At 43.6% G+C, this 288,358-nt stretch overlaps 3 protein-coding genes, 2 long non-coding RNA genes and 2 other non-coding genes across 22 annotated transcripts; 3 read left to right on the top strand and 4 right to left on the bottom strand.

Annotated features, from left to right (window-relative positions):
* Positions 1–88,263: 88,263 nt before the first annotated feature.
* Positions 88,264–184,638, bottom strand: OTOA (otoancorin). 10 transcript variants are annotated; one of them, XM_028840701.2, is made up of 29 exons: positions 184,371–184,638; positions 168,998–169,092; positions 168,661–168,689; positions 168,538–168,568; positions 168,393–168,420; positions 165,733–165,820; positions 163,168–163,299; positions 160,879–161,114; positions 156,543–156,646; positions 150,311–150,411; positions 147,139–147,278; positions 143,915–144,038; positions 138,738–138,953; positions 134,277–134,444; positions 132,050–132,190; positions 129,904–129,962; positions 129,591–129,708; positions 126,169–126,242; positions 122,479–122,614; positions 120,389–120,579; positions 117,847–117,940; positions 112,434–112,563; positions 107,882–108,069; positions 103,740–103,895; positions 96,738–96,880; positions 96,267–96,403; positions 95,644–95,741; positions 91,728–91,923; positions 88,264–88,523 (listed from the first exon to the last, which is right to left on the bottom strand). In XM_028840701.2, exons 2-29 carry the CDS (start codon positions 169,086–169,088, stop codon positions 88,453–88,455), a joined length of 3,420 nt encoding a protein of 1,139 aa, XP_028696534.2. In that variant the 5' UTR covers positions 169,089–169,092; positions 184,371–184,638; the 3' UTR covers positions 88,264–88,452. The 10 variants fall into 10 exon arrangements, with proteins under 10 accessions (XP_028696534.2, XP_077842597.1, XP_028696536.2 ...); XM_077986471.1 differs by lacking the exon at positions 168,393–168,420 and having other exon boundaries at positions 165,733–165,862; positions 184,371–184,627; XM_028840703.2 differs by lacking the exon at positions 95,644–95,741 and having other exon boundaries at positions 184,371–184,625.
* Positions 184,639–191,507: 6,869 nt separating this feature from the next.
* METTL9 (methyltransferase 9, His-X-His N1(pi)-histidine) lies at positions 191,508–245,315 on the bottom strand. Of its 6 annotated transcripts, XM_077986519.1 has the most exons (6): positions 242,659–242,937; positions 229,569–229,759; positions 224,339–224,548; positions 216,955–217,139; positions 205,254–205,302; positions 196,230–196,326 (listed from the first exon to the last, which is right to left on the bottom strand). In XM_077986519.1, exons 1-6 carry the CDS (start codon positions 242,821–242,823, stop codon positions 196,245–196,247), a joined length of 882 nt encoding a protein of 293 aa, XP_077842645.1. In that variant the 5' UTR covers positions 242,824–242,937; the 3' UTR covers positions 196,230–196,244. The 6 variants fall into 6 exon arrangements, with proteins under 6 accessions (XP_077842646.1, XP_077842647.1, XP_014981271.2 ...); XM_077986520.1 differs by lacking the exons at positions 196,230–196,326; positions 205,254–205,302; positions 242,659–242,937 and adding exons at positions 191,508–193,746; positions 245,223–245,315; XM_077986521.1 differs by lacking the exons at positions 196,230–196,326; positions 205,254–205,302; positions 242,659–242,937 and adding exons at positions 191,508–193,743; positions 245,223–245,315.
* IGSF6 (immunoglobulin superfamily member 6) lies at positions 196,381–210,229 on the top strand. 2 transcript variants are annotated; one of them, XM_001093144.5, is made up of 6 exons: positions 196,381–196,457; positions 201,351–201,710; positions 204,468–204,574; positions 205,288–205,338; positions 205,732–205,812; positions 208,868–210,229. In XM_001093144.5, exons 1-6 carry the CDS (start codon positions 196,391–196,393, stop codon positions 208,925–208,927), a joined length of 726 nt encoding a protein of 241 aa, XP_001093144.2. In that variant the 5' UTR covers positions 196,381–196,390; the 3' UTR covers positions 208,928–210,229. The 2 variants fall into 2 exon arrangements, with proteins under 2 accessions (XP_001093144.2, XP_028697064.2); XM_028841231.2 differs by having other exon boundaries at positions 205,266–205,338.
* On the bottom strand, positions 208,034–208,140 carry LOC114674551 (U6 spliceosomal RNA). The gene has a single exon (XR_003725697.2). It is a non-coding gene; the product is annotated as a U6 spliceosomal RNA (small nuclear RNA).
* On the bottom strand, positions 208,274–208,380 carry LOC114674549 (U6 spliceosomal RNA). The gene has a single exon (XR_003725695.1). It is a non-coding gene; the product is annotated as a U6 spliceosomal RNA (small nuclear RNA).
* LOC144338111 (uncharacterized) lies at positions 217,311–229,235 on the top strand. Its single transcript, XR_013411938.1, has 3 exons — positions 217,311–217,507; positions 218,562–220,482; positions 229,100–229,235. It is a non-coding gene; the product is annotated as an uncharacterized LOC144338111 (long non-coding RNA).
* On the top strand, positions 243,309–253,075 carry LOC144338113 (uncharacterized). Its single transcript, XR_013411941.1, has 3 exons — positions 243,309–243,879; positions 244,762–244,888; positions 252,600–253,075. It is a non-coding gene; the product is annotated as an uncharacterized LOC144338113 (long non-coding RNA).
* Positions 253,076–288,358: the final 35,283 nt, after the last annotated feature.

Raw genomic sequence — 288,358 nt, 5'->3', positions numbered from 1 at the left:
CAACATTGGTGGTTGCCTGGAGCTGGAGGTTGGAGTTGGGATTGACTATAAATGGAAATGAGAAAACTTTTGGGAGTGATGGAAGTTTTCTAAAACTGGATTGTAGAGATAATTGTGGCATTATATGAATTTGCTAAAACTCATCGAACTGTACATTTTAAACGGGTGAATTTTAATGTATGTAAATTATACCTCAATAAAGCTGTTAAAAAATAAATAATAAACCATGAAAAAAATAAGCAAGAGAAAAGAGAAAACCGTGATGCTGTTATATTGGGGATTATATGGTTTGGATATTTGTCTCCTCCAAGTCTCATGTTGAAATGTGATCCCCAGTGTTGGAGTGGGACCTTGTGGGATGTGTTTGGGTCATGGGGGTGGCTCCCTCATGAATGGCTTGGTGCCTGCCTCACAGTAATAAGTGAGTTCTTGCTCTTAGTTCACATGAGATCTGGTTGTTTAAAAGAGTCTGGCACCTCCCCCCTCTCTCTCTTGCTCCCTCTGTTGCCATGTGACACACGGCTCCCCCTTTGCCTTTCGCCATGATTGGAAGCTTCCTGAGCTTCCAAGCCAGCACCATACTTCCTGTACAGCCTGCAAAACTGTGAGCCCAAATAAACTCCTTTTCCTTGTAAATTACCCAGACCCCAGACTCAGGCATTTCTTTACAGCAATGCAAAGCAGACTAACACAGCTGGAAAGGATGCTGAACTGGGAGAGAAAAACACTCACGTGTATCACCCATTTTTACACATTAGAAACAATGCCTTGCCCTATGTCACCCAGCTAGTAAGTGGGGGAGCCCAGATGCAAACTCCCAACTCTTTGGCCCCAAACGCATGTTCTTAACCCCTCCAACATGTGATCTTTCTTCCCTTTTGTACAGCCTCTCACCAGTCAGCCCCACTGTATATATAAGGAGACCATGAGGGACTCTTCTCACGTTGCTACGTGAGCAGAATCCTCATCTGTCTGACATCTGCCGAAAACACAAGCAAAAGACACTCTGAGGCCTGATGTCTTCCGACGGTTCATTGAAGTTGCAGTTGTTACTTTCCTTTGAACTGTGCAAATGCTTGGTGTGCTCGGGTTGATTTGGTGCTTTTTGTATATTGCTCATCTGGCAGAGAATTACTACTCTGCTCTACAAGTTCCCACAGATGGCTTTATTTTCCATTGCTATTAAATTGGTTTTGAACAAGACATAATTCTTCAAGTGCCTGGTGCGCTCTCTGGGTTTGCTCAGGCAAGATTCCATAAAAATGTAAATAATCGGAACACTTCTGGGATTATTTATCACAACTGACTTGTGGCTGTAAATTTATGTATTAATTTCAGCTATAAGCTTCAGTGGGGAAAAGATGAACCGTTGAAAATAAACTCTTCCACCCTAACATCCTCGCTATGTCCCCATTTCCCCTCTGCTTCCAGGGAACGTAGCAAGGAATGGCTCACAGATCTGGGTATGAACGACATTGGACAGGCTCGAAAAGGAATCAGGTGGCAAGTGGGGAATAATGACCCCTCAGCAACCCACAGGCTCATCACTTACTGCTCTCCCCTTGGTCTCGGGACCCCAGTCACACTGGCCTTTCAGTTGCTCCTGTGGATTCCTGCCCCAGGACCCTTGCACATGCACCCCAGGCTTGTAATGCTCCTTCTTCCCTTTTGTGCCTGGTTCACTCTTACTCATCCTTCAGCTCTTGGCTCAGCATCACTTGTTTGGAGACGCTTCATCCCCATCCACCTGCTAGACGAGGTCTCCTCCCAGGTGGTCGCACATTCTTCTCATCCACAGTGCTACTCACAATCACAGTTCCTCATTTTTGGAGGCTTTTTAAAACTTAATGTCTGTCTCCCCTACTTGGCTGTAAAAATTTCATGAGGGTTGGGGCTGTGTCTTTGTCGCCTGCATGCCCAGAGCCTGGCACAGAGTTGAAGATGGATGAATGTGTGCAGAATGAACTAATGGATCCACTTGCAATAGGAGCATATAGCAGGGCTCTTGGGGCCTCTGCCCACACACACGCAGACCACGCTCTGCACACAGCTCCTGGTGTGCTTTCTCTTAGCCAGCACCCACATGTTGGCAGAGGGCTGCTCTCACTTTGCCTGTGTGTGCTGAGACTGGAGTGCTTGGGAATTTACATTCCCCTTGGAGGCCAGCCCTTAACCAATTAGTGGTGAAGGCAGGTTTAGAAGCATGCCAGCTGGCTGAGTGGAATGGCTCATGCTCATAATCTCAACACTTTGGGAGGCCAAGGCAGGAGGATCGCTTGAGGCCAGGGGTTCAAATCCAACCTGGGCAACATAGCAAGACCCCATCTCTACCAAAAAAGAAAATTAAAAATAGCCGGGCATGGTGGTGACTGCCTGTAGTCACAGCTATTTGGGAGGCTAAGGTGAGAGAATTGCTTGAGCTCAGGAGTTTGAGGCTGCAGTGAGCTATGATCACACCATTGCAGTCCAGCCTTGGTGACAGAGCAAGACCCTGTCTCTGAAACATTACACCAGCTCTCTTGCCTTGATGGGACAATTGCAAGGAGCAGCCTGAACTCTCCCTGGAGTTGCCCTGGGGACGGAGCCACAGTTGTCCTCCCGTGGGACCTTGCTTGATCACACACCCTTCTTGGCTTCTTCTCTTCCCCATCCCATTTCCCACTCCCCTACCAGTGTTTCTGAGAACCCCTCATAATAAATAACTTTCACACAAATCCTTCTCTCAGGGTCTGCTTCTGGGGAGCCCAACCTAAAACACACAGAGTCTTCTGCTCGCAAATATTCTCACTGAGCTGTGATTAAGATCATAAATTTTAGTGCATGCAAGCACTCTATCCAGACAGGCCATTAGCTGGTTCAGACAAGGATAAAGTCCTGCTAGTAATGCTGTAAGTGGCAGGGCATATTCGTGTCAACAGGCTAAACCCCTCTACTCTTGAATCTTCTCCCCCACTAGCCCAGTGCCCCACTGAGAAGGCATGAGAAGTCTGTGCCCCTGAGATCCCAACCAAACTGGACATTGGAGCTCAGTGGCAAGACTGACTTGGGGGTAAGCCAAGATCATCTTTAAGATGCTCCTGCTCCTTCTCAAGATTTTATCTGGGGTCAGGTGCATGGTTCATGCCTATAATCCCAGCACTTTGGGAGGCCAAGGTGGGTGAATAGCTAGAGCCCAGAAGTTCGAGACCAGCTTGGGTAACATAGTGAGATCCCATCTCTACAAAAAATAAAAAATTATCTGGGCATGGTGATGCGCACCTGTTGTCCCAGCTACTTGGAAGGCTGAAGTAGGAGGAATGCTAGAACTGGGGAGGTGGAGGCTGCAGTGAGCCATGATTGTGCCACTGCACTCCAGCATGAGTAACATGGTAAGATCCTGTCAGAGAGAAAGAGAGAAAGAGAGAGAGAGAGAGAGAAAGAGAGAAAGAGAGAAAGAGAAAGAAAGAAAGAAAAAGAAAGAAAGAAAGAAAGAAAGAAAGAAAGAAAGAAAGAAAGAAAGAAAGAAAGAAAAGAAAAAAGAAAAGAAAGAGAGATAAAGAAAGAAGGAAGGAAGGAAGGAAGGAAGGAAGGAAGAAAGAAAGAAAGAAAGAAAGAAAGAAAGAAAGAAAGAAAGAAAGAAAGAAAGAAAGAAAGAAAGAAAGAAAGAAGGAAGGAAGGAAGGAAGGAAGGAAGGAAGGAAGGAAGGAAGGAAGGAAGGAAGGAAGGAAGGAAGGAAGGAAGGAAAGAAGGAAAGAAAGAAGGAAAGGAAGAAAGAATTTTATGTGAAATCAGGGCAGGGTAGGACCAAGCTTTTGGGTGGAGAGAAGGAGGTTCCTCTGACTAGAGGATCTTAGGGGACTGAAGTGCAGGCTGTTAAGGTTTTTGTAGCAAGGATGTCTTCAGCTTTAGGGCACAGAGTACCTAATTTTAAAGGGCTTACTTAATAGAGGCATGTTTATTGAAGAAATTGCTATAAAGCAAAATAACAGGGTGTTATGGAAGAGAAAATCAGGAGAAGTCAATGCAGATGGGGTTGGCACAAAAGCCTCTCTAAGGAAGGTGCATTTAAATCAAGACCAGAAGATGGAGAGGGATCAGCTGTTTCACAAGAGCACAGTGGTGGACACAGTACTGGGCCCCTAGAGATGTCCACGTCCCAATCTCCAGAACCTGTGAACGTGTAATCTCACATGGCAGTAAAGACTTTCCAGATGTGATTAAATTAAGAATCATGAGGTGGGCAATTATCCTGGATGATTTAGGTTGTTCCACTATAATCACAAGGGTCCTTAATAAGGGAAGGAGAAAGACAGAGGGGTCAGAGAAGGAGAAGTGATGATGGAGGCAGAGGTCAGAATGATGCAGCCATGAGCCAAGGCATGCAGGCTGCCTGTACATCTGGAAAAGGCAAGGGAACAGATCATCCTGAGAGCCTCCAGAAAGAATGCCCCTTGATTTTAGCCCAGGGAGATCCATCTTGGACTTCTGACCTACAGAACTGGAAGATAAGAAATTTGTGTTGTTTTTAGCCACTAAGTCTGTGGTCATGAAGTCACAGCACAAAGAGGAAATTGACACAAGTGTCACCCCAGAGGGATCAGCATGTACAGAGTCCTGAGGCAGGAGGGCTTTTATTTGAGAAATGTGAAGTGGACACATGTGGCTGGTACCCAGTGGGCCAGGAACACCAGGAGGTAGAAGAAGTGGACAAGATGATGCAGGCCCTCATGGACCACCCTCCATAAGAAGTCAGGATTTTATTCTAAGATTGATGGGAAGTCATTAAAAAGTTTTTGTGGGGCAGGGCGTGGTGGCTCACACCTGTAATCCCAGCACTTTGGGAGGCCAAGGTGGGTGGATCACTTGAGGTCAGGAGTTTGAGACCAGCCTGGCCAACATGGTGAAACTTCTTCTCTATTTAAAATACAAAAATTAGCCGGGCATGGTGGTGCGCACCTGTAATCCCAGCTACTCAGGAGGCTAAGGCAGGAGAATTGCTTGAACCCAGGAGGCAGAGGTTGCAGTGAGCCGAGATCATGCCACTGCACTCCAGCCTGGGTGACAGAGTGAGACTCCATCTCAAAAAAAAAAAAAGAAAAAGAAAAAGAAAGTATTTTTGGTTTTTGTTTGTTTTTGCTTTTGTAGACGGGATCTAACTCTGTTGTCTAGGCTGTAGTGCAGTGGAACGATCATAGTTCACTGCAGACTCCTGCCTCAGCCTCCCAAGTAGCTAGGACTACCAGCAAGCACCACTATGCCCAGCTAATCTTTTAATTTTTTAAAAAATTTATGAGAGATGGGGTCTCACTATGTCGCCCAGGCTTGTTTCAAACTCCTGGCCTCAAGCGATCCTCCTTTCTTGGCTCCCCAAAGTGCTGGGATTACAGGCGTGAGCCACCATGCCCATCCCCATTAAAAAGTTTTAATGTAATCTGATCTTCAGTTTCCAAGACCACTTTGGCTGCTGTGTGATGATGGGGGCGGTGGGGAGGCTGTGGTGAGGACCCGTAAGAGCAGAAGCATAGAGTTCAGTCTGGAGGCTGTGAAAATAATCCAGGAAGGCAACACGATGGCCTCTATCAAGGCAGTAGGTATATAGGTAAGGAGATGGCTGCAAGATATATCTCAGACTCTGATATATTGGCTCTGAAAAAATCAAATAAAATATTTTGGACATCTTAGTGCCAGAGGCCCTTTGATCAAATAAAAGCCAGCTTTCCAGAGACCGCATGTTGGGTCCTGACAGTGACAAACAGAGTCGCCACACAGGCAGTCCCCAGAGCAGGGACTTGGGGATGTTAGAGTAGCACACAGAGAGGTAAAAGGAAAATGTATGTTCCTTCCTGAGTGTCCAGCAACAAATGACTGCCCGGCGAGAAAGAAATTTAGCCCAAGTGCAGAAAGATGGTCTCACCACACTGTGAAACTAGAAGTCAAATATGATTTACGGGCACAATGACTTACTCTCCTAAAGCACCATCAAGTCCTGACCTGTCTGAGTTCCATAAAAATCTCTAGTTCAGTCTCCAATCTGAAGTTACGAAAATGAGTTTGGATCCTTCAGGAATTCAGATTTACTGTTAAGTCTATCCAAAGACCTGCCAACAGATGTTAGAGGGTTTTGGAAATGTTAGAGACTCATGCCTACTGACAGAAGTGTTAAGTAGAATCAGTGTTCCCATTTTATTTTTAAGCCAGGAAGGGAGATCGTGTTTGTCCTAGGGTGACTTTCCTGAGTGCCTTCTGTTCATCACAAGAAATAATAATCATGACGAGGAAGTTAACAACCAAGTAACAACAGATACCATTTCTTGAGCACTTACTATGCACAACATTAGGAGACAGACCTATTACCACCCCCACGTTAGACTTGAGGAAATAGAATCCCAGAAATATTTGCCAATGACTTACAAGGAAGCAGTGGAGATGGGTCTAACTATGAAACCCAGTTCTAAAACCAGAGATCTGCAAACGATGGCCTGTGGGCAAAATCCCACCTGCCCTTGTTTTTGTAAATAAAGTTTTATTGGAACATAAAACATGACCATTTGTTTACCTACTGCCTATGGCTGTTTTCCCACTCCAAGGGCAGGGCTGAGTCCTCGCCAAAAGAGACCAGATGGCCCACAGAGCCTAAAATATTTACTGTCTGTCCCTTTACAGAAGAAGTTTGCCAATTCCTGTTCTAGAACATACATTGCACAGGGAGCGCTTCCTCATAACTCCTCCTCCTACTCCTTCAGGACGTTTCTATACCATCCACCCCACTCACAAGTTGGAGACCTATTCCAGATGGTTGAGTGGGACTCCCGGGATCCTCCCACTCCCACAGCCAGCTTGCAAAGACCCCTGGCATCCTTCCTTTTTTTTTTTTTTTTGAGACACAGTCTCACTGCAATCTCTGCCTCCTGGGTTGAACCAATTCTCCTGCCTCAGCCTCCTGAATAGCTGGGACTACAGGCACGTGCCACCACACCTGGCTAATTTTTGCATTTTTAGTAGAGACGGGGTTTCACCATGTTGGCCAGGCTGGTCTCGAACTCGTGACCTCAAGTGATCCACCTACCTTGGCCTCCCAAAATGCTGGGATTACAGGCGTGAGCCACCACACCCGGCCCCAACTGGCATCCTTCCTTCTTGTCCTGCTCTGTTGCTGAGAGGAGGGGTAAGGTGAAGCCTAGGCCATCACAAGCAAGACTCCTGGGAAACTTGTGCCTCCTACACCAGGTCTGCTACCTCAGAGAATGAGCCAGTGGACTTACCTGGGGAGCACTCACCCAGGAGCACACACCCACATGTGATTTCTTAAGAAGTACTCGTGCTATGTACGGGCAACCATAGGGCCCTGAGCTGCATGAGTTTTATGAAACACTCATCTCAAGTGTGACTTTTATTGCACGAAGCCTTTCCATGAGGGGCCCTTATAGAAATTCTATGCAGCCAGCTGGAGGAGAAATAAGGATGGAGTACCTAGGGTGACCATCCCACAGCCCTGCCCCAAAGTCAACAGGAATAGATGCAAAGGGAAGATGAGGGTCAGAGGCAGGTACTGTAGATTCCTCTAACTGTCCAGCAACTGTATTCACAGCCTGTTCTGGCCTTATTTGCTCTATGTTGCTCCTTTGTTCCAAGTTCCACTTGCTCTTTGATTTTTTTTTTTTTTTTGAGACGGAGTCTCGCTGTGTCGGCCAGGCTGGAGTACAGTGGCCGGATCTCAGCTCACCGCAAGCCCCACCTCCCGGGTTTACGCCATTCTCCTGCCTCAGCCTCCCGAGTAGCTTTGTGTCAGGCATGGTGGCTCATGCCTGTAACCCCAGCACTTGAGGAGGCTAAGGCAGGAGGATCGCTTAAGGCCAGGAGTTGGAGTCCAACCTGGGCAACATAACAAGACCTCGTCTCTACAGAAAAACAAAAAACAAAAATTAGGCAGGCATAACTGCACAAGCCTGTAGTCCCAGCTACTTGGGAGGCTGAACACAAGGAAACTGAGACTGCATTGAGCCGTGGTCTGCACTGCACTCCAGCCTGGGTGACAGCGAGAGCCTGTCTCAATAATAATAATAATAAGACAGAGCAAGATCCTGTCTCAATAATAATAATAATAAAATGTTATCTTTGCATTATTTATTCATTATTTTCTACTTTTGCTGATAGGTAAAGTAACATAGTGGTGATGCACGGTAGCTCATGCCTGTAATCCCAGCATTTTGGGAGGCTGAGGGGGGCAGATCACTTGAGGTCACGAGTTCAAGACCAGACTGGCCAACATGGTGAAACCTCATCTCTATCAAAAATACAAAAAGTAGCCGGGTGTAATGGTACATGCCTGTAGTCCCAGGTACTTGGGAAGCTGAGGCAGAAGAATCACTTGAACCCAGGAGGTGGAGGTTGCAGTGAGCTGAGATCACGCCACTGCACTCCAGTCTGGGCGGCAGAGTGAGACTCTGTCTAAAAATAATAATAATAATAAAAACAATAATAATAAAGTAACACGTGGTTAGGTATCTGTTCCATTTCCCTGGCTTTGAATTTTTAGCCATCCCATCTTGTTTTAATTGTTAGAGCTTTGAAATAAGTCATTATATCTGATGTTCCCACCTTTCTCAAATTGTTCTAATTGAACCACGGGATTATTTTATTAAGCTACTAAAAACAGTAAATTCCATATGTTGAGTCTGTCAGCTAATTTTGGAAGAATTTAAATCTCTAAACTCTTTACGTTCCAATGCAAGCAACTAAAATCTCTCTTTATTTATTTAAACCATCTGTATTGCTCTGTAAATTTTTATAGTTTTTTCTCATGTACATTTTATGTTACATACAGTCTGGTTATTTTATTTTTTCATTGCTATTGCACAAAATACTTTTAATAATAGTTTCCTTATTTGTTACTGATTTTCAGAGGTTTATCTCACATCTGACCACTTTCCTGAACTGTCTTATTGATATTGTTATAATTCTTATCATATAATCATGTCACTTATAAATGATACATTGGTTTCTTTCATTCTCATAGTTCTGTCTCTTATTTCTCTCTTACACCATTGGTCAAAAACTTCACAGCAGGCTAGGCATGGGGGCTCAGGCCTGTAATCCTGGCACTTTGGGAGGCTGAGGCAGGAGGATCACTTGAGCCCAGGAATTCAAGACCAGCCTGAGCAATATAGTGAGGCCTCATCTCTTAAAAAATAAAGAATAGCTGTGGATAGCAGTGTGCACCTGTAATCTCAGCTACTCAGGAGGCTGAGGTGGGAAGATCACTTGAACCTGGGAGGTTGAGGCCACAGTGAGTGGAGATCATGCCACTGCACTCCAACCTGGGTGACAGAGCAAGACCCTGTCTCAAAAGAAAAAACAAAAAATCACAGCACACTTAGATCAGTAAATGAGGATATTAGTTTACTAGGGCTGCCTGATGAAGTACCACAGACGAGGTGGCTTATACAACAGAAATTTATTTTCTTCTGGTTCTAGAAGCTAGAAGCTTAACATCAAGCCGTCAGCAGGGTCGGTTTCTTCTGAGGCCTCTCTCCTTGGCTTACAGATGGCCGTCTTCTCCCTGTGTCTTCACGTGGTCTTGCCCCTGTACGTGTCTGTGTTCTGATTTTGTTTTTATAAGGACATCAGTTATATAGGATTAGTACCCACCCTAACGACCTCACGTTAACATAGTCACCTCCTTAAAGGTAATGTCTTTAGTCATATTCAGAGGCATTTGGGGTTAGGACTTCAACATAAGAATTTTGGAGAAATGGGTCGGGCGTCGTGGCTCACGCCTGTAATCCCAGCACTTCAGGAGGCCAAGGCAGGTGGATCGCCTGAGGTCAGGAGTTCAAGACCACCCTTGCCAACATGGCTAAACCCTGTCTCTACTAAAAGTACAAAAATTAGCTGGGCATGATGCCAATCACCTGTAATCCCAGCTACTCAGGAGGCTGACGCAGGAGAATCACCTGAACCCAGGAGGCGGAGGTTGCAGTGACCCTAGATCGCACCACTGCACTCCAGCTAAGGTGACAGAGTGAGACTCCATCTCAAAAAAAAAAAAGGGAATTTTGGGGAAATGCAATTCAATCCATAATAGTGAATATTTCTTGTCTCTCATTGGAATATATCTGATGTTTCTTCAAGTCTGATGTGTACTTTGATTTAAAAGAGATATTTTTATCATGTTTCTATCTCAAATTTTCAGAGAGCTTTTTATCAGGAATGGATATCAGGCTTATTGAATGCCTTTTGGTACTTATTGACTAAACCATACAGAATTTCTGTCTCTTTCTTTGATAGAATACAATAATAGATTTCCTGTTATTAAACAGTCCTGGGTCGGCATTGAGAATATATAAAGAAATCCTACAAATCAATAGGAAAGGAATTTTTTTTAATCTAGTATAAATTAGACAATGGATACAGACAGACAATTCTGGATATGGGAAGTACTCCGGATCAATAAACATTGGAAAAATTTCCACCTCGCTAGTAATCAGGGAAAAGCAAATAAAAATGGGAATAAAATCGCATCCCACACAAGAGTTAATAAGAATATGGAAGAACTCTCACACTCTGTTGATAGGACAGTAAACTGCCACAACCTTATTCACACGTCAGTGTAAAAAATCTGTACCATGTTTGTTATAGCATTGTTTATAATAGCTACCGAAAAAAATAAAGCAATCCAAATTTGTCTTAGTTCAGGCTGCTATAGCAAAATATCATAAACTGGGTAGCTTATAAACAACAGAATTGTATTGCTCATGGTTCTGGGGACTGGAAGTCTGAGATCAGGGTGCCAGCATGGTTGGGTTCTGGTGAGGGCTCTCTTCCGGATTGCGGGTGGCTACCTTCTTGTTGTATCCTCACATGGGGGAATGAGGGGAAGAAAGCTCCCAGGGGTCGTTTGTGTAATGGCACTGACTTCATTCATGAGGCTCCACCCTTGTGACCTAATCACTTCCCAAAGGATCTACCTTCTAAAACTATCAAACTGGGAGTTAGGATTTCAACATTTCAATTTGGGGGCAAGGGACCCAAACATTCGGTCTACGTGTAAAAAATTATAAATAATGTTACTTTTTTTTTTTTTTTGAGACAGAGTCTCACTCTGTTGCCCAGGCTGGAGGACAGACGTATGATCTCGGCTCACTGCAACCTCCGCCTCCCAGGTTCAAGCGATTCTCCTGCCTTGGCCTCCCGAGTAGCTGGGACTAAGGCACACACCATCACTCCTGGCTAAATTTTGTATTTTTAGTAGAAACGGGGTTTCACCATGTTGGCCAGGCTGGTCTCGAACTCCTGACCTCAGGTGATCCACCCACCTCAACCTTCCAAAGTGCTGGGATTACAGGTATGAGCCACCATGCCCCGACAGCACATTTATACAATGAATGAGCTAGATCTACTTGTATCAACGTGGATAATCTCAAAAACAGAAGGCTGAAAGAACAAAGGCCAGTTCCACAGGAACACACCTAGAATAAAACCACTTATGGAATTGTAAAGAACATACAAGATAATATGTAGTTAAATATTGATGGATACTTATAAAAATTGTAGGGATATGAAACATAGATTGGAAAGATAAATACCAACTTCAAAATAGTACTTATCTCTGGTTTTTGCAAGTTATAGGGGATGGAAAAAGGAAGAGAAGAAAACCCAGGAGGGGTACAAAAAGTGTCACTCTACCCTATAAGATTTACTCTATTTTTTTTTTAAATAAAATGATTTAAAAAACAGACGTCTTTGCATTCCTAGGCTAAATCCTGCTTGGTCATGGTAAGTGACTCTATTAATGTATTATTGAATTCTGTTTGCCATTATTTTATTTATAGTTTTTCATCTAGTGCCTTGGTCTTCTGTTCTATTTTTTTTTTTTTCCACTAAACTCTTCAAGATTGAATTTCAGGGTTGTACCGTTCTCGTAAAATGAATTAGAAAGTTTTCCATGGTTTTCTATAATCGGGAACCTTTCATTGAGTATAGGAATAAATTTGTTACTAGAAAATTTGCAGAGAAAAAAATACATTAGAAAAATCTGTTTAAGGAGGCTATTTTAAAATTACCATTTAAAAATACTTTAACTTTTTTGTTTTTATTTGTTTTATTTTTTAAAGAGATGGGATCTTATTCTGTCACCCGGGCTGGAGTGCAGCGGTGTGATCATAGCTCACTGCATCTTCAAACTCCTGGGCTCAAGGGATCCTACCACCTCAACCTCCGAAGTAGCTGGAAATACAGGTACACACCTCCAAGCCTAGATAGTTTTTTATTTTTTGTAAAGATCCGGATCTCACAATGTTGCCCAGGATGGTCTCAGACTCCTGGCCTCAAGCAGTCCTCCTGCCTCGGCCTCCCAAAACGTTTCTGGGATTATAGGTGTGAGCCACCATGCCCAAGCACTTTTTATTTTTGTATATTTACTTTTTTATTCTAGACATTACTTTTTCATAAGTCAATTTTTGTAATTCATATTTTATTAAAAATATCTGCATCATTGAATCATTTGTATTTCTTTACATAGAGTCACATTGTAATATCTTGGTTATTATTTATTTATTTATTTATTTATTTTTTGAGACAGAGCCTCTCTCTGTCACCCAGGCTGGAGTGCAATGACACAATCTCGGCTCGCTGCAACCTCCACCTCCCAGGTTCAAGCGATTCTCTTGTCTCAGCCTCTGGAGTAACTGGGATTACAAGCATGTGCCACCACACCCAGCTAATTTTTGTATTTTTAGTAGAGATGGGGTTTCACCATGTTGGCCAGGCTGGTCTCGAACTCCTGACGTCAGGTGATCCACCTGCCTCGACCTCCCAAAGTGCTGAGATTACAGGAGTGAGCCACTGCACCCAGCCCCTCCTGACATGTTCTAAGTTGGGCCTAAGGTTTCTCCGCACTTAGTGAACTGTAACCTAACCGGATGTGTCAACAGTCTGTAACCTACTCTCGTGCCAATCACCGAGTTTCGGCCAATCACAGGCAACCAGCTGTTCAAACTGTGTTCAAATACAGCAAATGCCAAGCTGTGACCAAACCAGCTGTTTCTGCACCTCACTTCCCTTTTCTGTCCATAAATCCTCTCCAACCATGTGGCAGTGCAGGAGTCTCTCTGAAAAGGAGGACTGCCCTATTCTCAAACTATCCTTTGCTCAGTTAAACTCTGTTAAATTTCATTTGTCCACAGTTCTTCATTTAGGCCAAGCATGGTGGTTCACACCTGTAATCCCAACGCTTTGAGAGGCTGAGGAAGGAGGATTGCTTGAGACCAGGAGTTTGAGACCAGCCTGGGCAACATAATGAGACCCCATTTCTAAAAAATATTTTTAAATCAGCCGGGGTGTGATGGTGAGCACCTGTAGTCCTAGCTACTTGGGAGGATGAGGTGGGAGGATCACCTGAGTCCAGGGAGGTTGAGGCTGCAATGAGCTGTGATTGTACCACTGCACTCCAGCCTGGGCAACAGAATGAGACCCTGTCTCAAAAAAATAAAATAAAGTTCTTTAAACACTATGAAACAGACCTTGACAAGATATGCATATCCCCATATGCCTACCCCAAGATTTAGGATGTCACGTTGTACCTGTCCATTGCGGTAATTTGTCTTAAGGACACAGGTGCAGTTTATCCTGTTTATATGCACTTTAATGAATTTTCCCTTCAAATTCAAGCTGCAGTATATGTCACATGCGCCCTTCCCTTCAAAGTAACCAATGTCAACAATTTACTATGTATCTTTCCATGTTTTTCCTGAGTTCATGCAAACGTCATACATGAAAAGCCACATGAAAGATTTTTTTTTTCAAAAATAGCATGATATTACACAAATGTGATTTTTACTTAACCAGAAAGTATAGCCATCTCTCCATATACTCAAGGATATGGAGAGATTTTGAGGCGTCTTGAAATGTCTTTTTTCAACAGTTGCATAAAATTCTAAAACATAAAATATTATAATTTATTCAATAATTCCCTGCTTTTGGACATTAATTTTGTTTCCAGATTTTTGCAAAGATCAGGTATGTAAAGTAATAAACATTTTTCTATGGAATTGGTACTTTTATTTCTGTATGCCAAAAGTGAAATTTCTAAGTCAAAGAGTAAGTATATTTTGAATTTCAGTAGCTACTTTCAGAATTTTCTTGAATGGTTAAAGCAATTCTTACTCATACCAGCAAAGTATGAGAGCCTTTTCTTCCTCCATACAATCATAGACGGTAATAAATCATTTCAGTTTGGGCCAAATTGATTAATTTCTAAAGTAATGTATTCTCATTTTTATTTGCATTTCTCCTCCCCCTATAAGAATGAGCATAATTTGTTTATTGGCTATTTGCATTTCCACTCTTCTGAAGATTGCCTACTCCTATACTTTATCTATTTCTGTACTGGGTTTTTAAGTCTTTTTCAATTTGCAGAAGTTATTTGTGGATTAGAAAAATTAGCCCTGGTTAGATCAACCTTAATGCCCATCAATGAGAGATGGATAAAGAAAATGTGGTACATATACACCATGGAATACTCTGCAGCCATAAAAAACAAGATCATATCCTTTGCAGGCACATAGGTGGAGCTGGAGCCCATTATCCTTAGCAAACTAACACATGAACAGAAAACTAAATACCACACGTTCTCATAAGTGAGAGCTAAATGATGAGAATACATGGACACATAGAGGGGAACAGCATACACTGGGGCCTTTCAGAGAGTGGAAGGTGGGAGGGGGAGAGGATCCAGAAAAATAACTAATGGGTACCAGGCTTAATTATTGGATGATTAAATAATCCACAGCAAATCCCCATGACACAAGTTTACCTAGGTAGCAAACCTGCACTTGTACCCCTGAACTTAAAAGTTTACAAAAGAAAAGAAACAGAAAAACTAGCCCTGGCACCCTCCCAAGTATTTTTCCTGAAACTATCAAAGAAAAAAAAAAGGCAATCTTTTTTTTCTGGGATCACTGGAATAAGAGCAATGGCAACCTACAGGTGCCAATGCCATATTTGCTGCCATGTAGATAGAGTCTGATAAAAAAGAAAATAGATACAGAGAAAACGAGTCAGAGTGGTGGAAGAGAAAGAGCTAATGACCTCATTTGGACAACTACATACAGCCATACTTGAAGGTGGAAGGGTTTATCCATTAAATTTCAGGGTTACAGGAGCCAACGATTTTCCTTTGGTGTTTGTGCTGGGTTTCTGTCACTTGCAATCAAAACCTTCCCGACTGTGGTGAGTTTGCACATATTGGGATCACACCCCGATTCTAGAACAAGACCTTTGCATCCATAAGAACTAGACTTTCTAAATGCTGGGTCCAGGTAAAATGTGAACTGGTCTTATCATTGTTCCTGGATATCTCTCTGGTTTCCTACTATGAGGCAACCTCTAGAGGTTTCTTGGCTCAATAATGCACCAAGCTCATGGGAAGAGTTCACAGTGTGTACCCGTTATATTGGTCACAACAAGAATTTGAGTCTCTACAAACCTTATGGTTTACACCATTGTATACTGGCTGGACACACTCAAATGAGGTCCAGGCCAGAAAATGTACAGAAGCCCAAGTTATAAATCACAAGTTACTCTGAATACTTGTGGAAAAGGAGTCCTTGAATTCACAGGTCTGCCAGAAAGCCTATCGAGGCCAGATCTCCAAAAGCTCATTTGAAAACACAGTACCTTCCTAAATGGACTGTTATCATAAGGCTTTTTGCCCTTTCTTAAACTATATATTATGGGACTATTCAATAGTGCTGTAAGAGAAAGAAGGAAGTAAATAGAACTGAGAAGTAGAAGGCTTTGTAAACTCATTAGCAGAGAGGAATAAAAGTGCTCAATGTGAAGCTTCTGTTCTGATCAGGTGGAAAGGCAAGACATTGAAATACTAAGAGTTTAAATAAACTTTGAACATACTATCAGAATATCCCAAATAGGATCATTTAGCCATAATACATAGACATCCCCAGCTACAACAACAATAATAGGAAGCACTAATGTTTACTGAGTACTTGTGTGCCAGCACTAAATGAAACACTTTTTGTTAATTACTTCATTAGTCTTCCTTATATAACAACCCAATGAAGTCAGTACCAAAGCTTAGAAGAAATCAAAGCTCCTAGAGATTCTATAGGGCAGGATAAACTACGTGATGCTGAAGTAACAAAAAACTCAACATCTCAGTGTCTTAACACAACAAAAGTTTACTTCTTGCTCATGTTGCACAAACAATGCAGGCTGGCTCATCTTGGGTTAATGGGGCTTTTGTCTGAATTGTGTTTCCATGACCACTGCAGCAGGAGGAAGAAAACGTGAGAAATTGCACTCTAACCCATATGGGAGCTTCCAAATGGAACTGACAGATATTCCTTCTTCTTGCATTTCATTGACCAAACGAGTCCCATGCCCATATTTGACTCCAAGGTGAAGAGAGGGGAGGAGTATGATCCAACTTATGCCCAGAAATAACAGAATTGGAAATATTTAATTAGCAGCATTGAACACAACCGCAGGGCACAAGCTGGTCTGTCCTCTTCTAGAAACAGAGATGTCACAATAACCGTGGAGAATTCAGTTTCTCTTTCTGCCGTTGTTCCAAGTTAAAACTTTAAAGTTGAAAATCTCTTTGCTTCAACTGCCCACATCATAACAGAAATTACCTCTCCTTTCCCTCTGGACCCCCATTTCTGTCTGTAACACCTTCCTATGGGAATTCTCATCTTTTCACTTTATTATAATAGAATTTGTGGTCTCCTGGGCATAAAACTCTTTAAAAGGACACATTTGAGTCAGGGGGGTTGTGAGGTTTTTTATTTTTTCCTCCAAAGGAAGTTTAAAAACCTTCATTTTGTATTCAGGAATAAATGAGAAGTGGTGTTATTTATAATTGGCTCCCTCTAATTCAGACTAAATGTAGATTAATCCTAATTGATAAGACATAAAATTTAATTAAACCTTAATAAAGAACCTGGGAAAGAGTTCTCAATAGATGATATCAATGGTAATGTTGGATGCCGCATGCTGCAGTACTTGAGATAAAACACAATTCGTAGAAGTATTTTCAGGGCTCTGTGCAAGTCAAGATATGGGTCATTATCTCAAACACAGCATTCATTAAAATTATGGATAAATCTGAGAGATGGTGTTCTCCATACAGCTCACCGATAAGTCTGGCCCACAAGAACTCCCAACGATCTCCCCAGCCTGTTGGTCAGGAGACTGCTCAGTTCCTTGACCTTCAAGCCACGCTGAGTCACAGAAGTTGCTGTCACAGACTACAGTGTTATCAGATAAACCCCAACCCACTGAATATCTCACTGTAAAAATCCAATTAACAATGCTACAGGCCGGGCGCAGTGGCTCACGCCTGTAATCCCAGCACTTTGGGAGGCCGAGGCGGGCGGATCACAAGGTCAGGAGATCGAGACCACGGTGAAACCCCGTCTCTACTAAAAATACAAAAAATTAGCCGGGCGCGGTTGTGGGCGCCTGTAGTCCCAGCTACTCGGGAGGCTGAGGCAAGAGAATGGCGTGAACCCGGGAGGCGGAGCTTGCAGTGAGCCGAGATCGCGCCACTGCACTCCAGCCTAGGCGACAGAGCGAGACTCCGTCTCAAAAAAAAAAAAAAAAAAAAAAACAATGCTACAAAAACATCATCCTTCTGATCGATGTTCCCAGTACGTAACATTTTTATTTCATGTACTCATGGTATTTTTATGTGTTCGGGAATGATTGCGAACTGATCTTTCATGGTCAATCACCCTGGTTCTAATTACTGGAAACATGAATAGAGAGCCCAGGCAAAGAGGGAGATCCAGCTCCCAGGAAGGGAACTCCTTCCTTACAAATGGGAGCGCAGACACTCCAGTTGTTAGCAAAGTGTATCAAAACAAGCAAACCCAAATATCTCCAGGCACCAGAATTCTAAGAGGAAAGTGAGCTCAGTTGGTACCACAGCAAACTGGAGAGGGTCTGCCTGATCTAAAGAGGGCAACCTTTTCTCTACTCTGCCCACAGTTGCCATAAAGGAATGAGGGTCCAATGCTGGCAAATCGTTTCACTCTTCCTTAAAATTTGTGTATTTGGATTGTAAACTGAAACAAAACCACATTTTTAAGTTGGAAGAAAAAACCTTTTTTCAACAGTTTTTTTTAAAAACTTTGTTTAAATACTTCGCCGGAACTGTGATTTTTTTTCTCACTTAGTAAGTTGCCTCCTAGGTCTTTGAAGTTATTCCTTCCCTTTGGTTCATTTTTCCCTTTAACAAATACTTAATGAATGCTTAATATATGCCAGGCATTGTTATAGGCACTGGAGATAGAACAATGAAGAAAACAAAGATCCCTGTCTTTAGGAAGCCTATATTCTAGAAGAGGGAGATTGACCATAAGCAATAAACATGTTAAGTAAAGCATAGGGTACGTTAGATGGGAGAAGTGCTAAGAAAAGACAGAAAAAGTACAGTGGGCAAGGAATTGGAAATTGTGCAGGGGTTGCCTATTGGTATTTAGACACAGTGGTCATATAGAAGGTGACATTGGAAAAGAGATTTGAAGAAGAAGAGTAACTTAGCCATGCAAACATCTAGGAAAAGAGCATTGGAAGAAGGAATGGTCAGTGCGAAGTCCCCAAAGTAGAAATGTACCCAGTGTGTTCAAGAAACAGTAAATAAACTAGAGTGGCCAAAATGAATTGACTAAGGGGGAGACTGGCAGGAGATGAGGACAGAATGGCATCAGGGAAGGAGCAGAGCATGTGGGGCTTCCTAGGTCATTGGAATGACTTTGGTTTTTACTCTGGGGTAGTTGCAGAACCATTGGAATATCCAGAATCTATAAGGGATATAAACAAATTAACAAGCAAAAAACAAACAACTCCATTAAAAAATAGCCAAAGGTTATGGACAGACACTGCTCAAAAGAAGATATGCATGTGGACGACAAGCATATGAAAATAATGCTTAATATCACTGATCAGAGAAATGTAAATCAGAACCACAGTGATATACTATCTCACACCTGTCAGAATAGCTACTATTAAAAAGTCAAAAACAACAGATACTGGTGAGGTTGCAGGGGAAAGGGGATGTGTATACACTGCTGGTGTGAATGTAAATTAGTTCAACCGCTGTGGAAAGTAGTTTGGAGATTTCTCAAATAGAGCTACAATTAGACCCAGCAATCTCGTTACTGGGTATATACCCAAAAGAATATAAATCATTCTACCATAAAGACACATGCATGCGGCCAGGTGTGGTGGCTCATGCCTGTAATCCTGACACTTTGGGAGACCAAGGCAGGTGGATTGCTTGAGCCTAGGAGTTCGAGACCAGCCTGGGCAAGATGGTAAAACCCTGTCTCTACCCAAAAAAAAAAAAAAAAAGGCCAGGCAAGGTAGCACACTCCTGTAGTCCCAGCTACTCAGAAGGTTGAGGTGGGAGGATCACCTGAGCCCAGGAGGTCAAGGCTGCAGTGAGCCCTGATTGCACCACTGCACTCCAGCCTGGGCAACAGAGTGAGACTCCATCTCAAAAAATATATAAAGATATATGCATGCATATGTTCATCACAGCACTATTCACAATAGCAAAGACATTGAATCAACCAAAATGCCTATCAATGGGGGACTGGTTAAAGAAAATGTGGTACATACACACCATGGAATACTATGCAGCCATAATAAAGAATGAAATCATGTCATTTGCAGCAATATGGATGGAACTAGAGGCCATTATCCTAAGCGAATTAATGCAGGAACAGAAAACCAAATACTGCCTGTTCTTACTCATAAGTGGAAGCTAAACACTGAGTACACATGAACACAAAGAAAGGAACAACAGACACTGGGGCCTACTTGAGGATAGAGGGTGGGAGGAAAGCGAGGATCAAAAAACTACCTGTTGGGTACTATGCCCATTACCTGGGTGACAAAATAATCTGTACACCAAACCCCAGTGACAAGCAATTTACTCATGTAACACATCAGTATACATACCCTCTGAACCTAAAATAGAAGTTGAAAAGGAAAAAAAAAAATCACTGATTGATATAGAAATGTTATTTGTAATGCATTTGGTAATATGTATTTTACATTGTCTTCTGAATTTTGCCAAAAAAAAAAAAAAAGGAAAGAAATGAAGTAGCTTGATTCTACCTAGATTTTAAAACTAGAACCAACAAGAATATCCAATGGACAGGTTGTGCGAAGTGAAAAAAATGGAAGATTCAAGGACAACTCTAAGTTTTTTAGGTTGAACAATTGAAAGAACAAGAAGTCTCTAAAAATACCCACCAGATCCCACATTTCTGAGTCAATTTAAGACAGTCAGGATACCCCATTTATCACTCGCTGATCAATAAAAATGATGGTAATAACAATTACTATCTTTTTATTGAGCACTTACTATATGGCAAGCCATTTTGTATGTATATTGCATTTAATCCTGCACTCACTCCATAAGCTAGACAGATTTTTGGCCCTGTTTTTCCCCATGAGGACACTGAGACTCAGAAAAGTTAAATAACTTGTCAAATTCACTTACTAGTGGCAGGGCCCATAGTGAAGCCCAGGACTCTATGGCTGCAAGGCCCATGACCACAATGGCATGGCATACTGTCTCTTCAACTCCATAATTTTCTAACTACTTATGGGTCAGGCAGAGGCTGAGGCATTTTACATATGTGATTTCATTTAATCTTTACAATAATCCTATGAAGCAGGTATTCTCATTCCCATTTTCAAATGGAAGCTAATTGAAATACCCGAGCCCTACTTCAATTGTTCCAAAACCATGGTTCTCCAGGAAAATATGATAGAGCATGCTATGGACTGAATGTTTGTGTCACCCCAAAATTCATACATTGAACCCTAATGCCCTATGTGATTGTATTTGGAGATGAGCTTCTGGGAGGTAATTAGGTCATGGGGGTGGAGCTCTCTTGATGGGATTATTACTTATTTATTTATTTATTTATTTAGAGACAGAGTTTTGCTCTTGTTGCTCAGGCTGGAGTGTAATGGCACGATCTCAGCTCACTGCAACATCCGCCTCCCAGATTCAAGCAATTCTCCTGCCTCAGCCTCCCGAGTAGCTGGGATTACTGACGTGTGCACCACACTCGGCTAATTTTGTATTTTTAGTAGAGATGGGGTTTCTCCATATTGGTCAGGCTGGTCTTGAACTACCAACCTCAGCTGATCCGCCCACCTCAGCCTCCCAAAGTTCTGTGATTACAGGCATGAGCCACCACACCCGGCTGGGATTAGTACTTTTCTAAGATGAGATGGAGCACTCTTGAGTTCACTCTCCTTTGCGTGTGTGTGTGTGTGTGTGTGTGTGTGTGTGTGTCTTTCTCTCTCTCCTCCCTCACTCCACCCCCATCTCTCTCTCTTTCTGTCATGTGAAGATACAGGCAAGAAGATGTCTGTCTGCAAACCAGGAAGAAAACTCTCTCCAAATCAAATCATCTAGAACCTTGATCTTGGACTTCCCAGGCTCAGAACTGTAAGAAAGAAATTTCTGCTATTTAAGCCACACAATCTATGGTATTTGTGTTACAGCAACCTGAACTAAGATAGGGCGAGTAGTGTCCCACCCACCTGCCCTGATATTAGCTAGAGGGGAACAAGCAACTGAGTAAAGTGGGACCGGGAGGACAAAAAGGCACAAGGCACAGTCTCTGCATTTAGGGGGCGTGACTCTCCCGAGTAAGATGATCAATTACCCATGGCCGGTCAAATGCCAATATGTCTCAAGTATGTGCCTTCCTTCAGTGGGTAGCCCACCCACACTGAAGGTTCACCCTGTGCCATAGACACTACTGTACATTGAGGATACAAAGATGGACCAGAGGAAGCTCCCACAAAATCTATGAGCAATGAAGAATTCTGGAGGCATATGCATTCTGTAAATGATTTGCAAGGCTTATTTAAATGCATCATAACTGCTACTGAGCTGAACGTCTATTCCCAGTTCTTTTCCTTAAATGTTAAAGACTAAAGACAGCACTTACCATCTGCTGTAGCTTGAGATCTGCTCCTTCCCCCAAGGTCTCCCGACATGGCAGGCCCTGGCTGGCAGTCCCATATGACACAGCACACAACCCACCGGGAACATCTAACAGTCAGAACATCTGCTGGCCTTTTCTCTGCACTTTGCAGCTGTTTTAAACTTGTAACCCTTCCCTCTCTGAGGTCACTTCAGGCTTGTGGACAAGCATGAAGGGTCTTAGGGTATTTAGTTCAGTCTCCAACGAGTCTGGGTCCTTGAACTTCTGCTTATTTATTTAACAAATACTTATTAAGCATCTGCTATGTGCCAAGCATGGTTATCGATGATACAATGGTGAACAAGAAAGAAGCAGGTTCTGCCCTCATGAAACAAAGTCTAGAAGGGAAAACAAACTTTGAGTAAGTTAACTGGCTATTGGAAAGATGTACAGAGTACACCAGTAACATATCATGGTATATCTAAACCAGCGTGGGGTCTCCTGGAGTAAGTGATATGTGAGGTAAGAAATGAAGCAGGTGTTAGCTGGATGGTGGGGGGACAGATGAATCATTCCAGGCAGAAGGAATAATGTGAGAAAAGGCCCTGAGTCAGGATAGAGCATGTCAGCTTTGAATAAGAGGAAGAAGTATAGAACAAGGAAGAGAGTGATGTAAGATAAAGCAAAGATACTGGATCATATTGGGCCTGACCAGTCATCTTAGGGAGTCCATATTTATCCTGAAGGCAGGGGAAAGCCATTAAATGATCTAAGCAAAGAAGTGACTGGATTTCTATTTGCATTCTTAAAGATAATTCTGATGGCTGGGTGGGAAGAAACAAGAGAAAAAGGAGGAAGTAAATTGCAGTCCTTTGCAGTTGTCCAGATGAAAGTTGGCCACTTCCAGTGGCTAGACCATTGGAAATGAAACGGATGGTATCTAGGCATGCTTTTGGTAAGTGCAACAAAACTTGGTGAGAGACTGCATAGAGGCCAGAGACATACAGGCAGCCAACAAGGATATGAAGGTACAGAAGGTAGCATGGAGGCTGATTTAACATTTTAAGGACAATGGTGTCATTTTGAGATAGAGAAAACTAAAGGAGGAGCAGGTCTGATGAGTAAGGGTGATGAATTCATTTCTAGACATGCTGAATTTGAGATGACTGCAAGGCTTTCAAGATAATATATCCAGAAAGAAAACTCAGCCAGCCTCCTATATTTGTTCTGACTCTCCTTATGTAAAGAAGAAACAGCCAGGAAAGAAAAACTTCTATCCTGTGAGTCTTGTTTGATTCTTGCCCCTGCTATTGCTGACAAAAACCATGCTGATACATTTCATATTCAGGGATATGTCAGAACCCATTGTGTAGCACCTTGGACAGCTCCCCCCCCCCCTCCCCGCCCAGTGGCCCTTTTGACAAACCCAGGTTTAAATCAGCCTCCTATGTATCTTGCCTTCTATCCTATCCCTCACTGCCCCACTGACCTCCTCAAAGGCTACACTACAAGAGAACTGGCTGAAAAATTATCCATTCTCAACAGATCCTTCCAAAGGCTAAAGTTCATTCAAGGAGTCAAGATTAGAGTAAGCCCTGCAGAGTATAGGGTGAGAGAGACTGGGAAAATGGCCTGGGGAGATAATGGAAAGAAGGTAGCTTCAGGAGAGGATTCACTTTTTTAAACTGTTATTTTAGGTTCAGGGGTACATGTGCAGGTTTGTTATATAGGTAAACTTGTGTCACAGTGGGTTGTTGTACAGATGATTTCATCACCTGGGTACTAAGCCTAGTACCCAATAGTTTTTTTCTGATCCTGTCCCTCCCCCTACCCTCCACCTTCTGATAAGCCCCAATGTGTGTTGTTCCCCTCTGTGTCCATGTGTTCTCATCAACTTAGCTCCCCATTATAAGTGAGAACATGCGGTATTTGGTTTTTCGTTCCCACATTAGTTTGCTAAGAATGATGGCCTCTAGCTCCATCCATGTTCCTGTAAAGAACATGACTTTATTCTTTTTTATGGTTGTGTAACATTCCATTGTGTATATGTACCACATTTTCTTCATCCAGTCTACCATTGGTGGGCATTTAGGTTAAATGCATGTCTTTCCTATTGTGAATAGTGCTGCAGCGAACATATGCGTGCATGTGTCTTTATAATGGAATGATTTATATTTCTTTGGGTATATACCCAGTAATGGGATTGCTGGGTCGAATGACAGTTTTGTTTTTAGCTCTTTGAGGAATAGCCATACTGCTTTCCACAATGGTTAAAGGAATGTATACTCCCACCAACAGTGTATAAGTGTTACCTTTCCTCCACAACCTTGACAGCACCTGTTATTTTTTTTTACTTTTTAATATAGTCATTAGCCATTCAGAGATGGGCACAGTGGCTGATGCCTGTAATCCCAGCATGGGAGGCCAAGGCAGGCAGATTTGAGGTCAGGAGTTTGAGACCAACCTGGTCAACATGGTGAAACGCCATCTCTACTAAAAAAATTACAAAATTTAGCTGCACATGGTGGCACACACTTGTAGTCCCAGCTACTTGGGAGGCTGAGGCAAGAGAATCGCTTGAACCTGGGAGGCAGAGTTTGCAGTGAGTCAAGACTGCACCACTGCACTCCAGCATGGGTGACAGAGTGAGACTTGGTCTCAAAAAATAATAATAATAGTAGCCTTTGTGACAGATGTGAGATGGTATTTCATTGTGGTTTTGATTTGCATTTCTCTAATTATCAGTGATATTGAGTTTTTTTCATATGCTTGTTGGCTGCATGTATGTCTTTTTGTGAAAATGTTCATGAGGAGAGGACTCTTGATGTAGTTTCAGAAACACTGAAGAACTGTGTACACCTAGAAATGCAGCCTGAGTGTAAGGATGTAGCTTGGTAGCGCACAAAAACACTGCAATAACAGTATTGATTTAGATCCAAAACTTCTAATTAGGAGAAAAAAGAAAGAGCAAGAGAAAAAGATAATTGATAATTCTTTATGTGTTCACATAGCATCATACTCACAATATACTGTTTTGAGAGGGAAGGGAAGGACAGCTCATAGTATAGAACGCATAGTATAATCTTGTTTACGTTTGCATAGAAAACTTTTCGCAGTCTGGAAAAATATACCCTAAACTGTTAATGGTAGGCATCTCTGAGAGGAGGGATCATAGTGAGATTTTACCTTCTCGCTAGTATTTTCATTTTTTATAATAATTTGTCTTAGTCTGTTTGGCTACTATAACAAAAATATCACAAACTGGGTGGCTTATAAACAGCAAACATTCTCATTTCTCACAGTTCTAGAGGCTGGGAAGTCCAATATCACTGGCAGATTCAGTGCCTAGTGAGGGCCCATTTCTCATTGACAGCAACTTTTAGCTGAGGTTTCAGCCTTCATGACCTAATCACCTACTGAAGGCCCACTCTTAATACCATCACACTGGGGGCTAGGTTCCAACTTATGAATTTGGGGAGACACAAATACTCAGACCATAGCAGATTCTATATTGGGTTGACATTTGGCTAATATGCAGTATATTTCACCAGCTGTGTGGATATTCAAAATAATAAAATGCTTCTGTACTAGTTGGAAAAAGCCACTGTCCCAAGCCCCGCAAGAACTCTCCCCAATCCACTCATGATCCAGCAGGTGAAGGGTTAACACCAAATACACCTAGGAGCTTCCAGATTCCCTAATATAACTCTAAGGCCAGGGTCCATTCAGCTTGGTCTCTTTACAGGCTGGGAAAATTGTTAATTTTAAAAATATCTATTGTTCTTTCCCCCTCCCCCAAAAAGTGATTTTTTTTTTAAGGCTCATGTTGGCTCCAATCAGAATTGCATAATGATGCTCCTGCTTGAAGAATTTTAGAACATCAGTTCGCAATTTTTATTGCGGTCATGACTCACGTGTCAAATTACTTTTACATAAAAGACTCACTCTCATAGGCTTACCCAAATTTTAAAAATTATTCTGGTTTGCATTTCACCCAGATGCAAGCTGCTGAATTGGGATTGTTACCCAAGACTCTCCCTGATGTCATGTCATGCAACCGAGTGTGTTCATTGTTTTCTGCAGGCCTGTGTTAGCTCCCTTCCTCCCACTTATTTCATACTTAGCCTCTGTTGCTTAATATTTCTTGTCATTATGTTCTGTCACCCTGACTGCTTGGTAAGCACTGTGAAGACATACAGTTGGGCAACTTTTTTTTTTTTTTATTGGCCTCACTGTACCTAGCCTACTGACTGGTTTGTAGTGGACTTTCAAGGATATTTATTGACTAGTTCACATTTATAATTCCAGCACTTTGTGAGGCCGAGGTGGGAGAATTGCTTGAGCCCAGGAGTTTGAGACCAGCCTGAATGACATAGGGAGACCCTGTCTCTACCAAAAAAAAAAAAAAAAAAATACAGAAAATTAGCTGTGCATTGTGGCGTGCAGCTGTGGTCCCAGTTACTTGAGAGGCTGAGGTGGGAGAATCATCTGAGCCTGGAGGTCGAGGCGGCAGGGAGCTATGATCGCGCCACCGCACTCTGACCCTATTTACTGCTACTGATACATGTTATTTGCAAAGTGATCCTCTTCCCTGGTTACTGTCACAATTGTCACTGCATGGTTAGTGCTTGGATGATACAGAGCCCATTACTGGAGGATTGAACAGGACTGGGGTGAGAAATACTCTCCCATCTTAAGGGGCAGAAATTATTTGTCTGCCTGTTTGTCACAATGGGCATTGCTTTTACAGACCTCTCTCACCCTTAATATTTTTATCTACTCTTTTCTGATGACAAATATTATTCCCTTTTCTCCTAGAATGTTTGTCATAGGACAAAAACTCTTTACCCATTCCATATGCTTCATGCCAGACATCAGAAACCATCTTTGCTCTTAGCAGCATCCCCGTGTCAGGAAGCCAAAGTGCCTCCCGCCAGATGAAAGTCTTCAGTATCCTGATGATTGGTCAGTGTATAGTTAATGAGGGTGATCCAAACCAGCGTCATAAGAAAATCCTCCCAATTCCAGTGGTTTAGTTTATTTCTCATGCACATAAAGCACAGCAGTGGTGCACCTGATCAACAGGCAACTTTCTTCCACACAGTGATTCAGGGACCCAGGCTCTTTCCATCTTACAGTTCCACTTTTCCCTAAAGCTTTGGGATTATCTGCACTCTGCTAGAGGAGAAGGAAAGAGAAATAAAGAAGGAAAGAGGGTACCCACTTCTTTAAAAAGAAAAAAAAATGCTGACTCAACACATGGACATAAAGTAGGAACAACAGACATCAGGGAATACAAAATGGAGGAGGGGAGAAGTGGGGCAAGATTTGAAAAACTACCTATTGGGTACTATCCTCACTACCTGGGTGACAGATTCATTTGTACTCCAAACCTCAGCATCACACAATACACCTTTACAACAAACCTGTACGTGTACCTCTAAAATAAAAGTTGGGGGAAAAAAAAAAGAAAAGAGAGAAACTTTAGCAAAATGTAAATAAATAAGTAAAGCTAACTCAGAAATAACACACATCACTTCTGCTCATGTTCCTGTGGTGCGAACTAATCACATGACTCCCTGCTGATGCGAAGGAAACAGGGAAATGGCATTGCTGGCCTCGAAGTCACCTCACAGCAGCAACTTCATGCTGTAGAAAGGGGATCAGGAATTTTTTGTGGATAGCTAGTCATCTGCCATAGCCAATGAATTTCAAAGGATTCAGATGATCTTCTAATTCAATGAATTGGAAGATCATCTAATAAGACTCTTAAGAAATCTCCAGGCCAGACGCCATGGCTCACGCCTGTAATCCAAACACTTTGGGAGGCCGAGGCGGGCAGATCACTTGGAGGTCAGGAGTTTGAGGCCAGTCTGGCCAACATGGTGAAACCCTGTCTCAACTAAAAATAAAAAACTTAGCCAGGCGTGGTGGCATGTGCCTGTAGTCCCAGCTACTCAGGAGGTTGAGGCAGGAGAATTGTTTGAACCTGGGAGGTGGAGGTTGTAGTGAGCCGAGATCATACCACTGCACTCCAACCTGGGTGACAGAGTGAGACTCTGTCTCAAAAAAAAAAAGAAAAAAAAAACCACAACATTTTCAGATTTATTTATTTTAATAGACAGGATCTCACTCTGTCACGCAGGCTGGAGAGCAGTGGCAGGATCACAGCTCACTGAAGCCTTGAACTCCTGGGCTCAATCAATCCTCCTGCTTTAGCCTCCCAAGTAGCTGGGACTACAGATGAGTGCCACTATGCCTAGCTATTTTTTTTTTTCCTTTTAGACAGATCAGGTCTTGCTATGTTGCCCGGGCTAGTTTCAAGCTCTTGGCCTCATGCCTTCCTCCTGCCTTGGCCTCCCAAAGTGCTGGGATTACAGGTGTGAGCCACCACACCTGGCCTATTCTTTCCAAGTCTCTTAACACTCCTATTCCCTGTCACAGGATGTAGGCTTTTATGCCAATGGGTGAAGACTTCGAACAGGGAGGGGATTATGCAGTGTGACAAGGTTATAACCTACATAAACTTTTAAATTAGGCTTGAAGCATGGTCTGCTGCCATAAAGCTTGTGGGCATCAGGAAGCCAAGAAAGTATCCTACTATTCTTTGACTGGAATTAATCTCTATTCTCTACATGACCACTATTCACCGGGGCATCGTGGTGCTATGATCAGCCATACTTCCCGTCCTTGAAGTCCGAATCAAGCCTGTGAAGGAAGCCTGGAGTAAACTCCCAGGATGCATGTCTAATAAAGCTATTTTCTTTTTTAAAATATAAGTAACTGCTACAGTTCCATAATGAACATTTTTATTTTTAAAGTACTTTCTTTCATAGGGAGAAATGTAATGCATTCTTTTCCCCCAAAATAATAAAGAAAATTGCTACTGGGAAAGGTTTGGCATTTGAAACCTAGTGGGAGATTTCTCCAGCAGATGGTTTAGTGGCAAAAAGCTTTTAAGAATTTCTGACTGCTAGAGAAAGAGGGAGAGGGAAGGTGGGGGTTGGGGGGAGATTGATTTGATGTGATAAAGAAAAGATGTATCCAAAGAAAGCAATTCTTATTCAAGTTCTGATGACTCAAATGATCCATAGACTAGATCACAGATTCCAAAGCCTGACTGTGCATCAGAATAGCATGGGAAGCTCGTTTAAAATACCGATGGAATCAGAATATCTGTGGGTGGTGACCAGACATGCATATTTTTTCAAGCTCCATAGGTGATTTTGTTGAAATGCAGTGGCCTATCTGTTTGTTTAATTCTGATGGTAGCTACAGAGCTAGGCAGTACTATTACCTTGGCAAATATTTTGCACTCTTAACCACTTGGCTAGCATTTGCTGTATGCCCAAGCCCACCAGCAGCAGGCTCTTGACTGGGTCTCTCATCTTTTTACAAAAAGCATTTGGATGATATACTTGAGAACCCCACGGATGAGGATGCCAATGCATTTGATTATTTCATTTGGAAGCAAGGGAGGCAAAATTCACAGCCAATCCACCCAGCACTCTCTGTAGAGAATCACAGCTATATTACAGCAAATAGCTCTGTTGAATACCTTTGGCTGCATCCCCTGGGAAGGCAGGGTGGTGTCCTGGGAGGAGCAGAGACTGTAGCAGATTGGCTTTAACTCCCAGCACTGCTGCCTGCTACCTGGGGGCCCAGGATATGTTCTTTCAACCCTGTTTGTTGTTTGTAAAATAGAAAGGAATTCTACTGACACCATAGTAATATAAGTTTCAAATGGGGCAGGGCACGGTGGCTCACGCTTGTAATCCCAACACTTTGGAGGCCAAGGCAGGCAGATCACCTGAGGTCAAGAGTTCGAGACCAGCCTGGCCAACATGGTAAAACCCCATTGCTACTAAAAATACAAAAAAAAAAAAAAAAAAATTAGCCAGACATGGTGGCAGGCACCTGTAATCTCAGCTACTCAGGAGGCTAAGGCAGGAGAATCACCTGAATCTGGGAGGTGGAGGTTGCAGTGAGCCGAGATCACATCATTGCACTCCAGCCTGGGCAACAAGAGAGAGACTCTGTCCCAAAAAAAAAAAAAAGTTTCAAATGGGAAAAATGTAAGAAAAGCATCTGGAGAAGAACCTGCCATGGAGTAGGAACTTTATAAATGGTACTAATCTCACTACATCTCTTGTAACCTTCTTAACCCTGGAAAGAGAAGCACCAATTAGCAACAGCTAAGAAAAAACATTCACGTGTTCCCAATACTCCTGAATTTTCTACATGAGGGTTACCCAGGATAGAATTTGGAGACAGACGTCCTTCTCTATTTTCCTTTATAGAAGGTGGCTACCACTGCATAGACACTTACCTCCAGTCCCAGGTGTCACCCCAACCAGAAAGCATCTCCTAAAACATGGGACCAATCCTGGGAAATGCCAGATATGGCTTTTGTAACTTAGACTATAAAAGTAATCTCTGTGAGTCCCACATGATCAAATGCAAAATTACACAGGATTCAAATTAATCACATAGACAGGCATAAGACACCAGACTCTAAATATTATTTACCCAGCATCAAGCAGATGTTTGTTTCCAAAGCTACAATCTCCTCTAATTGGCTAACGCTGTGCTGCATAGACTCCAATGCAAGCTTATGTTCTATAATGAATGACAAATGCCTAGAAGAATCCTCTGTGAATTGGCAGCCTCCCCCTCTAGCATGCAAATTATGCCGAAATCCCATCAGCAGATGCAGACAAGCTCATCTGCATGATTGGTAAACTAGTGGATAAACACACCCCCGGATTCATTGTCCAAATTCAATGGGTTCATTTGGTGGGTTCATCTCCATTTTCAGTGATCATTTATTTGTTAATTTATTCATTCAGCCAACATGATGGAGCAGCTATTCGGAAACAGACACTGTCTTAGGCTTTAGGAATACAAAGGTCAATAAAGATATGGTCTCTTCCTTCAAGAAGTCCACGATGAAGGAAGTGAGACTAGGCTGGGAAAGAAAACGAACTAGGAACAAATACAAAACTAGAGATGTGGGCAAATGTCAGTGGCGATACAGAGGAGGAGTGATCAACTCTACCTAAAGGGGATGGAGATGGCACCACAGATTTTCATGGTGTAGCTTAGAGGAAGATATTAGCTAGACAGACAAACTGCAGAAAGGGGGGTTTCCGTCAAGAGCGTTCTCTTGTTGTTGCAAGAATACATGAGGACGTGCGTCCTGTTCTGGGAACCACAGGAGTTTTATCTGGCTAAAGCAGAAGGTGCCAGTGTCTGTTCTATTTTGGCTCCTTTAAAAATCCACCCAAGGCCAGCTGTGGTGGCTCACACCTATAATCCCAGCACTTTGGGAGGCCGAGGTGAAAGGATTGCTTGAGGCCAGGAGTTTACGACCAGCCCGGGCAACGTAGCAAGACATCACCGTCTCTTTAGTTAAGCATGGTCATGTGTGTCTGTAGGCCCAGCTACAGGGAGGCTGAGGCAAGAGAATCCCTTAAGCCCAGGCAATTCAAGGCTACAATGAGCTATGATCATGTCACTGCACTCCAGCGTGAGTGACAAAGTGAGATCCTATCTCTAAATAAATAGATAATTTTTTAAATTAAATAAGTATAAATAAAAAGCTTTTAAAAATAAAATCCACCCAGGTGGATGTGTAAACTGCACAACCCCTTTGAAAGGCAGCATGGCTATGTCTATTGAAATTTAAAATGTGCCTGTCTCTTTAATAATGATGGAGGCAATGGATTCAGGTCCTCATGGCCCAGTTAGTTTCTCTCTGTCTCAAAAGCCTAATTATACATTTCCTCCACAAAATGCGTGATCACGAGGGAAAAAAAAAAATCTCGGTGGGTTAACACAGGTTCATATTCATTATGGAAATATATTATGGTTGTGTTTTCTTTCTAAGATCTGTTGTCCTAACAAGATCTTAAGCATTGTGAGAAGAAAGGCTATGCCTGTTCTATGAACCCTGTTATCAGCAGTGCCTAAGACAAAGCACCACACAGGACCTCAGCAAATATTTAGTACAGACATACATGCTTGGCTAACTGGATGAATGAATAAAACATCTCAAAGCCTAAATCTACAAAAATTTTAAAAAATAATAAAATGTTTATGTCTTGTTTGTAGTAGCAAAAGATCAGGGAAAAGTGATCCACAAGAGACTGGTTAAAAAAAATTAGAGCACATCAATGTAAAGAAATACTATGTAAATTAAATACTATGTAAAAAGGCATGAGTTGGCCGGGTGTGGTGGCTCACACCTGTAATCCCAGCACTTTGGGAGGCCGAGGCAGGTGGATCACTTGAGGTCAAGAGTTCAAGACCAGCCTGGCCAACATGGTGAAACCCCATCTCTACTAAAAGTACAAAAATTAACCAGGCATGGTGGCACATGCCTGTAATCCCAGCTACTCAGGAGGCCGAAGCAGTAGAATCACTTGAACCCGGGAGGCAGAGGTTGCAGTGAGCTGAGATTGTGCAACTGCACTCCAGCCTGGGCCACAGAGCAAGACTCTGTCTCAAAAAAAAAAAAAAAAAAAAAAAAAAAAGCATGATTATACACTCTCTATAGTTCTAGAAGATTTATGGTTATGGGAAGAGCTCCAGGATATATTATCAAGTGAAAAAAAATGTGAAATAAAGAAGAATATATATATAGAGAGAGTATGGTATCTTTTGTGTTAGAAGAGAAAATAGGAATACATGTTCTTCTTTGCTTTATTTTCATAAAGGAACCATAGAGGTGGTATACACAAGAAACTAATACCTACAGGGGTGAGAGAAGGGACAAGAGATTAGGAAAAAGATGGGGGAAAGACTTTGTGACATATATCTTGCATATCATTTTTTATTTTTGAATTAACTAAATGTGTGACCTATTCAAAACGGAGAACTTAATTTTAAGATGTACCTGCCTCATGGCCCAGAAATTTCAGTCTTGGTATCAACCATAGACAATCACTCACACACGTGCATATGGAGGTATATAGAAGGATATTTGTTGTAGCACTGCTTATTATAGAGGAAAACACAGTAGAAATAACCAAAATGTTCATTAATGGACTTACAGAATAAACTGTGGCATGTTCATACTTTGAATATTATGCAGCAGTTAAAACCACGAGGTAGATCTATGTCTACTAACATGGACAAATCTCCAAGATTTACTATTGCATAAGAAAAAGGTGGTGATTGTCAGGGGTAAGGGGAGGGGAAGGTGATGGGCAGATGTAGGTCAAAGGGTACAAAGCTTCAGTTAGGAGTAAGTTCAGGAGATCCATTGCATAGCATGGTGACTATAGTTAATAATAACATATTGTAACCTAGGTACAGTGACTCATGGCTGTAATCCTAGCCCTTTATGGGCAGATAACTTGGCTCAGGAGTTCGAGACCAGCCTGGCCAACATGGTGAAACCTCACTCTACAAAAAAATACAAAAATTAGCCTGGTGTAGTGGCATGCACCTATAATCCCAGCTACTTGGGAGGCTGAGACATGAGAATCACTTGAGCCTGGGTGGGGGAGGTTGCAGTGAACCGAGATGGCACCACTGCACTCCAGCCTGGGCGACAGAGCAAGACTCTGTCCAAAATAATAATAATAATAATGTATTATATACTTGAAAACTACTAAAAGTAAATTTTTTTTTTTGAGATGGAGTCTTGCCCTGTCGTCCAGGCTGGAGTGCAGTGGTGTGATCTCAGCTCACTGTAACCTCCACCTCCCGCGTTCAAGCTATTCTTCTGCCTCAGCCTCCCAAGTAGCTGGAACTACAGGCACGTGCCACCACGCCCAGCTAATTTTTTGTATTTTTAGTAGAGACGGGGTTTCACCATGTTAGCCAGGATGGTCCCGATCTCCTGACCTCAGGTGATCCGCCTGCCTCGGCCTCCCAAAGCGCTGGGATTACAGGTGTGAGCCACCACTCCCAGGCTAAGAAAAGATTTTAAATGTTCTCACAATAAAAAAAATAAGTCTGCGAGGTGGTAAATATGTTAATTAGGTTGATTTAGCCATCCCACAATGTATACACATATCAAAACATCACACTGTACACCATAAACATACATTTTTGTGTGTGTGACAGGGTCTGTCTCTGTCGCCCAGGCTGGAGTGCAGTGGCGCAGTCATCACTCACTGCAGCTTTGAACTCCTAGGCTTAAGCGATTCTGCAGCCTCAGCCTCCTGAGTAGCTGGGACCACAGGCACACGCCACCATGCCCAACTCCTGAACTCAAGCAGTCCTCCCACTCGGCCTCGTAAAGTGCCGGGACTACAGGCGTGAGCCACCACACCTGGTCAACATATACAATTTTTATTTGTCAACTAGACAACAAGTAAAAGAAAAATGTGCAGAAATATGTAATACCATTAATGTCACACACACACTCACCAATACAGAGCTTTATAAGCTGAAACAATTCACATAAAACTGGCAACAGTGCTTGTTTCTGGAGATGGTCTAGGAGAGTAGTTGGTAAACCTCTTTTGTAAAAAGCCAGAGAGTAAGTATTTTAGACTCTGCAGGTCTTAGGGGCTCTGTCATGACTAACCAGCAGTTCCTTTGGAGTGTGAATGCAGCCACAGATAATAAACAAATGAATGAGCTGTGTTTTAATAAAACTTTATTTCAATAAAGACGGTGAGCCAGATTGGGTCTGCAGTAGTTTTCCAACTCCTGGTCTAGAGAACCAAGAGGAGAGGTGTAGAGCCTCTCGTGTTCTATATATATATATGTGTGTGTGTATATATATATGTATATATATATTTTTTTTTAACAAGGCGAATGAAAGCATCTCTTACGTATGTAATTAGGATGAATTTGAGACATCTATGTGGGTGTATTAGTCTGCTTGGGCTGCTAAAAGAAAATAATACAGACTGCGTGGCTTTAAAAACAGACATTTATTAGCCAGGTGTGGTGGCTCACGCCTGTAATCTCAGCACTTTGGGAGGCTGAGGTGGGTGGATCATTTGAGGTCAGGAGTTCGAGACCGGCCTAGCCACCATGCTGAAACCCCATCTCTACTAAAAATACAAAAACATTATCCAGGCATGGTGGCACATGCCTGTAGTCCCAGCTACTCAGGAGGCTGAGGTAGGAGAATCACTTAAACTCGGGAGGTGGAGGTTGCAGTGAGCCAAGATCATGCCACTGCACCCCAGCCTGGACGACAAAGTGAGACTTCCTCTCAGAAAAAAAACAAACAGACATTTATTTTCTCACCGTTCTGGAGATTGAAAGTCTATGATCAAGGTGCCAGGGTTGGTTTCTATAATTTTATAAATACATACATACAAGATTGATTGATTGACTGATTAAGAGATACGATCTTGCTATGTTGCCCAGACTGGTCTCAAACTCCTGAGTCCAAGTGGTCCTCCCACCTTGGCCTCCCAAAGTGCTGGGATTACAGGCATGAACCACCATGCCCAGCCCAGGGTTAGTTTCTAGTGAGCCCTTTCTTCCTGGTTTGCAGATGGCTGACTTCCCACTGTATCCTCACATTGTCTTTTCTCTCTGCTTACACCAAGAGGGAGGGGAAGAGGCTCTCTCTAGTATCTCTGCTTTTTCTTCTAAGGATATCAGTCCTATTAGATTAGGGCCCCACCCTTATGACCTCGTTTAACCTTAATTACCTCCCTAAACACACTATATCCAAATATAGTCACACTGGGAGTTAAGGCTTCAACATATAAATTTGGGAGGGACACAGTTCTGTCCGTAACAATGAGCCATGACTTGTATCCTGTAATAACAACACACAGACTCCTTTTCTCAGAATCCTAGACAAATCAGTCAAGATCATGATGGTTCCCAAAATGAGGAGCCCCAGCCAGAGGTTACACCTTCCTCCTCTAATTTTCTTCTCCTTCTCCCTAAGGGTGTGCTGTTATCCCGCTCTAAGAAGTCTTTGCCCCACCGTTCGAGCTCCCTTGGATATCTCCTTACCTATTAGACATTCTAGTGCACTGAGAAATAACTATGGTGACAGACCCAGATCCCCTTTGGTTGAGCTGCACCAGCACAAAGCAGGTCTCTAATTCCCCACTTTTGAAGAAAGAAATAGACACAGGACCAGAGCCTGATGAGGGGTAATAAGGTGAAGACCTTTAAACTTCTAAGGTCTAAGCATTTTTTCAACATATATTTAGAAAGACACTGGGCCTGTCAGGGGAAAGGAAGAAGCGACGGGTGTGTGTTGACAATGCACAGCCTCTCCTACGCGTCCTCAGCAACTCCTCTCTGATCCGATTGCATGCCCCAGTCAGCAAAACCAAAGCCCCGAAATCAATAAGGCACCTTACAAGGCCAATTAGCAGCCACCTATGATTCTACTAAGATCATACCCCCTTCTGTGAAGAAAGGAGAGGTTCCTGTTCCCTGTCCCAAAGATCTGGGAGTTGGATTCTTTCCAGCTGCATTTAGTAGTCTCCCAGTGTTCCGATAGGTAAAATGCTCTCCTCTCATCACATTTCCAGCAACTTTTTAGCATCATAGATATATTTTAATGTCCTTTGTAAGCGAGCAATGCATGCAGCAGCCTGGCTGGCCCATTCCATAATCCAGCATTGAAGGAACACATGGACTTAAAGGCGAGAAAGACACAATCTTTCCTTCTTTCTTCTTTCTTTTTTTTTTCTTTTTTTTCTTTTTTCTTTTTTCTTTTTTTTTTTTTTTTTTTGAGACAGTGTCTCACTGTCACCCAGGCTGGCGTGCAATGGTAGTGGCATGATCACAGCTCACTGCAGCCCCAACCTCCTGGGCTCAAGCAATCCTCCCAACTCAGCCTCTGGGATAGCTGGGACTACAGGAGCACAGCATCATGCTCAGGTAATTTTTTATTTTTTTGTAGAGATGGGGTCTCACTTTGTGGCCCAGGCTGGTCTCAAACTCCTGGACTCAAGTGACTCAAGTGATCCGCCCACCTTGGCCTCCTGGGATTACAGGTGTGAGCCACCACACCCAGCTACAATCTTTCTTAAAGTCTCTCTCTCTCTCTTTCTCCTCTCTCTTCCACCTCCGCCTCTGAATTTGGCTAACCTTCTGTACTGGGACTAGCTCTACCTGTCTGGAGCTCATCTTGTTGGTGTAAGATGGAGAGTATTCTTCAGAAGTCCATCCATCCACCCTCTTTAGGTGAGCCAGCCTCTTTGGAGTAGTAATGCCCAAGTTTCATGGGCTTCTTGTTCTTTGTAAGCATAGAGTGATTGATCTCTCATGAGATTACTTAACAGTGTGTGTCTGCTGGTTGAACCCTAGAGGCTGGGCAGTGAGCCAAGGTCATAGCGCCCAGCCAAGGATCAAGTGTCCCTGAGAACCCAAATACCCCACAGCATATCTGGGATTATACCAAGAGAAAGTCTCATTGTATGCAGCAGGCAAAGAACCAAAAAAATAATAGCTTAATAGCAGCTTACAGACGGGAGGCGGATGTGTCTCTGGAACTGTCCTGCTGCCACCCAGGAGTGCCCTGTGGGTAAGTCCCAATAAACTCATCTACTCGTCAAGCTGGACTGGTCCAAGTCATTGTTTGGTCTCTTGGCTCCTTCCCAGGTTGGGGGGACATTCTTCCATAGAGCCCCAGGTTTTTCTCATAACATCCTGTGGCTCAGAGACAGGGGACTTTCTTTTTCACTGTTGCCTCTCATCTATAGCTGCAAAATAAACTTACACCCAGATTCACCTCTCCCTGTCAAGGAACTGGATCAGGTATTTTTATAGTGCTGCTTGGCCAAATGAAGAAGAGAAGAGTCTAGAATAACGTGGAAATTCCGGGGCTGGGTCTCATTACCCAAGCTAGGAAAATACAAGAAAGTCCCTGGCTGAGGCAAGGAAAGAGGCGATGATTTGTTCTCTTTGGGGCTATGGTAAAGTTGAGGCACATCTAGGATATCCAAGTAGAGTGTCAGATGTTCAAATCTAGAGCTTGGCCCTAGAGAAAAACTTAAGTCAAAAAAGGGACAAAGAATATGATCACTCAGTTCACAGAAAAGGACAAAAACAGCTCTTAAATATAGAAAAAAACACGTTCAACCTCATTCGTAATATAAGAAATGCAAATTGACTACCTGAATAACATTTCTCACCTATCAAATTGGAAAAAACCCAAACGTTTGGTAACACATTTTGTTGATAAGGGCTGTGGGGAAACAGGAACACTTCTACATTGCTGGTAAGGATTTAATTTTATATAATCACTCTGAAGAGCAATTTGGCACTCCAACAAAATTACAAATGTACATATCCTTTATCCCAAAAATTCTACTTTGGAGAATTTATCCTAAGGATATACATGCACATGTGTGAATTGTATTTGCACAAAAGTACTCATTACAACATCATTTGTAATGCAAGTGTATTAGTCAAGGTCCTCCAGAAAAACAGACCAACAGGACAGACACATACACACACACACACACACACACACACACACACACACACACCCCCAGTTGGTTCTGTTTCTCTAGAGAACCCCAACTACCGACTAATACAAATGTGTATGTATAAGTACATGCATATGTATGTGAGTGTGTGTTTGAAGAGGACAGAGAGAGAGACAGAGAGAAAGAGAATATAAGGAAATGGCTCACATAATTATGGAAGCTGAGGAGTCCAGACCCAAGAGAACGGATGGAGTAAGTTCTATCCAAGTCCATGTCTGAAGGCAAAATAAGACTGATGTCTCAGCTCAAAGATAGGCAGAGAAAGAGCCTTACTTAGCCTTTTATTTTATTCAGGCCTTCAATAGATTTGATGAGGGCCACCCACAGTAGAAAAGACAGTTTGCTTGATTGATTCAGTCCACCAATTCAAATGTTAATCTCATCCAGAAACACCCTCATGTCAGACACACCCAGAAATAATGTTTAACCAAACATCTGGGCAGCCTGTGGCCCAGTCAAGGTGACACATACAATTATCCATCATGACAAGCAACTGGAAACAGCTCACATGCCTATCAATAGTAAACTGGTTAAGTAAATGATGGGACATCCAGACAATAGAACACTGTGCAATTATAAACTTTAAAAAGAAAAAGAAGAAAGAAGATATTCTCTATATGCTATCATAGAAAGACCTAAAGTGAAAAAAGCAAAGTGTAGAATTTGTGTGTAATATGATACTTCTGAGGGAAAATGAGGAAAAATTACAATTTATATATGACTCTTTTTGCATATGTGTAAAGAACTTCTGGAATGAGTCATAAGAAACCAAGAGTGCCAGGCGTGGTGGCTCTCACCCATAATGCTAGCACTTTGGCAAGCTGAGGCAGGAGGATCACTTGAGCCTGGGATTTGGAGGCTGCAGTGAGCTATGACTGCACCACTGCATTCCAGCCTGGGTGACAGAGCAAGACTTTGTTAAGAAAGGAAATGAAAGGGGCTGGAGGAAAGGAGAGGAAAGGAGAGGAAAGGAGAGGAAAGGAGAGGAAAGGAGAGGAAAGGAAAGGAAAGGAGAGGAAAGGAAAGGAAAGGAAAGGAAAGGAAAGGAAAGGAAAGGAAAGGAAAGGAAAGGAAAGGAAAGGAAAGGAAAGGAAAGGAAAGGAAAGGAAAGGAAAGGAAAGGAAAGGAAAGGAAAGGAAAGGAAAGGAAAGGAAAGGAAAGGAAAGGAAAGGAAATGAAAGGAACACAAAATTAAGTGCAATAATTTCTCATGAGGACAGAAACTAGGCATACACAAGACAAAGAAGAGAGAGAATTTTTACTGACTGTTTATACTATCTGGATTTTTAACTATGAAAATGCAGTGCCCATTCAAAAAGATTTTAAATAACTGAGAAGGGAAAAAAAGAGCTGTGTGCCTAGGAAGGTACAACTTGGAAGCCATCAGCACACAGCCAGCATTTAAAGCCATGAGGAAGGTAAAGCTGTCTAGACAGATGTGAAGAGAGAAGGAAGTTTAAGGAGTTGGTAGAAGAAAAGGTGGTGGAGAAGCAGTCCGAAAAATAGAAGACAGAAGAGACAGGTGGTCTCAGAGGGTATATAATGGTCTCACAGCAAGAAATATAAAATGCAAACTCAAGCATTTGGCAGCTGGGTCGTTTCTGGGATGATATATTTAACCAGATAGTCTGTATTGTGTTTGCACTTTCTGTAGGAAATATATCACGTAGTTACATTTCATCCCTGGAATTCCTTTCTCTCCTGTCAGTGCAACCTGATTTGAGATGTAAATAAACTGCGGAGATAATGCCGGAGTCTCGTCAGACGCCCAGTTCTCCCGCCAGCCGAGGATGGGAGTGATGATGAATGGTGCCAGGCCCGCTGCATAATCTTTTCTGTTTTAATACTTGATTATCATGTCCCTCATCTTCCCCGGACCCGAGACTCAACACATTAAAATCTCTTTGTTTCTTCCACAATGCTTCTATCTCCATTGCATCTCTAGCCTCCTTTAATATTGTTCATTATTGAAGGGAACACAGAAAACCAATTACCCAGGTGGCAGCCGGAGTTGGTCATGTGCCCACCCAGCCACACAGAGAGACCGGCTCTCTGTTCAGATGAATGAGAATCCTCACGCCCTGCCAAGTCCCTCACCTGTCCTCAGGCTCCTGGGAGCCGCCACTGACATGGCCACACATGCGTTAGACATTCACATTCAGCTAATGTCAACGCCAGGTGCTTTGGGAGGGCCAGGCAGCTCTGCAGGCAAAGCAGTTGTTCACACAGTGGTTAAGCGCAAAGACTTCCAGAATACCTGAGTCTGAATCCTGAGTCTGCTGATAAAGCTGTGTGACCTTGGACAGATTCCTAATCTTCAATCCCTTTGAGTTCCCATTTGTAAAATGGAAATAATAATAGTACCCACATGTTGTGGGTTAAATCGTGCCCCCCACAAAAAAAAGATATGTTAAAGTCTCAACCCCTGGTACCCATGAATGTGACCTTATTTGGAAATAGGGTCTTTGCAGATGTAATTAAGTGAAGAAGAGGTCATGCGGAATTAGGGAGACCCCTAAATCTAATGACTGGTGTCCTTACGAGGAAGGAGCGATTTGGAGACGTGGAGACAGATACATCAGGAAGGCCACGTGAGGCCACAGCAGAGAATGGAGATATTCATCTGCAAGCCAGAGAATGCCAGTAACCACGAGAAGCTGGAATAGGCAAGGAAAGAGTCTTCCCTTAAGGCTTTGGAGGGAAATATGGTCCTGCCAACACCTTGACTTTAGACTTCTAGCTTCCAGAATTATGAAAGAATAGATTTCTGTTGTCTTAAGCCACACAGTTTGTGGTCATTTGTTACAGTAGCCCTGGGATGTTAATACACCAGCTCAGAGGGTGTCAGTTGACAGCAGAGGGTGTCAAATGAGGATTGATTATACATGCAATACATGCAAAGTGCTTAGGAGAGTGTCTGACATCTGGTGAATCACACAAGTGTGGCGTAATTGTTATTATTTGTTGATATTCTTAATATTGTGGTTGCTTTGTCCCAATAGGTAGACATCCCTTATCACTACCGCAATAGCAGACAATGGACAGATAAGCTGCCTGCCCATCTGCACAGACAACTGGAGTTGACGATTGGCAAGCAGGCTCTCAGTTCATCCCCTGATACAAAGGAAGAGGCCAAGCTCTTCCATGTACGGGACTTGCCTTGCTCACCTTTGCAGGGAAATCGTAAGAGGGAAGATGCCAAGCACGTGCATACATTGACAACTTTCTGAAGACTGAACTGGTTTCTGTTATACTGAGACCTCCTAAGGGGAAGAGTCAATTCCTTAGTCAACATAATTGGGGCAACGGATAGCCTTGTGGTGAAGCACATGGGTCTTGGGGTCAGAGTATCTGGCTCAAATCTCACTTCTTCCACCTACTAGTTCTGTGACGTTCAGCAATACTTTAGCCCTTTTTTTTTTTTTTTTTTTTTTTTTTTTTTTTTTTTTGAGACTGTGTCTCACTCTGTCGCCCAGGCTGGAGTGCAGTGGCGTGATCTCAGCTCACTGCAACCTCCAGGCTCAAGCGATTCTTGTGCCCCAGCCTCCAAAGTAGTAGGATTACAGGCATGCACCACCACGCCCAGCTAATTTTTGTTTTTTGATAGAGATGGGATTTCGACATGTTGGCCAGGCTGGTCTCAAACTCCTGACCTCAAGTGATCTGCTCGCCTCAGCCTCCCAAATTGCTAGGATTACAGACATGAGCCACCCTGCCCAGCCCTTTAGCCTGTTTCCTCAACTGTAAAATGGCAAAGGCTAACATAAAATGTATCATAATTTATTGATGGATAATCTAGAGTGGATAGAAAAGGGCAGTTTTTTCAGGGCCAACACAGCTCCCTTGGTCCTGCACACACACAAACACACACACACATGTCTGTTGGCACTCTGAGGTCCCTCTCATACCCACTGTCTTTATCTGTTCCCTGTAATTATCTGTTGAATTTTTTGTCAAAATTATTTACCATTCAGTCTTCTACAGAAAAAGTTTGTTGATCCCTGCTTTAAATCAACTCACTTTTTAATTTAAATGCCTTTCTAAATAGGACACATGATATAGCCAATGTAATTGAAAACCAGTATTTCTTGCTATAGATGGAAGGTAACAGTAAAATAAATGTGTAACCACAATTATTAGTGTAAGTCAGAGAAGGAACACTCAGAGCAGAGGGAGAAAAAGGAGGATTTATAATGGCAGGGAATCAGAGGAACTCGGGGGAAATAGGCCATTGAGAAAGGTAGTGAAGGCTGTAATAGAATCACAGCTCATCACAAGGGAGCAGAGTAAATAAAAGCATCAGGGAAAAAGGACACTGGGAACCAAAAAAAAAAAAAAAAAAATTTCTTTTCAACATCTGAAAGTAATAAGCATAATTTATAAACTAGATTAGAAAAGAACTTCTCAGCACATTTATAATGAAAACCGCTGATGCTAATGAGAGCAATAACATTTAAATAGAAATCTGTTTACCTTTGGGAAATTCATGCATAACTTCAATGCTGTACTGATTGACTTAAGGACCACGAGGGACTGGACTGATTAACCTTCCCGAGTTTTTGTTTTCAAAAGGGGAGTTGGCTAAGGTGCAACAGCCTGCCGAGAACTCAACAGCCTAAACCTGTGATTGGGAGTAATTGGAACCAGTGGAACCGAGGCCAAAGCAGCCAACCTGGCCATATTCTACAGTTCTTTCCAGTATGAGCATCCCAGGCTTCTTTGAAAACCTGAAAAAAGCTATGCTCCCCCTTCTCAGAAAAATACACAAAAATGCACACACCAAAACTTTTGCATTTAATTTGTTTTACATTGGAAATGTATGTCTTATACATCAGTAGAAGTTAAAAACTGTCAAAAAAAAAAAAAACTCCTATTGAATTATTTTATAACTTATTCTAAGATAAAAACTCTGATCTAATTATTTTATAACTTATTTTAAGATAAAAACTCCTGATCTAATTATTTTATAACTTATTCTAAGATTGAAGTCCTATTTAAATGGCAAAGGGAGTCAATCCAAAATTGCAAATAAAACAGAAATGTTTAAAATTTTCTTCTTCTCAAAATCACATTGTAATGAGAATACTACAGTTTATTGACTTGAATTAAAAGTTGGCTTTGTGAAGTAGTCTTTGATATCAATCCCAAATCAATTTTAATTTTTCTATTAAATAGCACCAAGGGTCAAAAACGCTGAACCCCCAAAATGCACAGGAAAAGACAAAATTAACATTCCCATTGCTTGCTTTGCCAATTTAGAGTGGCGCTATGTCAATAAACACCAAATCCTCCAAGACTTTGTAAATTAAATTCATGTCGCCTGTTTTCTTTTGTCCTTAAGTTAACGAGGCTGGGTCAATGAGGGAAGAGTTTATGAATCTATCATTAAATTTGAAGATGATCTGAGTGTAAGTAACCTTTAAATGACTTCATCAGTGTTTCAAGGTGTTTTCAGATTTGGTGTGCCATGAAATTTATAAGGCTGTCATGTTTGACTCCAATCTGCAGAAGAGCTTTCATTCAGCCTTGAGAAGTTTGCAGAGTTATCCTCCTGCAGGGTAAGATTTTGGTTCACACAGCAGTTCAGAGCAGAGACTTAACCACTGCAGGTTAACACTTTTTGCCAAAAAAACTCACAATTTTTCTGCACTGACCATAATAGTAACTGAAGGACCTTGTGTGGAAATATTGGCTTCACTCTGGTGAACAATAATTTCTTCCAAGTAAGTCCAGTGGTAAAAGAATTTCCTGCCAAATTGTTCTGCAAAGGAGCTTTTCTTTTTATTATTATTAATATTATTATGCTTTAAGTTCTAGGGTACATGTGCACAACGTGTGGGTTTGTTACATATGTATACATGTGCCATGTTGGTGTGCTGCACCCATTAACTCATCATTTACATTAGGTATTCCCCCTAATGCTATCCCTCCCCCCTCCCTATGCAGCTATAAAGAAGAATGAGTTCATGTCCTTTGTAGGGGCATGGATGAAGCTGGAAACCAACATTCTGAGCAAACTATGGCAAGGACAGAAAACCAAACACCGCATGTTCTCACTCATAGGTGGGAACTGAACAATGAGAACACTTGGACACAGAGTAGGGAACTGCAAAGGAGCTTTTCATACTCTCATAAAGGTGAAAATTCTGCCCCATGTTCAATCAAGAGCTTGGGGGAATTGTTTTCTGGAAAGGCAGCACGCTTGTGTGTAAACAGGAAGAACACGATATTCTACATCCATTCAAGTAGCAAAAACTGCTCAAAAGGTCAGGTTTTAGGGCACGAGACAAGACTCCCTTCAGGATTTTGGCCAAGTCCCCATGCCAGTGTAGAAAGTAATGAAGCACACAGCGTCTCCATTAAAACAAGGAAGCCATATGTGTTGTAAGGCATGCCAGATGCTGTCATCCATACCCAGACATTTTTCCCAGTTAAAGTTGTGTCTGAAGAAAATAAACTATTCAGGCATGATGTTTCCAAAGGGACCCACCAAAAGAAAATGTTTCTTCTGAAGGCGTCAGAATGCACATAGTGGATGAAGGGTAGTACCTCCGCACTGAAAGGCATCGGCAGTTTCAAGCAGTTGCAAGCTGAAGGAAGGAGAAATTGCTGCAATTCCTGCTGTAAAATATCAGGAAGAAATAAATGTTCATCTTTTGGAGTAGGTGAGGTTATTTGATAGAGGCACTACTTTATTGATTTCTCTGCTCCAAGTCATAAACCAGCTTGATCACTGTTAAGGTACTGGTCTTCTCCAAGGTATCCCCAATTGTACAGATACTCTGTATTTTGGCAATGTGAGTGACAATGTTGTAGAATGTTTCTAGATATGGCATTGGGGCTGGAACAAACGTAAGATCAGGTGGAGTTCCAGCCTTTCCAAATTTAAGATTTGTCTCAGGAAACACACCTACACTGCAAGATGCTGAGATGGAAGTTGCTTCTTCGGTTGTGTTTGTTTGATGCACCCATTGATGAGCGATTTGCATTCACAGAACCATTGTGGCTTTAGTGTCCCATAATGTTCAATGAGGAAAGGGAAACCAAGGGATACGTCAGTTGCATCATGCTTTTATCTCTTGATACTTCCCAATTCAGCTAAGCTTGATGTGAACAAAGACAGATTCCCTTGAGTATTAAGGCAAGGCATATCTTCTTTAATTTTTATCAGTGAGAAATTAATATAGGCATTGACACAACCATAACCATAAACTTTGCATTTACCTTTCCACAACTGTTTGAAATGGAACAATACCTTAATCATATAATTTGACACCAAATTGTTTTCAAAGATGACGTTCAAAGTAACAGAAAGAAAACTGGAAGAAAAGCTGTGTGTGTGTGTGTGTGTGTGTGTGTGTGTATGTATGTGTGTCTGATTCACAGAACTCTTGAGATAGAGTGTCTCCCTGTCACCCAGGCTGGAGTGCAGTGGCACGATCTCAGTTCACTGCAACCTCCGCCTCCCAGGTTCAAATGATTCTCCTGCCTCAGCATCCTAAGTAGCTGGGTTTACAGGCATGCACCACCACACCCAGCTAATTTTTGTATTTTTGGTAGAGACGGGGTTTCACCATGTTGGCCAGGCTGGTCTCAAACTCCTAACCTCATGATCTGCCCGCCTCGGCCTCCCAAAGTGCTAGGATTACAGGCATGAATCACTGCGCCTGGCCTGATGCACAGAACTCTTGATATTCATCCATATGCCCCTTCTCTGACCCCTTCTTTCTCCTCCCCTACTCTAGGTTAAGAAACTCTGCAATTAATATTGATACTAGACTCCAGCCCACCAATGCTTTTTTTTTTTTTTTTTTTTTTAGACAGAGTCTTCTTGCTCTGTCACCCAGGCTGGAGTGCAATGGTGCAATCTTGGCTCACTGCAGCCTCTACCTCCCCGGGCTTGGGTGATTCTCCCACCTTAGCCTCCTGAGTAGCTGCGACCACAGGTGCACTCTGCCTCACCCGGCTAATTTTTTACTTTCTTGTAGAAATAGAGTTTTGCCATGTTTCTCGGGTTGGTCTCAAACTCCTGGGCTCAAGCGATCCACCTGCCTCAGCCTCCCAAAGAGCCGGGATTACAGTCATGAGCCACTGCATCCAGCAAATCCACCAATGCTTGTACAGACTACTGGGACAGCAATTTTAAGTGGGGATAATCAAATAGAGTTATAATGAATTGCTCTGACTAACCATACCAAGGGACAGAGATCTCTAGTCAACATACATTTCAAGCCCAAATTGGCCCACATTCCCTATTCTTTTCTGTTTTATACTCTAATGTTTCCAACTCCTTATTAATGGACAGAGTTCTTCACTAATAACTGATGTTCCCTTCGTGATATCTGTAGAGCCTGGATTGTTAGAGCTTAGACCCTTCACTTTCTTCCTGAGAGGCAATGTAGCCTAGTGGCCGAGTGAATAGGTTTGAGCCAGGCATAGTGGCTCTTTTTAATCCCAGCACTTCAGGGGTCCAAGGCAGGTAGATCACTTGAAGCCCAAAGTTTGAGATCAGCCTGGGCAACAGGGCGAGACCCCATCTTTACCAAAAAAGGAAAAAAAAGTGAATAGGTTTAGAAGTTAGATAGGCCAGAATTTGACTCTAGTTCCACTATTTGATTTTTTCAATAGCCATGTGACCTGTTTAAGCCTATTTTCTCATCTGTAACTAGGTATTAAAGGAAATAATATATCTGTAATAATGTCACTCCATTTTTGATATCTGACTGCTGATAGCTTTCAAGCCCCATCCTTTCCTCTTCCTCTTCTGCCTCACATCTTAACAGGCCAATAACAAAGCCTGGGTGTTCTCTTCTTTGGTGATGCCAAGAAGTTCAACACTATACAAGCGTGACAAGTGGGCAGGAACCCACAACCCAACCTTATCCCCCAGCTACCATCAAACCCAAGCCAACCTCCATTATTTGCTTTCTCAAGCCATTTTGGACCTACTAGGGAAGCCTGCCTTGCTCATTACGTGAGTAATAAACCTTGTCATTGTGTGTGTGTGTGTGTGTGTGTGTGTGTGTGTGTGTGTGTCATATAAACAAATCTGGAGTGACAGAGTCCATCCCACTTTTGCAGGGTGACCACAACTGTGTGAGTAGTATGCCTAGGCAATGACCACCACCACCGGGGGTCATTCTTCTTTGGCTTTGACTCGTGAACAGGCCCTGCTGCCTGCTGGCTCACATGCACTTTGAGTTGTGCCGCTGCTGGCAGGCTGGCTCACTCTTTGAGCTGAGCTGCTTTCTGCTGAATTTGCTGAGCTTTCAAGCCTCTGTTATATACTTAACCAACCTAAATCAGAAGTTCACTAATTGGCATTTAGAAACAGGAGCATGGGATTGGGGCCCTCCTTAAAGTGACCTTGGATCATGTGTCTGGACGCCTTTGTGTGTCTCAATTCCAGCATAAACCATGACTGCCACGAGGCTCGGGGGAATGACTTTTACTCTGTTACCATTCGTTGTATGTCTCAACCGGACTATAGCCCCCATTTTTTTTTGTACTTACAAATCTGTTTTTATTTTTATTTTTTATTTTTATTATTATACTTTATGTTCTAGGGTACATGTGCACAACGTGCAGGTTTGTTACATATGTATACATGTCTAGCCCCCATTTTATAGAGTGCTTGGGGAAAGACGGATACCCTATGCAATATGCATGCCATCCAGTGGTCCCTTGCATGGAAGTATATGCTGAAGTCATACTCCTAAAATCAGGTGACTCACTAGGACCCTACAAAATGGTTTTGCTGCTGCCACTGCTGCCTATATGTTTGTCACAACAAAGATCTCAATCCTGAGAGTTATATGGAAAAAAATACACTTAGCCCCGGTGTATGATGTTCCCCTTCCCGAGTCCAAGTGATCTCGCCAACATGGCACAAGTATACATATGTAACAAACCTGCACGTTATGCACATGTACCCTAGAACTTAAAGTATAATAATAAGAAAAAAAAATTTTTAATTAAAAAAAATATGCTTAGCACCCTGGTGGCATAGCAAAAGGGTTAATTTAAACACAACTTAAATCCTGGGTTCTTAAACCCAATAAAGCAACCATTTCTAAAAGGGAAGCCCCTAATTCGGACTGTATTAATTTCAGGCTCTTTGGAAGACGAAATTTCTAAATATAAGCAAGGTAGAGAACACCCACTCCCTGAAGTATATCCAGTAACCATCAAAAAAATAACAACTATAACATCTGGCTCCGAGAGCCAGAGGAAACAATAACAACAACAAAAACCAGAAACAGAGGTCCTCAATTTGACCCAATTGGAAATCCAAGATGCACCAAAAGAATGTATACCATAAAAAGATAAAAGATTGGCCTTTACAGTTCTGCAGTATAGATTGTGAATTCACTTCAAAATCTCCTGAGATGTACCAGTTGGCAAATTTTAATGGCCTTCATCAACAAGGGGACTGAAATTATGGTCATACCTGGGATCCCATTAAATGTAAACAAGGTACCATCCATAATCTTGGGAGAGTTACTGAACATAAATAGAAAACAAATAGGTACACCTCTCCTTAACCACCAGAAATATTGCCTTACCTAAACTCCGCCTAGTTAAAATGCCCATGGCCCCAAAATATCTCAGAGTGGGCATGGATGCTCTAACCCAAAGTGTGATAACTTAAAGTTAAATTAGGTTTTTGGCACTTACAATGGGTTTAACCTCCCTAATCCTAGTTAGAATATTTAAGACCTCCCTGACCCTAGTTAGAATATTTAATAAGATCTGGCCGGACGTGGTGGCTCACACCTGTAACCCCAGCACTTTGGGAGGCCGAGGCAGGCAAATCACGAGGTCAGGAGACAGAGACCATCCTGGCTAACATAGTGAAACCCCATCTCTACTAAAAATATGGAAAAAATAAGCCAGGCCTGATGGCGGGTGCCTATAGTCCCAGCTACTCGGGAGGCTGAGGCAGGAGAAAGACGTGAACACAGGAGGCAGATGTTGCAGTGAACCAAGATTGCACCACTGCACTCCAGCCTGGGAGACAGAGTGAGACTCTGTCTCAAAAAAAAAAAAAAAAAAAAAGAATATTTAATAAGGTCCTGTATAAATCAAAACAAAGCATTTAAGATTGAAACTCATTATGCAAGGTCCATTTTGAAAAGGGAGTGATTATTCCCACTACTTCTCTATGTAATTGCTCAGTTTGACTTGTCTTGGAAGGAAAGAATAGTGCCTCACTATAGATACTGAAGTCTTCTTTTCTTTTTTTGAGACAAGGTCTCTCTGTCACTCAAAGTCACTGTAGTGCAGTGGTGCTATCATAGCTCACTGCAGCCTTGAAATTTTGGACTCAAGCAATCCTCCTGCCTCAGCCTCCAGAGTAGCTGGGACTACAGCTGTGTACCACCACACCCAGCTAATGTGTTTTTTTTTTTAATTTTGTATAGAGACAGGATCTCACCATGTTGCCCAGGCGAGTCTCAAACTCTTGGCCTCAAGCAATTCTCTCACCTTGGCCTCCCAAAGTGTGGGGATTACAGGTGTGCACCATTGCACCTGGCTGATACTGTAATCTTAATGTCACAATGCCTTATCCATTGAGGTCCTCATACCCAATATAACTTAAATTATTGACTTCATCGAATCAGCAACTTGTAAATACCTTGCAGTCATAGATTTAACTAAATCGGTTATGTTCAATGCCTATTTTTATAGTCTCTTAGCTGCAGTTTGTCTTCACCACCAAAGGGACACAATATACCTTTGCTGGAGCACTCAACAGGCTTGCCATTGCATACAATCTTTGTGGGTGAGATCTTAACCACATTCAATGTGATGGGGCTTGCTAGAAAGCTGCTGCATTCCATCCCTAACCAGGACATTCGTGAAAAAAGAGAGGACCCAAAGGTTAACACAATTGGCAGAACTTCAGGAAGTAATCTTAGCACGGGATGCCTGGGCTAATAATCAGTCCCATCCACACGTTTTTACAGACTCATGGACTACTGCCAATCGTCTGCCCATCTAGTCTTGCCAATGGCAGGAACAACAATTTCTTACCCGGAGTTTCTGCCTTTGGAGTACAGAACTCCATTAATCTCTAGCCTCATAGATACCCAAGATATAAAATCAAGGTCACACATGTCTCTGTACATACAACAAACCACAGTACAGAGTCTCCCTGAGACACTTCGTATATCGTTTTGTGTTCTGAACAAAGTGCATATTGCACTTCTCAACAGATATAATGCTGGGCTCTGGAATGAGTCATTCAACGAGACTTTCAATTTCCTTACCAGCCTCAGGACACAAGCCTCATAGAGAACCATAATGGCTTAATTAAACCAGTTCAAAACTTAATTAACTGAAACATGGCATGTTTTAGTCATCAGTCAAACATCAAGGGCAAATTGCAATGAAAGGCCTGCCAACAATTTTGACTCTGGGTATATAACCCAAAAGAATTGAAAGCAGATTATTGAAGAGATATTTATACACCCCTCCATGTTCATAGCAGCATAATTCCCAATGGCTAAAACCTGCAAGCAATCCAATGCTTATCCATTGACAGATAAATGGATAAGCAAAATGTGGTATATCCATTCAACAGAATATTATTCAGCCTTAAAATGGAAGGAAGGCCAGGCGCAGTGGCTCACGCCTGTAATCCCAGCACTTTGGGAGGCCAAGGCAGGCAGATCACGAGATCAGGAGTTCAAGACCAGCCTGGCCAACATTGTGAAACCCCGTCTCTACTAAAAATACAAAAATTAGCTGGGTGTGGTGGTGGGTGCCCATAATCCCAGCTACTTAGGAGGCTGAGGCAGGAGAATCACTTGAACCCAGGAGGCAGAGGTTTCAGTGAGCTGAGATCACACCACTGCACTCCAACCTGGTTGACAAGAGCAAGACTTTGTCTCAAAAAATAAAAGGGAGGGGCGAAGGAAATTCTGCAATATGCTACAACATGAATGATTTTGTAGGACATTACACTAAGTAAAATAAGCCAGTCACAGAAAAACAAATACTATATGGTTCTACTTAAAGGAAGCACATAGAGTTGTCAAAATTAGAGAGACAGAAAGTAGAATGGTGGTTTCCAGGGGCTGCAGAAAGAGAGAATGGGGAAATTATTGTTTAATGGGTACAGAATTTTCATTTTACAGGATGAGGATGAAGAGTTATGGATATGGATGCTGGTGATGGTTGCACAACAATATGAATTTATTTTATACCACTGAACTGTGCACTTAAAAATGGTTAAGATGCTACATTTTATGTTGTATATTTTACCATAATAAAAAAAAAATTGTAGAGGGAAAAACAGTCTGCCTCCACTTTTGATATGGGACTGCTAACATCTTCCATCCTGCCTCTCACCCTCTGCCCCACATCTGGGCAAGCTAAGAAAGCCTGCTGCTCTCTCCTCTGGCACCAGCAGAAAATTCATACCCAATAAGCCCTAGCCCTCCCACCAGACCCATCCCATCCCCATCCCCATCCCCATCCCTCACCATAAATGCTAAGGGAGTCTCCTTGCCTGGTTTTCTGAGGCCATTTTTGGACCTGCTTGGGAGTCTGCCCTGCTCTCTCAGAAAGCTTTATTGCATGATCTATAAACCTTTTCCTATCCTCTTGGTGCATGTGATGTATCATCAGTCTTGATATCTAAAACAAATTTTGGGTGGTGAGGTCCATGTCCTTGCAGGGTGACCACAATAGTACCTGGCACATTATGTGTTTAATAAACAGAGATTACCATCATATTTATTTTATTTTTTGAGATGAAATTTCACTCTTTTTGCCCAGGCTGGAGTGCAATGGCACAATCTTGGCTCACTGCAACCTCCACCTCCCAGGTTCAAGTGATTCTTCTGCCTCAGCCTCCCAAGGAGCTGAGATTACAAGCATGTGCCACCACACCTCACTAATTTTGTATTGTTAGTAGAGACGGGGTTTCACCATGGTGGCCAGGTTGGTCTCAAACTCCTGACCTCAGATGATCCACCCGCCTTGACCTCCCAAAGTGCTGGGATTACAGGCGTGAGCCACTGTGCCTGGTCTCTGTTGTATTTATTTCTCTACTTAAATTGATGGATATATGCAAACCTGATCATTATCATACTTATGCTTGGATACAAGAGATGCAATAAACTAAGTGATGCTTGTGATGCCAAAGATGTCAGAACACTTTCTGGGCCAATGGCAGATATCTCATATCACCAAATGCTAAGAGTCCACAATAAAAAGAGCACTGAATGAAAACTTAACGGATAAATATCTCCAGGTTGAGGGAGAATGTTGCACATATTGGGTGCTCAATAAACATTTGTCAAATGAATGAATGAGTGAATGGCCCCAGTGTGTGGGGCTTGGGAAGTGATTGGATATAGGGCAGAGAAAAGGGACAAGTCAAAAATAATTCAGAAATCAAGAACAAGCACGTTGCCTTGATACACTTCATTCCTACACTTGGCAAACTTTAGTGATTAAGGAAACAATGTTTAAAAAAAAATTTTTGGTGATGAGACATTCAGGAAGATCTATCAATAAATAGCAAACCTGGTCCTTTTTAAGACACTGTGTATAAAAAAATTCCAAAAAGATTAAAATCAGTGCAGAAACCAAAGAACCATTTTTTTCTATATCATATTGATCATTTCAAGTGGAACTGTTAGCTATCTCAGATAAATTGTGGTTCTCAATTGCTTTTGCCTCTAACTCTGAACCACCATTCCTAAAGGAAAACATTCAACCAGAAAATTTTAGCACATCACAATCTCTCTAAAGATTAAGAAGTCTGTGTGAAGGACTGAATGTATAAATTGAAAAATTTTTGCTGTCACCTTCAGGTATAAGTGAAATCATTCTTCATACCCCCTTCCTTTCCATCTGTAGCTCACCTATGTCAACTTTCCTCTCAGAAGTGAAACAAAATTAAAGCCATGACACTGAGTGTCAGTCATGGAGGGACACGTTCCCCGCTTAGCCTTTGCTGAAACGTTTCCAGAAACAACTGTCTAATGCCAGGTCCCCACTAGTGGGCTGCATTTTTCTACTCGTTTGTACATAATCCAGAAGTCACATTTTGGGTGCACAGTTTCCACTGGGGTAACCTCATTAGGCCTGGCCACCTCTGTGCTTCTTGTGAAGTCTCTGATTTGAAGGATTAGTATCCTTTCCAGACTGTGTGGGTTGACTTTCACCCATCTGGAGTTGCTTGGAACAAAAATAACTACCTCAACTCCTTGTCACGAAAGCAAAAAAAGATAGCATTAGAGTTCTCAGAACAGGGTGTCATTACGGGTTGTGCCTTGTCAGCTACAGGTGAGACATTTGAGTGACTCCTCAAGCCTCCCCACTCCCCTCTCCAACCTCGCTACATGGTCTTCTCAGGTCTGGTATTTGACCTCCAGACTGCTGCCCAGAAAGCAACTCAGAGCCCAGCAACACCATGATGGTGAAACACAAAGATCTGGGCCCCCAACTTCAGAGACTCCACTGGTTGCTTTTGTGAGCTCTTTCTATATGACTTTCAAAATGGCAGCCAACCCTCTCGACTGTTGGTTGATCTGAATATGTAAAGCTCAGCCTTCAAATCCAGCAAACAGTCAGCTATAGGATAGAGTTCAGGTGCTGGGGAATGACCTCGTTTGGCTGCTACATTGGAAACCCTGGTGACAATCATATATGGACCTGGGAAAGTAAAGAAACATAGGAAATCAGACTTTATGACTTTTCTAATCTCTCTATTGGGATCCTTTTTGGAATCAAGATGATTTTCCTTCTAAAAAGGTCGTTTTATTAGAGTAATGGGCAGGGTAGACATACCTCAATAGAGTACACTCAAAATTTCTTGCATGCATGTGCTTTCTCCTGCATGCATATGCTTTCTACCACAATGTGAACGAGCCTACCAAAGCTAGCCTAATGGAGGATGAGAGACCACATAGAGGAGAGCTGAGGTGCCCTAGGCAACAGCTAGCCTACACCCACAGCTATTTTGCCTGTGTTCCACTTGTCCTATTTGCATAATATTATTCTTTAAGTTAACCCATTCTTAATTTATTGTTTTAATCTTAAGCAATAATATTCAAGAACTAATAAGTTTGGTGTATTAGTTATGTTTTCCCATAACATATATTATACTAATAAATGCCCATTCAGATTTTTGTTTGAGTGCTCAAGTGGGTATCATTTAAAATAATCTTATATACTATATATAACAGTTAAGATTTGGGCAACACAACAGAAACTGCATGCGTTTATTTTATCAGAATTTTTTAAACGGTATGGGAGAACTGAAGAAGTGAAAAAGGGAACCCTTGAGTTAACAAAGAGATAAAAACTATATGAAGCAGTTACTGCCCTGAAGGAATAAAGGGAAGAACATGGAAGTTTGGAACCACCAGGAGCTGGGACCCTATGAGGAGAGGGTTGGCCCCTGACAATGCTGGTCTCTCTAAGAGAGCTCCTGAGGCTGGTTCTAGCAGTATGGGGGAAGAAACTGGAAACAGGAACAATTTCCTCTGTAATCAATGGCCCTTGACAGGGTAAAGAATCACTGCTGAAGAGATGATACTGGAAGAGCAAGCAAACAAAAAGGAGGGTGTCCCTTCCCCTTCTTCCTTCCTTCCACTCTCCCTCATGACAGAGCATCTGGCTGGTGACGGGAAAAGGTGCTGTACAGAGCACCACCCCAACATCACACAGGCATCTGCTGACCCACAGCTGACTGCAGATGAGGGAGGTCAGCCTAGGTCACACAAATGCCTCCCAGCTGAGTCTAGCCTAAACTGCCAACCTGCCAAATCATGAACTAGTGACTATTGTTTTAAGCCACTACCTTTAAGGGAATTCAGTACGCAGCAATAGATGTCTGATCCCTATAGGCCTACAAAGCTATAGAAAAACTATCTCCTGTAATCCCAACACTTTGGGAGGCAGGAGTGGGCGGATCAACTGGGGTCAGGAGTTCAAGACCAGCCTGACCAACATTGAGAAACCCTGTCCCTAACAAAAATACAAAATTAGCCAGGCGTGGTGGTACATGCCTGTAATCCCAGCTACTTGGGAGGCTGAGGCAGGAGAATTGCTTAAACCCAGGAGGCATGTTGCAGTGAGCCAAGATCGCACCATTGCACTCCAGCCTGGGCAAAAAGAGTGAAACTTTGTCAAAAAAAAAAAAAAGCGAGAGAGAGAGAGAAGAAAGAAAGAACTCTGTCAAAGAAAGAGAACGAGAGAGAGAGAGAGAGAGAAAGAAAGAAAGAGAGAGAGAGAGAAAGAGAGAGAGAAGGAAGGAAGGAAGGAAGGAAGGAAGGAAGGAAGGAAGGAAGGAAGGAAGGAAGGAAGGAAGGAAGGAAAAGAGAGAGAGAAAGAGAGAGAGAGGGGAAGGAAGGAAGGTAGGCTATCACAGAGAAAAGTCTAGAAGGGTGGGTTCATGGGTTCATTGAGAGACAATAGCTTAACAACCAGCACATCATAGTTGGCGAAATACTATCATTAAAAAAAAAAAAAAATGCTCAAAAGGGAAATGCCAGTTTGGGCAAATATGCTTGTGTGTTGCTAGAGAAAGAATTTGGAACAGGCTTTTCAGACCCGCTTAAGGCCCAACAAACAAATTATAATTTAGACAAGTCTGGGATTCTTCACAGCTCAGCTTGTGGTGATGGTATTAGCTTCGCAACTCCAAACAAGTTAAGTTGCCTGTGTGAAATCCCCTCAACAACACCTCACTGGCAAACCTGGAGGTGCTGAAAACAGAGCTTTCAATTCTTGTTTCCAACTAAGGGAGTTGAGTCAGCAGATGGGCACCATGTCCAGCCTTAAGAAAGGGCATCGCAGAGTTTGTATCCTAAGAACTCATAACCACGATGGCAAGGTAAGACACAAACTCTTGAAAGTTTCCATCACGGTGCAGCACAAATGACCTTGGCCATGTGCCCTGTTATTGCTGGTTCCTGCTTAAAAATCTCCTGTGACTTCCAACCACACGAATTTCCCACCTGGTTGCAAAAATGTCCTTGATAATTCACCCCTCCCTCTATCCTGTCCCCTTTACAATGTGACTTGGCAGCTCCTCCCATCAAGAGTTAAAATCTATTTCTTTACCCCTTGAATTTAGGTTGGCCATGGGACTTGCTTTGGCCAATAGATGTCACCGAAATTATGGAGTGCCAGTTCTGAGCACAAGTCTCAAGACGCTTTGCATGCAGCCACTTTCACTTAGAACCCTGCCACCATGTGAACAAGCCTGCCTGAGCTAGCCTAATGGAGGATGAGAGACCATGTGGAGGAGAGCTGAGGTGCCCCAGCCGACAACCAACCTACCCCAGAAGCAGAGGCATCTGCTGACCCACAACTGACTCCAGATGCATAAGGGAGTTCAGCCTAGATCACAAACGCCTCCCAGCTGAGTCTAGCCTAGACTGCCAGCCTGCCAAAGCAGGAAGTAATAAGTGACTATTGTTTTAAGTCACTACCTTTTGGGGGAATTTGCAACAATAGCTCTCTGATACATTTAGGCCTACAATTCTATAGAAAAACTACACTGCCTCTCTCTCCAACCACACAATTCCTTTCTCTTCTTCTCTTTTACTATTCTAATTCCTCTATGTTATAGTCTGTGTCCCAAAATTCATATGTTGAAATCCTAATCTCCAAGGTAATGGTATTAGAGGGTAGATCTTTGGTAGGTGATCAGGTCATGAGGGTGAAGCCCTCATTAATGGGATTAGTGCCCTTATAAAAGATAATCCAGAGAGCTCATTTGCCCCTTCTGCCATGTGAAGATACAGTGAAAAAAGAAGCAGGCCCTTGCCAGACACGAATTTGCCAATGCCTTGATCTTGGACTTCCCAGCCTCCAGAACTGTGAGCAGTGAGTTTCTATTGTTTATAAGCTACCCAGTCTATGGTATTTTGTTACAGCAGCCTGAATGGACTAAGACAGTCTACCTAGACCATTATTTCCCTTTCATCACCAACCAGCCAATTCCAGCACATCTTTTAGATCTCAGCTTAAACACTCCCTCCAAGACCTCCCTCTATCTCTAATATGAATGAAATCCATATCTCACATTCTTCACAGAATCCTCTACTCTTTCCTTCATGGCACTTATAATTTGTAATTATATATCTAGCTGTGAAGTTCTTTGTTGTTAAACATCTACCTCTTCCACTCTCCTAGAAACTCTACAAGGACCTCCCTGCACCCAGTGCCTAGGCAATGCCAGACACATAGCAGATGCTCCATTAATTATCTGTCAAATGACTGAATGGCTTCCAAGTTAGTTAACTGGGCACCCTTGATAATAGCTTCTGGCCTATTTGAAGGATCAAAGAAGAAAGTGGTGCTACCTTCTCCCCTGCCACTATCTTGCCCACCTGTGGTACCAGTTCAGAAGGCTTGGAATGGATGTGACTGATGATATATGTAGAATTATTGCCTTTCTTGGATCATAATTCTGCCAGGTTCTGAGTCCACGTGGCATAGATGGCTAATTGTCCTCCAACATTTATCCCCTCTTCCTCCAGGTATACTCTCCCATGGAGTTTTAACAGGGCATGTGGCCACCCTACTGGGATCTCACTTCTCAGCTTCCCTTGCAACTGGATGTGGCCTTGTGACTAAATTCTCACGAACAGAATATGAGTGCAAGTGATGTGTCAGTATCTTCATCACTTTCCCAAAAAGGGAACTGCTGGTCCTCAACTTCCTCTCTTTTACCCTTCCAATGAGCCAGAACATGCATGTGATGCTGGTGAGTCAGCTTCAGTCACATGAATAAAAACAAACCCCAGGAGATGACTAAGCAATAAGACAGAAGGAACCCAAGTCCCTAGATAAGTTCACGGAACCAAGCTACCTATTTAACCCTGGGCCCACCTGGATTATAACATGAGAGAAAAATAAGTCCTAATCGTATTTTTGAAGCGTTGCATTTTAGGGTTTCTTTGTGACAGCAGCCTAGCCTCTAATCTAACCAATATACCTCACCAAGTCTCCTGCTCCTAAGGAAGACAAAGAAGCAAAAAGAGTCTCAAAACATCATCCAAATGGAATAGATATAGACCGTTAATTGGCCAGGCATGGTGGCTCACACCTGTAATCCCAACACTGTGGGAGCTCAAGGCGGGCGGACCACTTGAGGTTAGAGTTTGAGACCAGCCTGTAACATGGCAAAATCCTGTCTCTACTAAAAATACAAAAATTAGCCAGGCGTGGTGGTGTGCACCTGTAATCCCAGCTACCCATGAGGCTAAGCCAGGAGAATCGCTTGAACCCAGGATGGGGAGGTTGCAGTGAGCCGAGATCACGCTACTGCACTCCAGCCTGGGTAACAGAGTGAGACTCTGTCTCAAAAAATTAAATAAAAATAAATAGAACATTAATTAATTAATAGATATAGCCTTGGTCTGTGACCAAAGCTCAGAATGTTATGATATTCCTTTCCTATGTCACCCCAACTTGCCCCTGTCATCAGACAGGACAAATTCCCCACTGGTCCTTTGCACTCACAGCTGTTACTTTTGAAATGGGAGCTTAGCCTTCACTGCCCTGGTTCCTCCTTAGACTCATTTGGGAAACAGGAAACGTAATTATTTCAGCCTTAACCTTTATCTCATGAAGTCTGACAGAGTGTAACTAATGGTAGGAATTAAAACATTCTAATTGCCAACTCATGACAACTCCCGAAAAAAAATCATTTTAACTCATTATACATATTAAATTATGACATGCTTAATGTCTAAACCTAATAGATTGAGTACTCAGGAAATCCCTTATACCGGTAGATACCTTTCCTCCTGTACTTTAAGAAAATCTTACACCAATATGCGGGACTTCTCGAACTTTTCTATCACAGTTTTCTTAATAGGAAGGAGAATTTGTGCTGAAAGATGTATGGGAATTTAACACAAAGTAGCCCTCTACAAGCAGAGGATTTCTTTAAAGTGTCATGTTTTATCTCAAGATTCCATTGCAAATGTTTATATTCTCTGCTTGTTTTAATCTGAAATAGTTTTCCTTTGCTTGCCATCATTTTAAGGAGTTGAAAATACAGTCAACCTCACTCATAATAAAGTAAAAGCAAATTAAAACTATTATGACATATTTTCACCTATAAAATTGAGAACATCTTAAAATGTGATAATATTTCTATTAACAAGGGTGTGAGAAAACAATTCTCAGGCAGAGCGTAGTGGCTCACACCTGTCATCCCACAGCTCTGGGAGGCCAAAGTGGGAGGATGGCTCGAGCCCAGGAATTCAAGACCCACCTAGGCAACGTAGTGAGACTTTGTCTCTACAAAAAGTAAAATATAAATTAATTGGGTGTGGTGGCATGCGGCTACTGTCCCAGCTACTGGGGAGGCTGAGGTGGGAGGATTGCTTGAACCAGGGAGGGCCAGGCTGCCATGAGCCATGATCAGGCCACTGTATTGCAGTCTGGGTGGCAGGACAGGACCCTGTCTCAAAAAAAAAAAAAAAAAAAAAAAATCCCTCTTCCCTGATTGGTGGGACTGTAAGCTGGTGCAACCTCTTGGGAGGAGCGGGTGGTTAGAAAATATATATCAGGCTGGGCGCAGTGGCTCACGCCTGTAATCCCAGCACTTTGGGAGGCCGAGGCGGGTGCATCATGAGGTCAGGAGATCGAGACCATCCTGGCCAACATGGTGAAACCTCATCCCTACTAAAAAAATACAAAAAATTAGCCAGGTGTGGTGGCGGGCGCCTGTAGTCCCAGCTATTTGGGAGGCTGAGGCAGGAGAATGGTGTGAACCCAGGAGGCGGAGCTTGCAGTGAGTGGAGATCGCACCACTGCACTCCAGCCTGGGCGACAGAACGAGACTCCGTCTCAAAAAAACAAAAAAGAAAAGAAAATGTGTATCAAATTTTTAAATGCAAAATTTAAATCAACCCACAATTAGACCCTAGGAATTTACTTTCCAGATATTCTCATGCATGTGTGCAACGTATATTTGCAAAGATTTGTATCCAGCACTATTTGTAATTGCAAAAATCCAGAAGCAACCTCAGTGTCAATCCTTAGAAGACTGTATACATGAGATACTGTACATGTTGGTTGGGTTCTCTGAGAAGCGCATGCCCAGATAGAATGCAAACGATTCCTTAGGGAGTAACACCTCTGCCAGAAAAGGAGAAGGGATAGGATTGGGCAAGAGGGGCCATTAGAGCACAGTTTAGAGCTAACACCATTTCAGAAGGCAGCAAAGATTGCCTGTTAGAGAGATAGTCAGGCCCTTGTACCCTCAGTCACTGGCTGGGAGCCACTCCAAGAAGAGCATGACCATGACTTAACAGCTAAGGAGACCCTGAAAGAGCTGCCAGGTTGAGGCCATCAGCTCCCCACTCCCTGCAGCTGGACAGAGAGCCTTTTTTCTTTTTGAGGAGTATCTGAGCAGCTCACCTCCAGGTATGGCACAAGGGTTATCCATAGGATGAAGATGAAAGACATGAATCTAGATGTATTAATATGGAACAATCTCCATGATAGATTTTTAAGTGAAAGAGTAATAGTAGATTGCAAAAGAGAACACAATGTTTTGGGACTAGGTAGAAGTGATAACCGAACAACAGTGTGAATGGAGTAAAACGCCACTGAATTGTACACGTTGAAGTGGCCAATTTTGCTTTGTGAATTTCACCTCAGTTTTTTGGGTTTTGTTGTTGTTGTTGTTGTTGTTGTTGTTGTTTTGAGACGGTGTCTCACTCTTGTTGTTCAGGCTGGAGTGCAATGGCACGGTCTCAGCTCACCACAACCTCCGCCTCCTGGGATCAAGCAATTCTCCTGCCTCAGTCTCCTGAGTAGCTGGGATTACAGGTGCCTGCCACCACACCCGGCTAATGTTGTATTTTTAGTAGAGACAGGGTTTCTCCATGTTGGTCAGGCTGGTCTTGAACTCCTGATCTCAGGTGATCCACCTGCCTCGGCCTCCCAAAGTGCTGGGATTACAGGCATGAGCCACTGCATCTGGCCCCACCTCAATGTTTTAAAAGAGAGAGAATACAGCATGCTGTCATTTGTGTTAATTTTAAAAAGGAAATGAATTTGTGTGCATGCATAAATGCTAGGCACGGAATCTCTCTGAAAGGAGCCATGAAACACTCGTACTATGGTCTCCATTCAGGAAAGAGACTTAATTTTCACTGAACGCCCTTGGTGCTGCTTAATTTTTACCATGTACCTGTAATCACACCCCCTCTTTAAAAATAATTAAAGATGTTTAATTGTTCTGATGAAGGGAACATTACTTGCCATCAAGAAAAACGAATGAAACATGTTCTGCGAGACTATTATTAGCAAGACCCTGTTGTATTGATCGTTCAAGTTCAGAAAATTCAGTCTGCATCGAGGGGCATGAACATCATATATCAGGTTCAGTTTGTCCTCTCTCTCAGGGTCAGAGTGCTTTAGGAACATAGACACAATAAATTTCTGGAATCAAATGGCAAATATGAATACTTGCTAGAAAAGAAGAAAAGGATATATTATTGAAAATTCCTTCACCAGCTGCTATACCATTCAGCATTGGGAAAATCAGCATGCCTTCTTAGACTTCATTATTTTAAAGATGGCAAAATAGCCAAGTCACTGATATCTCCCCTTTCATCAAAATGTAAAGAACTAGCTGCCTCTGGGACTCTTCACCAATTTTTAAGTATGTCTTTTGAACCCATTTGATGGTGTCACTCAATAAGGGCACCTTTTTCAACTTGGCTGCCTCTTTTTGACCCAAAATAATTTCAACTCTTTCTGCAGCTCCAGGCTTCACCAGGCTTTCTATTATTGCCTGTACCTTTCACGGTGATTCTAAACCGACCTTGAATGAAGAGACAAACAATTTTTTATCTGTTTGTTTGATTGCACTTCTCATTGTACTGCTCCAAGACAAGACTTGTCTTTTGAGTTGCAAAAAATACTAGCGCTGTATTTCCAAAGTCAAACAAGTGGCTTTTCAATGTCTCTGCAAGTGTTTTGTTTCATGCAGCCAGTGCTCTGACTTTTCTCGATGGAGAGACATATGGTTTGGGCCCATTTTAGCAACTCTATAATAAAACCGATTATAAAAATAAGCATCTAAGAATATCTTAGGCTTTTAAGATTGACACCACTGCTCGCTACTCAATTGCTAGTTGTGGTCGGCAGTGCACGCAGTGTCTCTGTGGTCAAGTTCACTGTGGCAAGCTCAGAGGTCATGTCAGATCACAACACAGGGACTTTGAATTGGGTGGACATCCATTCATTATGTGGCACATGTCACCAGCTTCAAGGTTTTGCTTCAAAAACTCTTCTGTCTTCTAGGTGAAAGTATAACTTTAAACCTACTGCTCTTTAAGAAGGAAAATGAAAAATGACACTAAAGTCCCAAAAGCCAGAATTGTCAGCAATCCTAGGTGCAGTTCCTTCATTCATTCATTCACATATTCATTCAATAAATATTTATGGAGGTCCTATTTACATGGCAGCACTTCATAGGGCCCTGGAAATACAATAGTGAGCAATAAAAACACATTCCCTCACCAGGTGGAGCTATGATCTATTAGGGAGATATAGATGTTAAATAAATTATCACACAGGCCGAGCATGGTGGCTCACACCTGTGATCCCAGCACTTTGGGAGGCCAAGGCGGGCAGATCACCTGGGGTCAGGAGTTCAAGACCAGCCTGACCAAAACGGTGAAACCCCATCTCTACTAAAAATACAAAATTAGCCAGGCGTGGTGGTGCACGCCTGTAATCCAAGCTACTTGGGAGGCTGAGGCAGGAGAATTGCTTGAACCGGGGAGGCGGAGGTTGCAATGAGCCGAGATTGCACCATCGCACTCCAGCCTGGGCAACAAGAGCGCAACTCCAGCTCAAAAAAAAAAAAAAAAAAATTATCACACAAACAAGTACATAATTCTATATTGTGAAGTGTCCCAAAGAAAAATATGCTACTCTCAATAAGTACAGGAGGCTTACTTTAATTTGGAGAGTTGGAAAAGTGATGTTTAAAGTGAGAACTGCAAGACAAGTCATTTCGTCAGTGCAAAGTGGAAGGAAAGTATTTTAAATAGCAAGGAGAGCATGAGTAAAGACCATGGAGAAGGAAAGTGAGGATGCAGTTGGAGAAATGAAAGGACCACATTGGTGGGGCACCAGGATGAAGGAGATGATGAAGAGGATGTAACCAGAAAGTCTGGCAGGGACAAGGTCATGTTGGGTCTTGAAGGCCAGCATGAGCATTTGAGATTCTTAAAGTAATTGCAAGGGAGACTTTGAGGGTTTTAATGAGGGCAGTATCTTTATCAGATGTGCTTTGTTTGGGGTTTCTCTGGATTTTGTTGAAAGAACAGTTTAAGCAGGAGGCAGATTAGGAAGTGGGAGAATCGAGAGGCTGTATATGTTGAGACACGATGGTAGCCTACGGTGACAATGCAGGAGATGGGAAGCAGTGGATGAACTGGGGATATGTTTTGAAGGTAGAATAGATGATGGCTGGGAAGACAGTGACTGTTCAAGGACATGGGGGTCGGGGGAGGTATCAAGAACGTTGAGAATACAGCTAACCACATACCCTTTTAAAAAGTCTTCTCTGAACATCTCTCCTGTCTCCAAGCCTGTTTCCTCATCTATGAAGTAAGAACACTACTACTTCCTTTTTAAGGTTATTAAACTGGTTAAATGAGATTACGCAGGGAAAGCATCACTAGTCAGTGCTCAAAAATATGCTTTTAAAAGGTTCCCCCTTTGCCTCATACTCTCAACTTTGTCCTTTGTAATATTATTGTTCTTTAAGTGGGCTTGGTTTTGTCCTACCTTTGCCCATTCACTCACCACCCCCCACCCACCCAAATCCCCTCTGTATTCTGTTTATGCAAGACTGAGGCTACCCCTTCTCAGCCCATTGACTTATCTCTCCTCACTCATTGACTTTCTTGTCCCAGGCAATTTATTCTGCAATCTTGGACAACAATCTGAATTTTCAGCCATGTGTGGAGGCCAAGGCGGGTGAATCACTTGAGGTCAGGAGTTTGAGACCAGCCTGACCAACATGACAAAACCCTGTCTCTACTAGAAATACAAAAATTAGCTGGGCATGGTGACATGTGCCTGTAATTCCAGGCACACCTGTAATCCCAGATACTCAGGAGGCTGAGGCAGGAGAATCGCTTGAACCCGGGAGGCAGAGGTTGCAGTGAGGCAAGTTCACACCACTGTATTCCAGCCTGGGCAACAGAGGGAGACTTCGTCGAAAAAAAAAAAAGATTAATTATGTAATCCAGCTTTGAAACACTCTTTGGCTATACTTCTATATGCTTTAAGGAGGAAAAAAAAACACAGATGGTCCCCAACTTACATTGGTTAAACCCACAATTTTTCAACTTTACAATGGTGCAAAAACAATATGTATTCAGTAGAAACTGTACTTCAAGTACCCATACAACCATTCTGGTTTGCCCTTTCAGTACAATGTTCAATAAGTTATGTGAGATATTCCACACTTTATTATAAAACAGGCTTTGTTTTAGATGATTTTGCCTAACTTTAGGCTAACGTAAGTGTTCCAAGCACGTTTAAGGTAGGCTAGGCTAAGCTATGATGTTCAGTAGGTTAGGTGTATTAAAGCAAGTTTTACTTAAGATATTTTCAAGTTACAATGGGTTTATTGAGATGCAACCTCATTGTAAGTCAAGGAACATCTGTACTTCAGAAGTCATCAAAGTTGCAAGAGCAGAACACAAGTCATATGAAAAGCCAGGTAGACACAATGCTATAAAAAATCCCTCCATTGGGCCAGGCGCAGTGGTTTATGCCTGTAATCCCAGCACTTCGGGAGGCCGAGGAGGGAGGATCACGAGGTCAGGAGATTGAGACCATCCTGATTAACACAGTGAAGCCCCGTTTCTACTAAAAATACAAAAAATTAGCCAGGCGTGGTGGCGGGTGCCTATAGTCCCAGCTACTCGGGAAGCTGAGGCAGAATGGCGAGAACCCGGGAGGCGGAGCTTGCAACGAGCCAAGATCGCGCCACTGCACTCCAGCCTGGGGGACAGAACAAGGCTGTCAAAAAAAAAAAAAAAATCCCTCCATTGTCAGAGTGTGAGCTCCCAGCCCATTATTCTAGAAGCCCAAGATAGCAGCAGTTCTCAGGTCTTGTGATAAAGGTTGTCTCCTATCCTGGGGCTCTCGGGACCGTGATGCAAGAGTCTCCCACCAAACCTGCCAGTCTCAGGGCCCTTCCCACCTTCCTCAGCCTAAGTCCTGAAAAGTTCACTGGGCCAAATGGTGAACCACACACTTATTCCCCCATAACCCTTGGCACAAATGTCTTCAAATATATCCACCAAGCTTACCTGTAGTACTGAGAATAACAACAGTAGCTAGCATTGATTGGACACTTCTAAGCCACTTACATCTATTATCTTACTTAATTCTCACAACACTGATCAAGAGTTGGATAAAATAATCCACTCTCAAGCCAGCAAATCTAAACCAGCCACTCTTCTGTATGGATTCCTGCTCTTATGGTCACAAGGGCTTGCCTTCCCCACCTTTATTCCTAACCCTTCTGGAAAACCTCCGCTCCTCCTTTGCTGAGATGGAAAAATGTACAAGTGAGAAACCATTCCATCTTTCTGAGGTGTGGAGGGAGGAAAGCAATCACTCCTGCCTTCAACTAAGAGTGTGAAAAATAAGCTTAACTAAACCTGAAATACATTTTCAAATGCCTTTGAAAAGACTTATAAATCAAATCACATTTGTCCATCTCTCTGCTCTTCAAAATTATCATGCATGCACCTGAAGTTTAAGCAAAGAAATCCATTAAACAAACAAACCTAAAATCATAAAACCCAGATTTAGAGATTTATCCCCTCAGTCTAATGAATGTCCAATTCAGAACACCATTTTGTCTTCAAAGAGCCCTGAAGGCTCTTATCTTTGTTATCTTTCTGTACTGTTAACAGAAATATTACATCTTTGAAAAGAAGAATAACATTATTCCCAGAGCTAAAACAGAAAAGGCTTTGAACTATTTTAGGGATAAATCAACTCACAGTTACCAATAAACCAAAAAGAATAAAAAAAGACTATTTCAAACCAAGTTGACTACTCTTACATATATTCAAGTGTCAACTTACAAATCAGTGTTAAAATATACACATACACTTTCTAACTCTCCTGAAATGTCACCCAAGCCCCCATTCAATCAGTTAAAAACAATTTAATTCTTTCTCTAGGGAAGAAATCAAGTTATTAGGTAAGTAAATCTTAAATACCATTTCAAGGCCTGATGTGGTGGCTCACGCCTGTAATTCCAGCACTTTGGGAGGCCAAGGCAGGTGGATCACTTGAGGTCAGGAGTTCGAGACCAGCTTGGCCACATGGTGAAACCCTGTCTCTACTAAAAATACAAAAATTAGCCAGGCATGGTGACAGGCACCTATAATCCCAACTACTCAAGATAATCTGCGTACCACTTGTGGGTAAACATGTGCTTTTGTCCAGAGCCCTCCACAGACCCATTCCTTAACTACCATTGTCTCTCAGGCTTCAATCTTATTTGAAAGTCTGGATTTCCAGTTCCGCATACTACAAACACAAGACGCCTTCTTTCTGGTTCTTATTTTACTTGGAGATTAAAATATAGGCTGGGCATGGTGGCTCATGCCTGTAATCCTAGCACTTTGGGAGGCTAAGGTGGGTGGATTGCTTGAGGCCAGGAGTTTAAGACCAGCCTGGGCAACATGGTGAAGCCCCCACCTCTACTAAAAATACAAAACTTATCCGGGTGTGGTGGTGTGTGCTGACAGTACCAGCTACTCGGGTAGCTGGGGCATAAGAATCTCTTGAACCCAGGAGGCAGAGGTTGCAGTGAGCTGAAATCTCACCACTGCACTCCAGCCTGGGTGACAAGGCGAGGCTCTGTCTCCAAAAAAAAATTAAGTTTCTGTCTTACAATATCATAAGAAAATGGCTAGACAGGTTTTCACCAAAGTTGGAGGGTACTTTTGTGATGGGTTTGGTTTGAACTGGTTTAAAATATAAGACACATAGTCCATAGGGAATTCACCTATGGACTATGCTGCTAGGAGAATCTCAGAGATGCACTGCTATGCTCCAGAGTTTTGTGAGAGGCCACTAAGGTCAGGAGACACATGCCATATACATCAAGATGCTGTCAACAGAGAAAACCAGTGAGGTTTCAAACAGAAGCCCCAGTCCATTTAACTAAGCAGCCACTCCTCATTGCAGGTGCTGACCTGGGCTTCGGCTGCTTCTCAATGGGCAATTCTCTATACTCTGTTCCCGGGAGAAACGTAGCAAAGACCCACTTATTAAATGATGTTTAACAATCCTCCAGGCAATTGTGTGACAGCTGGAATGAAAAATCAGGGGCAAATTGTACATATAAGGGAACAACTGTCTGTATTTGTGTAAGTTACCCTCCAGAGTCTGCAAGTTAAAAGGCACATTTTAATCAATTTGGCAACTTGTGTGGCATTTTCCTCCACTATTTGTAGGATGCTGGTATCTCCTTAATAGGTACTGTTTTCCTATGCAACACATAATGACTTCTTGAACACATGGCAGCTTTTCATTCATTCATTTAACAAATATCTATTGAGTTACTACTATGTGCCAAACACCGTTATAAAGGTACTGAGGATATAGCGGTGAAGAAGATGGACAAAAATCCCTGCCTTGTAGAGCTTACATTCTGGAGTGGGTGTGGGGAGACAATGAACCAAAGAATAAACAAACTATGTATTGTGCAGGTGTGTCATGGGAAAAAATGAAGGAGGGAAGAAAAGTGGAAAAGCAGAATATGTCAGGAATGCATTTTTGTAGGGGGTGGCCAGGGAGGTGGCCAAGAAGTGATATTTGAATTAAAGGAGGTGTAAGTAAGCAAGCCATGAGGGAATTTGGCAAAAGAGTTTTGGAGGCAGAGGGCACAGCCAGCAGGTGCAAAGGCCTGGGCCAGGAGTGGGTCCAGGGCATGGGATGGATGGGGAGAAGGTCAGCATGGCTGAAGGAAGTAGGGGGTAAGCTCAAATAAGTCGCAGGTGGCAGACTGAGTGTGTTGGACCTTGTAGGCAATTTTAAGAACTTTAGTTTCCACTCATTAACATGGAAAACCACTGGAAGGTTTTGAGCAAAGGAATAACATAATCTGCCTTTTTTTCTTCATATGCCCTGAAACAACATACTTCTTTGATCCTATCACCATTTCTACCTTTGGAAAAGCTATGGTGTGTTACCAGATGTTGAGGACAGCTTACTGTTCAATGTGCAATAACCAAACTGAATTTATTCTTTCTCAAGATAAGAGAAAGATAAGCCAGGTATGGTGGCTCACACCTGTGAGCTGAGGCAAGAGGATCACTTGAGGCCAGGAGTTTAAGACCAGGCTGGGCAACATAGTGAGACCCTCATCTCTTAAAAAATGTTTTTTAGTTAGCCAGACATTGTGGCCACCTGTAATCCTGGCTCTTCGGGAAGCTGAAGTGAGCTATGATCATGCCACTGCACCCCAGCCTGGGTGACAGAGTGAGACCCCCATCTCTAATTAAAAAAAAAAAGATTGGATAGGGCCTGGTTAATACAACTAACTCCCCAAAATTCAAGTTTTTCATATGTCTTTTTTTTAAACAGCTTTAATTGACATAAAATTCACCTATTTAAAGTTTACAATTCAATGAATTTTTATATATTCACAGTGTAGTACAACCATCACCATAATCTTCATTTTTTTCTTTCTTTTTTTTTTTTTTTTTTGAGATGGAGTCTAGCTCTATTGTCCAGAGTTGGAGTGCAGTGGTGTGATCTCAGCTCACTGCAACCTCTGTCTCCTGAGTTCAAGTGATCCTCCCACTTTGACGTCCCAAGTAACTAAGATTACAAGCATGTGCCATCACGCCTGGCTAATTTTTGTATTTTTAGTACAGATGGGGTTTCACCATGTTGGCCACGCTTGTCTCAAACTCCTGGCCTCAAGTGATCCACCTGCCTTGGATCCAAAGTGCTGGGATTACAGGCATGAGCCACCGTACCTGGCAGTAATCTACTTTAGAATTTTGTATCATCCCATCACCACCAAAAAGTATTTGCCCATTAGCAATCACTCCCCATTTTCTCAACCCTCCCCACAAAACCCCCACCCAGCCTTGGACAACCACTAATCTACTTTCTATACATTTGCCTATTCTGAACATTTCCTATCAATGGAATCATACAACATGCGACATTTTGCATATGGCTTCTTAGAATAAGATTTTCAAGCTTCATCTATGTTGTAGCATATATCAGTACTTCAGTCCTTTTGGTTTTTTTAACGATCTTTACCATTTTTAAGTGTACAGTTTCATGGCAGTAAGTATATGCACACTGTTGTGTAACCATACCCACCATCCATCTCCAGAACTCTTATCTCCAAACTGAAACTCTGTACCCATTGAACAACAACTCCCATTCCCCACCCCACCCCAGTCCCTGGCATGGCAACCACCATTCTACTTTCTGTCTCTATAAATATGACGACTCGTACTTCATTTTTTAAATTGCCAAGTAATGTTTCATTGTATGGATATACTGTGCAACAATGTATCCATCCATTCAGCTAATGGACATTTGGGGTTTTTTTAAGCTTTTGGCTATCATGAATAATGTTCTGATACTGTGTGTGTGTGTGTGTGTGTGTAGATGGATAGATAAATTAAATAGAAGATAGATAGGACAGAGAGAGAGAGAGATTGGAGACAGAGTCTCACTCTTGTCACTCAGGCTGGAGTGCAGTGGCAGGAACACATCTGCCTGCAGCCTCGACCTCCCAGACTCCAGTGATCCTCCCACCTCAACCTCCCAAGTAACTGGGACTACAGGCATGTTTCACCACACCTGACTAATGTATGTATTTACTTATTTATTTATTTATTGTAAAAACAGAGTCTAGCTATGTTGCCCAGGCTGGTCTCAAACTCCTGACCTCAAGTTATTCTTCCCACCTCAGCCTCCCAAAGTACAAGATTACAGGCATCACGCCCAGTCTGATACTTTTTTTTTTTTTAAGTATTATTCTGGTTGCTTTGTTGAAAACAGACCCCAAGAAAGCAAATCTGAGACAGAGAAAACTGCTAGGAAGTTCTTGCCGGAATCCAGGTGAGAACGGATGGAGGCTCACATTTGAATGAAGTAGTCAGAAATAGCCACATTTGGATGTATTTTTATACAATTCCTGCTCCTGAAGTCTTCCCCACTCCTGTTTTTTAGCCATTACTACAATTGCTTTGCTGCCTTTTTGCTGATTTATTGGATCACGTGTTTAAAACACTGATGTGAACACCTACATTTATCCTTCTTACTGGGTATGTGTTAGGTATTTAACAAAATCTTAGCTCTCCTGGGGTCTGCCTGCATGAACCAACCAAATATAAATCTGCAAAATGGGAACTCTACAGTGTCTCTTCAGTTTCGCTGTCAAGATTTCACAGCCTCAGCTTCTAAAATTATTTCATCAAGTTCAATGGATACATATTCTTGAACTCTTTTCTAGCCTATATTTTCCAACAATGTTGCTAACTATATTTCCATAGCAGTCTTCTTATCTAACATACTGGTTAAAATGTCAAAAAGCAGAGGGTTTAAAAAGCTTTCTCCGGTGGAATGTGCTTCTCCTTCACATATGATATAACTTGATTTGAACAATGTCATAAAGATATTTTCTCTGTTAGATTAAAATTTTGTTTGCATGCATTTTTCAATAGCTTTAAGCAGTTGAATAGCAATATATGCAGGAAGAAACTGAGAGGCTTATCTAACAGATATTTCAAATATCTATAACCCACACTGCTGCCCAGAAAAGGTGGCCTGCATTAATAAAGAGGATTTTTTCCTGCTGAATACCTAGAGGAGTTGGCCAACATGTTTGGGAGTAGAAGTCAGAAAGCGCCAGGTGTGATGGCTCATGCCTGTAATCCCAGCACTCTGGGAGGCCAAGTGCGGGGGATTGCTTGAGCCCAGGAGTTTGAGACCAGCCTGGGCAACAGAGTGAGACTCCATCTCTAAAGAAAAAAAAGTCATAAAAAACTAAAATTCTCTACCAAATGGACACAGAAAAAAACTGACGATCCAGAGAAAGATAATATGCAATGAAGCTAGATACGGTCAAATTAGAGAATGATACTGAGAGAGAACAAGAGCAAGAAAGAGGAGCCCTCAGCATTAAGAGGGCTGAGGATGCACAGAAATGACTAATGGGTTGGTTAGTTAGTTACTTTTTGTGAAGTGTGCAATGTAAATTTCACTTTGGTCTCCCCACTGGAATCATCAACTAAAGTCTACACTGCTATATCAGCTATCCATTGCTGTGTAACAAATTATTCCAAAACTCAGTGGCTTAAAACAACACATATTTATTATCTTACAGTTTCTGTAGGTTAGAAATTCGAAGATGGGCCCCCTGCTTCAGGGTCTCCCATGAGTTGCTATCAAGGTGTCAGCTAGGTTTCATCTCAAGGCTCAACTGGGGCAGGATCTACTTCCAAGCGCACCCACATGATTATTGGCAGGATTCGTTTCTCATGAACCGTTGTCAGAAGCCACTTTCAGATCCCTGCTATGTGGGCCTCTCCATAGGGCAGCTCACAACACAACAGCTTGATTTATCAGAGCAAGCAGGCAATGAGGCAGAACAGGGACCTCTCTTAGGGGCATGCAGCTCCCCGCCCAAACATAGAAATAAAGAAATATCTTAAGTTCCTTTAAGAAAAATTCCAGGCACTTAGCCAGCCCTTAAAAAATAAATAAGGCTGGGCATGGTGGCTCACGCCTGTAATCTCAGCACTTTGGGAAGCCGAGGCAGGTGGATCACTTGAGGTCAGGAGTTCAAGACCAGCCTGGCCAACATGGCAAAACCCTGTCCCTACTAAAATACAAAATTAGCCAGGAGTGGTGGCGCACACCTGTAGTCCCAGCTACTTCTAGTCCCAGCTACTGTAGTACCCTGCTTCAGGAGGCTGAAGCAGGAGAATTGCTTGAACCCAGGAGGTGGAGGTTGCAGTGAGCCAAGATCATGCCATTGCACTCCAGCCTGGGCAATGGAGAAAGACTCTGTCTCAAAAATAAATAAATACATAAAGAAGCAATTTAATAAGCAAGAAGATAATAGTAGCTTAGAATAATGGGCAAGAAAGTTAAAATCATGGGATGTTTGGCTTCCCTATAAAAACTAATATTCACAGATTGTTTTTCAAAAATGAGGACTCCCCACTAAATGGGTCCACTGACACGTAGGACTCAGACAAGGGGGAACTGAAGGCTAAACTCTTAACACTCTTCTCGGCTCTAAATTTCTTCCTAAGGGGCGTAGACGAAGTCACACCCCAGGCCAGAATTAACATTCTGCTGATCTCAAATTTTTAGACAAGGCTTCTCTTCCTAAGCCAATTGCAAATCAAAACATCTTTAAATCTACCTTTCACCTATGGGTTTCCGCTTTGAGACGTCCTGCCTTTTTAGGTCAAACCAATGTACAGCCTCCCACAGATTGATTTATAACTTTGCATGTAACCTCTGCCTTCCCGCAATTATAAATCCTTACCTATAAGCCATCGGGGAACTTGGGACTTAAGCATTAATTCTCTTTGCTTGGTGCCTTCCAATAGATACCCTACTTGCTCTTGCTACAATCCCAATATCAATGTTTGGTTTTGCTATGCTGGGCAGGGGGACCCAAGTTAGGTTCAGTAACAGCAAGAAGGCAAGACAGAGAGTGTGCTAGCAAGACAGAAGTCTCTGTGTTTGGTAACCTAATCTCAAACTGAAATGCCATCACTTTTGCTGTGTTCTGCTGATTAAAAGCTAGTGACTCGTGTGTTCATTGCAGCACTATTCACAATAGCAAAGACATAGAATCAACCTAGTTGCCCATGAACGGAGGATTGGATAAAGAAAATGTGGTATGGATAAAGAAAATGTGGAATACTACACAGTCATAAAAAGGAACAAAATCATACCCTTTGCAGCTACATGGATGCAGCTGGCAGTCATTTTCCTAGGTGAATTAACGCAGGAATGGAAAACCAAATACTGCATGCTCTCATTTATAAGCAAGAGCTAAACATTAGGTACACATGGATATAAACATGGGAACAATAAAAACTGAGGACTACAGCTGAGCATGGTAGCTCACACCTATAATCCCAGCACTTTGGGAGGCCAAGGTGGGCGGATCACTTGAGGTCAGGAGTTCAAGACCAGCCTGGCCAACATGGCAAAACCCTGTCTCTACTAAAACTACAAAAATTAGCAGGCAGTGGTGGCAAGCACCTGTAATCCCAGCTACTCAGGAGGCTGAGGCATGAGGATCACTTGAATCTGTAAGGTGGAGGTTGCAGTGAGCCAAGATCCCACCACTGCACTCCAACCTAGGCAACAGAGCAAGACTCTGTCTCAAAAAAAAAAAAAACTGGGAACTGCTAGATGAGAGAGAAAGGGAGGGACAAAAGGGCTGACAAACTATGCTCATTATTTGGGTGACAGAACCAATCATACCCCAAACATCAGCAACAGACAATATACCCATGTAACAAACCTACACATGTATCCCCTACACCTAAAATAAAAGTTGAAATTATAGGCTGTTTGTAGTGGCTTATGCCAATAACCCCAGCACTATGGGAGGCTGGGGCAGAAAGATTACTTGAGTCTAGGAGTTCAAGACCAGCCTGGGCACCACAGGGAGACCTCCTCTCTACAATAAAATTAAAAATTAGCCAGGCATAGTGGTGTGCACCTGTGGTCCCAACTACTTGGAAGGCTGAGGTAGGAGGATTGCTTGAGCCCAGGAGTTCAAGGCTGCAGTGAGCCGTGATTATGTCACTGCACTCATCCTGGGCCACAGAGCAAGACCTTGTCTCAAAAAAAGAAAAAAATTTTTTGAGACGGAGTCTCACTCCATCACCCAGGCTGGAGTGCAATGGTATGGTCTCAGCTCACTGCAACCTCCACCTCCCGGGTTCAAGCAGTTCTCCTGTGTCAGCCTCCCAAGTAGCTGGGACTACAGGTGCGCACCACCAAACCTGGCTAATTTTTGTATTTTTTTTTTTTTAGTAGAGACAGGGTTTCACTATGTTGGCCAGGCTGGTCTCGAACTCCTGACCTCGTGATCCACCCACCTTGGCCTCCCAAAGTGCTGGGATTACAGGCATAAGCCACTGCACCCGGCTGAGAAATTTTTTTTTTAATGAAAATAAAAAAATAAAAGCTAGTCACTAGGTCCAGCCCACAGTCAGGGCAAGGGGTCACAAAAGGATATGAACATGAGGTGGCAAGGATCATTTGGGGTCATCTTAGAAGCTGTCTACCACAATGTTCCACTACGGTATTGAATGAATGAATTATTTCAGAGGATACACACCTAGGGCAAGGAGGTACATAGATAGTATGCAACTAGAAGGAGTCCTGAGACAGTCATTTGCAGGTTTTTGGTTGGCTGATGGACTCAGCAGACACCCAGATTAATCTGAGAACTGTATCCACAGTCATTAACTATGGGGCAGTGCCCAGTTGTCCCCAAGCCAGAAGTAGGAGGTATGCATCTTCAGGATCTCAATGACAAACTTGATCAGATACAATAGGCAGCACTCATTGACCTGGTTCAGGCTATGCTGGAGATGGACTACCACTGGAAACAGAAAGACACTGGGGAAACTTCTCTGAGGATGCCCTTGCAGTCTTCAGGGGCGAATTCTTTGATATTGGGTGTTTGAAATGGAGCAATCAGGCCCTAGCAAAAAACAGATGCACACTCCAATGGGGTAACTGAGGATAGTTTAGGAAAGAGGTTATCTACAGAAGTGTGGACAGGATTGAGAGAAAACAAGGATGTGGAGTACACTGGTATTATCAACAGTTGGGTCTAAAAGGGAAGGAGAGAGAGAGAGAGAGAATCCTGGAACCCAGAGAAAGCTGTCACTGTAAGAAAGAGCCGCCCAACAGGAACTGTGGCCTTTAGGGAGAAACTGAGCCACTGCAAACCCTCAGCCTGGAAGGAAAGAAGCCAAGGGAATAAATACCTGGACCTCTCCTTCCACCCTCCAATCTCCTACTGGGTCCCCATTGGCCAATCTGGCTCCCTGGGCACAGCAGAGTTGAGAAGAGTAGAGAGCGGATTTGGAGGTGCAAAACCTAGACAGAAAGCCAGGCAGCTTGACATTAGCTTTTTAAAAGTGTAGAAGTCATAAAAATTCTCCTGGGAATGAGCAAACACATGGGCTCTCAGAAGCTGAACACAAAATAGCTTTTAAAATGAAAGTCTGCTCTGGAAGGGAAAAGGTGGTTCCTGGCAATGTGCAGAGGAGGATTAAAGTCCCCACTCTCGACTCCAGCCTGCTGCATCTTCCAAGAGAGAATTCCCCAGAGCCTGGACTAGGGAAGCATTGGCGCCGCTGGGAAAAGCTACTACAGCTCTTGCTGGGCAACTCTTTCTCACAGCTACTGAAGCTGCCTTTGCCAAGATTATGACAGTGAGAGAATCTGGTGTGGCTGACTCCATCTCGTTTCTAGCCTCACAGGCTAACTGTCCTCACTCATTCCTGGGTATAGACCAAGTTAATCATGAGAGGAATTTTTTTATTTTATTTATTTGCTTTCTGAGACAAGGTCTCACTCTGTCGCCCAGGCATGATCATGGCTCACCACAACCTCGAACTCCCTGGTCTCAGGGTGGTTCTCCCACCTCAGCCTCCGGAGTAGCTAGGACTGCAGGCACATGCTAAATTTTTTTGTATTTTTTGTGGAGATGGGGTCTTGCCATGTTGCCCAGCCTGGTCTTGAACTCCTGGGCTCAAGCGATCTGCCTGCCTTGGTGTCCCAAAGTGCTGGGATTGCAGGCGTGAGCTACTGCACCTGGACAGGAATTTAGTTTATAGTTTAACTTGAAAGCAAGGATGATAATAGTGTTCCACTAAAACTGATTCCCTCATTGTTTCAGGGCTAAAACCACCTTTGTAAAACTAAGGAAGGCCACAAGATCAGGGAGGGGCCTGAATTCTGCTAAAATGAAGGCATAGTCTTAGGCATAGTTTTAGAACCAGCCATTGTTCTATAAGTTACAAGATTTGTGACTTCCCCAGTCGCTCCTATAGATAACATCACTATTATAGAACCTAGGATTGGTCTTTTGAGATGATTTGCAGACTTTGCATTCTGGCAAATAACTGACCAGACCTGGACTTATGACTCATGACTCAACTGGTCCTGTGGCCCCTACCCAGAGGTGGACTCAGAGCACAAGGACCGTTTCCCACATCCCTGTTGCATCCCCAACTAATCAGCAGCCCCCATTGCCTAGTCCTCTGGCCACCAAACTATCTTTGAAAAATCACAGGCCAGGTGCGGTGGCTCATGCCTGTAATCTCAGCACTTTGGGAGGCCAAAGCAGGGGGATCACCTGAGGTCGGGAGTTCAAGACCAGCCTGACCAACACGGAGAAACCCTGTCTCTACTAAAAATACAAAATTAGCCGGGTGCGGTGGTGCATCTGTAATCCCAGCTACTTGGGAGGCGGAAGCAGGAGAATCACTTGAACCCGGGAGGTGGAGGTTGCGGTGAGCCAAGATCACACCATTGCACACCAGTCCAGGCAACAAAAGCAAAACTACACCTAAAAAAAAAAAAAGAAAAGAAAAGGAAAACCACAACCTCCAAGTTTTTGGGGAGAATGATTTGAGTGATAACTCCAGTTCTTCCACATGGCCAGCCTCAGGTTAATTAAACTCTTTCTTCACTGCAATACCACAGTCTCAGCAAACTGGTTTTGTCTGTGCAGTGGGTAGGAAGGTTGAGTAATTACACTACAGTTCTTTCTGGATTCCAGAAGTCTCTCTTCCCTTCCCTTTTAGACCTGGTTGGTAAGGGCTCCCCGCTGTTGACAGTTCCAGAGAAATTCACACCCTTTGTTTCATTTAACCCAGTCCATGCTTCTGTAAATACTCTTTGTTAAACTGTCCTCAAGTAATCAATTTTAATGTGCATATCCATTGCCTGCCAGGACCTGATTAGTCCATTTCAAGGATCCAATATCAAAGAATGCACCCAAAACAAAGACACTGTTGGGAAACGCAGAACTGGCACTGCAAAGGTCTTTGAGCATGACACAAGGATGTTGCAAGAGCGGCAGGCCCAGAAGGGAAGTGGGGATGGAAGAACCTTAACAGCATATTCACGGGGCTCAGTCCTAGGGTTCAGCATCATGACATATCACCTCCAAGCTTCCATGCTTTCACTTGTATAGCTAAGCACTTGACAAGACTAGTGAGGGTGTCCAATGATGAGGACAGTCAAGGATGTTAAATTCCTGACTATACATCAACAAGGAGGAAAAAATTAACAAACCTGAATCAGTGTGAAGACCAGAAAGTCCTGTCCACAGAGTCAGATGACAAGGTACAACAGGCTGCCATTGAAAAAAATCAGACTAGATAAGAGCAGGTTGCTGTGTGAGCAAACTCAGACCATACAAGAGAACTATAGGCCTCTCCCCTCCAGCCCAGAATTCCTGCCCTGAGTGATGCTAAATTAGGAGGAAGAAAAGCAAGAGATGATATTGGCTACCCTCAGGGGACAGGAAGCATCACCTGGTTGGACTAGCAGACTGCCATTCAAATTTAGATACATAGTGTCGGTCGGGTATGACTCAGTCCCCTGAGGCCAAATGTCAGCAAGGAGAGTGGGAGGAGTAAATCTCTCTCCTCCAATTAGAGTTGTCTCTGGAACAAACCCAGGTCTCAAGGCAAAAGCCTCACACACGATTTTGCTATTTTTTCACCCACGTAAAATTTTCAAAAACAGGATCCCTGTAGCTCATCAGGCGCTCAGGTGCATCAAGGCTGAATTCAGGGTAAAGACTGATGCTGTGGCCCAGGAAGCTGAGATGCCCATACTCTCTCTGTTCAGGTTATAGAGAAAATGGGTACTTTGTGATCACTTATACCCGTAATAAAAAACAATTTGTGCGCATCCCATGAGCAAGAAAAATAAACAGAAAAAAGAAAGCAACCCAACTACTTGTAAGTATCAGGAAATCCAACCCAAATATGTTGATATAACTGAAAGGTCCAAGAGCAAACCTGCAGGTGCAGTTTGATGCAGGCGGCAAAATCTTTTGCCAGGACCCAGTGTTTCTCACACCATTTCTTTTTTTTTTTTTTTTTTTTTTTGAGGCAGAGTCTCACTCTGTCGCCCAGGCTGGAGTGCAGTGGCGCGATCTCGGCTCACTGCAAGCTCCGCCTCCCGGGTTCCCGCCATTCTCCTGCCTCAGCCTCCCGAGTAGCTGGGACTACAGGCGCCGCCACCACGCCCGGCTAATTTTTTTGTAGTTTTAGTGGAGACGGGGTTTCATTGTGTTAGCCAGGATGGTCTCGATCTCCTGACCTCGTGATCCGCCAGTCTCGGCCTCCCAAAGTGCTGGGATTACAGGCTTGAGCCACCGCGCCCGGTCACCATTTCTTTTTTCTTTTTTTCTTTCCTTTTTTCTTTCTTTCTTTCATTCTTTTTTTTTTCTTTTTTTTTTTTTAAAACAGGATCTCACTCTGTTAACCAGGCTGGAGTGCAATGGTGCAATCTCAGCTCACTATAGCCTCAACCTCCCAGGCTCGAGCAATCCTCCCACCTCAGCCTCCTGAGTGGCTAGGACCACAGGCGTGCACCACAATGCCCAGCTAATTCTTTTTATTATTTGTAGAAACAGGGGGGTCTCACTATGTTGCCAGGGCTGGTCTCGAACTCCTGGGCTCAAGTGATCCTCCCTCCCACCTAAGCCTCCCAAAGTTCTGGAATTAAAGTGTGAGCCACCGTGCCTGACTCACACCATTTCTTAACTCCATTCTTCTCACTCCATTTCTTAATTTCATTCCTTTATAAAGCTTCTCTTCTTACTCTTTCAAGATGGCTGCCCAATTCATGTGCAGAGGAAAGAGAAGTTCTTTCTCTTTACTCTGACAGTTGAATAAAAAAATCCAAAGCCTGGCTTTCTTTGGTCTATCCCTGAATCAGCCATTATGGCCTGGGGGAATGGAGTATGCTAATTGGCTTAAGGGAATCAGGGCCCAGCACTGGAGTGAAGGTGGGGTTAATGCCACCTAATCCACTGGAGAGTACCAAAAGTGTGCTTCCCCAAAGGAAATTCACAATACTGGAATGTACTGACGAATTGATGCTGAGTCACTATACATGACAAATGCAAAAGATACACATACCAGGCCCCACTCCTTGCAGGAAGCAAAAGATCCTAGAGGGAGAGGCTGACATAGAACAGGATGCCTGACCTATAAAACTTCTTCCAGTGAGGATTCGGAGACATAGTCATACCTTCCAGGCAAAGTAAGGCTCAATTCCAGGCAGCTGTCTGTCTCAGCTCCTCATGCACATCAGTCGCTTTTGTCTACCCAGCACTTGTTTCTCCCTTATTCAGTTCTCATTGCCATGTAACGAATTGACAGAAGTGCGTCAACTAAAGCAACACAAACGTATTATCTCATAGTTCTATAGGTCAAAATCCAAGCATGGCTCAACTGGATTCTCTGCTCAGGGTCTCATGGGGCTGAAATCAAGGTGTCAGCTGGAGCTGCAGTCTTATCTAAAGCTCAGGGTCTTCTTCCAGGATGACTGGTTGTTTTCAGACTTCCATTCCTTCTGCTTATCTTGAGATAGGACACAGGACTTGACTCTGTACATGGGGCTTGGACACCAGGCCAAGTTCAGGACTAACTAAAACAGAGCCGGGAGGGAAGCAACTTTCCCTAAGACACACCCACCAGTGTGCCAGGTCAGTTTACCATTGGCACGGCAATACCTGGGAGTTCCCACCCCTTTCCATGGCAATGACCTGATGACCTAAAAGTTACTACCCCTTCCCTAGAAATTTCTGCAGAAACCACCCTTTAATCTGCATATAATTAAAAGCAGATATAAATATGACTACAAAACGGCCTTGAGCTGGTACTGTCTGCTTATGGGGTAGCCCTGCTCTGCAGGAGCCATCATGGAGCTGTAACACTGCAGGAGCTGTAACACCACTGCTTCAGTAAAGCTGTTTTCTTCTACCTCCAGCTTGCCCTTGAATTCTTTCCTGGGGAAGGCCAAGAACCCTCACAGGCTAAGCCCCAGTTTGGAATTCATCTACCCTGCATCACTATGACTGAGGTCTTGTTTTCTTGCTGGCTATCGACCAGAGACCTCTCTTACCTCCTAAAGACCACCCTAGGTCCTTGCCCTGTGGCCTCTCCATAGGCTTTCTCACACTTTGAGTATCTCTGACTTCAGGAAGGACCTAGTCCCTTTTACAGGTGTACCTGATTAGGTCAGGCCCACCCAGATGCTCTCCCTTTTGATTAACTCAAAATCGACTACCTAGTAGCCCAATCATGGCAGGGCTATTCCATCACATCCTCTAATTGTGCAGCACTGGAGAGGAGGAGATTGCACAGAGTGTGCACACCAGGGAGCAGGGATCTTGGGGGCCATCTCAGAATTCTGCCTACCACATTTTAGTAGTTGATCTCTTCTGGAATCAGTCCTTTCCCACTCAGTCAATGTTATTTGTGGTAGAATTTAGGGTAATCAGACCTAGCTTTGGCCAATTGGTATAACCATTGTCTGGGCCACAGTGGTCAGATCAGAAATGGGCACCTGCCTCAAGCAAGCCCAATCAGACCTAATCTGGGGACTTTCGCTGAAGTAACCAGGAAAGATCAATCTCTCTTTCTTGTTATTGCGGAAGTGTTAGGCTATAATCTTAGAGCTGATGGTGGACACCATGTGCTACGATTCAAATGACCCCTCCAAAACTCATGTTGAAACTTAATCCCAAATGTGGCAGCATTGAGATGTAGGAACTTTAAGAAGCGATTGGATCCCTCTTGAGGGCAGAGCCTTTCCTGACCACCTAATGTTTTATTAAAGTTTATTCTCCACCACCCCTATCCCTAACACCACCATCTGGAGCTCTCAATTCTTTCCTCCAGATTTCGTTTGCTCCATAATATTTATCACTATCTGATATAGGGGTGTGTGGATATGAGTATGTATGTGTGTGCATGTGTGTGTTTACGGTCTGCCACTCCCGGCCCCCAGGAGACTATAAGCTTCATGAAAGCAGGACTTTGTGTACTGTTGTTTCTGTAGCACAGGGTCCACCAAAAAAAGTAGGTTCTCCATAAATGTTTGTTAAATGAATATACTCTGATTCTATCTCCTCCTCTCCTCCAGAATGGATCTAAAGTTTCCCAATCTTTGCTTGAGTGAATGTCCTACTGAGTTCAGTTTTGTTTGAGAAAGGATGTGCATATGTTCACCCATACACTGCACAAATATGTAATGGACATCAGCCATGACCAGCCTACTAGGGACTGCTTGGCAGTAGCAATACAGCAGCGAACAAGCAGATGAGCCTCCTGCCCACAGAAGCTTACATTCGGGTGGAATACAGGCTGGTGAGTTGCCATGTCGATTCCTCCAACCCCAAACCCTTTCCAGTATGGCAGGTCCTGGAGCTGAACTGGCCACCACTGAGAATCCACCCAGCTGCCCATCAGCATCTTAAGTTCCCTGTTGCAAGATGCCAGGGAGCATGAGAGAGGACCACGGTGGAGAGTGAGCTCTCAATGAACCTGCTGTGGTAGGGAGAATACGAAGATGGGGCAGATCCCCAGGGGGAAGACAACTTAAGGACAGACTTGTTGAACTGAGTCACTTCAAAGGGTCTTCCATCTTCCAGCATGAGCAGAGAAGATGACCACACACCTGGGGGAGAGTCAGATGGCTTCTTCAACTGGAACGTTCTTCCCTAAGGATGAGCTAATGTATCATATGACCTGAAAATCCTTCTGGGAGACTCTAGGTAAAAGGGCCTTGATTGCACCAGGGAGAAAAGCTAAGTTATAGATTTGGGGGAAATGAGTGAGTGCTCAAGGTGAAGCAGTTAAGTGAGTCATGAGATACAAAGTCTGCCATGGCAAAGTAGGTGGGACAACCATGTTATGAGTATAAGCTCTGACCCCAGCTTTCGTCTGATTTCTATAACCCCTGATCTTGGAGATGGGAAATAAATGGGTACATGACAGAAGTTAAAGACCATTATCAGGTATCAAGTACCATAGCACTTTTTGGAGGCAGAAGAGCTTGACAAATGTGCATAGCGTGAATAGTAAATGATGGTAAGGGTAAAGGATAAAATGTATCATCTTCCTATCATCAGAATGGGACCAGCACTGTGTAAGGTGGGCATGTTAATGACATGATATATAAGACAGCTTTTGCTACAATAACAAATAACTCCCTAGGCCAGGCACGGTGGCTCATGCCTGTAACCCCAGCACTTTGGGAGGCTAAGGTGGGTGAATTACCTGAGGTCAGGTGTTTGAGACCAGCCTGGCCATCAAGGCGAAACCCTGTCTCTACCAAAAATACAAAAATTAGCCAAGCATGGTGGCACATGCCTGTAATCCCAGATACTCAGGAGGCTGAGGCACTAGAGGCGCTTGAACCCAGGAGGCAGAGGTTGCAGTGAGCCAAGATCACTCCACTGCACTCCAGCCTGGGTGACAGAGCGAGACTCCATCTCAAAAAAAAATTTTTTTTAAAGAGAAATAACTCCCAAATCTCAATGGATCCCTATAACAAGTATTTGTTTCTTGCTTCTTCAGTCTTCAGGTTGGCTGTGATTATACTGGGTTTGGCTTGGCTGAGCTCAGCTAGGTTCTGCTGAGCCCAGCTTGGCTCAAAGGTTTGGATTGAGTTCAGGTCTGCTCCACATGTCTCTTCACATGAGAAGCAATTACCAAGAGGTCAAGCCAAATCATGCAACACATTTAAAACTTCTGCTGGGGGAAAATATTGAGTCTGCTCACATTCCAATGACCAAAGCCCAAAGTTAGAAGGGCAAGGAATTAGACTCTACCTACTGAGATGTACTACAAAGTCACATGGCAAAAAGCTTATAATTCTAATAAAGGAAGTAAGCAGAATCATTGGGAACAATCATCTAGTTTGCCATACACGGGATGTGCCACAGGGACTCAGAGACTGGAAGGAATTCCCAAGGGCCAGAGTTCTGGGAAACTACAGCGTCCACCATTGCTTCCCAGATTTTATCAGCATCTCTGTAGTCTGGCTCATCAGAGGCCACAACGGAGATAAAGGCAAATAAAGACTTCACCTGCTGGCAAGCTGCAGATATCTCCATGGATCAGTCAAGCCCATGTCCCTTTCTGAAACAATCAGTAATCAGGAAAGTGACAGAAGAAAAGTGTAATACAAACTACTTACGGTATTGGAAGAATCCTAGGAATCGTTGGAGGTCTTGAATGAATTTGAGGAGGGTACTCAGTTCAAGACTACTTTAAGACACACACTTTGTAGATGTCCCAACTAGACACCATGTGGCCTGGGAATTCTGCAACGTTTACTTTTTTTCAATTATATTATATTATGTTATATTATATTTATAAGCAATACATAATCTTATATGTAAGATTATTATATATATTATATATAATACAGATATATAACATAGATATATAATATAGATAAGATTTATATATATTATCTATATATACAATATATTTATATATAAATATATATAATATAGCTATATATAATATATATTATAGATATCTATATATCTATATATTATATCTAAATATAATCTTATATATGATATGTATCTCATATATTATCTTATATATAAGATATATTATCATATACATGAGTTATATGCATCTCATACATATTATCTTCCTATATATGAGATATATAGCTCTCACATACATAAGATATGAGATATATAGCTATATCTTATATATATGAGAGCTATATATCTCATATACAAATAGATATAGATATACATACAGATATACATATAGATCATTCCATCACCCAGGCTGGAGTGCAGTGGTACAATCATAGTTTATTGCAACCTCAAATTTCTGGGCTCAACCGATCCTCCCCCTTCAGCCTCCTGAGTGGCTGGGACTACAGGCATGTGCCACTAGGCAGGGGCTAATTTTTCTTTTTTTGGAGACACAGTCTCACTCTGTTGCCCAGACTCAGATGCAGTGGTGCGATCTCGGCTCTCTGCAACCTCCACCTCCCAGGTTCAAGCAATTCTCCTGCTTAGCCTCCCAAGTAGCTGGGACAACAGGCATATGCCACCACTCCCAGCTAATTTTTTGTATTTTAGTAGAGATAGGGTTTCACCATGTTGCCCAGGCTGGTCTTGAACTCCTGAGCTCAGATATCTGCCTGCCTAGCCTCCTAAAGTACAAGGATTACAGGATTGAACCACCCACCCACTGCCCCCAGCCCTTTTTTTTCTTTTTTTTTTTTTTTTTAGGGACAGCATTTCCCTATGTTGCCCATGCTGGACACAAACTCCTGGCCTCAAGTGATCCTCCTACTTCAGCCTCCCAAAGTGCTAAGATTATAGGTATGAGCCACCACGCCTGGCCCAATATTTTTAAAGGCCCCTCAAGAGGCAAAAGTGCCTAGTATTGAATATTAAGATGTTTACTGTGTTGTAACTGTCTTCCATGACTTCAGTAAAACAGAGTAAACACACACACGCCCCAAGACACAGTAACCTCTCTTTGGTACTACCAAAGATGTTCACCCATCACAAGCAGCTGTGGCTGAACCCCTGAGTACCAGGACTGGAGAGGATAACTTCATTCTAAGTTCCACTGGATGTTAGGCTGAAGTTGCAGCCCCCATCAAGCCAGGCTTGGTGTCTGGAGGGGGCCTGAAGGTGGAGATTCTGCAAAAGTATCTAACTGGGGTAAAATTCAAAAAATTTAGAAGCCAGAATGGCACAAGTCCTGACTGATAAGAACCAAAGACACCACACTGTGATCTGCATACAAGTGCCAGTGATCCCTGCCTCCAGCTGAGGAGGGCTGTGGAGGATGGAGGCTAGAAATCCATCAGGAGAGCTGACATTGAAAGGTGAATGGGAGCAGCACCTGCCAGCGTGACCTGCTGCTTTCCTGCATGCAAAGGACTGTGCATTTCAACCTGAGGCCCTGAGGTTTCTGCAAGGCATCAGCTAGATTTGTCTTTCTGCCTGGGGCGATCACCAATTATATGTGCTGTGAGGCAAACTGGCCTCCCGCCAGAGGAGGAGGCGAAGGGATTTACAGAATCTCTCTCTGATCTGACTTATTAGAGAAGTTAAAGGACACTCGCCCAGGAGGCAGCACGGTGCAGAGATAAAGAAGTCAGGATTCGAATTTGTGCTATCTGGGAAGCTTAGACAAGATCTCCGTAACCTCTCCCAGGCTCAGTTCCCTCATCTGGAAAATGGGAATCCTAACAGTGCCTACCTGGCAGGAGCATGGCCACCATGAAATGAGCTAATGACACAGTGAAAGCCCTTAGACAGCCTGACCCAGAGTCAACCCTCTGTAATGGGAGTCATTATTCAAGATGGGAGGAAAGAAACAGGAATTAGAGCAGAAACAAATGAGCAGAAAGAGAGATGAAATACAAAAGCTACATGAAGTTGGCAGTGTGAAGCCTGACTCACAGGAGAGTGGATTTTGTTACTGTTTGCTTTTTCTTGTCCAGGATAATCCAAGACCGGCAGAAAGTGAGAATACCGATTGAGATCCAAGGACATCCTCATGGGAGTCTGTGCAGACACGTTCTCATCAAGCACCCCTCTTCAAGCAGCTGGTCCAGCCCAGCTAAAGTGGGGGCTTCTGTTTGTAAGAAAATTAAGGCGGATCACTTGAGGCCAGGAGTTCGAGACCAGCTTGGCCAACATGGTGAAATCCTATCTCCATCAAAAATGCAAAAATTAGCCAGGCATGGTGGCGCATGCTTGTAAACCCAGCTACTCAGGAGGCTGAGGCAGGAGAATCCCTTGAATCCGGGAGGTAGAGGTTGCGGTGAACCAAGATTGTGCCACCGCACTCCAGCCTGGATGACAGAGTGAGGCTCCATCTCAAAAAAAAAAAAAAAATTAATGTTCTGTACTTGAGAAGCACCATTTGTTGCCACTTCCCTACCAGGATGAAGGAAAACCAAGTCAGACCTTAAATAACACGTGTAGGATCACACCTTTCACACTGCAGTCTTAGTTTTCTATAAAACCACGTGACCTCTGAAAATACACTCGAGCCTCTGCAATAGCTACTCATGATGCTTTGTAATATCAACCGCCTTTTATGGGACACCACAGATTTTCGGAAACATGCAGGGTTTTCTTCTTATCTCTAGATGAGACGTCTACTGTGGATGAGTGACTAGGAGGAGAACCCAAGGTGTGCTGGTGGCAGAACAGAAGCGCCTAGGATGCCACCAGAGAAACGCCCTGCCAAGCAGCTGTGATGCTGTGTTTGAGAAGGTGTTTGCAAACACCACTGCTGCCCCCCTTCCCTGAGCCCTGACTTCCTAAACCTAAGGCTAAAAGCATCTTGGCAATTCCCAGAAGTAACTTCATTCTAGAAGGATCGAGCCAGTGGGCGGAGTTTGCTCAGCAGCACCAGGATCACACCAGTGATTGACTTACCCAGCATATTTTTATTTTTTATTTCAGCCCATTCCCCAAAGCCCAGAGCAACTTAAAACCAGAAGAGCCACCACCATCTCCACCAAAAAAAGGGAATATTTTGAGAGCTTAATGATAACTTCACAGCCATCCATTCAGCTGAGTCCCAAGGAAATGGAAGACATCTGAAAAATGTATTTTAAAATTGATTTAACGTTGAGCCATGTTAAATGTTTTAATTTCCAACCAATGCAATGCCCACCAAAACATCAATTAGTCCCAGCAATCAGCCAAGAATATTGGCTTCTGCTCAGGGATTCATTTATTTCAGCTCTGCTAAATATCGTAGGGGAGAAATCCAATGTAGCCTGTAGCTTCAAGAAAGTGAAATTAAGCTCAAGTAGAAACTAGATCAGGCCCTGGCTAAAATGGTGCCTTTTCTTGCACTGCCTCTCTCTGGTATCTCTCTAAAGCGAGGGCAGCAACTTGTTTGTAAGGGCCTTGTACTGTTAATAGAAAACACCATTCCTTCCCCACAGGTTCTCTGTCTCCAAGATGGAAAACAAAAGAGGCTGCAATGGGACAGAGAAGGGCTTCCCACTGAGGAGATGAGTGGGCTTAACAATTTGCAAGATCAAAAATCAAAACAATTAAACCCGTGGAGATGGAGGAGAAGGACAGTGAACAGAGGCTGGGAAGGGTAATGGGAGAGTTGTGGGGGGAGGAGGCAGATGGTTAACGGGTACAATAAAATAGAAAGATGAGTAAGACTTACTCTTCCATAGCACAACAGGATGACTATAATCAACAGTCATTTTTGTTTGTTTGTTTGTTTTTTTGAGACAAAGTCACTCTGTCACCCAGGCTAGAGGGCAGTGGCACGGTCTCTGCCCACTGCAGCCTCCGCCTCCCCAGTTCAAGCAATTCTCCTGCCTCAGCCTCCCGAGTAGCTGGAATTACAGGCGCGCACCACCATGTCCAGCTAATTTTTGTATTTTTAGTAGAGATGGAGTTTCACCATGTTGGCCAGGCTGGTCTTGAACTCCTGACCTCAGGTGATCCACCTGCTTCAGCCTCCCACAGTGCTGGGATTACAGGTGTGAGCCACTGTGCCCGGCCCTATAGTCAATAGTAATTTAATTGTACATTTAAAAATAACTGAAAGAGTATAATTGGATTGTTTATAACACAAAGGATAAAGGCTTGAGGTGATGGATACCCCATTTTACATGATGTGATTATTACACATCGCATGCCTGTATTAAAACATCTCATGTACCCCATAAATATATATACCTACTATGTACTCACGAAAATTAAAATTTAAAAAAATTAAAAATAATTTGCAAGATCATTTTTAATAATTATTTTTCAGTTTGGATGCATTTTCACCATCATGGCCCCGGGGTCTCCCTGCCCTAGATGAGGGTCTGGATCCAGGGAAGGGTCTCCCACCGTCTGAAGCATCGTGTCTCTACACGCGTTGGCCAGCTGCTTGGGGCAACACAGGACGATGCGCTCAGGCCACTCACCACAGAAGCTTAGCCATTAGAACAAGCAGAGGACAACCAAGCCAAAGATCCCACGACAGGGGAGCTCCTAAAAGCAAACACAAAGTAAGAGTACACATGAAGTCCCAGCAGCAAGCAGGTAGACATGTCTTGTCCAACTCCCCGAGTCTCTCTCTGGGACCACTTGATGCAGAGCCTTGGTTTGTTCATCTCTTAAATGGGAACAATGACCCTCAAAGAGGAGGAGAGGTGGGGGAGTGAGAATTAAATGAGATTGTGTCAGTCAGCATGTACTAGGGAGCTTATTAAAAACACCAATTCCAGGATCCCCTGGAGATTCTGATTTAGCAAGTCTGCCAGGAGGCCCAGGAATTTGTATTTTAAGCATCTCTCCCAGGTGATTCTGATATTAAGCAAGTTTAGGAAACAAAAGATTAGGGCTCTGATCCATAGGAAGGGTTCACCCAATGGCAGCCCTCACTTAGGCCTTTGGGGTGAATGAAGGAGGGGCATCCAGGATCTTGCCCAGCCAGGGACAGGCAGGGGACATCTTTGTAAGGCACCCTCATCACTTTCTGACACTGCTGTTTCAAGGGAAAACCCGTCACACCTTTCTGCAGGGGATTTGACAACATCCATTAAAAAAAAAATTCAGATAGAGTCTCGCTCTGTCACCCAGGATGGAGTGCAATGGCACCATCTCGGCTCACTGTAGCCTCCGCCTCCCAGATTCAAGCAATTTCCCTGCCTCAGCTTCCCTAGTAACTGGGACTAAGGCACGTGCCACCACACCTGGCTAATTTTTGCATTTTTAGTAGAGACGGGGTTTCACCATGTTGGCCAGCCTCATCTCAAATTTCTGACCCCAAGTTATCCGCCTGCCTCGGCCTCCCAAAATACTGAGATTACAGGCGTGAGCCGCCACGCCCGACCAACATCCATCAAAATTATAAATGCAGACCCTGTGATCTAGCAATCTCACTTTAAAGAGTTTATCCTACAGACATATTTGCACAGATGCAAATTATATCAGGTCAGGAACTGCAGCATTATTCATAACAGCAAAAAAAAAAACAAAAAACAAACAACTGAAAGGTCCATCTACAGACCTCTGGTTGAATACAGTTATGGCACAGCCATAAAACCAACAATGGCACTGCTCCTGTGCACAGATACAGAATTTCCTCCAAAGTGTATTGTTAGGTGAAAAATGCAAGGTGCAGAACAAGGTGTATAATAAGCTTTTGTGAAAAGTGCAGAGATCATCTATATTTGATTTGCTGTGTATGCATAGAATATCTCTGGACAAATACATAAGAAGCTGGTAACATTGGTTGCCTCTGGAGAGGGAACTGGGTGGCTGGGGGACCCAGGATGGAGGAAAAGGTTTCACTACATGCCTTTCAGACTTTATATATTTGGAACCCTGTGCATTATCCATTGTGCATATTATCTATTCGTGTAAGACGCTATAACATTTACAAATAACTTTTAAATATATGCATATCATATTTCAATGAAAATTTTGTTGTTGTTGTTGTTGTTGTTGTTTTGAGATGGAGTTTTGCTCTTTTGCCCAGGCTGGAGTGAACTGGCAGGACCTCAGCTCACTGCAACCTCCGCCCCGAGTGTTCAAGCAATTCTCCTGCCTCAGCCTCCCAAGTAGCTGGGATTATAGGTGCCCACCACCAGACCCAGCTAATTTTTGTATTTGTAGTAGAGACAGGGTTTCACCATGTTGGCCAAGCTGGTCTCAAACTCCCGACCTCAGGTGATCCACCCGCCTCGGCCTCCCAAAGTGCTAGGATTACGGGCATGAGCCAATGTGACAAGCCTCAACGAAAAGTATTTTAAAGTAATAATATAATTCATTAAAAGGCATGGTTTGTGTATTCAAGTGCCACCTCTGGCCACTGTGGCTGCAGAAATGGGGAATACCCCAATTCACCATCCCTGTGTGAAGCCAGGGTAGGGAGACATTCAAGTCAGGAAAAGCTAGAGTGGAGGTTTTAGTCAAGCACCAAGTCCTCTGTCTTCTCTGGGTACTTGTCCATGCCGGTACCTACTCCTGGGACACTGTCCACCTCGCTAAGTCCATCTTCTTCTCACCTTGTGTCTCACCTGAGACATCACTGACTTTAGGAGGTTTCCTGACCCATGTGTGTTCCCTGTGTGTTCCCCCTCTCAGCACCCAGCAACTGCCTCGTGCTCACCAGGACACATGTCTTCCCTCCCCGCCAGGCTGCACTGAGAGCTCAACGAGGGCAGGGGACATCTCTCGCTTGTTAGAAGCTATCTCCCCAAAGCATGGTCCTAATGTGGTGTTAAGAACAGAAGGCATCACAAAGAAGTGAGAAAGTGAAGGAGAAAGGGGGAGAGATGTAAGAAAGGCATGGGGGAGAAAAAGGAAAGAAGGTCATGTTCCCAGGATCCAATGCCACTCCCTGGAGAGGCTTCTCTATCTTAGCTCAGCCCTTAGTCATTATCACCCTCCCTGGTCTTGTCAGATTTGAAATATCTTCTTCATTTACAAGAGGGCCTTATCTATCTTGCTCACCTCTGTATTCCCAGCCCCTACGGCAGACTTGGAACATAGCAGGTGCCCAGTAAACATGGATTGAATTAGTTAATATTGGACAAGGCCGGGCTTGGTGGCTCATACCTGTAATCCCAACACTTTGGGAGGCTGAGGTGGGCAGATCACCTGAGGTTGGGAGTTCAAGACCAGCCTGGCCAACATGGTGAAACCCCATCTCTACTAAAAATACAAAAATTAACCAGGTGTGTGGCACACACCTGTAATCCTAGCTACTTGGGAGGCTGAGGTGGGAGGATCGCTTGAGCCTGGGAGGTGGAGGTTGCAGTGAGCCGAGATCGTGGCACTGCATTCCAGCCTGGGCGACAGGGCGAGACTCTGAGTCAAAATAATAATAATAATAATAATAATAATAATAGTTAATTATTATTGGATAGTGAGGAGGGAGTTTGCAAAGGAGCCACTAAAATGAATTTAGTCCTGAGATTCTGATGGGATTCGTTCTGGATAGGGGCCGGGGAACTGGAAGATTTTTAATGCCCACCACCCAAGTGCAGCCATAGTTGAGAATCATTAATCCTGAAACTTGGTAGGGAAGCTTGATAGGAACTTTGGGTTTTTCACTGAGGGCAGAATCCCCAGTGACTGTCAGAGACCCCGCTCTGAATCTTAAGAATTTTCCCACCCCAGGCCTGACAGGGAGGACAGGGAAGGAAAGTGAGGCTGGGACACGGGGCAGAGGGCGACTCTGCTCACCTGCGGGAGAACGCGAGGATGAGGTCCTAGTGGGACCGGCGCTAGCGGGCGCGTCTTGCCAGGAGTGAGTCTTGGCGCCATCTAGTGCCTGCTGGAGGCTCTGCAGCTGCAGCGGACTGAGCCGCCGGCGCTGGGCGTGGGTCACCGCCGCGGCGTTCTCCGGGCCCAGGGAGGCGATCTGCTCCGCGGACAGCTCCTGCGGGAGGCAAAGGGGCAGCACCTTCACACGGGGCCCCTCCCCGGATTTCCCACACCTCAGGCGTCCGGCACAGGATGCGCACAACTTTGTCATCTCCTTGTGTGTATCATGTGTGGTCCTCTTTAAGATGTTTCCTTAAAATTAGATCACTCTTGCACTACCAAAATAAATGCATTTAAAAATAGAAATTTTAAAATGGAAATTTCCAAAAATGGAAAGCCGCAGACTTGCCATAAGCAAGCATTAAATAGGAGCCGCAAAACAAAGATAAAACAATATTGTTGAATCCTAGCTAGATTTGTCCGCCAACAATATCTGAACCCCTGGCCTCTTAAAAAAAAAAAAAAAAAAAAAAAAAAAAAAAAAGAGAGAGAGAGAGAATATAAAATGTACTATATAGGTGTTAAATTGACACTTCTTCCTTGAGGTAATTAGAAGTACTAACAGAGAGTTGAAAAGAGAGGCATGATTTCCTCCCTATGTGGCAATGTTGTTTAATGCAATGCAAGCCAGCTTTCCAGTGCTTCAAGTCTTCCACCTCCTGAAACACTGATGTGGAGGGGGAAACACAGGTCTTAAAGACCAGAGGCCTGAATTTGAGCCCCTGCTCTGCCACATGCTTGCTGTGTCACCTTGGAAAAATTACACAGCCTCCCTGGGCTTTGGGGATAAATGTGAGACAGCACAGAGAACTCATCTCCTCTGCTGACTGATTCTGATCCTTTGGTTTGACTGCCTGAGCACCATGTGATGAGCTCTGTGAGGGCTCCACGGAGGCAAAATGCAGTCATCTATTGGTGATATCTGCCATGGACAACATGAGTAGGAAATTCTGCTGGCCAGACTATGTCTTCAAAGACTGTGAAGAAGGTGTCTTCTGAAGTCACTTTCAGATCAAAGGACTTGGTGACTCGTTCCGATGGGACTTGAATACGTTGGGATGGCAGGATGTTGCTCTTGTAAAGGGGACTCTACATAATCGTGTTTATTTTCTAAAGGCCCTGAACAATCTGGGAAAGATGCTTATGCTCCCTTATCCCTTCCTCTCCTGTCAGTCACCCTCTCCTCCTCTTTTGTCCAGGTAGATACTTCCCTGGAATCATATCCCTCTGTGTAAAGCCCTTCCAGGCACTCCATTCCAGAACACAGTTCAGGCTCCTGGAAAAAACTCTGCCCACCTCTCCAGCCTCACACCTGGCATTCTTCACTCCAGGAGAGTGAGTGCCAATATTTACAGTTCCCGAGAGGCAGCACCTTTCTGTGCACCTCCTTCTGCCTGGAACACTGTTTCCTCTTCATCACTAGCTGCCCTCAAAGATTCAGCATCTGGTCGGTCAAGTGCCGTGGCTCATGCCTACCATCCCAGCACTTTAGGAGGCTGAGGCGGAATGATTAACAGGCCCGGGAGTTCGAGACCAGCCTGAGCAACACAATGAGACCCCCATCTCTACAAAAAGTTTTTCTTAATTAGCCAAATGTGCAGTCCTAGTTACTTAGGCTGACGTGAGAGCATTGCTTGAGCCCAGAGGATCAAGGGTGCAGTGAGCCATCACTGTGCCAGTGCACAGCCTGGGCAACAGAGTAAGGCTTTGTCTCAAAAAAATTAAAATTCAGCATCACCTCCTCTCCTCTCACTACACACACACACACACACACACACACACACACACACACACATGGTGGGGTGGGCACATAGGTGCTTTTTTGGCTTCCATATACCATTAACACAGAGTCTGTATTCTAAAAATTATCTCTTTTATCAATGTTGCTGACTTGCGACCCACAGGCCAGATTGAATCTCTAGGCCTGCAGCACTGTGTTTTCAAAAATAAATTCAGATTGGCTGCCAACATTTAATTATCAAGCGATTCCATATGAAAATGAAGATTTCTGACTTCTTCTTGAAAAAAGTAAAAAGGAAAATTCAGCAATCCTGGGCCCACGTGGCCACACTGCATGAATGTGCTAGGGATGAGAAGCAGCCTCCACATTTAGACAGGGCTCTCCAGTTCACTTCGGTCTCTACCCAGCCTACTGCACCTTGTGTTACCTTTCAGGCCCCTGAAGGCACTGTGTGATAACCCCTTCACCTGTGCATCCTTAGGTGCACCTACCCTGGAGCCTGCCACAATGTAGGTGATTGGTAGGGATTTCTGGAATAGATAAATACCTGTACAAAGAAGCAGCACAACAGCACTCCAAACAAGACCAAGAGAAAGCGCTTAGCAAAATGCCAGCATCCAAGGCCAGGCTGCTTGTCCCATGCAGACTGCCCCAGAGGGGAAACAGGTATTTGCTCAATGGCCTTAAGAACTGCTATTTATTGCCCTCAGACAGCTATTATGCCTGCAATGTGCTCGGAACTGTCCGAAGTGCTGAAATGATTGAAGGTCGGCTATCTTTCTTGAAATGAACAAGTGATGTGGCACCAGGGGAGTTTGTTGAGCCTGATTTGTGTGTTTTATCCAGAAGTGGTGGACAAAATGTATTCCCACATTACCCAGCAAACAGGAACACCAGGGTCACTGCCTCCTCATCAGAGCAGACTATTCCCACCAAATACTCCCCTAATCTTGTACACAGACAGAAAAAAAAGGACCTGTCATTAGATACCTTGCTTCCCTTACTTCAATTGATCCAATTCCACCCTCTCAATTTTTTCCATAGCAGTTTTTCACCTGTCCTCTTGTGATTTTCCTAATATTTTTCTTTAAATCAACTAAAAATATATATAGAGAGAAAAAAATACATATATATATATACACACAGAGAGAGAGAGAGAGAGAGATGGAGTTTCACTCTTGTTGCCCAGGCTGGAGTGCAATGGTGTGGTCTCAGCTCACTGCAACCTCTGTCTCCCTGGTTCAAGCAATTCTCCTTCCTCAGCCTCCCAAGTAGCTGGGATTACAGGCATCCACCACCACGCCCAGTTAACGTTGTATTTTTCATAGAGATGGGGTTTCACCATGTTGGCCAGGCTGGTCTTGAATTCCTGACCTCAGGTGATTGGCCTGTCTCAGCCTCCCAAAGTGTTGGGATTATAGGCGTGAGCCACCGTGCCTGACCTAAATCAACTAAAATATTTTTATTTAATCGTATTTTAAAAGGAAATATTAAAAGGTCCACAATCCCTCATCTGCAATTCTGAAGTCCAAAAATAATCTGAAAACTGAAAGTTTTCCCCCAAAGTTTAAGTCAAACTTATTTATCAGCAAAACTTGACCTGAAGTGATGTGAGGCTATTTATTTATAATCTCTATTTATTCCAATTAGCGTGGCTTCTCACAGATTTCTTCACAGAAATATTAATGTGTTTGCTTACAAGGTGCTTCCCCAGGCACTGCTGGGGGTATGAAGTTACATACAGTAAATGTACAGGATAATCTTTTTAAAATCTGAGAAATTCTCAATTCTGAACTATATCTGTCCCCAAGGGTTTTCGTAAGGGTTTATGAACCTCATACCACCATAAATAGAAAATCAGTACCACCTGCTAGAAGAAGAGAAGGTGACCATAAAAATAAATATAATTAAAACACATATGTAATTTTAAGAAAAAGTATTTTTCAAAAACACCTAAACTCATATAGATCTCCCCTGACCCCATCAGCAGAGTCTGGCCACAAGTCTCTAAATTCTAAGGCCCATCATCTGTTTCCCTGTGTGCTTTGAAATGGGGTCAAGCTCCCCTTTCTCCTTGAAGAACTGAGCACCTACTTTGAATATCTCATCAGGAAGGCATTTTATTGCTGATGGCTGGAAATATGGCATCAAATCTTTGTCAAGCATCCGGAGCTCTGCCTTAGTTAATCCAGCTGGGGAGAAAAAGGAATCACAGGGGTTTAGTTCAAGCCATCAGAACTCCGCTTGTTTTATTAATGGTGCTTCATAATGCTCAGATCTGAGTGTTCTAGGCAAGCATCATTCCTTACAAAAGGCCCTGGAAATCACACTGGGGAATCAAGTTCCTTCATCAACTCAGGAAAAAAAAAAAAATGTGGGTCACATTAGCCCTGATTGGCCTCCTACAGTGAAACGCATGCCCAGAAGGAACTTCAATTTACACACTTTCAAATTTTGTATAAAACTACTTAGGGGTCAATTAAATCACATTCTAAACTAGTGGTTTTCCAAACTTTAGTGTACACAAGGATCTCCAAGAGAGCTTGTTTTAAAAGCAGATTTGCAGACTCACCCTCTGCAACTTCAAATCATGAAATATAGGTTCTACTGTAATGCCACTGATGTTTGCTACACGTGGCCAAGGATCATGTTTTATTTTGTGTCCCCACATTTAAGTTTGGAAAGGGAGAGAAAGGCATGCTCAGGGTGAGTCTTACCTGCAATGGTCCCAAGCTCCTGCAAGACAGGACTGGTCCACTCAGTGGGATCCCCAAACACGACTTCAGCCTTCCTCTTAAACTCAGCCAAGACATGCGTGCTGCAGAGCAGGGTCCCAATTCTGGCCACTACCACCCTGGTAGTGGTTAAAGAGGGAGGGATATAATCTGAGTTTGGACTCTTCAGCCAAAACCAAACAAACACACACACCACACACACACACACACACACACACACACACACACACACACACAATGTGCAGAAGTTAGGTAGGCTCAGCAGGCAGAGCAGATCCAGCTTATCCCATTAGCCCAGTGGGATTTTAGCCCAGAAAGGTGCCAAGTGTCAGGAGGTGGAATATCTAGATGGATGGATGGATGGATGGATGGATGGATGGATGGATGGATGGATGGATGGATGGATGGATGGATTAACCCATTTGCCATTTTGCACATTCATATTTTAGTTACCTGAATTCTGAGATCTTTATAAGTGGGATTTCAGTTATGTTTATAGCACACAGGGTTGCACCAAGTCCTACCAAATGAAAGCTCTTCAGGTCCTGGATATTGTATCCTGAATCATCCAGGAACCCTTGCAAAATGGATTCAGCCTAAAAAATATAGTAAGAATAAAAGATAAACTCTCCAGGAATGATCGAGGTCCCCAGGCCTGAGGGGATTAATAAGCTGTTGCTGTAGTCTTCTGACTGATCTCCCATCCTACTCCTCAGGAATCCCCACCCCAAACCATCCTGGCCTCTGCATCCAAGTTAATGTCCTTAAGATGCTACTTCAACTGAGTATGTCCCCTACTGTGGAGGTGTCTTCAGGCAATGAATCTCTTATATCCTTCACCAATATTAAAGGCACTTGTGTCCTGTGTCTGTGTCTGCTGCTTAGTTCCTTCAGTCACTCTTATGACCTTCAGACACTTTGGACATACAACTTCTTCTGCATCAAGATCGAAACTTTTCCAGTATCTTTTTCCACAACGTTTCTTTTTCTTTTCTTTCTTTCTTTCTTTTTTTTTTTTCTTTTTTTGGAGATGGAGTCTTGCTCTGTCACCCAGACTGGAGTGCAGTGGCACACTCTCAGCTCATGCAACCTCCGCCTCCCCAGGTTCAAGCAATTCTCGTGTTTCAGCCACCCAAGTAGCTAGAATTACAGGTGCACATCACCACATCTGGCTTTTTGTATTTTTTGTAGAGACAGGGTTTCACCATGTTGCCCAGGCTAGTCTCGAACTCCTGACCTTGAGTGATCTACCCACCTCGAGATCCCAAAGTGCTGGGATTACAGGCATGAGCCACCACACCTGGCCTTTCCACAACCTCACAACAAAACCTTATGATTTCCTGTCTCTTTGCCTTTGTTCAAACCCGTCCTTTCATCTGAAATGCCCTTCTGCACTTCCAAGTGCAGCCATCCTTTTTTTTGGGGGGGGAGGGGCAGTGTCAACTCAAATGTCACCTTCTTCATGACGTTTCAGCCAGAATGATTTTTTCTTCCTCTATGGTCCTACAGAAATATGTTTACCCCTTCAATTCCAATGTTTACTCTTCAATTCCAGAGAGTAACACACAAAATGCTTTGGTGTCAAAATATTTTAAACTAAGCCTTGATTTAAGGGGGCTGATGCATAGGTCTTCATAATTCTAGCAGTGGCTATTCATCATTCATGACTTCCTTTGGAGAACCACCTCTCTTGTATTCCTACTTCATGTGGTTCAGTCAAAGCTAACTGCACCGAGTTCCAGGAGTGATGAAATTCAATTCATACCTTAGCCTAGCTGCAGTCACTGGTTCTGGATAGGACATGTGATTTAACCAGAGTCAACCAGAACCAAATTTTGAGTGGAGCATTAGGAGAAGAGCTTTCTTTACTCTGGACTTGAACTTAGAAGGATATACACAAGGATCTGCTGGAACCTACCACATGCAGGAATAGAGCCTGTCTCTCAAAGAAAAGCAAAGTTCAAAAACATGATAAGAAACAGATTCCCACCAAGAGTGTTAAAGATCCTGGATCCAGCTGTACCTGAACACTACCCCTGAACTTTCCAGTTATGAGAATCAATCAATTCCCTTTTTATTTATGTATTTATTTATTTTTTTGAGACAAGGTCTCACTCTGTCATCCAGCCTGCAGTGGCATGATCTCTGCTCACTGCAACCTCCCTCTCCTGGGTTCAAGCGATTCTCATGCCTCAGCCTCCCAAGTAGCTGGGATTATAGGCAGGCACGAACACACCTGGCTAATTTTTGTATTTTTAGTAGAGAAGTAATTTCACTGTTGGCCAGGCTGGTCTCAAATTCCTGACCTCAAGTGATCTGCCCGTCTCAACCTCCCAAAGTGCTAGGATTACAGGTGTGAGCCACCACACACTGTGCTCAGCCCCTTTATTTGATCAAGCCAGTTTGTGTTGGGTTTTCTGCCACTTGTAACTAAACATGTGCTGATTCATTCGATCTACCTGTGTAGGACCTGAGAAAGCATCCAAGCCAATCCTATGAAGATCAGCTATAAAATAACGTCTAGACTGGGCACAGTGGCTCACCCCTGTAATCCCAGCACTTTGGGAGGCCGAGGCAGGAGGATCACTTGAGGTCAGGCATTTGAGACCAGCCTGGCCAACATGGTGAAAGCTTGTCTCTACACAAAAATACAAAAATTAGCCAGGCGTGGTGGCATGTGCCTATGGTCCCAGCTACTTGGGAGGCTGAGGTGGGAGGATTGTTTGAGCCTGGGAGGTGGAGGTTGCAGTGATCCAAGATTGCACCACTGCACTCCAGCCTGGGTGACAAAGTGAGACTCTGTCTCACAAAATAAAGTCTGGTTCCTTCAGTGCTCATGGGAGCAAGTAAAAGAGATTATGAGACCTCACAAGGCAAAGATGAGGAGACATCCAAGGACAGACCGCTAATTGAAAGTGAAAATCACAGGCTAGAGTCAATCTTCCCATCTCTCTCTCTCTCTGTCTGTCTTTTTTTTTTTTTTGGACAGAGTCTCACTCTTTCACCCAGGCTGGAGTGCAGTGACATGATCTTGGCTCACTGCAACCTCTATCAAGCAATCCTCATGCCTCTGACTCCTGAGTAGCTGGGATTACAGGCACCCACCACCACACCCAACTAATTTTTTGTGTTTTTAGTAGAGACAGGGTTTCCCCATTTTGGCCAGGCTAGTCTCAAACTCCTGACCTCAAATGATCTACCCACCTCAGCCTCCCAAAGTGCTGGGATCACAGGCATGAGCCACCATGCCCAGCCCCCATCTCCCTTTAATGTTAGTCATCCCCATCACACAATATAAATCATTAAGGTGTTGAGAGAAAGTGTTGAGGAAGATTGTGAAATGTTGCAATGAAATTCCATTTTCATGGGCTGGTGCTTCCCACCCCTCAGGTCTGTTTAAACGCTACCTACTCAGAGAAAACTGCCCTCTGAACTCTTTCACCTCAAACAGCCCTTCATTCCACTATTCCCATGAGTACCTTGTCCATTTTCTGCATCACTTATCATGATTTTTCAAATTTTTCACTTTGATTACTCACTTTTTTGTCTGTATCACCAAGTAGGCGCCCAAAAGAAAAGGACCATATCCAGGTACTTTACCACTGAGTCCCCAGCACCTAGCATAATGCCTGCCACACAGTAGGAGTTCAATAAGTACTTCTTGAGTAAATGAATGAATGAATGAAACAACATCTGAGTGAGTGCCTTACAGAAGTCATGGGCAATATATAGTCTTTGACATGCTTCACTTTGCTGCCTTCATGTAATAGACTGGCTTCAGGAAGACTTCTCATGTTTCTGAAAATCGGACTGGTCAGTGTCCTCATCAAGTTGTCCTCCATGATTACAAAGCTCACAGCTACTATGGGGGCGGGGGATTCAGTAACACCATGCTTAGACTTATATGTCATTGACTTAATGGGACTGTATATCAAAAGTGGTAATAGCTAACATTTATTGAGTGCATACTGTGTGCTGGCACTACTTTGACCACTTTACACATACTATCTCATCTAATCCTCCTAAATAACCCTATGAGGTAAGTATTAATAGTTTCCCTAGTTTGCAGACGAGCAAACTGAGGCATGGAGAAGTGAAGTAACTAGGCCAAGATCACATAGCTAGAAAATGATCATTCTGGCCGGGCACGGTGGCTCACACCTGTAATCCCAGCACTTTGGGAGGCCAAGGCGAGTGGATCACCTGAGGTCGGGAGTTCGAGACCAGCCTGACCAACATGGAGAAACCCTGTCTCTACTAAAAATACAAAATAAGCCGGGTGTGGTGGTGCATGCCTGTAATCCCAGCTAATCAGGAGGCTGAGGCAGGAGAATGGCTTGAACCTGGGAGGCGGAGGATGCAGTGAGTGGAGATCTTGCCATTACACTCCAGCCTGGGCAACAAGAGCAAAACTCCATCTAAAAAAGAAAAAAAAAAAGAAAGAAAAAAGAAAATGATGGTTCTAGCATCAAAACCCAGGCAGTCTGAATCCATGGCCTATACTCTTAGCCAGTGAAAGTGTTTGGCTGTGGAGAAAAGATGGAGATTCAAGTTAGCTTTCAAATTTTTCTTATTAAGTCTTCACAATCAGGTTTCACTAGTTGACTCAGAGCAATTTGGGCTCCTCAACTATCAGGAATGCTCACTTTAAAATGAAAGTGCAAAAATACAATTTAAATAAAATTACTTTGAAGATGTGGTATTAAATTGTCCTTGCCACTGAAACCCGGAAAATGCAAGCTCAGCCTGCAAGGTGATAAGTTAAAACATATTTCCTTGAGTGACTAGACCAGCGTATATGTAATGATTCCAAGACAATTAACACCAACACTTTTAGGAAATATTAACTGTTGAAAAATGAATAGCTTTAAGATTTCAATCCCTCTGTTCATCCCTCTGGCTTCTATAATAGTTATTTTCCTTATATTGGTTTTTGAGCTGAACTATCTGTTAATGTAGTTCTGTCAGGTCTGACTATTAATCTAGAAACATGCATTTAAGGTTTGATTGGGAGCTAAAGTTGAAGAACTGACTGCAAATGATACATGCAAATGTTAGGTTTTCATATCCTCTTCAAACATATTGATAAATCTCACTGCCATCCATGAGAATTAAAATCGGTGCGAAGGGAAAGAGATACCCTAGTTTCTAAGTTGGATGTATTTTTCCGTTTCTCCCAGACTGCAAATAGAATGATTTTAATAGCACAGTGTGATGTGGCACTTCTCAAACTAGTCAAAACCAGTTTTAGAGTCAAAGAACCATGGGACGATAGAATATCAGACTGAAAGGAACCTCTGAGTGTTGGGGCTAACCCTCTCATCTTGCAAAGGAGGAGACTAACCCAGAGAAAGGGGCTGTGATGATGGTGATAATGATATGATGATGTTGATAATGACAACGCAATGATGTCAATATCAACTATGAAAACAGCTAATTTTTATTGAATACTATGTACCAGACATTGTTCAAAACGTTTTCAAGTATTTAACTCATGTAATCTTCATGGCCAGGATCTGCATGTTGCCCAGCTCTAGGGGGGCACCACTCACACTGTATTCTGTTTGAATGGTGCCACTCAGAGTTATGAAACAAGGCAACCGTGATTACAAAAAGCTCGTAAGAGTAGGGGGACATTCATTGGTTTTGGCTGCTCAGCATCCACACTTTTCTTTGGAAAATTACCCTCTATTAGCTTCCTATTGCTACTCTACCAAATTACCACAAATACAGTGGCTTTAAAAAATACACATTTATTCTCTTATAGTTCTGGAGACTGTACATCCTAAAATGGACTAGAAGGATAGGTTCTTTCTGGGAGATCTAAGAATTCATTTTCTTGCTTTTTCTAGCTTCAAGAGGCCACCTGCATTTCCTTGGCTCACAGCCCCATCCTCCATCTCCAAAATCAGCAGCAGAGCACCTTCAGATCTCTTTCTAGTCCCTCTGCTTCCATTATCATGTCACCATCTCTATCTATGACCCTCCTTGCTCCTTCTTAAAAGGACCCTTGTGATTATATTGGGCCCACCCAAATAATCCAAGACAACCTCCCCATCTCAAGATCCTTAATCACATCTTCAAAGTCCCTTTTGCTCCATAAGTTAACATATTCACAGCTTCTAGGGGTTAAGACATGGACACCTTTGGAGGACCGTAATCAGCCTACCACATATCCTTCCCCACGCGGCTCATGTGGTCATGAGATGGTGATAAGATGGACTCCACTCCCTGATGCAGGCCTCGCCAACCAACATATTCAACCCCTGACCAGAGTGGTTGCTCAGGGGTGGGCAACTCCATGAGTGGAGTCAATGCTGGGGTTTTTCCAAAAACTAATAAAGAAGTGGCACATTTTTATGGACTTGTTAATTAGTTTGTATATAAGCCTAGTGCTGAAAATGACTGCTGAGAGAGCTGCCTGAGAATGAAGATAACATGGAAGGGCTAAGATTTCCCTTTCCAGCAGTACAGTGGATTAGACACCCTAAACTTCTCTCCCAATCAAAACAATTAAAATTCTGGGGAAAACTTCTTTAGCCCATGAAGGATTAATTAACATAGGAATTGTCCACCCACCATAAACAACTAGAAAATTTAACAAAATATATCAGACAACTGCATCCGGATATGGAACAACACAGAATCATAATCCCAAAAGAAGAAAAACAAACAAGATCAGCCCTAAAATTACCCTCACTTACTGCCAAAAAGCAGTTTCCAGGACATAGATCAGGAAGAGGAACCACAACACGCCCAGTGGCCCAGTCGAGTTGAGGATACAGAGATCCAAGTTGAGAGAGGCCAGGGCACTTATCACTTGTGGGGCAAAGTATTAGACAGGAGGAAACTGCAGAGAGTTCCAGAAATCTGCAGAGATGTCTAGTACTGACTGCTAATTTGCACATGCAAAGAGTGAAACTCCACATAGGCAGGAAAAGAGTCATCAGTAATCAGAAAGGATTAGGCTGAGCAACTTCCAGAGCTCATGTGAAGCTGGAAATAGTTCACGTTCTCACCAGCCAGAGTAGAGAGGTCTTGGATACATGGAGCATTAGGTAGTGTCCTCAAAGGAATCATGTCACAGTAATGATGATAAATTAACCACAGAATAAAGGTCACTCTGGACTTGCCCTAACAAAACTCAAAAGGAAGCATCAAAAGGATCAAGCTGATTTGAAAGTAACTTAAGTGTATGACAGAACAAAGCCCAATACTCTTCAAAGAACTACAACTAAATCAAATACTCAACAATGTAAAATCCACAATGCTCATCACCCAATCAAAATTGCTAGGCTTGCAAACAAAAAAAGAAAATACAATCCAGAACTAAGATAAAAATCAGTCAACAGCAACGGACTCAAACATGACAGTGATGATGAAATTAACAGTAAGAATACGAAGGCAGCTCTTATAAATACGGAATAGTTAAAAGACCCAGAAACATCCACCCACCTGTCTCGGGCTCCATTCTGTTTGCTGGGTTAGAAAAGCCACAGTGTCTATGGAACTGAGGTTCAGCTGCTCCAGCTCACTCTCATTAAGAGCCAGAGCAATGCGCCCTAGGGAGGCGATATGGTGTTCTCTCCAGTAAGAAGGCATGTCCCAAACCTTTAGGCAAAAAAAGAAAACAGAATAGACTGAACACTGGTGATGGTATTTACACCATGATTTGAATGTTTGTACCCCCCTAAAATTCATATGTTAAAACCTAATCTCCAATGTGATAATATTAGAAGGTTGGGCCTTGGGAGATGATTAGGTCATAAGGGTGGAGCTCTCATAAGTGGGATTAGTGCCCTTGTAAAAGAGCCCCCAGAGAGCTAGCTACAAGCTAGCCCCTTTCCACCATGTGAGGACACAGTGAGAAGGCACCATCTATGAAAAATAAGCCCTTACCAAACATTGGATCTGCCAATGCTTCAATTTTTGATTTCTCACCCCCCAGAACTGTGAGAAATAAATTTCTGTTTGTAAGTTATCAGTCTACGATATTTTGTTATAGCAGCCTGAATGGACAAAGACAGTATCTAAAACAGACATAAGGAGGCCAGGTGCGGTGGCTCACACCTGGAATCTCAGCATTTTGGGAGGCCAAGGCATGCAGATTACACGAGGCCAGGAGTTCAAGATCACCCTGGCCAACATAATGAAACTCTGCCTCTACTAAAAATACAAAAAAAAACAAAAATTAGCAGTGCATGGTGGCACACACCTGTAATCCCAGTCACTCGGGTGGCTGAGGCACAAGACTCACTTGCAGAAGTTGCCGTTAGCCAAGATGGTGCCACTGCACTCCAGCCTGGGTGACAGAGCGAGACCCTGTCTCAAAAAAATAAAAATAAAACAGACATAGGGAAACCTACTGTGCAGCATGGTGACCATAGTTGATAATAATGTGTTGAATACTTGAAAATTGTGAAGAGAGTAGATGTTAAATATTCTCACAACAAAAACTGACAGCTGACAAGTATGAAAGGTGATTGACATGTTAATTAGCCTGCTTTAACCATTCCCCAATGTATACATATATCAAAACACCATATTGTGTATATGTATATACCATAAATATATATAATTTGTATTTGTTAACTATCCCTTAATAAAAAATAATGAAAAATTTAAAAGACACAGGGTAAATCTTAATATAAAGCTCTCTTTTAAATCAATAATAAAAAGATAACTATATTTGTTTTAAAAATAAAAGAAGACATCAACAAGGAATTCGCAAAAGAAAAATTAAATGTATGGGGAAAAGTTTATTCTCAGTCATAATTAAAGAAATATACATTAAAAACAATCAGAGAAGACCATGTTGATTCATCATATGACAAGAAGTGAAAAGAATTATCATCATTTATGATGCTGGAAAGATACAAGGTAAGGGATACCCTCATTTGTTGTAGTTGAGAATATAAGTTGGTACATGCTGTTGAGAGGGCAATTTGGCTATCTGTATCAAAAGCTTTTAAAGTATTTATATTCTTTGACCCAGAAATTCTACCTCTGGGAATTTAGCCTGAGTAAATGAGACAAGTACCCAACTGTATATGTATAAAGGCATACCTTGAGGCATTTTTTAAAATGCAACCTGAAAGTCTAACAATTAGCTAAATAAATAAGAACTAACCATAAATAAAATGCAGTTGCCCCTGTGGATACCTCCACCGAGGATTGGTTCCAGGACTCCTCGAAGATACCAAAATCCACGGAGATTCAAGTCCCTTATATAAAATAGTGTAGTATTTGCGTATAACCTATGCACATCCTCCTGTATACTTTAAATCATCTCTAGATTACTCGTAATACCTGATGCAATGTAAGTGCTATGTAAATATGTACAAAATGGTATGTCAAAAGTGCTACTGTATTTTTATGTGTATTGTTTTTTATTGTTATTTGGAGTGTTTTTTCTAAATACCTGAGGTTGGTTGAATCTGCAGATGTGGAACCCACTGATATGGAAGGCTAATTGTATTACAAAGCTATTTAAAACACTGATATAGACTGGGCACGGTGGCTCAAGCCTGTAATCCCAACACTTTGGGATGCCAAGGCAGGCCTTGAGGTCAGGAGTTCAAGACCAGCCTAGTCAACATTGTGAAACCCCATCTCTACTAAAAAAAAAACAAAAAAACAAAAATTAGCCAGGCATGGTGCCAGGTGCCTGTAATCCCAGCTACTTGGGAGGATGAGGCAGAATTGCTTGAACCTGGGAGGTAGAAGTTGCAGTGAGCTGAGACCACACCATTGTACTCCAGCCTGGGCAACAAGAACAAAACTCCATCTCAAAAAATAAATAAATAAATAAAATACTGACATAGATTTACATTTTGGATATGAAAAAAATATGCAGTCTGTACTGTTGGGTGTAGAAAGCAAGTTATTGAATAGTAGGTAAGTGTAATATTTTTGTAGAACATGAGATATGTGTATGAAATATACAAAGTAATATTTTTATATACACAGTTTCGGAGTCTGGTAAGCTTCAAATGAATATACGAAAATATCAACGGTACTTATCTGTTGATCAATGCTTATCAAAATATCAACAGTAAGTAAAAGATTATCACTGATTTTCTTCTTTATTATTTTCTGACTTTTCTACAATAAACTTGAAGTACTCATATAATACACAAATACAGTTATATTTATAATTTTAAGAAATTGAATTGTTTAACCCTTGAGGGTAACTAGATATTCTACAACCATGTAAAGAGCTAAAATGGGCCTGGGCGCAGTGGCTTATGCCTGTAATCCCAGCATCGTGGGAGGCCAAGGTGAGCAGATCACTTGAGGCTAGGGGTTCGAGACAAGCCTGGCCAAACAAACCCCAACTCTACTAAAATACAATTATTAGCCAGGCGTGGTGGCTTGTGCCTGTAGTCCCAGCTACTCATGTGGCTGAGACACAAGAATCACTTGAACCCAGGAGGCAGTTTGCAGTGAACCAGAGATCGTGCTGCTGCACTCCAGCCCGGGCGACAGAGCAAGACTCTGTCTTAAAAGAAAAAAAAAAAAAAAAAGCTAAAACAGGCCACAAAGCGACATTTTTCTTTTTATTTATTTATTTGAGATGGAGTCTCGCTCTGTCACCAGGCTGGAGTGTAGTGACACAATCTCGGCTCGCTACAACCTCCGCCTCCCGGGTTCAAGCAATTCTCTTGCCTCAGCCTCCCAAGTAGCTGGAACTACAGGTCCTTGCCATCACACCCAGCTAATTGTTTGTATTTTGAGTAGAGATGGGGTTTCACCTTGTTGGCCAGGCTGGTCTCGATCTCTTGACCTCGTAATCTGCCTCCCAAAGTGCTGGGATTACAGGCATGAGCCACTGTGCCCAGCCTACTTTTATTTTGTTTTTGAGACAAAGTCTCAGCTCTGATGCCCAGGCTAGAGTGCACTGGCACAATCTTGGCTCACCGAAACCTCCACCTCCTGGGTTCAAGCAATTCTCCTGCCTCAGCCTCCCGAGTAGCTGGAACTACAGGCGCATGCCACCATGCCCGGATAATTGTTGTGTTTTGAGTAGACACGGAGTTTTGCCATGTTGGCCAGCCTGGTCTCGAACTCCTGACCTCCCGTGATCCGCCCGCCTCGGCCTCCCAAATTGTTGGGATTACAGGCGTAAGCCACTGCACCCAGCCAACAAAGAACCGTTTTAAAGATGGAAAACTACTTCCAGTCCTCTTTTTACTCCTTTCTGTTATATTTTCAGACAAATTTGCAACAGATTCTGAGAAAACCTGCTGTGAGCAGCAGCTGGGGCTCTCCATGTGAAGGAATAAAAGGGCTAATTCTTGCAAACCGCCTTGGTCAGAGGCATTGGGACAGCCACAGAACTTTATTCACTGAGCATCTGCTAGATGCCAAGACACATCTCATCCCATTCTCTGCCACAGTCCTAAGAGGGAGGAACTGGAAATTTCCTCCTTTCTCAGATAAGGAGATCACAATATCACTGAGCTGATGCAGTAAAATTTCAAGATGATATATGTGAAAACTCCTTGAGGAGGGCTCTATGTGCAGAAATGCTGAACTGGTTTTGCTGTTTTTCTTTTTTCCTCTGTTTAACATTTCCTCCCTGAGGTGGGCTTCACCTGTATTGCTTTCTCCTTCAGGGTCATCAGCTGAGGCCGGCTGAAACCCTGGACAGCTCCCAGCAGTTCCACAGTCCTGATGAATGTGTCTTCCTCCATGCACCGCAGGTCCTTCAGGGCCCAGCAGGCATTGGCTTCGGCCAACTTGAAGATGTCATCGGAAGAGGGGGCCGCGACTCCATGGCAACCTGAAGAAAGGGGAGATGCAGGGAAGGAGAAGAGGAAAGAGAATTTCAGGAAATGTTAGTCTGTGTATTGAAATGAGTAACTTTCTTCGCCAGTCAGATTTATGCATGGAAGGCACTATAGAGTAAAAGTGGAGAGCAGGAGCCCAGGGACTAGACTGAATCCCACTTCTGCCATTTCTTGCTAATTACTGGGTAACAAAGTCATGGAAATGTCAGCTTTTTGCACATCCACATGCACAAACTAGGAGCAGTGCAACATTACAATTAAACTACAAATTCCTTGAGGGCAGTAAGAGCTGGTGGTGAACAGTCCTGACTTTCGATTCAAATCCAAGGCTGTTTAACCTCTCTGTATTTCAGTTTTCTTGTCTACAAAATGGAAATAAAATCACCTCATAGCATGGTTGTGAAAACTAAATGTGTTATATATAAAGCACTTAGAACAGTGCCATGCATACAGTAAGCACTCAATACACAATTTCTGTTGCCTACCTCACCCCCTATGCCTTTGAGTTTGCAACCCAGCATAAAGGTTCCAAAATTATGAAGGAGCCTTCCTATAAAAATGGGAAGATGGGCTGTATGGTGGCTCATGTCTTCAATCCCAGCACTTTGGGAGGCCAAGGCAGAAGGGTCACTTGAGCCCAGGAGTTCAAGACCAGCCTGGGCAACATGGCAAGACCTCACCTCTAAAAAAAAACTACAAAATATTAGCTGGGTATGATGGCACATGCCTGTAGTCCCAGCTACCCAGGAGGCTGAGGTGGGAGGATCACCCGAGCCTGGGAGGTCAAGGCTGCAGTGAGCCGTGATCATACCACTACTCTCCAGTTTGGGTAACGGTGAGACCCTGTGTCAAAATAAAATAAAAAATAAAAACTAGGAAGATGAGTTGCTGTCCATGAAAATCATAGTGGGGGTTGTGGATTTCCCATCCCAAGAGAAAAGAGAAATGAGCCCTTTGCACTTCCCTTGGCAAGAGGAAAAACAGCCATTTTGGTCTTTGAATAACATGAACCTTACCTACTCAAACCAGTTACCAACCAACATGCAAATGAGATATTGTCTTTGCTGGCTCCGATGTGCCCAACCTGGGAGAAAACTCTAGGATCCTTAAGAGCAACCATGGATTTCTTGTCTTAGCAGCAGACCACCACTGATGCTGACAGATGCACCAACCCCACCCAAGGCCAGGGCATTTCCCAAAGCCCCATGGCCTCTCTCTTCTCATTGCACCTTCAATGGAAATTCACTGCATTCCAATCAAGAGGCAAAAGTAGACCAGATCAAAGATGCCAGTTGTGGTCCTCAAACATCTTTATCATAAGCCACTTGGAAGGGACTAAAGATCCATCCCTCCCTAGGCCAACCCCTACCCCACTCTCTAGTGAAAACAACATCAGTGGTAGCACAGAACTAGAGAGGGCAGAATGGTTGACTAGTACATCAGGGACTTGGTCTTATCACCGTGTCTGTCCAGGGCTTAGAATAGAGCCTGGTACATAGTAGGTGTTCAGCAAATATCTGTGGGTGAATGAACACACACACACACACACACAAACTAATATAAAACCAAGCAGTAATTCTGCTAATTCATTAATCACTAAAGCATAGCAGCAATTAATACCCAGAACCAACTGAAGAACACTCAAACTATGCACTGATACCAGAGCTTCCTTCCCCTGAGCGTGGACAGCCTTACTTTTGTGTACCACATGCACACAGTAAGAGCTCTGCAATATGATGACATGGACTGCCAGATGTTGAGGGCAGTGGGAGCCAGTGGTGCTCACCATCAGCTTTGGGTACAAATCCAAACACTGCCATTTACTAACTCTGTGACTTTGGACAAGTCCCTTAGTCTCCTAAGCCCCAGTTTCCTTAATTTAAAAAACAAGAGAACACCCAAGCCTGGAAATCCACAGCCCTAAATGGAATAGGCATTCCTGTTTTCACATCCAAGTGTTACCTTTTGGCCTGCCACATCCCACTATCCTGTACCCATATAAACCCCAAACCCCAGGCTCCATGAGCATATAAGCAGATGAGCAGATGAATAAAGAGAAGAGGAGCAGAAGAGCAGCATGGCAGAGAAGGAGTGAAAAGAAGAAGCGTCTGAATACCAAGAAGAGTTTGGCTGGGGACGGTCGGAGAGGAGATTGGCCACAGGACAGCCAAACTCCAGGGGAAGATCATCTTCCCACCCCATCCCCTTTCTAGCTCCCCATCCATCCCACTGAGAGCCACCTCCATTACCCAATAAAATCCCCACATTCACCAAGAAAAACAAAACGGGAGAACAATATAATGCATGAGGGATAATCACCCAAGGTACACATAAATCCAACTGTGACACTTCTTTGCTCGATGTCACATGATGCCTCCATCCAGAGTAAAAGCCAAAGTCATTAGGGTTTCCTTTATCAGTCCCTACATGGCTGGCCTTGTCTCTCACTCCCCTCCAAACACACTGGTCCCTACCTCCCATTCACAGAAGTGATCCTGTCGCACCTCTGCCTGGAAGACTCTAACTGAAAATATTCACATGGCGCACTCTCCCTTGGGTCTTCATTCAAATGTCACCTTCTCAATGAGACGTTCCTTCATGGTTCTCTTTTCACATGATAGTCCCCCTCCCAACACTCATGGCCCGTTCCCTTGCTTTATTTTCCTTCTTGGCACTTTTCATATGATATACCATATATTTCACTTATGTATGGACTTTATTGTCTTGCTACCCTCCATTTGAAAGTAAGCTCTTTGTTCACATAATTAGTGATTAACTAATATTTGTTGGGTGGATGAAAGCAAGCACTGACTGTCAACTACTACCACTGGATCTGATTAACTTTGTCTCCTCATGCCTGGCCCCAGTCTGCACTTAGTAGGTGCAGGGTAATGATAATAAAATATCTAACACTTGGACAGGCATGGTGGCTCACATCTATAATCCCAGCACTATGGGAGACCAAGGCAGGATGATCACTCTAGTCTCAGAGTTCAACATCAGCCTGGGAAACATGGCAAGATCCTATCTCTACAAAAAATAAAACATTATCCAGATGTGGTGGTGCATGCCTGTAGTCCCAGCTACTTGTGAAGCTGAGGTGGGAGGATCTCTTGAGTCCAGGAGGTCGAGGCTGTAGTGAGCCATGATTGCACCACTGCACTCCAGCCTGGGTAACAAAGCAAGGCCCTGCCTCTATAAAATCAAATTTTAGGTGGGGGCGCAGTGGCTCACACCTATAATCCCAGCACTTCGGGAGGCCAAGACGGGTGGATCACCTGAGGCCAGAGTTCAAGACCAGCCTCGCCAACATGGTGAAACCCCACCTTTACTAATAATACAAAACTTAGCCAGGCGTAGTGGCACATGCCTATAATCCCAGCTAGTCAGGAGGCTGAGGCAGGATAGTTGCTGGAATCTGGGAGGCGGAGGTTGCAGTGGGCCGAGATCATGCCACTGTACTCCAGTCTGGGTGACACAGTGAGACTCCACCTCAAAAAATTTTTTTAAAATCAAATTTTAAAAATATCTAACACTTATTAAGGGTCTGCTACATGCCAGACATTCTTGTAAACATGTTTCTGGGCTTAAACCCATTAATTCTCACAATAACCCAGTGAGGTAGAGACTTTCATTATCCCCATTTGATAGAGGATGAAAGCTGAGGCACACAGAGGTTAAAGAGCTTACCCAAAACCACACAGCCAGTAAGTGGCAGCCTCAGGAGTGAAATCTAGCCAGCTCAGCCCTGTCACTGCAATGTTAAACCATTAATCCATGTTGGTCCTTTAAGTCAATCCTACTGAAATGTTTGTTACACGAATTCACTCATTAAACCTACTAGCCTGGGTATGGAGTATGGGACATGATTCCAGGTTACTTTACAAAAGTGTAACTCTTTTTTGTTTTGTTTTGTTTTGTTTTGAGACAGAGTCTCACTGTCACCCAGGCTGGAGTACAGCGGTACCATCTCAGCTCACTGCAAATTTCACCTCCTGGGTTCAAGCAATCCTTGTGCCTCAGCCTCCGGAGTACCTGGGACTACACGTGCGCACCATTATGCCCGGCTAATTTTTGTGTTTTTAGTAGAGACAGGGTTTTGCCATGTTGGCCAGGCTGGTCTCAAACTCCTGACCTCAAGTGATCTGCCTGCCTCAATCTCATAAAGTGCTAGGATTACAGGCTTGAGCAACCGCGCCTGACCCAAAAATGTAATTCTTTGCCTATAGATTTTGTCATTCTATTGCTTTGCAGACATTTCATCCAGTTCCCTGCATAAGGAGGCCTCTTGATGTCAGAGACCCTGCCCAAAACACTGCTACCCCAGCAGCGGCTCAGATACCCTGGAAACACTCACCAGGCATAGGGTCAGAGCTGGGGATCTTGTCACTGCTGTTCCGAACAGATCCAAAGACAGCCCAAAGGAATTCTTTAGGGGGCAAGGTCCTGGCCATCTTGGAAGCTGCTTGTAGAAGGATCTCAGGAAACTGTGTGAGAGAAGATGAAAGAAGATGAATAATAATTAAAGCCCCTTAAATACAGATTGAAATCAGAATTGAAACCGTCACACTACTTACTGCCTTCATTCTTTGTTATAGCAACTTCTCATATAAATCTAATCCCTAGTCCCACTAATGTGGTCTCTATAAAGAATCCTATAAAATGATACTCAACCTCAATAAAAATCCAATAAAGGCTAAAAAACATAAATACATCACTTTTCACTAGATAGTCAAAAATAAAATAAAGTGCTAATACTTAATGTTGGGCACATTCATTTTTCTGTGGGACTGTCAAATTGTGCAGTATTAGCAGAGCAATCTGATAATATCAACAAAAAATGCAGGCTAGGCCAGGTGCAGTGGCTCACACCTGTAATCCCAGCATTTTGGGAGGTCAAGGTGGACAAATCACTTGAGGTCAGGAGCTCAAGACTGGCCTGGCCAATGTGGTGAAACCCCGTCTCTACTAAAAATACAAAAATTAGCCAGGCGTGGTGGCACGCGCCTGTCATCCCAGCTACTTAGGAGGCTGAGGCAGAAGGATCACTTGGGCCCAGGAGGCGGAGGTTGTAGTGAGTTGAGAGCATGCCACTGCACTCCAGCCTGGCGATGGGAGTAAAATCCTGTCTCAAAAAAAAAAAAAAAATGTATATGTACCTACCCCTTTTTTGGTTTGGTGCTATTTCAAAGTTTTTACTAAACTTTATGTTTGATATACTTTGGATGTGTACCCCACCCAAATCTCATATTGAAATGTAATCCCCAGTATTGGAGGTGGGGCCCAGTGAGAGGTGATTGGATCATGGGGGCAGATTTTTCATGAATGGTTAAATACAATCCCCTTGGTACTGTCCTCACAATAACGAGAGCATTCTCTCGAGACCTTGTTGTTTAAATGCACGTAGCACCTCCCCCATCACTGTCTTGCTCCTGCGGGGGCGAAGTAAGACGTGCCTGCTCCCTCTTCGCCTTCCGCCATGATTGTAAGTTTCCTGAGGCCTTCCCAAGAGCTGGGCAGATGCCAGCATCATGCTTCCTGTACAGTCTGCAGAGCCATGAGCCAATCGATCCTCTTTTTTTTTTTTTTTTTCCAGACAGAGTCTCGCTTTGTCACTCAAGCTGGAGTACAGTGGTGGGATCTCCACTCACTGCAACCTCCACCTCCCAGGCTCAAGTAATTCTCGTGCCTCAGCCTCCTGAGTAGCTGGGATTACAGGCATGCAGCACCAAGCCAGGCTAAGTTTTTTTTATTTTTAGTATAGACAGGGTTTCACTATCTTGGCCTGGCTGGTCTCAAACTCCTGGCCTCAAGTGATTCACCCACCTCGGCCTCGCAAAGTGCTGGGATTACAGATGTGAGCCACTGTGCCTGGCGGTGTTTGTTTGTTTTTTGTTTTTTGCGATGGAGTCTCGCTCTGTCACCCAGGCTGGAGTGCAGGGTGCGATCTCAAGTAACTGTAAGCTCTGCCTCCAGGGTTCACGCCATTTTCCTGCCTCAGCCTCCTGAGTAACTGGGACTACAGGCACCCACCACCACGCCTGGCTAATTTTTTGTATTTTTTAGGAGAGACGGGGTTTCACCGTGTTAGCCAGGATGGTCTCGATTTCCTGACCTCGTTCCGCCCACCTCGGCCTCCCAAAGTGCTGGGATTACAGGCATGAGCCACTGCGCCTGGCCCTTTTTATTTTTTATTTTTAAATTTAATTTTATTTTAAGTTCAGGGGTACATGGCAGGTTTGTTATATAGGTAAGCTTGTGTCATGGAGGCTTGTTGTACAAATTATGTAATCACCCAGGTATTAAGCCTAGTACCCATTAGTTATTTTTGCTGATCTTCTCTCTCCTCCCACCCTTCACTCTCCAATAGGCCCCAGTATCTGCTGTTCCATTCTATGTGACAATATGTTCTCATCATTTAGCTACCACTTATAAGTGAGAACATGTGGTATTTGGTTTTCTGTTCCTGCATTAGTTTGCTAAGGATGATGGCCTCCAGCTCCATCCATGTCCCTGCAAAGAACACGATCTCATTCTTTTTTACAGCCACATAGTATTCCATGTAAACCTCTTTTGTTTATAAATTAGCCAGTCTCAGGTATTTCTTTATAGCAATGCAAGAATTGCCTAACACAGGTCAGGTGCAGTGGCTCACACCTGTAATCCTAGCACTTTGGGAGGCCCAAGCGGACAGATCACCTGAGGTCAAGGGTTCAAGACCAGCCTGGCCAACATGGTGAAACCCTGTTTCACAAAAAATATAAAAATTCGCTGGGCATGGTGGTGTATGCCTGTAATCCCAGCTACTCAGGAGGCTGAGGCAGGAGAATCACTTGAACCCAGGAGGCGAGGATTGCAGTGAGCTGAGATCGTGCCACTGCACTCCAGCCTGGGCAAGAGAGCTAGACTCTGTCTCAAAAAAGAAAAAGAGAATTGCCTAACAACATTTATCATGAAAAGGAGGTGAAGAAGGGTTGTCTCAACATCCTGGATGGAGACTAGCAATGAGGGGACTTAGGGGACTTTGGGTTGCCTTGGAGAAAGTGCCGTTTCTCATCTAGAAAGAATACACTTTGTCAAGACTTGGGATATTATTAGGAGGCCTGTCCGTGGGCCCAGAGAATTCATCAAGCCCTACAAACAGCTATGCCTCTCTGGGTCCCAGCTCACCCAGAGAGAAAGCCTCTCAGCCTATGTATCTCCCCTTTCTAGACTCATCTTCAGAATTAGAGTCACCGTCTAGGCCAGCAGTTCTCAACCCTGACTGTACATAAGAATCACCTGGGACACCCAGAGCCAGCTCCTACAGATTCTGACTAGTTGGTCTGGGCTAGATACCATGGACTGGTCCACCTTGGAATCTCCCCAGGTGATTCTAATGTGCAGCTAAGGTGGAAAGCAACTGCTCTAAGACAGTTAACTTTTAGAAAGCAATGTGCATAATGGAGTGAATGGTATTTTCCATTTTGTATTTTTTAAAGAAGAGTGTATATATGCTCCTGTGTTTTTAGTAGAGACAGGGTTTCACCATGTTGGCTTGCTATATAGATATTTTTACACGTATATAAAACTTGTTATATAGGTAGTCAGGATTTTTTTGAAAGGATGCAGAAGAGACTGGGGACAGCAACTGCCTCTGAAGAGGGAAGCAAGGGAACTACAAGTCTGGGGTGGGAGGGAGACTTGCCTCTCATCCTATTACCTTTAGTGCAATTGGGATTTGTTAATCAGGAGCATGTATTACTTGTTTTATTAAACATTTCCAGTATTTAAAAAAAGAGTGTACAGAATAATACAACAAAACACCCATGTCCTCACAACCCAGCTTAAGAAATAAAACATCACAATATAAATAATAAGTCCCTCCTTCACTCTTTGCCTTCCTCCTTCCCCAGAAGTAACTGTCACTCTGAATTTGGCATTCACTTTTACACTTCTCTTACATATAAACTTGGTTTACATATGCTTTAAATTAATTCAGCTAGTATTTATTTATTTACTTCATATCCTACTATAGATATTCTTTTGCAACCTGGGTTTTTTTTAAATTCTACACTGTGTTTTTGAGATTTCACAGTGTTGATACAAGACTTTTTCAATTTCAGAAGTTGATTTTTTTAAGATTAGATAGATATATGTATGTTCTCACTGATATGTGGGAGCTAAACTATGAGGACCCAAAGGCATAAGAATGATGCAATGGACTTTGGGGACTTGGATGGAAGATTGTGGGGGACAAGGGATAAAAGACTACAAATATGGTGCAGTGTATACTGCTCGGGTAATAGATGCACCAAAATCTTACCAATCACCACTAAATAACTTACTCCTGTAACCAAGTACCACCTGTACCCCAATAACTTATGGAAAATAATAAACATCTAAACATAGAAAAAACAAGGAAGGAAAAAAATAGATGGATATATAACATTTGTGCATCAGGGCCAGGCAAGGTGGCTCACGCCTATAATCCCAACACTTGGGAGGTTAAGGCGGGCAGATCACTTGAGGTCAGGAGTTCAAGACCAGCCTGGCCAATATGGTGAAACCCCATAGCTACTAAAAATATATCAATTAGCCGGGCATAGTGGCAGGCACCTGTAATCCCAGCTACTCGGGAGGCTGAGGCAGGAGAATCACTTGAACCCGGGAGGCGGAGGTTGCAGTGAGCCGAGATTGCATCGCTACCCTCCAGCCTGTGCAACAGAGGGAGACTCCATCTCAAAATAAAATAAAATAATAAAATAAAAATAAACATTTGTGCATCAACTGCTTATAACCATATATTTGGACATCCAGAATATGATTTTACTGTGACTGGACTTAAGAATGTGTGCTGCACATGTGTAATCATAGGTGATGTTCTGTGTGTTCAGGCCCTGCTGAGTATGTGTGACCATATGTACCTTGCGCCTGAAAGTGCAGGTATGAGAGTGTGTGGATATGCTTTGTGGGGAATCTGATTGTCGTTCAGCAAACATTCACTCCTTTCCTACCCTCCACCTCCTGCCCCATTAAAGTTGGTCTTGGTCATGTAACTTACTTTGGCCATTGGAGTGTGGCAGAAGTGACAGCGTGTCAATTTCCAGCCTAGGACTTAAGGAGAATTGTACTTATCCCTTCTCTTTTTGGTAGTTTCACATCTTCATGGTGAGAACAAGTTCTAGAGGCTGGGCTCCAAATGCAGCCTTATAGAGCAGGGCTGCTCCAGTGACCCACAGATCAGGCAGCAAGAAACATATGCGAATTGTTCTATGCCCTTGAGATTGTGTGGCTTTGTTACACAGCAAAAATGACTAATTCATGCTTATTTTCCATGTCCCTTGACCTAGACTATCTACCTTCTGGAGCCTTACTCCAAGAAAAGTGTCATGCCCAAATGTAATAATCAATAAAGACTTGTTATTGGATTAAATGTGTCTGCACATGTGATTGCATACACTGGACATATATGTGCATGTGCCTAGGGCACCAGCCAGTGTGAGAGCCAGAACAGATGTGGGTGTGAGATGCACACTAATAGCAGAGTAGTAGCTAAGTGATGCCCGTCTGCACACATCTGCCTGGGGGGCCACACAAAAGGGCCTGAGTTCATTTAGCTGTGGCCTCACTCCCTTTTCCAGAACCTTGCACATCCTGGAATGGAGCTGGAAACATCTTAGCCCTTTGAGGCAGGAAGGAAGCTTCCAGAAGCTTAGACCGCAGTATAATTGACCACACTTTCTCTCCCCTTCAAACTCCTTCCGCCTTCTTAAGATGAAGCACATTACCTTTGTGGCTATAGAGCTTAATTCATCTCCTGAGAAAAGTACTAGAAAGGGTCCCAAGTCCTTCGTGGTCTCGGCTGTCCAGTGCTGAGGGAGTCTAAAAAGATATAATAACCAGTAAAGTGAAAAAAGCATGCTGTGGTTGACATCTGTTGCCTTTTCCCCCAACACTCTTGTCTTTCAGGAACAGATTGTCTTATACTCAGAGAAACTGTCAATCACATGGTCCCACTTCCTTGATCAAGAAAATTGGCATGTGATACAGGCTGACCAATCAGAGTCATCCCTGGGAATTTTGATGGAACTATCAGAGAAGCTCTCCTTTCTCTGGTATCTCTGGCTGTAAAGAGGATATTGGAGGACATTCGTATTACCAAGTGGAAAAAGTAAAGACCACACCAAGGAACACAGAGTTGAGGGATGGGAGGAACGTATTCCTGATGATGTCATTTGAGACACTGGATTCAGCCACGCCTGAAGACCACCAGTGGAGTTTCCCATTACATTACATTCCTGAATTCAATACATTCTCATTCTCTTTAGTTTGAATTAAATTATTGAATTTCTGCCATTTACATCAGTGTTTCCTTCCTCCTCCTCCCCGATAGAAGAGTAATTATATATCTCTTCCTTTTAATTTACCATAACAGTCTTTTCCTAGAATAAGAAAAAAAAACTTTCTCTTGAACTTGGCAGGATAAAATAAAAGCACTGACCCGGAATCCACTGTTATTCTTATGTAGATCATAAATGCCTACAGTGAAGAGCATTACACTATCTTTGGTGACATCTCTAAAGGAGGTCTGCTCAATTAGCAGTGACAGCTGGTGGCAATGCAAAATCATACAGCCACTTTGGAAGAACTTTGGTGGTTTCTTACAAAAGCAAACATGTTTTTGCCATATAACCCAGCAAACACACTCTTTGGCATTTACACAAAGGAGTTGAAAACTTATGTCTACATGAAAACCTGTATATGGATGTTTATAGCAGCTTTATCCATAATTGCCAAAATTTGGAAGCAACCAAATGTCCTTCCGTAGGTGAAGGGCTAAATAAACTGTGGTTCATGAAGACAATGAAATATTATTCAGCACTAAAAAGAAGTGAGCTATCAAGCCAAAAAAAGACCTGGAGAAAACTTAAGTACATACTACTAAGTGAAATAAGTCTATCTGAAAAGGCTATCTGCTGTATGGTTCCAAATATATGATACTCTAGAAAAGGCAACAGTATCAGTGGTTGCCAGGAATTAGGAGTGAGGGAGGAATGAACAGGCAAAGCCCGGAAGGATTTTTAGGGCAGCGAAAATACTCCAAATGATACTATAATGGTGAATACATGTTATTATATACTTGTCTGAACCCATAGAATGTAAAGCACCAAGAGTGAACCCTAATGTAAAATACAGACTTCAGGTGACAATGAGAATCCAATGACAATAATGTCAACATAGGTTCATCAGTTCTAACAAATGTACAGCTTTGGTGGGGGATATTGATCACGGGGAGTTTATGCATGTATGGGGTCAGAGGGATATGGGAAATCTCTATCCTCTCCATTTTTCTGAGAACCTAAAACTAGTCTTAAAAATAGACTCTAGGGTCAGGCATGGTGGCTCACACCTATAATCCCAACACTGTGGGAGGCTTAGGTGGGTGAATCCCTTGAGCCCAGGAGTTCAAGACCCGCCTAAGCAACATGATGAAATTCCATCCCTTAAAAAAAAATACAAAAATTAGCTGGGTACAGTGATGTGCACCTGTGGTCCCAGCTACTTGGAAGGCTGAGGTGAGAGGATCACCTGAGCCAAGGAGGTTGAGGCTGCAGTGAGCCATTACTGTGCCACAGCACTCCAGCCTGGGTGACAGAGCAAGACCCCATCTCAAAAAAAAATATATATATATAGTCTTTAAACTAATAATAATACCACTGCTGTGCATCTGTAAAGGGCCATGTTTTCCAAATTTCCCCTTCATATGCCAAGCTGTGTAAGTAACAACTCTTTGAGATTTGTAGAGAAGCTACTATTGATTCCATTTTACAGCAAATCTGAAGCCAAGGCCAGGCGTGGTGGCTCATGCCTGTAATCCCAGAACTTTGGGAGGTCGAGGCGGGTGGATCACGAGGTTAGGAGATCGAGACCATCCTGGCCAACATGGTGAAGCCCTGTCTCTCCTAAAAATACAAAAATTAGCTGGGCGTGGTGGCACATGCCTGTAATCCCAGCTACTCGGGAGGCTGAGGCAGGAGAATCGCTTGAACCAGGGAGTCAGAGGTTGCAGTGAGCCAAGGTTGCACCACTGCACTCCAACCTGGCCACAGAGTGAGACTCCGTCTCAAAAAAAAAAAAAAAAAAAAAAAAAAAAAAAAAAAAAAAAAAAATCTGAAGCCAAAAGAAGAAAGGTCACATTTCCAAAATAAGCCTAATAATTTTATCTCATCCTAAGCCAGAGACTCTGTTTGCAGGGCAGGAAAGCCAAGGTTGAGTGTCCCTCCACAGAGCATACCACAGCCCCAAAAGCCAAGCCCAGCCACTCCTCACCCGTACTGTCCCAGGAGCTTGAGCCTCACTGCAGCCTTTTGCTTGGGGTTGAGGTCTGGACAGTCTCTGAGGCCGTGTAGAGCAGTTGCCCAGGCCCTGGGGGAGATCCCCCTGTCGATGATGGCTGCGGGCAAGTGACACAGCAGGTTCCCCATGATGTCCACAGTGTACTCATCGGCAATGGAGTTGTCCTAAACCCAAAAAGTGGAGCCAATGGGCAGTTCCAGCAGAGCATAAGATCATGAACCATTAGAAATATATCCTGTGAGGTGGGCACTGTGGCTGACACCTATAATCCCAGCACTCTGGGACGCCGAGGCAGGCAGATCATTTGAGGCCAGGGGTTCAAAGTCAGGCTGGCCAACATGGTGAAACCCCATCTATACTAAAAATACAAAAATTGGGCTGGGCGTGGTGGCTCAAGCCTGTAATCCCAGCACTTTGGGAGGCCGAGACGGGCGGATCACGAGGTCAGGAGATCGAGACTATCCTGGCTAACATGGTGAAACCCCATCTCTACTAAAAATGCAAAAAACTAGCCGGGCGTGGTGGCGGGCGCCTGTAGTCTCAGCTACTTGGGAGGCTGAGGCGGGAGAATGGCGTGAACCCGGGAGGCGGAGCTTGCAGTGAGCCGAGATCACGCCACTGCACTCCAGCCTGGGAGACACAGCGAGACTCCGTCTCAAAAAAAAAAAAAAAAAAAAAAAATACAAAAATTGGCCTGGCGTCGTGGCGCATGGCTGTAGTCCCAGCTAGTCAGGAGGCTGAGGCACAAGAATCACTTGAACCCGGGAGGTGGAGGTTGCAGTGAGCCGAGATGATCATGCCATTGCACTCCAGCCTGGGTGACAGAGGAAAACTCTGTCTCAAAAAAGAGAAAAAAAAAAAAAAAAGTTCCAATCCCAAACTTCTTAAAGACTCCAGGATCTGAATTGCCTACCTGCCACAGATTCCTAGAGATGGAAGGGGACCTGATCTTCCCCAGGGATGCAGGCCTCAGAAATCTGGAAAACCCTGGCTTGGCACACCAGGAGCACTCAGTAATTGAGCACTACTGTCATTGTTACTGCTCTAAGAATATTCCAGAGTTCAACCACCATTATACTATTAGCACCACAACAACGAAAACAGCACTTCAAAGTCTGTGTGCCACTTGAAAGCCTTCAAAGCTCTTTTGCACTTTTGCAAAATGACAAAAATTGTTGACATTTGTTGTGTGTTTCCTATGTGCACTGTCCTGAGTATCTACGGGTCTCAATTTAGTCATCTTCAAAGTAACTGTAAGGAGTAAGTACTACTATTATCCATTTTTTAAAGAAAAAGAAACTGCCAGCTAGTGGCAAGGCTAGGATTCACACCCAGACAGTCTGGCCTTTGAGCCTTTACATTAAATAACACATTGCCCATGTCATGCTCTCAATACCCTATGAGGAAGCTGGGTACAGTGGCTCACATCTGTAATCCCAACACTTTGGGAGGCCAAGGTAGGTGGATCACCTGATGTCAGGAGTTTGAGACAATCCTGGCCAACATGATGAAACCCTGTCTCTACTGAAAATACAAAAAATAGCCGGGTATAGTGGTACACACCTGTATTCCCAGCTACTTGGGAGGCTGAGGCAGGAGAATCGCTCAAACCTGGGAGGCAGAGGTTGCAGTGAGCTGAGATCGCGCCACTGCACTCCAGCCTGGGTGACAGAGTGAGACTCTGCCCCACCCAAAAAAAAAAAAAAATACTCTATGGGGGATGTGCTATTACCCCCACCTTACAGATGAGAAGACTGAGGCTCAGGGAGGAAAGGTGATTCGCCCAAAGCCACATAACCAATCACTGGCACCCAGTCTCTGGGTACTGTGCTCTTTCCATTCCTCCAGAGTAGCCTCCCCTCCTTTGGACCCTGGAGCAGAAGTCTCCAGAACCAATGGCCAAGATTGTTCCAACCAGCAGCTTTAGAGTAAGCTTCAAGACCCACAAGTCAGACTTCTGGACATCAGAGCAGGCTCAAGATCCCAGCCAGATCCCTCACAGGGCTCCCCAAGATGGCCACAGACACCCAGAGGGAGGGAATGCCCAAGAAGAGTTTTCTTACCAGGCACTGCTGCACTTTCCTGAGGACTGAAGTCTTTTTGTGGGAATCTAAAACCAAGGAATCCAACCAGCTCTTCCCCAGGCTGATCAGAAAGGGCACACACTGGGAGGCTGGGACAGAAGCCAGGTAGCGGGCCCTGGAAAGGGATGTGGAGAACAAGAGGAGGAACACGTGGCTGCTCCTGTTGACCCCTAAAATCAGGGTCCACATGCCCAAGAGCTCATCCCAAAGACGTTCTTTAAATGTTTGTTCTCCCCAGTGATGCTTTGGCTCCCTGCAGCAGGTAGCAAGTCTCCCACCCATCATGCTCCTCTTCTATGGGTGGGAACAAACTTCCCATCATGCTATCTCTTCTATGAATGGGCAACAAACTTCTCATCATGCTCTCTTCTATGGGTGGGAGCAAATTTCCCATCATGACCCTCTTCTATGGGTGGGAACAAACTTCCCATCATGCTCCTCTTCTATGCCCCAGAGCATTGATCAGATAATGGGTTCTCCATAAATAAACATGTTGATTGATGGACTGGTTGAGGGGAGATGAAAAAGAAAGGAAAAAGTAGATGAAAAAAGAGACAAAGAGGAGAGAGAATAAGTAGAAAGTGAGAAAGAAAGATAAGAAAAAGAGTGGAAAGAGAAATTCTGTCATCTCCAGTCCAGAACTCTGCCTTCAGCTCTTGATCCTTCAGCTCTTGACCATGTATTCTCAACAGGGTCAAGGTCACCCTCAAAAAGGAGAAACTGGTTTGGATGGGGGATAAAAAAGACTGTTATGATCTGTGACCCACTGAAACTCATTCCTACTCAGAATATTTTTCCTCAGTGTATAATTTCTTTCATTCAGGAGAAATTAAAATTTTCTCCTTTGGAAGGCAATAATAAAAGTTGAGAAAAGCTGCATGAAACCCATCCGGCCTACTCAACCCCACCACTCGACTGTTCCAAAACCAGATTCAACATCTTCTCCCAAACATGTTCTTCCACCTCTGTGCTATCCCACACTCCTTTCTTTCTTTGTCCCAAGCCTGTTATTGCTATCTCCTTAGTATTATCCCAATCTGTTCTTACTTCCGGCTGGGTGTGGTAGCTCACACCTATAATCCCAGCACTTTGGGAAGCCAAGGTGGGTGGATCACCTGAGATCAGGAGTTTGAGACCAGCCTGAGCAACACGGTGAAATCCTATCTCTACCAAAAATACAAAAAATTACCTGGGCATGGTGGCATGGACCTGGGGTTTCGACTACTCCAGAGGCTGAAGTGGAAGAATCACTTGAACCTGGGAGGCAGAGGTTGCAGTGAGCTGAGATCGCACCACTGCACTACAACCTGGGTGACAGAATGAGACCCTGTCTCAAAATAACAACAATAAAAATCTATTCTTACTTCTCCATTCCCAGTACCACTGTCTTATTTATTTCTTCATTCATCCAGCAAATACCTACAAAACATCTACAGTAAGTCAGGCACTATTCTAGGCACCAAATATAACAATGAACAAGACACAAGTGGTCCTGCATTCATGGTGCTTAATTCTAGTAGAGAGAAGAAACACAGAAACCAATGAATAAAACAGGTCATTTCAGCTATTAATAAATGTAAGGAAGAAGGCAGGCACAGTGGCTCACGCCTGTAATCCCAGCACTTGGGAGGCCAAGGCAAGCAGATCACCTGAGGTCAGGAGTTTGAGACCAGCCTGGCCATCATGGTGAAACCCTGTCTCTACCAAAAAATACAAAAATCAGCCAGGTGTGGTGACACACACCTGTAATCCCAGCTACTGGGGAGGCTGAGGTAGGAGAATCTCTTGAACTCAGGTGGCGGAGGTTGCAATGAGCCAAGATTACACCACTGCCCTCCAGCCTGGGTGACAGAGGGAGACTCTCAAAAAGTAATTAATTAATTAATGTAAGGAAGAAAATAAAATGGCTCTGTAAAAGAGAATGACAATGGGGATAATCAAACGAGCCCCTTCTAAGGCAGTTCCATTTGAGCTGAGACATGAATGAGTGGAAGAAATGCCATGCCAAGATCTGGGTTACTGAAATAATCTTCAGCTGTCTCCCTTCTTTCCATTCATCCTCCCTGCATTCTGTCCTCCATGTGGGTAGTGGCTATGATTGTTCTGAAATATAAATCTGATGGCTGCACACGGAATATGAGTGAAACTCCTCACTTCACAAAGCCCCCATGATCTGATGTTCCTTACTTCTCTGGCCTTCTCTCCCCTATCTACTCCGCAGATATACCCCCATGTGTTCCCAGAGTGATTTGCTTTTCTTACCCACTGCTGAACCGGACATCCCCATTCCACTGCCTGGAATGTCCATCTTAAACTCTTGATCTAGCACTAGTTCAGTCTCCTCTGTCTCTCCAGTCTATAGGTGATATTCTCTCCTCTGTGCCCAGTGCTCATTATCCCTCTCCTTTGCCTCTCCTTTGGAAAGCAATAAAAAAGTTGAGAAAGGCTGCCTGAAACCCATCTGGCCTACTCAACCCCACCACTTGACTGTTCGAAAACCAGATTCAACATCTTCCCTGAAACATGTTCTTACACCTCTGTGCTAACAGAGGTGTAGAACAGCACCTGGCTTTCTAGGAAAGCACCTGGTTTTTCTCAGAAAACCATCTCTCTCACTCTAAGACCTTATGGTTTCTCTCCAGCCCCAGGGGTGCAATACAGATTAAAGTCAGTCAAAGTTACCCATCCTCCCAACCTCACTGATTGGTTCAAGGAAAACAAATTCGCCCAATTAAGGTCAATGAGAGTCAAACCCAAGACATGTATTGAGAATGATGGGAAGAGAATGTTTTTCTCTTTTCCCTGAATATGAAGCTGGGAAAATTTAACCTTAGATCTGCCAGGGTTTCCACAGAGAAAGAACTTGCCTGATAGTGAAGCCAGCAGAGATAAGCTGGGACAAGAGACAAATGACATCATTTGAACCCCTAGATCCAGCCACGCCTGAAGTCCCTCTCAACTTTCCAGTTACCTGAACCAAAAATTCCCTTTTATTGCATAATCCAGTTTCAGTTTCAGTTCTGTTGCTTTCAACCAAATATCAACCTGATACTATAATTGGCTTCATGTTTGTCTATTCCCTCTCCCACTATGAGATTATAAGGTCTGATAAACTAATAGGAATTTCTAAATTTTCAGATAGAAAATTTAGCTATCTGAGAACTAGCATACAGCAAGTACTCAATGAATTTTTTTTTTTTTTTGAATGAATGAAGACAATAAAAGCAAAATAAGGTAGAAGGAAATAAAGAAGGAGAAAAGGAGAGAAACAATGTCCAGATCATGTTTGAAAAGCAGGGCTACCCTGCAGGCCTGAAAGCTCACACATGCCAGGAGAAACACCTACTACTCCCATCAGCCCTGATTCCCCTGAAGCCTGGCACAGCCACAAAGCCAGGCCAGATGGGACCTGCCTCACTGACACCCAGTCAGGCTTCGGTTGCTTTGGCTTGGTTTTTACATAACATGAAAAGCAAGAAGGTCTGTCTGAAATGTCTATATGATACTCAGAATTGAAATCCTGGATCTCAAGGGCTTAACTCTCTAAGGCACGCTCCACTCTGCCTCTAGTTCCTCAAGAAAACCCAGTGGGGAGAGAATCACTTTGACTTCAGTGATTCCCACCAATCTTACTGCTGAGCCAGAAAGTGGGGGCTGATGTTCACTTACGGGAGTGCAGCCAAGAGGAAAGGTGGCATAGACAACCTGGAAACTTCCCAGTATTTCCACGCCAAACAATTAACCTGAAAGATTAAGAAGTTCTGAGGATTTAGTGCAGTAAGAAGAAGAATAAACACAAGTAGTGCTTTCCGTGTGCCAGGCACTATTCTAAGTGCTTCATATGTGTTCACTTATGCAATACAGCACCCTATGATGTAGGTACCACTACTCTGCCCAGTTTATGGATGAGAAAATTGCAATAACAAACATTAACACAGACATTTAAGTGTGATGCTCATCGCAATTGTTTTATATCTGCAAGAAAGGGAGATATAATTTTAATATTCCTCAGCAGGGGATTGGTTAAGTAGATTATGGTATATACATACAATGGAATAGTGCACCTACTTTGTTTTAAATAAGGTAGATTTATATATATGAACATTAAATGATGTCTGTGCTATTTTATGCATGTGCATATACATATATAGTTATATTATAATGTAAAAACCACAAATGAGCTCATATTGTACACACTATTCTGTTAAACTATATATATAGCTTAACTACACATATAGTTATACAGTTATATTTAACTATATATAGTTATATTTAATTATATATAGTTATACATAGCTTAACTATATATATCATTATATATATAGTTACATATCTATATATATATATCTTAGCTATATATATAAACAGAACAGTGTGTATAGTATGAACTCACTTGTGGTTTGTTTTTTTTTTTGAGGCAGAGTCTCACTCTGTCACCCACTGGTACAGTGGCGTAATCTCAGCTCACTGCAACCTCCGCCTTCCTGGTTCAAGCAATTGTCCTGCATCAGCCTCCCAAGTAGCTGGGATTACAGGCACCTGCCACCATGCATGGCTAATTTTTTTTTTTTTTTTTTTTTTTTTTTTTTGTATTTTTAGTAGAGATGGGGTTTCACCAAGTTGGCCAGGCTGGTTTCGAACTCCTGACCTCAAGTGAGCCACCATCTCGGCCTCCTAAAGTGGCGTGAGCCACTATGCCCAGCCCACTTGTGGTTTTTATATTACATGTAAATAGATAAGTTTTTTTAAATTTGGTTTAGAGTTAGAGTCTCACTCTATCACACAGGCTGAAATGCAGTGACTCGATCATAGCTCACTGCTGCCTTGAACTCCTGGGTTCAAGTGATCCTCCTGCCTCAGTTTCCCAAGTAGCTAGGACTACAGGTGTGTGCTACCACATTTGGCTAATTTTTGTACTTTTTGTACAGTTAGTCTTGCTATATGTTTCCCAGGTTGGTTGCAAAGTCCTGTCCTCAAATGAACCTCCCACCTCAGCCTCCCAAAGTGCTAGAATTGCAGGCATGAGTCATTGCGCCTGGCCTATATTTTATATGTAAAAGAAAACTCTCAAAAATGATAGCAAACTGTTCTTTATAGTTACCTCTGAAACACGGTTGCTCACCTCAGTATTATTGACATTTTGGACCAGATACCTCTGTGTACCGGTGCTGTCCTACACATTGTAGGATGTTGAACACCACCCCTGGCCTCTACCCACTAGATGCCAATAGCTCTGCTCCAGTTGTGACAACCAAAAGTGTTTGCAGACATGGGCCAAAAGTCCCCTAAGAGGGCAAAACAGTACTCTGTTGAGAACAACTGCTCTGGGGAAAATTTGGGGAAATTTTACTTTCTCTGTATTGTGGTTTTTTGTTTTTGTTTTTTTTTGTAATAATTATGTGTTTGCAGGATGGGCATGGTGGCTCATGCCTGTAATCCCAGCACTTTAGGAGGCTGAGGCTGGTGGATCGTTGGAGGTCAGGAGTTTGAGACCAGCCTGGCCAACATGGTGAAACCCCATCCCTACTGAAAATACAAAAATTAGCCAAGTATGGTGGTGGGCACCTAGAATCCCAGCTATTCAGGAGACTGAGGCAGGAGAATCACTTGGACCCAGGGGCGGAGGTTGCAGTGAGCCAAGATTGAGCCACTGCATTCCAGCCTGGGCAACAGAGCAAGGTCCTGTCTCAATAATAATAATAATAATAATAATAATGTGTTTTTAGTAAAAATATAAATGAGAAAGGCAAATTATCTAATTAACTGGTATGTGAAGGCTCTGAGAGCTGGAAGCCTAGGAAAGCACCTTCACTGGGGTAACTCTTCCTGCTCGAACATGTAGGTCTTCCTCAAAGCAGGTCTGACCTCCATCCATTTGCTCAGTTATTGGCTTGCCCACCTGGGCAGGTCTTTTAATATAGTTCAGTGGTTTGTACTAGCAAACCGATTAGAAATGCAAAGTCTCAGGCCTCACCCCTTACCTACTATATGTAAAACTCTGGGAGTGGGGCCTCCAATTTGTGTTTTTACAGCCTTCCAGACAATGCTGATGCAAGCTCAACTTTAAGAATCACTAACAGAATTAACAGCCCAAGGGAATGAGAGAGCTTCATTAAAACTTTGCATATTCCTCTAATGATCTTGAAGGATTATACAGCAAGCACTCTATGCTTCCTGATTTTCTGGGAGATAATTTCCTCTTTGGAAATTCTTCATTCTAGTCTGAAACGCAAGGCCAGAGTTGAGAAGGTGCTTTTTCTATCCATTACAGGAGTCTGTAAGCCAACGGTTCACACCAAAAGTTCAAATGCTGCAAGGCCTGTGTTTACTAGCTTAGACCCTGTGAAAAATCAGTCACTGGCTGGGTGCAGTGGTTCATGCCTGTCATCCCAGCACTTTGAGAGGCTGAGGCAGGAGGATCACTTGAGCCTAGGAATTTGAGACCAACCTGGGCAACATATCAAGACCCTATCTCTACAAAAAAATAAATAAATTAGCCAGGCATGGTGGTGTGTGCCTTTAGTCCCAGCTACTCAAGAAGCTGAGGCGGGAGGATCTCTTGAGCCCAGGAGGTTGAGGCTGCAGTAAACCATGATCGTGCCACTCTACTGCAGCCTGGGTGACAGGGCAAGACTCTGTCTCAAAAAAAAAAAAAAATCAGTTACTGCTTCTAATCTCCCCAAAGGGTTAAATAGCCTCCATAATCTTTTGGAAAATGAAGTTTTAAGTGAGAAAGAAAATGTTCTCAGAGTACTGTTCGCATTCACAGCTACTCCTGGAAAATGTTGGAATATTAGCTAGAGGATCACCTTTCATCTCACGAGAACGTAATTACGAACACGCAAAATACTATCCCTTATGAATATATTTTAAGGTTCAAATTTGAGTATGGAATAACCAATCTGTTGATACTCTGGCTGTAGAGATGTGGGTATTTGGAGCTGTTTAAAAAGAAACTGGAAAAAACCTGGCTCACATCACTTGCGTCTAAATAATTCTGGCATAAAGATCTTTAGACGCCACAGCTAATTCAGGCCCAGTGACTGGGGTAGGGAGTGAGAATTAGAAGCTGAAAAATGCTTTAACGGTACCTGATACGGTGAAAGCAGGGCAAAGTTGTTCTGAAAATCCTGGAAATGGGCCAGAAAGAAGTCAGTGCTCATGGCATCAATGTGTGAGCAGGTCACGCCTTTGACCAGCTGCCCAGCACTAGAAAACAAAACAAGGGACTCAGGAGAGGAAGGAGGTGAGGAGGAGAGGAAAGAAAGAGCAAGAGAAGGCAGATATGATCAGACACAAGCTACAGATGTGACTGCCTAACTCTCCCTCCTGGGAAAGTAGGCTGCTCTGGCAAAAGGTTCTGAAGGGCCTGTTCGGCACCCAGGCCAAGTTACATTTTCCTACCTCAAAAGCTCCTCAGGCCTTCTGGTGGTCTTTAACAGAAGCTCATACAGGAACAGAGCCTGCGAGAAGAGAATGATCGACAGCACTGATGGCACACTCAGCGTGTGCCCAACACTGTGAGGCCCCATCAGGCAGGTGCTCCACAATCCCATTTTACAGATGGGGAAATGGAGGCTTAACAGGCTATGTGAGTTACCTAGGACTACACCATCGCTAAGTGGCAGTGCCTGGATTTGAACCAGCGTCAAGGTAATTCCACAGCCCTGTTCTCACACTCCACGTGATTCTCTGCACCCCATGAGGCAGATGAGAGGCAAAGATGTTGGTGGCAAGGCTGGAGTTTTACTTCCTGTGATTTACAAAACTGCTGACCAGTTGAGAACTCCCTGTGGCTCCTACTTACATGTGCACCTGCCAGGTCCTGAACACCAGGCATCCCAGAATAGACCAGGATGGGCTAGAAAGCACCAGCAATAAAGTACCCGCAGCCAGCAGCATGCACTCCCTTCAAACCACCCCCCAATGAGCACTCTAGAACAATGCCAAGTAGACAAGGGAGTCATTTGTTTTAAGGAACATAATTTTACAGAATCCCTAGCTTGCAGATGCAATCAAGTACTACATTTGTCTATTTTATAGACTCTGAAACTTTGGGCATCATTCCCCAAACAGAATAAATTATGATCTAGCGTTAGATATGGTAGCTGAGAGCCAGAAAGCAGCACAAAAGCCCAGGCAAAAGGAGTGGGTGATGGAGGGAAGTTCTGGACACTGTTTATGGCCCCAGAGATTTCCTTGGGCACAGAGTCAAATTCGGGGACCCTCCCACGGTCTTTCCTCATCTCAGGAAATGGCAATCCCATCAGCTCAGTGGGACAAAAGTATCTTGAAGTCTTTGGTGGCAGGAGGTATTTTCCAAAATAAAACTATTGGCCGGGTGCCCTGGTTCACACCTGTAATCCCAGGACTTTGGGAGGCCAAGGCGGGCAGTTCACTTGAGGTCAAGAGTTCGACACCAGCCTGGCCAACATGGTGAAACTCTGTCTCTATAAAAAACACAAAAATTAGCCTGGCATGACGGTGTGTGCTTGTAATGCCAGCTACTCAGGAGGCGGAGCCATGAGGATTGCTTGAACTCGGGAGGAGGAGGAGGTTACAGTGAGCCAAGATTGTGCCACTGCACTCCAGCCTCGGTGACTGAGAGAGACTCTGTCTCAAAAAATAAAACAAAATAAAATAAAACAGTTGCCACTGTTACTAAATTTAGAGGTGGTTTGTGACACAGCAATAGATAACCGGGATATCATCCAGCCTCATGAGAGACCCTGAGCAAGAGCCCCTGCAACAGACAGGGATTTGTGTCTGGGATTTCATTCAGTTTTGCACTCTCAGCACTGTGAGCGGTGCCTGGCGCATTGTTGGTCGGTGCTTGATAAACATTTCCTGAGTGCATGTAATGAAGATTGACTGGATACAAAGGAAGTCAAGGACAGTACTAAGGCAGAGCATCCACTTCAACAGCACCATCCCCCCAAGTGGCCTCAATGCTCACAGTATTTAATAACACACATAATAGCCGCAAATATTTATAGCACACAACCCACGTGGCATATAACAGTGACCCTCATTTTATTATCAAAATTATCCCCATTTTGCACATGAGAAAACTGAGGCCATATAAGGACCTTCTCCAAAGCTAATAAATAAGTGGGAGCCAGAATTCATGCTCAGGTGTTGTCTAACTTTTTTTTTAAGAGACAGGGTCTTGCTCTGTTGCCCAGACTGGAGTGTAGTAGTAGCATAACCATAGCTCACTGCATTGTGGAACTCCCAGGCTCACATGATCCTCCTGCCTCAGCCTCCTGAGTAGCTGGGACCACAGACATGCATCACCACGCCTGGCTAATTTTTTAACTTTTTGTAGAGACAGGGTCTTGCTGTGTTGCCCAGGCTGGTCTCAAACTCCTGGCGTCAAGCAATCCTCCTGCCTCAGCCTGTCCAACTTCTTAACACTATACTATTCTGCCTCCTATACTAATCACACAGAAATAAATTTCTTTTATCAAATTAACTTTAAAACAGACCATTCATTCTCACAAGACAGAGAGTCAGAAATACAGGATCGATCTGTGCTTCATGGCAGTACCTGGCTCCTTCCAAGTTCCTTATCCTTCAGGACTGTAGAGTTGAATCCAGGTTGCCTCCTTAAATCAAAGAGAGACACTTCCTTAAAGAAAGCCCCTTGTATCTCCACAATGCCTGAGGCAGTGTCTCCAGCTTCCACCATCTGCCAAAAGTGAGAAGCATCAAAACAACCTTGTAAAAAATGCACTGAGCTTTAAGGAAGGGCCGGACACTACAACACAGGCAATAAAATCCATCAGACCGGCTCAGCAACCCTAGGAAGTGGAGAGTAGCATCATCCCCATTTCACAGGTGAGGAAACAGAGACTTCAAGTGTGATGAGTTGAAAGTCAGTAAGTGAGATTCAAGCCCAAGTCTGTCTGATTCCAAAACCCATGCAACTCATGCTCTTTATTTCTTTATTTTAACTGTATGGGCTACTTGCTATCTGTAAGATGTTGGTGTTTTAGGCCAAACCCCTTAGGTTTTTTGTTGTTTTTTTTTTTTTTTTTGAGATGGGAGTCTGGCTCTGTCGCCAGGCTGGAGTTCAGTGGCACAATCTTGGCTCACTGCAATCTCCACATCTCCACCTCCTGGGTTCAAGCAATTTCCCTGCCTCAGCCTCCCGAAGAGCCAGGACTACAGGAGTGCACCACCACGCCCAGCTAATTGTTTGTATTTTTAGTAGAGACAGGGGGTTTCACCATGTTGGCCAGGCTGGTCTCAATCTCCTAACTTCGTGATCTACCCACCTTGGCCTCCCAAAGTGCTGGGATTATAGGCGTGAGCCACTGCACCTGGCCAAGTTTTGGTTTCTTAACAGATTTTGCCATTGGACAGAACAGACCTGATAGGGCAAGATGTCAAAAGACTCCCTGACAAGTAAAAAAGGGGCCAGGCATGGTGGCTCACGCCTGTAATCCCAGAACTGTAGGAGGCCGAGGCAGGTGGATCACTTGAGCCCAGGAGTTTGAGACCAGCCCAGGCAACATGGCAAGACCCCATCTCTAGAAAAAACACAAAAATTAGTGAGCAGCACAGGTCTGTAGTCCCAGCTACTTGGGAGGCTGAGGTGGGAGGATCACCTGAGCCCCGGAGGTGGAGGCTGCAGTGAACCAAGATCATGCCACTGCATGCTGACTGGGGTAATAGAGGAAGACCCTATCTAAACAAACAAACAAAAAAAACAGAATACAGACATGGCTGTGGACCATGAAAAGGGCTTTCAGATGCACCCTAGAACTTTGGGGTTTACTTTTAGATTTGAAAAACAAATTTGAGGCCAGGCACAGTGGCTCACACCTGCAATCCCAGCACTTTTGGAGGCTGAAGCAGAAGGATTATTTGAGGCCAGGAGTTGGGCAGCCTGGCAATACAGCAATACTCCATCTCTACGAGAAATGAATAAATTAGCCAAACATGGTGGCTTTAGGCCAGGAGTTCAAGACTAGCCTGGGCAACATAGCAAGACCATGTCTCTACAAAGTTAAAAAATTAGCCAGGCATGGTGATGCATGCCTGTGGTCCCAGCCACTCAGGAAGTTGAGGCAGGATGATTGCTTGAGCCCGGAAGACTGTGATGAGCTATGATCGTACCACTGTACTCCAGCCTGGGCAACACAGAAAGACTGTCTCAAAAAAAAAAAAAAAAAAAACTTGAAGTGTTATAAGATCAGGAAACCTGATTTAAGAAAAGTCTTCTAGGCCAGGCGCCGTGGCTCAAGCCTGTAATCCCAGCACTTTGGGAGGCCGAGGCGGGTGGATCACAAGATCTGGAGATGGAGACCATCCTGGCCAACATAGTGAAACCCCATCTCTACTAAAAATACAAAAAATTCGCCGGCCGCGGTGTTGGGCACCTGTAGTCCCAGTTACTTGGAGGGCTGAGGCAGGAGAATGGCGTGAACCCAGGAGGCGGAGCTTGCAGTGAGCCAAGATCGCGCCACTACACTCCGGCCTGGGTGACAGAGCAAGACTCCGTCTCAAAACAAAAAAAAGAAAAAAAAAAAGAAAAGTATTCCAGATTAGATTGTCTGGGAGAACAAAGGGTTCTGGGAAGAATGACAGCATGACCGAAGGGCTCTGTCTGGAAAGGAGGGAAGGTGTGCCACCAGGAGAAGGCAGAGCCAAGACACCAACGACTGAGACAATCCCAGCCCTGCGTTCATGGTCCAAAGTCACACCCACTCACCAAACCCCAAAAGCACACCCCGTGACATGTGGCTGAGCACCAGACATCATCCTCTCACCTTGCTGAGGATACCTTGCTGCTGGGCAGGTGACAAGTCAGACAGGTACTGGGAAACGGCACTTCTCAGGACCTGCGAGAGGTCCTTGCAGTTCATGCTGCAGAAGGCCTGGGTGCTGACCCCGGCCAGCAGCGCGCCCATCTGGCTGACATTGTAGAAAGACAGCACCTGGAAGAGGAGCAGCCGCACAGTCAGGCTCTGCTCCCGCTTTTCACCTCTCCAACATGCACTCAGCCCATCTATGTGCCAAGTATTGGGATAGGTGAGACCTTAGGGGCACAGCAGTGAGCCAGACAGAGGCTGCCTCCACAGGCCTTCCTTCCTTCTATCAAATCAAGAAAGAGAGTTTGCCGGGTGTGGTGGATCACACCTGTAATCCCAGTACTTTGAGAGGCCAAGGCGGGTGGATCACCTGAGGTCAGGAGTTCAAGACCAACCTGGTCAACATGGTACAACCCCATCTCTACTAAAGATACAAAAATTAGCCAAGTGTGGTAGCAGGTGCCTGTAATCCCAGCTACTTGGGAGGCTGAGGCAAGAGAATTGCTTGAACTCAGGAGACAAGAGGTTGCAGTGAGCCGAGACTGTGCCATTGCACTACAGCCTGGGCAACAAGAGCAAAACTCCATCTCAAAAAAAAAAAAGAAAAAAGAAAAGAAAGAAATTATACGTGGGGTTTTTTCCTTCCTTTAGAGTGAAGATGCTAGAAAGTTTTCCATATAACCAAGGACATGCTTTGGTTCTATGAAAAGACAGCTGAGTGGGTTCCTTCAGTTATTCTGTGTATAATGGGTGATCTCATGCTGTCTTCAAAGAAGGCATGACCTTTTGACCTTTTGACCTCTTGCCTTCTGAGTAAAAGTGGCCTCACCCCTCAGTAGGAAGAGTTGGATATTAGAAAAGAAACAAACCACTTTGTCCTGGGTTAGGAGGGAACACAACAGTCTCCCTAACTCCCTAAAATCAAATTCAGAGAGGACTGTCAAGATGGACCCATGGAGCCCCAATCGAGGTCCAGAAACAAGGATTCAAAGCCTTCAGCGTAAAGTCACCATGAGGCTAGAAGAGACCAGATGAATGGGCTGGCCCGGTACCTGAGTCAGAAAGGGGAAATGGGTGGGCATTGGTCATGGTGTCATGCTGGAGACAGTGACCGCCAGAGGTAAAAAACACGCCTCTGAGGCCAGGTGCCCTGGGTTCAATCCCAGCTGCGTAACTTTGATGTGGCCTTTTCCAGTTCTCTTACACACTCTGTACCTCACATGAATGAACTGGACAATGAAGATGACAGCACTACTGACTTCAGAGGATTGTTGGATTAAATGATTAACTCACTTAGAACACAACCTGGCACATAGTAAGTGTTCAGTAAATGTTTGTTATTCCACATCCCCCTCCCTTAGCCCCGCGATGGAGGAAGCAGGCTAGGACCAGCCCTCGGAGCTACAGCTGCCCTTCATCCCCCTCTCACCCTCCCTACCGACATCCTGCTCCAGTTCCCACTTGGATTTACTTTGGAGAATGTGGTTGAAATATAGCTGGCTCAGAACCATGACATACCAAACCTAGCTTTAAAAACTTGAAGAAATTTAAAAAGACTTGGATGCCAAGAAGAAATCCCCTACTCCTGCTCTTTGGGCGGCCAAGGCGAGTAGTTTGCTTGAGCCCGGGAGTTTGAGATCTGCCTGGGCAACAGTGCAAAACCCCATCTCTACAAAAAAATACAAAAAATCAGCCCAGCATGGTGGCACACCCCTGTGGTCCCAGCTACTCAGGAGGCTGAGGTGTGAGGATCACCTGAGCCTGGGAGGTCAAGGCTGAAGTGAGCCAAGATCAGACCACTGCACTCCAGCCTGGGCAACACACTGAGACCCTATCTCAAAAAAGAAAAAAAAGGGGAAGAAACCCCTCAGTTCCTGAGGCCGACTCCAGCACTGCCTTCTGGGTGCATGGATTCTACTCTATAACTCTTAAACCCCTTTACCACCTGAATCAAAAGCTTTTGTTTTCATTTCCAACCTCAGTGATTTTCTTCTTTATGAGACACTGTGGTATTTCGCTTTAGAGCAAGCAAAATGGAGCCCCTTACATTTTCAACATCTTCACCTCTTCCCATATCCTCCTTCCAGCTGCATGGGAGGTACTAACACTGGAATTATGGTGCTAGGTTAGTAAACATGACCTTTATGGAGTAGTCTCTCTTTTATTCTTTGAGATTTCTACTACTTTTTTTTTTTTTTTTTAAGACAGAGTCTTGCCCTGTAGCCCAGCCCAGTCTGGAGTACAGTGGCACGATCTCGGCTCACTGCAACCTCCTCTGCCTCCCGGGTTCAAGCGATTCTCCTGCTTCGGCATGGAAGCAGCTGGAATTACAGGCGTGCACCATCATGCCCAGCTAATTTTTCTATTTTTAGTAGAGACAGGGTTTCACCATGTTGTCCAGGCTGGTCTCAGGCTCCTAGCCTCAAGTGATCCATTCATCTCGGCCTCCCAAAATGCTGGGATTACAGGCATAAGGCACCACGCCCAGCCTACTACATTTCGTCAAAAGAAAAATTGATGAGTTTTGTATAGTTAGTCAGACACAGTTAACACTGAATTCACAGTTTAGCAATTATAATGGATGCTTGTTAAACATCTGATAGTAAATTATGTTGTTTCAAAGTAATTAAAATTAATATCCAGAAGCCAAAAATAAATAAATGTTTGTTATTATTATTTGATTGGAATGGGTCCTAATCTAATCCTTGTGAGCCAGTTTGCATCCTGGGAAGTGGCCAGGAGTGTGGACTAAATGAGAAGGACACCAAAGGCCAGGCGCAGTGGCTCACATCTGTAATCCCAGCACTTTGGGAGGCCAAGGCGGGTGGATTACGAGGTCAGGAGTTTGAGACAAGCCTGGCCAACATGGCAAAATCTCGTCTCTGCTAAAAATACAAAAATTAGCTGGGTGTGGTGATGGGTGCCTGTAGTCCCAGCTACTCGGAAGGCTGAGGCAGGAGAATTGCTTGAACCTGGGAGGCAGAGGTTGCAGTAAGCTGAGGTTGTGCCATTGCACTCCAGCGTGGGCGACAAGAGCAAACAAACAAACAAAAAAAGATGACACCAAAATGCTTAGAACTCAAGTCTCTCATATTTGGAGCCCTCTGGACTGGACCCAACCCAGGGACACTAATTGTCCCCAAAAGAATGTCCATTGTCTACCCCAGGAGCAGCTAGAACACAGATTAAGACTCCTGTCCCCACCAAAGAGGACTGTCTGCCTGACAGTTCCTTCTCTGCAGCCCAAGATTGGAATAAAATAGCATCATCCCTAAACCCAAAGTAATGGCAAAAACTGTGATTGCTTTTTGCATCAACCTAATAGCAGCTCAACAGCAGGCAGGAAAATCCTGGGATAAGTCCCACACGTTGATCCCACTCAGTGATGACTAACGCCCCTTGAGCTCATACTCTGTGGTGTCACCTGGTGGTCTAGCTTCTTCATGTGTACCAACTCACATAATATTTGCAGCAATGCTACAGGGTAAGTGCTACTGATTTGTTATTGTTGTTGTTGTTTAATTTTTTTTTTTTGAGACAGGGTCTTGCTCTGTTGCCCAGGCTGGAGTGCAGTGGCACGATCTCTGCTCACTGCAACCTCCGCCTCCCAGGTTCAAGCCATCCTCCTGCCTCAGCCTCCCAAGCAGCTGGGATTACAGGCGTGCACCACCACGCCCAGCTAATTTTTGTATTTTTAGTAGAGACGGGATTTCACCACATTGATCAGGCTGGTCCCAAACTCCTAGCCTCAGGTGATCCTCCTACCTCAGCCTCCCAAAGTGCTGAAATTGCAGGTGTGAGCCACATAGCCCAGCAGTAAGTGCTATTGTTGTCCACATTTTACAAATAGAGAAACTGAGGCAAAGCGAAAGTAAGCAAATTGCCCAGTGTCACAGAGCTAGTAAATGGCAAAGCGAGGATTTGAACCCAGGCAGTCCTCCTCAGCATCATCTTCTTACTGATTGGTTGCCCCTGCTGTGTGTATATGACTATTATGGATTAAATATTTGTGTCCCCCAAGAATCTGTATGTCAAAGTCCTAACCCCCAATGTGATAGTATTGGGAGGTGAGGCCTTTAAGGGTTAAATGACGTCATGAGATAATGATGGTCAGGTGGGGCCCTGATCCAATGGTATTAGTTTCCTTGTAAGAGGAAACACCAGAGAGCTTGCTCTCATGTGGTCAGGTGAGCACACAGCAAGATGGAGACCACCTACAGGCCAAGAGAAGAGGCCTCAGAATAAAACCTACATTTGTGACACCTTGATGTTGGACTTCCCAGTCTCCACTATTGTGAGAAATAAATGTATGTTGTTTATGCCACTCAATCTACAGTATATTGTTATGGCAGCCTGGGAGGACTAATACACTTAGGTCATCTCAGGGGAAATAAAGAAGAGTTTAAAACTCCAGCTGACCTTCTCATGGGCCAAGTATTTGGCAGACAAGATGATGACCTGGCTCTTGGCCCAACCTGAGACCTGGCTGAGGGTGGAGATGGCTCCGTGCACAGCCTCGGGGGAGAGAGATTCCAGTTGGCTGTAGGTCAGACCTACAACCGCATCCGACGAAGAACCCAGGGTCTCATTGAGCGTCTGGTTCTCTGTGGCAATGTCCAGGAGTTCTGCTTTGAGCTGGAAGGAGAGAAAATGAGAATGAGTGTTGACAGGAAGCAGGGCGGTGGCTCCCTCTGACCACATCCAGGGCTATTAGGACTCCACAGCATCCTCCCTGGACCTTGTCCCATCAAAGCCTCCAGGCACAGAAATGAGGAAGGAAAGAGGCTCCCGCCATGCCCAGACAGTGAGACACCACACGGAGGACACCTTCTCTGGCCTTGGCTTTCATGTGCCGAAAATTCCCTGTGTGCTTCATTTAAATATTAATTTGTTATTAAATCAACCTTAATCCATATCAGAAAGAAATGTTGTTCCCTTTATAACTCCACCACACTCTTATAGCATCTATTGTCCTCTGGTGACCTTGAACTCTATATCCATATATATAGGCTGTTTTCCTTTCATGAAATAGCCAGGGGCCTTTTCAAGATAATTTATAATCTGTGTAAAAATAACTTTTTTTTCTCTTAAGACAGAGTTTTGGCCGGGCGCGGTGGCTCACGCCTGTAATCCCAGCACTTTGGGAGGCCGAGGCGGGCGGATCACAAGGTCAGGAGATCGAGACCACGGTGAAACCCCGTCTCTACTAAAAATACAAAAAATTAGCCGGGCGCGGTGGCGGGCGCCTGTAGTCCCAGCTACTCAGGAGGCTGAGGCAGGAGAATGGCGTAAACCCAGGAGGCGGAGCTTGCAGTGAGCCGAGATCGCACCACTGCACTCCAGCCTGGGCGACAGAGCGAGACTCCGTCTCAAAAAAACAAAACAAAACAAAACAAAACAAAACAAAACAAAACAAAAAGACAGAGTTTTGCTCTCGTCGCCCAGGCTGGAGTATAATGGCGCGGTCTTGGCTCACTGCAACACTGCAACCCCCACCTTCCGGGTTCAAGTGACTCTCCTGCCTCAGTCTCCTGAGTTGCTGGGATTACAGGCACTCACCACCACATGAGGCTAATTTCTGTATTTTTAGTAGAGACTGGGTTTCACCATGTTGGCCAGTGTGGTCTCGAACTCCTGACCTCGTATGATCTGCCTGCCTCAGTCTCCCAAAGTGCTAGGATTACAGGCATGAGCCACCACACCCGGCCAAAAATAACTCTTCACAGTTCAAGAAAGTAAAAGTCTCCTGAACGTCCTACCTCATAAAAATAACTGTGATTAGCAATTGGGTGTATATGCTTCCAAGACTTCTTATACTTTATAAATATAGAGACACTAGGTAGTTTTTACAGAGTTGTGATATGAACAGAAGCACAATTTGCTTTTCTGTATTTCCCCTTAAAATTATCTCTTGCACCTGTCTGCACATTTCTATGATCATTTTAATAATTATTTTATTGCAATATGCCTGCCTAATGATAGTAAAATGTGCGTTCCAACTGCTTTCGGTAAGGAACATGATAAAGTCACCTACTATACAAGGAGCTCTGTAACAAAAAACAAGAATGGTTCATGTTTTAACACCCGAATTTACGTAATAACGTCATTTCAGACAGGTGCCCAAAACGGGTTTCTGGCAATATTGAAATGGCCACTGGGGGGCAGCAGAGTGAAGTAGAAGAAACAGCTGTCACAGCACCTGGGTCCTCTAAGTTCAGCAACTCCCTTCCCTAGAGATCAGTTTCCACATTTGTAAAACGAAGGGGTGGACTACAGCGGCAGCTCTCAAAGTGTGGAGCACACCCAGCGGCATCTGCACCACCTGGGGACATGTTAGAAATGCAGATTGCCAGGCTGCTCCCGGACCTCCTGAATCAGAGACAGTGGAGCTCTGAAATCCAGGGATCCCCAGCCCCGGGGCCATAGATGGGGACCACCGGGACCCTGGTCTGTTAGAAACTAGCCACAGCAGGAGGTGAGCAGCAGGCCAGTGAGCATTACCGCCTGAGCTCTGCCTCCTGTCAGATCAGAGGCAGCATTAGATTCTCATAAGAGCAAACCCTATTGTGAACTGTGCATGCAAGGGACCTAGTCTGTGCGCTCCTTATGAGAATCTAATGCCTGATGATCTGTCACTGTCTCTCATCACCCCCAGATGGGACTGTCTAGTTGCAGGAAAACAAGCTCAGGGCTCCCACTGATTCCACATTATGGTGAGTTGTATAGTTATTTCATTATATATTACAATGTAATAATAGAAATAAAGTGCACAGGCTGGGCGCAGTGGCTCACACCTGTAGTCCCAGTACTTTAAGAGGCCATGGCAGGCAGATCACGAGGTCAAGAGAATGAGATGATCCTGGCCACATGGTGAAACCCCAGCTCTACTACAAATAAAAAACATTAGCTGGGCGTGGTGGCATGCACCTGTAGTCCCAGCTACTTGGGAGGCTGAGGCAGAGAATTGCTTGGACCTGGGAGGCAGAGGTTGCAGTGAGCCAAGATCATGCCACTGCACTCCACCCTGGCAACAGAGAGAGACTCCATCAAGAAAGGAGAGGAGAGGGGAAGGGGAGGGGGAGGGAGGGGGGAAGGGGAGGGGAAGGGAGGGGGGAAGGGGAGGGGGAGGGAGGGGGGAAGGGGAGGGGGAGGGAGGGGGGAGGGGGAGGGAGGGAAGGAGGAAAGAAGGAAGAGAGTGAGAAAGAGAGAGGGAGGGAGGAAGGAAAAGAAAGGAAAGAAAGAAGAAGGAAGGAAGGAAGGAAGGAAGGAAGGAAGGAAGGAGGGAGGGAGGGAGGGAGGGAAGGAAGGAAGGAAGGAAGGAAGGAAGGAAGGAAGGAAGGAAGGAAGGAAGGAAGGAGAGCACAATAAATGTAATGCACTTGAATCATCCTGAAACAATACCCTGGCCCCAGTCCATGGAAAAAATTGTCTTCCACAAAACCGGTCCCTGGTGCCAAAAAATTGTCTTCCACAAAACTGGACCGCTGCCATAAGCTGTATTTTAACAGGCCATCCCTGTAATTTAGATGCATTCTCCAGTTTGAGAATGACTGAGTTAGATGATCCCAAAGGGCTCCCTCATATCTAATCGTATGCGACCTTCTCCTTGGTCAGGGCTGCCACATGTTGAGACCCCGGGGCCTTAAAATATATTTGTCTTCTTATTTTTGCTTGAGCTTGCTTGGGAGGGATTATTTTCCTTGGAAACAAAAATACACATTCACAGTCCAGGCTCAGTGGCTCAGGCCTGTAATCCCAGCACTTTGGGAGGCCAAGGCAGGCGGATCACTTGAGGTCAGGAGTTCAAGACCAGCCTAGCCAATATGGTGAAACCCCATCTCTACTAAAAATACAAAAGATTAGCCGGGCGTGCTGGCACGCACCTGTAGTCCCAGCTACTCTGGAGGCTGAGGCAAGGTGGAGGTTGCAATAAGCTGAGATTGTGCCACTTGAACCCGGAAGGCGGAGGTTGCAGTGAGCTGAGATTATACCACTGCATTCCAGCCTGGGTGACAGAATAAGATACACACAAAAAATGAGTCAAAAAAAAAAAAATGCACTGACCAAAATAGATGGCCACAATCTCAAATGTCAAATGTGTTTGAGGACTTTACGGTGATGTGTGGAAAACTGCTCTGAAATTATGGATGGCTTTATCAAAATTTCATTTAATATTGTTTTCATGTCATCTTTTTTATTTTAAGCAAATTGAGAAGGGCCACAAAAAGTGGAATGGAAGGGGTAGAATTGAGACTTGACTGGATGGAAGAACAGAGAGATGGAGAGGAAGGAAAATGAGAGACAGTGTGTTTGCTCCTTTGTTCAGAAGCTGGCCTTGGGAACTCATAACCGCCCTCCAATCCAGTGTTCTCAATCCTGGCTGCATTGAAATCACCTGAGAAGCTTTAAAATCAGGCCATACCCCAGAACAATAACATCAGAATCTCTGGGGGTGGCACCTGGCAGGGATGTTACTAATCTAGAGGCAGGTTCGAGAACCACTCCTTTATCTCCTGCCACTCCAGGCATGCTCACCAGAGCAGCGGTTTCAGAATCACCCGGAAGCTTGTTGGAAGTGCAGTGTCAGCTGGGCACAATGGCTCACACCTGTAATCCCAACACTTTGGGAGGCCAAGGGAAGGAGGAGGAAGAAGAAAGGAGAGTGCTGGGCCTCAATCAAGAGCTCCTGAATCAGAATCTGCATTTAAGATCCCCAGGTGATCTGTATGCATATTTAAGTTAGAGGTAGCTGTCCCTTTCTTTTCTTTTTTTTTTTTTTTTTTTTTTTTTTACATAGGGTCTTGCTCTGTCATCCAGCTGGAGTGCAATGTCACTATCATAGCTCACTGCAGGCTGGCACTCCTCGGCTCAAGTGATCCTCCTACCTCAGCCTCCCAAGTAGCTGGCAGTATAGGCATATGGCTTTTTTTTTTTTTTTTTTTTTTTTTTTTGAGACAGAGTCTCACTCTGTCACCCCCCAGGCTGGAGTGCAGTGACATGATCTCAGCTCGCCACAACCTCTGCCTCCCAGGCTCAAGCAATTCTCCTGCCTCAGCCTCCTGAGTAGCTGGGATTACAGGCGCATGCCACCACCCCTGGCTAATTTTTATATTTTTAGTAGAGATGGGATTTCACCATGTTGGCCGTGCCGGTCTCAAACTAACCTCAGGTGATCTGCCCACCTTGGCCTCCCAAAGTGCTAGGATTACAGGTGTGAATCACCGTGCCCAGCCATTTTTTTGTATTTTTTGCAGACAAGGGTCTCATGATGTTGACCAGGCTGGTATCAAACTCCCGGCTTCAAATGATCCTCCCACCTTGGCCTCCCGAAGTGCTGGGATTACAGGCATGAGCCACCACGCCTGGCTGAGACGGCTGTTCTGATTAAATTTTGATCTCCCCAGGGTCTGTTCCTTTGCTAATTTCTGTCTGGGCTTCGATGTTACACTTATCTCAGTATTTGAGGTGCCATCTGCTGTGACCGGACTTAAATCCCAACTACTGTGTGTTTTCTCTCAAAGGCTAAGCTAAGCTCCCCATTTCTCTGTCTAGCGAAACTGAGGCAGAGGCCTCAGGGCCTTGCACCCCAGCTGTACCTTTTGGACGCCAGCCTGGAAGCTGCTCAGGTGGCTGCATTTGATCATCTGGTGAAGCAGGACTTGGGCCACAGTGGCATCCAGCAATTCCAGGTCATCGTAGAAACAAACCAGCAGCCCCAACCTGTGTGAGAAGAGGCGGGATTGTGGTGGAGGTGTAACCGCAGAACCAGCCCGTTCCGGTTCCGTTTTGTGTAATAAAACGGCGAGTTGTTTTTCAGCTGCCACGGACTCCCGGCTTGAAGGTCACGTAACCTGAACATCCTCAGATGAACCAAACATGCAACCAGAGGTGGAACCTAAGTGCTCAGACAGGACCAAGGAATGGGGGCTGAATTATGAAGTGGACACCACTTGGCGTGGTCCATGATCCAATCAGATTGAGCCCTGGCATCACCTCATGGCATGATCCAATCAGATCACACCTCCCAGCATCACCTCATAGCAAGACCCAATCAGATCAAGTCTTATTACCCTCTGCCTATAAAACCTGCCCCACTCCCCAGCTCAGAGACACAGATTTGAGCACTGCCTGCTGTCTCCTTGGCAGTTGATTCACATATATGATGTTGACATATTCAGACACGCCCACAGGAGAGCTGCCAGGTCCAGGGAAAAGAAAGTGTCTCATGAGGAAAAGGAATCTGCTTAACTTCGAGAAAAGAAGACTCAGGGGATGTGAGGGGTAAGTGTTAATAACCATGTTGAGAATAATAATTCACAATAGCCAAGACATGGAATCATCCTAAGTGTCCAACACGTCAGTGGATGAATGGATTTTTTTTTTAATTGGTGGATACACAATGGAATGTGCTTCAGCTTTGAAAAAGGAGGAAATTCTATCATATGGGATAGCATGGATGAACTTGGAGGATCTTATGCTAAGTGCAATAAGCCAGACACAGAAAGACAAATACTGTATGACCTCATTTATATTATGAATCTGAAAAACAAACAAATAAACAAACGTCATATTCATGAAAGCAGAGCCTTAGAATGGTTGTTACCAGGGGCTGGAGGTGGGAAAGGAGTTGGAGAGACTTGGATAAAGGATACAATGTTTCAGTTAAATAGGAAAAGAGGTTCTAGAGATCTATTGTACATGCTGACTACAGTTAATAACAATGTATCATATACTCGAAAATTATGAAGAGTAGATTTTAAGTGTTCTCATCACAAAAAAGGTATGTGAGGTAACGATAACTTAATTAGCTTGATTTAGCCATTCCACAAAGTATATCTCAAAACATCATGTTGCATACCATAGATATAATTTTTATTTATCAATTTAAAAAAATTATAAAAGAAAAAATAGGCTGGGCGGGGTGGCTCACGCCTGTAATCCCAGCACTTTGGGAGGCCGAGGCGGGTGGATCACAAGATCAAGAGATCAAGACCATCCTGGCCAACATGGTGAAACCCTGTCTCTACTAAATATGCAAAAATTAGCTAGGCATGGTGGCAGGTGCCTGTAGTCCCAGCTACTCGGGAGGCTGAGGCAGGAGAATTGCTTGAACTCAGGAGGCGGAGGTTGCAGTGAGCTGAGACTGCACTACTGCACTCCAGCCTGGCAACAGAGTGAGACTCTGTCTCAAAAAAAAAAAAGAAAAAGAAAAAATATTTCTTGAGCACTTACTATGTGTCAAGTGTGCAAATCCCTACAAAGACCTTAATGCAGCAGACATATTTTTATCTCCCATTTTACAGATGGGGAAGCGGAAGCATAGAGAGGTGATGTAAAAATGGCAAAGATCATACCATTTGTAAGCAGCAGGGCCAGGATTAAGCCACGATGTCTGGCTCGAGGTACCATGTTCTTAATCATGAGGTTGTTTGTGTGTGTGTAACCACAGAAAAATGGGATCCATGATAATAAGTGGAAATTACTAAAGATAGGTGAAAGCCATCTAATTGTTTCCTATGAGTACATTGCCTAAGGGTGGTTCATTTGAAAAACCTTAAGGTAGTATGCGATGGGAGCAGTGTGGCAAAAAGACCTTGAGAGATGGACACAAGAGGATTGAATGATGGCCCAGCACAGTGGTTCATGCCTGTAGTCTCAGCACTTTGGAAATCCAAGATGGGTGGATCAGTTGAGATCAGGAGTTTGAGATCAGCCTGGCCAACATGGCGAAACCCAGTCTCCACTAAAAACACAAAAATTAGCTGAGTGTGGTGGCACATGCCTGTAATCCCAGCTACCTGGGACACTGAGGCAGGAGAATCTCTTGAACCCGGAGGTGGAGGTTGTAGTGAGCTGATATTGCACCACTGTACACTCCAGCCTGGACAACAAAGTGAGACTCAAAAAAAAAGAGGATTGAATGGGCCAGGTGTGGTGGCTCATGCCTGTAATCCCAGCTTGAGGACAAGGTGGGCGGGCCACCTGAGGTCAGGAGTTCGAGAGATCAGCAGTTCGAGACCAGCCTGGCCAATATGGCAAAACCCCATGTCTACTAAAAATACAAACAAATTAGCTGGGCATGGTGGCACACATCTGTAGTCCCAGCTACTCTGGAGGCTGAAGCATGAGGATTGCTTGAACCCAGGAGGTAGAGGTTGCAGTGAGCCGAAATCACGTCACTGCACTCCAGCCTGGGTTACAGGATGAGAGACTGTCTCAAAAAAAAAAAAAAGTAAAAGGAGAGGGGATTGAACAGTACTCACCACCCCCTTCCCATTGCCCACTCCCTTCCTGACACACCTGGCATGTAGAGTTCCTGTCCCTCCTCCCCTGCTGGGAATGGTTTTAGGGAGGATCACATTACGGTCACTAAATTCTACAGCTGATCTCATCCAGGGGCTCCCCAGCTAAGGGTCTGATAACAAGCGGTTCTCAAATGTGGGGACCCATGAGGCATTTCCAACACTTGATGCAACTTCAATGGAAATCACACATTGGCTTTGGAACAGGACCCAGTCCTGAGTATTTAAAATGTTTCATTTCTGTGCTGAGAGCCAGAATTAGCACTTGATAAGGTTGCATTAAATGCCTGGCACACAGGAGATGCTCAGAAAGCATTTACCCTTTCACCCTGCTTCATAACCTCTTCATAAAAAGGTTGCAGAGACCTCTCCTCACATGCACAGAGAAACATGGGACTATTGAAAGAGATGGACCAACCACCTCCCTTCCCTCCCTGGGTGTTCTGCTGCTCAGAGAATACTGATGCTTAGATCACACCTTGGGAAAGAGCTCCAGGGCCCAGAGCCCAAGGCCTTGCCTGTGGATGGTGGAGGTATTCCTCATGTTAAAGTTGGAGGAGCTGATCCTCTCCAGAAACGCCTGGGCCAGCTCAGGTGTGATGTCATAGACCGTGTCCAGCTGCTTGGTGGCATTGTCGTAGCTGATAAACAGCCCAATCTGGTTGGTAGACAAGGACGAGAATATCAGTGAGGAGGGTAGAAGTGGCCCAGTGTGGCCCCACCCTGGTGGTCTGCACTGTGCCCCATCATGGACACTTGGATATACCTCCTGCTGGTTCTCATTGTCATTGATGTCTTTTCTTTTCTTTTCTTTTCTTTTTTTTTTTTTTTTTGAGATGGAGTCTCACTCTGTCGCCCAGGCTGGAGTGAAGTGGCATGATCTCAGCTCACTGCAACCTCCACCTCCTGAGTTCAAGCAATTCTCCTGCCTCAGCCTCCAGAGTAGCTGGAATCACAGGTGCCCACCACCACATTTGGCTAATATTTGTATTTTTAGTAGAGATGGGGATTCACCATGTTGGCCAGGCTGGTCTCAAACTCCTGACCAAGTGATCCACCCACCTCGGCCTCCCAAAGTGCTGGGATTACAGGTGTGAGCCACCATGCCTGGCCTCATTGTCATTGATTTCTTAGTGGTCTATAACAGCTACTTTGGTTTCCTCCTGAACCTAACTATTCTTTAGGAAAGTATTATTTTTTAATATCTGAGAAACTGGGCTTTTTAAAAGCTAATCTTTGTACATTTATTTCTAGATTTGTTACATTGAGGTCAGAGAATGTGGTCCACAAACTTTCTGCTTTGAAGAATCAGAAGTTTTTAAATAGATGAATGAGTTTATAAATGGCCCTTGGGCGATGGAAAAGAGTGTGTGTTCACTTTGTAAGACACAAAGTTTGGTGCATATATATTCAGCTTATTAAATATACTATTCAGATTGCCAACATCCTTGTTCCTTTTTGGCCCACATGTCCAAGGGTGCCATGTGCAATCTTCTACTACAGGACTCATATCTATCTATTCTTCCTTGTATTTCTGGCAGATTATACATTTTATATATAATTTTGGGGGGACACGGACTCACTGTTTTTATTTTCATTTTCATTTTTATTTTTATTTTTATTTTTATTTTTTTGAGATGGGAGTCTCACTCTGTCACCCAGGCTGGAGTGCAGTGACACAATCTCAGCTCACTGCAACCTCAGCCTCCCAGGTTCAAGTGATACTCCTGCCTCAGCCTCCCGAGTAGCTGGGATTACAGTCATGTACCACCATGCCCAGCTAATTTTTGTATTTTTAGTAGAGACGGGGTTTCTCCATGTTGGCCAGGCTGGTCTCAAACACCTGACCTCACAAGATCCACCTACCTCAGCCTCCCAAAGTCCTGGGATTACAGGCGTGAGCCACCGTGCCTGGCCAAGACACAGTCTCACTCTCTTACCCAGGCTTGGGTGCAGTGGTGTGATCATGGCTTATTGCAGCCTCGACCTCCTGGGCTCAAGTGATCCTTCCACCTCGGCCTCCCAAGTGGCTGAGACTACAAGCACACACCACTACACCTGGCTAATTTTTTAATTTTTTTGTAGAGATGAGGTTTCACTATGTTGCCCAGGCTGGTCTTGCACTTCTGGGCCCAAGTGATCCTCCTGCCCTGACCTCCCAAAGTGCTGGGATTACAGGCACGGGCCACAGCACCCGGCACATTCTATATTTTGAGGCACTATTATGCTGCGCTCAAAGGGGCTCATAAAGTTGTCTCTCCTTTATGGATTGTACTCTTTGTCTATATAAAATTCCTTTTTTAGGCTGGGTGCGGTGGCTCACACCTGTAATAACAGCACTTTGGGAGGCTGAGGCAAGGCAGATCACCTGAGGTGAAGAGTTCAAGACCAGCCTGGCCAACATGGTGAAACCTCATCTCTACTAAAAATACAAAAATTAGCCGGGCATGGTGGCACGTGCCTGTAATCCCAGCTACTCAAGAGGCTGAGGCAGGAGAATCAATTGAATCTGGGAGAAGGAGGTTACAGTAAGCCAAGATTGCACTACTCCACTTTAGCCTGGATGACAGAACGAGACTCCATCTCCTAAATAAATAAGTAAAAATAAAATAAAATAATATAAAATTCCCTTTTAGCAGTGTTACTCTTGACTTCTCCCTTCTCTACATTTTTAGAGAATAAAAAGTTGCAAATGATTGCTTGATCTTAGAAATTTCCTCCAGGGGGCCCAGCTTTCTAAGAATTTAAGCTGTTACCTACTCAAAGCAACTCCACATTGAGAGAGTAAACGGCAGTAGGGTGGGGGGTTAATTCTAGGACTGCGGGTTATAAAAATCGGAAGACACTTGAAATACTCCCAGCACCGCAGGTAAAAGAGAGAAACCTCGTTCTGCCTCTGGTTTCATAATAACCAGACATTGCTGGGTCAATGGGTCCTTGAACAGGTCAGTCATTTGATGCAAACACTTCTCTCACCGGCCAGAAGTGTCAGGGCACATATGATTTAAAAAAAAAAGAAGAAGAAGAAAAATTGGAAGCAAGGCCCACAGTCTCTTCATGAATCCTTTTGTGTTGGCAGCATTCTTTGGAGACTGCGTTCAAGAATCATGATGCCCAAGGGATTTTAGTGTCATTGGGTCAACATCAAAAGGAGAGGGACAGGTTAACTAGTGAGTTAAGTAACCCTAGAATGTGTACATTTCTCCACTGTAAACTCTAGAATAAAAATCTAACCATTGCTCATGCTCAAGTAGCTATTAACAGAAGTAGCTATAAATAGAAGTAAATATCAATCCATGTTGTTTTTTCTTTGAGTTCATGCTTCCAAGGACAGGAAACTTTGTATCTTTTGTCCTTGGCCTTCTCCAGTACAAAAATACCCTTAAGTGATTTTTGGTTCATAGCCAACAATCCCTTTAAATCGTGTTTGCTCACATCAGAGATGTGATCTTAATTGTCCACAATTCTTTTTCTTTTCTTAGCCCTTCCACACTAAAACACAATCCCATGACTGTCCACTTGAAACTTTCTTCCAGTAGTTTTCTTTAGAGGCCCAAGCTCTATTGGGATGAGGAGGGTATACAGTTTCCAAGGCACCTTGGCTGGCTGGATAAACATTAGAGTTTGAGAATACACCTTACCCCAAGTGTATTAGTAATGGTGACGTACAAATGTACTTTTCCAACTCACTTCTATAGGACTAATTCTCATAATTTCTTCAAACGATAGGTGAACCATGTATCTGCCCAAAATCCATAAGTTTTCCGCAGTGACCCATGAAACAGAGTCATCTGCAAAAAATAAAGAAATGAATAAATGAGTAAATAAATAAATAAAAGCCTTTACACTGGTATGTGATAGTCAACAGCATCTTTGCTGTCAGGACCTCCTTGCATTCATTAATTCTTTGTTTATTTTGTTTTTCACAGTTTTTTGAGATGGAATGTCACTCTGTTGCCCAGGTTGGAGTGCAGTGGTGTGATCTCAGCTCATTGCAACCTCCACCTCCCAGTTCAAGCGATTCTCCTACCTTAGTCTCCCAAGTAGCTGGGATTACAGGCGCCCGCCACCATGCCCGGCTAATTTTTGTATTTTTAGTAGAGACAGGGTTTCACCATGTCGGCCAGCTGGTCTCCAACTCCTGACCTCAGGTGATCTGCCCGCCTCCACCTCCCCAAGTGCTGGGATTACAGGCGTGAACCACCGCATCCAGCTACATTAATTTGTTGTTAACTCATTCAACAACCATATATGTAGGGCCTACCTGTGAGATCACACGTAGGATGTGACCACAGATTCACACCACCTCAAACGTTGTTACTCAAGAGTGTGGTCTCTGGACTTCCAACATCAGTGGCACCTGGCCACTTGTTAGAAATGCAGATTATTCTTTCTGGCCAGGCACCTGTAATCTCAGCACTTTGGGAGGCTGAGGCAGGAGGACTGCTTGAGGCCAGGAGTTTGAGACCAGCCTGAGCAACATAGCAAGACCCTCATCTCTACAAAAAAAAAAAAAAAAAAGCCAGTGGCAGTGACATGCACCTGCAGTCCCAGCTACTCAGGAAACTAAGGAGGCAGGATCACTTGAAACCAGGAATTTGAGGCTACAGTGAGCTGTGCACTCACTGTACTGCACTCCAGCCTGGGCAACAGAGTGAGACCCTATCTCTTTTAAAAAATAATTATTATTAAAAATAAATAAATAAGAAATGCAGATTATTTTTAATACTTAAAACCCACAAAATGTAGTTTTATTTTTTTGTTCAATTGGTTACTAAATAACCTGGAAACATGAGGCCAGGCGCAGTGGCTAACGCCTATAATCACGAAATCCCGGCTGTACTAAAAATATAAAAAAATTAGCCGGGTGTACTAGCGCCTGTAATCTCAGCTAATTGGGAGGCTGAGACGGGAGAATCTCTTGAACCTGAGAGGTAGAGGTTGCAGTGAGCCGAGATCACGTCCCTGCATTCCAGCCTGGGCGACAGAGTGAGACTCTGTCTAATAATAATAATAATACTCTGGCAACATGAAATATGTTTGACTCTCTTGCATCACTACCACTAATAATGATCATCCTCACTGATTATCACCATGTTACTATACTTGAACCAAACCAAACTACTTGTAACTCCCCAAAACATTCTCCAAACCTTGGCTGGCCTTGGCCCTTTTCACCACCTACAATGCTTTTCCTTAACCCTTCTGCATCTAAATCCTACTTTAAGATCAATCTCAAATTTTCCTCTCCCTTAAAGTCTTCTCTTATCTCCTTCACGAGAAATATTTTCTCCCTCCACTGAATTCCCAGAGGACTCTCTCTGACACCCTGTTCTAGCTTTTGAAATTCCCCATCACTGAGATGTCAGTGGAACTTTAAAAACCGTCAAGTTGGCTGGGTGCAGTGACTCACACCTGTAATCCCAGCGCTTTGGGAGGCCAAGGCAGGTGGATCACGAGGTCAGGAGATTGAGACCGTACTGGCCAACATGGTGAAACCCCATCTCCACTAAAAATACAAAAATTAGCCAGGCATGGTGGCACACGCCTGTAGTCCCAGCTACTCAGGAAGTGGAGGCAGGAGAATCGCTTGTACCCGGGAGGCAGAAGTTGCAGTGAGCTGAGATCGTGCCACTGCACTCCAGCCTGAGTGACAGAGCCAGACTCTGTCTCAAAAATAAAAAATAAAAATAAATAAATAAAATTTAAAAATGAAAAAATAAAAATAAATAAATATATATATATATATCTCAAGTCTAGGATCAGACTTCAAGTTTCACTGAGCTGGAATTGACTGCCAATGCTCCCCAGTTCTTTAGCAAAAGACATTTACACACATCGACATTGTATTGGAGGCATTTGGGGAAAATGAAAGAAGTGGGGAGCGTTTACAGTGTGCAATGACTGTAACACCAAGGACTATTTGCAGAAGCCATGGGCAATGATAGATGCCCAAACGAGATGGAGAAATAACTTTTGTATGGACTGATTCACAAGAACATATGGAGTGCCTCCCCCAAACCAGAAATCAACGATGCTGGGGTGACACAGGCAGACTCCTGTGATTCTCTAGATGGGGACCCTGGACATTTGCCTTGCCTATATAGAGGGCTAGAAAATTTTGAGGCTAGAACCACACATTCACAAAAAACCAAGCTGAATTGTTTATTTTTTAACTAATTACTAAGCATGAACTCTATTTCCACAGATCAATCATCCCCAAGCTTGGGAATTTTTTTTTCCTCTGTTATCCAGGCTGGAGTGCAGTGGGATGATCATAGCTCACTGAAGCCTCAAACTCTTGCCTCAGCCTTCCTAGTAGCTAGGACTACAGGCACACACCACCACACCTGGCTAATCTTTCAATTTTTTTGCAGAGAGAGGGGTCTCAGTACATTGCCCAGGCTGGCCTTAAACTCCTGACCTCAAGCAATCCTCCTTCCTCAGCCTTCCAAAATGCTAGGATTACAGGTGTAAGCAACCATGCCTGGCCAGCAAGGTTGGGATATTTTTAACAGCCACCATATCTCCAGTTCCCTCAAGGGACTTCATGAAAAAATAAATAAATAAATAAGTCCTAACAGAATTAATTTTAACTGACTGTAGGTTAATAATGAAGCAAACCGTATAGGAATTTTAGAAGGAAAGTCTGTGCCTAATTAAACTCTGGCAATAAAGACAGAGAAGTCTGAAGGTTGAGTGGCTTTCTCATGGTTACCCAGTGTGAGACTCTGATTCCTGGAGGCCATAATTATGCACCAGGCAGAGGGAATTCTACTATGCATTTGAGACTTTGATTACGATCTTGTTTAATGTTCATTATGCACAAATCTCAGAGCTGAATTCCAGGAAAAGGATTGATTGGCATTCCCCATCCTCCAGCCCCATCTGCTCTCCTTATGTTTTCCCCGCACAGAGCTCATTCCCATCTCAGGGCCTTTGTGTTTCCTGGGATCTCACTCTGGGATGCCCTCTCTCCAGAGCCTTACACGACTGGTTCCATCTCCTCATTTTGGTCTTGATTCAAATGTCACCCATTTGAGAGGTCTTCCCTGATTCCTTAGTCCAAGAGTTGGCAAACTGGTCCATGGGGCAAACTCAGTCCACCACCTGTTTTTATACAGCCTGTGAGCCAAAAATGGTTTTTACATTTATTATTTTGGAGTTTTTTTAGAAACAAGGTCTCGCTCTGTCTACCAGGCTGGAGTCCAGTTGCGCCATCATGGCTCACTGCAGCCTCAAACTCCTGGGTTCAAGGGATCCTCCCCACCTCAGCCTCCAGAGTAGCTGGGACTACAGGCATGTACCAGCACACCGGCTAATTTTTTAAAAATTTTTTAAAAGATGGGGTCTTGCTATGTTGCCTAGGCTGGTCTTGAACTTTTGGCTTCAAGCAATCCTCCTGCCTGGGCCTCCCAAAGTGCTGGGATTACAAGCATGAGCCACTGCCCCCTGCCTCGTTTTTACATTTTTTAAATGGCTGAAAGGAAAATCAAAAGAAAAATCCTATTTGGTAACACATGAAAATTATACAAATTTGAAATTTCAGCATCCATAAAAAAAGCTTTACTGGGACACAGGCATGCTCATTCATCTATTGACTACAGCTGTTTTCAAGATGCAATGTCAGAGCTGAATAGTTGAGGCAGAGATGGTAGGCTTACAAAGCCTAAAATATTTACCTGGTCCTTTACAGAGAACATTTGCCAAGCACTCTTCTAGTCTAAAGTACCTATAATAATCCTTTCCGGCTGGGTGCAGTGGCTCATGCCTGTAATCCCAGCACTTTGGGAGGCCAAGCCAGGTGGATCACTTGAGGTCAGGAGTTCGAGACCAGCCTAGCCAACATGGAGGAATCACGTCTCTACTAAAAATACAAAAATTAGCTGGGCATGGTGGCAGGCACCTATAATCTCAGCCATTTGGGAGCTGAGACAAGGGAATCACTTGAACCCAGGAGGCAGAGGTTGCAGTGAGCCAAAATTGTGCCACTGCACTCCAGCCTGGGTGACAGAGTAAGACTCCATCTCAACAAACTATTTTATTTTCTTCATAGCAGCTACCAGTATCTGAATTTCTAAGTTCTCTCTCTCTCTCTCTCTCTTTAATTACTTACATGTTTAAACATTTTTCTCCACCAACCCTCCCACAATCAAACAATAGGGTCATAAGAACAGAGACTTTGTTTTGTTTCCTTCTCTATCTTCAGCTATTGATACATAATGGGCTTTTAAAAAGTTTATTCTGTTTACATTAGTGACATTAAAGGTTAACAAATTGAAGCTATCTGAGAAATTGTTTGTACTGCTAATCTATATAGCCATTCTTTTCTATCTCTGTTTTGGTTTTGGTTTTGGTTTTGGTTTTTTTTTTTTTTTTTTTTTTTTTTTTTTTTGAGACAGGGTCTCACTCCATCACACAGGCTGGAGTGCAGTGGTACAATCCCAGCTCACTGCAACTTCTGCCTCCCGGGTTCAAGCGATTCTCCCGCCTCAGCCTCCTAAGTAGCTGGGGCCACAGGCGTGTGCCACCATGCCTGGTTTTTTTTTTTTTTTTTGAGGGGGGTAAAGACAGAGTTTCACCATGTTGGCCACGCTGGTCTCAAACTCCTAACCTCAAGTGATCCGCCCGTCTCAGCCTCCCAAAGTGTTGGGATCACAGGCGTGAGTCACCGCACTTGGCCCCAGTTTTCTTTTATTTTCTTTTCTTTTTTTTTTTTTTTGAGACAGAGTCTCACTCTGTCACCTAAGATGCAGTGCAATTGCATGATCTCAGCTCACTGCAACCTCTGCCTCCTGGGTTCAAGTGATTCTCCTGCCTCAGCCTCCCAAATAGCTGGGATTACAGACACATACCACCACGCTGGGCTAATTTTTTGTATTTATCATAGAGAGGGGGTTTCACCATGTTGGCCAGGCTGGTCTCGAACTCCTGATCTCAGTTGATCCGCCTGCCTCAGCCTTGCAAAGTGCCGGGATTACAGGCATGAACCACCTCACCCAGCCCACCAGGCCCCATTTTTAAGTGTATAGTTGAGCGGTAGTAAGTACATTGACATTCATATTATTGTGCAACCATCACCACCAACCATATCCAGAATATTTTGCACCTTGCAAAATTGAAACTCTGCCACCGTTCTAATTTCTGTCTCTATGAATTTAACTACTCTAGGACACAAGGAGGCTTTAATCAACATCCATCAAATAAATAAATCCTGACCTACCTGCTTTGGTTGCCAGGATGCTCAGAGTTAAATTTCTGTGCTTTATTGCCTAGATTTCCTAACAAAATTATCTTCTCTCTCTCTCTTTTTTTTTTTTTTTTTTGAGACAGAATCTTGCTCTGTTGCCCAGGCTGGAGTGCAATGGCCTCAGCCTCCTGAGTAGCTGGGATTACAGGTTCCCGCCACCATGCCCAGCTAATTTTTGTGTTTTTAGTAGAGATAGGGTTTCACCATGTTGGTCAGGCTGGCCTCAAAGTCCTGACCTCAGGCAATCCTCCTGCCTCGGCCTCCCAAGTGCTGGGATTACAGGTGTGAGCCACCGTGCCCAGCCTCTTCTCTCATTTTAATATAGATTTTTTTAATACAGATTTTGAACTTGTAACCCTACTCAAGGTTCACATTGAATCTAAGTTACCATCATTATTTATATTCCACTAAAAAGTTACGACACAACATGGATTGTGAAATACAGAAATATAGACACATCATTATATCAGAGACTTCCACATGTGTGAATTGCATTAACAAAATGGGGTATGTGTTTTACTCCATATGCCGTATCAAACTGTTTTTCAAAGTGGTGGGAGGTAGTAAAAATCAGAAGAGAACAACATCAAATCCATGTTTTCAGAGATGAAGCACCTCTTTTGAAGATATTCTTCCCCCAAAAAGTGATCCCACCTCCAAGTACAGGCTCACCAGTGGCATTGGAGGATGTCTGCAATATCCCACTCATCCAGGAATAGAGAGCTCTCTGGGAATGAGCCGAGGTTTTGTCGTAGAGATCTTTGAACACTGCAGATCTAAATGACACAAACATGGGCATCAATTAATAACAAACAGGTGGGGGCTGCTTTAAAGAGGGAGTCACAACAGCAAATGTGACCCAAAGCTGTCTTGTGTTAAAACCCTTCCCTCTCCCGTATGTGGAGAAATAGGAAGGCTTTTACACTGGTGGTGGGAGTGTAAATTGATTCAACCATTGTGGAAGACAGTGTGGCGATTCCTCAAGGATCTAGAACCAGAAATACCATTTGACTCAGCAATCCCATTACTGGGTATATACCCAAAGGATTATAAATCATGCTACTGTAAAGACACATGCACATGTATGTTTATTGCTGCACCATTCACAATAGCAAAGACTTGGAACCAACCCAAATGTCCATCAGTGACAGATTGGATTAAGAAAATGTGGCACATATATACCATGGAATACTATGCAGCCATAAAAAAGGATGAGTTCATGTCCTTTGCAGGGACATGGATGAAGCTGGAAACCATCATTCTCAGCAAGCTATCACAAGGACAGAAAACCAAATACCGCATGTTCTCAATCATAGGTGGGAATTGAACAATGAGATCACTTGGACACAGGGAGGGGAACATCACACACTGGGGCCTGTCAAGGGGTGGAGGGCTGGGGGAGGGATAGCATTAGGAGACATACCTAATGTAAATGATGAGTTGATAGGTGCGGTAAACCAACATGGCACATGTATACCTGTATATCAAACCTGCATGTTGTGCACATGTACCCTATAACTTAAAAGCATTAAAAAAAAACCTTCCCTCTCCTGAATGTAAATTAGTTCAACCATTGTGGAAGACAGTGTAGCGATTCCTCAAAGATCTAGAACCAGAAATACCATTTGACCCAGCAATCCCATTACTGGGTATATACCAAAAAAAAATATAAATCATTCTGTCACAAAGATAAATGCACATATGTTCATTGCAGCACTATTCACAATAGCAAAGACATGTAGTCAACCCAAATGCCCATCAATAATAGACTGGATAAAGAAAATGTGGTACATATATACCATGGAATACTATGCAGCCATAAAAATGAACAAGATCATGTCTTTTGCAGGGACATGAATGGACCTGGAAGCCATTATCCTTAGCAAACTAATGCAGGAACAGAAAATGAAACTCTCCATGTTCTCACTTACAAGTGGAAGCTGAACAATGAGATCACATGGACACAGGGAGGGGAACAACACTGGGGCCTGTTGGGGGGTGGGATGGGGGAAGGGAGAGCATTAGGAAAAATAGCTAATGCATGCTGGGCTTAATACATAGGTGATGGGTTGATAGGTACAGCAAACCACCATGGCACACATTTATCTATGTAACAAACCTGCACATCCTGCACGTGTACCCCAGAACTTAATAATAAAAAATATGCCCACACACACACTCCTTAGCTATATGTAGCTATTTTTCCCATTTTCCTCTTCCCCTTCACAGCTAAACACCTTCCAAAGAATAATCCATACATATTGTCTCCACTTCCTCACCTCTTGGTCCTTTTTTGGGGAGGTGGGGGACAACTCTGTTGAGATATAATTCACACACCTTACAATTCACCCATTTAAAGTACACAATTCAGCCAGGCACTGTGGCTTACGCCTGTAATCTCAGCAATTTGGGAGGCCAAGATGGGCAGATCACCTGAGGTCAGGAGTTCGAGACCAGCCTGACCAATATGATGAAACTCTGTCTCTACTAAAAGTACAAAAATTAGCCAGGCGTGGTGGCATACACCTGTAATCCCAGCTACTTCAGAGGCTGAGACAGGAGAATCACTTGAACCTGGGAGGTGGAGGTTGCAGTGAGTCGAGATGGCACCATTGCACTCCAGCCTGGGCAACAAGAGGGAAACTCCGTCTCAAAAAATAAAATAAATAAAATAAATAAATAAAGTACACAATTCAGTGGTTTTCAGCATATAAGATAAAGAGCCAAAGATGTTCCCGATGGCATCATTTGAGTCTCTGGATCCAGCTGTGTCTGAAGTCAGCCCTACACCTAAAACTATTCAATTACATGTTCCACTAATTCCCTTTTGCTTCAAGCCAGTTTGAATGGGTTTTTCTGCCACTTGGGTTTACTGCTCACTCAGGTAAGCAGTAACCAATAAACTCTCACTCCAATGATGTTCTCTTCCACAACCTGAATGAATGGCAGAGGGAGGAGACACTGAATTTAAAAGGAATAGTGTAATAGCCTGCAGAGCAAAAGGGTTTCATGTATATACATCTTAGTGGAAAAAACTGACACCCCTAGAGAAAAGATGAGGTCAGTATACTGTCTGTTTCACCTACTGCCCTTTGGCTGCAAAAGATAAAAGGAATCTCCCACATTGTTATCATCATATTGGGCTTTTCCTTCTTCTAAATCATTTTTAGATTTAGAAAGAGTGTTGTATGGCCGGGCGCGGTGGCTCACGCCTGTAATCCCAGCACTTTGGGAGGCCGAGCTGGGCAGATCACGAGGTCAGGAGATCCAGACCATCCTGGCTAACACAGTGAAGCCCCGTCTCCACTAAAAATACAAAAAATTAGCTGGGCGTGGTGGCGGGTGCCTGTAGTCCCAGCTACTCGGGAAGCTGAGGCAGGAGAATCGCTTGAATCCGGGAGGCAGAGCTTGCAGTGAGCCAAGATCGTGCCACTGCACTCCAGCCTGGGCGACAGAGCAAGACCCCGTCTCAAAAAAAAAAAAAAAAAAGAAAGTGTTTTATGGCCATAAAGTGCTATGATTAGTAAAAGGAGGAAGTTGGCGGTGTTTGCAATGCCTATGGCCCTTCAAGTCCTAGACCCAATCCTCAAATTTGGTTTACATCAAAGCGCAATTTCATGCAGGGCTGGCTGTAACCAACATACGCTGGCATGGCATCTCAAAAGGAGAAAAGTCCTCCTTTTTCAATGCTCTGTCACTCCTCCTGCTGTCCCTCAAGAAGGTCTCAGTTTAGTGCCAATGAGTCTTTAAAACACACTCAGATTGTTTTTAAATCAATAGAACAAGACCCAGGTTCACAGCCTTGGTGCTGTGGACTGAAAGTTTGCGTTTCCCCAAATTTCATGGGTTGAAATCCTAACTCCCAACATGACAGTATTAAGAGGTGGAGTTTTGAGGAGGTGATTAGTTCATGAGGCTGGATACCTCATGAATGGGATTAGTGCTCTTATAAAAGAGATCCCAGAGGGCTTGCTCACCCCTTCCACCACAAGGGGACACAGCGAGAAGGTGCCAATAAACCAGAAAGTGAGCCCTCACCAGACACCAAGTCTGCCAGTACCTTGATCTTGGACTTCCCAGTCTCCAGAACCATGAGAAATAAACACTTGTTGTTTATTAGCCACATAGTCTGTGGTATTTTTGTTATAGCAGCCCAATCTGACTAACACACTTAAGCAAGCAACATATCTAGCTAGGATTTAGTGACACTTTTTTCCCACTGTATTTGTTTATGTGGTTTTTTGTTTTGTTTTGCTTTTGTTTTTGTTTTGATACGGAGTCTCACTCTGTCGCCCAGGCTGGAATGCAGTGGCGCAATTCTGGCTCACTGCAACCTCCACCTCCCAGGTTCAAGTGATTCTCCTGCCTCAGCCTCCCAAGTAGCTGAGATTACAGGCACCTGCCACCATACCTGGTTAATTTTTGTATTTTTAGTAGAGACGTGGTTTCGCTATGTTGGCCAGGCTGGTCTCGAACTGCTGACCTCATGATCCACCCACCTCTGCTTCCCAAAGTGCTGGGATCACAGGCGTGAGCTACCACACCCAGCCTGACTCTACAGATTTTAAGCTTTTGCTCCAAAACATGCATATAAACCTGTCCCCACCTGCCTTCTCCCTGCTGCCAGGTGATACCTCTTTGAATTCTCACTACAGCCCCTGAAGGATAGTATGATGAGTTAAGAAGGTGGGAGTGGCTGGTGTGGTGGCTCACGCCTGTAATCCCAGCGCTTTGGGAGGCCAAGGCAGGTGAATCACTTGAGGTCAGGAGTTCCAGACCAGTCTGGCCAACATGATGAAATTCCGTCTCTACAAAAATACAAAAATTAGTTGGGTGTGGTAGGCGCCCCTGTAGTCCCAGTTACTTGGAATTGAGGCAGGAGAATCACTTGAACCTGGGAGGCAGAGGTTGCAGTGAGCCGAGATTGCGCTACTGCACTCCAGCCTGGGTGACAGAGTGAAACTCCATCTCAAAAAAAAAAAGAAAAAATGTGGGAGAAACCACTCACAGATTCTTAAAGGCATCCTCGCGCAGGTCCCGAGGGAGCCGCTCTGTGATGTCTGGCTGGAGAAAGCTGCCTGAGGACCCCCTCAGCACCTTGCCCAGGATCTCCACACACTCCAGGGAGTTCAGCACCTGGAAACACCTCTCTAGTGTGATGAGAAACAGGCTGCGGTTCACGCCAGGGCTCTGCAAGGCTCGTTCTCGAATCTCTCCTAAGTCGATGATGATGTCTTTCAGGTCCTAAAGCAATAAGAAAAGCCAGGGTCAGCTTGAGAGCTGCCTTTCAATTTGGAAGCCCTGGGAGGGACCACACATTGCAACAGTGGGGAAAGCCAGGATCACTGTTTAACACCATGCTGCTATGTTGAAACTTCTAGAGCTTTCCATTCCCTGCAGAACAAAGTCAAGGCCTTTATCTGCTCCACTCACTCTGGAACCTTCCCACTCTCCAGATACACCTGACCAGCATACCTCAGGCCCTTGGTGTACCTGGAATTCTTCATCTCTCCTTTTTCTGGTGAAATCTAGCTCATCCTTTAAGGCTGGGCTCCATTGCTGTCTCCTTGGTGAAGTCTCTGATCCCTCCAACTTCCTACTTCAAATCAGATTTCCCTCCCTTATGTGCCCCCAGGTCATCTTGAACCAAACTCTATAATGCATTAAAGGGACTCATGTGTCTTTCCTCCAAGCCCGTGGTTCTCACCTCTGGGTGCACATCAGAAACACCTGGGGAGCTTTTTTAAAGTTTATTTTATTGTTGAGACAGGGTCTTGCTCTGTCACCCAGGCTGCAGTGCAGTGGTGTGATTATAGCTCACTGCAGCCTCAACCTCCTGGGCTTGAGCAATGCTCCTACCTCAGCCTCCCAACTAGCTGGGACCACAGGCACACACCACTACACTCAGCTATTTTTTGTAGAGATGGAGTTTTGCCATGTTGCCCAGGCTGGTCTCAAACTACTGGGCTCAAGCAATCTGCCTACAACCACCCAAAGTGTTAGGGTTACAGGTATGAGCCACCATGCCCAGCCCATCTGGGGAGCTTTTGGAAAGGACTGATTGGCCTGGTGCAGAGGCTCACATCTATAACCCCAGCACATCGGGAGGCCGAGGCAGGTGGATCGCTTGAGCCCAGGAGTTTGAGTCCAGCCTGGACAACATAGGGAGATCCCATCCCTACAAAATAAATGTTTAAAAATTAGCTGGGTGTGCTGGTGCACACCTGTAGTCCTAGCTGCTTGAGAGGCTGAGGTGGGAGGATCACTTGGGCTTAGGATATCAAGGCTGCAGTGAGCTATAACTACACCACTGCACTCCTGCCTGGATGACAGAGTGAGCCCCTGTCTCTAAGGAAAAAAAAAAAAGCTTCCATTTTACTGAGCATTGACTCTACTGTGCCAAACTTGGAGCAAACATGCATCATCTGATTAATTCTCATGACAGTCCTACAGGTTAAACCCCATGGGTACTAGGGTCAGGCATTCCCAGGTTCAAATCCCAGGGCCTCCATTATCTGTATGTCCTGAGCAAATGACTTACCTTTTTTAAGTCCCAGTTTTTACAGTCTCAGAGGCCTTGCTTTGTGATATTCTTGGATCACTAACCTCATTTTGTGGAAATTAACTGCTTCTGTTTTTTGTCTCCCATCCAGACTGTGAGCTCCTTGAGGACAGGATCTCTGTGTCCACTGGTGCATAGTAATTTTTATTAGTGGATGTTTATTCACCCAAACAATCAGGAGATCCTCAGATCCTCAATTAGAACCCCTCATTTCTTAGTACTCACAAAAATATGAATTAGGCCAGGCATGGTGGCTCACACCTGTAATCCCAGCACTTTGGAAGGCCAAGGCAGGCAAATGACTTGAGGCCAGGAGTTCGAGACCAGCCTGGCAAAATCTCATCTCTACTAAAAATACAAAAATTAGCCAGGCATGGTGGCACACACTTGTAATCCCAGCTACTTGGGAGGTTGAAGCACAAGAATCACTTATACCCAGGGGGCAGAAGTTGCAGTGAGCTGAGATTGTGCCCCTGCACTCCAGCCTGAGTGACAGAGTAAGACTCTGTCTAAAACAAAAATAAAATAGAAAATTATAAGGCTCTTCATTTTAACTTTGGAGAAAGTAAGTGAGAAAACTTAGATCCTAAAGCTCCCAGGGGGTTGGAGGAGGCAGAAGGAGAGAGGAAAAGACAATGAAGGGCCAAGGCCTAAGTCAGGCTCCATTTTATTCAATTCAACAACACCACGTGGTGCTGGACTTCCTCTATCCCCGGGATGCCAAGGGCGCCTCACCAAGCGGTCCTTCTTGTCTTCTAAGAGGCATTTCATAGCAGTGCGGAACTGCTGGGCATCTGTCTTCCTCAGGTCCTCCAGCAGCTTCTGGGGCTGGTGCAGACGCTGCTCCAGGTGGTTTCCCACGGCTGCCTGTATTGGGGGTGTTGGGAGAGTCGGTGAGAACAGAAAGAGCAGGAGCACATGGTCAGCACCATGGCCAGCGGCCCAGCCCGGCCACCTCATTCCCTGCAGAGACCACAACTGGTGGCCAGCAGTCTGGTTGGGCCAGCTCCAAATTCCTCATTAGCCACCAACATGTAAAAGTGAGGGGCCAGGCGCGGTGGCTCATGCCTGTAATCCCAGCACTTTGGGAGGCCAAGGCGGGTGGATCACGAGGTCAAGAGATCAAGACCATCCTGGCCAACATGGTGAAACCCCATCTCTACTAAAAATACAAAATTTAGCCAGGCATGGTGGCATGCACCTGTAGTCCCAGCTACTCAGGAGGCTGAGGCAGGAGAATCACTTGAACCTGGGAGATGGAGGTTGTGGTGAGCTAAGGTGGCACAACTGCACTCCAGCCTGGGCAACAGAGCGAGACTCCGTCTCAAAAAAAAAAAAAAAATCACTCATTGTTTATCTGAAATTCAAATGAAATCGGACATCTGTTTTTTGTTTTTGTTTTAGAGACGGGGTCTTTCTCGGTTGCCTAGGCTGGAATGCAGTGGTACGATCATAGCTCACTGTAACCTCAAACTCTTGGGCTCAAGCAATCCTCCTGCCTCAGCCTTCCAAGTACCTGGGACTACAGGCCACACCACCACACTCAGCTAATTTTTTGTTTGTTTGTTTGTTTGTTTGTTTTTGTAGAGACAGGGTCTCACTATGTTGCCAGGGCTTGTCTCCGACTCCTGGTATCAAACAATCCTCCCACTTATGCCTCGCAAAGTGTTGGGATTACAGGCATGAGCCACCACGCAGAGCCGCATCTGTATTTTTATTTGCTAAATCAGCAACACTTCTTGTGGGCCTCAGTTTTCTTACCTGCAAAATGGAGGCAATAAGAGAACTTACCACATAGGGTTATTATGAGGATTCAGTGTGTAAAGTGTTTTCGATAGTGGCTAGCACACAGTAAGTGCTCAATAGTGCCAGCTATTATTCTCTATCTTGACCAAGGTGAATAATGGCTTACTTAAAGCCTCACCCCTAAAATGAAAGGTCCTGTGGGTAGTATCATGACTGTCTTGTTCTCTACTGAGACCTCAGTGTCTGGAGCCATGCCTGGCAAAAAGCAGTTGTTAACTCAGTAGATATTGAATGAATAAATGAATATGGTATATACACAGGAAGAGATATATCAGGTTAAAGTAGATACATCTCATGAGTATCCATTACCTCTAGAGAAAGGGCAAGCATTGCTTCTCCTTCAGTTGCCCTGACTGATGAAGAGAAGAAAAGCAGATGCCATGTGGGGCCAACAGCCACCTCCAGCTAATGGCTGTCCTGGGACCTGGCAGACAACAAGCTCTCTGAGTATATTTGTGACATCAATGTTGGTTGATGTTTCCATTTTCAATAAAATGTAAGTAAAAATGGAAACAATGAAGACATGTCAGAACTTTATTCATTAATTAATGACATAAATGGCCTTTTGCTAAACTGAATAATTGTTTCTCAATACTGAAAGAATTTTTCTCCAATTTTCTGTGTTATCCACAGTGTGATGAAAAAGACACAACATGCCACACTAGGCTAATAGTCGGGCAGGTGCTGTGCAGTTCACCGCAGTCACCACCGCAGGCATGAGCCCTATTGCCCCTTAAGGCAAATATCCTTTGCCACCTATCAACACGCTTGTGCTATTGTTTTCATTACAGTAGAGTTAAAAGAGGAAAAAATACATTTCTTGGACCCATGGTAGAAAGACTGATCACTCTATCCAAATATCCACTCTCTCACTGATCTTCATCAATTGAACCCTTCAACTTTTAATTGGGTACATGTCTCCTTTGCAGTAAGATGTGACTATGGTATGTGAGTCAAGCTAATGTGTGCAGAGGGAATTGTGTAACTTGCAAGTCATATCCTCAGAAGAGAAGATGCTTACCCTTGTCTTCTTCTTCTCACCCTTCCCCTGCATTGGAGAAGGGGTGTGGTGTTTCCACCACATGGGCAATAACTCCCCAGGAGATGACAAAGCAAAAAGATAAAAGGAACCTGGGTCCTTGGATAACCTCATGGAATACAGCTGCTTTTTCTCTGTGGCTCTCCCACTTAGCTCTGGACTATTACATGAGAAAGAAATAAACTAAACTGTTTGAGCTGTTGTCCTCTGGGGGTCTTTTTGTTATAGCAGCTCAGCCTATACCCTAATATATCATGTCTCCATCAAAGGTGGGAAAATGAAAGAAAGACAAAATATCTTATATCACGTTTCAAGAAGAACTGTACAGAACCCTTTTCCTTGCAGAAGTAAAGACTGTCTCTACATCCAGCCCACTTCTCCAATTTACCTGGCCCCTGAGTTTGCAATCCCTGAGCACTGAGATGGGAACAGAAAGATGGGTCTCAGGTACACACCTGCAGGCTGGAGATGGTGAAGGCAACATTCCGGGAATTCAGATAGGCCAGGACTCTGTGGGACAGGTCATCCGTCCACACGTGGGAGCTTCAGTTGAAGACAGATGGGAAAAGATCACAATGACAGATTCTCCTACAAGCACTACCGTACTAGCTAAGTGCCCAGGGGACAGGTCGGGATGGACCAGGGGTGTTAGAAACTTTGTGCTTGGAAGTGGGAGGTTTCTCTTTTCTTTTCTTTCCTTTTTTCTTTTCTTTTCTTTCTTTCTTTTTTCTTTTCTTTTTTTTTTAACAGGGTCTTGCTCTGTTGCACGATCACGGCTCACTGCAGCCTCAATCTCCCCAGCCCAAGTGATCTTCCAACCTCAGCCACCCAAGCAGCTGGGATCACAGGTGCATGCCACCACACCCAGCTAATTTTGTTTATTTTTTGTAGAGATGGGGTCTCACTATGTTGCCCAGGCTGATCTCAAACTCCTGGGCTCAAGCAATCCTCCCACCTCTGCCTCCCAAAGTGCTGGGATTACAGGAGTGAACCGCGGTGCCCAGCCTGAAGTAAAAAATTTCTTAACCAGTCACAGTGATAGAAGAGTTTCCAATTCTAGGAATCTGCCTGGATCCCATTCTCTCAAAGCCAATTCCCAAGTTTCTAAGCTGTATGCAATATTCTAATTTCCATTAACAATCTACTTAGATTGACTACAATCCAAACTGATTGAGTTAGAAAGATGTACATTTAAAAAGCAGATGCTAGGTATACCATGAGAGGCTGGAATAGCATAGTTAAGAGTGTGGGCTCCAAACTGGATTTGAATCCTAGTTTCATCACTTAGCTGTGTGACTTGAGACAATTTGCTAAATTTTTGTGCCTCAGTTTCCCTTTCTATGAAATATTGCTAACAACTGTGAGATTAAAATTTGTTCACACATGAAAACTGTGTAAGGTAGTGCCCAACACACAGTAAATGCTCATGAATAGCCTTTTCTTTTCTTTTTTTTTTTTTTTTTTTGAGACAGAGTCTCACTCTGTCACCCAGGCTGGAGTGCAGTGGTGCAATCTCGGCTCACTGCAACCTCTGCCTCCTAGGTTCAAGCGATTCTCCTGCCTCAGCCTCCTGAGTAGCTGGGATTACAGGTGTGCACCACCACACCCAGCTCATTTTTGTATTTTTAGTAGAGATGGGATTTTGTCATGTTGGCCGGGCTGGGCTGGGCTGGAACTCCTGGCCTTAAGCGATCCTCCCAACTTGGCCTCACAAAGTGCTGGGATTACAGAGGTGAGCCACCATGCCCAGCCTATGAATAGCCTTTTGTAATCTTTTGTTTGTTTGTTTGTTTGTTTTGACACGGAGTCTCACTCTGTTGCCCAGGCTGTAGTGCAGTGGCTCAATCTTGGCTTATTACAACCTCTGCCTCCTGGGTTCAAGTGATTCTCCTGCTTCAGCCTCCCGAGTAGCTGGGACTACAGGCACACAACACCATGCCTGGCTAATTTTTGTGTACTTTTAGTAGAGACAGGGTTTCATTATGTTGGCCAGGCTGGTCCCCAACTCCTGACCTCGTGATCTGCCCACCTCGGCCTCCCAAAGTGCAGGAATTACAGGCATGAGCCACCGTGCCTGGCCTGTAATCTTATAAAGAGACGGATGGATGGATGGATGGATGGATGGATGGATGGATGGATGGATGGTTAAATTAATAAATAAAATACTTAGACTGAAAGAATATATCCAAAAGTATCCATTGGTGTTATCTTAGGGAAAGGAGGGGCTATGGGGATCTTTCACTTCAACATAACTGGGTATCCCTGACATGGGGCCCCAAGATCCCTATTTCTTCTCCTTCATAGTACTCATCATATTAGAATTGTTTATTAATATTGGCATTTCCACACTACCTACCTCCCTGCCCCATGTCCCTGGTATCTGTCTATATGCAGCTTATAGCGCAAAAGTAAAGGAAATGGGTCCTGGAGCCAGGCCACTGGTTCACATCCCAGTTGTGTGGCCTTGATTTACCCTTCCTGTCCTCAGTTTCACCGTTGTGTGCAATGGGATAACAACAGGACCTACCTTGTGTGGCACTTGTGAGGATTAGATTGTTTCTATACCAAGCACTTAGTAGAATACCGACTACATAGAAAGCACTCAATAAATTTCAGCTCTTAGGCCGGGCACGGTGGCTAATGCCTGTAATCCCAGCACTTTGGGAGGCTGAGGTGGGCAGATCACCTGAGGTCAGGAGTTTGGGACCAGCCTGGCCAACATGGTGAAAACCGATCTCTACTAAAAATACAAAAATTACCCGGGTGTGGTGATGGGTGTCTGTATTCCCAGCTACTCAGGAGGCTGAGGCAGGAAAATTGCTCGAACCCCGGAGGTAGAGGTTGCAGTAGTGAGCCAAGATAGCACCACTGCACTCCAGCCTGGGCCGCAAGAGTGAAACTCCGTTTAAAAAAAAAAAAAAAAAAAAAAGGCTCTTACGCTAGAGTGAGGAAGAATGATGTCTGTGGAGCAAGGGTGTTGACTTTTAAAACATTGTGCATTGATTGACATTTTTTGTAATGAGCACATATTACTTTTTACAATTAAGAGACTTCCATTAAGAATTTTTATTAAAAATCTATCCCATCCCTTCCCCTCTCCTCTAGGGCAGGTTACCTTTGAAACTGTATGAGATCCAGCAGTGCTACAATGGGAATAAAATGAAAAGACATCTTTAAAAGGAATCATTCCAGAGAGATCACAGCCGCATTCTGTTTGAAATTCTTAGAAGCAGCAAGTGGAGACCGAGGGGGCACATTACCATTCAGATAGCTTCCATCTATTATTTCTTCCTAAAAGACAAAGAGATAACATCAAGTATAACATCCAAAAGTTGGCAATTCCAGTAGAGGGGATTCTGATTAAGAGAAAATAGAATACTCACCGCCATTTTTTGCAACAATGGATGCAAATCTGTAAGAAAGCCATTGAATGTATAACTAGAATTGAATTGTGTGACCTTCAAAACTACAAATACAGGTTAGGGGAAAAGCCCCAGAAAGCCACTCATAAAGGAAATTTTTAGTGAATCTGAATTATAACTGTCCACTCTGAGAAAACCGTGGCTTGAAAAATCCTCTTAGAATAATCCTGAAAAATCATACATGCACACCCCCCCAAAAAAAAACAACTTACAGCATCATGTACCTAATGTATCTATCCCACCACATTCCCTAAACTGTGTGGAAACCACAAAGGGTGATTCTTCCCTCAGGACTTACCCTGCCTGGAATTTGGCACTGTATAACTCGACACTCCATGACTCAGAAAAAGGAATAGGAAAAGGGAGTATGTCGTGGGTTCCTGAGACATTCTCCTGTAGTTAATTTAAGCATAGAAGTGATTCAGGTTTAAATATATATATATATATATACACACACACACATACATATTTAAACATGTATATAAACATACATATATAGAGACATTCAGAAGACAAAAGGAAAAACCAAGTAGACCCAGAATCCCTTGAAATCTTTTTAAAAATAATTTTAAAATTCACCTACTTTCCTCCATCTAAACCCACATTCTAGTCTAAGACACTATCATCTCTCTCCTTGGTGACTACAATGGCCTGTTTATCTTACCACTACCTCTGACTCCTCTCAATCCAGCAAAAAGGCATGGTCAAAAGTAGACTCTGGGCCAAGCATGGTGGCTCACACCTGTAATTCCAGCACTTTGGGAGGCCAAGGTGGGTGGATCACTTGAGGTCAGGAGTTCGAGACCAGCCTGGCCAACATAGTGAAACCCTGTCTCTACTAAAAATACAAAAATTAACTGCTTGGTGGTGCATATCTGTAGTCCCAGCTACTTGGGAGGCTGAGACAGGAGAATTGCCTGAATCTGTGAGGTAGAGGTTGCAATGAGCCAAGATTGTGCCACTGCACTCCAGCCTAGGCAACAGAGCGAGACTCTGTCTGAAAAAAAAGTATAGACTCTATTTTATCTGCAAGAAATGTATATACAGAATATAAAAACTACTCTTATAATTAAATAAGAAGATATACAAGCCAAGGGGAAAAAATGTAAAAACAATATGAAGTTGGCCAGGTGCAGTGGCTCACACCTGTAATCCCAGCACTTTGGGAGGCCGAGGTGGGCATATCATGAGGTCAGGAGATCAAGACCATCCTGGCTAACACGGTGAAACCCTGTCTCTACTAAAAATACAAAAAAATTAGCTGGGCGTGGTGGCACGCGCCTGTAGTCCCAGCTACTCAGGATACTAAGGCAGGAGAATGGCGTGAACCCGGGAGGCGGAGTTTGCAGTGAGCCGAGATCGCGCCACTACACTCCAGCCTGGGCAACAGAGCAAGACTCTGTCTCAAAAAAAAAAAAAAAAAGAAGATACGAAGTTAAACTTCATAAAAACAGATGTAAAAATGGCCAATAAGCACGCAACTGATTATCACAGCTAACAAGAACTAGCAAACTAAACCCACAACGAGACCACTATAAAGTCATTAGAATGGGTAAAAATTTCAAAGACTGACTATCAAATGTTGGTGATGATACGGAACAACGGGAACTGTGATACAGCTGCTTGGGAAAACTGACAGCGTCTTACAGACCTAAATATACAATAACCTATGATCAAGACATGCCACTCCTAGGTGTTTAAGCAAGAGAAATGAAAACATGTCTACACAAAGATTTGTATAGCTTCATTCATAATAGCCAGATATTGCAAAGAATCACATATCCAATAACAGGTGAAAGGTTAAACATGGTATCTCCATTCAGTGGATACCATTCGGTAATAACAATAAAAAGAAATTAGTTATAATTTTATTCTAGCTATGATGGAGTAATTGGCAATGGGTAAACCTTCCTGCCTTAAACAATTAAAAAACTGGCTGAAATATGTGGGTGCAAAGGTTTTTCAGACATTGGGCAGCAGGTAGTACAAGACTGAGATCCCTGAGCAAGGAAAGCAAACAAGCTGAACTCTGTAATTGCTCCTGCTCAGTGCCTGGAGTCTCCAGCCCATAGCACAAGGAGGGAGAATTCAAACAGAGCCTACAGGTCTCACTGAGCAGAAGAGACAGAGTGGAACTTCAGGGAAATCAAGGCAGCTAGAATCCATAGGAAGAATACTTGGAGAGGAGGAAGTTGCACAGAGAGAAAGTTCTGGAGATCTGAAGAAGGGTCTTTTGAGTCTTTGGCTGAATATTTATCTACCCATGCTTGTAAGAAACCACCTGAGGCTGGAGAATGAACCACCTGTATGCAGAGCAATCCTTGGACCTCACAGGGGAATGAGAATAGCTCCTACAAGCTGCAATGGAAAAATCTCCAAATACATTGGGCATCAGGGTCAATCATCAAAGAATAATTACCTCTATGATAGGCCAAATTAGCCCTAGACTAAAGTTTATTCTAGATGTGCCCTAACAAAGCTCAAAAGCAAGTCTTGGAAGGATCTAATTGATTCCAAGTAACTGAATTGCATTCCAGAACAAAACCCAACAATATTTAAAGCAGTATGATAAAACCCAGAAACTTTAGAAAACCAGAAGATGGAGCAAGAAAAAAAAAGAAAAAGAAAAAAAACCCAGCAATGTAAAATCCAAAGTGTCCAGCGTCCAATCAAAAATTACCAGGCAGGCTAGGCACAGTGGCTCATGCGTGTAATCCCAGCCCTTTGGGAGGCCAAGGAGGGTGAATTGCCTGAGCTCAGGAGTTTGTGACCAGCCTGGGCAACATGGTGAAACTCTGTCTTCACCAAAAATGCAAAAATTTGCCAGGGATGTAGCAGGTGCCCAGCTACTCAGGAGGCTGAGGTAGGAGGATCACTGAAGCCTAGAAAGTTGAGGCTGCAGTGAGCCATGATTTTGCCACTGCACTCCAGCCAGGGTGACAGAGCGAGACCCTGTGTCAAAGAAATTTTTTAATAAATAAATAAAAATTACCAGGCATACAAGGAAGCAGGAAAATATGGCTGATTGTCAGGAGAAAAATCCAATCAATAGAACAGATCCAGAAATGACACAGAAGATCCAATTAATGGACAAGGATGTTTATTATAAATACACTCTATAAGTTCAAGAAAATAGGGAAAACAGTGAGCATGTTAAAGGGAGAGACATGATAGGTACAAAATAAACCCCAAGATGAACTTCTAGAGATAAAAATATAATATCTGAAATGAAAAATACACTGGATAGAGTTAACAGCATATTAGACACTGCAGAAGAAAAATTAGTGAACTTGAAGTCATAGCAAAATAAATTATCCAAAGTAAAATGCAGGGGGAAAAAGACCGAAAAAATTAAGAGGTCTCTGGAGCAATATGAAACTATTTGAAATATGTGTAATTGGAGTCCCAGGAAAGGAGGGGGTGGCAGAAAAGTATCTGAATAAATCATGAGCGGGCACAGTGGCTCACGCCTGTAATCCCAGCACTTTGGAAGGTTGAGGTGGGCAAATCACTTGAGGCCAGGAGTTCAAAACCAGCCTGGCCAACATGGTGAAACCGCATCTCTACAAAAAAAAAAAAAAATTAATTAGCCAGGTGTGGTGGCTGTAATCCCAGCTACTCAGAAGGCTGGGGCACAAGAATCACTTGAACCCAGGAGGCAGAAGTTGTAGTGAGCCAAGATTGCACCACTGCACTCCAGCCTGGGTAACAGAGTGAGACTGAAAAAGAGAGAGAGGAAGGAAGGAAGGAAGGAAGGAAGGGAGGGAGGGAGGGAGGGAGGGAGGGAGGGAGGGAAAACATGACCTCATGACCAATTTGTGTAAAGTTTGATAGAACTACGGATCCATAGATCCAAGAAGCTCAACCAACCCCAAGCAGAGGAATCATGAAGAAAGTCATGCCAAGGCATATATAATAATCAAATTGCTTTAAAAAATGATTTTTTAAAAAAAATCCAACAAAAAGGAGTTGCATCTAGACTATATGGGAAAAAACTCTCAATACTAAAAAGTAAATAAATAAGCAATCCAATCAGAAAATGAGCAGAAGACATGAGTAGATATATCATCAAAGTATATATACAGATAGCAAATAAATACATGGGAAGATACTCAGCATTTTTAGCCATTAGGAAAATTACCATTGAAACTACAGCGTAAACCTATCAGATGGCTAAAATAAAAAATAACCATAATGAGGCTGGGTGCAGTGAATCACGCCTGTAATCCCAGCACTTTGGAAGGCCGAGGTGGGTGAATCACCTGAAATCAGGAATTGGAGACCAGCCTGGCCAACATGGTGAAACTCCATCTCTACTAAAAATACAAAAATTAGCCGGGCGTGGTGGCTCATGCCTGTAGTCCCAGCTACTCAGGAGGCTGAGGCAGGAGAATTGCTTGAACCGGGGAGGCAGACGTTGCAGTGAGCCAAGATCACGCCACTGCACTCCAGCCTGGGCAACAGAGTGAGACTTCATCTCAAACATAAATTAAAAGATAAATAAAACCATAATGCCATTAACTGGAAAGGATGACGAGAAACTGGATCACTCACACATTGCTAATGAGAATACAGTGAAACTCCATCTCTACTAAAAACAGAAAAAATTAGCCAGATGTGGTTGCGGGCACCTGTAGTCCCAGCTACTAGGGAGGCTGAGGCAGGAGAATGATGTGAACCAGGGAGGCAGAGCTTGCAGTGATGCAGTGAGTCAAGATTGTGCCACTGCACTCCAACTTGGGCGACAGTGCAAGGCTCCATCTCAAAACAAAACAAAAACAACAACAACAAAAAACCTGTACACAAATGTTCATAGCATCTTTACTCATAGTAGCCAAAAAATTGAACCAATCTAAATGTCATTCCATAGGTGAATGGTTAAACTGACTGTGATATGTCCATGCCATTGAATACTACTCAGCAGTGAAAACGAACTATTGATACAGGCAACAACTATTGATGGACCTACAGGGAATTATGCTGAGGGAAGAAAGCTAATCACTGAGAGTTATATACTGATGATTCCATTTATAAAACATTCTTGAAATAAAATTATAGAAATGGAGAACAGATTAGTATTCGCCATGGGGAGAGGGAGATAAGGCTATCAAGGGATGTATGAAGGAGGCTTGTGATCACCAGGAGAGTTCTGGGTCCTAGTTAGGGTAGCTGTTACATTAATCTACACATGTCACAAAATTGAAGAAAACGATATAAAATATACACACAAAGAAGTCCATGTAAAACTAGTGAAATCTGAATAAGCCCTGAATTTGTACCATGATTTCCTGAGTTTTATATGGTACTGTTGTTATATAACATGTAACCAATGGGGAAAACTGGGTGAAGAGTACACAGGATATTTCTTTTGCAACTTTCTACGAATCTCTAATTATTTCAAATTCTTTTTTATTTTTTTGAGAGGCAGAGTCTGTCTCTGTCACCCAGCCTGCAGTGCAGTGGCATGATCATGGCTCACTGCAGCCTTGAACTCCTGGGTTCAAGCGATCCTCTGGCCTCAGCCTCTTGAGGAGCTGAGAATACAGGCATGTACTATCATGCCCAGCTAATTTTTTTAGTTTTTGTAGAAATGGGTTCTTGCTATGCTTCCCAGGCTGGTCTCAAATTCCTGGCCCAATCCTCCCACCTCAGCCTCCCAAAGTGCTAGGAATACAGGCATAGGCCACCATCCCCGACCACACAATTCTTTTTAATTTAGTTATAGTATTCTGTACCACTGTAGGATGACAATAGTTAACAATAATATATGGTTTCAAATACCTAGAAGGAGGATATTGAACAGAAAATGAGACATGTTTGAGATGGCAGACATGCTAATTACCCTGATCTGATCACCATACATCATACACATCAAAACATCATTATGTACCCCATAAATATGTGCAATTATTACATGTCAAATTTTTTTTTTTTTTTTTTGAGATGGAGTCTCACTCTGTCACCCAGGCTGGAGTGTAGTGGTGCAATCTCAGCTCACTGCTACCTCTGCCTCCCAGGTGCAAGCGATTCTCCTGCTTCGGCCTCCCAAGTAACTGGGATTACAGGCATGCACCACCACACCCAGCTAATTTTTATATTTTTAGTAGAGACAGGGTTTCGCCATGTTGGTCAGGCTGGTCTGGAACTCCTGACCTCTGGTGATCTGCCCGCTTTGGCCTCCCAAAGTGCTGGGATTACAGGCGTGAGCCACCATGCCCGGCGTATATGTCAATTTTTTAAATAAATAAAATAATACATTTTTAAGCATCCAAAGGGAAAAAACACACATTATGTGCATAGGAAAAGGAATACACTACCGATATAGGCAACAACACGGATGAACCTCAGAAATATCATGCTTATGCTGAGCAAAAGAAGCCAGTCTAAAAAGACCACACAACATATGATTCCATTTCCGTGAAACTCTAGATTATGCAGAATAATCTTCAGTGACAGAAAACAAGTTAGAAATGGTCTGGGACATTATTAGGGTGCAATGAGAAAAGTTTATTGCAACAGGGCACAAGGAAACTTCTTGGGGTGATGGAAAATTTTTTTTGTAGAGATAAGGTCTCATTATATTGCTCAAGCTGGTCTCAAACTCCTGGTTTCAAGCAATCCTCCCACCTCAGTTTCCCAAAGTCCTGGGATTACAGGTGGATGCCATTGCACCCAGCCTCCATTTTCTGTATCTTGATTATGGTGGTTCTCACACAGATACATACATTTATCAGAGAACTGTACACTTAGCATGCATTGTATTGCATGTAAATTTATACCTCACAGAAGTCAGTATCAAACAGAAATGGAAAAGCATGGACTGTGGAGCCAGTCACCTGTTCTGAATCACATCTCTGCCACTTACTAGCTGTGAGATGTTGGACAAATTTCTTTCTTTTTTTTGATATGGAGTCTTACTCTCTTACCCAGGCTGGAGTGCAGTGGTAAAATGTAGGCTCACTGCAACCTCTGCTTCCCAGGTTCAAGCGATTCTCCTGCCTCAGCCTCCTGAGTAGCTAGGATTACAGGTACCCACCATCACACCAGGCTAATTTTTGTATTTTTAGTAGAGACGGGTTCCCACCATGTTGTCCAGGCTGGTCTCGAACTCCTGACCTCAAGTGATCCACCTGCTTTGGCCTCCCAAAGTGCTGAGATTACAGGCGTGAGCCACTGTGCCCGGCCTTGGACAAGTTTCTTAATCTCTCTGCACTCCAATTTTCTCATCTGTAAAATGAGATTAATGATGGTACCAGCATCATTGTGTCGTATGAGGGTAAAATGAGTTGTTAATAGTGAATCACATCCAACAGGGCTTGACACAAAGTCAGCTGTGTATACAAGCTTATTAAATAAGCAAATAAACCAGATTGCTGTTTTCAAACAGATGCTGTTTTGAAAAACACCATCTCAGTAAACTCATGTCACCCTCCTCCTCTCCCCATTACCCTCAAGATAAAGCCCAAAGCTTTTTCAGTGACTTTATCACCCGCCTCTTTGCCCCTCATTCCCCAGAGTTCCTGCCCGGGCCATCTATCTGTCCCTCCAAGTTGCTATCTTCCCCAAATTAAGACCCTCTCACAGGCTGTTCCTCGGCCCAGAGGATTCTTCCCCTTTCTCTTTGCACAGCTAAGATCAATTCATTGTAAATTTCCAGTCTTCGATGAAGCCTTCCCTGAATTCTCTGACCAGGCCAAAGAATTAGCCAGAAGAAAAGGCCAATACTTCTCTTTTATAGCACCAAGCACAGCTATAATACATATTTATGTTTGTGTAATTATTTCATGCTTTCATTCTTCAAATATTTGTTGAGTACTGCTGTGAGCCAGGCATTATTCTATGCTCTGAGAATACGGCAGTTTACAAAATTAACTCCCTGCTGGTGCGTTGGAATGAACCAGGCAGAAAATAAATAGATAATCAAATAACTATATTATGTCAGGGAGTGATGAGTGCCATGCAGAAAAATACATCCAGATAGGAAAAAGGAGCCAAAGAAGGACCAGGTACTGTTATAGACAGTGTGGTCAGGGAAGACCTGAGGAGGTGACATTTAAGCAGAGACCTCAGGAAGTGAAAGAATGAATCACGGGAATATCTGGAGAAAGAAAGTTCCAAAAAAAAAAAAAAAGGAAATGACAGTGCAAAGGCTTTGACATTAGGAGCATAATTTGCATGTTCTTCAGTAAATTGCATGAAGAGGATGTAACAGTAGGACATGGGGTTGGAGAGATATCAGGGCCAGAGTGAGTAGGATCTTTCAGGCCATTGTGAGCACTCTGACTTTTACTTGGAGGGAGGTGGGAGCCACTGAAGGGATGTAAGCCAGGATGGATGCTCTGACTTGTTTTTGCTTTTTGTTTTGTTTTGTTTGAGATGGCGTCTCACTCTGTCGCCCAGGCTGGAGTGCAGTGGCACAATCTCAGCTCACTGCAAACTCCACTTCCCAGTTCAAGCGATTCTCCTGCTTCAGCCTCCCAAGTAGCTGGGATTATAGGTGCCCTCCACCACGCCCAGCTCATTTTTGTATTTTTGGTAGAGACAGGGTTTCGCCCTGTTGGCCGGGCTGGTCTCCAACTCCTGACTTCAAGTGATTCACCCACCTCGGCCTCCCAAAGTGCTGGGATTACAGGCGTGAGCCATTGTGCCTGGCCCTGACTTTTATTTTAACTGGATCAAGCACATTGATCGCTGTGTTGAGAATACCCTGGAGTGGAACAATGGCTGTAGGAGGCAGACCAATCTAGGAAAGAGATGACAATAACTTGGTCACTGATAGCAGTGAAGGTGGTGAGAAGTGGTTGGATTTTGGAGGTATTTGGAAGGCGGAGCCAAAAGATTGAATGTAGGGAATAAAAGAAATAGATGGGTCAAAGACGACATCAAGGATTTGGCCTGAGCATGTAGAGAGGGACATGGGAAAACCATAGGAGTTCCGAGTTTAGGGGAGAATCCCTGGAGCTCAGTTTTGGACATACTAAGCTTGAGAAGCCTTTTAGAGTGCAGATAGCACAGCAAGTAGGCAGTTTGATGTTTGAGCCTGCAGGTCAGGGGAGAGGTGCAGTCAGAAGCAGCTACTGAAACAGAGATAGTCAGTAGTTTTTTTCATTTGTTTGTTCTTTTGTTTTGGGGTTTTTTGAGGGGGGGACAGAGTCTCCCTCTGTCACCCACGCTGGAGTGCAGTGGTGCGATCTCAGCTCACTGCAACCTCTGCCTCCCGGGTTCAAGCGATTCTCGTGCCTCATCCTCCTGAGTAGCTGGATTACAGGCTTGTGCCACCATGCCCGGCTAATTTTTGTGTTTTTAGTAGAGACGGGGTTTCACCGTGTTGGGCAGGCTGGTCTCAAACTCCTGACCTCAAGGGATCCACCCGCCACGGGCTCCCAAAGTGCTGGGATTACAGGCATGAGCCACTGCGCCCGGCCCCAGATAGTATGTATTTAAACCCTGAATGATATCATCAAGAAAGTAAGTTTATGGAGAAATTAGGTGAGTTTTAAGGACTGAGACGCCCATGGCACCCCCATTGCCAAGACGTTTGTCAGTAAACTAGGTGCAGTCAGAGAAATCAAGACTGTGGAAAACTCCCCAAAACAAACAACCTAGTTTCTTTAGCCAATATATTACAGAGAGAGAGAAAGAGAACCTGTGGACTCAAAAACAACTTAAAAGGTAGATCACTTGTAGAATCTAGACTTTATTTGGATCCTGATTCAAACACATCATGTCTGTGTGTGGTGGCTCACACCTGTAATCCCAGCACTTTGGGAGGCCAAGGCGGGCAGATCACTTGAGGTCAGGAGTTTGAGACCAGCCTGGCCAACATGGTGAAACTCCATCTCTACTAAAAATATAAAAACTTAGCCGGGCATGGTGGCACATGCTTGTAATTCCAGCTACTCGGGAGGCTGAGGCAGCAGAATCGCTTGAACCGGGAGGTGGAGGTTGCAGTGACCCCAGATCATCCCATTTCACTCCAGCCTGGGCGACAAGAGTGATACTCCATCTCAAATAAAAAAGAAAGAAACAAAACAAACAAACAAAAAACACCATAAAATAAAACAAAAATTAGGCCAGGCACAGTGGCTCACGCCTAATTCCAGTGCTTTGGGAGGCCAACTCAGGAGGATTGTTTGAGGCCAGTTTGAGACTAGCCTGGGCAACACAGCATGACTCCGTCTCTATAAAAACATTTAAAATTTAGCCTGGCGTGGTGGTGCACACCTGTAGTCCCAGCCACTCAGGAGACCGAGATGGGAGGATCTCTTGAGCTCCGGAATTCAAGGCTGCAGTGAGCTATGATCATGCCATAGCACTCCAGCCTGAGTGACAGAACAAGATCCTGTCTCAAAAAAAAACCCAAAATTGTGAGACAACTGAGGAAATTTGATTTGAAGATTTTAAAGAATTATTGTTAATAGTTTTTTAAGTTTGATAATGAAACCGTGGTTATATTTTTAAAGGAGTCCTTATTGTTTCAAGGAGGGGGTTAGTAAAGTACCACCCACGGGCCAAATTGAAATGGCTTCCTGATTTTGTGTGGCTCATGAGCTTAAAATGATTTTTAGGTTGTTTAAATAGTTTTTTGAAACCAAAAGAATAATATTTATTGGCATATGAAAATTTCCTGTGTGAAATTTAAATTTCAGTGTCTATAAATAACGTTTTATTGGCACATGTCCAGGCCCATTCGTTGGCCTATTGTCCGTGGCAGCTTCCTGCTACCATAGCAGAGTTGAGTACTTGGGACAGGGACCATACGGCCTCCAAAGCTCAAAATATGTAATCCATGTTCCCTTACTGAAAAAGTTTGCCAGCCCTTCTTTTATTTTATGTATTATTTAATTGTTTTTTTTTTTTTTTTTAAAGACAGAGTCTCTCTCTGTTACCCACGCTGGAGTGCAATGGCCCAGTCATGGCTCTCTGCAGCCTTGACCTCCTGGGTTCAAGCAATCGTCCCACCTCAGTCTCCTAAGTAGCTGGAACGACATGCCACCACACCTGGCTAACTTGTTTTTTTTTTTGTTTTTTTTGTTTTTTTTTTTTTTGTGGAAACAAAGTCTTACTATGTTGCTCAGGCTGGTTTCAAATTCCTGGCTTCAAGTAGGACCTTCAAGGAGGTCCCACCTCGACCTCCCAAAGTGCTGGGATTACGGGTGTGAGCCATCACACCCAGCCTCCAACCCCTGTTTTGAAGTTACGTCCTTACATATTTACAGAAGAAATGATGTGATGTTTGGGATTGCCTCCAAAATAATGCTGGAGGGGGGAAATGGGTGGGAGGTGGAGGCAAAGATGAAACAAGGATGGCTATGGGTTGGCTATCATTGAAGCAGAGTGCCAGGGACATGGATGTTCATTTTATTTTTACGTCTACTTTCGTATGTGTTTGAAATTTTCCACATAACAGTTTTTAAAAAGGAAAAGGAAAACAAAAGAGATCGTGCGTTTTAACAAAAGAGGTTAGACAGAGGAGGAGGAACTAAGGCGAGGGCCTGAGAGGAAAGGCCAGAGGCCCAGGAGAGAAACCAGGTGAGTATGGTGTCCTTGAGGTCAAGTGGAGAAGGAGGAGGGTCACTAAAAGCTGCTATAGAGGGTCAAGTCCAGTGAAGACTTGGAACTGCATCACCTGGCTCTCAAGTGGCCCATACCCCAATTATGTGACACCACCCTCTTTCATTATTTGTTTTTCATTTGTTTTTGTTTTTGAAATGGGGTCTAACTCTTTTGCCCAGCCTGGAGTGCAGTGGTGCGATCTCAGCTCACTGCACCCTCCACTTCCCAAGCTCAAGCAATCCTCCCACCGCAACCTCCTGAATAGCTGGATCTACAGGCGTGCACCACCACACCTGGCTAATTTTTGTATTTTTTGTAGAGATGGGGTTTTGCCATTTTGCCTAGGCTAGTCTGGAACTCCTGGGCTCAAGCAAGCCGTCCAACTCACTTTTGTAAAGTGCTGGGACTACAGGCGTGAGCCACCATGCCCAACTGGTATTTTTTAAATGCTTTAAAAAAAGAGATGGGATCTGGCTATGTTGCCCTGGCTGGTCTCAAGCTGCTGGCCTCAAATGATCCTCCCACCTCAGCCTCCAGGCTCACTGGGATTACAAACACAAACACCACGCCGTGCCTCTTTCAGTATTAACAGGAACTTTCCGTATTAAAGGAAATGCATAATGCACGCTCATGGTCTCCTGAAATTATTTATAGGCATCCCAGCATTCTTTAATACAAATTTCCCCCGTATTGTGTAACTTGTTATGGAAATGGATTATTTTTCCCCCAAGGGGACGTCCACAACCAGCTTTGAAAACAATTATGCTCATTTTACTGCCCAGAACAAAAACAGTAAAACTTTTGAAGTCCCCAGACACCAAAAGCCATGCATTCTAACAGGTTTGGAGCAAACCTGATCCCAAAGCACTTTGTAGGTGTGTTGGCCCACCATCACCATCCTGTAACTGGAATGCACAACTCCAATTAGAAGTCTTCCTGGTTTGCGTCCTTTGGGGCTTTGGGGAACCTTTGGCCCTTTTTTCTCCCTTCCCTTTGGGCAGTCACCCTGGGGCATTGGCCCCATTCACAATTCTCCAGTTTCCCAGACAATGTGGCTTCTTGTGCTCTTTGCTTGGGCCCCTCTATTAACCCTACAGAGAGGTTTAAGGTTACTGAAACAGATGCTTTGCTTTCTACTATGCATAATGTCCTTGTTCCAGCGAGAAACTGCAGCACATCAGGATTTGGTTTTCATTAAAGACTCTTTGGGTCACTTTTTTTAGCAGATTGGTCAAAAGGACTGAAAGGATTGGGCAGGGCGATGGTGATTTGGGAGTTGATAGCTTTCTCTATGGGCCATACCCTTCCCCACCGAAAGATTCCCCTGCTGCAGACTAGAGGAAATCAGTCAGGCAAGGATCCCTGTGGTGAAAACTACTCGAAAACAGCAACAATAACCACAAACCTGAAATGAAGACAATTTCCTGAGAAACTACGAACGTTTGGATGTGCAGGGTGATCAACTCTCCCAGTTGCCCGGGACTAAAAGGTTTCCCAGGACTCAAAGCTTTCTGTTTTAAAACCAGAAAGTCGGCCGGGCGCGGTTGCTCACACCTGTAATCCCAGCACTTTGGGAGGCTGGGGAGGGCAGATCAAGAGGTCAGGAGATGGAGACCATCATGGCTAACACGGTGAAACCCCGTATCTACTAAAAATACAAAAATATTAGCCGGGCGTGGTGACACGCGCCTGTAGTCCCAGCTACTCAGGAGGCTGAGGCAGGAGAATGGCGTGAACCTGGGAGGCGGAGCTTGCAGTGAGCCTAGATCAGGTCACTGCACTCCAGTCTGGGCAACAGAGCAAGACTCCATCTCAAAACAAAACAAAACAAAACAAAACAAAAACAGAAAGTCACAGGCAAACCGGGGGAGTTGGTCAACCCATGAATCAGAGTCACTTCATCTTCTGTGAAATTTGCAAAGATGCTAGAAGGTTCCCCTCCTGCTGGGACACCCCAGCCCAGACACACATCATTAATTCACAATTACATGGAGTTTCACTGTCTGCAAGGCTGCTCCATTTAAGCTCTGGGTCATGAACACATAACTCTAGGCATACTGACACTAGCTGGGAGATTTTTCACCAAAAAAAAAAAAAAAAAAGCCATTTCATGACTATTAATGCAAAATAGGCAAATGTGTGTGGCTTACAGAATACCAGCCTGATTACAAATGCTTGGTGTTGGAATGGCCCAGTTCACAATGGTTGTAGAAGTCCAGTGGGGCCAGGCTTGGTGGCTCACGCCTGTAACCCCAGCACTTTGGGAGGCCAAGGCGGGAGGATCACTTGAGTCCAGAAGTTCAAGACCAGCCTGGGCAACATAGGGAGACTCCATTTCTACAAATAATTTAAAAAATTAGCAGGGTGTGGTGGTGCGTGCTTGTAGTCCTAGCTACTCAGGAGGCTGAGGCAGGAGAATTGCCTGAGCTTGGGAGGTCGAGGCCACAGTGAGCTGTGATCGCATGTCACTGCACTCCAGCCTGGGTGACAGAGCAAAACCTTGGTTAAAAAAAAAAAAAAAAAAAAAAAAAATTCAAAGAAGCCAAGGGGATGGGAGCTTGGTGGACTAGAGATGCCCAGGCTTGAGTTCCTGTCCCAGCCCTGCCCCTAGTAGTGAGACTTCAGGCACAGCTATTCCCCTTCTTCTCTCCTACGTCTCCTGAGAACAAATGGCTTTGGATTCAATGAGGAAAAGAAGGAAAGAAAGGAAGAAACTGGTCTCACTGAGCATCCTCTATGAGATGGGCATCACGCCAAACCCTCCCTGCCATTTACTCTTTCCACCAGCCTTGAAGGTTACCATACTCAGTTTCACAGATAAGTTCAGTGGACATGAATGATCACACAGCAAGCCAACGGCAGAGAGGGGGTTATGATGCAGAGCTGCTGGGCTCCATAGTAACCTTAATCCCAGCTGTCATTTAATGAGAGAGAACTAAGTACACGCCCCTCTAACATACATTGTCTTGCTTAATTCTTGCAGAATCTTTCAGGCAAGCATTACCATTATCTTTACTTCACAGATGAGCAAATGGGTTCTAAGAGGTCAAGTGACCTGCCCAAGGTCACACAGCTATGCATGGACAGCCGGGTGGCAAACCCAGAGCTAAATGATTCCAATGCTTACTGGCTTTGCTCTCCAGTCTCAGCTCAGCAGCCCTGAACCTAAAACTCCAGGTGGCGGGTGCCACGCCAGGGATAAGACCCCAGCTTTTACCTGAACCAAGCCTTAACCAGCTGTGTGCTATTGGGCAAATTCCTTAACCTCTATAGGCTTGCATTTCCTCCTCTGCATAATAGGCATGGCACTCATACCTCCCTCGCAAAAAACCATCAACTTTATTTATTTATTTGTTTATTTATATATGAGACAGAGTCTCGCCGTGTTGCCCAGGCTGGAGGGCAGTGGCCTGATCTCGGCTCACTGCAACCTCCACCTCCCCGATTCATGCGATTCTCTTGCCTCAGCCTCCAGAGTAGCTGGGCTTACAGGCGCCCGCCACTGCACCTGGCTAATATTTGTATTTTCAGTAGAGATGGGGTTTCACCATGTTGGCCAGGCTGGTCTCAAACTCCTGGCCTCAAGTGATTCACCTGCCTCGGCCTCCCAAAGTGCTGGGATTACAGGTGTGAGCCCTGGCCTTTACCAGCATTTTTCTATTTCTTCCGCACAACTGCTATGAGGTAGGTATTACTTTATACATAAAACATGTAAAGAAGTAAGCCAGCACTGGCACATATAAGAATGCAATAAATCGTAGCTATTATTATTATTGATGCTATTGTTTTTACTGCTGCTATATTATTATAACAAATAATAATTGTGATAGTTATTGTAACAGTTGTCATCGCTGTTATTATTATTACTATTACTAAGTAATTTTGGATTCCTTTTCTCGAAGTTTCGTCACTCCCCGCAAGTGCCCTCTAATCCCAGAAGCCCTTAAAGCCGCTGCACCCACACTTTGCCCACCCTCTTTCTCTCGGTCCGCCCCCTACCCCATCCATGCACACCTGCGCCCCTTCCCTAGGGAGGCCCAGCAGTGAGCGCCCACCCGCTCCCCGAGCGCTTTGCCCCGCGGGTCCTCCGCCCCGGCCCCCCGCGCTCGCCTCACCTGCAGAGCCCGGCTTGGCTGCACTGAGTCCCACCGGCTGGCAGGTGGCGCAGGGCGGGGCCGCCGGGCTCACGCCGGGCGCGGGCAGGCAGGGGAGCGGAGGGGCGGCGCCAGCCGGCATCTCTGCAACCTCCTCCCTGCAGCGGCCCAGGTGGGAACCCCGCCAGGGCAGTGGCGGGGGTCACAGTCCCCGCCTGGGGCTTCCTGTCTGGACCCGAAGCGTGCAAGACGCACACATGCCTGCTGCCCAGCCACTCTTCTGAGCAGCAGCGAGGAAGCAAGGATGGAGAGCGCTAGAGAGCTATCCACCGATCGCCACGTGGGAACTTTATTTAGATCTGAATTCAAACCGTTAAAAGAAGTTATAGGACGGGCACGGTGGCTCACGCCTGTAATCCCAGCACTTTTGGGAGGCCAAGGCGGGCGGATCACTTGAGACCAGGAGTTCGAGAGTAGCCTAACCAACAGGGCGAAACCCTGGCTTTACTAAAAGTACAAAGATTAGCCAGGTGCGGTGGCGGGCGCCTGTAATCCCAGCTACTTGGGAGGCTGAGGCAGGAGAATTGCTTGAACCTGGGAGCGGGGGGGTTGCAGTGAGCCGAGATCTTGCCATTGCACTCCAGCCTGGGCGACAGAGCAAGACTCTGTCTCAAAATAAAAATAAAAATAAAATAAAATAAGAAAATTGGAGCAATGTGGTCGCTGGAATATTTAATGGCTGGGTTTCTTTCTTTTGTTTCTTCTTTTTTTTGAGACACAGTCTCGCTCTGTCGCCCAGGCGCGAGTGCAATGGCAAGATCTCGGCTCACTGCAGCCTCCACCCCCGAGTTCAAGCGATTCGCTTGACTCAACCTCCCAAGTAACGAGGATTACAAGCGCTCACCACCACGCCCGGCTATTTTTTTGTACTTTTAGCAGAGACAGGGTTTCTCCTTGTTGGCCAGGCTGGTCTTAAACTCCTGACCTCAGGTGATCCGCCGGCCTCAGCCTCCCAAAATGCTGGGATTACAGGCGTGAGCCACCGCACCCAGCCGGGTTTCTTAATGAATAATTGTAATGTGGCTATCTTTTCAGAATGGTTATCTTTTACAGCTATATATTTACAAAACTGAAATGATACCTCTGGGATTTGCTTGGCAATAGTGGAACCAAGGAGTTGTGGGACTAGGGATGAAACAAGGTGGGCCAGGTGTTGATAACTGCCTAAGCTGGGTGGGGTAATAACCTTTCTTTTTTATGTACTTGGAATTTTCCATAATAAAAATAATTAATAGTATGACTTAGATATATACATACACGGAGTAGTAGAAAATAATTCATCCTAAATGTCCACCAGTAAGGAAATGTTTAAATAAATGGATACATAAACGCTGTGGATCACATAGTAATTAAAATTGTTCTCAACAAAGACCACATAATTAGCACAAGGAAATAATTTTATATCCAAAACAAAAAAGCCGAATGTTAAGAAATACATGTATTTGAACTTTTATTAAAACTAGAAGCTAGGGGCTGGGTACAGAGCCTCACACCTGTAATCCCAGCACTTTGGGAGACCAAGGCAGGCTGATCACTAGAGGTCAAGAGTTTGAGACCAGCCTGGCCAACATGGTGAGACCTCGTCTCTACTAAAAATACAAAAATTAGCCGGGCATGGTGGTAGGTGCCTGTAATCATCATTACTTGGGAGGCTGAGGCAGGAGAATTGCATGAGTTGGGGAGGCGGAGGTTGCGGTGATCTGAGATGGCACCACTGCCCTCCCGCTTGGACAACAGAGCAAGACTCTGTCTCAAAAACAAAACAAAACAAAGCAAAAAACTAGAAGGCAAGGCCGGTGGGGTGGCTCAGGCCTGTAATTCCAACACTTCGGGAGACTGAGGTGGATGAATCACTTGAGGTCAGGAGTTCAAGACCAGCCTGGCCAACACAGCGAAACCCCATCTCTACTAAAAACACAAAAATGAGTTTGCACAGTAGTGCACACTTGTAATCCCAGCTATTCAGGAGGCTGAGGCAGGAGAATCCCTTGAACCCGAGAGGCAGAGGTTGCAGTGAGCTGAGATCATACTACTGCACTGGGCAACAGAGTAAGACTCTGCCTCAAAAAAAAAAAAAAAATTAAAAAACAATCTGGAAGGCAATGCATGAAAATATTAGCTTTGCATGACAAGATTATGCATAACTGTTTTGTATCTTTCCTAATGAAAATATAATTGTGGACTCAAGAGGTTTCGTTGCAATCCTTCACATTTAATGAAACACGTCTAATATCCATAATATTTCAAAGTAATTACTGAAATGCCCAGTGCTAACATTAGTTTTTCAGTGGCACAATTAAAACATTATCTTCAGAAATGGCCAACTGTAGCATTCTGCTGCCCATCTGATAGTAATTTATATAACGCTAATGTCCAGCATCCTCAAAAACATCCTTTTATCCCCAGGGTCTTTGTTTAGTCATTTAAATAAAAAAGCTGAACCTCGGTCAGGCACGGTGGCTCACGCCTGTAATCCCAGCACTTTGGGAGGCTGAGACGGGCAGATCACGAGGTCAGGAGATCGAGACCATCCTGGCTAACACGGTGAAACCCTGTCTCTACTAAAAATACAAAAAATTATCCAGGCGTGGTGACGGGCGCCTGTAGTCCCAGCTACCCGAGAGGCTGTGGCAGGAGAATGGCATGAACCCGGGAGGCAGAGCTTGCAGTGAGCCAAGATCGTGCCACTGCACTCCAGCCTGGGCGACAGAGTGAGACTCTTTCTCAAAAAAAAAAAAAAAAATGCTTAACTTCAAGCTTTAAATGACAGGAAATGGGTTCCATCCTTTGTCAATTTTTGATTTATAATATAGGTGTCTAGGAGTCTCACATGACTCGTCTCAGAAAAATAAAAGGACCTTTTCATTTTTACATATTTTAATGTTTAAAGGTTTATAAATGTGTGATACATACATGCACAGAAAAAAAAAAAAGTCTGGAAGGCATAAACCAAATTGTCAGTAGTGGTTCTCTCAAGGTTATGGGGTAAGTAAAGTTAATTTTCATTTTATACTTTTTCTGCAATGAACGTTGATATGGTTTGGATTTGTGTCCTCACCCAAATCTCGCGTGGAATTGTATTTCCCAGTGTTGGAGGAGGGGCCTGGTAGGAGGCGATTGGATCATGGGACTGACTTCCCCCTCAATACTGCTTTCGTGATAGTGAATGAGTGCTGGGTATTTTATTTTATTTTATTTTATTTTATTTTATTTTATTTATTTTTTTATTTTATCTTATCTTATCTTATCTTATCTTATCTTATCTTATCTTATCTTATTTTATTTTATTTTATTTTGAGACGGAGTCTTGCGTCTCCCAGGCTGGAGTGCAGTGGCACGATCTCCGCTCGCTGCAAGCTCCGCCTCCCGGGTTCACACCATTCTCCTGCCTCAGCCTCCCGAGTAGCTGGGACTACAGGCGCCCGCCACCGCGCCCGGCTAATTTTTTTGTGTTTTTTTAGTAGAGACGGGGTTTCACCGTACTAGCCAGGATGGTCTTGATATTCTGACCTCGTCATCCGCCCTCATCGGCCTCCCAAAGTGCTGGGATTACAGACGTGAGCCACCGCGTCTGGCCGTGCTCGGTTGTTTTAAAAGTGTGTGGTACCTTCTTGGCTCTCTCTTAGTCCTGCTTCCACCATGTAAGATACGCTGGCCTCCCCTTCACTTTCCACCATGATTCTGTTTCCTGAGGCCTCCCTAGAAGCAGAAGCCTATACACCCTGCAGAACCATGAGCCAATTAAACCTCTTTTCGTTATAAATTACCCAGTGGCAAGCATGTCTTTATAGCAGTGTGAGAAATGACTAATACAAACGTGTTACTTATAATGGAAAATAAAAACAAGATGGAGGCTGGGCGAGGTGGCTCACACCTATAATCCCAGCACTTTGGGAGGCCAAGGCGGGTGGATCACCTGAGGTCAGGAGTCTGAGACCAGCGTGACCAACAGGGCAAAACCCCATCTCTACTAAAAATACAAAAATTAGTGGGGCATGGTGGCACATGCCTGTAATCCCAGCTACTTGGGAGGCTGAGGCAGGAGAATCACTTGAACCCAGGAGGTGGAGGCTGCAGTGAGCCGAGATTGCACCACTGCACTCCAGCCTGGGCAACAGAGGAAGGCTTCATCTCAAAAAAAAAGAATAAAATAATTGCCAGTGTATTCGCTTGAACTCTGGCATTTGGAAAAGTGTTGAGAGTTCACAGTCATTTAAAACCAACGTTCTGTGTTGAATCCTAAACAGGATATAAGAAAACAGCATTTGGGCATTCTATCTGTTCTTATTTCCAGAACTTAAGAAGTACAGGTATATAAGACATCCCAATTTACATGGTCATTTACTTGAGAGAAAAAGTATTTATTTTTCATTTTACATGTATTGAAAGTAATTTTAAAGTGACTTTGTAACAAAAGCATATTATTTAATCCATGTGAATACAGCATACTGACCCAAATCCAGAGGGAATTCTTAAGTTCAGTCATGTAATAATATTCTCCCAGTTCTCCAAAAGTATAAAATTTCACAGTGAAAAAGAAGTATTTTGTTATCACTGAATACTGACTCCAATTCAGTGATACCGATATAGATAGCAAGCTACAAAGCACAGTTTACTAGTAAATGAAGCCAAATGCCATACAAGTTGTACTATAAAAACAAATGATGCACTAGTCATTAGGGAAATGCAAATCAAAACCACAAGCTACTGTCTTACACCAACAGGATAGCTACTACTACTAAAAAATAAATAAATAAATAAAATAGCTGGACATGGTGGCTCACATCTGTAATCTCAGCACTTTGGGAGGCCAAGGCTGGCAGATCAACTGAGGTCAGGAGTTTGAGACCAGCCTGGCCAACATGGCGAAACCCCGAAACCCATCTCTACTAAAAATACAAAAATTAGCCAAGCGTGGTGGTAGGTGCCTGTAATCCCAGATACTCAGGAGGTTGAGGCAGGAGAATCACTTGAACCCAAGAGATGGAGGTAGCAGTGAGCTGAGATCGCGCCTGCACTCCAGCCTGGGTGACAGAGCAAGACTCCATCTCAAAATAAAACAAGATAATGTTGGTGAAGATGTGGAGAAATTGGAATGGTTGTGAACTGTTGGCAAAAATGTTAAATGGTGCAGAAAACAACATTGTGGTTCCTCAAATAATTAAAAATAGAATTACCACATGATCCAGTAATTTCACTTCTGGTTATATACCCAAAAGAATTAAAAGCAGGGTCACAAGATACTTGTACACTCATGTTCACAGCAGAGTTATTCAGAACAGCTAAAAGACAGTAGCAACCCAAGAGTTCATCAGCACACTAATGGATAAGCAAAATATGGTCTATCCATACAATAAGATTATTCAGCCTTAAAAAGGAAGGAAATTCTGGCCAGCAAGGTGGCTCACGCCTGTAATCCCAGCACTTTGGGAGGCCGAGGCAGGTGGATCACCTGAGGTCAGGAGTTTGAGACCAACCTGGCCAACATGGTGTAACCCTGTCTCTACTAAAAATACAAAAATTAGCCAGGCGTGGGGGCAGGTGCCTGTAACCTCAGCTACTCAGGAGGCTGAGGCAGGAAAATGGCTTGAACCCAGGAGGCGGAGGTTGCAGTGATCCGTGATCACGCCACTGAACTCCAGCCCGGAGGACAGAAAGAGACATCTAAAAAAAAAAAAAAAAAAGGAAGTTAATTCCGACACCCTCTACAACATTGGTGAATCCTGAGGGCATTGTACTAAGTGAAAGAAGCCAGTCATGGGCCGGGCGCGGTGGCTCATGCCTGTAATCCTGGCACTTTGGGAGGCCGAGGCAGGTGGATCACAAGGTCAAGAGTTCCAGACCAACCTGGCCAACATGGTGAAACCCCCATCTCTACTAAAAATACAAAAATTAGCCAGGCATGGTGGTGCACACCTGTAATCATAGTTACTCAGGAGGCTAAGGCAGGATTGCTTGAACCCGGGAGACAAAGGTTGAAGTGAGCTGAGATTGTGTCATTGCACTCCAGCCTGGGCAACAGAGTGAGACTCCATCTCAGAGAAAAAAAAAAAAGGAGGAGGGGGAGGGGGAGGAGGAATAAGCCGGTCGCAAAAAGGCAAATACTGTATAATTCCAATTATATAGGAGGTGACTGGATCATGGGGCGGATCATGACTACCAAGAGTAGTCAAAGGGACAGAAAGTAGAATGAGAGTTGCCAGAGGATGGGGTGGAGAGAATGGAGAGTTCTTGTTTATGAACACAGTTTCGGTTTTGCAAGATAAAGGGAGTGCAAGGCCAGGGGCAGTGACTCACACCTGTAGTCCCAACACTTTGGGAGGCCAAGGTAGAAGGATCACTTGAGGCCAGGAGTTTAAGATCAGCCTAGGCAACATAGTGCTGATTTGTTTCAAGTTACTTATGAGCCCAGTTTTGTGCTCAGTGCACTCCTAGACAGTACAACTCAGTCCAGGCTGCCCTGATTCCATGCACTATCTTCCAGCCAGTGGAAGCACTGGATATAAGGTAACTGGGGGGTGCTTAAGCATCTGCACTAACATGGTAGGCCACTGTAGCCACTGGCAGCCCATGATACTCTACTGTCATTGCTAGAGAAAAAGGATCATGGAACACCTCTATCAGTAACCAAATAGTGGGAAGCAATTAATGAAAACATCTTGCTTCATTAATACTGTAATTAACATACTCAGTATAGCCTATTAATACTATACTCAGAACCAAGGGAAAACAAAGCTTTGCTCAGGAAGACTTGAAACATCTACATTTTATTTTCCAACCCGACTTTTTTTCTGTTAAAAGCCAACCATGTAAAAACTGACGACAGGTCACACTGGATGGCAGAAAATACAGTATTGCTTTTAACTACTCTATACAAGCGATAAATGACTAAGGGCATTGTACCTCCTTTCCTCTCTGAGATCAGTGGTCTGAGCACTTTAGGAGCTTAAAATGCAGGTGCAGGGAGCTAGGAATCACAGGTGTAGCTTGCATTTCAACCTTTAAGGTCAATTGGTTAGCTTGCTTTGACCACAAATAAAGCTCTTCTTAATTTCTCTAGTAGAGTCTTAACTTGATATGAAGCACTTACACGAGGAATGGTGCAGACAAGGCAGCTTTATTGTACTTTGTGGGGAGAAAAACATGATTCCATTTAGGGGGAAAAAAGCCATTGACACTCAGTAAGCAACACTGCCATCTAGTGGAATGGTGACACACCACCAAGAATTTCAAGACCCGATACGAAATGTGAGTGCATTTGGTTTCAATTTTCACCATAAAACAGCACTTTTAATAAGCTGGTTTTCAGAGAAACTACTGATTTTTTTTGAGAAACTACTTTTATCTTTAAAATGCATAAATGTATGTGTTTTCTCTGTTTTGGGGGGTGGTTAAGAATGAGTTGTATTTTTCTTATTAGAACATAAAATTCTCACCTTGAAAGTTAGAAAACACTGGGGCAACCCGCCTCTTTGAACATCCATCACTTCTGCTTGACAGTCTAACAGCAACCCCTGATTTTGACAGACAGTTTATAAAGAAGCAAAACTCAGCTGTACAAGAACGACATTAAGTTTTCTCATTTCTTCTTTCTATTTTTACAATCTATGGTGCTAAGTATTTGTACTTCACTTATTTGAATTCCTGGAAAAAAATCATTAGAACACACCAATAACAATTTTGCATAAATCACATAACCCAACTCTTAGTATGACTGCACAGTAACAGTGGAAGATATTGGTGTGAGGATGTGGGAATGCAGTTCTTAATGAATAATAAAGTAATTCTTCAGGTTTTAATTCGCCTTTATACCCAGGTGTTGGAGTGACTGTGTTGATCTGATGACTTCTATGAACATATAAATGAGAATACTTAATGAAACACCTGGATGAAAAAAGAAATAAACTTGTGAGAATAACATATTGTTAATAACCACAATCTCATATCGACATTTCTGTTATTACTGAGATTTCAGATTCTGGGTTAAGTGCTCTGCTCTTTGGAATATCCACAATGGTTATTGATCTTGCTAATGGGTTCCTTATTGCAGCGTTTCTGGGTTTATGGTTGGAGGCACTCACGGATTCCAGAATGCATGAGTCTGACACGGTCTTCATCAAACCATATTCTTGGCAAATAATAAACTCCTTTAAGGATTTCAGGGAAGAGCCAAGCTCTGGGAGAGAGGTATACAAGTGTAGAGTAAGAAGTTGAATTAAAACATTTTTAGTTGCATTTTGTCAGTAGACAAAACTGAATGTTTCAATTCTGAGAACCTGAGATTGTCCAGAAAAAAACAAAAGTTCAGTGTGTGGGACATGAGCAATGAAAAGTCAGAACCAGGTTATTTTGCATTTTCACAGCAGCATTAACTGGGGAGTGGAGGTGGTCCCTGAAGTTCTATATCTGAATGAGGCTGGGTTTTTGTTTTTGTTTTTGTTTTTTTTACTGCCTCAGTGTTCACTGCAATTTGCAATCATCTCCCCTTCCCCCCAGTCTGAAGCCTTCCTTCCCCGCTATTCAAATTATCTGCGTCATTCACATAATGCTACTATTTGGGTACTCCTGAAGCCAAACCAATAAAAAATGCTAGGGGAGCCTTATATTAATTCAAACATGATGCCAAAGTCATCTCCAAAAAAGTTTATTAGCATGATTAAAAACATTTTCTTGAATAATAACAGAAAGAATTCTAAACATGAAAGAATATCAGCGGCTATACCTTAAAACCAGTATTTGGAATTGGATGGACAGCTTTATTGCCAGTCTTCAAAAAACAATCCATTGATTGGTTCCATGAAGTCGTGACTATTGCTTTGTCTGGGAATGAGTCCCTACTGTAATTAAGTATAAAAAATATCTTCCATCATAATTGGAGTGTGACCTGCGTTGGAGAGTGGCTCTGAGTAAAGAGTTGATAAAAATTCACAAAGAGTTGGGTTTTTGTCTTTTAAAAACATTCCTTTACACACTACAAAGAAATAATTAGTATTTTGGCTTTTTAAATTCCTACATGATATTTAGAATGGCGGTCCCCAAGGGTCCTCCCTTCACATAATTGTGAACACAGACCCTCTTCCAAGGGCACATCCCAGAGGATGTGGACTCTGAAGACTTCGACCTCCACGTGTTTATACTGGTTTGAGAACAAAGACAGCGTCATCCAGAACGTAGTAGTCATTATACATGTCGCCTTCACACAGGTATGGCAGTCTGGTGAAAGCTTCGATAACAAAACCGGCTTTTCTGAAAACTTCAGGCAGACTATTCACTTGTTCTTCCCAGTTCTGTCCCTTGATTTCCAAAATTTCTGATGGTTTCTCCCACTTGCCACCTACTAATACAAATAAAAACATTCAGTTAAATTCTTGAACAAACAAGTGATTTAAAGAGGGAAGCAGGGAGGAGCCATATCCACCAAGGACTTGGTATGTTCCAGGCCTGAGGGCTTCATGAGTTACCTCTTTCATACTTCCCAGGTACTCTTTGAGACAGGTGGGCACAGAGATAAAAAGAATAGACTCAGAAGGGCTGAAGAACTTGCCCACACTTGCAAGGTTAATGAGTGTCAGCACAGAAACGTAAGCCCAGGTTTGTCTGGATCCAAGGCCCACACTGTTATCTTCTCTGACAGTTTTGGGTAGTATCTGCCAGTAGACTGACTGGGGGGTGTAATGGTTAATGGGTTTAGAAAACTGGTTATTAAATGCTGGAATACTGCAACTGAGAGTAACATGTAATATTTGAAAGACAGTTTTGGACAAATGCAAGAAAATACCACTGGTGTAGTAAACTTAGGCAACTTATTACCCAAAGAGATTTATTAGGCTGAAAATAAAAACAGCTCATGAAGGATTTTAATTTATAAAAACAGATCATCACGGAGTTTTTCAAGGGAAACTGACTCATTCCTTGCCTTTTCAGAACAATTTTATTAACATTAAGCTCCAGGACCAGAAAGAGGTGGAACAGTAGGACGGATACACTGTCCGGCATTTCTTCGACTAGAGATGAAGCCTCTATCAGTCATTTCCAAACATGAGCAGAAGATGCCTGGGGGACGAGGGAACTAGGGAAGGTCCTCAAATTCACATACAAACCTGGCACTGACTATAGACACACACAGAGATGGTAGTATATTTAACTTTGGGGGTACTTTTTAGGTACTATGGTGATACAAAAACTACATACATCTGTTGAAATGTTAAAACCAGATTGAGGCTAGGCGTGGTGGCTCACACCTGTAATCCCAGCACTTTGGGAAGCCAAGGCGGGTGGATCACGAGGTCAGAAGATCAATACCATCCTGGCTAACACGGTGAAACCCCGTTTCTACTAAAAAAAAATACAAAAAAAACAGCCAGGCGTAGCGGCATGCACCTGTAGTCCCAGCTACTTGGGAGGCTGAGGCAGAAGAACGGTGTGAACCTGGGAGGTGGAGCTTGTAGTGAGCGAAGATCATGCCACTGCACTCCAGCCTGGGTGACAGAATGAGACTCCATCTCCAAAAAAAAAAAAAAAACCAGATTGCGAATAACTTTCTGTCTTTCTGTTAATGAGAAAATATATCATGAGCAGATGCCAAGGGCAGACATCATATCATGGTGGAGAGATTTTTCATAATTTTCAGTGGTGCAGATGACACTCTTCCCATGTCTGGGGAATTGCCTGCCCAGAGTCTGGGAGAGAGGCAAGGCCTGGGAGCCACTTTCCTGGCCTGCCGTGCAGCTGAGGCACTGGCATGCAGCCTGAGCCAGGCACACTTGCCCACGCCCTGGAATGGAGAGCCAGTGACCCAGAGCAGTGGGGATGTGAGCTTCTCCTTCTCTGGGGGTGGAGTAACGGCAGTGAGACCAAGAGGCCGGGGCAATGGTTGAGGGATGCTGACGAAAGGGCTGATGGCACCTAGTGTTTGGCAGTGGCAGCAGCATCCTCTTCAGACCTGTTTACGGTGTGATTTGAGGCATTCTTCCTGGCTGTGGATCCCATACAAGATTAACCACCCCTCCCAGTGACTCTAGGAGCTACCTTCAAATGCTTGCATAAATTTCCTTTTGTTTAAGTCAGCCTGAGTCTGTTTCTGCAGCCTTACAAAGAAGACCCTTACTGAATCACTACTAAGCACTGGGGTAGAGGACACGGAGGACAGAGGACCCACGTATTTGTTTCTCAACATATTAAAAGGGGGCCTTTGGGCCAGGCACAGTGGCTCACACCTGTAATCCTAACACTTTGGGAGGCGAAGGCAGGGGAATTGCTTGAGGCCAGGACTAGCCTAGACAACACAGAATCTACAAAAAAATAAAAATTGGCCAGGGGTGGTGGTGCACACCTGTAGTCCCAGCTACTCAGGAAGCTGAGGCTGCAATGAGCTGAATCTTGCCACTGCACTCCCACCTGGGTGATAGAGACCCTGTCTCAAAAAAAGGGGGGAAGGCAGGTGTCTTTGGATTCAAAACTGGAGTACAAAAAGTTAATAATAGACAATTTACTTCTTCACTGCATTAGAATGTGTTGTTTACTAACTTTTCTCTTGTCTCTACACAAAGCCACTTCTCCTTCTGCTGTGTCTTTGTTCCCAGCAGTTACTGGCCCAGAGTGGCACCCACAGCAGATACCCTGGACGGTGACTGAACTGTTCTGAAAAATCCAAGTATGAATTATCTGTCAAACAATACTCCTTCTTCCTGGGAATATGTGCTACGTGTAAATCAAAATCTCACCCAAAAACATCTAACACCTATGAGGACTGTAAAATCCATGAAAAAAAAAATGATATGCACATTTCTAAATGTGCTCCAGGCCAAAATCTCAACGTTAAATGGTGAAGCTGAGTTATATACCATCCTTGCACAATTTCAAAAAGTTCCTGATTATGGTTCCTTCATAAGAGGTTCCTCTCTTCAGCTCTTCCCTTCTGAAAAAAGAAAGCCAACTTTCCTTTCAAATACACACCCCAGCCCGCCCCGGCACACACAGAAATGGGGACTGTGAGCAGAAGCAACATCGCGCGCCATCTGCAAACCAACCTCATTCTATTTTGTGTCGGTAAGGTTCTTTTTCTTCTCCTCCTTCATTTTATTTAAATCAATTGCTATTTTTCACCTAATGCATTTATATTTTAAGCTCCTTCAGATTAATTTTTAAATGTATAACATTATGGAAACTGCCTAAGAGGATAAGTTTCCCTTTTCCCCTGAGAAATAGATAATAAAAAAATAGCTGAGAAAAAGTTTCATATTAACCTTGAAAAGTCTCTTTGCTATTATGCCGCTTTGGAGACAATCAGACCAAACAAAGGGCTGAAAATATTCTTAAAATTGTAGGTACATCAACAATTTATCATACTAACTTGATCTGCACATAGAAAGCAATAAACAATTATTTGCTGAATATTTTCAAAGAACAATTTCTATAAAAGTACTTTTCATTTAAGAAAAAAAACTGCCACGACTCCTTATGTAGAGAATAGCAATCCCATAATATGTTTTTAAAATTCTGCCTACCCGTTTTTTTATCTACAAAAGAGAAAGTATTTCCAATGCATCTAATAATCTCAGATTTGCCCACACAATTTGAATTATAGGGCAGGGAAGGGGGAAAAGTTCTTAAAATTAATTTTTTCTCATCTGTGAAGAAATACATCAAAATGTTAATGGGAGTTATTTCAGGCAAAAGGACTATGGGTGACTTTTTGCTTCTACTTTTAATAATCTGTTTTTTGCTAATAAGTATATATTACTTTCATAGACTTTTAATTAGCATTATTTTAAAGAAGAATTATTGTCTTTTAGAGATATATTCTGAAAGACATGCAGATAAAATGGATGGAATTTGCTCTAAAATAATATGGGAGTGAGGGAGTAGGTGGGAGGAGAAAAGAAACAAGATTGGGTCAAAGCCATGTGATGGCAGGGGGCTGACTGTACTACTTTGCTACTTTGATATGTTAGAAATTTGAAATCTAATATCATAAACAAAGCTTTGGGCCGGGCGTGGTGGTTCACGCCTGTTTGGGGGCCAAGGTGGGAGGATCGCTTGAGCCCAGGAGTTCAAGACCAGCATGAACAACATAACGAGACCCCCATTTCTACACAATAAAAAAAATAGCTGGGTGTGATGGCATGCACCTGCAGCCCCACCTACTTGGGAGGCTGAGGCAGGAGGATCACTTGAGCCCAGGAGTTTGAGGCTACAGGGAGCTGTGATCATGTCACTGCACTCCAGCCTGGGCAACATGGCAAGACATTTACTTAGTTCTTACTTACTAGATAGACAGCTTTGTTTAAATGTCAAGAATTAGTTCTCTACTTACTTTCAATATGGTTTGTTTGTTTGTTTTGAGACGGAGCCTCACGCTGTCGCCCAGGCTGGAGTGCAGTGGTGCGATCTTGGCTCACTGCAAGCTCCGCCTCCCAGGTTCACGCCATTCTCCTGCCTCAGCCTCCCAAGTAGCTGAGACTACAGGCGCCCGCTGCCACACCCGGCTAAGTTTTTATATTTTTAGTAGAGACAGGGTTTCACCATGTTAGCCAGGATGGTCTCAATCTCCTGACCTCATGATCCGCCCACCTCGGCCTCCCAAAGTGCTGGGATTACAGGCGTGAGCCACCATGTCCAGCCTCAATATGGTTTTTTTAAATAATAATAATAATCTTTTTATTCCCTCCACAGAGGAAATAAATTTTCAACCTTTTCATTGGATACTGTTTTTAAAAAACAATTCCTAGAATATGAGGCTTCTTAAAAGAAATTGTTCACAGAAGCAGGCTGTGGTGTGACATATCCAAACTTCTCTTTTTTGTTAATAGGTTGCCTAACTGGTAGGGGGAGGGAACCACAGTTTCATCACAAGTCCCCGCTCACATAGGATATCATTACAATTGGTTTTCTCCCACACTCAGACTAATTGGGAAGAAGGTGGAAATAAGTAGAGATATGAAATTCCAAAGTTACAATTACCTGTTTTTATCCTATATTACTAGTTTTTAAAGAAAAGTGTTAAAAGTCAGCTACCCGCCCCCCACACCAACCCTTTTTTTTTTTTTTTTTTTTTTTTTTTTGAGACAAGAGTCTCCCTCTTTCACCCAGGCTGGAGTGCAGTGGCACAATCTTGGCTCACTGCAACCTCTGACTCCCACATTCAAGCGATTCTTCTGCTTCAGCCTCCCAAGTAGCTGGGATTACAGGCATCCACCATCACACCTGGCTAACTTTTTGTATTTTTAATAAAGACAGGGTTTTACCATGTTGGCCAGGCTAGTCTCGAACTCCTGACCTCAGGTGATCTGCCCACCTCGGCATCCCAAAGCGCTAGGATTACAGGCGTGAGCCACCACGCCCAGCCTCTATTCCTTTTATAGAGACAGGGTCTCACAATGTTGCCTAGGCTGGAGTGCAGTGGTGCCATCACAGCTCACTGCAGCCTGGAATTCCTGGGCTCAATCAGCTTCCCATCACAGCCTCCTGAGTAGCGGTGACTAATGGCCACACCACCACACCTGGCTCTTTAGCTTCCCTTTTAGAAACACTACCTGATTTGGAAGGCTGAGGCAAGTGGATTGCTTGAGCCCAGGAGTGTAAGACCAGGCTGGCCAACATCACAAAACCCTGTCTCTACCAAAAATTAAAAAATTAGCCAGGCATGGTGGTGCACACCTGTAGTCTCAGCTACTCCAGAGGCTGCGGTGAGAGGATTGCTTGAGCCCAGGAGACAAAGGCTACAGTAAGCCGAGATCACACCACTGCATTCCAGTTTGGGCGACACAGTGGGACCCTATCTCAAAAATAAAAATGTGTAAATAATGGAATCGTCCACTTTTTAAAAATAATTTTATAAATAAAAATAAAAACATTATCTGAAAGATAACTTGAGACTGAGACAGTGATTAACCTTGCTAAGTTTTGGCAGACCCAATTCCATTTTAAATTTCCACTCAGAATATACTATAAAATGTTTCACTGTACTTGTAAGGTGCTTGAGTTTGCGCAGGAGACATGAGGTTGTATTTATCAGACTTAGAGGGGATCCAATCCCCTTGGCTGGAGATGGAGCTGAGCTGGGCCTCCCGCAGACACGAGGCTCTGAGAAGCTTGCAGGCCTCCTCCAGATGACTGCACCCTCTTGTCTGGTTTGCATTTATCAGGTCACCACAGAGCTCCCAGCTCATCTCACATTGCACAAATACTAAAATATAACATGATGAGAAGAAAGCCAGGCACAGTGGCTCACACTTGTAATCCCAGCACTTTGGAAGGCCGAGGCAAGTGGGTCGCTTGAGTTTAGAGGTTCAAGACCAGCCTGGGCAACAAGGCGAGACCTGTCTCTACAAAAAATACAAAAATTAGCTGGGCACAGTGCTGCATGCCTGTAGTCCCAGCTACTTTTGAGAAGCTAAGGCAGGAGGTCAGGGTTGCAGTGAGTCATGATTGCGCCACTGCACTCCAGTCTGGGAGACAGAGACTCTGTCTAAAAAACAAAAACAAAAACAAAAACATATGGTGAGAAGAGACCATATGCTGCTGTTATGAATGGGGATCCATAAGAGAAACGATAAGAGAAAAAACGCCCCTGTCTGAAAAGTAAGCATCAGTCCACCTGGATGACTTGTCAATTTCATTTACAGTAGCAAAGGACAAACTCACACAAATAGGACCATTTGGGAACATATGACCAGGCGGAAGTCAGACCAAAAACTTGACAAATTCCAATTTGTCTCAACCAATACTATTTTACCTATGGCCTCCCCTGCCGCAAGAAGGGTTTAGGGTGGGTCTTTCCATTTGTGCACTCCAGTGGCTTTCCAGCTTCACATGCCCGGGATATGAAGGCCAAGGTGGGGGACTCAATCCTCGTAACTTGGAAGAGCACCACATGGTGGACAGTGCACTGGACTGGGTGACTCATCCCAGCTCTGTGAACACCTCGTGGATAGACATCCACAACCATCTCTCAAACAGCCATCTGACACTGTGGAAACAGTAGCAGTGGCGGCTGCAGCAGCCATCGCTCCCTTGTATTTAATACTTACTATAGCTTAGGCAGGTAAACACTTCCTAGGCATCGTCTTGAATGTCACACTAACTGCATGAGGTCAACAACACTATCCTCATTTGCTAATGAGGAAATTGAGATCCTGAGATTATAATGCTGGGAACAGGCAGAGCTAGGATCTGAACTCAAGTCTGTGCCCTTTATCACAATCCTGTTAATTAAATAAGATAAATGCTACAAGGGCCTACAATGCAGCACACACGCCAGGAAGAAACCAAATCTGCTTAGCTATGGCCTGGCGAGCTCATTTGGTCCCTGCTCAGTAATCAAAGACATGGTAGGCTAAGCCAGGGCTGCATTTCCACAGGTGTACATCTTGCCTTTTATCATGTTTCCCAAAGGGACATGAGGCTCACAAAGGAACAATTGTGAATGGCCATGAATTCCTGGCGATCTCAACTCCCACAAAGCACAAACATCGCTGCTGTTCATAGGCTCCATCAGCGACAGCAGCGTTTGTCTGGGGACACAGGTTACCACACTGAGCACAGCACTCTGGGGAGGCCAGGGTGTGGACAAGAAGGTGGGCTGGGAGATTAAGTGACTGGATCGAAGGAAAGCTTGTAAGGAGCAAGAGTCACAGACAGACCCCAAACTTCTGACTCCAATACAGTGCCACCTCTGTGCAGGGCTCTGTTCCCCTGAAGCCTCTCTAGGGCTGGCCTCAAGTCAACAGACATCATGTGACCCAGCAAGTCAAGGTCAAAAAACAGGAGTTGGGACAAGTGAGGACCACTGGTGTCTGTTTTTAGTCTTATTTATATTGGAATTAAGGTAAGAAAAATAACAGAATGGCTGGGTTTCCTAACTCAAAAATATAAGTAAAATAAAAGCGCAGACAGTGAGGTGACAGGCCCATTAACCCACTCATCTGCTTCCTCCCGCAGGTGCTGTGGGCGCCTGTACTGTCTCTGTCACACAACCATGGTACCTAGAAGTGGACTACACTCACGAGGCCGTCACCATAAAGTGTACCTTCTCCGCAACCGGATGCCCTTCTGAGCAACCAACACGCCTGTGGTTTCGCTACGGGACTCAACAGCCTGAGAACCTGTGCTTGGACGGGTGCAAAAGCGAGGCAGACAAGTTCACAGTGAGGGAAGCCTTCATGGAAAACCAAGTTTCCCTCACTGTAAACAGAGTGACTGCAAACGACAGTGCAATTTACTTCTGTGGAATAGCATTCCCCAGTGTGCCGGAAGCGAGAGCTAAGCAGACGGGAGGAGGGACCACACTGGTGGTAAGAGGTCAGTCAGCGAGGCTTTATTTCAGTGCATCACTGCATCTTGTTCAGGCCTGTAAAACCATTACCTCACTCACAAGCAGAAATCAGGAGATAAATTTGCTATGTTAATACCCTAGCCAGTGAAGGGTGTGATCTGAGCACAAGTCACCATGAGGTTAGGACTAAAGAACTACTCCAACTGGCTGGGTGTGGTGGTTCACACCTGTAATCCCAGCACTTTGGGAGGCTGAGGCAGGCAAAATCACTTGAGGTCGGGAGTTCAAGACCAGCCTAGTCAACATGGTAAAACCCCATCTCTACTCAAAATACAGAACTTAGCTGAGTGTGGTGGCATGCACCTGTAGTCCCAGCTACTTGGGAGGCCGAGGCAGGAGAATTGCTTGTAACCCAGGAGGCGAAGGCTGCAGTGAGCCGAGATCACACTACTGCACTCCAGCCTGGGCGACAGAGCAAGACTCTGTCTCAGAAAAACAAAACCAAAGAACTACTCCAATCTATCTCGAACATCCACGAACACAAGTCAGTGATTTGCTGGGTGCTCTATTCTCTCTCCATAGTGGCAGCTAACCAGCCATGTTCATCCCTTTTGTATATCACAGTGACTTAGCATAAAGTACCATGTGCAAAGGGAAGCTTGTGGTGAGTAACTATCAGCTTTCTCAGGAACTAGTCTGGTAATGCACCACCTAGAACAAAGCACTAGAGAAGTGTAGAAGATCAATAAATTGGACCCAGAGAAACTATGCAACATGGAAAAGAAGCACAGATTGGGAGGGAAGCTACTAAGGGATCCCTGACCCTTCCCATTCCGCCTGGTCATCAGTGAACGGAAAGTGATGACTCTCACTTCCTGAGATTTGATAAAACCCATGACAATTCCTCACCCGAGCAAGGCCATCAAACACAGCTAAATCCTATCAGTAATTTCACCAAGTCATTCCCTTGAGTAGACTGAGATTAAGAAATTTCCAAGAAAAAAAAAAAAAAAAAAAAGGGAATTTCAGAGAAAAAAGCTTTACATGATTCTGAAAGAAAAAAGAGAACAGCAGCAATTCCTCACCTTATTGGGGTCTCTTCCCGTAGGAAGTACCCTGGTACGATGAGCACTGAGATTGTTAAAACATGAACTCAAAATCGACCAGCCCTTTGATTTCAAAGTAGGACTCTGAGGAAGGGGGATCATCCAGTATTATAATCCCTGCTTTTAAACTACTAGGGTTCTAACGGGCTTTTGATATTCAAATGTCATTTAACCTTAGTTTATTCTCAGCTGTCAGCTAAATTATAAACAAGTTAAGGCACCTAAAGCATTTTTAATAGTGCCTGACATATAGCAAATAATAAATGTTAGCTACTGATATGAAAACACACACAGCTTTAGAGATTGGTATGTCTCACTGCATTAGCCTTCTAATAACATGTTAGTCAAAAGGAAAAATGGCTTGTGAAAAGATGAAGATCTCAAAACTGCAAGGCTTATATAAAGTGAAGTGAAAGTGAAAGGCAGAATTGAAAGTGTTAAGGCAGACATGGCAACTTCCTGTCTTTTCTACAGAGCTCTTAATTTAGCACTGAAGCTTTTTTATTTAAGTTATATAGATGTGGTTAATTTGTTAGTTTCACAAATAAAAATGCATGCTGCATAAATTGCATTCACAGGATAAGCATCTGTGGGATTTTTTTTTTTTTTTTTTTTTTAAGACAAGAGTCTTGCTCTGTTGCCCAGGCTGGACTGCAGTGGCATGATCTCAGCTCACTGCAACCAACCTCCACCTTCCAGGTTCAAGTGATTCTCCTGCCTCAACCTCCTGAGTAGCTGGGATTACAGGCATGTGCCACCACGCCCAGCTAATTTTTGTATTTTTAGTAGAGACGGAGTTTCACCATGTTGGCCAGGCTGGTCTCAAACTCCTGACCTCAAGTGATCTGCCCGCCTCAGCCTCCCAAAGTGCTGGGATTACAGGCATGAGCAATCATGCCCAGCCTCTTCTATGGGATATTTAGTTGGAAAGTACAGGCTATTCAGACATTAAGTACAAATCTAATTGTATTTTGTACTCCAAATAGTCAGGTAATTGGAGACATGGCATGTTACTTAATCCCCTACCCAGAGCACAAGACAATTTCTGCAAGGACAGAGAAATTCCGAATGTGAAAATGGGTTCAATAACTCCATTTCCAGAATTTTATCATAAAGAAAAGAAGAGCACATTCGGTAAAAGTGCCTGTCTTTCAAGCACGCAGTGAGCACTGCGCTCCTCAATGTATGGCCTTCCCAGGTTCTTTCACAGATGGACTCTTCAGCTCTGTGTACCAGTTCCAAGGTTATAAATATCATCCTTAACAAATACATGTGAAAATATCTTAACCACATAGGCAGGCTCTTGATGATGCTGGTAAACCATTTCTACCAAAAGAGATTTTAGATGCCCTTGAACAAACTGTCTGGAAATGTTTATCTAACTTTGAATAATCCTTTATCTAAAAAGTGATGCTCAGCAATACGACAAATGGTTGGTTGAATTTTTTTAATTTTTAAAAACAAGTAACATTTTTGGTTTAACATATTTAAAGAACTGATGAACTGGCATTAACTATCACATACTTGAGTACCTTTTGAGGTCTAGTTTATGAATAGGCAAGCAGAGTAAGTTCACGTTTCACCTCTAACATGCTGTGTCAAGGATACCTTATACTCATGTATTTGAAAAAACAGGCTTTAATAGTGACTGTGTTTCTTTCTGTTTTTGTAATTAAGAAATTAAGCTGCTCAGCAAGGAACTGTGGAGCTTCCTGACAGCTCTTGTATCACTGCTCTCTGTCTATGTGACCGGTGTAGGCGTGGCCTTCATGCTCCTCTCCAAAGTAAGTCAAATCTTCTCGCATGCAGTGTCCCTATATCCTTGAATATTATCAAAAGGAAAAATAATTTCCATCTCTCCGCAAGTTACGGGCCTCAGCAAGAGCTCCCTAATTAATGTTTTCCTGTGCATCTGCAGGGAACACCACCTGCAGGGAACACCACCTGCGGAACAGGTCTTTCGAAGAAGGCATCATACATTCTCATCACTGAAATTATTAGCCAGAGGACACAATTTGCAGTGTTTTCTCTTTAAAGCCCAGTAACATGGGATTAAGAAGAGAGCCATCCACTATGCTATCTTTCTGCTGTAGGGGTGAGGTGTGGGCAGGTGGGGGGTAAGATATTACTGTTATCTACGAAAGCTTTAAGAACAGTCTTGAAGAACAAAAATGGGTTGATGAAGAGACTAAAAGCCGCCTTAAAATCTTCAAAAAGGGCTAATGTTATTGAGAAAGAAAACCTTTTGGCTATGCGTATAAGAAGGGAGATATATACCATTATGTTAGGATTACTATAAATCCTACAATCAACATCAGTTTGTTCAATTAGTTTTTAATGGCATAAAAGCATCTTGGAAATGATGTAAAACTTATTAACTCTTATTGTATATCATTTAAATATTAAGTTAGTTTAATCTTATTAGGGCATGTGATACCTGCCGCCATTGTTATGAGTACATACAATGTTTCACAGACTTTCCTTCTCTTCTTGGCAGTCAAAATCCAAACCTCTAAGAAACAAAGAAATAAAAGAAGACTCACAAAAGGTACAGACCAACACTTGCAAAACATTTTTTAAATTGTGGCTGTTTGTAACTATTTCAAAACTGAAATATTTTTAGTTTTTAAATATTTAAATGTTAAGTTTAAACAGAGTATCAAGGTAATTTTCAACCATAGATACTGTTTCCTATTGTTGAGAAACTCAATGACAAAATAATCTCAAGGGGTAAACTGTGACTTAAATTGGACAGTTCTCAACCATAAATTCCATTTAAAGTTCTCAAATACAAAAGAGTTAACGGTAGGCATAGATGTGTTGGGGGAGGCAGTAGTTTTTGAGACCGGTGACAATAAAGCAAGAAAAGTTCTGATGATGTGTAGTTATCATCACTTATATTCCCAAAGGAGAGATTTTTTTTTCTCGTTTGTCTTTATAGAAGAAGAGTGTTCGGCGTATTTTTCAGGAAATTGCTCAAGAACTATACCATAAGAGACATGTGGAAACAAACCAACGATCTGTAAGTGTAAAATGTCAAAAAAAAAAAAAAAAAAGTAAATACAGATATAAAGCATGTTTGAAAAAACTAAGCTGCCAAGGAGCTGTCAATAACCATGTTTTCCTTCAGAAGAGTCTGAAAGAGTTCTTTTTTTTTTTTTTTTTTTTTTTTTTTTGAGACGGAGTCTTGCTCTGTCGCCCAGGCTGGAGTGCAGTGGCCGGATCTCAGATCACTTCAAGCTCCGCCTCCCGGGTTTACGCCATTCTCCTGCCTCAGCCTCCCGAGTAGCTGGGACTACAGGCGCCCGCCATCTCGCCCGGCTAGTTTTTTTTGTATTTTTTTAGTAGAGACGGGGTTTCACCGGGTTACCCAGGATGGTCTCGATCTCCTGACCTCGTGATCCGCCTGTCTCAGCCTCCCAATGAAAGAGAACTTTCACATGAAATGCATTTTTATATAGAACCTGTTTTAATAAATACATAACAAAAGATATCTGATAGAATATTAAATAGCCCCAGGCTGGCTTCTTAGTGACATGGAAACTTTCAGAAACACATTGGACACCAGCAATGTTCTCAATACAGACAATGATGCTTTAAAAGGACGGATTAAAAGCTACTCTGTACGGTATCCTGCATGCAGTGGTGGGCATTCAGTAGATACTGCAAACGTTTGTGGGTCAAATTATGAAAAAAATTACTTATTACTTATAAGGTGAAAATAAATTTACATTAGAAAACATGCAGCTAATGATACTAAAAAATGAGTATTTCTCCAGTGTCTGGAGTTGAACTGAAAAGAAGAATATATCTATACCTATAACACATCCTGAAAGTATTTCTTTCCTTTTTTTTTTTTTCTTTCTGAGACAGAGTCTCACTCTGTCGCCCAGGCTGAAGTGCAGTGGAGCAATCTTGGCTCACTGCAAGCTCCGCCTCCCAGGTTCACGCCATTCCCCTGCCTCAGCCTCCCAAGTGAGTAGTTGGGACTGCAGGCGCCCGCCACTACGCCTGGCTAATTTTTTGTATTTTTTAGTAGAGACAGGGTTTCACCGTGTTAGCTAGGATGGTCTCGATATTCTGACCTCATGATCCGCCCACCTAGGCCTCCCAAAGTGCTGGGATTACAGGCGTGAGCCACTGCGCCAGGTCGAAAGTATTTCTTTAAAGTCTTTTTTTTTTTTCTTTTTTTTTGAAAAAAGTCTCGCTCTGTCGCCCAGGCTGGAGTGCAGTGGCCGGATCTCAGCTCACTGCAAGCTCCGCCTCCCGGGTTCACGCCATTCTCCTGCCTCAGGCTCCTCAGTAGCTGGGACTACAGGCACCCGCCACCTCACCCGGCTATTTTTTGTGCTTTTTAGTAGAGACGGGGTTTCACCGTGTTAGCCAGGATGGTCTCGATCTCCTGACCTCGTGATCCGCCCGTCTCGGCCTCCCAAAGTGCTGGGATTACAGGCTTGAGCCACCGCGCCCGGCTTATATACAGGTTCTACAAACGAAATGTTATCTTAATTCCAGCAGAACAGATACTTTCTTTCCATGATGCATGATGAAATAGCTCAAATAAGCCAAAATGTATACAAAATAAGGTTAATTTATTTTTATTTTTATTTATTTACGGAGTCTAGCTCTGTCTCCCAGGATGGAGTGCAGTGGCGCCATCTCTGCTCACTGTAAGCTCTGCCTTCTGGATTCACGCCATTCTGCTGCCTCAGCCTCCCAAGTAGCTGGGACCACAGGCACCCGCCACCACGCCCGGCTAATTTTTTGTATTTTTAGTAGAGATGGGGTTTCACTGTATTAGCCAGGATGGTCTCGATCTCCTGACCTCGTGATTCCCCCGCCTCCGCCTCCCAAAGTGCTGGGATTACAGGCGTGAGCCACCGCGCCTGGCCTATTTTTATTTATTTTTTAAAATTTATGGAGGCCGGGCGCGGTGGCTCAAGCCTGTAATCCCAGCACTTTGGGAGGCCGAGATGGGCGGATCACGAGGTCAGGAGATCGAGACCATCCTGGCTAACACGGTGAAACCCCGTCTCTACTAAGAAATACAAAAACTAGCTGGGCGAGGTGGCGGGCGCCTGTAGTCCCAGCTACTCGGGAGGCTGAGGCCGGAGAATGGCGTGAACCCGGGAGGCGGAGCTTGCAGTGAGCTGCGATCTGGCCACTGCACTCCAGCCTGGGCGACAGAGCGAGACTCCGCCTCAAAAAATAAATAAACAAATAAATAAATAAATAAATAAATAAAATTTATGGAATGCTTCACAAATTTACATGTCATCTGTGTGCAAGAGCCATGCTAATCTTCTCTGTATCATTCCAATTTTAGTGTATGTGCTGCCAAAGCGAGCACAAAATAAGCTGAACTGATACACTAGTAAAGATATTTTCCTCTTAAACAGCAGCCAAGAGGGCAAATGCATCAGGAGACTGAAATAAGGCGACTTTTTTTAAGTCCAACTTTTACTTTAATTTTTTTCTTTTTAAAAAATATGGAATGCTTCACGAATTTGTGTGTCACCCTTGCCCAGGGGCCATGCTAATCTTCTCTATATTGTTCCAATTTTAGTGTATGTGCTGCCAAAGCAAGCGCTAAAAATCTAACTTTTACAAAGGATTTCTGCCAAGGAAAGAATATCGTCTTAAGTAGTCGTTTCATCCTCCAGTGTATATATGAATACATAAAGATGATAGGTCGTCTAATTACTAAGATGCCATGCTGAGTAATTATAAATCATTTTTCTTTCTGAGGCTGGGACATGTTTTCAACAACAAGGCCAAGGTATGTGGCCTGAAAGCAGTCTTAGAAGTGAGAATTGTAAAGCTCCCAGCCAGGATGTTGACAATAGCATCCAAACAAACAAAAAAAAACAAAACAAAACAAAAAAAACAAAGATTTTTCAGTTCCCACATCCTACTCTATATACGGATGGAGAAATGGTAACCTGGCCTTTAAGATTACTGTATGGGCACTTAGGACCCAGAATCCAAGATGGCCCAATGGTTTGCATGTTCCTTGGCAGGTGGCTTCATTGGTTATATAACCTTAAATATGGCTTTCTATTTATTTATTATTGCAGGAGAAAGACAACACCACTTATGAAAACAGAAGGGTACTTTCCAACTATGAAAGACCATAGAAACGTTTTAATTTTCAATTAAGTCACTGAAAATCCAACTCCAGGAACTATGGCAGTGTTAATGAACATATATCATCAGGTCTTAAAAAAAATAAAGGTAAACAGAAAAGACAACTGGCTACAAAGAAGGATGCCAGAATGTAAGGAAACTATAACTAACAGTCATTATCAAAATACCAAAACCCAACAAAATACAACTGAAAAATACCTTCCAAATTTGCCAAGGAAAAAAAAAATTCTATTTTAAACATGTATCCTGAGTTTGCTTTATTCAACATGAGATGTGTGATGACTGCCATCCTGAAAATCTGAAGCCAAACCATATGCCTCAGTCTTGAGTGGAAGAATCACCTTTATGGTTTGTGGAAGTCTTGGGACAATCAAAATAAGTTGAGAGGGAGCAACGTAACAAAATTTGAGTTAGAGACATTCATTTTGAAAAGCACCTTAGTCAAAGTTTTTCCCTCTGATGTTGTAATGGGGCAATGGGGTAACGCACATTTGCCTGCCAGGGTATGAAACATCATGCTACCAGCAAAAGGAGAATAGAATAGTGGCTACAGTAAGACCATAAAAGCCAAAATACAGAAAATCCAAAGCTGAAGGTTAAACAGAGGAAACTTCAGAACAAATAAGCCACAACTGACTCTAGATGTCAGTGTTGTGCCAAGTAACAGCACCAGGGAAGATGTGGGCAACACATCTACTTTACAAGCATGTTTGTAATACTGATTTTTTTTCTTTTGTTTTTTTTGAGACAAAGTCTCATTCGGTTGCCCAGGCTGGAGTGCAGTGGTGCGATCCGGCTCACTACAACCTCCACCTCCCAGGTTCATGCCATTCTTCTGCCTCAGTTTCCCAAGTAGCTGGGATTACAGGTGCGCGCCACCATGCCCAGCTAATTTTTTTCTTTTTTTTCTTTTTTTTTGTGTGTGTGTATTTTTAGTAGAGATGGGGTTTCGCCATGTTGGCCTGGCTAGTCTCAAACTCCTGACCTCAAATGATCTGCCCGCCTTGGCCTCCCAAAGCTGGGATTACAGGTGTGAGCCACTGCGCCCAGCCTATAATACTGATTTTTAACCAATTTAGGAGGGAAATGTCAGATAGGATTCATGGTACAGCAAGGATATTTATGGAATTCATTACCACTTCACTAAGAAAACATGACATAAATTGTCCTTTGAAAGCTACTTTGGTATAAAAAAATCTAAAGTGCCCATAAGTATGCATTCATTATTAGACACAAATTACAACCTTACAACCTACTGTGTTTATTTCATTAAAGTGTTTCTTTTAAACTGGTATTGCCTAAGGTGTATTCTTTATAAAACTTAGAATTTTAAAATACTTTAAGATTCCTTTGAAAGTGTTTTTGCATTGATGGTTTAAATCAGTGGTATCAAACTTTCCTGATCATATGTGCCCAGAAAAATGGGCAGAGGAAAGGAGGCAGCATGGAACCTCATTTTTTTATGTGTATCAGTGTATATATGTGACTGCACATGTGTATATGTGTGGGGTTACATGTGTTTTGTATACAGTATATGCGTGAATATGTACGTTTGTACCTTATACACAAAAACAGAAATTACACTTTGGGAGGCCGAGGCGGGCGGATCACAAGGTCAGGAGATCGAGACCACGGTGAAACCCCGTCTCTACTAAAAATACAAAAAATTAGCCGGGCGCGGTGGCGGGCGCCTGTAGTCCCAGCTACTCAGGAGGCTGAGGCAGGAGAATGGCGTAAACCCAGGAGGCGGAGCTTGCAGTGAGCCGAGATCGCGCCACTGCACTCCAGCCTGGGCGACAGAGCGAGACTCCGTCTCAAAAAAAAAAAAAAAAAAAAAAACAGAAATTAAACAATGGCATAAGCAGCAATATAAATAAAAAATGCTAATATTTTCCTGCCATATTCCAAAATAAACTGTTTTGTGTACTCTGCAGTGTATACTTCCCCACTCTGAGACCACTAGCTCAGGTAAAGTAATAAGCTTCTAAGCCAGACTGCAAAAAAGGGCAAACACTAATACCATCAAAATGAACAGAAGTGTTGAATTCAATCATTTATTTTTAATTTCTGGGAGGCATTACATTTTGGTACTGAATTTCAGGGCTGAAAATACACTGTTCATTGTGTAACTAACCAGGAGACAAAATCCCTAAGATAAACTAGTATTTGACTCACAATATGCCTTTCCCATGTAAGCAAGGACCATGTTTCAAAGATCGATTTTGAAGCTGAAATATGAAATATACTTTTGCAAAGAGTTCCATTCCTCTAGGTCATATGTAAGAATATCTGGTGTATACACAGTATTCATTCATTTATTCATCTATCCCACCAACAGTATTTATTTTCAAACTTCAAAACAAGTTTTATTTGGGAAATTCCTTATTTTGTTAAAGCTACAAGCAAGTTTCTTTCCAAATTACACTTCTAGAGATCTAGCAGTTTCAGAGATCTCAGTGTTCAAAAGTATATTTCGAAATTAACAAGAAAACCAAACCCACATCAAAAGGAAATAGCTTTCAGATTAGTTTGGAATGTACAGTCATTGATTTCAGGTGCCAACAATATTTACTGAGTGCTACACTACACAATCAAAGGCCTCTTTTGCAACCTATGCTTGGGTCATACTGAACTTGCTCCACCCCCACACAAACCTTATTCACACTTTCATGCTTTTGCACATGCTGTTCCCCTCAGCCTGGTAAAACACTTCAGACTACAAACACAGCTCACCTCAACATGAAACCTTCCCTAACTCACCCAGAGGCTAACAGATCTTTTCGTCTCTAATTCTTCAGTACTTACTTTGACATATTTCTTACCACAATTTCCCGCCATTATCTGTTGATATCTATATTCTGTACTATTCTGTGTTTTAAGAGCGAAAGCATGATTCTCATTTATCTCTGTATTTCCACTTGGTACACAGTAGGCCCTCAAATGCCTTTCAATAAATGCAACTGAACAATATTGCTACAGAAAAATGTTCCTTCAGCATTTAAATTGAAATTTGTAGCATACGTCAGTCCCTCACCATGAAGCTACACCCCTTTCCATAAAGACCATTCAACAAACCCCAACAGTATTAATTGTCCTGCTATCTGAGCATCCAGAAACATTTTCACTGAAAAGGATTAAGCTGTAACTTTTTTTTTTTCTTCTTGAGGAGTTTCACTCTTGATGCGCAGGCTGGAGTACAATGACGTGATCTCGGCTCAATGCAACCTCTGCCTCCAGGGTTCAAGCAATTCTCCTGCCTCAGTCTCCTGAGTAGCTGGGATTACAGGTGCACATCACCACACCTGGCTACTTTTTCTATTTTTAGTAGAGACGGGGTTTCACTATGTTGGGCAGGCTGGTCTTGAACTCCTGACCTCAGGTGATCTGCCCACCTTGGCCTCCCAAAGGGCTAGGATTACAGGCATAAGCCACCACACCCAGCCTAAGCTGTAACTTTGTTTAGATTTGAGTTTCCCATGACAATGAAAAAAGAATTAATACTGAAACGACTTGTTTTAGTTTGAGCTACAAAAACAAATTACCATAGACTGAGTGGCTTATGAATAACAGAAATTTATTTCTCACAGTTCCGGAGGCTGGAAGTCTGAGATCAGGGTGCCAGCATCATTGAGTTCTGGTGAGGACCCTCTTTCTAGGGTACAGGCTGCTGACCTCTTGTTGTATCCTTGCATGGCAGAAGGCAGAGAGAAGCAAGGTCTCTCAGAACGCTTAAAAGGGCATTCATCCCATTCAGGAGGGCTCTGCTCTCATAATCTCATCTAATCCTAATCACCTCCCAAAGACCCCACGTCCTAATACCATCACGATAGGGGGTGGGAGCCTCAACATATATATCTGTTGATATATATATCAACAAACACGCAGTCTATAGCACAACTTTAAGAGGGAAATGTAATCACAGCACTTTGGGAGGCTGAGGCGGGGGCATCACTTGAGGTCAGGACTTCAAGACCAGCCTGGCCAACATAGCGAAACCCTGTCTCTACTAAAACTACAAAAATTAGCCTGGTGTGGTGGCACACATCTATAATCCCAGCTATTCCATGGGCTGAGGCAGGAAAATTGCTTGAACCCAGGAGGCGGAAGTTGCAGTGAGTAAGCCAAGATCGTGCCACCGTACTCCAGCCTCAGTGACAGAGTGAGACTCCATCTCAAAAACAAACAAACAAACAAACAAAACAACCATCTCAAGCCAAACAACAGCAACTTCAAGTAAAAAAAAAAAAAAAACTTAGCATCATAAAGTAGAAATATTTTCATTAAAGTTAGAAACAAGGCCAGGTGCAGTGGCTCACACCTATAATCCCAACACTTTGGGAGGCCAAGGCAGGCCAATCACTTAATCCCAGGAGTTCAAGACCAGCCTGGGCAACACCGCCAGACTTCCTCTCTACCAAAAAAATACAACAGTTAGATGGGTGTGGTGGCATGCACCTGTAGTCCCACCTACTCAGGAGGCTGAGGTGGGAGAACAGCTTGAGCCCAGGAGGTCAAGGCTGCAGTGAGCTATGATAGCACCACTGCACTCCAGTCTGGGCAACAGAGCGAGTCCCTGTCAGAAAAGAAAGAAAAAGAAAAAGAAAAGAAAAAAAAGAAAAAGAAAAAAGAGGGGAGGGGAGGGTGTTTTGTTTTTAAACATTACAAAGCAAATTGCTATCTAGAGACCTCCTCTAGTAAAGTTATACATCTAGTGGTGTGCTGGTAAATGTGTAACTACCAGTTTGGAGAAGAAAAAGGCTATTTGCAGTGTTTGTCAATTTTTACAGTGTAAATACTCCCATAATGGTCAATTTCAATAATGGCCATGTTTAACAACCAGTTCACTAAATTCCTACCAAAACAACAATCAGCTCTCATGAATCAGTCCAAGCCAGCTCCGGCATCTACAGCTTACATCTGGACAACCATGTGGAGACATATGTGCTGGTAAGAACTACTTTCCTAGATACATTTAAGTGGAAAAAGGCAACAGAAGTATTTATAATTGGGTACTGCCTGTATAAACAACTTTTTAAATGTACATACATACTTATATTTGCATAGATTATCTTTTAAAGAATATTAAAGAAACCTGAACAAGATGTGGAACAGGACTGGATGAGAAACTTTTCTGTTGTTGTTGTTTGAGACGGAGTCTGGCTCTGTCGCCCATGCTGGAGTCCAGTGGCGCAATCTCGGCTCACTGCAAGCTTCGCCTCCTGTGTTCACGCCATTCTCCCGCCTCAGCCTCCCGAGTAGCCGGGAGTATTGGCGCCGGACACCGCGCCCGACACCATGCCCAGCTAATTTTGTTTTTGTATTTTTAGTAGAGATGGGATTTCACCGTGTTAGCCACGATGGTCTTGATCTCCTGACCTTGTGATCCGCCAGCCTTGGCCTCCCAAAGTGCTGGGATTACAGGCGTGAGCCACTGTGCATAGCTGAGAAACTTTTTATTGTAAACCCTCTAGTAAGTTGTTTGAGCTATTTTTTTAAATTACTGAATTACTTTTTAATAAAAATTACATTTTTGAAAAAGTAAACACCATTAAATTTTTATTTTTATAATATAATTATCCTTTTCTTGACTACATATCTTTCCTTCTTTGGGGGGGGGGTACTTAAAATAATTCTCACTATATTCAATAACCCCTAGCCAAAACTGGGTCAGTAAGCCAAATAAACTGAAATTAGAATATTTTTTTCATTTTACTTTTTTCCAAAAAGCAAAACTGCTGTGGTTCAACTTCAAGTCATTTACCAAAACAATTATATAAGTAATCATTTCACCTACAACTACTTTTAGTTAAAAAAAATAAATTAAGGCAAGTATGCAAAGCACACTCAGATATCTTCTAACAGTCCAGCATTCATAAATCTACACAGCAAGACCATTTTGCATCTCCCAGTCCTCACGGTTTCACATGGAAATCATCAAGATCTAGTGACTCAGAGAAAAAAAGCAATAATAGCGTGCTGTGGCGCGTCTGCAAAATTTACAGGTCACTGAAAGTCACCCATAGCAACAAGGCTTCTTGTCTCAGGTCTGCAGTGTGTCACATGCCAGACTCCTCAGACTCAACAGGCAGCTCTGCACATCCACAATCAAGGAGCTTGTTTTCCACCCTTCCTGGAGACTGCCCTCTTGTCTAGCTTGACTTCCTCTCCATTTTTAGCATCAGACACACAAGGAAATAAAATTCGTGGTTAGATTGATGTTTCTTCCCCCTGCTCTTTCACCTCCTGCTATGCCAGGAAGTAGCATTAAAGTTCTATCATGTGGTTGTCCAACAGGACACAGGAACGCAGGACCTTCCAACCTGACGACTAGTGAGTGCAGTGTAGAGAGCTGGAGCTGAGGCTTAATTACACAGGGAGTAGTAGCACTGAAGTAAGATCAGGTTGCTGAATCACAAAGGAGGACATTTTGCAACATATAGATGATATATGTACACTCACATTTAAAAGCATTTTTTGTTTACCATGACAAGCCACTCAACAACAGGAACATAAAATGGAGATCTAAGATGGGAAACGGGAGATTTGTTCTCTCTGTTCTTTTCCACACCCTCCTATATCGAAAGAATTCCCCATTTTCCCCATTATCAACACAAATCTGAAACCATTTGGTAAATATTAAGACAAGAATTAAATCTGAAGGCAGTAAGATCTGGGGAGAAAAAATAACAAACAAGAAATTAAATTAATTTGTGACACCACAAATCCACACAGAATCCAATGGTTATAAGAAACAAGGGCATTATTCCTTAAGACATAGATTTTCATGATATTTGATGATGACGACATTTGCAAAATAGTAATAGATTTCTTCAAAATGTCTGTGAGCTCTTAAGAGTTTCTGAAGTCAAGGTCAATTGAGGCAATAAAATAGAAAATCTAAAGATTTTTCAGCCGGGCATGGTGGCTCACACCTGTAATCTCAGCATTTTGGGAGGCAGAGGCGGGAGGATCACCTGAGATCAGGAGTTAGAGACCAGCCTGGTCAACATGGCAAAATCCCATCTCTACTGAAAATACAAAAGTTAGCCAGGCATAGTGGCATGTGCCTATAGTCCCAGTTACTTGGGACACAGGAGGCTGAGGAAGGAGAATTGCTTGAACCCATGAGGTGGAGGTTGCAGTGAGCCGAGATCGCGCCATTGCACTCCAGCCAGGGCAACAGAGCAAGGCTCTGGCTCGGAAAAAAAAAAAAAAGAAAGAAAGAAAAAAAAGAAACACTAAAGATTTTTAAATAGTAACTTGTATAATTCATAAAATAAATAATTGTATATTAATGTACATTAACTTATGAAAATGCAGGAGACTTCAAGTCATAACTTTCAAGATGACCTAAAATGCAAACCACATAAACTAAAACTATAAATTAATGTGGCATTAAGTCAGAATGGCCAGAAGTCACAGTAACTATGAAGTGATATGAAATCAACCCGTTTCTTCTAACATATTCTTCATTCAATATTGCTGAAAAGCAAGACCATGCAATCAAAAAATCAAATGTTACAGAAAGAAATGACACATGCTGCAACACATATGGTCTTCAAAAGAGAAAAAAACAAATAAGAGCATTTATCATTTTTAGAGTCTGGCACAAGAGATACAAAACACAGAACAAAACAGCCATGACATTCAGCAAGTATATATGACCAGATTTAAAGGAACTGTTTATTGCTCGATTCAGTTGGAAAACTAATAAATAAATGGTTCAAGCTCCATTTAAAACCAGAGATACAGATGCATTTTTGGCTTTCAATCTCAAGCAGTCAGACCCAGCTAAATATTAATTATTACTACTGCAGGGGGAATGCTAGATCTCTATAAAGTCCACCTTAAGGTGAACATTAACCAAGGTGGTGTTTTACATGGATTAACTGGATCACTTTAAACTGCAGGCTATTATGAGAAATACTAGACAGTGTTTAATTGTACACAGCACAAAATCACAAATACCAATAAACAGCTATCCTCGGTAACAGCCAGCCTGACTGACCACACTTACCGTTTTCCACATAGGGATGAAAGGGGAGGACCAGGGCCAGGATGACCCTGCCTCTAGTTGGCTCCAAGACACTTCTGATATCTTTTAACAAAGTCAGGGGCTGATCACAGCGGTCCAGCAAGTTCAGGCAGCTGATGACATCATACTGGAACCCTGTATTCTGCCATTCATTTATACCAAGCACTCTAGAAAAATCAGAAATAACTGTATTAACATCTCTCTAAAGACATCTTTAAAAATAACTGAGATGACAGTAAAGTCTTTAACTTTGTCTTCTAAATTAAGTTCAAAATCTTCTGTTATAATTTATGTTTGCAATAATGACATGGCCAGGGAAGAGAAAAATAGCAATCATATTTCTTTTTTTTTTTTTTTTTTGAGATGGAGTCTCAACTCTGTTGCCTAGGCTAGAGTACACTGGAATAATCTCGGCTCATGGTAACCTCCACTTCCTGGGTTCAAGCGATTCTCCTGCCTCCACCTCCTGAGTAGCTGAGAAGACGGGCAGGCGCCACCACGCCCAGATAATTTTTGTGTTTTTAGTAGAGACAGGGTTTCACCATGTTGGCTAGGCTGATCTTGAACTCCTAACCTCAAGCGATCTGACTGCCTCAGCCTCCCAAAGTGCTGGGATTACAGGTGTGAACCACCATGCCTGGCCCATATTTCTTTAAATTTAACATTTCACCTATTTCCAAATCTCAACACATATGAAATTTTCTTTACAAGAACTAATCATGTTTAGTAAGTATGAAGATGTAACCTGATAAAGTTATGAAACTAAAACATCAAATTCTTGAATATCAGTATAGAACAAGAGTCCTGCTTTCTACCACTCATTGGAACTTAATCAAAAAATATATCATATAATTAATGTTTTCTACTCCTAGGATCCCTTCTATTCTTAAAAATGGCTTGGGAGTGGTATAAAATAATTTCCATTGATAAACTTATGACCTTTGAGCACATTTCTGTTCCCAGGAAAGACATATTTCATACTTGAGAATCTTCATATCTAAATAACTACACAAAAAAGGCCAGGCACGGTGGCTCACACCTGTAATCCCAGCACTTTGGGAGGCCAAGGCGGGTGGATCACAAGGTCAGGAGATTGAGACCATCCAGGCCAACATGATGAAACACCATCTCTACTAAAAATACAAAAATGAGCTGAGTGTGGTGGTGTGTGCCTGTAATCCCAGCTACTCGGGAGGCTGAGGCAGGAGAATCACTTGAAACAGGGAGGCGGAGGTTGCAGTGAGCCGAGATCATATCACTGTACTCCAGCATGGGGACAGAGCGAGACTCCATCTCAAAACAAAAAAAAACAAAAACTATACAGAAAAGATAAAGCCCAGGACATCCTATTAACACTAAGCATGGTTTAAAAAAAAAACCACTCTCGACCCTCAATCTCTCACTTTCATATACACACACAGAACACAGAGAACATTTTCAGTCCTCTACAATGTTATCTCTAGAAAGGGGGAGTTTTTATATCAAGAGTCTTTGTTAGCCACACAATTAGGCAATTTTACAAATTACTTGCTCCTGCTTGGTTATACCAATCAGAATGTGGTAGGTGAGACATGTTATGATAGAGACAGGTAAAAAAGGAAACATAAAAAAAGGATCTTTGGTAAACAAGTCTTTAGTAATGTTGAGCAGATACTGTAAGATAGCTCAGAAAATTCTAAAAGTATAATGAGGGCTGTTTTGAAACCCTCATTAGCATAATGATTTTTTTATAGCATTTCTGAATAGCAGAATTTTAAAAACACAAAGCACTTAGTTTCATTTTCTTTTCAATCTATATTTTTGTCAAACTAAAGCCTCTTCCAAATAGCAGCCTAACAAACTTCCAGGGACTAGTCAGATTCCTTACTGGAGCAGGTGTTTCAATGTACTAAATACTGTTTGAAGTAAGTAGGGCATTCTGGCTTCAAAATCACTTTGTTGTACTAAGTCAACTGTAATAGTAATTTTGGAAACTCAATTTAGCTTATTCAAAGAGTTTCCAAACACTACTCAGAAGACTACTTTCAGAACAAAAATGTCATCAATTCCCATTCTAAAAAATGGAAATTAATAAAGAAAGGACTATTTGTATATATTAATGCCTTAGCTAAGCAGCCAATTTAAAGTCATAAACTGTAAAATACAAATTATATATTTGATTTTAAAAAACAAAACAACAAAAAAATCTTACGTCTATCTGCAATGAAGCAGAAGCCAAACATCATCAGCATGGTCCAATTCAAATAATCTCACTAAATCTACCTCAGAATTAGTTTCAGATAGGTAGCCTCTGTGTTGGTAATTTTGGAAGAGAAATATATGCTCACAACAGAAAACGATGACTAACACCAAGACAGTTAAATCTATACCTATAGAAGCTCAAGTGCATCCTTACTTCTGTTTTGTGATTTTTATTTGAAAACTCACTCAGTTCCACTGATGAAGACAAATTGCTTAGCCCCACTAAAACTGCCTATTAGCCCAGGAATCCTAACAAGGTGTCAGAATTTTCCTCTTTCTAAAACATATTTCTAAACCTAGAATGAGGGTATCTATTCAGCAGATTATTATTTTCAAGAAAATGAGTTAATAACTCCAGAAGGATGTAAAATATATTTCTCTTTAGAGAATGATAAAGCAGTCAGGTGTGGTAGCTAACATCTGTAATTCCAGCACTTTGGGAGGATTGCTTGAGCCCAGGAGTTTGAGACCAGCCTGGGCAACACAACGAGACCCCATCTCTATAAAAAATTAAAAATAGCCAAGGATGGTAGCACATGCCTGTAGTCCTAGCTAAGCTACTTGGGCAGCTGAGGCAGAAGGATGGCTTGAACCAAGAGTTTGAGGTTACAGTGAGCTATGATTGCGTCACTGCACTCCTGCCTGGACGACAAAGCAAGATCCTGTCTCAAATAAAAGGGCCAGGCACAGTGGCTCACACCTGTAATCCTAGCACTTTGGGAGGCCAAAGCGGGCAGATTACCTGAGCTCAGGATTTCAAGACCAGCTGGGCAACACAGTGAAACCCCATCTCTACTAAAATATAAAAACTTAGCCGGGCGTGGCAGCATGCGCCTGTAGTCCCAGCTACTCGGGAGGTTGAAGCAGGAGAATTGCTTGAACCCGGGAGGCAGAGGTTGTACAGTGAGCCGAGATGGTGCCACTGCACTCCAGCCTGGGCAACAGGGTGAGATTCCGTCTCCCAAAAAAAAAAAAAAAAAAGGAAAAGATGCTTTGCCATCTCAGGTTGGGAGAGCTCTAAACTTAGGAAATAAGCAATCAGTATTTTGATAAATCCTAAATAAAAAATGAAACACCAACAATATAAAAAAAACGTATTGTCTTGCTGTAAAAATCAAAACCACATCCTTTAGTTTTACAATTGGGTTTTCTGGCATAAACAATGACAACTTGGGAAGATAAAGGAAAAACTGGGCCATTTTCTGTTTATTGACCTATTTTTAAAATACAGAAACTAGCCGGGCACGGTGGCTCAAGCCTGTAATCCCAGCACTTTGGGAGGCTGAGACGGGCGGATCACAAGGTCAGGAGATCGAGACCATCCTGGCTAACACGGTGAAACCCCGTCTCTACTAAAAAATACAAAAAAACTAGCCGGGCGAGGTGGCGGGCGCCTGTGGTCCCAGCTACTCCGGAGGCTGAGGCAGGAGAATGGCGTAAACCCGGGAGGCGGAGCTTGCAGTGAGCTGAGATCCGGCCACTGCACTCCAGCCTGGGCGACAGAGCCAGACTCAGTCTCAAAAAAAAAAATTAAATTAAATTAAAAAAATAAAATAAAATAAAATACAGAAACTTTAGCTGGGCACAGTGGCTCACGCCTGTAATCCCAGCACTTTGGGAAGGCAAGGCGGGCAGATTACCTGAGCTCAGGAATTCGAGACCAGCCTGGGCAATACAGTGAAACCTCATCTCTGCTAAAATACAAAAAATTTAGCTGGGTGTGGCAGCGTGCACCTGTAATCACAGCTACTTGGAGAGGCTGAGGCAGGAGAATCACTTGAACCCGGGAGGCAGAGGTTGCAGTGAGCTGAGATCGTGCCACTGCACTCCAGCCTGGGTGACAGAGCGAGCCTTCGTCTCGAAAAATTACAGAACCTTTATTTTAAAAGACATGTTTTGCTCACGCCTATAATATCAGCACTCTGGAAGGCCAAGGGAAGAGGACTGTTTGAGGCCAGGAGTTCAAAACTGGCCTGGTCAACATAGTGAAACTCGTGTCTCCAAACATATGACACACAAACAAAACACACACACACACACACTCTCAAATTAGCCAGATATGGAAGCAGGCACCTGTAGTCCCAGCTACTGAGGAGGCTGAGATGAGAGGATCACCTGAGCCCAGGAGTTCAAGGCTGCAGTGAGCTATAATCACGCCACCATGCTGTAGCCCAGGTGACAGAGACCCTGTCTCTAAAAATGCACATATTAATTAATAATAAAAAGCCTGTTTTTCATGGCCCAGATATTGAAGAGAAACAGAAAATAGTTCTAATCTCAAAAGGAAGAAAAAACTGTAAAATTAAGCTGAAAGTCTACCTTGCCATCTTGGATTGGGAGACCTCTAAACTTAGGAAATAAAGATACCACTTCCTCGTTAAAACCTCAAACTGCACCAATAGTTACAAAATTTACCACTTTTGTGACAAGATTTTCTCTTCATACTAACATTATGAAAGGAATGCCAATCAGTATGAATTTCCCATGCAGGTCAAACTGCAGGTTTTTGGCTTATGTGCTGTATACAAGGGAAAAAATTAAACCAAGTATTTTTTATGTGGTAGATATCTTTACATACCATGTACACTCCAGATATATTACTAATTCAAACATCTAAAGTTTCACTGAAAATTCCATTTAGACACTTAGAATAAAAGAAAAAGAAGACTGGGGTGGTTAATCATCTGAAGATGGGTTTAACACCTTCCTCTTCGACCCACTTCAAAGCATGGATTTTTTAAAGGGGAGCTGGAATCGGATTAGGAATTCAGCCTGACTTAAGCCACTGTTATAACAAAGGTCAAAGCACTCCAAGTTTTGAAATGCCAAATTAATTTCTAACTGAAGGAAAACATGTCAATTATTACTATGCAGACCCACCAGAACCTTATCTGAGACAGACTGCTAAAGCTAAGGGGCTTTCTAATCACTAGGCTCAACTTCCTAATGTCTCTTCCTATAACATCCCTAACAGCAATTCAAACACTGACAGTGATAAGGACTTAAGACGGTTCAAGCTAGGAAGGTCGATTTCCCTAAGCTGTAACTCAACTTCTAAGGCATAGCTGTGCCTGATCATACCAAAGACTACACCTACTCCTTTCCTTCCATATAAAAATCCCACAGAGTATCTGTTCACAGTAATCTTCCCTTCTCCAGGCTAAAAATTTCCATGTTTTGCAAATGCTCAAACCAGTGCTGCTCTAAAAGCTACACTGATGGTGTCTCTAGGGTTAATCTGCAAAAGTAGAAACATGTGGATCGGAAAGTGAGTGATTACATAATTCTTTCTCCTTTCTCTCTAAGGCTAACTAGACTTCCAAAAATATCACAGAGAAGGAGGCTGACTCCAGCTCTACCTCCCCCATTCTGCACTGAGCCAAGAGACAGAAATCTCCCAATCAATAAATCATACTGAAATAAGAATACCCTTCTTCTGGCTGGGTGCGGTGGCTCATGCCTGTAATCCCAACAAATCTTGGGAGGCCAAGGCAGGCGGATCACGAGGTCAGCAGTTTAAGACCAGCCTGGCCAACATAGTGAAACCCAGTCTCTACTAAAAATACAAAAAAAAATTAGCCAAGCATGGTGACGTGTGCCTATAGTCCTAGCTACTCAGCAGGATGAGGCAGGAGAATCACTTGAATCCAGGAGGTGGAGGTTTCAGTGAGCCAAGATCACGCCACTGCACTCCAGCTTGGGTAACAGAGTGAGACTTCATCTCCAAAAAAAAAAAGAAAATTATCCTTCTTCCTAGTCTTTCAAGCTCCAGATGACCTTAAAACCAAAATTAACACTGATGACTATATATTAAAAGCAAAACAAAACAGAAAATAGCAAGTATTGTTAAAGAGTGGAGAAACTGGAACCCTTGTACTACATTGCTGGTAGGAATGTAAAATGGTGCGGCAGCAATGGAAAAGTATTGCAATTCGTCAAAAAATTAAACCCAGACTCAGCCATGTGATCCAGCAACTCCACTTCTGGGTCTATACCCAAAAGAAGAACAAGTAGGGGCTCAAGTAGGTATTTGTACACCCATGTTCATAGCAGCATTATTCACAACAGCCAAATGGCAGAAACAACCCAAGTATCCACTGACAGATAAATGGGTAAACAAAACGTGGTACATGCATACAATGAACTATTACTCATCCTTAAAGAAAATTTTGGGCTAGATGCAGTGGCTCACACCTGTAATCCCAGCACTCTGGATTACTTAAGGTCAGGAGTTCGAGACCAGTCTGGCCAAGTAGTGAAACGCTATCCCTACTAAAAATACAAAAAAAATTAGCCAGGCATGATGGCATACGCCTGTAATCCCAGCTACTTGAGAGGCTGAAGCAGGAGAATTGCTTGAACCTGGGAGGTAGAGGTTGCAGTGAGCCGAGATCACGCCACTGCACTCCAGCCTGGGCAACAAGAACGAAACTCCATCTCAAAAAAAAAAGAAAGAAAGAAAGAAAATGTTGGCCCATGTACAACATGAGTAAAACCTTGAGTAAACCTTGAAGACATTATGCTACATGAAATAGGCCAGTCTCAAGGAGCTAATGTATATAATTCCTCTTATACAAAGTACCCAGAATAGTCAAATTCATAGACAAAGTAGAATGGTGGTTGTCAGGGGTTAGGAGGAGGGAAAAATGGGGAGTTACTGTTTATTGGGTACAGAGTTTCCATTTTGGAAGATAAAAAATTCTGGAGATGAACAGTGGTGATGATTGTACAACGATGTAAATGTACCTAATACCACTGAACTGTACACTTAAAAATAGTTAAAATAGTAAATTCTATGCTATGTATATTTTAACACTACTTAAAAAAATTTTTTTTGAGAATGCCAGATTCTTATTAGGGAAGAAGTCCCTTCTTCTGATCTGCCTTTTCCAAGCTATTTCTCGCTAGTCCTTTCCTTCCCTATAGTGCCAACCCCTCTGCTCCAGGAAAATACTGCCACCAGAAGATTATTTCTCTATATTTCCAGCTACTTATGTATTACATGATTTTTTTTTAAATTCCTAATCATGGAAGACCATTTTTGATTCGTATCCTTTAAATAATAAACTTTCAAGAAGAAATGCATCTAAAACCAAAAAATATACCCCATGTCTAAAAATTATACCTGTATTTCTTTTTCTGAAGCTGCCATATCATAGTTTCAGAAAGCTCAGTGGCATAGATTTCTTCAAAATGAGGGCTCATGATTTTTGTGACTTCTCCATCTCCAGCACCTAAATCAAGAAGTCTGTGGGTTTTCCAGTCTGGATTAATTTTAAGCAGTCTCTGAAATTGATCTGGTGAAAACACAAACATTGAGCCTCTTCCTAGCAACCTGAAAAAAAAAAAAGGACAAAAATCGAAGTGTCTATGCAAATTAACCACCCCTTACCATACACATACAAAGTGAATATAGTGACTCAGCACCAACAACCATAATCACTTATTACACGGTTAAGTTTTTTTTTTTTTTTTTAGGCAATGTCTCACTCTGTCGCTCAGGCTGGAGTGCAGTGGCACGATCTCGGCTCACTGCAACCTTCACCTCCTGGGTTCAAGCAATTCTCCTGTCCCAGCCTCCCAAGTAGCTGGGATTACAAGCGTGCACCACCACACCTGGCTTATTTTTTGTATTTTTAGTGGAGACGGGGTTTCACCATGTCGGCCAGGCTGGTCTCGAACCCCTGATCTCAGGTGATCCACCCGCCTCAGCCTCCCAAAGTGCTGGGATTACAGGCATAGGCCACTGCGCCTGGCCTTTTTTTTTTTTTCTGAAACAGAGTCTCACCGTGTCGCCCAGGCCGGAGTGCAGTGGCGCGATCTCTGCTCACTGCAAGCTCCGCCTCCTGGGTTCATGCCATTCTCCTGCCTCAGCCTCCCGAGTAGCTGGGACTACAGGCGCACACCACCACACCTGGCTAATTTTTTGTATTTTTAGTAGAGACCAAGTTTCACCGTGTTAGCCAGGATAGTCTCGATCTCCTGACCTCGTGATCCACCCGCCTCAGCCTCCTAAAGTGCTGGGATTACAGACATGAACCACCATGCCCAGCCAAGATATTATCTTTTGTATCATTTCTATGATTAGAAGACAAAGTTAATAAAATAAGAAAATGCCTCCAGATATCATTTGTCTTTGGAGTTGCAAATAATGTCCCAAAAAAGCATGGGAAGAGGGAAATAAAAGGTGGAAAGGGGAACGGATGACAGGGGAAGGAAGAAGAAATAAGAGATGAAGGTGAAGAACTTAAGTCAAAATAGGAAGGAAAAGTAGAAGGAGTAACAGAAAACATGTTTATCAGTTGAAAAAGATGACAAGCTAACACAGCTAGACCAGAGTAGCAGAGAAACCAAATAGGAAAAAAAAGTGATTTCAAATATGGAATTAAACCATGGATCAGGAAAAAAAGAGCTTTAGTATGATAGATTTTTAAGAGACACTAGAGAAAAGAGGGAAAAGAGTGGTCCTTGTGATGTCGGTTAATATGCATTAAAGTAGATTCATACTTATGTCAGTTTATATGGTTACAACTGTCTGGGTCCTATTATTTCTAAAGGTCCTAGAAAACACTCAAAACCATAGTAATGCCATTGAAAAAAGAGACTGAGGGGAGTTTAAATGGAGATCAAAGAGAACCCTCAGAAAAGCAACTATAGGTCCAGCCAAGTCTCATGGATGCATCACCGTGGGAAATAAAATGCACTCCCTATTTAGGACTTGTTTTCTAGCTCTGAAATTCTAGTTTATCTAGGGCAGGGATTCTCAACCCTCCATTAAGCAGCAGAACCCTTTCTTTAAATGAAGTGGAACTCACAGACAATATAAGATCCTAAGAGAGCAGCTGCTGTTCGAATGAGGTTGGGAGCCCAGGAGCTGTGGCCAGCCCACTTCTAGGCCTTTCTCTGCAGCCTGAAGCAGTTCCTGAGGCACTTCCTCCTCAGACTCTGGAAAACAGTCTGGGGACCACTGGTCTAGGAAGTGGCAGGCAAACCTGTTCTGTACTGCTGCTCTCTGGAAACAATCATAAGTTACATAATGTTTGCTGCTATACAGTGACTGGAAAGATGCATGCAACATGGTGCCCAATGTAAGACCAGTTTTAGGAAGAAATACGAATAATGGAGCTCATGTAACAAAGTCCCCCTTCCTTTTCCCATCATGGCCATAGGAAAGTTTAACCAAGTTTACAGTAAATCTTCTGCCCCACAGAAATGCTAGAAAATTGGAGAGAGAAAGACCTCAGGGACCACTAAACGTGATGCTACCGACTACAACTGCTTACTAAAGACAATCACGTCTCATAAAAGACGAGTTGTTTTCAATTGTTCATATATTACAGTAAGAAAATAGCAAATCTGAACTTGCTGAAGTAGTTGTACAAAATTTAACACAGAAACCAGAGTCACAGCAGAAAGAGGCTACTGGCAGCATGGCTGAGGGGAGGTGAGTTTCACTCAAATACTGATGCTGACTTGCCACAGGACCAAAAGTAAGTCACAAAACAGTCATTTTGCTTAAATTTTCCCAGAGCATGCTTCCCAAGCCATCTCCTTGGGATGTGAGGAAACTTGACATGATAATTATAAAATTCTAGAACTAGAGGTCACCTGAGCTCAGAGCTCACAAGTTCATCTGACTGGTCTACATTTAAAGGCACCAGAGGCTGGGCATGGTGGCTCACGTCTGTAATCCCAGCATTTTGGGAGGCCGACGTGGGAGGATCTCCTGAACCCAGGAGTTTGAGACCAGCCTGGGCAACATGGTGAAACCCCGTCTCTACAAAAAATACAAAAATTAGCCAGGCACAGTGGCATGAGCCTCTAGTCCCAGCTACCTGGAAGACTGAGGCAGGAGGATTGCTTGAGCCTGAGGAGGTCAAGACTGCAGTGAGCCATGACTGTGCCACTGCACTCCAGCCTAGGCAATAGAGTGAGACCCTGTCTCCAAAAAAAAAAAAGAAAGAAGGCACTAGAGAGAGAGGGGAAGGACCGTCCTATTTCCAAAGAACATGAGCAACAGAGGCTCTACAAAAAGATTAACACTGTCAAAAAATAAATCAAAATCCATCAAGCCCAGTGTTTATCAACCAGCATGAATTTTGCCCTCTAGGGGGCAATGGGAGTAGACAGGAGAGTTTCCAGTAATCACAAGGACCTGAGGGTACTACTGCCATTCAGTGGGCAAGGCCAGAAAAGTTAAGACTTCCTGCAGTGTAGGGGGCAGTCTCACACAATGAAGAACAGTCTCACCTAAAATACCAAGCCTAGTACAAAGTTTCCCATAAACACAAACCGTGAAGAGATATGACCCTCTAATTTGGGTTTAACTTTAGTGTTTAATAACCATCCTAGGTTCTCTGGTCACAATCTAAGTTCTCACTAGACTTAAGAGTCTATGAAGAGGTGTGCCTCTTCCTTATAAAATAAACTCTGGAACATCTATTAAGTCTTTCCTTACTTAGCCTTCTCCTTTCCAGCATAAAGGAAGTTTGGTAAGTATCTTAAAGTAATTCCAGACAATACCACCGTAATGATTTCTGTGAGAGATGGCCACCTGTAGTAATAATCTCCCACTGCCATGGCTGGAAAGTATTGATGGGCCCTAAATTTAATTTTTAGTTGACAATAGGACACAAGGCAAGAGGGATTAAAAGCAGGGTAGGTTTCAGAAGAAAAAAGCAGAAGAGTTTTAAGTAAGGGAAGCCAAAGGGGTTTACTAACTGCATTGCGTCTTTGATCAAACTGTGAAATTCTAGAGCAGGGAATTTTAACCAGGGTCTTATGGGTAGAGGAAAGGGGAAATAAAAGTTTGAAACCCCCAAAATCATACATAAAATGTTGAATGTAAGCACTTTTTGAAGAGAGGATTCCTACCTTTTATCACTTTCAAAGAGCTACAGGACTCTAGAAAGGGTAAGAATCTCTGCTACAGTGACTCATCAGAATTCCAAAGGAAGAATAAATGGTATAGAACAGAAATTCAATATAACCAATTTAAGGAACAAAATGTCAGACCAAGTTGTATCAACTCAACCACCCATATAAAAATAACAACTGCTTGCCAAAGCAAACGTATGGCAATTTCACATAAACAATGAAGAAAATCAACTGAGAAATCTTGAGAAATGGCTTGCAGTGCCTAAAAACATATTTAAGGACCAGATGATACACTGGGGATCCAGACAGTCAGTAGAAACTGGCTCCAAACCTCAAGGGAAAAGAAAAGTGGGCTCAACCAGTGGTCTGAGTGGTCCAACGAGGCTTTTTAAGCATTGAGCCTATTGCTTTTTCTCTTTGGCATTTTAGAGTCTAGGTCCTTAGGAATGCCTGAAAATATGGCCAAGAAAGGACTGGAAAATCAAAACAAAACAAAAAACTCGTAAAGCTTTTTCTATGGATATATATGAGGGAACCACTCTGGGGACAGAGAATTCCACAATAAGTTTATAAAATTCTGGTGAACCTAGACATTATTTAAGAACAGATGCAGGACTCTTCACTCAAAATAAGCCATCATCCATTGTTGGACTAATTAGATCTCCCAAAAACAATTTGCTACTTCGAAGTATGTTTAAGGCAAAGATCTTTACTTTTCAGCCTAAGGGTGTAAAGCCCTCAGCTTCAGGGCTTGGTTCCGGGAGTCTTACTACTCTGTGGTCCAGAACCAGCAGCATTCAGCATCACTGGCATCGTTTTAAGAGCTTGTTAAAAATGCAGACTCTCCAGGCGCAGTGGGTCCCACCCATAATCCCAGCACTTTGGGAGGCAGAGGTGGACGGATCACTTGAGGTCAGTTAGAGACCAGTCTGGCCAACATGGTGAAACCTCATCTCTACTAAAAATACAAAAATTAGCCAGGTGTGGTGGTGCACACCTGTAATCCCAGCTACTTGGGAGGCTGAGGCACGAGAATCGCTTAAACCCAGGAGGCGGAGGCTGCAGTGAGCCCAGATCACGCCACTGCACTCCAGTCAGGGCAACAGAGCAGGACTGTGTCAAAAAAAAAAAAAAAAAAAAAAAAGCAGACTCTCAGGCCTAGCCCCTGACCTACGAACTCATAATCTGCATTTTAACAAGATCCCCTGGTGATTCCTATGTACATCAAAGCCAAGAAGCACTACCCTAAGTAACTCCCGCTATGAATACACATGCTAATGAGGCTGCCATGTTATGGTGAATTTAAAGGGCAGAATCACAGAAAGATAAAATGATGGACTAACTGCCAAGGTTCTGACTAGTAGAAGTATTGTAGCTCAGGTAGTCAACATGCTGAACAAGATAACTTTTCTTTTTGTGTTTTTCCTTTTGTAAACCTAAGGATAAAGAAAAAAAATAAATGTCCAAGATTCACTTACCCATTGATAGATGTTCTAGACATAAACAGGCTAAAAACAGATGACACAAAAGAATGATATAATTGGATAAATAGCCAGCCCGATTTCTCAATGCTGTTGTTTAAGAAGATCTGTGTTCCTTGATCAAGGTAACTCTGAACAAAGACAGCCTGGAGTGATTCGCATAATTTCTCTCTGTTGCACACATACCACTAAAAAAAAAAAGAAGAACAAAAATTAAAACACATAACCAAAGTGTCACCTAAGAAATCCAAAAACAAAAAACCAGAAGACTAAATCAAATCTAAGATTTCCAAATATTACCTACCATCTCATGATACTCTGAGAATAATCATTTCTTATACTCATATAACCTATAAAATATAAAGCACTTCTTCAGACATGACTTCTCATTTCATTTTCTTACAGCCCTCAAGGTAAGTCGAGTGGGTGAGGGAAGGGTGGAGAGGCTTTTGGGTCATTCAGCTTAGTAGGCAGCAGAACAAGACCATAGCTCAGGCACTCGGACTCCCAGCCCAGTGCTTCAGTCACTGTATCCCTGAGATTTAGAAAGCTCTGCTGGCCTCTCTTTCACTGAGATTCAACATCAGAAGGCAAACAGCTGGCAGTATCCTTGCTTTTAGATAAGAAAACAGTCACATAATCCAATGCCTTAACTCAAAACCACCCAACAAACCCAAATAGCAAAGTAAGCAACAGAATTTAACACTCCAGTGACCAGATTAAGTTGCCTTTCTTCTTGTGGGCTATTTAAAAGAGATCTTTAGAAATCTTGAGGTGTGCTTTACAAATAGGTCATATGACATTCCTACAGAGGCAACATGTGCTCAAGAAAGATTAAGAAGTTACTTAAGGTCATACTGCAATCAATGAGAAGACCAAGTAGTAACATGCTAAGACCCAGATTTCCAGGAATTGGCTCTACCCAGAATCCACATTCTAGAACAAAATTCAAGAGCTTCACCTACAGATGAAATTTATAATCTTTCATAATAAATGAGTTAGCATACCAGAGAGGTGGGGAAGCAGACTGTGTATCAGCTTTACACAGTGTGTGTCAGCCCCCAGTCAAGTCCCGGCTCTGCCCTTCCTATGTGAGCTCAGACAAATCACTTAATCTCTGAGCCTCCATTCATTTGTAGACTAGAGACATCACTGGTGTCTATCTATCCTGGTAGGGTACTACAAGGATTAAATAAGATAATGTAGGCAAGGCCTCAACATAACACAAAGCACATAGTGAGAATCCTACAATAATAATAGCAATGAGATTCCTCTAACATGGCCTGAGAAATAAGAGTAAGCCCCTTAGGTACAGTGATGAAACTACAAAGTATATCAGTTACTATTAACCCATTATCTGTCATGAAACACAAATTTTTCCCAGTCAACCGGCCAAGAGTAATTTGCTTCCGCCTGACAAATATGACCTTTTATCAGCGGTAGACGTCCCATAAGCGCATGCACAATTGGTGGACCAGCTTTACAGTCATACTAAGCTTACTAAATGTTCAGTGAAATCTTAAGTAACATTCCCGATGCTAACGTTAAAAGGAACTAGTTACAAATCAACACAAACAAAGAGACACATTAAATCTCAGAGATTAATCATTTTACAAACTCTGTTCTCTAAACTGGGTAAACTAAGCCTTTCCAGTTGTGGACTGATTTGTGCTAATTTGCCATTTCATCACAGTTATCAAAACTGCTTGGACTTCATATATAAAACTATTTTTATTTTTCCTACTCTATATGACAAGCTAGGAAGCTTTTTACATTCACTGCCTACATTTTTTTCCCTCGGTCTGAAAATGTTCTCACTTAATGATTTTCTAATTCTTAATACTCATTGTGCCTGAAGTTATGCTCCAGTGCAGGTCATAAACCGTTTTTTATTATACTCATGACCTCCTGGTGCACGTTCTGAACTCTGTAATATGGAGGCCACTCTGACTTTTATTTATTTTTTATTCTCTGAAATGGCTAATCAAGATGAAAGCCATCACCTTGATAAAAGGCAATCAGGTGCATTCTATTAATGTGGATGAGAAGTCATTCAAGTGAAACAGAGAAGCTAAGAATTCCTTGGCATCCACTTGTAAATGGACTAGAACAACAATAGATTCTGACTTCCAGAACCAAGCAGGAACTGGCACCATTAACTGCAAATAGTGCTTTCAAGCACCAAGAGGAAAACTCAAGTTTTTAATAGCATTTTTCTTAATTCATCAACATTAACACGTGTGGTTGAACGTTTACTGTCACACAGGTCTTTCAGGAAAGAAACTGCCTATTGAACAGAATGTGCTACAGAACAAAAACAGAGCAAAGCTCTTCTCTGTAAAAAGAAAGGTGAAACGTATGTCCTTTCTGACCATTTGCATGACACAAATGTCGATTTCACAGCAGCATTGCCAGAAAGTGAAAACAAGTCAAATGTCCATCAAATAGTGGATAAACAAGATGTGATAATAGATTCATATAAAATAATAGCATATTCTGCCATACAAAGGAATGAAGCACTACTTCATGCTCCAACATGGATGAACCTTGACAACATTATGCTAAGTGAAATAAGTCAGTCCACAAAAGACCGCATACCGTATAATTTCACTTCTGTGAAATGTCTTGAATATGCAAATTCAGAGATAGAAAGTAGATGGCAGATTGTGGCTGCCAGGGGCTGGGGAGCTGGGACAATGTGGAGTGGCTGCTAATGGACATGAGGTTTCTTTTTGGGGTGATGAAATGTTCCAAAATAAATACTGGTGATGGCTGCAGAATGCTGTGATTATATTAAAAATCAATGGATTGCACTCTTCAAAAGGATACATTCCATGGTATGTGAATTATATCCCAATAAAACTGTTTTTTTAACACACACACACCCCTCCCTAAATATGTAGGTGGCAGTTAGATCTTCCAGAAATTAAAAGTGGCCTGAAAACGTAAGTAACTTAGCAAACCTCTTAAAATACAAATTTTAAATGCAAATCTGATCACATCACTACCCTGCTTAACAGGAACCTTACGATAACATTCAAAATGCTTAATATGGCTTACAAGGCCCTACACAATTTTTGTTCATTCTATGTCACCAGCCTCACCTCATGACATTCCCTACCAACCCATGACCCCTGGACCCTCAGTCCATCACACTGCTCCAGCCCTTCGTTCTTTTTTCTGGAAGGCCCCTTTCCCGTGGCTGTCTCACATGGTATTTGCTCTGCCCCCCACAATTCCCACCACCTAAACCACTCTCTCTTCACCTGGTTCGTTCAACTTCAGCCTAAATATTTCCTAGGTATATTTTCCTTCAAAAAGAAAATATACCTAGGAAAGGCTAGGCTAGGCCCCCTGTTCTAATACCCTTTCATACATCCCATTTGTCCCTTCAGTAATATTTACAATCTCTGGATTGAATAATTGTAGACAATTGCATATTCAGTGCCTATCTTCCTAGGTAGACCGAGAGCTTCATAAAGGCAGAGAAAATGAATGGCTTCAGTGCCTGGCACAGATACAGACAAACAATAAGTGTTCATCTACAGGCAGTCTAAACAGATAGAATTTGGAGTTTCTAACAAAATCCTAGAGGAAACATAAGGATAACCACAGAGACCGCTGCCATGGGGTTTCTGTCAATTTCTGAAACTCTGCAAGGCCTTGCTTAAACCTAATTTTGCAAACAGTGGTTAAAGCTACCCACTCACCACAAAATTACATTACCACAAGCAAGGAAGCAAGCGATGAAGGAAGACACCAACTGAGCACCTATCATGCACCAGGCACCAAGCCAAGTGCTTTACATTTCATTTACCACCTTGCAACTTCTGAACAAATGGGAAGCCTAGGGTCTCTAAGCAGCTCCAGCTGATTCAAGCTCCTGCTCCAGGTACCCGTTGTTTTATAAGCGTTTCTTTCAAAGAAGCTTCTCTTCGCTTAACTCTACCCAGTGTGTCTGCTAAAGAAAAGAAAGCAGGACTATCCTGCCAATTAAACAGAACTAGATGTGTGTAGAGAAAAGATAACCTGGTCTAGATAGTAACGGAAGTCCTGTAAGCCAGGGTTTCTCACCCTTCACACTACTGACATTTGGAGCTGAATGATCCTCTGTTTCACGGGCTGGCCTGCACATTGTAGGATGTTTAGCAGCATTCCTAGCACTTACCCATCAGGTTCCAGTAGCACTACCCCAAGGGACAGCCCAAAATGTCCCAGGCATTGCCAAATGTCCCCAGGAGGCAAAACTGCCACTGCTTGAGAACCCATACATGGACTTACCCACAAAATGTCACTGTACTGACTCTCCAGTAATGTTTCCCACTATCCCAGCCTAACTATAGTCTAGGGACTCCAGCTGACTGAATTAAAAGATGGACTCGATCGCCTCAGGGAACCTACATTCCAGAGTGAAAATAAAATCAGAAACCAAGGGAAACAAGTAATGTGACTATGATCTTGAAGAGGAGCTTCACAGCCTTAAAGGAGCAGTCACCTTGCCCTTAAGGTGAAATACCAAGGAGAGAGAAAATCTGCAGGAACCCCTGTAACCCAATGGGCAGGCCTCCTGGTTTCGCCTCTCTCCAGACAACCCAGCTTAGATAGAAAGCTATGCTGAGCTCACAGCACTGGGTGGCTTGTCTGTAGGCTCCCGTGTACTTTCAAGCAGGTGAGTTCTTTGTTTTTGTTTGTTTTTGTTTTTGTTTTTTTGAGATGGAGTCTCCCTCTGTCTCCCAGGCTGGAGTGCAGTGGTGCGATCTTGGCTCACTGCAACCTCTGCCTCCTGGGTTCAAGTGATTCTCTCCCTTCAGCCTCCCAAGCAGCTGGGATTACAGGCACCCACCACCCCACCAGGCTAATTTTTGTATTTTTAGTAGAGATGGGATTTCACCATGTTGGCCAGGCTGGTCTCAATCGCCTGACCTCAGGTGATCCACCTGCCTCGGCCTCGCAAAGTGCTGGGATTACAGGTGTGAGCCGCCGCGCCCAGCCGCAGGTGAGTTCTTTGAATGTGTGCTCCTCAAAGACTACAGAAACAAAGGTGCACAGGCAAGAACAAAGTACTATGCTCGTTAAATTCACACACTGACAGGACTACGTGCCCGCCCTACTGTGAGGCTGGACTCCTTGGCTGGAGCCTATCATATCTGAAAAAGCATCTTATTAGCATCTGCCTTTAAAGCTCACTCAAATGTTGTTCGATCTAAATAAACAAGGGAAACTTTTAAATGACAAACTCTAATCAAATGAGAATGATTACATTCAGCCATCTGCTGATGCCAAGTACAGAACAGGATGTGATAACTAAACATAACATCTAAAAATTACAGTAAATAGCAATATTCTCTCTACTGGCAACACAACTGCAAAGACACTAACAATTGGCCAGGTAGTAAACAGCCAAATCAGGTGGCTGCCAGGCGTTCTGAATGCATGTCTGACAGTATTCGCCAAAGTGATTAAATATTAGGTCATATTGTGTTAAAAATTTCCTGGCTGGCTACGGTGGCTCACACGTGTAATCCCAGCACTTTGGAGGCCAAGGTGGGCAGATCACTTGAGGTCAAGAGTTCAAGACCAGCCTGGCCAACATGGTGAAACCCTGTCTCTACTAAAAATACAAAAATTAGCCAGGCGTGGCGGCAGGCACCTGTAATCCCAGCTACTAGGGAGGTTGAGGCAAAAGAATCACTTGAACCCAGGAGATGGAGGCGGTAGTGAGCCCAGATTGTGCCACTGCACTCCATTCCGGGTGACAGAGCAAGACTCTGTCTCAAAAAAAAAAAAAAAATTTTCATTAAGCCCATGAACTCCTCCTAACATTTATATAACCTTGGTTGATGAATCACTCGTTCAAAGCAGGAATGCAATTTTCCTATAAAATTATATTTGCTAATCAGACCAAAGAATATGGTTAAAAGTTTTTCTGAAATTATTTTTGGAGTTTATCAACTAATCAAACATGTAATATATAACATATCCAAAATACAACATTCCCAAAATACAAAGGATTTAAGCACACTAGCAGAGTCAGAAAGTCATTTTTAAAACTGACTGATTTTAGATAATGTGGTATAATAAAAAATACATATTTGGTCTTTGTCCCAGGTTCCTGATAGAGTTCCTAAAACCCTTGGAGAATCTCAGGATGATAAGGATATCTTTTGTATGCTAACAAGATGACTCCTGATGGGGTGGGAGACCCAGATAGCTTCAGGATGGGGACCAGGCTGTGGGTACAAGGTTCAAACTTTCAGCCCCACCTTCCAATCTCTAAGGATGGGAAAGGAGTTGAAGACTGAGTCCAATCATGCCTATGTAATGACACCCCTAAACTACAGGGTCCTGGCAGCTTTTGGGTTGCTGAATACATTGATATGATGGTTGGGTGGCTCATCGGAGGAAAGAGACACTCTACACCACCTCCTACACCTCACCCTATCCACCTCTTCCACTTGGCCGTTCCCCGATTGTATCCTTTGTAATAAACCAGTAAACCTAGGTGGGTTTTTTAAATTATTATTTTGAGACGGAGTCTCGCTCTGTCGCTCAGGCTGGAGTGCAGCAGCATGATCTCAGCACACTGCGACCTCCGCCTCCAGGGTTCAAGCGATTCTCCTGCCTCAGCCTCCCCAGTAGCTGGGACTACAGGCGCCTGCCACTACGCCCAGCTAATTTTTTGTATTTTTAGTAGAGATCAGGTTTCACTGTGTTAGCCAGGATGGTCTTGATCTCCTGACCTCGTGATCCACCCACCTCAGCCTCCTGAAGTGCTGGGATTACAGGCATGAGCCACCACACCCAGCTAATTTTCTGTATTTTTAGTAGACACCAGGTTTCACCATGTTAGCCAGGATGGTCTTGATCTCCTGACCTTGTGATCCACCCACCTCAGCCTCCCGAAGTGCTGGGATTACAGGTGTGAGCCATTGCACCCCTAAGTATTTTCCTAAGTTCTATGAGTCATTCTGTTATAGGAAATTATGGGGTGGGGTGGGGTGGGGTAAGGTGAAGGTAGAGTTGTGGGAACTCCCAAATTTGTAGTCAAGTTGGACAAAAGCACTGGTAGCCTGGGGACCCAGGACTTGCAGCTGGCCTCTGAAGTGAGGGCAGTCTTGTGGGACTGAGCCCTTAACTCTGTAAAGTGTGATCTTAACTCCAGGTAGTTAGTGTCAGAACAGGATTGAACAATTAAACACCCACTTGGTGATGGAAAAATAGAGAATGGCTGATGTCAGGAAAAAAAGACAACACATGTAAGAATCTTTTTTCAACTTTAAGCCTTACAAAAAGCACGCACAAACCAGATAAAGGCCAGAACTTCAAGCAGCTGTCCTGTTCTCATCTAATTCACAAACTGCAAAATCTTCAACTAGCATTGTGCACACAGCTACCTAACTTCAGTGTCCACACAGAGTCCTCAATAGAATGAGGGCAGTTTCCTATTCAGAAGGTAAGCCTAGGCCAGGAGCAGTGGCTCACACCTGTAATCCCAGCACTTTGGGAGACTGAGGCAGGAGGACTGCTTGAGGCCAGGAGTTTGAGAGCAGCCTGAACAACATGGCAAGACCCTGTCTCTACAAAAAATTTAGAAGCTACTCAGGAGACCAAGGCAGGAGGATCTACTGAGGCCAGCAGTTTGAGGCTGCAGTGAGCTATGATCGGGCCACTGCATTCCAGCCTGGGTGACAGAGCCAGAACCTGTTTCTAAAAAACAAAAAAAAAAAATGAAGGCAAGCCTATTTTTACCACACCACAGACAACACAAGGTTTACTAAGAGGGGCATCATAAAGCAGGAGAAAATATGTTGCCTTGAAACCAGACAAAGCTAGGTGCAAAGCCCAACTCTATCATCCATTAACTCTGCGCTATTGAGCAAGTCTCTTATCTCTCTCAGCCTCACTCTTCCGTATGTAAAGTGCGGATGATACCACCAACCTCCAAGAGTTCTATGAGGACCAGTGGGGATAACATATTTGAAGTGCCTGGCACACAACAGAAGGCCAGTAACTGTTCATATTTCCTTCCCCTTTCTCTCCAAGGCAAGGGCTGGTCAGAGGAGAAGTGCAATTCAAGGGAATGCCTAAAAACCACACTGTAAGTCTGGGCATCCAGCCACTCTCAAAAGAAATGGGTAATCAAAGACCCAAGGCATTCAGTGCTACCAAAAACAATCAGAAAAGCTCCACTGCTCAGGGTCTATGAACACAGAATCTTTTCTGAGTTGGCCAGACCAACTCCTTCAACAGACCTTGACAGCTAAGGATTCCAAATTCACATTCTAAGACTTTACAATGCAATCAACTCAGTGCAGACATTTCACCATAGACACCTTGCATTTAAGCACAGCACAGGAGTAAATATTCAGACCATTCACCATTTTCCCACAAACAATATAAACCCAACCCATAACCTGTTTATGGGAGATTTCAATGTGTAGAGTGACAGGCACCCTCATATCCATGAGGGGAATCAATTAAAACAGATTAAATTGCTTCAGCTTTGACTTAATAACAAATTACTGACAATCCTCACTGCAAATACTAAGTACTCACTCCCTGTAGGACAGGATAATCCTAAAATTTTAACAAAGCTTCAGAGGGTCTACACAACAGAGCTTTTTACTGGACGCCATTAGGGTCTTCTAGGGCACCTCCAAAGAGAAACATAAAGACTCCTGGTATATCCAGCACAAGAAAGAGATTGTAACATTCTGTGAAATTGAAGCAAACACTTGTTGGGGTTTCAACACAGATTATGAGGAAGGAGAGAAATCCTTTCCGAAGTCTCTTTGGTATTCAGCTACAAAGGCCTCCAGACTCTCGAAGGCAGTTCAGAGGAGGACACCAATCCATCACTGTCTGTCCGGCTTAGCTGGCTGACTATCCTTGAAGCATTGTTAACTCATGCCTGACTCCAGTCTGCCTCCACAAGGTAAATGAGGGCTACAGGGAAAGGAAACACTCCGTCCTTTAGCACAGTGTTTGGCTCTGGCTAGGCTGTCCAAGTATTTTTTCATTTGGGGGAAAAAAAGGATTTTAATTCTTTCTTGAATTCATCATCACTTGTGGGCACAGCACAGTTCTGAGCTTATATAAGAAAGTGAAAAAATAAGTCACTCCTATACACATACTTGCAATTTTAAGTTACACCTTAGTAAGTCCAGATATTTAATGTTATCTGTGCTTTTAAAACACCTTGCAGTATGTCACCTGGAGAAATCGTTGTGGTTTGGTTCAACGAGTTCTATAACAATTTTTTCACTCCATCAATTGAGAAGCTATTGAACGGCTATTATTACCAAGAACCTGGGGCCTACGGGTCCTTTCATAGTTTCAGTAGCTCCGTAATAGATGCATTAACTTTAAGCACCAGGTGCAATGCAACAAAAAGAATAGATCCTAAGTTTTTTGTTGTTGTCTTTTTAAATTCTGAGTCTGCCAACATTGAAAAGTGACAATACCTACTAGAGTCTCACTGCCTGCCTCTATTTCTTCCCAGAGAGTCAATCTACCCACCCTGCAACCTGTGATTACGAATATGCTGTTGGAGGCTGGGTACAGTGGCTCACTCCTGTAATCCCAGCATTGTGGGAAGCCGATGTGGGTGGATCACTGAGGCCAGGAGTTCAAGACAAGCCTGGCCAACATGGTGAAACCCTGTCTCTACTAAAACTACAAAAAAATTAGCCGGGTGTGCTGGCGCACGCCTATAATCCCAGCTACTGGGAGGCTGAGGCATGAGAATCGCTTGAACCCAGGAGGTCAAGGCAGCAGTGAGCCGAGATTGTGCCACTATACTACAGCCTGGGTGACAGAGTGAGACCCTGTCTCCAAAAAAAAAAAAAAAAAAAAAAAAAAAGCTGTTAAGAAAGCTGGGAATTTCTCTTGCAAAAATTCTTTATTCTGTAAGAAGCCACATAGTAAATGTTTTAGGCTTGCAGGCCATACAGTAGCAAATATGCTGCTGTTGTAGCCTGGGAGCTTGCAGACCACAGGTAAATGAATGTGGTAGTTCTCTTTCAATAAAACTTTATTTGTGGGCTGGGCATGGTACCTCACACCTGTAATCCCAGCACTTTGGGAGGCCCAGGCAGAAGGATCACTTGAGGGCAGGAGTTCAAGATCAGCCTAACCAACACAGTGAAACCCCATCTCTACTGAAAAATACAAAAATTAGCTGGGTGTGGTGGCATGCACCTGTAATCCCAGCTACTCAGGAGGCTGAGACATGAGAATTACTTGAACCTGGGAGGCAGAGGTTGCAGTGAAGCAAAATTGGGCCACTGCATTCCAGCCTGGGTGACAGAGCGAGACTCCATCTCAAAAAAAAAAACTTTATTTGTGGACACAAATAAATTTGAATTTCATAAATGAAACTTCATGTATTACAAAATGTTATTTTGATATTTTCTTGGTAACTATTTAAAAAATATAAAACCATTCTTATTTCATAGGCTGTAAAAAATATGTCTGTGAGACCAGTCTGGCCTCTGGGCCACTTCCCTGATCTAAGTGAAACCCTGCTTCTTGCTTGCCTAAAGTGAAACATAATCCCAGTTTTGAAGCTAGCACACCAAACCAAGTTACTAAAATGGCACTGCTTGCCTCTCCAAACTACACTAACAAAATAGCAAAAACTACACTACACTAACAAAATAGCAATTTTTAATGAATAAACATTGCCCAAGATCTCTCTTTTAACCACAGAATCCTCCATCATAATTCCTTAATAAAATAACCAGAAGGAAAACTTGCACTAAGTATGGTTCAATCAAATCCACAACCCTGCTTTTATGCAACTCCAAAAGAACCAGATGTGGCTGGCTATGGAACTCACACACCCAACTGAACACTTAGAAGACCTTGTATAAAACTATTAATCTGAAGGAGGAAAAACAGTTACAGTTATTTCACAAGCAACGAAGTTATAAGGCAAACACAGGATCCCGGAATATTAAGTGGAAAACAAATTATCAACTCAGCCACAGTGCAGAAAGGACAGTTTCCTACTTTATCTCATGGTGGTTTCTACAGAGCTTTCTTCTGTTCATTTTAATCTTTATTCATGGACTGTTATCTTCATAATATGAATGTATTCATGTCAAAATAATGTCTGGATTCATTATTCTAAGGAAAAGAGTTGACCCCTCCCCCAAATATTCAGAAAATACCAGATTAAGTCTTCACCCTAAAGAAATTATCTGCCCAGTTGTTAGTGAAGGGGTATACACACGCACGCACACACACACAATATATAGTATCTGAAATAAATGTATCTGAAACCAGTATTAGTCTTCATTAGAACCTAACAGATTCAGCTTTAAAAAGGTACACAATTAGAAAAGTATCCTCTGCTGGGAGATATTCTGAGGCTATGTCTACAGCTGTAATTCTACCTCCATACAAATCAGTGTTGAAACAGTGTTTCAATTTTTAAGATAAGTGCAATTCTTTTATGAGCAATGAAAACATATCAAGTGGCTGCAGGAGGGGTAATCATGATAAGTGTTATCATAAATACCAATAGCTAAGAGACTCAATCATAATCCCACATCAATGGAGATAAACCGCTTTTTCTCCTATCCAGCACCTTATTTCTATCAACTGCTTAAAAATGTTAAAAATGACATTTCTAATTCATTGTCTACACCACTGTTCCATATGTGACATTCTGATAACCGTACAATTAACGGTACAGTACTTTGAGTTGTCTCTATATGAACTAAGTAAATAATCCATAGGAATAAATGTGGCTTTGTAATTTAAGTTCACGTACATTCCTAACCATATCATACAAGTGATCAATGATACTGATATTGCATCTAACAAACTGCAGTGGCTGAAGGCTTTCAAAAAAATTTACAGAAATTTAGCATTCCTTTACAAATAGAAAAAAGTCCAATATAAATATTACTAAAAACGAAATGCTACTTTTCTAAATTGCTCTATCTCCTTCTTAGACAATTCTCTACCCTCATTAAAACACATGAAATCAACCTGGGTGTAAATTCTCTGAACACCTGGCATAATAAAAAAGTAACGTAGGAAAATGAGAAATATATGAAAATGATGAGACACAAGATGATATAGGGAATAATTAGTGATCCATGGAAAAGCAAAATGTACTATAAATGCTAGCTATGACAAGACAACACTCTGGCAGAGTTCAAAAGCCTCTTTTCAATGAATTTAACATTAACTGCAAACTGTGTTACGGTCAAATACGAAACATCTCACCTAATTCTACAGTTAACCTGTACACGTTTAAGTTGCACAAGACCGAGCTAATGAAAAGCCTACCTACCAGGTCACAGCGCAACGCTCACGATGCATAACTACAACTCCCTCCCGTCCCGTTCGGTTTTAAAAATGCTTCCTGTAAAACTTGCATAATCTTCCTCCTCATCACACACAATCTTTCCAGCAGGCTGACTAAATCCAAGTTTAAAGGAGATCTCTGCTAGGTAGGAGGGGAAGGTTCCGTAGGATGGGAGCGACAACCTGTCAAACCCATTTTTTAAGCGCTTAGGGGGAAATGTCACCCGAATCAGCCCGGAGAGTTCAATGGCTTGCGATGTACAGTTACATTTCTTTTACGACCCTTTGTACGTTCTGCGATTCAACGAGACAAAAAGAGGTGCTGGCTTTTCGTTTTGTTTCTCGGGGGTAATGGATCTGGCCGGGTCTCTTCAGTCTCAGGCCTCGGTGCCAAGCGGGCGCCCCCGGTCACGCTCTGGCCCCAAAGTTCCCCAGTCCCGCCGCCGGGTGTCCGCAGTCACCGCCCGGGACCCAGGAACAATGCGGGGCTCCGGGGCGCTCGCGATCGGGCCCGGGAGGGGGAAGGGGAGGCCATGCCCCGCCTGCGCCGCGGAACAAAAGGCGCTCGCGGGGCCGGGCCCGGGTCCCCGGGGCTCGCGAAGCCGACGCCCGGCGGGGAAGGCGCGGGGAAAACTTTCCGAGAGGCCGAGGCGGAGGGGCAAGGGCCGGGCCGCCCCCTCGCGGAACCGCCCCGCACAATAGCCGGGCCCAGCGCGGGAAGGCCGGGCCGCCACGCCCCCGCCCCGGCCCCAGCCCCGACCCGTACCTGGTCGTTCTCCTTCCTGCCGCCCGCGGCCGTCGCCGGCCCGCCCGGGCCGCTTGTCATGTTCACGTACAGGGAGCGGGTGAGCGGGCTCCGCAGCGTCCACATCCTCTGCGCCAGCCACACGGACGCCAGGCTCAGGCACAGCCAGCCCACCAGCAGTCTCATCGGGGGCCGCGGCAGCTCGCTCCGATCACCGCCGGCGCCGGGGCGAGGAGGAGGAGGCACCGCCGCCTCCGGCCACAGCCGCCACCGCCCGAGCTCGAGCCATCGCGTCCGACTTGCCCATCCAGCCCCCTTCAGGGCAGAGGCTGGGGGTGGGGAGGAGCAGCCGGCGCGCAGCCTCGGCTCCTCCCCCATCCCTTCCGACCGCGGAACGCCACTGCCCCCTGCACCAGTTTCTACCCGGAGCACTTACGAGCGGCCGCGGCGTTTTCTCTCCCGGCGTCCTCCCTCGGTCCAGTGAGCGGGCCGCTGGGAGGCGGGACAAAGGGAGCGCGCATCCGCCCGGAGCGCGTTCTCGTGTCCCGGCCCTGCCTCGGCCTCTGGTAATGGCGGAGGTGCTTTTAATTTTTTTGAGGGGTGAGGCGACCACTTCCGAAGGCGGTAACTGCAGCCCTCCTGCCCCTCTAAGGTGGTGCCGGAAGGACCTCTAGGCTTTCCTGGCCTTAGTCGTTACCTCTGGACCGTCATCCCACTCCACGGCGGGACTTTGACCGGGTCGTGCAGTTAACTCCGGGGGCGCAAAGAGGGGAGTCATTCCTTTTGTGCATCCTGACACACACACAGGTTCTTCCCGGAGACGAATGCTGCCAGTACTGGTTACCCGCTCCGATGCGTAGTTTCCAGTTTGCATTTAGAACCGACCTGCTAGACTCCCGGCCTCTCCTCTCCCCTTCCCACCACCACTACCCGCCTGCCCCGTTCCCCAAGCCTGAGAAGTTGCTGGCTACGTGTTTCTATAAGGAATGAGTGAAAATTCTGCCTTTTAGGGAAGCTACCGCAGCTTGGGTACCCACAAGTAATGTTTTAGATGTATTGATGGCCCTGCCCAAGAATGAAGACCTCAAGTTAGACTCCTTGGCTGACTTGTTTCCTTGAATTAACAAGGAAAGGTGGACCCAACACTCAGAGCGAACTCAGCTCTGGGAGCAGTGTTTAACCCGGATATTTATTTGATCAGTTATAGCACGAGAAGACCTAGCAACATTTCAGAACTGAAGGGTTAAGTACACTGTGTTCCTGTGACTGCAGTTCTTCCTGCTGATAGCCACGCCACAATTAAGGAGTAACATATTTCGTGGGGGTCCCTAACTTTAATACTTTACTAGGTTTGTTTGGAAAGTGCTTTTAACTGCACCAGAAATAATGTAAATGTGTCTAAGTTCAAAACAAAAGAAGTAAACCTTTTGGTTAATTCGATGTTGCGCATCAGAGATTTTCATTTATGAAACAGTGGGGTGGTGAGCCACAGATGTGGAACAAAATCATTCTTTACCCAACAGCTTTTTTTTTTTTTTTTCCTTGACACTGAGTCTCGCTCTGTCTCCAGGCTGGAGTGCAGTGTGGGACGATGCCGGCTCACTGCAACCTCCGCCTACCGGGTTCAAGCAATTCTTCTGCCTTAGCCTCCAAAGTAGCTGGGACTACAGGTGCGCACCACCATGCCCAGCTAATTGTTGTGTTTTTAGTAGAGACGGGATTTCACCATGTTGGCCAGGATGGTCTCCTCTTGACTTCGTGAGCCGCCTGCCTCAGCCTCCCAAAGTGCTGGGATTACAGGCGTGAGCCACCGTACCCAGCCCAACAGCTCTTTTTATTAGCTTCTAAGAATCTCAGCTGGCCACCTTTGGCTAACAAAGATATCTTGTTGCCTAATGTAACAGGCTGTAACAACAAACAAAAAGGCAGAGGGTGGGTGGGAGGCGGTATTTTGTGTTCTCTCCAATATACTTCCTGACTGCTTCCTGCCAAAACCCCAAAGAGCCCAAGCCTTACTAAATCTAGTTCAAACCTCTAGTGGTCCTGGCCCAAATCATCAAAAAGGAACTACGGTAGCAAGTCCACTGTTTATTTACCATGTCACCTCTCCTTCCTGTCTCTTAGGATCAGTGTTAACAGACAAAGCAACTCTGTCACAAAAGGAAGCCTTCATCTTTTTAAAGTGGGGGTGAAAGCAGCAGGAGTGCATAAAATGGCATATTTCCTTTCTGAAGACAAAGGAGACAAAAAGGTATGCCCCAGCTATAGAGTCAGACCACATAGCTGTAGCTCAGAGACTGCAAAATGTTTTCAGATGAACAAGCAAGTAGATGGCTGCTGTAGTCAGAAGGATTTTGGGGTCAGTTGACTGCCACGAAGCCTAACAGCTCAAAGGAGCAGATTTTGTTTTATATCTGAGCAGCTGGCCTGGAAAAAATAAATCACTCATACATTTAAAATACTCTATAATAACCACAAAACACTCAAACCCATGCTCTTTACATTTAGCAGGCACAGGAAGAAACCAGAGCATCCGATGATCAAATGATTTGCCTGAAGGTAGCAGAGCAAATTCAATAGCTGACCTTTCCGTAGAACTTGGTATCCCAGCTCGTGGTCTTTCGATCCATCTAAGAAGCTTTGCTGTCTCTTCTCAGAGAGCCTCTTGAATTACAAATGAGGAGGAAGGAAAACAGCAAGAGTAAATATACGAAGCAGAAGTTCAGACTGCCCATTGGGGACTGCCCCCTTCCTTCATCTGCTAGAATGTCACTACCATATATTAAAACCTCAATTATCCATAATGGAGACGGGAAGAGGCAAGATAACACAAAAAACCAAATAGGAGCCAATACTTGTTCTAACATGATCTTGAGATGCAGTCAGTGATACTCAAAAGACACACAAATGACCCTCTGCACCAAACTCTGCTGATTGACCCTAGGTGTCTAGCTTGGGTCACAGCCCTGCACACAGGCCCAAAATTTTGGCGGGATCACTTTCCTATCTAGATCTCTAGGCAAAGGCTTTATGTTATTGTTGTTCTTTGAAGCTACAAAGTTTGGCATTTTCATATTCTCTTTTCAATTACGAAGTATCATGTTAAGAGAATCCATAAGCAGAGGGTTTGGATCTATACAAAACCTATTGGTGATTGTTATCTCCTTGAAGAGATAATGATTTAAAAAGAAATCATATAGACCAAGCGGGGTGGCTCATGCCTATAATCCCAGCACTTTGGGAAGCCAAGGCAGGTGGATGGCTTGAGCCCAGGAGTTCAAGGCCAACCTGGGCAACATAGAGAAACCCCATGTCTACAAAAAATACAAAAATTAGACAGGCATGGGGACATGCACCTATAGACCCATCTACTCAGGAGGCTGAGGTGGGAGGATCACCTGAGCCTGGGAGGCTGAGGTTGCAGTGAACTGAGATTGTGCCACTGCATGCCAGCTTGGGTGACCCTGTATAAAAATAAAAATAAAAATAACTCATATAATCACTCTTTTTTTTCCCGGAGATGAGTCTTGCTGTGTTGCCCAGGCTGGAGTGCAGTGCCATGATCTCGGCTCACTACAACCTCTGCCTCCCAGGTTAAAGCAATTCTCATGCCTCAGCCTCCCGAGTAGCTGGAATTACAGGTGCCTGCCACCATGCTCGGCTATTTTTTGTATTTTTAGTAGAGACAGGGTTTCACCATGTTGGCCAGGCTGGTCTCGAACTCCTGACCTCGTGATCCGCCTGCTGTGGCCTCCCAAAATGCTAGGATTACATGCGTGAGCCACTGCACCTGGCCATAATCATGTTTTTATGGACAGATATTTTTTATGCTTCTTAATATTCTTTTGTATATCTTCAGAGAAAGATACAAGTTTTTCCCAGTATATTCAATAGAATGTGCCCTGTAGTTATTAAGCAATGAGCACCTCTAACAAAATTAGCAAATGTACTCAACAATTTGTTTAATTAATTAATGTAGGAGATTTTTATCTGAATTTAGTTGATATAACTTCAGTCCTATGCAATGATATCACTGTGGGCCCCAGCTGATGAATTCTAAGTCAAGGCAAAACTGCAGACAGGTTAAACCAAAAAAAAAAAAATTAGCAGCCTAGGGCGGGCACCGTGGCTCATGCCTGTAATCCCAGCTACTCAGGAGGCTGATGCAGGAGAATCACTTGAACCCAGGAGGTGGAGGCCACAGTGAGCCGAGAGCCGAGATCATGCCACTGTACTCCAGCCTGGGCAACACAGTGAGACTCTATCTCAAAAAAAAAAAAAAAAAAAAAAAGGAGCCTCAAGTAGCAGAATTGAACCAGGATGTTAGTAGTTGGCCAGGCGCAGTGGTTCACGCCTGTAATCCCAGCACTTTGAGAGGCTGAGGTGGGTGGATCACGAGGTCAGGAGTTTGAGACCAGCCTGGTCAACATGGTGAAACCCCATCTCTACTAAAAATACAAAAAAATTAGCCAGGGGTGATGGCGTGCACCTGCAATCCCAGCTACTCATGAGGCTGAGTCAGAAGAATTGCTTGAACCCGGTAGGTGGAGGTTGCAGTGAGCCGAGATCACGCCACTGCACTCCAGCCTGGGTGACAGAGTGAGACTCCATCTCAAAAAAAAAAAAAAAAGAAGACATTAGTAGCAAATACAAGTAACACCATGTGCTTCATTGGAGAACTCCCAATGCTACTCATTAGCATAGTAGTTTATCATCTGCACTTTGAGCCAGACTATCTGGGTTTTAAGGTGGGCCCTATGCTTCTTGATTATGCAATTTGAGGCAAATTACTTGACCTTTACATATCTGTTTCCTCATCTGTAAAATGGAAATAATAATAATGGTTACCTATTTCATAAGGATGCAGTGAATATCATGTTATATACTCTAAATATAAAGGGCTTATCAAGTGCCTCAACATTTAGTGAACACTCAAAAAATGTTAATTTGTTTTCACTTTAACTTGGGTAAATCAGCCTCATCTGAGCCTCTCTTTCTTCATCTGTAAACTAAGAGCCATGGTTCTGAGCTGTCTGCTTCACAAGACATTTGTGAGAATTAGATGATCTGAGAGTTTTTTTAACTGTAAAACATCAACCAAAGTTATCATAATAAAGATGCTCAGTGCTAATGTAAAATGCCCATGTGAGGGATCTAGGTTGCCAACCTATGAGAATCTAATGCCTGATGATCTGTCAGAGACTTTAGTCTTTGCAAAGCTACTCTCCATAAAACATTCTCTTAGAACCCATGATGATAACATCTCTTAATAATGTGTCTATCTTCACACATGTGTCTATCCTCATGACATTTCAAACTAACTGAGTGGGGAAAAGAATATAAAACACAAAACTAGGCTGAGGTGGGAGGATCATTTGAGGCCAGGAATCCAAGATCAGCCTGGACAACATGTTGAAACCCTGTCTCTACTAAAAATACAAAAATTAGCTGGGTGAGGTTGTGCAGGTACTTGGGAGGCTGAAGCATGAGAATCACTTGCACCCAGGAGGCAGAGGTTGCAGTGAGCTGAGATCGCACCACTGCACTCCAGCTTGGGCGACAGAGCAAAAGTCTGGCTCCAAAATCAAAGTAAAACAAATAAACACAGAACTATAAAAAAAAATTCAAACCTAAAAACAAAATCGGCTGGGCACAGTGGCTCACGTGTATAATCCCAGCACTTTGGGAGGCCGAGGCAGACAGATGGCTTGAGCCACCAGCCTGGGCAACATGACAAAACTGTGTGTCTACCCAAAAAAGAAAAAAAATAAAACCTACAAAAATTAGTCAGGTGGCCGGGCGCGGTGGCTCAAGCCTGTAATCCCAGCACTTTGGGAGGCCGAGACGGGCGGATCACGAGGTCAGGAGATCGAGACCATCCTGGCTAACACGGTGAAACCCCGTCTCTACTAAAAAATACAAAAAACTAGCCGGGCGAGGTGGCGGGCGCCTGTAGTCCCAGCTACTCGGGAGGCTGAGGCAGGAGAATGGCGTAAACCCGGGAGGCGGAGCTTGCAGTGAGCTGAGATCGCACCACTGCACTCCAGCCTGGGTGACAGAGCCAGACTCCGTCTCAAAAAAAAAAAAAAAAAATTAGTCAGGTGAGGTGGTATGTGCCTGTACACCCAGCTACTCAGGAGGCTAAGGCAGGAGCATCAACTGAGCCTGGGAGGTTGAGGCTGCAGTGAGCCATGACCACAGCACTGCACTCCAGCCTGGGTAACAGTACAAGACCATGTCTCAAAAAATAAAATAAAAATCAAACAGTAAACTCAGATTACCTACTTGTCAAAGATGCCTGTCTTTTTAATAGGAAAGTCTTTTCCCCTCTGATATATAAAATTCTTTGCAGCTGGCTCACCTATTTACCCAGTCTATACCGGCCAGGGCATTTCACCTGCTCACAGAACCTTGTGAACTCCCATGATTTCCTCCCTCATCAGTCTCACATCTGTTTGAGTTTATGTCAGGAATATCAACAGAAAGACAAAGAAATGCCACTTTCACATATGCAATAAATATTTATTGTGTATACGGAATATACCAGGCCCTGGATTTACTGGAATATAAAGCAAAATAAACACAATGTCTCACCTTCATAGAGCTTACTGTCTAGTAAGGAGGCAGACCCGAATACATAATTATGAACTGCTGAGAGCAGAGAAAGGATTTGTATACTGTTACGAGAACTTAGAGAGATCTGACTTAATTGGGGGTGGAGGGCATGAGGGAAGGAGAGTGTGTAGGGAAAGCTGCCCTGAGGAAATGTGCTTTGTGTTCATTTTGATATCCCATTGCTAAACTTGAAAGCTTCCAGATTTCCCAAGTTGCTCCTGGACTACAGGTATCCCCAATAATTGTGACAACAGAAATGGAGATAATGCCAGACAGGCAAGCCCCCAAGTGGCGCTTAGCCCTCTGGGTTCTTGGCTTTGTCAGGAAGGAATTCAAAGGCAAGCCAGAAGCAGAAGAAAACAGTTATGCTGAATAGGCTGTGTTACAGCTCCATGACTGCTCCTGCAGAGCAGGCTGCTACCCCATAGGGAGAGAGTAGCAGCTCAGGGTAGTTTTGCAGCCATATTCATATCCCGCCTCCCCCCTCTTTTTTTTTTGAGACGGGATCTCGCTCTGTTGCCAGGCTGGAGTGCAGTGGCACAATCTCGGCTCACTGCAACCTTTGCCTCCCGGGTTCAAGCAACTCTCGTGCCTCAACCTCCCCAGTAGCTGGGACTACAGGCATGCGCCACTATGCCCAACTAATTTTTCTATTTTGAGTAGAGACGGGGTTTCACCATGTTGGCCAGGCTGGTCTCAAATTCGTGACCTCATGATCTGCTCGCCAGGCATGGTGGCTGGCACCTGTAATCCCAGCTACTCGGGAGGCTGAGGCAGGAGAATTGCTTGAACCCAGGAGGCAGAGGTTGCAGTGAGGTGAGATCGCGTGTCACTGCACTCCAGCCTGGGCAATAGAGCAAGACTCTGTCTCAAAAAATAAATAAATAAATAAATAATTGCATGTAGATTAAGGAGCTGTTTATGCAGAAATTTCTAGGGAAGGGGCAGTAACTCTTGGGTCATTGGATCACTGCCATGGAAAGGGACAGTAACTGTCGAGTGTTGCCATGGCAGTGGTAAATCGACATGGCACACTGGTGAGCATGTCTGATTAAAGCTACTTTTGCCCAGGCCCTGTTTTGGCTAGTTCTTAATCTGTTCCAGTGTCCACTCCAGTGTCCGAGCTCCACATCTGGAGTAGAGTCCTACCTCCTACCTCAGACTGCTCATCAGAGCCTTCTAGAATGTGAGGAATCCCAATGTCCCTCACATACACTCATGGAGTTCTAGAGAAAATGAAATGAGTTGTCTGGACCGCTGTCAGCACAATCCCCTATACACATAGTCAGCTCTCAAATAGTAGCTATGGTGGTTATTATGGAATCATAAGGCAGATGTGAACCTAGCTCTCCTTGCACATGTTACTTAAGCAGTCCAAGAGATGAACAGCCATCTACTTCAAACTTAATCTACTATGAGACACATTCATTAGAGAGAGTTCTTCAACCTAAATCCTGGGCTCCACCAAACAAATCAGTTTCTCAAAAGAATTGTGTGAATTAGGCATTTTATTTTATTTTATTTTTATTTTTTGAGACATGGTCTCTGTTGCCCAGGCTGGAGTGCAGTTGTGCAATCTCAGCTCACTGCAACCTCCACCTCCTAGTTCAAGCGATCCTCCCACCTCAGCCTCCCAAGTAGCTGGGGCTACAGGCACACACCACCATGCCCAGCAAGTTTTTTGTGTTATCTTATAGAGACATGGTTCGCCATGTTGCCCGGGCTGGTCTTAAACTCCTGAACTCAAGTGATCTGCCTGCCTCGACCTCCCAAAGTGCCAGGAATACAGGCATGAGCCTCCATGCCTGGCCTCTAAATTAGGCATTTTAATACACATGTTTTGTACCACCTACGTTGTGCTTTTTTTTTTCCAAGATGGACTTTCACTCTTGTCACCCAGGCTGGAGTGCAATGGTGCAATCTTGGCTCACTGCGACCTCCACTTCCTGGGTCCAAGCAATTCTCCTGCCTCAGCCTCCTGAGTAGCTGGGATTATAGGCATGCGCCACCACGCCTGGCTTTTTTTTTTTTTTTTTTGTATTTTTAGTAGAGATGAGGTTTCTCCATGTAGGTCAGGCTGGTCTCAAACTCCCGACCTCAGGTGATCCGCCCCCTCGGCCTCCCACAGTGCTGGGATTACAGGCGTGAGCCACTGTGCCCAGCCCACTTCTGTATTTATACAGATCCTTCTGCCTGTGCTTCTGAATCCTTAAAAGACATCTTCACATACAGTATAAGCTACTTAAAGGAATGTAAGTATTTTTAAATATATATTTCAACTAAATAATGTCCTTCCGATAACAGGTCTATGAGTCAGTGCTCTGATAAGAGACAGAAGGCTGTTGCTTTCATTCGGTTTCTAGGGCATTTTTGAAGGTCCAAATATCTTTCATCTAGTTTTAAATACCCTTTCAAAACAACCCTGTCCTTGGCCTCTTAATTGCTGTGTTTTGTATGTATGTGGACTTGGTCTTCTTTTTTTTTTTTTTTTTTTTTGAGATGGAGTCTCGCTCTGTCGCCCAGGCTGGAGTGCAGTGGCGCAATCTCGGCTCACTGCAAGCTCCGCCTCCCAGGTTCACGCCATTCTCCTGCCTCAGCCTCCCGAGTAGCTGGGACTACAGGCGCCCGCCACTGCGCCCGGCTAATTTTTTCTATTTTTAGTAGAGACGGGGTTTCACCATGGTCTCAATCTCCTGACCTTGTGATCCGCCCGTCTCGGCCTCCCAAAGTGCTGGGATTACAGGCGTGAGCCACCGCGCCCGGCCTTCATGGACTTGGTCTTCTGAATGACTGCTTCCTCTCTACCAAATTCACCATGGGTATTTATTTTGAAACTAAGTGATCTTAAAGAGTTTGTAAAACATACCACAAAATAACCACATCTCTCCTGGCATGAAATAAAACCACTGTTTTCTTTTTGCACAACCAAAACTGATCAGAAAATGAGGAAGAATACATTTATGAAAGAGGATACTTGAGCAATCAACCAATCTGAAAATCAGACAGAACTATCTCCCTTCTCTGGTGAAAACTATGATTGATTTTTTAATAGCCACAGCTAATCTGAGCTTGTTTTACAAGTTAGCCCAGGATCTTCCTCATATTTATTGTGTGCACAACTCATTCAATCAGAGGAAAGGCATTTGGCTATCAGATCACCAAAACTGTGGCATTGTAAGACTCCCACTACAGTTTTCATCTCCCTTTACGGTCTCCTCTTACCAAGAATTCTTTGTGCTATAGTTTCCTGAAATTGACAGAGTCATTACTGATCACAGCTATTAAGTTTTTCTACAATAGAAACTTTATTTCTAAGTTCATTAGCTTTGCTTTTCTTTTCTTTTTAGACCAGCGTAATGTTCTGCCTCCCAGGCTGGAGTGCAGTGGCAGGATCACAGCTCACTGCAGCCCCCTGGGCTGAATCTATCCTCCTGCTTCAGCCTCCTGAGTAGCTGGGACTACAGGTACACACCACCACACTCAGCTAATTTTTGTATTTCTTTGAGAGAGAGGGTATCGTCATGTTGCCCAGGCTGGTCTCAAACTCCTGAGCTCAAGTGATCTGCCCGCCTCAGCCTCCCAAAGTGCTGGGATTATAGGTATGAGCCACCATGCCCGGCCTAAGTTCATTAGCTTTCTATGCTTAAGTCTTCTGGAGAAGTTTGAGATGTGACAGCAGCAGGCATCAGAGGCTAGCAGCTCTCCCCCACCATGAAGAATTTTTCCCACTCAGATTCCACCTTCCCCCCCTCACACCACCCCAGAGGGCATGGAGAAGCTGACTTTGCTCAGGAACCACAATAAAGTGTAGTTTGTTACATGTGAATATAGAACATGCTGTTCTCCCTCCAACATAAATCCATTTTTATAACCAAAACTATAAATGACAGTGGAGCCAAATTGGCTACTTTTTGGACAGGCATCTTACAAGTTAAACAAATTGCTTTAGGTTCATTATATCCAGTTTTTGCTTTTATAAGAAGACATATTTACAGATAATTTTTACCACATCTACAATGCTCACTATAATTATTCAATGAAAGAAGCCTTCAGGAAAAAAAATCTAAGTTATCCTTGTACAGTTTTGGATTCATGTTTAGAATCTGCAACATCCTGTTTGATTCATGTGCTGGAATTTCTCCATTATTATACTTTTCTTTTTTTTTTTTTCTCTCACAGAGATGGGATCTTGCTGTGCGGACTAGTACTTCCTCTTCAACTTCCTCTCCTTCAGTTCCCTCCCAAGCCTACCTTTTCAGGACAGCGTTAACTCCTGTCCTCAAGTGATACTCCTACCACAGCCTCCCAAAGTGCTGGGATTACAGGCGTGAGCCACCATTCCCAGCCCATTATGATACTTTATTTATTTTTCCTTTTTGAGATGGAGTCTTGCTCTGTCACCCAGACTGGAGTGCAGTGCACAATCTTGGCTCACTACAACCTCCGCCTCCTGGTTCAAGCAATTCTCCTGCCTCAGCCTCCCGAGTAGCTGGGATTACAGGCGCCCACCGCCACATCAGGCTAATTTTTGTATTTTTAGTAGAGACAGAGTTTCACCATGTTGGCCGGGCTGGTCTCCAACTCCTGACCTCAAGTGATCCACCCACCTCGGCCTCCCAAAGTGCTGGGAGGCACTCCCCCCTCCCCTCCCCTTTCCCCCTCCCCTCCCCTCCCTTCCCCTCCCCTTCCCTTCCCTTCCCTTCCTTTCTTGCTCTGTCTCCCAGGCCGGATTGCAGTGGTGCAATCTCAGCTCACTGCAACCTCTGCCTCCTGGGTTAAAGCAATTCTCCTGCCTCAGCCTCCTGAGTAGCTGGGATTACAGGCATGCGCCACCACACCCAGCTAATTTTTGTATTTTTAGTGGAGATGGGGTTTTGCCATGTTTGCCAGGCTGGTCTCAAACTCCTGACCTCAAGTGATCCACCCGCCTCAGCCTTCCAAAGTACTGGGATTACAGGTGTGAGCCACTGCACCCAGCCTATGATACTTTAAATAGCGGCATATATATGGGTGTATTTTCATCTTGACAGATGGCAAATCATAGCACATTTGAGGACATCAAGCATTCGTTAGATCCTTTGCCCTATTTAGAACTTATATCTGCTTGGACACAAGGATCAGGAATATATCATATTTTTGACATATGTTAAAGGCTGTTTCAAGAAAAAAATTTAAGTCAGGTCTTTTTGACATGTTAAGCTGTACATGGAGTTAATCATAAAATCGCCCTGAAAAATCTCTGGAAATAGAGAAATAAAATTGCTATCTGAGAACCACACTTTAAAACATACATTTAGGCTGGGCATGGTGGCTCATGCCTGTAATCCTAGCACTTTGGGAGGCCGACATAGGTGGATTGTTTAGGCCCAGGAGTTTCAGACCAGCCTGAGCAATATGGTAAAATCCTGTCTCTACAAAAAATTACAAAAATTATGTTTTTATGACTGACCAACCTCCTCCTCACCCTCCAACCACAATGAGCTGTTATTTCTATACATATACTTCAGTCAATTTGAAGTCAAGTCTTGGCTTGAGGCCTGCCAATTTTTTTTTTTTTTCCTTTTTTCCTTAGGAGGTCTCAGATTGAAAACTTGAGATCATGCACTGTCACAGCCATGACAGCCACTCCTCAATCTACTGTGTAACTGGTTCTGTTGGATGCTTGTCAGCTGTGAACTATTCACTCTCAGAAACACACACAAAATCCAAATTATCACCTGCTTCATGATCCCATACACATGACTTAAATGTGATAGGAGGAAAAAAAAAATGGGCTGCTGGGGGACCTGCCTTTTTTAAAGGTGACTTTGTATGTCTTTTCTCAAATATTTTTTTTTCTTTTTTTCGTTTTTGAGATGGTGTGTTGCTCTTGTTGCCCAGGCTGGAGTGCAATGGTGCGATCTCGGCTCACGGCAACCTCTGCCTCCCAGGTTCAAGCGATTCTCTTGCCTCAGCCTCCCAAGTAGCTGGGATTATAGGCATGTGCCACCACACCCGGCTAATTTTGTATTTTTAGTAGAGATGGAGTTTCTCCACGTTGGTCAGGCTGGTCTCAAACTCCCGACCTCAGGTGATCCCCCCGCCTCGGCCTCCCAAAGTGCTGGGATTACAGGCATGAGCCACTATGCCCAGCCCTTCAAATCTATTATACACACACATATGTGTATGCATACATATATGGCTCCATGATATATATATGTGGCGTGTGTGTATATATATGTATGGGGATATATATATATATATATATATATATATATATATATATATATAGTTTGTTTGTTTGTTTGTTTTGAGACTGGGTCTCACTCTGTCACCCAAGTTGGAGTGCAATAGTGTGATCTTGGCCCACTGCAGCCTCTACCTCCCCAGGCTCAGGTGATCCTCTCACCTCAGCTTCCCAAGTAGTTGGGACCACAGGCACATGACACCATGCCTGGGTAATTTTTGTATTTTTTCATAGAGATGGAGTCTTGCCATGTTGCCCAGGCTGGTCTCACACTCCTGATTTCAAGCAATTGGCCTGCTTTGGCTTCCCAGTGCTGAGATTACAGGTGTGAGCCACTGTGCCTGGCCACCAGCTCTATCTTTACCATCAAAATTGGAGTAAACATATACATCAGGGGTCAGGGATATCCAATCTTTTGGCTTCCCTGGGCCACACTGGAAGAAGAAGAATTGTCTTGGGCCATACACAGAATACACTAACACTTGCTGGGCATGGTGGCTCATGCCTGTAATTCCATGCTTGATTGACATCCTTTATACTTTCCATGTGATTTTCATAACCCCAACTACCTTGTCTTTAAAAATGGTACTCAGTTGGCTGGAAGTGGTGGCTCATACCTATAATCCCAGCACTTTGGGAGGCCGAGGTGGGTGGATCACTTGAGGTCAGGAGTTGGAGACCAGCCTGGCCAACATGGCGAAACCCTGTCTCTACTTAAAATACAAATATTAGCCGGATGTGGTGGTGCACACCTGTAGTCCCAGCTACTCGGGAGGCCGAGGCAGGAGAATCGCTTGAACCTGGGAGGCAGAGTTTGCAGTGAGCTGAGGTCGCGCCACTGCACTCCAGTCTGGGTGAGACAGCAAAACTCTGCCTCAAAAAATAAAATAAGAAATAAAATAAATACTAATCAATCAAGACCACCCATGCATAAAGGTATGGACCATCATCTGCTTACATCCTTTGGTGAATTATGAATTATGTGAATTTTTCCCAAATTCTAATATAAATACATCTGTACTTACACAGTAATGCAAGAGAAGTGGTATAATTTTCTTTGTTTTCTTTAAAAAACCAAGTCTCATAAATTCAGAGTTCCATAATGCTCCATAAAACAATAATTTACTATAAACAGTACCATACCTGTGACAATGTTTATAAATGGAGATTATCTTTTCTTTTGAGAACTATGTGCTTGACAAATTATCACCTTCTTATGACCTGAAATCAAAATCCTTGCCTTTCTTACTCCTGTATGTTCATACACACACACACACACACACACACACACCCCACCTGCTCTGTTTCATAGTGTGAGGCTTGCCCAGTCTACTGTGAAGTACCTGGGAGGGAAAAAAAAAACTCTAGAAATGAAATGGAAATAGATATATTTTTACTCCATGACATTCTAGATCTGGGCCACAGCCTACTCTCCATGAAAGAAAGCCTCCTACAACAGCACTGCAAGGGTACCGCATGTCACTTAGAACAGTGACAGCACCGCTAAGTGCCAGACATTGTGCTAGTGCTTTCCATATGCCATCTACTTTTTTTTTTTTTTTTTGAGACAGAGTCTCACTCTGTTGCCCAGGCTGCAGTGCAGTGGCTCAATCTGAGCTCATTGCAACCTCCATCTCCCAGGTTCAAGTGATTCTCCTGCCTCAGCCTCCAGGGTAGCTGGGATTACAGGCGCACACCACCACGCTTGGCTAATTTATGCATTTTTAGCAGAGACGGGGGTTCACCATGTTGGCCAGGCTGGTCTCAAACTCCTGACCTCAAGTGATCCACCTGCCTTGGCCTCACAAAATGCTTGGATTACAGGCATGAGTCACCATGCCCGGCCTGCCATCTCTTTTAATTCTAACAATCAAATTAGGTGGATACTATTATTACCACCTTTTTATAGAAAAGAATCCAAGGCAGAGAAAGCTTCCATTGCTTTTACAGTGAATAAATAAATAAGTAGTTGAGGCAGGAATTTTTTTTTTTTTTTTTTTTTTTTTTTTTTTTTTGAGACAGGGTCTTTCTGTCACCCAGGCTGGAGTGCAGTGGCATGATCTCTGCTCCCTGCAACCACCACCTCCTGGGCTCAAGTGATCTTCCCACCTCAGCCTCCTGAGCAGCTGGGACATTAGGCATGCACCCATACCCAGGCATGCCCAGCTAATTTTTGTATTTTTTGTAGAGACAGGGTTTTGCTATGTTGCATAGACTGGTCTCGAACTCCTGGGCTCAAGTGATCTTTCCACCTCAGACTCCCAAAGAGCTGGGATTACAGCACCGAGCCTGGACGAGGCAGGATTTTAAACTAGGCAGTCAGTTTGCAGAACCCACATTCTTCACCACAATGCTCTACCGCCTCCTAGTGTTTATTTACTTTTGTAAAAGATTTTTTTTTGCAGGCGGGGCACAATGGCTCAACCCTATTATCCTAGCACTTTGGGAGGCCGAGACCACCTGCCTCGGCCCATAACCTGAGGTCAGGAGTTCGAGACTGGCCAACATGGTGAAACTCCGTCTCTACTAAAAATACAAAAAATTAGGCGTAGTGGCGCGTGCCTGTAATCCCAGCTACTCAGGAGGCTGAGGCAGGAGAATTGTTTGAACCCAGGAGGTGGAGATTGCAGTGAGCCGAGATTGTGCCATTGCACTCCACCCTGAGCAACAAGAGTGAAACTACGTCTCAAAAAAAAAAAAAAGAGATTTTTTTTTGTAGAGATAGTCTTGCCTTGTTGACCAGGCTGGTCTCAAACTCCTGGCCTCAAAGTATCGGGAATACAGGCTTGGCCATTGCACCTGGCCTTAAAGGTTTTTGTTTTGTTTTGTCTGGAGATGGAGTTTCTCTCTTGTTGCCCAGGCTGGAGTGCAATGGCGTAATCTCAGCTCACCACAAACTCCACCTCCTGGGTTCAAGCAATTCTCCTGCCTCAGCCTCCTGAGTAGCTGGGACTACAGGGATGCTCCACCACGCCTGGCTAATTTTGTATTTTTAGTACAGACGGGGTTTCTCCATGTTGGTCAGGCTGGTCTCGAACTCCCGACCTCGGGTGATCCGCCCACCTCGGCCTCCCAAAGTGCTGGGATTACAGGCGTGAGCCACCATGCCCAGCAAGTGTTAGTGTATTTTATGTGTGGCCCAAGACAGTTCTTGCACCTGGCCGCCTTAGTGGTTTTTTTGTTTGTTTGTTTGTTTGTTTTTTGGTTTGGTTTGGTTTGAAATGGAGTTTAGCTCTTTTCACCCAGGCTGGAGTACAGTGGCACAATCTTGGCTCACTGCAACCTCTGCCTCCTGTGTTCAAGTGATTCTCCTGCCTTAGCCTCCCGAATAGCTGGGATTACAGGCACTCGTGACCACACCCGGCTAATTTTTGTATTTTTAGTAGAGATGGGGTTTCACCACGTTGGCCAGCCCCTTAGTGTTTTGTTTTGTTTTGTTTGAGACGGAGTCTCGCTCTGTCGCCCAGACTGGAGTGCAGTGGCGCGATCTCGGCTCACTGCAAGCTCCACCTCCTGGGTTCACGTCATTCTCCTGCCTCAGCCTCCCGAGTAGCTGGGACTACAGGCGCCCACTGCCACGCCCGGCTAATTTTTTTGTATTTTTAGTAGAGACAGGGTTTCACCATGTTAGCCAGGATGGTCTTGATCTCCTGACTTCGTGATCCACCCACCTTGGCCTCCCAAAGTGCTGGGATTACAGGTGTGAGCCACTGCGCCCGGCCTTAAACGTCTTAAAATTATTTTTAATGAGGTGTGTATGTATGTATGTATGTATGTATGTATGTATGTATGTGTGTATGTATGTATGTATTTTGAGACAGAGTCTCGCTCTGTTGCCAGGCTGGAATGCAGTGGCGCAATCTCAGCTCACTGCAACCTCTGCCTCCCGGGTTCAAGCGATTCTCCTGTGTCAGCCTCCAGAGTAGCTGAGTGTGCGCCACCACACCCAGCTAATTTTTGTATTTTTTAGTAGAGACAGGGTTTCACATTGGCCAGGATGATCTTGATCTCTTGACCTCGTGGTCTGCCCACCTCAGCCTCCCAAAGGTAATTATTTTTAAATAATATGTTGAGATAACCTAAAAGAAAGTGACATTTCATATTAATTTTTTATATATGTCTGGACTCTCTATTCTGCTCCATTTGTTTTTGTTTGTTTGTTTGTTTTTGAGATGGAGCCTTGTTCTGTCGCCCAGGCTAGTGTGCAGTGGCACGACCTCGGCTCACTGCAACCTCTGCCTCGCAGGTTCAAGCTGTTCTCCTCCCTCAGCCTCCCTAGTAGCTGGGACTACAGGCATGCACCACCAGGCCCGGCGAATTTTTGTATTTTTAGTAGAGATGGGGTTTCACCGTGTTGGCCAGGCTGGTCTCGAACTCCTGACCACAAGTGATCTGCCCACCTCGGCCTCCCAAAGTGCTGGGATTACAGGCATGAGCCACTGCACCCAGCCTGCTCCATTTCTTAAATGGAATTTGTGAATTATTTGAGGACAACCTTCTAAAAATGAAACAGTATTTATAATCTGTAAATTTTTTGTTGTTGAGACAGGGTCTCACTCTGTCAGCCAGGCTGGAGTGCAGTGGCGTGATCATGGTTCACCGCAGCCTTGACCTCCCCAAACTCAGGTAATCCTACCACTTAAGTTTTTGTATTTTTAGTATAGATGGGTTTTTGCCATGTTGCCCAGGCTGGTCTCAAACTCCTGGGCTCAAGCGATTCGCCCACCTCAGCCTCCCAAAGTGATAGGATTACAGGTCTGGGCCACCACGCCTGGCTAATGATCTATAAATTTTTTTAAGTCAAGTAACTCACCCTCTGTAGTGTACAATTTATGAGTTTTGACAAATATATATAACTGTGTAATCACCACTGAAATCAAGATACAGAATATTCCCATTACCTAAAAAAATTCCCTGTGCCCCTTTGTAATCAATCCGTCTCCCACTTCTAGGCTGTGGCAACCACTGGTATGTTTTCTACGCTGATAGTTTTTCCTTTTTCAGAACATCATATAAATGGAATCATACAGTAGATAGTCTTTTGAGTCTACCTTCTTTTACTTAGCACAATGCACTTGACATTTATCCATACTGTTGTATCAGTAAAGAGTCTTTTTATTGCTATGTAGTATTCTGTGGTGTAGATTTACCACAATTTGTTTACCCATTAACCAGTTGAAAGACATGTGGATTGTTTCTCATTTTTTGGTGATTATGAATAAAGCTGCCATAAACATTTGTACACATGTTTTGTGTGAACCTAAGTTTTTCTTTCTCTTTTTTTTTTTTTTTTTTTTTTTTTGAGATGGAGTCTTGCTCCAGGCCCAGGCTGCAGTGGCGCGATCTCAGCTCACTGCAACCTCCACCTCCCGAGTTCAAGCAGTTTTCTGCCTCAGCCTCCCAAGTAGCTGGGATTACAGGCATCTGCCACCATGCCCGGCTAATTTTTGTATTTTCAGGAGAAGTGAGGCTTCACCATGTTGGCCAGGCTGGTCTCAAATGTGATTACAGGCGTGAGCCACCACGCCCAATCATAAGTTTTTGTTTCTCTTGGAAAAAAAGCTAGCAGTGGGATTTCTGGATCATATGTCAGCTGTATATTTAACTTTATAAGAAACTGCCAAACTGTTTTTCAAAGTAGATGTATCATTTTAATTCTTACCAGGAATGTATGAGAGTTCTGGATGCCCCACATCCTTGTCAGCACTTGGTATTCAGTTTTTATTTTAGCTATTCTAATTGTTATGTAGGGATGTCTCATTATGGCTTTAATTTGCATTTTCCTAGTGACCAATAATGTTGAGCATCTTTTCATGGACTTACCTTCCATTTGTATATCTTCTTTGGTGAAGTGTCTGTTCAAATCTTTGCCGATTTTTATTTTGTTTTTTTCAAGCAATACATGGAATACAAACTGTATTAGTCGGGTCTCACACTGCTATGAAGAAATACCCAAGACTGGGTCACTTATAAAGGAAAAAGTTTAATTGACTCACAGTTCCTCATTGCTGGGGGAGCCTCAGGAAACTTACAATCATGGCAGAAGGCAAAGGAGAAGTAGGCACCTTCTTCACAGGGCAGCAGGACGGAGTGAGTGCAAGCACGGGGAATGCCAGATGCTTATAAAACCAGCGGATCTCCTGAGACTCGTTCACTATCATGAGAACAGTACAGGAGAAACTGCCCTCATGATCCAAATACCTCCACCTGGTCCGCCCTTGACACGTGGGGATTACAGGGATTACAATTCAAGATGAGATTTGGGTAGGGAAACAAAGCCTAACCACCATATTACGAACTTTGCTTTTATTATTATTATTTATTTTTCTTTTTTTTTGACTGGGTCTTCCTCTGTCACCCAGGCTGGAGTGCTGTGACATGATCATCATAGCTCACTGCAACCTTGAACTCCTGAGCTCAGGTGATCCTCCCACCTCAGCGTCCTGAGTCATTGGGATTACAGGTGTATGCCACAATACCTAGCTAATTTTTAATTTTGTGTAGAGATGATGTCTCCCTACCTTGCCCAGGCTGGTCTTGAACTCTGAGCCTCAAATGATCCTCCCACCTCAGCCTCCCAAAGTACTGGGACTACAGGCAAGAGCCACTGTGCCCAGCCCACCATTTTTGTTTGCTTTTTTTTTTTTGAGATGGAGTCTAGCTCTTTCGTCCAAGCTGGAGTGCAGTGGCATTATCTCGGCTCACTGCGAGCTCTGCCTCCCAGGTTCACACCATTCTCCTGCCTCAGCCTCCCGAGTAGCTGGGACTACCGTAGGCGCCCACCACCGCGCTTGGCTAATTTTTTGTATTTTTAGTAGAGACGGGGTTTCACCATGTTAGCCAGGATGGTCTTGATCTCCCAACCTTGTGATCCACCTGCCTCAGCCTCCCAAAGTGCTGGGATTACAGGTGTGAGCCACCACGCCTGGCCCAGCCCACCATTTTTAAAGTTAGGTTGATTGTTATTTTATAATTGAATTGTGACAGTTCTTCACATATTCTACATAGAAGTTTTTATCAAATAGGCATTTTGTTTTTAAAATATTTTCTTCCAGTCTGTGGTTCACATTTTTCATTTTCTTAACCATGTCTTTCAAAGATCAGAAGTTTTAAATTTTGAAATCAAACTTACTAATTTTTTTCAAATATGGTTTGCAATTGGATATCATATTTAAGAAAATTTTCTCATTCCAGAGTCACAAAGATTTTTTCTTATGTTTTATTCTAAAAGACGTATGGTTTTAAGTAATTACATTTAGGTCTAAAATCCATTGGTGCAAGGTATTGGTTGAGATTCATTTTTGTTCTTTTCTTGGTGGAGCGGGGACTCAGTCTCTCTCTGTCGCCCAGGCTGGACTGCAGTGGTGTGATCTCGGCTCACTGCAACCTCTGTCTCCCAGGTTCAAGCATTCTCCTGCCTCAGCCTCCTGAGTAGCTGGGACTACAGGCATGCACCAACACGCCCTGCTAATTTTTTTGTATTTTTAATAGAGACAAGGTTTCACCATGTTGGCCAGGCCTGGTCTTGAACTCCTGATCTCAGGTGATCCGCCCACCTCAGCCACCCAAAGTGCTGGGGTTACAGGTATGAGTCACAGCACCTGGCCAGAGGCCAGAAGTTTGAGACCAGCCTGGGCAACATGGTGAGACTTCATTTCTACCAAAAAAAAAAAAAATTTAATTAGCTGAGCATGGTGGCATGCACCTGTAAACCCAGCTACTCACGAGGCTGAGGTGGGACGATTACTTGAGCCTAGGAGATTAAGGCTGCAGTGAGCTATGATTGCACCACTGCATTCCAGCCTGAGTGGCAGAGCAAGATACTGTCTCTTTAAAAATAATAATAATATTTGGGAGGCCAAGGCAGGCAGATCACCTAAGGTCAGGAGTTCGAGACTAGCCTGATCAATATAGAGAAACCCCATCTGTACTAAAAATACAAAATTAGCCGGGTGTGGTGGCACATGCCTATAATCCCAGCTACTTGGGAGGCTGAGGCAGGAGAATCGCTTGAACCCGGGAGGCAGAGGTTGCGGAGGCAGAGATTGCACCATTGCACAACAATTGCCCAGACGTTGCCCGGGCAACAAGAGCAAAACTCCATCTCAAATAAATAAATAAATAAATAAATAAAAATTTTCCAGTTGTTCATTTCCAGTATATAGACCTTTTTTAAAAATTTTTTTATATTGACCTTTTATATATATATATATATTGACCTTGTATCTTGTGACTTTGCTAAACATTTCCTAATAGAGTTTTATTTCTTCCTTTCGAATTTGTATGCCTTTAATCTATTTTTCTTGCCTTATTTTACTGGGTAGGATCTCCAGTATAATTTGGAATAGAAGTAGAAAAAACAAACATCCTTGCCTTGTTCCCAATCTTAGAGCAAAAGGATTCAGTAGTATCACCTCTGCAGGATATCAGCCACACATTTTTTCGTAGAGGACTTTGTCAGGTTGAGGAATTTCACTCCTACTCCTAGTCGACTGACAGTTTTTAGCGTGAGTGGATATTGCATTTCATTAAATGCTTTTCCTACATCACGTAAGATGGTCATGGGGCTTTTATTCTTTTTCTGTTGATATGGTAAATTACACTGATTGATTTCAACACTGAGTGTTGAATCAACACTGCATTCCACAATTACCCCATTTAGTTGTATTTATTTTCCTTTTCATATTAGCTAGATTAGATTTGCTGATACTCTGTTGAAGACTTTTGTATCTATATTCATGAAGAATACTGGTCTATGGTTTTCTTATGTCTTTGATTGAAGTATCAGGGTAATACTGATAAGATGAACTAGGAAGTGTTCTCTTCAATCTTCTGAAAGAGTTTGTGTTACATTGGTATTATTTCTTTCTTAAATATTGGTAGAATTTGCCAGTAAAACCATCTGGGTCTGGAGTTTTCTTGGAAAAGATCTAAGTTGTCAGATTTATTGATATAAAGATTTCGTAATATTTTCTGATTATCCTTTATGTATCTGCAGAATCTGGACTTATGCCTCTTTTTTCATTTCTGATACTGGAAATTCATGTCTCCTTTTTTTCTTGACTAGTCTAGCAAGATGTTTATCGCTTTTATTGGTGTTTTCAAAGAAACAGTTTTGGCATAATTGATTTTGTTTTTTGAATTTTTTGGTTTCTGATCTTTATTATATCCTCCTTCTGTTTAAATTGGGTTTAATTTGCTCTTCTTTTTCTAGTTTTTCTAACTTCTTAATAAAAGCATAGATCATCATCATAGATTTGAGCCCCTTCCTTCCTTCCCTCCCTCCCTCCCTCCCCCTCTCTCTGTCTCTCCTTCCTTCCTTCCTTCCTTCCTTCCTTCCTTCCTTCGTTTCTTTTTCTTTCTTTCTTTCTTTCTTTCTTTCTTTCTTTCTTTCTTTCTTTCTTTCTTTCTTTCTTTCTTTCTTTCTTTCTTTCTTTCTTTCTTTCTTTCTTTCTTTCTTTCTCAGGGTCTTGTCTGTGTTCGGCTGCAATGCAGTGGCATGATCACAGCTCACTGCAGCCTTGACCTTCCCGGACTCAGGTGGTCCTCCCACATCAGTCTCCCAAGTACCTGAGTCTACAGGCACACACCACTATGTCCGGCTAATTTTTGTATTTTTTGTAGAGATGTGGTTTCGCCGTGTTTCCCAAGCTGGTGTCAAACTCCTGCACTCAAGTGATCCTCCTGCCTCAGCCTCCCAAAGTGCTAGGATTACAGGCATGAGCCACTTCCCCTGACTGAGACCCTTTTCTAATATAAGCATTTTATGCCAAACATTTCCCTCTGTGCACTGTTTTTGTTACATTAGAAAAACATTTTCTAATTTCCTTTGTGAGTTCCTCTTTGATTTATGAGTTATTTCTAAGTGTATTTTAAAACTTCTAGATATTTGGGAATTTCCCAAGTATATTTCTTATTGGTTTCTAATTCAATTCCATCGTGATCAAAGGAGATACTTTATATGGTTACAATTCTTTTACATTGGTTGTGGTTTGCTTTATTTCCCAGAAGATGGTGTATCTTGGTAAATATTCCATTTGCACTGAAAAATAATATGTATTCTCTTGTGGTTGGGCAGCATGTTCTATAAATGTCAATTGGGTCAAGTTTCGTTAGAGTATTGCTTACATCTTCTATATACTTGTTGGTTTTCTGTCTACTTGTTCCATTGATTTTTTTGTTTGTTTGATTTTGGTGTTTTCTGTGGGTTTTTGTTTTTTTTTTTTTTTTTGAGACAGAGTCTTGCTCTGTTGCCCAGGCTGGAGTGCAGTGACGTGATCACTGCTTACTGCAGCGACGTGATCACTGCTTACTGCAGCCTCAACCTCCTGGGCTCAAATGATCCTCTTGCCTTAGCCTCCCAAGTAGCTGGGATTATAGACACATACCACCATATCTGGCTAATTTGTTGTTGCTGTTGTTGTTGTTTTTAGTAGAGACAGTATCTCACTATGTTGCCCTAGCTGGTCTCTTAACTCTTAAGCTCACACTATCATCCCACCTCAGCCTCCCAAAGTGCTGGGATTACAGATGTGCGCCACCCTGCCCGGTGTTTTCTGTTAATTTCTAAAAGAGAGGTATTGAAGTCTCCACCTGTAATTGTGGATTTGTCTATTTCTCCATTCTCTTCTATCAGTTTTTGCTTCATGCATTTTGAAGCTCTGTTGTTATGCACATACATGTTTAGGATTATTTTATCTTCTTGATTAATTGACCCATTTATCATAATATGATCTTCCTCTTTATCACTGATAACATTCCTTCTTCTGAAGTCCACTTTGTCTACTGTGAATACGGTCACTGCAACTTTGCTTAGTGTGTTTGCCTGTTTTTTGTTTTTGTTTTTGTTTTAGATGGAGTCTCGTTCTGTCGCTAGGCTGAAGTGCAATGGCGTGATCTTCGCTCACTGCAATCTCCACCTCCTGGGTCCAAGTGATTCTCCCGCCTCAGCCTCCCGAGGAGATGGGACTATAGGCGCCTGCCACCATGCCCAGCTAATTTTTGTATTTTTATTAGAGATGGGGTTTCACCAATTGTCCAGGCTGGTCTTGAACTCCTGACCTTGTGACAGACCCACCTTAGCCTCCCAAAGTGCTGGGATTACAGGCGTGAGCCACCGCACCCGGCCTTGCCTGTTATTTTTTTAAAGTCTTTTCACCTTTTTTTTTTTTTTTTTTAAGACTGAGTCTCACTCTATCGCCCAGGCTGGAGTGCAGTGGCACGATCTCGGCTCACTGCAACCTCTGCCTCCCGGGTTCAAGCAGTTCTCCTGCCTCAGTCTCCCGAATAACTGGGATTACAGGGGACTGCCGTCATACCTGGCTAGTTTTTGTATTTTTAGTAGAGCTGGGGTTTTACCATGTTGGCCAGGCTGGTCTCAAACTCCTGACCTCAAGTGATCTGCCCGCCTCAGCCTCCCAAAGTGCTGGGATTACATGCATGAGCCACTGGGCCCGACCTAAGTCTTTTTACTTTTAACATGTCTGTATCTTTATTTCTTTTTTCCTTTTGGGAGAACAGGGTCCTGCTATGTTGCCCAGGCAGGTCTCAGGGCTCAAGTAATCGTCTCACCTGCGCCTCCCTAAATGCTGGGATTACAGGTGTGAGCCACTGTGCCTGATAACATGTCTATATCTTTCTTTCTTTTTCTTTTCTTTCTTTTTTTTTTTTGAGACGGAGTCTTGCTCTGTCACCCAGGCTAGAGTGCAGTGGCATGCTCTTGGCTCACTGCAACCTCTGCCTCCTGGGTTGAAGCAACTCTCTTGCCTCAGCCTCCCGAGTAGCTGGGACTACAGGTGCCCACCACCACGCCCAGCTAATTTTTGTATTTTTAGTAGAGATGGGGGTTTCACTATGTTGGCCAGGCTGGTCTGGAACTCCTGACATCAGGTGATCCGCCCACCTCGGCCTCCCAAAGTGCTGGGATTACAGGCGTGAGCCACCACGCCCAGCCAACATGTCTATATCTTTTTTTTTTTTTTTGAGACGGAGTTTTGCTCTGTCGCCCCAGCTGGAGTGCAGTGGCATGATCTCAGCTTACTGCAAGCTCCACCTCCTGGGTTCATGCCATTCTCATGCCTCAGCCTCCCAAGTAACTGGGACTACAGGTGCCCACGACCACGCCCGGCTAATTTTTTGTATTTTTAGTAGAGACGGGGTTTCACCATGTTAGCCAGGATGGTCTTGATTTCCTGACCTCGTGATCTACCCACCTCGGCCTCCCCAAGTGTTGGGATTACAGGCATGAGCCGCTGCACCCTGCCCATGTCTATATCTTTAAAGTGGGTTTTTGTATATAGCATGTAGTTTGATTTTAATTTTTTTATCCAATATAACAATTTTTAATTGGTATGTTTAGATCATTTGTATTTAATGACATATCGCTATGGTTGAATTTAAATTTACCACCTGTCTTGCACAGATCTAAACTTCTTCACACTCTTATGCTTCCCTCTTAGGATTAAGTGTGAATTTCTGATAATACCTCTCTGGAAGGTAATGCAATCACTCTCTCCATGCCTAGCTCGCTCAAACTCTAGGCCCTGACAGGAGAATTTTGCTGATTTCAGGGAAAGCAAAACGCAGACAAATTTAGGAAATATACCATTCTGTACTCTGTGTGTGTGTGTGTGTGTGTTGGATGGGGGAAGGGGCCAGGTACAGTGGCTCATGCCCGTAATCCCAACACTTTGGGAGGCTGAGGTGGGTGGATCATTCGAGGTCAGGAGTTCAAGACCAGCCTGGCCAGCATGATGAAACCCCATCTCTACTAAAGATACAAAAGAATTAGCTGGGTGTGGTGAATTGCACACATGTATCCCAGCTACTTGGGAGGCTAAGGTGGGAGAATGGCTTGAACCCAGGAGGCAGAGGTTGCAGCAAGCCTAGATTATGCCACTGCATCCAGCCTAGGCAATATAGCGAGACTCTATCTTAAAAAAAAAAAAAAAAAAAAAGGAGAGAGAGAAAAATGAAGCAGAGATGTCAGAAGCAACAAAAGTCACCTCAGTCCCTGCCTTTCCCACTCCAGTCTTTGTATAGCTTAACTGTGATTTCCTGTTCCTGGATGTCTATGAGTTTGCCTACTGTATACTTCCAAAAAACCTCTCTTTAAAATCAATGAAATTGAATTCCCTTTTCTTGACCTTAAGAGTGTGCCATATAAATCTGGGTTATTCTGTAATTCTGGTCTCGAATTTCCCAAATCTGATCTTTTGCTTTTTTTTTTTTTTCCTTTCTTTCTTTTGAGACAGAGTTTCACTTGTCCAGGCTGGGGTGCAGTGGCGTGATCTCCACTCACTGCAACCTTGGTCTCCTGGGTTCAAGCAATCTTCCTGCCTCAGCCTCCAGAGTATCTGGGACTACAGGTGCGCACTACCATGCCTGGCTAATTTTTTTGTTTTGTTTTGTTTTTGAGATGGAGTTTCACCCTTGTTGCCCAGGCTGGAGTGCAATGGCGCGATCTTGGCTCACCACAACCTCCGCCTCCCAGGTTCAAGCGATTCTCCTGCCTCAGCCTCCTGAGTAGCTGGGATTACAGGTGCCCACCACCATGCCTGGCTAATTTTTTGTATTTTTAGTAGAGATGAGGTTTCACTCTGTTGCCCAGGCTGGTTTTGAACTCCCGAGCTCAGGCAATCCACCTACTTTGGCCTCCCAAAGTGCTAAGATTGCAGGCGTGAGCCACCGTGCCCAGCCAATTTTTGTATTTTTTGTACAGATGGAGTTTCACCATGTTGCCCAGGCTGAGATCTTGAACTCGTGAGTTCAAGTGATCCTCCCACCTTGGCCTCCGAAAATGCTGGGACTACAGGTGTGAGCCACCGAGCCTGGCCTGCACTATTTTTTAAAATTAATTTATATATTTTTTTGAGACGGAGTCTTTCTTTGTCACCAAGGCTGGAGTGCAGTGGTGTGATCTCAGCTCACTGCAACTTTCTTTTTTTCTTTTTTGAGGTGGAGTCTCACTCTTGTTACCCAGGCTGGAGTGCAATGGCATGATCTCGGCTCACTGCAACTTCCGCTTCCTGGGTTCGAGCGATTCTCCTGCCTCAGCCTCCTGAGTAGCTGGGATTACAGGCGCCCACCACCACATCCAGCTAATTTTTTTATTTTTAGTATAGACAGCGTTTCACCATGTTGGCCAGGCTGGTCTCGAACTCCCAACCTCAGGTGATCCGCCTTCCTTGGCCTCCCAAAGTGCTGGGATTACAGGTGTGAGCCACAGAGCCTGGCCAATTTCTTTAATTGACAATAGTTATATGTATTTATTGGGTACGATGTGATGTTTTGATATATATACACACACACACATTGTAGAAAGATTAAATCAAGCTGATTAACATATCTATCACCTCACCTCCTTCTCATTTTTTCTGGTGAGGATGTTTAAAATCTATTCTTTTAGCAATTTTGAAATACACATTGTTATTAACTATGGTGGCCATGCTGTGCAATGGATCACTAAAAGTTTTTCCTGCTATCTAACTGAAACTTTGTACCCTTTAACCAACAACTCCCCTTTCTCCATCTTTCCTGCTCCCCCAGCCTCGTAACTGCCTGCTTCTGTGGCCTCTCTGCTTCTATGAGATTGACTTTTTAAGATTACACATATGGGCTGGGTGCAGTGGCTCACGCCTGTAATTCTAACACTTTGGGAGCCCAAGGTGGGTGAATCACTTGAGGTCAGGAGTTCGAGACCAGCCTGGCCAACATGGTGAGACCCTGTCTCTACTAAAAATACAAAAAATTAGCCGGGCATGGTGGTGTGCGCCTGTCATCCCAGCTACTCGGGAGGCTGAGGCAGAGGACTGCTTGAACCCGGGAGGCAGAGGTTGCAGTGAGTTGAGATAGTGCCACTACACTCCAGCCTGGGTGACGGAGCGAGACTCCATCTCAAAAAAAAAAAAAAAATACAAAACAAAAAAAGATTCCACATATGACTGAGATCATGTGATATTTGCCTTTCTGTGCCTGGCTTATTTCACTTAACATAATGTCCTCCAAGTTCATCCATATTGTGCTAAATGGCAGAATTTTCTTTTTTAAAGCTGTATAATATTTTATTGTGTATATGTACCACATTTTCTTTACCCATTTACCTACTGATGGACACTTAGGTCACTTCCATGTCTTGGCGACTGTGAATAGTGTTGCAGTGAACATGGGAGTGCAGATAGCTCTTCACATACTGACTTCAGATAATTTGGGTAAATACCCAGAAGTGGAATTGCTAGATCGTACGGTAATTCTATTTTTAATTTCTTGAGGAACTTCTGTACTATTTTCCAAAACAATGGCTGTACTAATTTACATTCCCACCAACAATGTAGCGGAGTTTCCATTTCATCACATCCTCACCATCCTTTGTTATCTTTTGTCTTTTTCTTTTTCTTTTTTTTTTTTTTTTTTTTTTTGAGACGGAGTCTCACTCTGTCGCCTAGGCTGGAATGCAGGGGCACAATCTCAGTTCACTGAAACCTCCGCCTCCTGGGTTCAAGTGATTCTCCAGCCTCAACTTCCCGAGTAGCTGGGATTACAGGCACATGCCACCACGCCTGGCTAATTTTTTGTATTTTAGTAGAGATGGGGTTTCACCATGTTGGCAAGGCTGGTCTTGAACTCCTGACCTCAAGTGATCTGCCCACGTCGGCCTCCCAAAACGCTAGGATTATAGACGTGGGCCACCACACCCGGCCTGTCTTTTTTTTTTTTTTGAGACAGAGTCTCGCTCTGTCGCCCAGGCTGGAGTGCAGTGGCGAGATCTCCGCTCACTGCAAGCTCTGCCTCCCGGTTTCACGCCATTCTCCTGCCTCGGCCTCCCCAGTAGCTGGTACTACAGGCGCCCGCCACCGTGCCTGGCTAATTTTTTTTTGTATTTTTAGTAGAGACAGGGTTTCACCATAGTCTCGATCTCCTGACCTCATGATCCACCTGTCTTGTCCTCCCAAAGTGCTGGGATTACAGGTGTGAGCCACCGATCCTGGCCTTTTGTTTTTCTTTTGAGACAGCCTGATGGAAATACTTTATAATGGTATGTGACTACTCATCAATTTCCAAATTTGGGTTCAGTGATATCACATTGATATCTTGAAACTGAACATGGTAGAAGTCTCACTCTGTAACCCAGGCTAGAGTGCAGTGGCTTGATCACAGCTCACTGCAGCCTCGAACTCGTGGGTTCAGGTGATCCTCCCACCTCACCCTCCTGAGTAGCTGGGACTACAGGCATGGACCCCCATGCCTGGCCAATTTTTTGTATTATTATTTCTTTTTGTAAAGATTGGGTTCCGTAATTTTGCCCAGGCGGGTCTTGAACTCCTGGACTCAAGCGGATTTGCCCGCCTCAGCCTCCCAGTGCTGGGCACCACACTGACCTCTTATTTTTTTGATAACAGGTTTTTTTTTTTTGTTTTTTTGTTTTTTTGTTTTTTTTGAGACAGAGTCTCGCTCTGTTGCCTAGGCTGGAGTGCAGTGGCATGAGCTCGGCTCACTGCAATCTCTGCCTCCCGGGTTCAAGCTATTCCTCTGCCCCAGCTTCCCGAGTAGCTGGGATCACAGGCGCATGCCACCATGCCCAGTTAATTTTTTGTATTTTAGTAGAGACGGGGTTTCACCATGTTGGCCAGGATGGTCTCGATCTGCTGAACTCATGATCTGCCCACCTCGGCCTCCCAGAGTGCTGGGATTACAGGCATGAGCCACTGTGCCCAGCTGAAATAGCCATTCTAATAGGTGTGAGGTGATACCTCACTGTAGACTTATTTATTTATTTATTTTTGAGATGGAGTCTTGCTCTGTCACCCAGGCTGGAGTACCGTGGTGCAATCTCGGCTCCCTGCAACCTCTACCTCCAGGGTTCAAGTGATTCTTCTCCTGCCTCAGCCTCCTGAGTAGCTGGGATTACAGGTGCCCATCACCATGCCTGGCTAAAATTTTTGTATTTTTAGTAGACACGGGGGTTTCTCCACATTGGCCAGACTGGTCTCGAACTCCTGACCTCAGTTGATCTGCCTGCCCTCGGCCTCCCAAAGTGCTGGGATTATAGGCATGAGCCACCACACCTGGCCTTCATTGTGGTTTTAATTTGCATTTCCTTGATAATTAGAGATGTGGAACATTTTTTTCATATATCTGTTGGCCATTCACATGTCTTCTGTTGAGAAATAGAAAATCTGTTCACATCCTTTGCTCATTTTTTAGTCACATCTTCTCACTATTGAGTTGTTTTGAGTTCCATATATATTGTGGATATTAGCCCCTTGTCAGATAGTTTGCAAATATTTTCTCTTACTCTGTGCACTATCTCTTCACTTTGTTAATTATTTCCTTTGCTGTGCAGAAGCTTTTTAGTTTGATCTAATCCCTTTTGTCTATTTTTGCTTTAGCTGCTTATGCTTTTGGAGTCCTACGCAAGAAATCATTGACCAGACCAATGTCCTGCAGCTTTCTCCTTTGTTTTTTCTAGTAGTTTTACAGTTTCAGGTCTTATGTTTAAGTTGTTACTTCATTTTGAGTTGATTTTTATATACGGTGAGAGGTACAGGTCTAATTTCTCGGTTGTTTTGTTTTGTTTTGTTTTTTGTGTTTTGTTTTTGAGATGGAGTCTCCCTCTGTCACCAGGCTGGAGTGCAGTAGCACGATCTTGGCTCACTGCAACCTCTGCTTCCCGGTTTCAAGTGATTCTACTGCCTCAGCCTCTCAAGTAGCTGGGACTACAGGCACGCACCACCACGCCTAGCTAATTTTTATATTTTTAGTAGAGACGAGGTTTCACCATGTTGGCCAGGATGCTCTCGATCTCTTGACCTCATGATCTGCCCACGTCGGCCTCCCAAAGTGTTAGAATTACAGGCATGAGCCCCCGCGCCTGGACAAAGGGTCCAATTTCATTCCGGATGCGGATATCCAGTTTTCCCATCACCATTTATTGAAGAGACTGTCCTTTCTCTATTGTGTGTTCATGGCACCTTTGTTGAAAATCAATTGACTGTAAATGTCTGTGTTTTTTTCTGAGCTTTCTATCCTATTCCATTGGCCTGGGCTTTTTGTTGTTGTTGTTGTTGTTGTTGTTTTCGCTTTTTGTTTTTGTTTTTGTTTTGAGATGGAGTTTTCACTCTTGTTGCCCAGGCTGGAGTGCAGTGGCGTCATCTCTGCTCACTGCAACCTCCATCTCCCAGGTTCAAGCGATTCTCCTGCCTCAGCCTCCCCAGTAGCTGGGATTACAGGCATGCACCACCACACCTGGCTAATTTTTTGTATTTTTAGTAGAGACGGGGTTTCACCATGTTGGCCAGGCTAGTCTCAAACTGCTGACCTCAGGTGATCCACCTGCCTCAGCCTCCCAAAGTGTTGGGATTATGGGTGTGAACCACAGCGCCCAGCCCACTGGTCTGTTTTTATGTCAGCACCATGCTGTCTTGATTATAATAGTTTATAATTTATTTTGAAACCACCTTGTGTAGTGACCTTCTCCACTACAAAATCACAGGTGAATCTATAGATGATGATGATGCAGTATTAATGAAAAAAAAAAACAAAACTGTTGTCTCACTAATAAAATTGGTCAGAGAAGCAACATGAGGTTTAAAAAAATAAAAGAGGCTGGACATGGTGGCTCATGCTTATAATGCCAGCACTTTGGGATGCTGAGGTGGGAGGATCTCTTGAACCTGGGAAATTGAGGCTGCAGTGAGCTGTGACTGCACCACTGCACTCCAGCCTGGGCAACAGCACAAGACCCTGTCTCTGAAAAATAAATAAAATAAAAAATTTAAAAATAGAAAAATAACTTCAAAAAATTAGCCAGTCGTGGCGGCACTTGCCTGTGGTCCCAGCTACTCGGGAGGCTGAGGCATGAGAATTGCTTCAACCTGGGAGGTAGAGGTTTCAGTGAGCCAAGATTGTGTCACTGCACTCCAGTCTGGGTGATAGAGCAAGACTCTTTCTCAAAAAAAATTAAAAATAGGCCAGGAGCAGTGGCTCATGCCTGTAATCCCAACACTTTGGGAGGCCGAGGTGGGTGGATCACCTGAGGTCAGGAATTCAAAACCAGCCTGGCCAACATGGTGAAACCCTGTCTCTACTAAAAATACAAAAAATTAGCCAGGTGTGGTGGCTGATGCCTATAATCCCAGCTACTTGGGAGGCTGAGACAGGAGAATTGCTTGAACCTGCGAGGCGGAGGTTTAAGTGAGCCGACATCATGCCATTGTACTCCAGCCAGGGCCACAAGAGTGAAACTCCATCTCAAAATAAATAAATAATAATAAAAAAAAATAAAATAAAAGGAAGTGGCATGCACAGCCCATGTAGTTGGTTTTCCCAGTGGGCTCTGGGAAACCCAAACCAATCCACATATGAAAATTCATTGATGAAGAGTTACAGCTGTGTCCAAGCTGCAAGACCTCTTGGAAACAGCCAACAGACAGGCCTTACACCTGATATTTAACTTTCTAATTAGAGAGTCAAAAAGCCCTAAAACTTGTTGAATTTCTTTTTTGTTTTATTTGCTTTGCTTTCCAAACAAATTAGAGATTAAAAGGAACAGTTTTGCCTTCTGGCACGATGTAAATGCTATAAGAACAAACATTTGAAGTTTTGTTTGAATCCCATAACAGCCGGTGTTGGCCTTAAAGAGTCTCCATGTAGTCTTTCTTGTTTCTGACTGAAAATGGGCTCCATGCCAGAATCTGAATTATTGCAATGCCCAGTGGGACCAGGCAAATCAAACTAAACATAGCATCATGAAGATCTAAAAGTGTACTAGGGGGGAAGAAAGAGAACATAGTTTCTCCAGTGGCTTCTTATTAATTCAAATTTGTTTAACAAAAGGATTTGGAAAAATTTTATCTATGAAACCATTTAAAAAGTAAGAGATTTCGGCCAGGCACAGTGGCTCAGGCCTGTAATTCCAGCACTTTGGGAGGCCAAGGCGGATAGATCACTTGAGGTCAGGAGTTCGAGACCAGCCTGGCCAACATGGTGAAACCCTGTCTCTACTGAAAATACAAAAATTAGCTGGGTGTGGTGGCAGCCACCTGTAATCCTGGCTACTCTGGAGGCTGACGCAGAAGAATTGCTTGAACCCAGGAGGTGGAGGTTGCAGTGAGCCGAGATTGTGCCACTGCACTCTAGCCTGGGCGACAGAGTAAGACTCAGTCTCAAAAAAAAAAAAAAAAAAGTAAGAGATTTTATCAAACAATTTTGATTCTTTCAAATTATGGATAGCTGAGTCATCCCTACCTTCCAGTTGCTCATACCAGAGGAAGCTGACATGTCAATCTGTGATCACAAAGCCTGGTGAAAAGTGCAACAGCTACAACAGAGGACCAAGGATGGGGACAAGGGCACAAAGGATAGGCACATACATGTGTGTACTTGTAATACTTTAGTCTTGAAATTACCATCCAACAGGTTTTTATTTATTTATTTTTTAGAGTCTGAGTCTTTCTCTGTCATCCAGGCTGGAATGCAGTGGCACAATCCTGGCTTACTGCAGCCTTGAACTCCTGGGCTCCAGTGATCCTCCCACCTCAGCTTCCGAAATAGCTAGGACTACAGGCATGTGCCACCACACCCAGCTAATTTTTTTTTTTTTTTTTGTAGAGACAGGGTCTCACTATGTTGCCCAGGCTGGTCTCAAACTCGTGGCCTCAAGCAATTCCACCGCCTTGGCCTCTCAAAGTGCTGGGATGACAGGAGTGAGTAACTGCACCTGGCCCATCCATCAGGTTTTAAACAAAGTGGTAGGATTTGTGCATTCCTTTCTAGTACTAAACTTCCATTCAACACACTTAGAGGTTACAAGAGGAAACCAGGGTTAATGATATTATTCAGAAGTGACATGGCCTGATTTTCTGCTGAGAACTTTCATGAAGTCCAAAGATTCCTATGGTTCTCAGTTACATTCCAGATAGATTGTATTTTTCATTTAAACCATGCACAGTAAAAGGGGGCCCTGGATTACTTAGAGGCTGATTGTCCAGTCTGCATCTTGTTTTTGGTGACATGGGTTCTCTACAATAGCACCTTATTAATTCTACCAATTAAGGAAAGATGTGAAAAAGTCAAACTATATGATAGAAGAAGAGGAGACCGTTTGTTACATTTTCATACTTGAACCAATGGCTATTACCAGAACCTGTGTATATAACTCATTCATCTAAAACAAAAAGTAGGTCCCATGCGATGATTAATGTGCTAGGCACTGGACTAAATACTGGGTATTCAATGGTAGGTGAAACTGCTAAAGTCTCTGTCTTCATGGAGCCTACCTCCTAGTGTGGGAGATACATCTTATTTAAATAGTCATAAGTAAGTTCGATTTACACATGATTATATAACATGACTGTAGAAAGTGCTATGATAGAAAATCAAGGTATTAAATGAGAGCTCGTTGTTAGAGGGTCTGGCTCATGCTAGGCAAGTGGAGGCCAGAGAATGCTTCCCAGAGGAAATATTTGAGCTGAGTTCTAAAGGACAAGTAGGCATTAACTAGGAGGGTTCTACCTAGAATCATGTGCAAAACCTCCAGCCACCACTACCTCCTCCTCTAAAAGCCATAGCTGGAACCAGGCATGGTTCATGCCACATAATCCCAACATTGTGGGAGGCCAAGGCAGGCAGATTGCTTGAGCCTAGGACTTCAAGACCAGCATGATCAACATGGTGAAAACCCATCTCTACAAAATATAGAAAAATTAGCTGGGTGTAGTGGTGCTCAGCTGCAGTCCCAGCTACTCAGGGGGCCGAGGTGGGAGGATTGCTTGAACCTGGGAGGCAGAGGTGGAAGCGAGCTGAGATCATGCCACTACACTCCAGCCTGGGTGACAGAGCAAAACCAGTCTCTGCTTTTTTTTTCAAAAAAAAAAAAAAAGAAGGAGGAGGAGGAGGAGGAGATAAAAACCATAGCTGGGAATGTCCTTGGTGCTCTGAATTGGATGACATTTGTTAGGCATGGCCATCCCTCCCACCTCCCTGCTGCTAAAGATCACCCTTCACTTATCCAAGAACTGATGGTTACCTACCCACGCTCTGCTCTTCTGCTGCTACTTTCTGGGCTCTGAGATGACCACAGAGTCCAGAGTCAAACACTGGGCCACTCCCAACATTACTGATGATGCTGTCAAAATGTGGTTACACTTCTGCTGCACCTCAATTATCTATGGAAAACCTAATTTAAGAGGTATACGATGTTTTGTCTGCCTGCATTTCTTCCTGTAAGAAACACCCTTTCCCCTCTTCGCTAGTAAACCTGTCTCAGTCCTTACGAGTTGGTGGAGCTGGACTGCCTCACTTCCATCCCCAAGGTCAGGTACATACCCAGATCTGGTCAGAGGACTCCATGTGTCAAGGTACAACTACTGCCTCAGCAATGAGCACTTACTCATACAGTGCCCATTAGCATCCACCTGGGGACTTTTCCTGTGCTACTGGAACAAAAGTACATGTTTCCTCACCATCTTGGGCTGTTAGCCCCATGTGAACATGGAGGTATCTTGCTGCCATGCGATGAAAAGCTTATACCCAACACAGAGGGTAAGTCAGAGAAACCAGTTCATGACATATTTTGAGATCCAAATCTGCCTGACTTTTCAGCTACAGGAGCCAATAAATTCCCTTTTTTTTTTTTTTTTTTGAGACAGATTCTCACTCTGTCGCTCAGGCTGGAGTACAGTGGCGCGATCTTGGCTCACTGCAACCTCCATCTCCCGGGTTCAAGTGATTCTTCTGCCTCAGCCTCCCGAGTAGCTGGGACTACAAGCGCGCACCGCCATGCCCAGGTAATTTTTTGTATTTATAGTAGAGGCAGGGTTTCACCATGCTGGCCAGGCTGGTTTAGAACTCCTGACCTTAGGTGATCCACCCGCCTCGGCCTCCCAAAATGCTAGGATTACAGGCATAAGCCACTGTCCCTGACTCAAATTCCTTTTTTATTTAAGCTAACCTGCATTGAATTTCTGTCACTTGTAGCCAAAGTGGTTGAATAATGCACCTTTCCAATTGGCACTTGTGCCCAAATTACCATAAACTGGCTGCCTCTGACCGCTCTAGGGAAAGGATTCAGTGATTTCTAATTGACCACTACGAGTGAAGACACAGGAGTTCTGAAACAGCTGAGCCCAGATTCCGAGAACGACAGGACAAGATCACGACTGTACTTTTGAACTTGATTTTGGAGGTGTTCACAAGCATGACGCCTCTCCTGGACTTTGTTTACTGATTGGAACTGCAAGATAGACGAGACAGCAGAACTAGGCCAACAATGGGTGCAAGGTGCCAGAAAGGTAATAGAAACCCAAGTTCCACTTTGAAGCAGCATAAATCAGACATGTCTCAAACATTAAAAAAGGAAGTGGCCTGATCAAGACCTTTAAACGGGGTAAAAAGTCACGAAGTCATGGCCATGAGCGGCTAATCACAGAATGACTACAATATGTGCTCAGAGACACAGGGTTTCATGAAAAGCCCCATCTCTGCCTGGCTGCAGCACCTCTGTGCTTTTTGTCCCAGCATTTGGTTAGCAGCAGGACCCCATTATCCTTCAGTGTTCTGTAGTTATAACAGATTCCAGCTTCAGAAAAAAAAAAAAAAAATGGATTCCAGCTGCCAGGGGTTCTCTCTGGGAGATTTTCTATCTCTGAGACGGAATTATCTTTTTCTCCCTTTTTTCATGGTGAGAGGGGCATGGAGTACACCTCTGATAATCTGCAGAGGCAAAGCCTTGCATGAGCATGCTGACAACCCTGCAGAGAGAAAGCCTTAGGCTGGAAGTTCAAGGGCAACCAGGAGAATGAACATTTCGATGAATAAAGCAATTTGATAACTACCATGTTGTGGTCTAAGACCCAACACTTACAGGCTTACATGGTGATTACTGAAGGTGCAACTATTTTAATGGCTTCATCTACTTTAAAGTACTGGTGATTTTTCTACTACTTCATTGAATCACTTGATGTTTCTTGGAAAAGTTCTTTGGTCTTTCTGCTAAAATGTTATTCTAAGCTAAGAGAGATGCCATGATTTCAGAGAATTTCTTTTCCTCTGTAATATTATATATTTTCCTCTGGGGTATCAATGACCCTACTGACTACTTTGAATATTATGCCTTTAAGGTGTCTTCACCTCTCATTTCCTTAACATTTTTAAATGAATCTCTGATAGAAAAATGAATCTGAAGCCTTGCTTATGCTTTGATGCATTCAACAAATATTTATTGCACACTTACTGTTTTAGATGCCTGGGATACAGAGTAGATAAATCAATAATGATCCTTGCCTTCAACAAAGCTTACATTCTGGTGGAGGCAAAGAGATAATAAATAACTATATTTAATATCATCTTTTGTAATAATAACCATTATACCTCTGCTTATGAAAAAAATTGCATTCAATTTTTGTTCACAATCTTCTTTTTTTTTTTTTTTTTTTGAGACAGGGTCTCACTCTGTCACCTAGGCTGGAGGGCAGTGGCACAATCATACTTCACTGCAACCTCCGCCTCCTGGGCTCAAGTGACCCTCCTGCATCAACCCCACAAGTAGCTCTGACTACAGGCGCATGCCACAACGCCCAGCTAATCTTTGTATTTTTTGTAGAGATGGAATTTCACCATGTTGCCCAGGCTGGTCTTGAACTCCTAGACTCAAGTGATCTGCCTACCTCGGCCTCCCAAAGTGCTGGAATTACAGGCGTGAGCCACTATGCCTAACTAATCTTCTATTTATTTATTTCCTTCCTTCCTCCCTTCCTTCCTTCCTTCCTTTTCCCTCCCTCCCTCCCTCCCTCCCTCTCTTCCTTCCTTCCTTTCCTTCCTTCCTTTCTTTCCTTCCCGTCCCTTCTTTTCTTCCTTTCTCTCTCTTTTCTTTCTTTTTTCTGACAGAGTCTTGCTCTGTCGCCCAGGCTGGAGTGCAGTGGCATGATCTTGGCTCACTATAACCTCCAACCCCTAGGTTCAAGTGATTCTCTTACCTCAGCCTCCTGAGTAGTTGGTATTATAGGCGCACACCACCACAACCAGCTACTTTTTTTTTTTTTTGTAGTTTTAGTAGAGACAGGGTCTTGCTATGTTGTCCAGGCTGGTCTCAAACTCCTAGACTCAAGTGATCTGCCTGCCTCAGCCTTCCAAGGTGCTGGGATTACAGGCATGAGCCACTGCACCCAGCCTAATAGTCTATTCACAAAAGAAAAAAAAAATCCACCCGCAGGTAACAGAATTCTAAAATATTACTGTCTGGAGCCCTTTACTTCATTTTCCTAGCTTATACCTGCCAAATTATTGGTAAATTCAGCTCTGTGAGGTGAATGGGACCATATAAATGATCATACTCTCACCTTGAATCCTATCTTTAGGATCTTCTACATCACGAGACTAAAGCAAAATCTGGCTCCTTTCCACTCTTCTACTATCAACATCAGCTCAAAAATATGTAAAATTACTCAGGTTGCTTCCTGATGGCATCAGTGAAATAACTTTATGGTCATTCATACAAAAACAGACAGCCCTGGCCCAGCACAGTGGCTCATACCTATAATCCCAGCACTTTGGGAGGCTGAGGTGGGAGGATCACTTGAGGCCAAGAGTTTCAGACCAGCCTGGTAAACATGGCAAGACTGACCCTATCTCTATTAAAAAACAAAAGAGAGAGAGAGAGAGAATCCTTTCAAAGACACCAAATCAGTATCAATGAGCACCTCTGCAGAAAAAAACAGGAGCTCAGAATGGAGAAGGCCAGAGAAACCTCAGTAGGGTGAATGTGCCCGTATAGTTTCCTTGAATTTGTGTCAAGAAAACTTGAGTCCCTATACACTGTTGCTACTTCAAGAATAGAGAGGGAATTTCTTTTTTCTGGGGTCAGCCTGACATGTCCGTTTTAACAATAATGCTGTGAGATGCATTGAAGGCTTACTACTTGCCTGGCCCTGTCTTAGCTTGGGTTGCCACAACAAAATATCATAGCACAGATTGGGTAGCTATTTATTTATTTATTTATTTATTAAGAGGGCCTTGCTCTGTCACCCAGGCTGGAGTGCAGTAGAGCCATCATAGCTCACTGTAGCCTCAATCTCCCAGGCTCAAGTGATCCTTCCATCTCAGCCTCCCAAACAGCTGGCACTACAAGCACACACCATCAAGCCCAGCTAATTTTTTTCAACAGTTTTTGTAGAAACAAGTTCTCACCATTGCCCAGGCTGGTCTTGAACTCTGGGCTTCAGCCTTCTCCCACCTTGGCCTTCCAAACTGCCAGGATTAGAGTGTGAGCCCCAAGACCCGGCCGAGGTAGCTTAAACAACAGACATTTATTTCTCACAGTTGTGAAGGCCAAGAAGTCTGAGATCTGGGTGCCAGCATGGTTGGGTTCTAGTGAGGGTTGTCTTCCTGGCTTATAGACAGGAAACTATGTTCTTGTATGAGAGAGAGAAAAGGAGGGAAGAGGATAGGGAAGAAGGAGGGAGAAGGAGGGAGAGGGAGAAGGAGGGGGAATGGGGAGAGAGAGAGAATGAGAGCTCTCTCACATCTCTTCTTTTTTTTTTTTTTTTTTTTTTTTGAGATGGAATCTCACTCTGTCACCCGGGCTGGAGTGCAGTGGCGCTATCTCGGCTCACTGCAACCTCCACCTCCCAGGTTCAAGCTATTCTGCCTCAGCCTGCTGAGTAGCTGGGACTGCAGGCACACACCACCGTGGCCAGCTAATTTTTGTACTTTTAGTAGAGACAGGGTTTCACCATGTTGGCCAGGATGGTCTCCATCTCCTGACCTTTGACCCACCCGCCTCAGCATTCCAAAGCCCTGGGATTACAGGCATGAGCCACTGCACCCGGCCTCATGTCTCTTCTTATAAAGACACTAATCCCATCATGCAGGCCCACCCTCATCACCTCAACTAAACCTAATCACCTCCAAAGGTCTCATCTCAAAATAGCATCTCTTTAGAGTTTAGGGCTTCAAAATATGAATTTTAGGGAGACAAAATTTAATCCATAGCACCCTGCTGGAACGTTTCCCTCATTGCTACTAATTCTACAATACCCCTGAAGAAGACACTGAGGCTTAGACAGGTTAATTAAATTATCCAAAGTTACACAGCTAATGAGTTTGGAGCTGAGGTTTTTTACTTAGATATGAACTAAAAACCTTTTGAAGATAAAATGATGGTGAGGCGCAGTGGCTGATGCCTGTAATCCTAGCACTTTGGGAGGCCAAGGCAGGCATATCACTTGAGGTCAGAAGTTTGAGACCAGCCTGGCCAACATGGTAAAACCCTGTCTCTACTAAAAGTACAAAAAAAAAAAAAAATTAGCTGGGCGTTGAGGCTCACTCATGTAGTTCCAGCTACTTGGGAGGCTGAGGCAGGAGAATCACTTGAACTCAGAAGGCAGAGGCTGCAGTGAGCTGAGATCACACCACTGCATTCCAGCCTGGGTGAAAGAGCGAGACTCTGTCTCAAAAATAAAATAAAACAAAGTAAAAATAAATAAAATGGTGCCTCTAATACAAACTTATCAGAAGGAAAAAACTCAGTTTCTAAAAAGATGGTCATATGCTTTTAGTGGAAATGAGTTAAGACACTCTCAGCTGGAAGGGATCACCTTTGACAAATCCCATCAAGTACCTAATAGTTCAAGACCTACACCTGGGCAACTGTGAGACCTTGTTTCTACAAAAAATGTTTTGACTGGTCTTGAACCCCTGGGCTCAAGCAACCCTCCTGCCTCAGCCTCCCAAAGTGCTGGGATTACAGGCATGAGCCATAATCTTTTGGGCCAAATATTCTTCATAATTTAGAATGCCACAAGTACTCATGTTCATTACAGTTAGCAACTGGACTTAATTTAAAGAACTTTGTCAAAGACACAGTGATTATCCCAATGTTCATTTCAGCAACCCCAACAAATGTATATGATTATATGTACACAATTTTTTGGAGTTGTAATTTGTGCATATTTTTAAATACTGTCTTCTCATACTTCTCATGTCTTTAATACTGTCTTAGTAGGTTGAGTGGAAGGAATAGCCCTTTTCCTTTCATATCCTAGAACTTCATCAAGCCCCAAGTATAATAATGACTTCACCAGCCCCAAGTATAATACATAAGATTAACTCATTTCTTCCTAAGTAACTTAATCTTTAACATTACATAAAACCACCAATTTAGTCCTAATATGAACAGAAGTCATTAAACAAGCAGGAGCCAGTTCTTGCCTGAGAATTTCCAGGTTTTTGCTTTAGTAAATATGGAAAGCACTTGTTTTCAAAAAGCAGTTTTAAAATTAGTTTTAAGAGCTGGGCGCGGTGGCTCATGCCTGTAATCCCAGCACTTTGGGAGGCTGAGGCTGGTGGATGACTTGAGCCCAGGAGTTCAAGACCAGTCTGGGCAACACGGTGAGACCCTGTCTCTACAAAAAATACAAAAATTAGCTGGGTGTGGTGGCACGCACCTGTAATCCCAGCTACTCAGGAGGCTGAGGCAGGAGAATTGCTTGAACCCAGGAGGTGGAGGTTGCAGTGAGCTGAGGTCATGCCACTGCACTCCAGCCTTCAATGACAGAGTGAGACTCCATCTCAAAAAAAAAAAAAAAAATTAGCCAGGCTTGGTGTTATGCACCTGTGTCCCAGCTACTCGGGAGACTGAAGTGGGAGGATCGCTTGAGCCCAAGAGTTCAAGACTGCAGTGAGGTATGATCATGCCACTGCATTCCAGCCTGGGTGATACAGCAAGTCTCTTAAAAAAAAAAAAAAAAAAAAAAAAGTATTAGGACTCTGTACCCCAGTTCCCAGCTCAGTGCTAATACTAGCAGGCACTCAAAAATGTTCGCTGAAAAAGAATGCAAGCATGCTTAGTAGGTCTAGTGGAAGGAATAGCCCTTTTCCTTTCATATACTAGAACTTCATTGTCATTGTTTCTTCTTTGTGCAAAACGTGGATTTGTGTTGCAAGTTTGTTGTTGTTGTTGTTGTTGTTGTTTTTGAGACAGGGTCTCACTGTCACCCAGGCTGGGGTGCAGTGGCATGATCTTGACTCACTGCAACCTCTGCTTCCTGGGTTTACGTGATTTTCCAGCCTCAGCCTCCTGAGTAGCTGGGTCTATAGGTGTGCACCACTGCACCTGGCTAATTTTTGTATTTTTGTAGAGATGGGGTCTCACCATGATGCCCAGGCTGGTGTCGAACTCCTGGGCTCAAGTCATTCGCCAGCTTAGGCCTCCCAAAGTGCTGGAATTACAGGCATGAGCCACCGCACCCAGCCATAAAATTTTTTTTTTTTTTTTAGATGGAGTCTCGCTCTGTCGCCCAGGCTGGAGTGCAGTGGCCGGATCTCAGCTCACTGCAAGCTCTGCCTCCCGGGTTCACGCCATTCTCCTGCCTCAGCCTCCAGAGTAGCTGGGACTACAGGCACCTGCCACCTTGCCCGGCTAGGGGTTTTTTTTGTGTATTTTTTAGTAGACACAGGGTTTCACCGTGTTAGCCAGGATGGTCTCGATCTCCTGACCTCGTGATCCATCCGTCTCAGCCTCCCAAAGTGCTGGGATTACAGGCTTGAGCCACCGCACCCGGCCCTAGCCACAAATTTTTAATAGGAGTTGGATGTATAAAACAATTAAGACAACCCATTTCTTTTTTTTTTTTTTTTTTTTTTTTTTTTTTGAGACGGAGTCTCGCTCTGTCACCCAGGCTGGAGTGCAGTGGCCGGATCTCAGCTCACTGCAAGCTCCGCCTCCCGGGTTCACGCCATTCTCCTGCCTCAGCCTCCCGAGTAGCTGGGACTATAGGCGCCCGCCACCTCGCCCAGCTAGTTTTTTGTATTTTTTAGTAGAGACGGGGTTTCACCGTGTTAGCCAGGATGGTCTCGATCTCCTGACCTCGTGATCCGCCCGTCTCGGCCTCCCAAAGTGCTGGGATTACAGGCGTGAGCCACCGCGCCCGGCCAAGACAACCCATTTCTAACTTTACTATATGAAATACCTTATCCCAGATAATTAGAAGAGATTATATGTTGGTTTTCTTGCCCAATTAATTACCCCAGTTATAGATCTCCATTAACAACAAACTTAACCATTACATTCACTGGCTGCTGGATAGTATATCTTTGGGTCACTATTAAGTAAATAGATCTACAAAATGTAGGAAAATAATCTTCCCTGCAGAACCAACATTTCTGTAATTGTATCAAGGAATCATAGACCACATTTTGAAAATGTCAGTGGGAAGAATCATGCCCCTGAGCTATACAGGTCTGAGTATGTTAACAGTAAAATAATAATTGGATGTCAGAAAACTTATAGGTATGACATTTATTTCAAATATATATTTTTGCTGAATACTTTTTTTTTTTTTTTTTTAGAGACAAGATTTCACTGTGTCACCCAGGCTGGAGTGCAATGGTGCGGTCACAGCTCACTGCAGCATTGACCTCCCAGGCTCAAGCAATTCTCTGGCCTCAGCCTCCTGAGTAGCCGGGGCGACAGGTATGTACCACCACATGTGGCTAATTTGTGTATTTTTTGTAGAGACAGGGTCTTACTATGTTGCCCAGTCTGGCCTTGAACTCCTGGACTCAGGGGATCCAATGACAGGTGAGAGCCACCATGCCCAGCCACATTTTTGCTAAATTCTTTACACTGGCGAATCTCAAAGAATTCTCTCATCATCACACCATATCCTGCTAAGTGTGCAATTAACCTGTGGACTTCAGTCAGACATTTTCAGATTAGCATTAGCTATGTGAGGCCACCAAATGCCAACTGTTAAATTATCACTCAAAGATAAATGACACTTGAGTGTGCTGTTTGAGTTCATACCTCTAAAAATGCTTATAGTACCATGAGATTAGTGTGCCAACGTGTCTGGCTGCCAACGTGTCTATAGCTGAGCCAACAAGAATTAGTCTCTAGAGCCTCTGTTTCCAAGGAAGTCAATCTCTAGATTCCCACATTGGCTGCATGATGGAATAAGCCAGGGGCTATGAAAAATTCTGATGCCTGTTGAAGCTTGGAGGAGCTGGAGGTGGGGTGTAGGGCAGTGATGATCAGAATTAAATAGAACTGGGAGTCCTTAGTGTTGCTGGTGGCAATGTTGAAATGCATGAGGGTTGTTTATTGTATAATGAAGTATTTTTCATACGAAGTCATATGAAGTATTCCATTCCACTGTATTTGTTCTTATTTTAACCATACAACTAGGTAATAAAGGCAATCAAGTATTGTTTTATATTTTTTAAAAAAAGTACTTATGCCTGGATCTCACCCCCCAGACATTCTGATTTAACTGGTCTAGGGTATGGTCTGGGCATCACGACTTTTTCAAGCTCCAAATGATTCTAATGTGCAACAAGGTTGAGAACTATTGCTACAGGCCCTTCGTGTTCTTTGAGAATACAAAGAAAATTCAGAAAGATAGGTTAAAAACATACTCTCCATTCCTCCATTGCTGTCACATCTATCAGCAAATAAGCTATCACAGGAAATACAGGGCTTTGGCTCTTTTCCATTCCAGATTCTGTTCTTCTGTTCCTGTCCTCTTTTAGCCACCAGGGTTTTACTTTTGTTTATTTATTTATTTAAGACAGAGTCTCGCTCTATTGCCCAGGGTTTCACTTTTATTTATTTATTTATTTGTTTGTTTGTTTGTTTATTTGAGACAGTCTCACTCTATTGCCCAGGCTTGAGTGCAGTGGCGTGATCTTGGCTCACTGCAACTTCTGCCTCCTGGGTTCAAGTGATTCTCTTGCCTCAGCTTGCTGAGTAGCTGGGATTATAGGCACACACCACCTCGCCCGGCTAATTTTTGTATTTTTAGTAGAGACGGGGTTCCACCATGTTGGCCAGGGTGGTCTCAAACTCCTGACCTCAGGTGATCCGCCTGCCTCAGCCTCCCAAAGTTCTGGGATTATAGACATGAGCCACGGAGCCCAGCCTAATGATTGATTGATTGTGAGACAGGGTCTCACTCTGTTGCCCAGGCTGGAGTACAGTAGTGAGATCATAGCTCACTGCATTCTCGAACACCTGGGCTCAAGTGATACTCCTACCTCAGCCTCCTGAGTAGCTGGGATTACAGGCATGTGCCACCACTCCTGGCTTTTTTTTTTTTTTTTTTTTTTTTGAGACGGAGTCTCGCTCTGTCGCTCAGGTTGGAGTGCAGTGGGGCACAATCTTGGCTCACTGCAACCTCCGCCTCCTGGCTTCAAGCTATTCTGCCTCAGCCTGCTGAGTAGCTGGGACTACAGGCACACGCCACCATGCCCAGCTAATTTTTATACTTTTAGTAGAGACAGGATTTCACTGTGTTAGCCAGGATGGTCTCGATCTCCTGACCTCGTGATCTGCCCGCCTTGGCCTCCCAAAGTGCTGGGATTACAGGCGTAAGCCGCCATGCCCGGCCACTCCTGGCTAATTTTTAAAAACATTTTTTGTAGGGATGGGGTCTTGCTATGTTGCCCAGACTGGTCTCAAACTCCTGACCTCAAGTGATCCTCCTGCTCAGGCCTTCCAAAGTGCTGGAAGATGAGAGCTACAGATGAGAGCCACCACACTTGACCGTCACCAGAGTTTTCTACTACAATATTGCTTGAGGCTTTTTTTTTTTTTTTTTTTTTTTTGAGGCGGAGTCTAGCTCTGTCGCCCAGCCTGGAGTGCAGTGGCGCGATCTCAGTTTACTGCAAGCTCTGCCTCCCGGGTTCATGCCATTCTCCTGCCTCAGCCTGCCAGTAGCTGGGACTACATGCGCCTGCCACCACGCCCGGCTAATTTTTTGTATTTTTAGTAGAGACAGGGTTTCACCATGTTAGCCAGGATGGTCTCGATCTCCTAACCTCGTGATCCGCCTGCCTCAGCCTCCCAAAGTGCTGGGATTACAGGCGTGAGCCACCGCACCTGGCCTG

The sequence above is a fragment of the Macaca mulatta genome, chromosome 20, assembly GCF_049350105.2.
Source record: "Macaca mulatta isolate MMU2019108-1 chromosome 20, T2T-MMU8v2.0, whole genome shotgun sequence".
Taxonomy (NCBI): domain Eukaryota; kingdom Metazoa; phylum Chordata; class Mammalia; order Primates; family Cercopithecidae; genus Macaca; species Macaca mulatta.
This window is presented reverse-complemented; position numbering and strand designations above follow the sequence as displayed.

Excerpts from the sequence above, each read along its gene's own strand:
- IGSF6 (XM_001093144.5), top strand. The coding sequence starts at position 196,391 with ATGGGGACTGTGAGCAGAAGCAACATCGCGCGCCATCTGCAAACCAAC. Across the intron at positions 196,458-201,350 it reads CCTCATTCTATTTTGTGTCG|GTGCTGTGGGCGCCTGTACT; the intron begins GTAAGGTTCTTT and ends TTCCTCCCGCAG. Across the intron at positions 201,711-204,467 it reads GACCACACTGGTGGTAAGAG|AAATTAAGCTGCTCAGCAAG; the intron begins GTCAGTCAGCGA and ends TTTGTAATTAAG.
- OTOA (XM_028840701.2), bottom strand. The coding sequence starts at position 169,088 with ATGTCTCAGGAACCCACGACATACTCCCTTTTCCTATTCCTTTTTCTG. Across the intron at positions 168,690-168,997 it reads AGTGCCAAATTCCAGGCAGG|ATTTGCATCCATTGTTGCAA; the intron begins GTAAGTCCTGAG and ends GCTTTCTTACAG. Across the intron at positions 103,896-107,881 it reads TGAAGGAGAAAGCAATACAG|GTTTGGGACATGCCTTCTTA; the intron begins GTGAAGCCCACC and ends TTTTGCCTAAAG.
- METTL9 (XM_015125785.3), bottom strand. The coding sequence starts at position 242,823 with ATGAGACTGCTGGTGGGCTGGCTGTGCCTGAGCCTGGCGTCCGTGTGG. Across the intron at positions 229,760-242,658 it reads GCAGGAAGGAGAACGACCAG|TGGTATGTGTGCAACAGAGA; the intron begins GTACGGGTCGGG and ends TTTTTTTTTTAG. Across the intron at positions 217,140-224,338 it reads CTTCAGAAAAAGAAATACAG|AGTGCTTGGTATAAATGAAT; the intron begins GTATAATTTTTA and ends TGATTTTTCTAG.